Source organism: Labrus bergylta, chromosome 16, assembly GCF_963930695.1.
Source record: "Labrus bergylta chromosome 16, fLabBer1.1, whole genome shotgun sequence".
NCBI classification, from domain to species: Eukaryota; Metazoa; Chordata; class Actinopteri; order Labriformes; family Labridae; genus Labrus; species Labrus bergylta.
Window position 1 is genome coordinate 5685044 of NC_089210.1, and position 285018 is coordinate 5970061.

A 285018-nucleotide genomic window follows, 5' to 3' on the forward strand; every position below is an offset into this window, starting at 1 on the left:
TCCAGTTGATGCACTTTATGTATTCACCACAACCACAAACTGCAAGACAGTGCAACACTTGCATTAACAGTATAAACACTATAACGACTCAAGTTACTTTTAAGAAGAGAAAGGCAAAGATACAAGACTGTGTACATCATTTTTGTCCTGAGTCAAGGGACTACCTATCCCACAATCCCTTGCGAATTATATAATTTCTTCTGCAGCAAAAGTAGTGGATTTATTATACAAGTAAACATTTTTACATACGAGTTCACCTTTTTTCTCCTTCAAGTTCTCACATCACATTCTACAAGCTCTCCTATTTTGCAACATATCAACCTTCATAGATGCAAGCCTTTTTTTCGACAGGGGCGTTTTTAATAAAAAGTATGATCTATAGTTTCTATTTTCATTTTAGAGCCCAGTAAAGTTACAGAAGACAGCAGCATAAAGAGAGGCAACAGGATGTCCGCGTCAAGGTAAGGAACCCTGCAGCTGTTACTACTGTTGCACAGGAAATTATAAATACATGCCACTGCAAGCAGAAAAGAAAACTGTACGTTGAGATACAACGAGCTGCCTTCAAGTGTTTGATTTTTGTGTGTTTCTTTAAATGTTGAAGACGCAATCAATTTTGTTTTTAAAATGTTGTGAAGTTGTTCAGACGAGAATGATGCGACATTTTATTGTTCTTTTAACCCCCAGTGCACAACATGCATCTAGCCTACAGTACGTGATCCTTTTGAGTTTATTTTTCACACTGACTTAAAGGTCCTAATTTTATATATATATATATATTTACTATTCAGGACGACAAACAGTGGGAGAGCATGTCCTAAATTTCAGCTTTTAATTATGTAACTTAATGTAAATAAACTTGGGGGTTTATTTCTGATTTAATTGAATCAACTGATAGCTTTGCAATATCCCAAATGCTGCCTTATTAGAGCATGAATAATGTCTTCTGAAACTTTGAAGTCATTTAACAGCGAGAACAGTTTTGTCACTGACTTTTTTTATGCGCTTTGGCGACATCTGGTGGACATATTGTGCAACTTCAAACAAACAAAAACAAAAGCCCTGAGAAAAGTTATGCATGGAAAAAAACTAGACTACACTGGGTTGATTGGTTTCCCTTTTCATACAGAAAGGAGCTCCAGAAGGCCTTGTTGCGCTACACTGCAGACACCCTCATCCACATCCACACAGTGAGAGGATTCTGTGAGAGGGCCCCTGAATGGATGCTAGGGAGGGAGTCAGAGTTAAATATGATGAGGGACATCAAGGACAGGGCTGACGGCATCGACCTAAACATCAGCCATGTTAGCCAGTCAGAGAAAAAAGGAAAAGCCTTTCTTGAGTACATGACGAGCAAGGTGACACAGGTGACCGCAAAGAACAGGTTGGAAGAGCTGGAGAAGGAGCTGGCTGCTGTGCTGAAGGACACTCTGATGGAACTGGAGAAGCTCCACTGTTTCCTGGATGCGGTAGAGAAGCTGGCAGTCACCTCACTTCATGTGTTCGTGGAGGGGAGGCAGGTGGTGTTACACCTGCCAGAGGGGGTCGGCCTCGATCATGTTCAGGATGTGATCGCTGCTGCACGGTTGGTCTGCCATCTGCTCGTTGAGTTTAAAAGAGATGCAATGGTCTTCTTCCAGCCCAAACTGCAGAATGTGGAAGTGCTGGCGTATCAGCTGGACAAATACATCCAGACCACCCAGAGGATCTGTGGGCTGTTGGAGAAAAGGTAAACCGTCATTCCTTAAAAGAAAATCTTAATTTATTTCTAAATAGAAGTCGGTTTCAGTGAGTAAATATAATTGTGTCTTTAAAAGCACTTCCAGTGACTTCGACCTGAACATGATCAAGAAATCTGCAGTAGACCTGGATTTGGATTTATCAGAAGACGACATGGAGAGGATGCTCGATTATATCAATCAACTGGATGACATCAGGTTAGCAGCATCATTCCATATGTATGCATTCTGGTCATTTAAGTAATACAGTCAGGGTATACTCAGGATACACAATAGGTGGCCCAAGATAACGTTGATATCATGATATCACAGCGATTCTGCAATAATTGATAAATTGTAAGAAAATCATAAAATTATCCATGATGATATCTAACTAATTGGAGATGACAAAATGAGCCTTCAAAGGTAAAATGCAGGATTAATGTATTTATTCACTGCCATTTGGTGTTATGTTCGCCTCATATCAGGCTTCATCTTTTCAACACTCTTGTAGCCCACTGTCAACTTCTTTGGTCAGCTAAACTGTTCATGTTTCCCTTATTTATGTCTTAAATACCACCATGATGAGTAATGAAGTCGTCTTTATTTAAAGCTCCTTAATTAAAACATTTTAATATCGACATTGTGCATCTTCAGTTAGATAACTGTACCCCTCGCTTCAGTTTGACAGTTTTTTGCCGTTGTGATATTTTGCTGTTAACGTTGCTTATGATCGTGCATGAACTGTACCGTGCCAAATCACACCTCTCCGAAGCGTGCCATGGCCAAGTAAGTGTACCGTGCTTGAGCACGGCATGGAGCGGTCACACTGGTCAAACAAACTGGACTTTAGAGGTGAAGCGTGCTTGGGCACGGTACAGAATGCCAGTGTGACCGCGCCCTAAAAACTCTTCACAGGAGCTTTAAAGAGTTCAAGGAGTTAGGACCTCAGTTACAGTTGTGAATTATTTTGTTAAATATCCTTTTATTCATTTCCTCTTTTTCCTCTTCATCAGAATGAACCAGCACTTCTCTTTGGTGTACTTGTTTCATGACTGCTCTGGCTTCCTCGACGAGTTCAGAGATTGTCAACCTCGCCTGCTGCAGTCTCTAGATGGACTGGAGGAGATTGCTGTTCAGCTCGACTCCATGAATAAGGGGGCAAAGATCTCCAGTGTGGTGGGCAGCTCAGTGGGGGCGGTTGGAGGCGTGCTTTCCATCATTGGTTTAGCATTGATTCCTGTAACAGCTGGAGTGTCTCTGGGTCTTACCATGACTGGGATAGGGCTTAGTGTGGGTCAATGGCGTTGTCACTACGGCGACAGAGTTAGGAGTAAACAGTACACAACAAAAGAAAGCCGCTGAGGTCTTCGAGGGGTTCATGAAGGATTTCCAGAGTCTCCAGGATTGTCTGAAGAAAGTCAGCGATCAAACTGACGCCAGAATGGAAGCAAGTCAGACAGATGTAGCCTTGGGAGTGGGCAAGGTGCTTATCAAAGGTGGTGTCATTGTAAGAGGTGTTGATGCACTTGTTGATGCTGGTCAAGCTTTACGGAACGTGCCAAAGGTGGCCGCAGACATCCCAGATATCGGACAGGCAGCAATCAAAGGGCCTCTTGCCTTCTCCCAGTCCGTCAGAGCCGGTCTCATCGGGCTGAATGCTTTTTTTATCGGCATGGATGTCTTCTTCATCTGTAAAGACAGCATCAGTCTGTCCAAAGGCAGCGAGACCGAGGCCTCACAGCTCATCAGAGCCAGAGCGGCACTGTGGCGCTCAGAGATCGACGCCTGGCAGAAAATCCACGACTCCCTGATAGAAGGTCTGCAGAAATCAGAGAAAAACAAAGCTATCCTGGAAACGCCATTTCATCCAGAGTTGGAGAGTGAGCTGAAGATGGAGATGAAGAAACAAAAACAAACGGAAATGGAAATTCCCCCTGATGAAGAGAATGAAAACATGGAAAAGGAAGGAAAAAATTGTGTAATACAGTAGTCTTCAGGGATGATTGGTCTTTTTTTTTTTTTTTTTAGCAACTTGAGCAATAAGATTTGATATCAACTTAATGTATGATCCAACAAAGAAATGATAATTGCACTTTGCTTAAAGATTACTGTTCAGGATCAAACACTGTTAAAATTAAAAATGTATGTAATTATTATGACATTAAGCAACTTTCCATGCCACTTTTCTTCTCGTGAATGTTGGATTTTTTTTTAACCTTTCGCTGAGCCAGATTCATTTTCAAATTGACTTTGCTTTCGGAAGGCATCTTGCAACCCCCCTCACAGTGTACCCCCCCCCCCCCCCCCACTCCTCCCCTAGACAGTTGTCTGTAGGAGAAATCAATACAATTGAATTGTCTCTCCAAAGGGAACTTGAATAAATGGGCCCTTAGCGCTTAAATGTGTGGGCTCATTAAAGGTGAAGTTATACTCATAATTGATATCTTGTGATCATATAACCATTTCATGTTTTTGTAAACCTAATTATTGAATAAAAAAAGAATCCCTGAGAACTCCACATCATTTTGTTCTTCCTTTATTCATATATATACACTACCAGTCAAAAGTTTGGCCATAATAGTAATATATTATTATCAATAATACAGAACAGTATATTATGATAATATAACTACTGTAAGCTGTCTCTAGGGAACACATACTAATGGAAGGGGTTTTCTTTATTCTAACTATTTTCCACATTTTAGAATAATACAAAAACTATAAAACAATACATAAAAACAATAGAACTAAAAAAACATTTAATTTAATTTTTGTTTAGAAAAGAAATGCATACATACGTAGGCATCAACTTCACTATTTCTATTTATTAAGAAACACATGTCAAGCTTTTAAGCACAAGCCTTTAGATCAAAATGTACGAAAGAGGATTAGGACCACTGACTTTTTTTTTTAACAGTCGGCCTACTATTAAATGTTGTTACTGCGGAGGAAGAGGATGTGGAGATATGAAAGACTTAACATGGGAGAAGATCCAGATCAATTACAGTGTAGTTACAGCCTATACATTTAGGAAAAGGCAGAATTATTGGCAAGGACATTTGTTAAATTCCATAGTCCTGAAAGTTTGAGTAATGAGGAAAGGAGTGAAAGAGAGGAAAACAATATAAAGAAATGTAGAAGCTTTGCAGGATGAGAGGGATGATGATTCAATATGTTGTTGACTTTATTTAACAGAACTGTATCAAGCTTTGAATAAATATAGAAAAACATCACCATGGAAGAGATCAGGTCAGTGACTGTTTGTTAATCAAATCAAGTGATAAGGGCAAATAAATATTTACATTTATTTAAAATAATAAGATATGGGAAGAGGGATGTTTACCCTCCCATTGGAAAGAGTCATGAATTGTCCCCAAATGCAAACCAGGCAATGATTCAAGTTCAGCAGAAAGTCATAAACCAATTGTATTGACATCTTGTGTAGGGAAAAACTATGAAAACAATGATACATGAATGATTCAAATCTAATGTAGAGAGTAAGGGACTTTTAAAGGATTACCAAAGTGGATTTAGGACACGTTTAGGTTTACCAGGTCTGTCCGGCAGCCTGCCCCACCACCTGATCCATCTCGCCTCCAGGTGGGAATCAGCTGCTGACAGCTCTGGCTCCTCTCTTCACTGGAGTGTCGAGATGTGAAGATATAACTACACAGTCCATCATCGATCTTCAATCTGAGTTGTTACGGTACCAGGTACACTTACGATCATCCCAGTACACAACAAAAGAAAGACACTTATGAATGTAGGCCTACGTGGGTGTGACGAGATGAAAACGAAACCAAACACAGGGGCGTCATGTGAAGTTTTTTTCTACGGAGCTTTTCAATATAAAGTGTGATCTCTAGTCTCTATTTTCATTTTAGCCACGCAGATAAAATGAAGAGAGCCCAGTAAAGTTACAGAAGACAGCAGCATAAAGAGAGGCAACAGGACTTCAAGGTAAGGAACCCTGCATCTGTTACTACTGTTGCATCGGAAATTATAAATACATGCCATCGCAAGAATAAAAGAAAACAGTACGTTGAGATACAACGAGCTGCCTTCAAGTGTTTGATTTTTGTGTGTTTCTATAAATGTTGAATACGCATTAAAAACATTTCATTTCATTTTTGTTTAGAAAAGAAATGCATACATACACAGGCATGAACTTCTATTTATTAAGAAACACATGTCAAGCATTTAAGTACAAGCCTTTAAATCAAAACGAACGAAAGAGGATTAGGGCCACTGACATTTGTTTTGTTTATTTGGTGGGGGGGGGGGGGGGGTGGTTGACTTTTTTTGTCATTTTTATTTTTTTATTTGGACTTTTTCTCCTCAGAATTCAGACTTTAATTTAAGAAGTTTGAGATTAAGATCAGAATTCTAAAAGTCAGTCGGTGTTGAGGAGTAAAGAGGTTTTTTTGCGTATGGGAGAGTGAGTGAGGAGATAACGGACCGGGAGGGGAGTCTTCTCCGTTTGCCCGTTTAACACTTACATGATTTGAATTATACTTTTCTCGAGACTCAGAAAACGAAACCATTATTTCCAGACTGAGTTTGGTCCATCGGTAAAAACGGAGATTATTGGAGTGGGGTTGTTGGTGAGAGGAGTGTGATTAGGGAATTTAGGACAGACCATTCCCCTCAGTGAAAATGTGCAAGAGCTGCAGAAAGTTATGAGAGAAGGACCAGTGACAGTAAATCAGGCGGCTGCATATGAATGTTGACATGTTGCAAAATAGGAGAGCTTGTAGAATGTGATGTGAGAACTTGAAGGATAAAAAAAGTGAACTTTGTATGTAAAAATGTTTACTTGGATAAAAAAAATCCGCGAATCTGCGCTGCTTGAGTTTTGCAACACATTTTGTGAGACGTCTGTAGCAAAATAAATTTGTACTTGTAGAAATGCCCTCCCCCCCTTCCCCCTCGCTGTGTCTGCGTGTGGGGGGAATTGGCCAATGAGAAGTTAATTTCCAGTTGATGCACTTTATGTATTCACCACAACCACAAACTGCAAGACGGTGCAACACTTGCATTAACAGTATAAACACTATAACGACTCAAGTTACTTTTAAGAAGAGAAAGGCAAAGATACAAGACTGTGTACATCATTTTTGTCCTGAGTCAAGGGACTACCTATCCCACAATCCCTTGCGAATTATATCGTTTCTTCTGCAGCAAAAGTAGTGGATTTTTTTATACAGGTAAAAATTTTTACATACGAGTTCACCTTTTTTCTCCTTCAAGTTCTCACATCACATTCTACAAGCTCTCCTATTTTGCAACATATCAACCTTCATAGATGCAAGCCTTTTTTTCGACAGGGGCGTTTTCAATAAAAAGTATGATCTATAGTCTCTATTTTTATTTTAGAGCCCAGTAAAGTTACAGAAGACAGCAGCATAAAGAGAGGCAACAGGATGTCCCCGTCAAGGTAAGGAACCCTGCATCTGTTACTACTGTTGCACAGGAAATTATAAATACATGCCACTGCAAGCAGAAAAGAAAACTGTACGTTGAGATACAACGAGCTGCCTTCAAGTGTTTGATTTTTGTGTGTTTCTTTAAATGTTGAATACGCAATCAATTTTGTTTTTAAAATGTTGTGAAGTTGTTCAGACGAGAATGATGCGACATTTTATTGTTCTTTTAACCCCCAGTGCACAACATGCATCTAGCCTACAGTACGTGATCCTTTTGAGTTTATTTTTCACACTGACTTAAAGGTCCTAATTTTTATATATATATATATATATATATATTTACTATTCAGGACGACAAACAGTGGGAGACCATGTCCTAAATTTCAGCTTTTAATTATGTAACTTAATGTAAATAAACTTGGGGGTTTATTTCTGATTTAATTGAATCAACTGATAGCTTTACAATATCCCAAATGCTGCCTTATTAGAGCATGAATAATGTCTTCTGAAACGTTGAACTCATTTAACAGCGAGAACAGTTTTAGCACTGTGATTTTCTTATGCGCTTTGGCGACATCTGGTGGACATATTGTGCAACTTCAAACAAACAAAAACAAAAGCCCTGAGAAAAGTTATGCATGGAAAAAAACTAGACTACACTGGGTTGATTGGTTTCCCTTTTCATACAGAAAGGAGCTCCAGAAGGCCTTGTTGCGCTACACTGCAGACACCCTCATCCACATCCACACAGTGAGAGGATTCTGTGAGAGGGTCCCTGAATGGATGCAAGAGAGGGAGTCAGAGTTAAATATGATGATGGACATCAAGGACAGGGCTGACGGCATCGACCTAAACATCAGCCATGTTAGCCAGTCAGAGAAAAAAGGAAAAGCCTTTCTTGAGTACATGAAGAGCAAGGTGACACAGGTGACCGCAAAGAGCAGGTTGGAAGAGCTGGAGAAGGAGCTGGCTGCTGTGCTGAAGGACACTCTGATGGAACTGGAGAAGCTCCACTGTTTCCTGGATGCGGTAGAGAAGCTGGCAGTCACCTCACTTCATGTGTTCGTGGAGGGGAGGCAGGTGGTGTTACACCTGCCAGAGGGGGTCGGCCTCGATCATGTTCAGGTGGTGATCGCTGCTGCACGGCTGGTCTGCCCTCTGCTCGTTGAGTTTAAAAGAGATGAAATGGTCTTCTTCCAGCCCAAACTGCAGAATGTGGAAGTGCTAGCGTATCAGCTGGACAAATACATCCAGACCACCCAGAGGATCTGTGGACTGTTGGAGAAAAGGTAAACCGTCATTCCTTAAAAGAAAATCTTAACTTATTTCTAAATAGAAGTCGGTTTCAGTGAGTAAATATAACTGTGTCTTTAAAAGCACTTTCAGTGACTTCGACCTGAACATGATCAAGAAATCTGCAGTAGACCTGGATTTGGATTTATCAGAAGACGACATGGAGAGGATGCTCTATCACATCAATCAACTGGATGATATCAGGTTAGCAGCATCATTCCATATGTATGCATTCTGGTCATTTTAAGTAATACAGTCAGGGTATACTCAGGATACACAATAGGTGGCCCAAGACAACGTTGATATCATGACACAGCGATTCTGCAATAATTGATAAATTGTAAGAAAATCCTAAAATTATCCATGATGATATCTAACTAATTGGAGATGACAAAATGAGCCTTCAAAGGTAAAATGCAGGATTAATGTATTTATTCACTGCAGTTTGGTGTTATGTTCGCCTCATATCAGGCTTCATCTTTTCAACACTGTTGTAGCCCACTGTCAACTTCTTTGGTCAGCTAAACTGTTCATGTTTCCCTTATTTATGTCTTAAATACCACCATGATGAGTAATGAAGTCGTCTTTATTTAAACCTACTTAATTAAAACATTTTAATATCAACATTGTGCACCTTCAGTTAGATAACTGTACCCCTCGCTTCAGTTTGACAGTATATTGCCGTTGTGATATTTTGCTGTTAACGTTGCTTATGATCGTGCATGAACTGTACCGTGTCGAAGCACACCTCTCCGAAGCGTGCCATGGCCAAGTAAGTGTACCGTGCTTGAGCACGGCATGGAGCGGTCACACTGGTCAAACAAACTGGACTTTAGAGGTGAAGCGTGCTTGGGCACGGTACAGAATGCCAGTGTGACTCTTCACAGGAACTTTAAAGAGTTCAAGGAGTTAGGACCTCAGTTACAGTTGTGAATTATTTTGTTAAATATCCTTTTATTCATTTCCTGTTTTCTCTCTTCATCAGGATGAACCAGCACTTCTCTTTGGTGTACTTGTTTCATGACTGCTCTGGCTTCCTCGACGAGTTCAGAGATTGTCAACCTCGCCTGCTGCAGTCTCTAGATGGACTGGAGGAGATTGCTGTTCAGTTCGACTCCATGAATAAGGGGGCAAAGATCTCCAGTGTGGTGGGCAGCTCAGTGGGGGCGGTTGGAGGCGTGCTTTCCATCATTGGTTTAGCATTGATTCCTGTAACAGCTGGAGTGTCTCTGGGTCTTACCATGACTGGGATAGGGCTTAGTGTCACCAGCGGGGTCAATGGCCTTGTCACTACGGCGACAGAGTTAGGAGTAAACAGTACACAACAAAAGAAAGCCACTGAGGTCTTCGAGGGGCTCATGAAGGATTTGCAGAGTCTCCAGGATTGTCTGAAGAAAGTCAGCAATCAAACTGTCGCCAGAATGGAAGCAAGTCAGATAAATGTAGCCTTGGGAGTGAGCAGGGTGCTTGTCAAAGGTGGTTTCATTGCAAGAGGTGTTGATTCACTTGTTGATACTGCCTCTGCTTTTAAAATGTTAAAAAATGAGGAGCTGGTTGTAAGTGCTGGTAAGGTGTTGGCTGAGGAAGGTCAAGCTTTACGGAACGTGCCAAAGGTGGCCGCAGACATCCCAGATATCGGACAGGCAGCAATCAAAGGGCCTCTGGCCCTCACCAAGTCCGCCAGAGCCGGTCTCATCGGGCTGAATGCTTTTTTTCTCGGCATGGATGTCTTCTTCATCTGTAAAGACAGCATCAGTCTGTCCAAAGGCAGCGAGACCGAAGCCTCACAGTTCATCAGAGCCAGAGCGGCACTCTGGCGCTCAGAGATCGACGCCTGGCAGAAAATCTACGACTCCCTGACAGAAGGTCTGCAGAAATCAGAGAAAAACAAAGCTATCCTGGAAACGCCATTTCATCCGGAGTTGGAGAGTGAGCTGAAGATGGAGATGGAGATGGAGATGAAGAAACAAAAACAAACGGAAATGGAAATTCCCCCTGATGAAGAGAATGAAAACATGGAAAAGGAAGGAAAAAATTGTGTAATACAGTAGTCTTCAGGTATGATTGGCCTTTTTTCTTTTTTTTTAGCAACTTGAGCAATAAGATTTGATATTAATTTAATGTATGATCCAACAAAGAAATGATAATTGCACTTTGCTTAAAGATTACTGTTCAGGCTCAAACATTGTTAAACTGAAGACTTGATGAATGTATGTAATTATTATGACATTAAGCAACTTTCAGTGCCACTTTTATTCTCGGGAATGATGTATTTTTTTTTAACCTTTTGCTGAGCCAGATTCATTTTCAAATTGAATTTGTTTTTGGAAGGCATCTTGCAACCCCCCTCACAGTGTACCCCTCCGTGTTTCCCGACCCCCTCTTTGTGAACCCCTGGTATAAGCCGCAATTCATCTTTGAAAAAGCAATTGATGTGTGGAAAAAAAGTTGGTTGATATTGCAGACTACTTTTTAATATGACTAACAATTACTATGACATTCGGTGGTGGAGGAAAAAAAAACAAAAAAACATTCAAATTGACATAACTTAATACATTTATGAGAACAGAGGCCGCTCATGCAGCATCTTCTCCTTGGATAGGAGGGAGACTGTTAGTGTCAACATGGTATAAAGGAATAAACTCTCTTTTTTTAGACCAGGAAAGGAGAAAGACTCTTGTGACAGGTGCAGGGAAACTCGTGTGAGTCTGTCTGCACATGCTCATGAATATGTATTTAAACTTATTCTCACACACACACACACACATCATTGAAAGTACAACAGCAGAAGAAATTGTGGGCGGGTTCTGAAACCCACTGGAACGCCTTCATTCTCTGCTCAGAGGAATAAATACCACTACATGCAACAGAAAGACTTTTTTACTCGTTTTGATCATTTTGGTGTAGCTCCGAGAAAGACCTGGGGCAGTCTGTGGATCTCAGCTGAGGATGCCCATCTTTCTATGAAGACTAGACAGTTGTCTGTAGGAGAAATCAATACAGTTGAATTGTCTCTCCAAAGGGAACTTGAATAAATGGGCCCTTAGCGCTTAAATGTGTGGGCTCATTAAAGGTGAAGTTATACTCATAATTGATATCTTGTGATCATATAGCCATTTCATGTTTTTGTAAACCTAATTTTTGAATAAAAAAAGAATCCCTGAGAACTCCACATCATTTTGTTCTTCCTTTATTCATATATATACACTACCAGTCAAAAGTTTGGCCATAATAGTAATATATTATTATCAATAATACAGAACACTATATTATGATAATATAACTACTGTAAGCTGTCTCTAGGGAACACATACTAATGGAAGGGGTTTTCTTTATTCTAACTATTTTCCACATTTTAGAATAATACAAAAACTATAAAACAATAAATAAAAACAATAGAACTAAAAAACATTTCATTTAATTTTTGTTTAGAAAAGAAATGCATACATACGTAGGCATCAATTTCACTATTTCTATTTATTAAGAAACACATGTCAAGCTTTTAAGCACAAGCCTTTAGATCAAAATGTACGAAAGAGGATTAGGACCACTGACTTTTTTTTTTAACAGTCGGCCTACTATTAAATGTTGTTACTGCGGAGGAAGAGGATGTGGAGATATGAAAGATCCAGATCAATTACAGTGTAGTTATAGCCTATACATTTAGGAAAAGGCAGAATTATTGGTAAGGACATTTGTTAAATTCCATAGTCACGAAAGTTTGAGTAATGAGGAAAGGAGTGAAAGAGAGGAAAACAATATAAAGAAATGTAGAAGCTTTGCAGGATGAGAGGGATGATGATTCAATATGTTGTTGACTTTATTTAACAGAACTGTATCAAGCTTTGAATAAATATAGAAAAACATCACCATGGAAGACATCAGGTCAGTGACTGTTTGTTAATCAAATCAAGTGATAAGGGCAAATAAATATTTACATTTATTTAAAAATAATAAGATATGGGAAGAGGGATGTTTACCCTCCCATTGGAAAGAGTCATTAATTGTCCCCAAATGCAAACCAGGCAATGATTCAAGTTCAGCAGAAAGTCATAAACCAATTGTACTGACATCTTGTGTAGGGAAGAACTATGAAAACAATGATACATGAATGATTAAAATCTAATGTAGAGAGTAAGGGACTTTTAAAGGATTACCAAAGTGGATTTAGGACACGTTTAGGTTTACCAGGTCTGTCCGGCAGCCTGCCCCACCACCTGATCCATCTCGCCTCCAGGTGGGAATCAGCTGCTGACAGCTCTGGCTCCTCTCTTCACTGGAGTGTCGAGATGTGAAGATATAACTACACAGTCCATCATCGATCTTTAATCTGAGTTGTTACGGTACCAGGTACACTTACGATCATCCCAGTACACAACAAAAGAAAGACACTTATGAATGTAGGCCTACGTGGGTGTGACGAGATGAAAACGAAACCAAACACAGGGGTGTCATGTGAAGTTTTTTTCTACGGGGCTTTTCAATATAAAGTGTGATCTCTGTAGTCTCTATTTTCATTTTAGCCACGCAGATAAAATGAAGAGAGCCCAGTAAAGTTACAGAAGACAGCAGCATAAAGAGAGGCAACAGGACTTCCCCGTCAAGGTAAGGAACCCTGCATCTGTTACTACTGTTGCATAGGAAATTATAAATACATGCCATCGCAAGAATAAAAGAAAACTGTACGTTGAGATACAACGAGCTGCCTTCAAGTGTTTGATTTTTGTGTGTTTCTTTAAATGTTGAATACGCATTAAAAACATTTCATTTCATTTTTGTTTAGAAAAGAAATGCATACATACACAGGCATGAACTTCTATTTATTAAGAAACACATGTCAAGCATTTAAGTACAAGCCTTTAGATCAAAACAAACGAAAGAGGATTAGGGCCACTGACATTTGTTTTGTTTTTTTGGTGGGTTGGGGGGGGGGGGGGGTGGTTGACTTTTTTTGTCATTTTTATTTTTTTATTTGGACTTTTTCTCCTCAGAATTCAGACTTTAATTTAAGAAGTTTGAGATTAAGATCAGAATTCTAAAAGTCAGTCGGTGTTGAGGAGTAAAGAGGTTTTTTTGCGTATGGGAGAGTGAGTGAGGAGATAACGGACCGGGAGGGGAGTCTTCTCCGTTTGCCCGTTTAACACTTACATGATTTGAATTATACTTTTCTCGAGACTCAGAAAACGAAACCATTATTTCCAGACTGAGTTTGGTCCATCGGTAAAAACGGAGATTATTGGAGTGGGGTTGTTGGTGAGAGGAGTGTGATTAGGGAACTTAGGACAGACCATTCCCCTCAGTGAAAATGTGCAAGAGCTGCAGAAAGTTATGAGAGAAGGACCAGTGACAGTAAATCAGGCGGCTGCATATGAATGTTGATATGTTGCAAAATAGGAGAGCTTGTAGAATGTGATGTGAGAACTTGAAGGAAAAAAAAGTGAACTTTGTATGTAAAAATGTTTACTTGGATAAAAAAAATCCACTACTTTTCTCGCGCGAATCTGCGCTGCTTGAGTTTTGCAACACATTTTGTGAGACGTCTGTAGCAAAATAAATTTGTACTTGTAGAAATGCCCTCCCCCCCTTCCCCCTCGCTGTGTCTGCGTGTGGGGGGAATTGGCCAATGAGAAGTTAATTTCCAGTTGATGCACTTTATGTATTCACCACAACCACAAACTGCAAGACAGTGCAACACTTGCATTAACAGTATAAACATTATAACGACTCAAGTTACTTTTAAGAAGAGAAAGGCAAAGATACAAGACTGTGTACATCATTTTTGTCCTGAGTCAAGGGACTACCTATCCCACAATCCCTTGCGAATTATATCGTTTCTTCTGCAGCAAAAGTAGTGGATTTATTATACAAGTAAACATTTTTACATACGAGTTCACCTTTTTTCTCCTTCAAGTTCTCACATCACATTCTACAAGCTCTCCTATTTTGCAACATATCAACCTTCATAGATGCAAGCCTTTTTTTCGACAGGGGCGTTTTCAATAAAAAGTATGATCTATAGTTTCTATTTTCATTTTAGAGCCCAGTAAAGTTACAGAAGACAGCAGCATAAAGAGAGGCAACAGGACTTCCGCGTCAAGGTAAGGAACCCTGCAGCTGTTACTACTGTTGCATAGGAAATTATAAATACATGCCATCGCAAGAATAAAAGAAAACTGTACGTTGAGATACAACGAGCTGCCTTTAAGTGTTTGATTTTTGTGTGTTTCTTTAAATGTTGACTACGCATTAAAAACATTTCATTTCATTTTTGTTTAGAAAAAAAATGCATACATACACAGGCATGAACTTCTATTTATTAAGAAACACATGTCAAGCATTTAAGTACAAGCCTTTAAATCAAAGCGAACGAAAGAGGATTAGGGCCACTGACATTTGTTTTGTTTTTTTGGTGGGGGGGTGGTTGACTTTTTTGTCATTTTTATTTTTTTATTTGGACTTTTTCTCCTCAGAATTCAGACTTTAATTTAAGAAGTTTGAGATTAAGATCAGAATTCTAAAAGTCAGTCGGTGTTGAGGAGTAAAGAGGTTTTTTTGCGTATGGGAGAGTGAGTGAGGAGATAACGGACCGGGAGGGGAGTCTTCTCCGTTTGCCCGTTTAACACTTACATGATTTGAATTATACTTTTCTCGAGACTCAGAAAACGAAACCATTATTTCCAGACTGAGTTTGGTCCATCGGTAAAAACGGAGATTATTGGAGTGGGGTTGTTGGTGAGAGGAGTGTGATTAGGGAATTTAGGACAGACCATTCCCCTCAGTGAAAATCTGCAAGAGCTGCAGAAAGTTTTGAGAGGAGGACCAGTGACAGTAAATCAGGCGGCTGCATATGAATATTGATCTGTTGCAAAATAGGAGATCTTGTAGAATGTGATGTGAGAACTTGAAGGATAAAAAAAGTGAACTTTGTATGTAAAAATGTTTACTTGGATAAAAAAAATCCGCGAATCTGCGCTGCTTGGGTTTTGCAACACATTTTGTGAGACGTCTGTAGCAAAATAAATTTGTACTTGTAGAAATGCCCTCCCCCCCTTCCCCCTCGCTGTGTCTGCGTGTGGGGGGAATTGGCCAATGAGAAGTTAATTTCCAGTTGATGCACTTTATGTATTCACCACAACCACAAACTGCAAGACAGTGCAACACTTGCATTAACAGTATAAACATTATAACGACTCAAGTTACTTTTAAGAAGAGAAAGGCAAAGATACAAGACTGTGTACATCATTTTTGTCCTGAGTCAAGGGACTACCTATCCCACAATCCCTTGCGAATTATATCGTTTCTTCTGCAGCAAAAGTAGTGGATTTTTTTATACAAGTAAACATTTTTACATACGAGTTCACCTTTTTTCGCCTTCAAGTTCTCACATCACATTCTACAAGCTCTCCTATTTTGCAACATATCAACCTTCATAGATGCAAGCCTTTTTTTCGACAGGGGCGTTTTTAATAAAAAGTATGATCTATAGTTTCTATTTTCATTTTAGAGCCCAGTAAAGTTACAGAAGACAGCAGCATAAAGAGAGGCAACAGGATGTCCCCGTCAAGGTAAGGAACCCTGCATCTGTTACTACTGTTGCATAGGAAATTATAAATACATGCCACTGCAAGAATAAAAGAAAACTGTACGTTGAGATACAACGAGCTGCCTTCAAGTGTTTGATCTTTGTGTGTTTCTTTAAATGTTGAATACGCAATCAATTTTGCTTTTAAAATGTTGTGAAGTTGTTCAGACGAGAATGATGCGACATTTTATTGTTCTTTTAACCCCCAGTGCACAACATGCATCTAGCCTACAGTATGTGATCCTTTTGAGTTTGTTTTTCACACTGACTTAAAGGTCCTAATTTATGTTGTAGGTCAGACTGTTTGTGCATGTGTGTGTATTTCGGCCTATGTTTGTGTAGCATGTTCACTAGACAGAGTGTAAAAACGACTTTCCCCTCGCGGGATCAAAAATAAATAATGATTATTATTCAGGACGATAAACAGTGGGAGATCATGTCCTAAATTTCAGCTTTTAATGTAAATAATGTTGGTTTTATTTCTGATTTAATTGAATCAACTGATAGCTTTACAATATCCCAAATGCTGCCTTATTAGAGCATGAATAATGTCTTCTGAAACGTTGAACTCATTTAACAGCGAGAACAGTTTTGTCACTGTGACTTTCTTATGTGCTTTGAATAGAATAGAATAGTATAGAATTACTTTATTGAGCCCAGACTGTGAAATTGTGGCGCTACAGCAGCAGGTTATCCAACACACAATGGCCCTCACTTATCAAACGTACATACGGCAGAAAAATGGGTGTATTCCACGGTCATTTCCACGCAAAGTTCGGCACACCAGGTCTCAGTTTGTGTACGCACATTTTCAACTCAGTGTGGACTGTCTGTGTCGGAGAATAATTAGATCGTACTATAACAGAGCTTGTTAAGACGGATAGATAGAGGTTCACAGATTTACTGTTAGATAAGATATCTAAAATGTATTTTATATTAGGCATCAGGTGATCAGCCAGATACGCATACGTCCCACGTGGACCCTGTCGTACGATGATTTCTACACCCAAATCTGCGCTGGTTTCTACACCAGATTGATAAGTGAGGGCCAATATGAGTAAAAAATGTTTGCAAATCTAAACATAATATAATATTAAATACAAAGTAAATAAGTTCTAAAAATATCCAAACTAAGAATGTGAATAAAAACAACCAGGATTTAACTAAGCATTACTAGTCTTAAATATGAAGATTAAATATGAAAGATTAAATTTGAATGTGCAGAAACAGAGTGGTAAATGGACAGTATTGACACAAGTTAAAGTGCATGAGTGTAGACATCTGGTGGACATATTGTGCAACTGCAATTAAAACCGAAACAAAGGCCCTGAAATAGCGCGTGCCCAGGTTTCCGGTGATATCAGAGAAAAGTTATGCATGGAAAAAAAACTAGACTACACTGGGTTGATTGGTTTCCCTTTATTTTCATACAGAAAGCAGCTCCAGAAGGCCTTGTTGCGCTACACTGCAGACACCCTCATCCACATCCACACAGTGAGAGGATTCTGTAAGAGGGCCCCTAAATGGATGCTAGGGAGGGAGTCAGAGTTAAATATGATGAGGGACATAAACATCAGGCAGGTGACCGCAAAGAGCAGGGAGGAAGAGCTGGCTGCTGTGCTGAAGGACACTCTGATGGAACTGGAGACGCTCCACTGTTTCCTGGATGCGGTAGAGAAGCTGGCAGTCACCTCACTTCATGTGTTCATGGACGGGAGGCAGGTGGTGTTGCACCTGCCAGAGGGGGTCGGCCTCGATTATGTTCAGGTGGTGATCGCTGCCGCATGGCTGGTCTGCCCTCTGCTCATTGAGTTTAAAAGAGATGCAAAGGTCTTCTTCCAGCCCAAACTGCAGAATGTGGAAGTGCTGGCGTATCAGCTGGACAAATACATCCAGACCAGCCAGAGGATCTGTGGACTGTTGGAGAAAAGGTAAACCGTCATTCCTGAAAAGAAAATCTTAATTTATTTCTAAATAGAAGTTGGTTTCAATGAGTAAATATAACTGTGTCTTTAAAAGCACTTCCAGTGACTTCGACCTGAACATGATCAAGAAATCTGCAGTAGACCTGGATTTGGATTTATCAGAAGACGACATGGAGAGGATGCTCTATCACATCAATCAACTGGATGACATCAGGTTAGCAGCATCATTCCATATGTATGCATTCTGGTCATTTAAGTAATACAGTCAGGGTATACTCAGGATACACAATAGGTGGCCCAAGACAACGTTGATATCATGACACAGCGATTCTGCAATAATTGATAAATTGTAAGAAAATCATAAAATTATCCATGATGATATCTAACTAATTGGAGATGACAAAATGAGCCTTCAAAGGTAAAATGCAGGATTAATGTATTTATTCACTGCCATTTGGTGTTACGTTAACCTCATATCAGGCTTCATCTTTTCAACACTCTTGTAGCCCACTGTCAACTTCTTTGGTCAGCTAAATTGTTCATGTTCCCTTATTTATGTCTTAAATACCACCATGATGAGTAATGAAGTCGTCTTTATTTAAAGCTCCTTAATTAAAACATTTGAATATCGACATTGTGCACCTTCAGTTAGATAACTGTACCCCTCGCTTCAGTTTGACAGTATATTGCTGTTAGGTGGGGGTTATTTCTGTATGAGATGGACAATTATGAAATCGTGAAACAGACTGTGGATCATCTTAGATTTATTCAGCCATGGTCAGACAACACAGAAACACAACACACTTGGCTGACAAAGTGCAGACCATCGCTGACCCATGCTGACCAAGATCTCACAATCATTGACAATCATTGGCAAAGTGGCCATCATGGGCAAAATGGCAAAATGGCAAAGTCTTCATCACACAGTGTGGCTTATATTCTGCTAGAAGGTACAGCTCCTATTAAGGCTGAACGATTTTAGGAAAAGATCTAATTGTGATTTTTCTGGCAGATATTGCTATTTCGATTTGATTCACGATTTTCTTCAAATCAAGCTTCAGTGCCATATTCACAATGTACAGTAACATTTACAAACATGACAGAAAATTACGTCATACCATTAAAACATTAAATGCCATTACTCTAATGCAAGAATGAAAACTAAAATTAAGAATTGATTTCAAATGTATTTATTAACAAGAAACATGCATGTACATTCTATAAAGTCCTTGACCAACGGCAGTTATTACAACTGAAGAACTAAAAGAGCCATCTTTGACTGTCTTAATTTAAAGTAGTGCAAAAAATCCTTAATTGTGTTAAGTTAAAAAAGTTAAATAAAATACAAAACAATTCCAAAAAAAACAAAAACAATGTTAAATAAGTAGTGATAAGAAAAACAAAATTCAACAATTACCAAATGATCTTGCCCAACAGCCTTACACTCAAGTAGGTATAGGTCAAGGTCAGTCTTTTATGGCTCAAGGGAGCTAGCTTGTCAACATCTATAGCAGCAGTACTTTATTTAACCCTATATTAAGAAACCTGGACTTGGACTATCTTTTTACAGTAAGTGAAACTGAAAAGTAATGGTAATAAGATAAAACTCTTACTAAAATAAAATGACCTCTTACCTTCTGAAAAATATGTCAGACATTAAAATAGGTCGGTCATTCATTTATGGCTTAGCTGAGCAGCACCCAAATATTGCACATCTATTCTGTAAACAATATAGCATTAAACATTATAGCAAAAATAGCGAATATCTTTTTTTTTTTTTGTTGTTGCAACTTTAGCGCGACAGGTTTTGCACAGTACCTGTTTCTGGTGCACGTCTGCAGCCTTAAACCCGAAATACTCCCAAATGACGGACGTACTGTTTTTCTTGGTGATTAAATCCCCAAACTCCGCTTCTGGTCCAGCTGAAGCCATTTCAGAAATTAAAGAGCAGGTGGAGCAGGCTATACTGATTGGTTAGCGTGACCTGTCCACGAGCAGCATGCCGCTTCTGATTGGTGAGCTTGGCAGGATGGTAGGGAGACGGCATGTATGTGTAAAATAGTTGACACAACAGATCCTGGGTCAGTCAGGAGCACTGCAAAAAAACGCAGCTTTGGCGATTACATGATCGCGTTGTCTGAAATCGCAATTTCGATCAGAAAACAATAAATCGTTCAGCCCTAGCTCCTATCCATTTATAGAGCTGCTACTACTTAGGTGCTTCACCCATATAAGGTTAACGCTTCACAGACCCAAAAGTAGAATTACTGTGAGATGGTTGACACAATTTCAAGATATGTCCACAAAATTATCAAGATGATTGAATCCATGAAAATACGTACTAACAATTGCCGTTGTGATATTTTGCTGTTAACGTTGTTTACCCCCGTGCTTATGATTGTGCATGAACTGTACCGTGTCGAAGCACACCTCTCCAAAGCGTGCCATGGTTGAGCACGGCATGGAGCGGTCACACTGGTCAAACAAACTGGACTTTAGAGGTGAAGCGTGCTTGGGCACGGTACAGAATGCCAGTGTGACCGCGCCCTAAAAACTCTTCACAGGAGCTTTAAAGAGTTCAAGGAGTTAGGACCTCCGTTACAGTTGTGAATTATTATGTTAAATATCCTTTTATTCATTTCCTGTTTTCTCTCTTCATCAGAATGAACCAGCACTTCTCTTTAGTGTACTTGTTTCATGACTGCTCTGGCTTCCTCGACGAGTTCAGAGATTGTCAACCTCGCCTGCTGCAGTCTCTAGATGGACTGGAGGAGATTGCTGTTCAGCTCGACTCCATGAATAAGGGGGCAAAGATCTACAGTGTGGTGGGCAGCTCAGTGGGGGCGGTTGGAGGCGTGCTTTCCATCATTGGTTTAGCATTGATTCCTGTAACAGCTGGAGTGTCTCTGGCTCTTACCATGAGTGGGATAGGGCTTAGTGTCACCAGCGGGGTCAATGGCCTTGTCACTATGACGACAGAGTTAGGAGTAAACACTACACAACGAAATAAAGCCGCTGAGGTCTTCAAGGGGTTCATGAAGGATTTGCAGAGTCTCCAGGATTGTCTGAAGAAAGTCAGCGATCAAACTGTCGCCAGAATGGAAGCAAGTCAGGTAGATGTAGTCTTGGGAGTGAGCAAGGTGCTTATCAAAGGTGTTGTCATTGCAAGAGGTGTTGATGCACTTGTTGATGCTGCCTCTGCTTTTGACATGTTAAAAAATGAGGAGCTGGTTGTCAGCGCTGGTAAGGTGTTGGCTGAGGAAGGTCAAGCTTTACGGAACGTGCCAAAGGTGGCCGCAGACATCCCAGATATCGGACAGGCAGCAATCAAAGGGCCTCTTGCCCTCACCAAGTCCGCCAGAGCCGGTTTCATCGGGCTGAATGCTTTTTTATCGGCATGGATGTCTTCTACATCTGTAAAGACAGCATCAGTCTGTCCAAAGGCAGCGAGACCGAGGCCTCACAGTTCATCAGAGCCACAGCGGCGCTGTGGCGCTCAGAGGTCGACGCCTGGCAGAAAATCTACGACTCCCTGACAGAAGGTCTGCAGAAATCAGAGAAAAACAAAGCTATCCTGGAAACGCCATTTCATCCAGAGTTGGAGAGGGAGCTGAAGATGGAGATGAAGAAACAAAAACAAACGGAAATGGAAATTCCCCCTGATGAAGAGAAGGAAAACATGGAAAAAGAAGGGAAAATTGTGTAATACAGTAGTCTTCAGGTATGATTGGCCTTTTTTTTTTTTTTTAGCAACTTGAGCACTAAGATTTGATATCAACTTAATGTATGATCCAACAAAGAAATGATAATTGACAGCAAAAAATGTGGCTCTTAGTCTCTGACTGGTTGGCCACCCCTGGCCTATATGGACATAGCCCACAGCCATTGCTTGTAAAGGGAAACACAAATGTGGACAACATGGGAGACCAGGTCAGTGACTGTTTGCTAAACAAATCAAGTGATAAGGGCAAATAAATATTATTTACATGATACAATAGGGAAGAGGGATGTTTACCCTCCCAGTGGAAAGAGTCATTAATTGTCCCCAAATGCAAACCAGGCAACGATTCAAGTTCAGCAGAAAGTCATAAACCATTTGTATTGACATCTTCTGTAGGGAAGAACTATGAAAACAATGATACATGAATGATGAAAACTGAACTTACTGGACCATCGAGCTATGAACAAACACTCAGGTATGTAGGCATACGTGGGTGTGACTCCAGCTCGTGACGTGGAGAAAGGAAAACGAAACCAAACACAGGGGCGTCAGGTGAAGTTTTTTTCTACGGAGCTTTTCAATAAAAAGTGTGATCTCTATAGTTTCTATTTTCATTTTAGAGCCCAGTAAAGTTACAGAAGACAGCAGCATAAAGAGAGGCAACAGGATGTCCCCGTCAAGGTAAGGAACCCTGCAGCTGTTTCTACTGTTGCATAGGAAATTATAAATACATGCCATCGCAAGCATAAAAGAAAACTGTACGTTGAGATACAACGAGCTGCCTTCAAGTGTTTGATTTTTGTGTGTTTCTTTAAATGTTGAATACGCAATCAATTTTGTTTTTAAAATGTTGTGAAGTTGTTCAGACGAGAATGATGCGACATTTTATTGTTTTTTTAACCCCCAGTGCACAACATGCATCTAGCCTACAGTACGTGATCCTTTTGAGTTTGTTTTTCACACTGACTTAAAGGTACTAATTTATGTTGTAGGTTACTATTCAGGACGACAAACAGTGGGAGACCATGTCCTAAATTTCAGCTTTTAATTATGTAACTTAATGTAAATAAACTTGGGGGTTTATTTCTGATTTAATTGAATCAACTGATAGCTTTACAATATCCCAAATGCTGCCTTATTAGAGCATGAATAATGTCTTCTGAAACTTTGAACCCATTTAACAGCGAGAACAGTTTTGTCACTGTGACTTTTTTATGCGCTTTGGTGACATCTGGTGGACATATTGTGCAACTTCAATTAAAACAGAAACAAAAGCCCTGAGAAAAGTTATGCATGGAAAAAAAACTAGACAACACTGGGTTGATTGGTTTCCCTTCATTTTCATACAGAAAGGAGCTCCAGAAGGCCTTGTTGCGCTACACTGCAGACACCCTCATCCACATCCACACGGTGAGAGGATTCTGTGAGAGGGCCCCTGAATGGATGCTAAAGAGGGAGTCAGAGTTAAACATGATGATGGACATAAACATCAGCCAGGTGACCGCAAAGAGCAGGGAGGAAGAGCTGGAGAAGGAGCTGGCTGCTGTGCTGAAGGACACTCTGATGGAACTGGAGGAGCTCCACTGTTTCCTGGATGCGGTAGAGAAGCTGGCAGTCACCTCACTTCATGTGTTCATGGAGGGGAGGCAGGTGGTGTTGCACCTGCCAGAGGGGGTCGGCCTCGATCATGTTCAGGTTGTGATCGCTGCCGCACGGCTGGTCTGCCCTCTGCTCGTTGAGTTTAAAAGAGATGAAATGGTCTTCTTCCAGCCCAAACTGCAGAATGTGGAAGTGCTGGCGTATCAGCTGGACAAATACATTCAGACCACCCAGAGGATCTGTGGACTGTTGGAGAAAAGGTAAACCGTCATTCCTTAAAAGAAAATCTTAATTTATTTCTAAATAGAAGTCGGTTTCAGTGAGTAAATATAACTGTGTCTTTAAAAGCACTTCCAGTGACTTCGACCTGAACATGATCAAGAAATCTGCAGTAGACCTGGATTTGGATTTATCAGAAGACGACATGGAGAGGATGCTCTATCACATCAATCAACTGGATGACATCAGGTTAGCAGCATCATTCCATATGTATGCATTCTGGTCATTTTAAGTAATACAGTCAGGGTATACTCAGGATACACAATAGGTGGCCCAAGATAACGTTGATATCATGACACAGCGATTCTGCAATAATTGATAAATTGTAAGAAAATCATAAAATTATCCATGATGATATCTAACTAATTGGAGATGACAAAATGAGCCTTCAAAGGTAAAATGCAGGATTAATGTATTTATTCACTGCAGTTTGGTGTTACGTTAACCTCATATCAGGCTTCATCTTTTCAACGCTGTTGTAGCCCACTGTCAACTTCTTTGGTCAGCTAAACTGTTCATGTTCCCTTATTTATGTCTTAAATACCACCATGATGAGTAATGAAGTCGTCTTTATTTAAAGCTCCTTAATTAAAACATTTGAATATCGACATTGTGCACCTTCAGTTAGATAACTGTACCCCTCGCTTCAGTTTGACGATATATTGCCGTTGTGATATTTTGCTGTTAGCGTTGCTTATGATCGTGCATGAACTGTACCGTGACGAAGCACACCTCTCCGAAGCGTGCCATGGCCAAGTAAGTGCACCGTGCTTGAGCACGGCATGGAGCGGTCACACTGGTCAAACAAACTGGACTTTAGAGGTGAAGCGTGCTTGGGCACGGTACAGAATGCCAGTGTGACCGCGCCCTAAAAACTCTTCACAGGAGCTTTAAAGAGTTCAAGGAGGGAGGACCTCAGTTACAGTTGTGAATTATTTTGTTAAATATCCTTTTATTAATTTCCTCTTTTTCCTCTTCATCAGAATGAACCAGCACTTCTCTTTGGTGTACTTGTTTCATGACTGCTCTGGTTTCCTCGACAAGTTCAGAGATTGTCAACCTCGCCTGCTGCAGTCTCTAGATGGACTGGAGGAGATTGCTGTTCAGTTCGACTCCATGAATAAGGGGGCAAAGATCTCCAGTGTGGTGGGCAGCTCAGTGGGGGCGGTTGGAGGCGTGCTTTCCATCATTGGTTTATTATTGGCTCCTGTAACAGCTGGACTGTCTCTGGGTCTTACCATGACTGGGATAGGGCTTAGTGTCACCAGCGGGGTCAATGGCCTAGTCACTACGGCGACAGAGTTAGGAGTAAACAGTACACAACAAAAGAAAGCCACTGAGGTCTTCGAGGGGTTCATGAAGGATTTGCAGAGTCTTCAGGATTGTCTGAAGAAAGTCAGCGATCAAACTAACGCCAGAATGGAAGCAAGTCAGATAGATGTAGTCTTGGGAGTGGGCAAGGTGCTTGTCAAAGGTGGTCAAGTTTTACAGAACGTGCCAAAGGTGGCCGCAGACATCCCAGATATCGGACAGGCAGCAATCAAAGGGCCTCTGGCCCTCACCAAGTCCGCCAGAGCCGGTCTCATCGGGCTGAATGCTCTTTTTCTCGGCATGGATGTCTTCTTCATCTGTAAAGACAGCATCAGTCTGTCCAAAGGCAGCGAGACCAAGGCCTCACAGTTCATCAGAGCCAGAGCGGCACTGTGGCGCTCAGAGATCGACGCCTGGCAGAAAATCCACGACTCCCTGATAGAAGGTCTGCAGAAATCAGAGAAAAACAAAGCTATCCTGGAAACGCCATTTCATCCAGAGTTGGAGAGTGAGCTGAAGATGGAGACGAAGAAACAAAAACAAACGGAAATGGAAATTCCCCCTGATGAAGAGAATGAAAACATGGAAAAAGAAGGAAAAATTGTGTAATACAGTAGTCTTCAGGGATGATTGGCCTTTTTTTTTTTTTAGCAACTTGAGCAATAAGATTTGATATCAACTTAATGTATGATCCAACAAAGAAATGATAATTGCACTTTGCTTAAAGATTACTGTTCAGGATCAAACACTGTTAAAATGAAAAATGTATGTAATTATTATGACATTAAGCAACTTTCCATGCCACTTTTCTTCTCGTGAATGTTGGATTTTTTTTAACCTTTCGCTGAGCCAGATTCATTTTCAAATTGAATTTGAAACAGTTATCTGTAGGAGAAATCAATACAGTTGAATTGTCTCTCCAAAGGGAACTTGAATAAATGGGCCCTTAGCGCTTAAATGTGTGGGCTCATTAAAGGTGAAGTTATACTCATAATTGATATCCTGTGATCATATAACCATTTCATGTTTTTGTAAACCTAATTTTTGAATAAAAAAAGAATTCCTTAGAACTCCACATCATTTTGTTCTTCCTTTATTCATATATATACACTACCAGTCAAAAGTTTGGCCATAATAGTAATATATTATTATCAATAATACAGAACACTATATTATGATAATTTAACTACTGTAAGCTGTCTCTAGGGAACACATACTAATGGAAGGGGTTTTCTTTATTCTAACTATTTTCCACATTTTAGAATAATACAAAAACTATAAAACAATAAATAAAAACAATAGAACTAAAAAACATTTAATTTAATTTTTGTTTAGAAAAGAAATGCATACATATGGAGGCATCAACTTCACTATTTCTATTTATTAAGAAACACATGTCAAGCTTTTAAGCACAAGCCTTTAGATCAAAATGTACGAAAGAGGATTAGGACCACTGACTTTTTTTTTTAACAGTCGGCCTACTATTAAATGTTGTTACTGCGGAGGAAGAGGATGTGGAGATATGAAAGACTTAACATGGGAGAAGATCCAGATCAATTACAGTGTAGTTATAGCCTATACATTTAGGAAAAGGCAGAATTATTGGCAAGGACATTTGTTAAATTCCATAGTCACGAAAGTTTGAGTAATGAGGAAAGGAGTGAAAGAGAGGAAAACAATATAAAGAAATGTAGAAGCTTTGCAGGATGAGAGGGATGATGATTCAATATGTTGTTGACTTTATTTAACAGAACTGTATCAAGCTTTGAATAAATATACAAAAACATCACCATGGAAGACATCAGGTCAGTGACTGTTTGTTAATCAAATCAAGTGATAAGGGCAAATAAATATTTACATTTATTTAAAAATAATAAGATATGGGAAGAGGGATGTTTACCCTCCCATTGGAAAGAGTCATTAATTGTCCCCAAATGCAAACCAGGCAATGATTCAAGTTCAGCAGAAAGTCATAAACCAATTGTATTGACATCTTGTGTAGGGAAGAACTATGAAAACAATGATACATGAATGATTAAAATCTAATGTAGAGAGTAAGGGACTTTTAAAGGATTACCAAAGTGGATTTAGGACACGTTTAGGTTTACCAGGTCTGTCCGGCAGCCTGCCCCACCACCTGATCCATCTCGCCTCCAGGTGGGAATCAGCTGCTGACAGCTCTGGCTCCTCTCTTCACTGGAGTGTCGAGATGTGAAGATATAACTACACAGTCCATCATCGATCTTCAATCTGAGTTGTTACGGTACCAGGTACACTTACGATCATCCCAGTACACAACAAAAGAAAGACACTTATGAATGTAGGCCTACGTGGGTGTGACGAGATGAAAACGAAACCAAACACAGGGGTGTCGTGAAGTTTTTTTCTACGGAGCTTTTCAATATAAAGTGTGATCTCTAGTCTCTATTTTCATTTTAGCCACGCAGATAAAAATGAAGAGAGCCCAGTAAAGTTACAGAAGACAGCAGCATAAAGAGAGGCAACAGGACTTCAAGGTAAGGAACCCTGCATCTGTTACTACTGTTGCACAGGAAATTATAAATACATGCCACTGCAAGAATAAAAGAAAACTGTACGTTGAGATACAACGAGCTGCCTTCAAGTGTTTGATCTTTGTGTGTTTCTTTAAATGTTGAATACGCATTAAAAACATTTCATTTCATTTTTGTTTAGAAAAGAAATGCATACATACACAGGCATGAACTTCTATTTATTAAGAAACACATGTCAAGCATTTAAGTACAAGCCTTTAAATCACAACAAACGAAAGAGGATTAGGGCCACTGACATTTGTTTTGTTTTTTTGGTGGGGGGGTGGTTGACTTTTTTGTCATTTTTATTTTTTTATTTGGACTTTTTCTCCTCAGAATTCAGACTTTAATTTAAGAATTTTGAGATCAAGATCAGAATTGTAAAAGTCAGTCGGTGTTGAGGAGTAAAGAGGTTTTTTGCGTATGGGAGAGTGAGTGAGGAGATAACGGACCGGGAGGGGAGTCTTCTCCGTTTGCCCGTTTAACACTTACATGATTTGAATTATACTTTTCTCGAGACTCAGAAAACGAAACCATTATTTCCAGACTGAGTTTGGTCCATCGGTAAAAACGGAGATTATTGGAGTGGGGTTGTTGGTGAGAGGAGTGTGATTAGGGAATTTAGGACAGACCATTCCCCTCAGTGAAAATCTGCAAGAGCTGCAGAAAGTTTTGAGAGAAGGACCAGTGACAGTAAATCAGGCGGCTGCATATGAATATTGATATGTTGCAAAATAGGAGAGCTTGTAGAATGTGATGTGAGAACTTGAAGGATAAAAAAAGTGAACTTTGTATGTAAAAATGTTTACTTGGATAAAAAAAATCCGCGAATCTGCGCTGCTTGGGTTTTGCAACACATTTTGTGAGACGTCTGTAGCAAAATAAATTTGTACTTGTAGAAATGCCCTCCCCCCCTTCCCCCTCGCTGTGTCTGCGTGTGGGGGGAATTGGCCAATGAGAAGTTAATTTCCAGTTGATGCACTTTATGTATTCACCACAACCACAAACTGCAAGACAGTGCAACACTTGCATTAACAGTATAAACACTATAACGACTCAAGTTACTTTTAAGAAGAGAAAGGCAAAGATACAAGACTGTGTACATCATTTTTGTCCTGAGTCAAGGGACTACCTATCCCACAATCCCTTGCGAATTATATCGTTTCTTCTGCAGCAAAAGTAGTGGATTTATTATACAGGTAAACATTTTTACATACGAGTTCACCTTTTTTCTCCTTCAAGTTCTCACATCACATTCTACAAGCTCTCCTATTTTGCAACATATCAACCTTCATAGATGCAAGCCTTTTTTTCGACAGGGGCGTTTTTAATAAAAAGTATGATCTATAGTCTCTATTTTCATTTTAGAGCCCAGTAAAGTTACAGAAGACAGCAGCATAAAGAGAGGCAACAGGATGTCCGCGTCAAGGTAAGGAACCCTGCATCTGTTACTACTGTTGCATAGGAAATTATAAATACATGCCATCGCAAGAATAAAAGAAAACTGTACGTTGAGATACAACGAGCTGCCTTCAAGTGTTTGATTTTTGTGTGTTTCTTTAAATGTTGAATACGCATTAAAAACATTTCATTTCATTTTTGTTTAGAAAAGAAATGCATACATACACAGGCATGAACTTCTATTTATTAAGAAACACATGTCAAGCATTTAAGTACAAGCCTTTAGATCAAAACAAACGAAAGAGGATTAGGGCCACTGACATTTGTTTTGTTTTTTTGGTGGGGGGGGTGGTTGACTTTTTTTGTCATTTTTATTTTTTTATTTGGACTTTTTCTCCTCAGAATTCAGACTTTAATTTAAGAAGTTTGAGATTAAGATCAGAATTCTAAAAGTCAGTCGGTGTTGAGGAGTAAAGAGGTTTTTTGCGTATGGGAGAGTGAGTGAGGAGATAACGGACCGGGAGGGGAGTCTTCTCCGTTTGCCCGTTTAACACTTACATGATTTGAATTATACTTTTCTCGAGATTCAGAAAACGAAACCATTATTTCCAGACTGAGTTTGGTCCATCGGTAAAAACGGAGATTATTGGAGTGGGGTTGTTGGTGAGAGGAGTGTGATTAGTGAATTTAGGACAGACCATTCCCCTCAGTGAAAATGTGCAAGAGCTGCAGAAAGTTATGAGAGAAGGACCAGTGACAGTAAATCAGGCGGCTGCATATGAATGTTGATATGTTGCAAAATAGGAGAGCTTGTAGAATGTGATGTGAGAACTTGAAGGATAAAAAAAGTGAACTTTGTATGTAAAAATGTTTACTTGGATAAAAAAAATCCGCGAATCTGCGCTGCTTGGGTTTTGCAACACATTTTGTGAGACGTCTGTAGCTAAATAAATTTGTACTTGTAGAAATGCCCTCCCCCCCTTCCCCCTCGCTGTGTCTGCGTGTGGGGGGAATTGGCCAATGAGAAGTTAATTTCCAGTTGATGCACTTTATGTATTCACCACAACCACAAACTGCAAGACGGTGCAACACTTGCATTAACAGTATAAACACTATAACGACTCAAGTTACTTTTAAGAAGAGAAAGGCAAAGATACAAGACTGTGTACATCATTTTTGTCCTGAGTCAAGGGACTACCTATCCCACAATCCCTTGCGAATTATATCGTTTCTTCTGCAGCAAAAGTAGTGGATTTTTTTTATACAAGTAAACATTTTTACATACGAGTTCACCTTTTTTCTCCTTCAAGTTCTCACATCACATTCTACAAGCTCTCCTATTTTGCAACATATCAACCTTCATAGATGCAAGCCTTTTTTTCGACAGGGGCGTTTTCAATAAAAAGTATGATCTATAGTCTCTATTTTCATTTTAGAGCCCAGTAAAGTTACAGAAGACAGCAGCATAAAGAGAGGCAACAGGATGTCCCCGTCAAGGTAAGGAACCCTGCAGCTGTTATTACTGTTGCATAGGAAATTATAAATACATGCCATCGCAAGAATAAAAGAAAACTGTACGTTGAGATACAACGAGTTGCCTTCAAGTGTTTGATTTTTGTATGTTTCTTTAAATGTTGAATACGCAATCAATTTTGTTTTTAAAATGTTGTGAAGTTGATCAGACGAGAATGATGCGACATTTTATTGTTCTTTTAACCCCCAGTGCACAACATGCATCTAGCCTACAGTACGTGATCCTTTTGAGTTTGTTTTTCACACTGACTTAAAGGTCCTAATTTTTATATATATATATATATATATATATATATATATATATATATATGTATATATATATATATATATATATATATATATATATATATATATATATATATATATATATATATATATATATATATATATATATATATATATATATGTGTATATATATATATATATATATACACACATATATATATATATATATATATATATATATATATATATATATATATATTTACTATTCAGGACGACAAACAGCGGGAGACCATGTCCTAAATTTCAGCTTTTAATTATGTAACTTAACGTAAATAAACTTGGGGGTTTATTTCTGATTTAATTGAATCAACTGATAGCTTTACAATATCCCAAATGCTGCCTTATTAGAGCATGAATAATGTCTTCTGAAACGTTGAACTCATTTAACAGCGAGAACAGTTTTAGCACTGTGATTTTTTTATGCGCTTTGACGACATCTGGTGGACATATTGTGCAACTTCAAACAAACAAAAACAAAAGCCCTGAGAAAAGTTATGCATGGAAAAAAACTAGACTACACTGGGTTGATTGGTTTCCCTTTTCATACAGAAAGGAGCTCCAGAAGGCCTTGTTGCGCTACACTGCAGACACCCTCATCCACATCCACACGGTGAGAGGATTCTGTGAGAGGGCCCCTGAATGGATGCTAGAGAGGGAGTCAGAGTTAAATATGATGAGGGACATCAAGGGCAGGGCTGACGGCATCGACCTAAACATCAGCCATGTTAGCCAGTCAGAGAAAAAAGGAAAAGCCTTTCTTGAGTACATGAAGAGCAAGGTGACACAGGTGACCGCAAAGAGCAGGTTGGAAGAGCTGGAGAAGGAGCTGGCTGCTGTGCTGAAGGACACTCTGATGGAACTGGAGAAGCTCCAGTGGTGTTACACCTGCCAGAGGGGGTCGGCCTTGATCATGTTCAGGTTGTGATCGCTGCCGCACGGCTGGTCTGCCCTCTGCTCGTTGAGTTTAAAAGAGATGCAAGGGTCTTCTTCCAGCCCAAACTGCAGAATGTGGAAGTGCTGGCGTATCAGCTGGACAAATACATCCAGACCACCCAGAGGATCTGTGGACTGTTGGAGAAAAGGTAAACCGTCATTCCTTAAAAGAAAATCTTTATTTATTTCTAAATAGAAGTCGGTTTCAGTGAGTAAATATAACTGTGTCTTTAAAAGCACTTTCAGTGACTTCGACCTGAACATGATCAAGAAATCTGCAGTAGACCTGGATTTGGATTTATCAGAAGACGGCATGGAGAGGATGCTCTATCACATCAATCAACTGGATGACATCAGGTTAGCAGCATCATTCCATATGTATGCATTCTGGCCATTTTAAGTAATACAGTCAGGGTATACTCAGGATACACAATAGGTGGCCCAAGACAACGTTGATATCATGACACAGCGATTCTGCAATAATTGATAAATTGTAAGAAAATCATAAAATTATCCATGATGATATCTAACTAATTGGAGATGACAAAATGAGCCTTCAAAGGTAAAATGCAGGATTAATGTATTTATTCACTGCCATTTGGTGTTACGTTCGCCTCATATCAGGCTTCATCTTTTCAACACTGTTGTAGCCCACTGTCAACTTCTTTGGTCAGCTAAACTGTTCATGTTTCCCTTATTTATGTCTTAAATACCACCATGATGAGTAATGAAGTCGTCTTTATTTAAAGCTCCTTAATTAAAACATTTGAATATCGACATTGTGCACCTTCAGTTAGATAACTGTACCCCTCGCTTCAGTTTGACAATATATTGCCGTTGTGATATTTTGCTGTTAACGTTGCTTATGATCGTGCATGAACTGTACCGTGCCAAAGCACACCTCTCCAAAGCGTGCCATGGCCAAGTAAGTGTACCGTGCTTGAGCACGGCATGGAGCGGTCACACTGGTCAAACAAACTGGACTTTAGAGGTGAAGCGTGCTTGGGCACGGTACAGAATGCCAGTGTGACCGCGCCCTAAAAACTCTTCCCAGGAACTTTAAAGAGTTCAAGGAGTTAGGATCTCAGTTACAGTTGTGAATTATTTTGTTAAATATCCTTTTATTCATTTCCTCTTTTTCCTCTTCATCAGAGTGAACCAGCACTTCTCTTTGGTGTACTTGTTTCATGACTGCTCTGGCTTCCTCGACGAGTTCAGAGATTGTCAACCTCGCCTGCTGCAGTCTCTAGATGGACTGGAGGAGATTGCTGTTCAGCTCGACTCCATGAATAAGGGGGCAAAGATCTCCAGTGTGGTGGGCAGCTCAGTGGGGGCGGTTGGAGGCGTGCTTTCCATCATTGGTTTAGCATTGATTCCTGTAACAGCTGGAGTGTATCTGGCTCTTACCATGACTGGGATAGGGCTTAGTGTCACCAGCGGGGTCAATGGCGTTGTCACTACGGCGACAGAGTTAGGAGTAAACAGTACACAACAAAAGAAAGCCATTGAGGTCTTCGAGGGGTTCATGAAGGATTTCCAGAGTCTCCAGGATTGTCTGAAGAAAGTCAGCGATCAAACTAACGCCAGAATGGAAGCAAGTCAGATAGATGTAGTCTTGGGAGTGGGCAAGGTGCTTATCAAAGGTGGTGTCATTGTAAGAGGTGTTGATGCACTTGTTGATGCTGGTCAAGCTTTACGGAACGTGCCAAAGGTGGCCGCAGACATCCCAGATATCGGACAGGCAGCAATCAAAGGGCCTCTTGCCCTCACCAAGTCCGCCAGAGCCGGTCTCATCGGGCTGAATGCTCTTTTTCTCGGCATGGATGTCTTCTTCATCTGTAAAGACAGCATCAGTCTGTCCAAAGGCAACGAGACCGAGGCCTCACTGCTCATCAGAGCCAGAGCGGCACTGTGGCGCTCAGAGATCGATGCCTGGCAGAAAATCTACGACTCCCTGATAGAAGGTCTGCAGAAATCAGAGAAAAACAAAGCTATCCTGGAAACGCCATTTCATCCAGAGTTGGAGAGCGAGCTGAAGATGGAGACGAAGAAACAAAAACAAACGGAAATGGAAATTCACCCTGATGAAGAGAATGAAAACATGGAAAAGGAAGGAAAAAAAATTGTAATACAGTAGTCTTCAGGTATGATTGGCCTTTTTTTTTTTTTTTTAGCAACTTGAGCAATAAGATTTGATATCAACTTAATGTATGATCCAACAAAGAAATGATAATTGCACTTTGCTTAAAGATTACTGTTCAGGATCAAACACTGTTAAAATGAAAAATGTATGTAATTATTATGACATTAAGCAACTTTCAATGCCACTTTTCTTCTCGTGAATGTTGGATTTTTTTTTAACCTTTCGCTGAGCCAGATTCATTTTCAAATTGACTTTGCTTTCGGAAGGCATCTTGCAACCCCCCTCACAGTGTACCCCCCCCCCCCCCCCACTCCTCCCCTAGACAGTTGTCTGTAGGAGAAATCAATACAATTGAATTGTCTTTCCGAAGGGAACTTGAATAAATGAGCCCTTATTGCTTAAATGTGTGGGCTCATTAAAGGTGAAGTTATACTCATAATTGATATCTTGTGATCATATAACCATTTCATGTTTTTGTAAACCTAATTATTGAATAAAAAAAGAATCCCTGAGAACTCCACATCATTTTGTTCTTCCTTTATTCATATATATACACTACCAGTCAAAAGTTTGGCCATAATAGTAATATATTATTATCAATAATACAGAACACTATATTATGATAATATAACTACTGTAAGCTGTCTCTAGGGAACACATACTAATGGAAGGGGTTTTCTTTATTCTAACTATTTTCCACATTTTAGATTAATACAAAAACTATAAAACAATAAATAAAAACAATAGAACTAAAAAACATTTAATTTCATTTTTGTTTAGAAAAGAAATGCATACATACGTAGGCATCAACTTCACTATTTCTATTTATTAAGAAACACATGTCAAGCTTTTAAGCACAAGCCTTTAGATCAAAATGTACGAAAGAGGATTAGGACCATTTTTTTTTTTTTTTAACAGTCGGCCTACTATTAAATGTTGTTACTGCGGAGGAAGAGGATGTGGAGATATGAAAGACTTAACATGGGAGAAGATCCAGATCAATTACAGTGTAGTTATAGCCTATACATTTAGGAAAAGGCAGAATTATTGGTAAGGACATTTGTTAAATTCCATAGTCACGAAAGTTTGAGTAATGAGGAAAGGAGTGAAAGAGAGGAAAACAATATAAAGAAATGTAGAAGCTTTGCAGGATGAGAGGGATGATGATTCAATATGTTGTTGACTTTATTTAACAGAACTGTATCAAGCTTTGAATAAATATAGAAAAACATCACCATGGAAGACATCAGGTCAGTGACTGTTTGTTAATCAAATCAAGTGATAAGGGCAAATAAATATTTACATTTATTTAAAAATAATAAGATATGGGAAGAGGGATGTTTACCCTCCCATTGGAAAGAGTCATGAATTGTCCCCAAATGCAAACCAGGCAATGATTCAAGTTCAGCAGAAAGTCATAAACCAATTGTACTGACATCTTGTGTAGGGAAGAACTATGAAAACAATGATACATGAATGATTAAAATCTAATGTAGAGAGTAAGGGACTTTTAAAGGATTACCAAAGTGGATTTAGGACACGTTTAGGTTTACCAGGTCTGTCCGGCAGCCTGCCCCACCACCTGATCCATCTCGCCTCCAGGTGGGAATCAGCTGCTGACAGCTCTGGTTCCTCTCTTCACTGGAGTGTCGAGATGTGAAGATATAACTACACAGTCCATCATCGATCTTTAATCTGAGTTGTTACGGTACCAGGTACACTTACGATCATCCCAGTACACAACAAAAGAAAGACACGTATGAATGTAGGCCTACGTGGGTGTGACTCCATCTCGTGACATGGAGAGATGAAAGCGAAACCAAACACAGGGGCGTCATGTGAAGTTTTTTTCTACGGAGCTTTTCAATATAAAGTGTGATCTCTAGTCTCTATTTTCATTTTAGCCACGCAGATAAAATGAAGAGAGCCCAGTAAAGTTACAGAAGACAGCAGCATAAAGAGAGGCAACAGGACTTCAAGGTAAGGAACCCTGCATCTGTTACTACTGTTGCATAGGAAATTATAAATACATGCCATCGCAAGAATAAAAGAAAACTATACGTTGAGATACAACGAGCTGCCTTCAAGTGTTTGATTTTTGTGTGTTTCTTTAAATGTTGAATACGCATTAAAAACATTTCATTTCATTTTTGTTTAGAAAAGAAATGCATACATACACAGGCATGAACTTCTATTTATTAAGAAACACATGTCAAGCATTTAAGTACAAGCCTTTAGATCAAAACGAACGAAAGAGGATTAGGGCCCCTGACATTTGTTTTGTTTTTTTGGTGGGGGGGGGGGGTTGACTTTTTTTGTCATTTTTATTTTTTTATTTGGACTTTTTTTCCTCAGAATTCAGACTTTAATTTAAGAAGTTTGAGATTAAGATCAGAATTCTAAAAGTCAGTCGGTGTTGAGGAGTAAAGAGGTTTTTTGCGTATGGGAGAGTGAGTGAGGAGATAACGGACCGGGAGGGGAGTCTTCTCCGTTTGCCCGTTTAACACTTACATGATTTGAATTATACTTTTCTCGAGACTCAGAAAACGAAACCATTATTTCCAGACTGAGTTTGGTCCATCGGTAAAAACGGAGATTATTGGAGTGGGGTTGTTGGTGAGAGGAGTGTGATTAGGGAATTTAGGACAGACCATTCCCCTCAGTGAAAAGAGCTGCAGAAAGTTATGAGAGAAGGACCAGTGACAGTCAATCAGGCGGCTGCATATGAATGTTGACATGTTGCAAAATAGGAGAGCTTGTAGAATGTGATGTGAGAACTTGAAGGATAAAAAAAGTGAACTTTGTATGTAAAAATGTTTACTTGGATAAAAAAAATCCGCGAATCTGCGCTGCTTGGGTTTTGCAACACATTTTGTGAGACGTCTGTAGCAAAATAAATTTGTACTTGTAGAAATGCCCTCCCCCCCTTCCCCCTCGCTGTGTCTGCGTGTGGGGGGAATTGGCCAATGAGAAGTTAATTTCCAGTTGATGCACTTTATGTATTCACCACAACCACAAACTGCAAGACAGTGCAACACTTGCATTAACAGTATAAACACTATAACGACTCAAGTTACTTTTAAGAAGAGAAAGGCAAAGATACAAGACTGTGTACATCATTTTTGTCCTGAGTCAAGGGACTACCTATCCCACAATCCCTTGCGAATTATATCGTTTCTTCTGCAGCAAAAGTAGTGGATTTTTTTATACAGGTAACATTTTTACATACGAGTTCACCTTTTTTCTCCTTCAAGTTCTCACATCACATTCTACAAGCTCTCCTATTTTGCAAAATATCAACCTTCATAGATGCAAGCCTTTTTTTCGACAGGGGCGTTTTTAATATAAAGTATGATCTATAGTCTCTATTTTCATTTTAGAGCCCAGTAAAGTTACAGAAGACAGCAGCATAAAGAGAGGCAACAGGACTTCCGCGTCAAGGTAAGGAACCCTGCATCTGTTACTACTGTTGCATAGGAAATTATAAATACATGCCACTGCAAGCAGAAAAGAAAACTATACGTTGAGATACAACGAGCTGCCTTCAAGTGTTTGATTTTTGTGTGTTTCTTTAAATGTTGAATACGCATTAAAAACATTTCATTTCATTTTTGTTTAGAAAAGAAATGCATACATACACAGGCATGAACTTCTATTTATTAAGAAACACATGTCAAGCATTTAAGTACAAGCCTTTAAATCAAAACGAACGAAAGAGGATTAGGGCCACTTACATTTGTTTTGTTTATTTGGACTTTTTCTCCTCAGAATTCAGACTTTAATTTAAGAATTTTGAGATCAAGATCAGAATTCTAAAAGTCAGTCGGTGTTGAGGAGTAAAGCGGTTTTTTGCGTATGGGAGAGTGAGTGAGGAGATAACGGACCGGGAGGGGAGTCTTCTCCGTTTGCCCGTTTAACACTTACATGATTTGAATTATACTTTTCTCGAGACTCAGAAAACGAAACCATTATTTCCAGACTGAGTTTGGTCCATCGGTAAAAACGGAGATTATTGGAGTGGGGTTGTTGGTGAGAGGAGTGTGATTAGGGAATTTAGGACAGACCATTCCCCTCAGTGAAAATGTGCAAGAGCTGCAGAAAGTTATGAGAGAAGGATCAGTGACAGTAAATCAGGCGGCTGCATATGAATATTGATATGTTGCAAAATAGGAGAGCTTGTAGAATGTGATGTGAGAACTTGAAGGATAAAAAAAGTGAACTTTGTATGTAAAAATGTTTACTTGGATAAAAAAAATCCGCGAATCTGCGCTGCTTGGGTTTTGCAACACATTTTGCGAGACGTCTGTAGCAAAATAAATTTGTACTTGTAGAAATGCCCCCCCCCCCTTCCCCCTCGCTGTGTCTGCGTGTGGGGGGAATTGGCCAATGAGAAGTTAATTTCCAGTTGATGCACTTTATGTATTCACCACAACCACAAACTGCAAGACAGTGCAACACTTGCATTAACAGTATAAACACTATAACGACTCAAGTTACTTTTAAGAAGAGAAAGGCAAAGATACAAGACTGTGTACATATTTTTTGTCCTGAGTCAAGGGACTACCTATCCCACAATCCCTTGCGAATTATACAATTTCTTCTGCAGCAAAAGTAGTGGATTTTTTTATACAAGTAAACATTTTTACATACGAGTTCACCTTTTTTCTCCTTCAAGTTCTCACATCACATTCTACAAGCTCTCCTATTTTGCAACATATCAACCTTCATAGATGCAAGCCCTTTTTTTCGACAGGGGCGTTTTTAATAAAAAAGTATGATCTATAGTTTCTATTTTCATTTTAGAGCCCAGTAAAGTTACAGAAGACAGCAGCATAAAGAGAGGCAACAGGATGTCCCCGTCAAGGTAAGGAACCCTGCAGCTGTTACTACTGTTGCATAGGAAATTATAAATACATGCCACTGCAAGAATAAAAGAAAACTGTACGTTGAGATACAACGAGCTGCCTTCAAGTGTTTGATTTTTGTGTGTTTCTTTAAATGTTGAATACGCAATCAATTTTGTTTTTAAAATCTTGTGAAGTTGTTCAGACAAGAATGATGCGACATTTTATTGTTCTTTTAACCCCCAGTGCACAACATGCATCTAGCCTACAGTATGTAATCCTTTTGAGTTTGTTTTTCACACTGACTTAAAGGTCCTAATTTTTATATATATATATATATATATATATATATATATATATATATATATATATATATATATATTTATATATATATTTACTATTCAGGACGACAAACAGTGGGAGACCATGTCCTAAATTTCAGCTTTTAATTATGTAACTTAATGTAAATAAACTTGGGTTTATTTCTGATTTATTGAATCAACTGATAGCTTTACAATATCCCAAATGCTGCCTTATTAGAGCATGAATAATGTCTTCTAAAACGTTGAACTCATTTAACAGCGAGAACAGTTTTAGCACTGTGATTTTTTTATGCGCTTTGGCGACATCTGGTGGACATATTGTGCAACTTCAATTAAAACCGAAACAAAAGCCCTGAGAAAAGTTATGCATGGAAAAAAACTAGACTACACTGGGTTGATTGGTTTCCCTTTTCATACAGAAAGGAGCTCCAGAAGGCCTTGTTGCGCTACACTGCAGACACCCTCATCCACATCCACACAGTGAGAGGATTCTGTGAGAGGGCCCCTGAATGGATGCTAGAGAGGGAGTCAGAGTTAAATATGATGATGGACATCAAGGACAGGGCTGACGGCATCGACCTAAACATCAGCCATGTTAGCCAGTCAGAGAAAAAAGGAAAAGCCTTTCTTGAGTACATGAAGAGCAAGGTGACACAGGTGACCGCAAAGAGCAGGTTGGAAGAGCTGGAGAAGGAGCTGGCTGCTGTGCTGAAGGACACTCTGATGGAACTGGAGAAGCTCCACTGTTTCCTGGATGCGGTAGAGAAGCTGGCAGTCACCTCACTTCATGTGTTCATGGAGGGGAGGCAGGTGGTGTTGCACCTGCCAGAGGGGGTCGGCCTCGATCATGTTCAGGATGTGATCGCTGCTGCACGGCTGGTCTGCCCTCTGCTCGTTGAGTTTAAAAGAGATGCAAGGGTCTTCTTCCAGCCCAAACTGCAGAATGTGGAAGTGCTGGCGTATCAGCTGGACAAATACATCCAGACCACCCAGAGGATCTGTGGACTGTTGGAGAAAAGGTAAACCGTCATTCCTTAAAAGAAAATCTTTATTTATTTCTAAATAGAAGTCGGTTTCAGTGAGTAAATATAACTGTGTCTTTAAAAGCACTTCCAGTGACTTCGACCTGAACATGATCAAGAAATCTGCAGTAGACCTGGATTTGGATTTATCAGAAGACGACATGGAGAGGATGCTCTATCACATCAATCAACTGGATGACATCAGGTTAGCAGCATCATTCCATATGTATGCATTCTGGTCATTTTAAGTAATACAGTCAGGGTATACTCAGGATACACAATAGGTGGCCCAAGATAACGTTGATATCATGACACAGCGATTCTGCAATAATTGATAAATTGTAAGAAAATCATAAAATTATCCATGATGATATCTAACTAATTGGAGATGACAAAATGAGCCTTCAAAGGTAAAATGCAGGATTAATGTATTTTTTCACTGCCATTTGGTGTTACGTTAACCTCATATCAGGCTTCATCTTTTCAACACTCTTGTAGCCCACTGTCAACTTCTTTGGTCAGCTAAACTGTTCATGTTTCCCTTATTTATGTCTTAAATACCACCATGATGAGTAATGAAGTCGTCTTTATTTAAAGCTCCTTAATTAAAACATTTTAATATCGACATTGTGCACCTTCAGTTAGATAACTGTACCCCTCGCTTCAGTTTGACAGTTTTTTGCCGTTGTGATATTTTGCTGTTAACGTTGCTTATGATCGTGCATGAACTGTACTGTGACGAAGCACACCTCTCCGAAGCGTGCCATGGCCAAGTAAGTGTACCGTGCTTGAGCACGGCATGGAGCGGTCACACTGGTCAAACAAACTGGACTTTAGAGGTGAAGCGTGCTTGGGCACGGTACAGAATGCCAGTGTGACCGCGCCCTAAAAACTCTTCACAGGAGCTTTAAAGAGTTCAAGGAGTTAGGACCTCAGTTACAGTTGTGAATTATTATGTTAAATATCCTTTTATTCATTTCCTGTTTTCTCTCTTCATCAGAATGAACCAGCACTTCTCTTTGGTGTACTTGTTTCATGACTGCTTTGGCTTCCTCGACGAGTTCAGAGATTGTCTACCTCGCCTGCTGCAGTCTCTAGATGGACTGGAGGAGATTGCTGTTCAGCTCGACTCCATGAATAAGGGGGCAAAGATCTCCCGTGTGGTGGGCAGCTCAGTGGGGGCGGTTGGAGGCGTGCTTTCCATCATTGGTTTAGCATTGATTCCTGTAACAGCTGGAGTGTCTCTGGCTCTTACCATGACTGGGATAGGGCTTAGTGTCACCAGCGGGGTCAATGGCCTTGTCACTACGGCGACAGAGTTAGGAGTAAACAGTACACAACAAAAGAAAGCCACTGAGGTCTTCGAGGGGTTCATGAAGGATTTCCAGAGTCTCCAGGATTGTCTGAAGAAAGTCAGCGATCAAACTAACGCCAGAATGGAAGCAAGTCAGATAGATGTAGTCTTGGGAGTGGGCAAGGTGCTTATCAAAGGTGGTGTCATTGTAAGAGGTGTTGATGCACTTGTTGATGCTGGTCAAGCTTTTCGGAACGTGCCAAAGGTGGCCGCAGACATCCCAGATATCGGACAGGCAGCAATCAAAGGGCCTCTTGCCTTCTCCCAGTCCGTCAGAGCCGGTCTCATCGGGCTGAATGCTCTTTTTCTCGGCATGGATGTCTTCTTCATCTGTAAAGACAGCATCAGTCTGTCCAAAGGCAGCGAGACCGAGGCCTCACAGGTCATCAGAGCCAGAGCGGCACTGTGGCGCTCAGAGATCGACGCCTGGCAGAAAATCCACGACTCCCTGATAGAAGGTCTGCAGAAATCAGAGAAAAACAAAGCTATCCTGGAAACGCCATTTCATCCAGAGTTGGAGAGTGAGCTGAAGATGGAGATGGAGATGGAGATGAAGAAACAAAAACAAACGGAAATGGAAATTCCCCCCACTGTATGTGTAATACAGTAGTCTTCAGGGATGATTGGCCTTTTTTTTTTTTTTTTAGCAACTTGAGCAATAAGATTTGATATCAACTTAATGTATGATCCAACAAAGAAATGATAATTGCACTTTGCTTAAAGATTACTGTTCAGGATCAAACACTGTTAAAATTAAAAATGTATGTAATTATTATGACATTAAGCAACTTTCAGTGCCACTTTTCTTCTCGTGAATGTTGTATTTTTTTTAACCTTTCGCTGAGCCAGACTCATTTTCAAATTGAATTTGAAACAGTTGTCTGTAGGAGAAATCAATACAGTTGAATTGTCTCTCCAAAGGGAACTTGAATAAATGGGCCCTTAGCGCTTAAATGTGTGGGCTCATTAAAGGTGAAGTTATACTCATAATTGATATCTTGTGATCATATAACCATTTCATGTTTTTGTAAACCTAATTTTTGAATAAAAAAAAGAATCCCTGAGAACTCCACATCATTTTGTTCTTCCTTTATTCATATATATACACTACCAGTCAAAAGTTTGGCCATAATAGTAATATATTATTATCAATAATACAGAACACTATATTATGATAATATAACTACTGTAAGCTGTCTCTAGGGAACACATACTAATGGAAGGGGTTTTCTTTATTCTAACTATTTTCCACATTTTAGATTAATACAAAAACTATAAAACAATAAATAAAAACAATAAAACTAAAAAAAAACATTTAATTTAATTTTTGTTTAGAAAAGAAATGCATACATACGTAGGCATCAACTTCACTATTTCTATTTATTAAGAAACACATGTCAAGCTTTTAAGCACAAGCCTTTAGATCAAAATGTATGAAAGAGGATTAGGACCACTGACTTTTTTTTACTGCGGTCAAGCCCGCTGCTCCTCACTTTTACATGGTGAAGTGAGCCGCCCCTAAATGTATGATTAATGAGTCTTATAGTGATTTATAAGGGACTTTGACAGTGGATTTCTCAAAAAGTACACAGTAAAAGTACTTCATAGTACCTGTGCATGTAGTCTAGGAAGTACTAAGTACAACCATATCAGATTCATTGTGTACTTATGGAAGAATTGTTTTTTACAAGACATCAAAGTCTTAAAAAGGAGTCATTATAGTGATTTATTATAGACTTTGACAATGGATTTCTCAAAAAGTACACAGTAAAAGTACTTCATAGTACCTGTGCATGTAGTCTAGGAAGTACCAAGTACAACCATATCAGAATCATTGTGTACTTATGGAAGAATTGTTTTTTACAAGACATCAAAATCATAAAAAAAGACTCATTATAGTGATTTATAAGGGACTTTGACAGTGGATTTCTCAAAAAGTACACAGTAAAAGTACTTCATAGTACCTGTGCATGTAGTCTAGGAGGTACTAAGTACAACCATATCAGAATCATTGTCTACTTATGGAAGAATTGTTTTTTACAAGACATCAAAATCATAAAAAAAGACTCATTATAATGATTTATTATGGTTGACTTTTTTGTCGAGAGATTTGTCTGAGATTAAGATCAGAATTCTAAAAGTCAGTCAGTGTTGAGGAGTAAAGCGGGGTTGTAACACTTATATGATTTTAAATATACTTTTCTCGAGACTCAGAAAACGAAACCATTATTTCCAGTCTCTGAGTTTGGGGTCACGAACGTCATGACGACATCGACGTGCGACGCCAGAGCGCAGAGAGAGGTTTTACACGAAGAGACGAAGAACGATGACAACAAGTTTAACAGAAGCTTTAAAAAGACACTTTGGGTTTGAGAAATTTCGCTCGAAGACACAGGAAGATGTCGTCAATGCGGTCATCAGAGGTAAGACAGCGAACACGTTATTTAACATTACTGTTGTATCTTATTTAAAGCTATGCTAATTAGCAGACGTGAAGTGGAGGAACAGACGTGTAAATATGAGGTTTAGTTTCACTTCTCCAGGTAAAGAATGCTCTACATTATGTTGTTAATGGTGACCTGTGTTGTTTCCCCTGCAGGTGACAAGGATGTGTTCGTGTGCATGCCGACTGGAGCAGGAAAGTCGATCTGCTACCAGCTGCCTGCTGTGCTGGCTGAAGGAATTACTCTGGTTATATCTCCTCTAATCGCTCTCATTCAGGTCAGTCTCTCTTTGAAAACCCTCCAAACACACCATCAGTTACACTTCTGAAGTCTAATGTTATAAAGGCTGGGAATATAACAAAAAAAAACAAAAAAAACAATACAGTTGGGAAGAAAATGGAATGAATGGTGTCAGGACTACAGTTAGGATCTCTCACTCGGACTAAATCTTGATTTATCTTCAATCATTCAAACTTAAAGTTTTTGTGAGTGATGTGTGTTACAAAGCTGTGTGGTTGTGCAAAGGTATACACATTTCTTTTACAGATCTTCAGTGTCCTGGTCCTCCTGATGAATAAAGGTAAACACTGGAGGCCTAATGCCAGGAGTAAAAAGTTGAATTCAGAAATAAAGGAGTGAAAAAAAAAAAAAAGAAAAAGTCAACTTTATTGTCAGTTTCAAAAATATGCCAGACACACAGTGGAATCGAAATTGCGCTTGTCTCCGTGCCGCGGTGCAATACAACCAAAATAAGGTAAAAACAAGATAAGGTAAAGTAGATGAAATAAAATGAGGTGATAAATAATAGTTACAGTAATAAATTCTAAATTGTGCAAAATGGTAAATAAAATCAAATAAAATGTAAAGAAAAAGTAAACTTGTGCAATGTGCAGTAAAAAGCAAACAGTGGATAGAGTCAGAAATCAGGGACACAGAGGCTGTATCCGAATTACATAGTACCTACTCAGTCTGTCAGTAGTCAGTACCTACTATCTGTACTGTATACTGTTTAGTACCTACTATTCAGGAGGCGCGCACAGTAGGCAGATATTTGTTCCTACTTCTTCTGATTCATTCAGTAAGGAAGTGACATCATTTATGTTTCCCAAACCGGCCGCATCCACCTGTTTTTTTGTTTTTTTTTTGTTTAGCTTTATTCAAGAACAGTAATGTTCATATACAGTCAGGTAAAAAAAAAACAATATCACAATGAAAATCAAGTAAAAGGCAGATTAAATAACTAAATAACATACAGTACATAAAGAAAAGTACAAATGAAAGACAGAAATATACAGAATATAAAATAGAATAAATCAATAAAGACACATTTAAATAGTTAAATCATTATTTAAATAGAGGAGGAAAGGTTTTATAATAATGCAGATATTTGTTTTATTTTCTGTTGTTAATTTAAAGTAGTGATTTCAGTCGGGACTTTAACTCTAGATTAAAAATTGATTCAATTAATCCACGCTCGTTTGTTTTGATGTGGAGGTGAACGCGACGTGATGATTTACGTTTAATTTCGCACAGCATTGTGGGTAAAACACAATTCATTTCCTGAAAGCACATATCTGATCTATACTGCATGAAACCTGGAAGTTAATATCCACACTGAAATGTTCAGTATACTGAGGTGGACCCAAAAAATACATACTGAATGACCACGAGAGTTCAGTATACTGAAACTCCATCCTGAAAAGTACTGCATACTGAACTGTGACTATTCAGAAAGGGCCTGAGTGTAATGACATGTGGGAAAGGAGCCACAGGTCACACTAACCTTTATGCCCCAGTTTAATGAACTTTAAAAAAAAGAAAAACAAAGTGGATGATTGGGTGCCAGTGTCCTAGTGGTTAGTGCGCCCCCCCCAAAATAGAGGCTACAGTCCTCCAAGAGGGCGGCCCAGGTTCAAATCCAACCTGTGGCTCCTTTCCTACAATTCTACAATTCACTGAGCAGACTCTTTTATCCAAAGTGACGTACATCAGAGAGGAAGAACAACACAAGCAAGGATCTAGAAAAAAAGGGAACAATGTCAGTAAGAGCAAACGATCAGCTTTGAGTCTGATTGGACACACAGGTGCTGACAGGAAGTGACCAGAGGCAAAGCACAACATTGAGGGCAGTTCTTGAGAGCTCTAATCAGTATAGAAACCATCTTATAAGTCGTCGTTATCAAACAAAAACCATCGTCATTACCATCATCATCATCAATAATATGGAGACCATCATCATTAAGTTAGTAGGTATTCATGAAAGAGCTGGGTCTTTAGCTTTTTCTTAAAGGTGCAGAGGGACTCTGCAGATCGAATGGAGTTTGGAAGTTCATTCCACCACCGGGGGGCGACAGAGGAGAAGAGTCTAGTCAGCGTCTTAGGACCCTGTTGTGAAGGTTGGATCAGACGCCTTTCATTGGCAGAGCGTAGTAGGCGGGAGGGAGTGTAGACCTGGATGAGAGAGTTAAAGTAAGGAGGAGACGTTTTTGTTGCTGTTTTGTGAGCGAGCAGCAGAGTTTTAAATTAGATGTGAGCAGAAACTGGGAGCCAGTGTAGGGAGATGAACAGCGGAGTGACATGTGCTCTTTTAGGAAGGTTGAAGATCAGTCGTGCTGCTGCATTTTGTATCATCTGCAGGGGTTTGATAGTGACTGTAGGAAGACCTGCCAGTAAAGAGAATTTCCTGTATGTCATTCCTCACTCTCTCTCTCCCTGACTTCTAACTCTATCCACTGTCCTTTTGACTCCTTTATTTTTTAATTTAAGTTTTTACTACTCAAATCTACTCATAATCCAATTAAACAGACCTTGGATTAAAAAATGAACAAAGATCCGTATCTGTTTTTAAAAACTACTGACATTTTTCGATGCTGTGGATAATTGACTTGGCAGAGATTGTTCCAATGTATCAAAAAGTTTGACAACCTTTGTTTCTCCACAGGACCAAGTAGACCGCCTGAAGAGTCTGAACATCCCCGCCTGCTCCATCAACTCCAAGCTTCCTGTGGGCGAGCGACGCCTCATCCTGGCTGATTTAGGGAGCAGCAGCCCCAAGCTGAAGCTGCTCTACATCACTCCAGAAATGGTGGCCTCTCCCTCCTTCCAGCCCTGTCTCACAGACCTGTGTTCCCGTGGCCTCCTGTCTTACCTGGCCGTGGACGAGGCTCACTGTGTCTCCCAGTGGGGACACGATTTCAGGCCTGACTACCTCAAACTGGGCGAGCTGCGTGCCCGCTTGGCGGGGGTTCCCTGTTTGGCCCTGACTGCCACGGCGCCGAAGAATGTACTGGAGGACATTATTAAATCCCTGAGGCTGCGATCACCGCTGTCTTTCGTCACACCTGTCTTCCGGAGTAACTTGAACTATGATGTGATCTTCAGGGAGATGCTGCCAAACCCCTACGCTCACCTTCACGCCTTTATTACGAAGGCACTGGATGACAGCACTAATGGACAGGTGGGTGGAGTCTGAGTCTTTGGGATGGTGTGTTCAAAGACTATTTTCTGGCCTTTGCCTTTATTGGTAGGAAAGCTTTCATACACACAGTAAATGTGTGTATGAAAGAGAGGGGTAGACGAGCATCACCTGAACCTGCAGCTCATACATCAAGGACGGCTACTCTGACTGAGCCAAACTAGTTTCCATGTATAAAATGAAAGACCTAACATTTGGTGTTTTTTTTCATTTGAGCCCAGTTGATACCAAATTTTCAGGACATACAGCTTCCAAAGTGTTTTAAACCAACCTGTATGCTGATACAGTTAGAGCCTTTTTTCTTTTGAGCAACCCGATTTCAAGATGTAATCTTAAGGCACTTTTGCCTTTACTGGAAAGGAGAGCTGATGAGAGACAGGAAATGTTGGGAGCAGAGAATGTGTGGGGGTGGGGGAGTGGTTGACAAGCAGCGAAGGGCAGAGGTCGGATACGAACCCGCTGCTGCTGGAACAATGAAATCGTTTTAAGTTCGTACCCATATTTTCCCGAGCCAGTAATCCTCATTTAGAGCCCGACGTCTTCATCCTTCTGTGTGTCATATGTGTGAACAGGGTTGTGGGATTGTGTACTGTCGGACCAGAGACGGCTGTGAAACCGTGGCGCACCAGCTGACCAAGCTCGGAGTGTTGTCCAAGCCTTATCATGCAGGTCAGAACAGTTCTTCATGTCAGAACAGTTCTTCAATGTCATTTTGCCTGATTATATATATATAAAAAACTACCAAGATCTTTGCTCAGATGCTTGTTATTGTTTTTTGTTTTTTTTGTAGGTCTGAAGACGGCAGATCGAACAGAAGCTCAGAATGAGTGGATGCAGGGGAAAGTGCTGGTTATTGTAGCCACCATCAGCTTTGGTATGGGAGTAGACAAGGCCAATGTCAGGTCAGAAAGGACGCTTCTGTTTATCATGCTGCTGCTTCAAAAAAAAAGAAAAAAAAAAGAAGTTCTGCAGTCTGCATGAGTGAATGTTTGTGTTCTTCTGCAGGTTTGTCGCTCATTGGAACCTGGCAAAGTCCCTGGCCAGTTATTACCAAGAGTCCGGGCGAGCTGGACGAGACGGGCTGCCCTCCTCCTGTCGCACCTACTACTCACCGAAAGATAAGGAGCAGCTCAACTTTCTCATTCGCAAGGAAGTCAGACGCAAACAGGTTCGAAAACAATGCAACATGAGGAGCTCCTAGTGATGATTATAAACTCGTGACATTTCAAGGTGTGTGAACATTCTGCAAACTTGTCTACAGGCGAAACGGGGCGCGGAAAAGGAGAGTGACAAAACAGCCATTACAGACTTTGAGGCCATGGTGTCGTTCTGCATGCAGGAAGCGTGAGTAAAACACTCAGTCTGTGCACAGATGCATACAAGTCATTTTTTTTATTGCATATAATACGAAAAGAGGAAGTTAAAGTTCCAGATTATTACATAATGCCATCACCCGTTTCACATATGTAACGAACAGTTTCAGGCATGCTTTGTTTTTAAAAAGGAAATCATGCTGCAGTTTTAGTTTTTAACAGCAGAGGGCAGCATTGAGCTCGCTTGAAGGCTTGATGTCAAGTCAAGTACCTTTTGACAGGAGTTTAGGCTTTGTGTTGGATTGGGTCTATGTAAAGTAAGGCAAACTCTTTGTCGGATGATCACATGCCGGAAGCAGGTCACTCATGCCTGCTGAAGTCACACACGCCGGCTGATTGAGTTTTCGGTGAGAAATGCTGTGAAAAATGTAACCTGTTTTAAAACTCACTTTTAGTTGGCTGCTTTTATCTAAGGGATCAAAGTTACTCGTTCTATCAGCTACTACGGACTGTAGCTGTATTGTTTTTAGCCTGGAGGCTAGGCTAGCCGGATGCCTTTAACTGTGATCTGTAAAGTTGTGCTGCTTTTATGGACTTTTGCGGACAGAAACACACATCACAAGCCTACACAACTACAAAAGCCTGAAACCACTGTTCCTCAAACAAAAAGAACATACTCAGCTAAAGTTACCGTAGCCTACCTTTAGCTCGGTTGCTTGGATAATCACCACCACAATGCCGAGCGAGACCTATGAGGAGGGCTCTTTACTGAAAAAGGCAAATAAAAAAATTGCTGACCTGAGAGAAGATGTCCGATGACTATCCGACGAATTGAAGAACAAAAATTCCCTCCTGTCCAGTTTCATGGATGTAGCCTCCGGGCAGTCAAAACAGATTGCTTCTTTAACAACTGCTCTCCAGGACACAGCTGTTTGGGACCCTGTACTTGGCCCGCGGCCATCCTCTTGTTCCACCCTGAACCAACATTCCTTCTGGTCCGAGGTGCTTGTCCGGGGCCATAACAAAGGCTCGGACAGGTCAGCCTCTCCTCCTCGGGTAAGCCTCTCAAACCGCTACGCTGCCCTTGTTTCTCCGGCCCGACCGACTCAAGCCACAGCTGCTCCGTCCCTGAGGGCATCTCCTGCCGACACCATCTCCTTTCTGCCGCTTGTGGCGGCAAGGAGTGGATAAACCGGCTGCACCACCACCGGAGAGCTGCATCAACAACCCTCATTGCGGCAATCATCCTCTGCAACCGCATCTGCTCGTCGGAATATGCTAAAGGATGCCGTTCTCAGGCGCTCCGGAGGGCTGCCTCGCTCTGTGCCGGCAGAACATACCACAACCAGCAACACCACGGCTCCTGCACAGCTCCCGTCCGTCTGGACACCGGGTCCGGATGCCGACGACAATCGCCGCGGCCCACAAACATCATCTCTTCGCCCCCTCTTTGCTCCAACCACACACTGATTGTTGGGGACTCCATAACAAGGCATACCCGTTTCTTCAACTCTTGAGGTTAGGTGGGGCTGCTACTCTTCCCATGGCCATCCCAGTCAGAATCACTTACAACCACTCACGCCTTCGTGATTGTCAGGATCACCATCGTGGGCAAGTGATCCGACTAATTTCTCGCTCCCCCAAAGCTTTTAAAGCTCCTAACACAGACTCTATTAAAATGTGTTTGATCAATGCCCGCTCAGTAGCAAATAAGTCACATATTTTAAATGACCTATTTTCAAGAGAAGATTTGTCTTTTCTACTCCTAACTGAGACATGGCAGAGGGATATGGAATATGTTAATTTAAATGAACTATGCCCCAGTGACTGTACCGTTCTTGTGTCCCCACGTTTGTCTGGCCATGGGGGAGGTCTCGCTGTTGTTTGGAAAAACACATTATCATGTCAATTGGTGAGCACAGATCATTTCAACACCTTTTGAACTACAACTTACCAAAATTGGAAGGATCAATCCCTTTTATTTTATTTTAATTTACCGACCTCCTGGTCAAGCAGGACAATTTTTAACTGAGTTCACTGACTTTTTAACATCTTGTATTAAACTGGACAGAATACTTTTAGCTGGGGATTTTAACCTGCATATTGATGATGTTTCCAATTCTGCAGCCACTGAATTTCTCAATATTACAGACTCTTTTAACCTCAAACAACATGTTGTAGGCCCCAAGCACATAAAAGGCCACACCTTGGAGCTTTTTTTTTCTCTAGGGATAGATGTCAACCATGTCCGATGTGAAGGCCTACTGATCAGTGACCATAGAAGTATTTTCTTTGATCTTTGTTTAACCATTGATCCTCCCGCATCATTACAACAGATACAGCCGATCAGTTCTTAGCACAATATGATTGGGATTGTCATTCACACCTAAACAATACTGACCTTTTATTACAATCTTTTAATTTTCATTGTGCCACTTTACTGGACACAGTGGCACCTTTTAAAGACGAGGACTAAGGCCATTCCTAACATTTACCCATGGATGACCAATGCTGTCCGCTGCCTGAGACAGCAATGTCACAAGTCTGAATGACTATGGAAATCCACTGGACTAGAGGTACATTGCCTTTATCTCAAAGATTTGCGGCATTCTTTTAATGAAGCAGTACAGGAAGCCAGAACTGCTTACTTTGGCACTTTAATCTCTTCCTCTAGAAGGAATCCAGAAGTTTTATTTGACACAATCAACAATATTGTCTCACCATCTCCATCCACCTTACCATGCTGTTCAACTAATGACTGCAATAAGTTCCTCTCCTTCTTTGTTGATTAGGTATTGGCTATAAGGTCCAATATGCAGGCGAACGCTCACCCACCTAGAGATAGCTCCTCTGCTACCCCTACTGTCTTGGACTCCTTCCACCTTGTTAGCTTTGAGGATCTTATGGATTTGACAATGAAAACAAAGCTGACTAATAGCTCCTTGGATGTCTTACCACCTTCACTGTTTTTAAAACTTTTACCTACTTTTGGTCCAGCTGTTTTATCCATTGTAAATTCCTCATTGCTTACAGGATGTTTCCCTACTTATTTTAAACATGCAACGATTCAGCCCATCTTAAAGAAACCAAATTTAGACCCAGCACTGCCTATGAACTATAGGCAAATTTCAAAGTTGCCATTTATGTCCAAAATATTGGAAAAAGTTGTGGCCAATCAACTCACTGCTGTGTTGGTGAACATAACATCTATGACAGATTCCAGTCAGGGTTCCGGAAAGGGCATTCCACTGAAACCGCTTTATTAAGAGTCTCCAATGATATTTTAATGTCTGCTGATGGAGGTGATTGTTCAGTGTTGTTTCTTCTTGACCTCAGCTCCGCCTTTGATACGGTTGACCACCCTAACCTCATAAAGACACTACATGACTGGGTGGGAATATCAGGTACAGCTCTGGACTGGTTCTCTTCGTATCTAAGTGAAAGGACCTTCACTGTCTGTTGGGGAGTTTATGTCTGACTCCTCTCCTTTATCGTGTGGAGTCCCGCAAGGCTCAGTCCTGGGACCTCTGTTGTTCTTTCTCGATCTGCTTCCCCTAGGAAAGATTATACAAAGTTTTAATATTGCATATCATCTATATGCAGATGATATACAACTGCAATTTTCATTTAAACCGAGCAAAGCCTCTACATTGTCCAGGCTCCAAGACTGTATAAATACTATCAACGACTGGGCAACTCATAATTTCCTACAACTAAATGCAGAAAAAACAGAAGTCCTAGTTATTGCCCAAGACAAGTATGTTTCAACAATCATGCAAATTGGGCCCCTCTCCTCTGCTGTTTGCACCAACCTCCGTATTCTGGGAGTAATTATCAATTCTTCTTTATCATTAGACAGCCATGTTAAACAGCTAACCAAATCATGCTTTTTTCATTTAAGAAATATCAGTAAGCTGAGAACATTAGTGTCTTTCACAGAACTTGAAATGATTTTGCACGCCTTTGTCTCATCTCGTATTGATTATTGTAATGCTCTTTTCACCCCACTTAGCACATCCACCCTAAACCGTCTCCTGCCAATTCAGGGCTGATATGCTCCCTTTTACGTGAGCCAGTAAGCAGCCTGGCTGCAGCATTTTGAACCAGTTGCAGTCACGATAGGAATGACTGGCTGATCCCAGAGTACAGGGAGTTACAGTAATCGAGACGGGACGAGATGAAAGCGTGGATTATTATTTCTAAATCATAAAAGGAGAGGATAGGTTTAAGTTTTGAGATGGTTCTTAGCTGAAAGAAACTGGTTTTAACTACTGATTTGATCTGGTATTCAAATGTGAAGGCGGAATCAAATATTACTCCAAGGTTCTTAGCGTGTGGCTTGATGAGGGAGGAAAGATGACCTAAGCTGCTTTGGACCTGTTATATGGCTTCAGAGGGGCCAAAAAGAATCACTTCAGTTTTGTTCTCATTCAGCTGTTAGAGATTATGGGCCATCCAGCATTTGATGTCTTCCAGGCACTGTGTAAGAGAATTGAAGTCTGATTGATTTTTTGGGTTTATGGGTAGGTATAGTTGGGTATCATCTGCGTAACAGTGATAAGAAATGTTGTGCTTTTCCATGATTTTTCCAAGCGGGAGCATGTAAATGGAGAAAAGAATAGGGCCTAGGATGGAGCCTTGAGGGACCCCGCAGGACAGATTGGCTGTAGAGGAAGAGGAATTGCCTATGTTCACTTAGAACGTTCTATTTTTTAAATAGGAGATGAACCAATTCAGGGCGGAGCCTCCAACACCAACCGTATGCTGAAGGCGATCAATTAGAGTGGCGTGATCGACGGTATCAAAAGCGGCACTCAAGTCCAATAAAACCAGGACAGCACAGTGTCCTGAATCGACTGTGAGGAGGAGATCATTATGGACTTTTAGTAAGGCAGACTCAGTACTGTGAGCTACCCTGAAACCTGACTGAAATTTATCAAGTATATTATTTTGGTGAAGGTAGGGCAAAAGTTTGTGCAGAACAACCTTTTCTAGTATTTTGGAGAGGAAAGGTAGTTTTGAGATGGGTCGGTAATTACAAAGCAGTAAGGGGTCCAGGTTTGGTTTCTTTAACAGAGGCTGCACCACAGCATGTTTAAGACAGGATGGGACTTTGCCGAATGCCAAGGAGCTGTTTACAATTGAGAGGATACTTGGCCCAATGGAGTCAAAGGCCTCCTTAACAAGACGAGTAGGAACTATGTCATGCGGGCAGGTTGTAGATTTCATGTTAAAAACAGTTTCTTTAAGTGAGGCTAGGGAGATGGGCTCAAACCAGTTCAACTGGGCGGAGCGAATAAGAGAGACAGAAACATCCATCGTTGGTACTTGAATGCTGTTTCGAATGCTTTCAACTTTACCAGTGAAGAACTTCAAGAAGTTCTCACATTTACTTAACGGCACACCTTGGGTGATTCTGGTAGACGGACAGATGAGAGAGTTTATGGTACTAAAGAGGACCTTAGGGTTATGGTAGGTCTTTGAAATAATGTCAGAGAAATGTTTTGCTCTTGCTGCCTTAACTGCTTGCTGGTACCTTAACAGCTGGTCCTTTAAGATATCATAGTAAATATATGCTTCTGTTTCCTCTCGGCTTTACGGCAATCGCTCCTTAAAGCTCTAGTTGTGTCAGTGAGCCAGGGTTGAGATTTTGGTTTAGGTTTTTTTTTTTTTTTTTAGGTTCAGACTGAGCAGCCTGCTGAAACGTCCAATACCACGGCAAAAAGTGGGAATAGGTCCAGAGATGTCAAACATTTTGTTTACTGATTTCAGAAAAGTTCGTTGGATGTCTTCTTTGAGGTTAGTTATATTTTGGTTGGCTTTCTGCAGTTGTACACAGTCTTTACAAGGCATAGTTATACTTATGATTTAGACAGAGGCTGAAATGCAAGCTGCACTGCTGAGTGAAAGCGTGGGAACGCGGTAGCAGAGGGGTAAAAACAAATGATCCCAGAGTCTGATGGCTTAGACTGTTGGTTCACAGATACATTACAATAAGTGTAATGTAAAAAGCTGATGATCGAAACATGATAAAAACAAGATAAAATACCGAACACTGTCTAAGCCTCTGACTGACGTACAAAGACGCCGGCGCATGTGCGATAATCAAAAGCTGATGATCAAAACATGATAAAAACATGAATGATTAAAACTGAACTTACTGGACCATCGAGCTACGAACAAAGACTCAGGTATGTAGACCTACGTGGGTGCGACTCCATCTCGTGAGAAAAAGAGAAAGAGAAAGAGAAAAAGAATCCAAACACAGGGGCGTTAGGTGAAGTTTTTTTCTACAGAGCTTTTCTATAAAAAGTGTGATCTCTAGTCTCTATTTTCATTTTAGCCACGCAGATAAAATGAAGAGAGCCCAGTAAAGTTACAGAAGACAGCAGCATAAAGAGAGGCAACAGGATGTCCCCGTCAAGGTAAGGAACCCTGCATCTGTTAGGCTTCTGTTGCATAGGAAATTATAAATACATGCCATCGCAAGAATAAAAGAAAACTGTACGTTGAGATACAACGAGCTTCCTTCAAGTGTTTGATTTTTGTGTGTTTCTTTAAATGTTGAATACGCAATCAATTTTGTTTTTAAAATATTGTGAAGTTGTTCAGACGAGAATGATGCAACATTTTATTGTTCTTTTAACCCCCAGTGCACAACATGCATCTAGCCTACAGTACGTGATCCTTTTGAGTTTGTTTTTCACACTGACTTAAACGTCCTAATTTATGTTGTAGGTCAGACTGTTTGTGCATGTGTGTGTATTTCGGCCTATGTTTGTGTAGCATGTTTACTAGACAGAGTGTAAAAACGACTTTCCCCTCGCGGGATCAAAAATAAATAATGATTATTATTCAGGACGATAAACAGTGGGAGATCATGTCCTAAATTTCAGCTTTTAATGTAAATAATGTTGGTTTTATTTCTGATTTAATTTAATCAACTGATAGCTTTACAATATCCCAAATGCTGCCTTATTAGAGCATGAATAATGTCTTCTGAAACTTTGAACTCATTTAACAGCGAGAACAGTTTTGTCACTGTGACTTTTTTATGCGCTTTGAATAGAATAGAATAGTATAGAATTACTTTATTGAGCCCAAACTGGGAAATTGTGGCGCTACAGCAGCAGGTTATCCAACACACAATGGCCCTCACTTATCAAACGTACATACGGCAGAAAAATGGGTGTATTCCACGGTCATTTCCACGCAAAGTTCGGCACACCAAGTCTCAGTTTGTGTACGCACATTTTCAACTCAGTGTGGACTGTCTGTGTCGGAGAATAATTAGATCGTACTATAACAGAGCTTGTTAAGACGGATAGATAGAGGTTCACAGATTTACTGTTAGATAAGATATCTAAAATGTATTTTATATTCGGCATCAGGTGATCAGCCAGATACGCATACGTCCCACGTGGACCCTGTCGTACGATGATTTCTACACTCAAATCTGCGCTGGTTTCTACACCAGATTGATAAGTGAGGGCCAATATGAGTAAAAAATGTTTGCAAATCTAAACATAATATAATATTAAATACAAAGTAAATAAGTTCTAAAAATATCCAAACTAAGAATGTGAATATATACAACCAGGATTTAACTAAGCATTACTAGTCTTAAAAAGGAAGATTAAATATGAAAGATTAAATTTGATTGTGCAGAAACAGAGTGGTTAATGGACAGTATTGACACAAGTTAAAGTGCATGAGTGTAGACATCTGGTGGACATATTGTGCAACTGCAATTAAAACCGAAACAAAGGCCCTGAAATAGCGCGTGCCCAGGTTTCCGGTGATATCAGAGAAAAGTTATGCATGGAAAAAAAACTAGACTACACTGGGTTGATTGGTTTCCCTTTATTTTCATACAGAAAGCAGCTCCAGAAGGCCTTGTTGCGCTACACTGCAGACACCCTCATCCACATCCACACAGTGAGAGGATTCTGTGAGAGGGCCCCTGAATGGATGCTAGAGAGGGAGTCAGAGTTAAACATGATGATGGACATCAAGGACAGGGCTGACCGCATCGACCTAAACATCAGCCATGTCAGCCAGTCAAAGAATAAAGGAAAAGCCTTTCTTGAGTACATGAAGAGCAAGGTGACACAGGTGACCGCAAAGAGCAGGTTGGAAGAGCTGGAGAAGGAGCTGGCTGCTGTGCTGAAGGACACTCTGATGGAACTGGAGAAGCTCCACTGTTTCCTGGATGCAGTAGAGAAGCTGGCAGTCACCTCACTTCATGTGTTCGTGGAGGGGAGGCAGGTGGTGTTACACCTGCCAGAGGGGGTCGGCCTCGATCATGTTCAGGTGGTGATCGCTGCCGCACGGCTGGTCTGCCCTCTGCTCGTTGAGTTTAAAAGAGATGCAATGGTCTTCTTCCAGCCCAAACTGCAGAATGTGGAAGTGCTGGCGTATCAGCTGGACAAATACATCCAGACCACCCAGAGGATCTGTGGACTGTTGGAGAAAAGGTAAACCGTCATTCCTTAAAAGAAAATCTTAATTTATTTCTAAATAGAAGTCGGTTTCAGTGAATGAATATAACTGTGTCTTTAAAAGCACTTTCAGTGACTTCGACCTGAACATGATCAAGAAATCTGCAGTAGACCTGGATTTGGATTTATCAGAAGACGACATGGAGAGGATGCTCTATTACATCAATCAACTGGATGACATCAGGTTAGCAGCATCATTCCATATGTATGCATTCTGGTCATTTAAGTAATACAGTCAGGGTATACTCAGGATACACAATAGGTGGCCCAAGATAACGTTGATATCATGACACAGCGATTCTGCAATAATTGATAAATTGTAAGAAAATCATTATCCATGATGATATCTAACTAATTGGAGATGACAAAATGAGCCTTCAAAGGTAAAATGCAGGATTAATGTATTTATTCACTGCCATTTGGTGTTACGTTAACCTCATATCAGGCTTCATCTTTTCAACACTGTTGTAGCCCACTGTCAACTTCTTTGGTCAGCTAAACTGTTCATGTTTCCCTTATTTATGTCTTAAATACCACCATGATGAGTAATGAAGTCGTCTTTATTTAAAGCTCCTTAATTAAAACATTTTAATATCAACACTGTGCACCTTCAGTTAGATAACTGTACCCCTCGCTTCAGTTTGACAATATATTGCCGTTGTGATATTTTGCTGTTAACGTTGCTTATGATCGTGCATGAACTGTACCGTGTCGAAGCACACCTCTCCAAAGCGTGCCATGGCCAAGTAAGTGTACCGTGCTTTAGCACGGCATGGAGCGGTCACACTGGTCAAACAAACTGGACTTTAGAGGTGAAGCGTGCTTGGGCACGGTACAGAATGCCAGTGTGACCGCGCCCTAAAAACTCTTCACAGGAGCTTTAAAGCGTTCAAGGAGGGAGGACCTCAGTTACAGTTGTGAATTATTTTGTTAAATATCCTTTTATTCATTTCCTGTTTTCTCTCTTCATCAGGATGAACCAGCACTTCTCTTTGGTGTACTTGTTTCATGACTGCTCTGGCTTCCTCGACGAGTTCAGAGATTGTCTACCTCGCCTGCTGCAGTCTCTAGATGGACTGGAGGAGATTGCTGTTCAGCTCGACTCCATGAATAAGGGGGCAAAGATCTCCAGTGTGGTGGGCAGCTCAGTGGGGGCGATTGGAGGCGTGCTTTCCATCATTGGTTTAGCATTAATTCCTGTAACAGCTGGAGTGTCTCTGGCTCTTACCATGACTGGGATAGGGCTTAGTGTCACCAGCGGGGTCAATGGCGTTGTCACTACGGCGACAGAGTTAGGAGTAAACAGTATACAACAAAAGAAAACCACTGAGGTCTTCGAGGGGCTCATGAAGGATTTGCAGATTCTCCAGGATTGTCTGAAGAAAGTCAGCGATCAAACTGTCGCCAGAATGGAAGCAAGTCAGATAGATGTAGCCTTGGGAGTGGGCAAGGTGCTTGTCAAAGGTGGTGTCATTGTAAGAGGTGTTGATGCACTTGTTGATGCTGGTCAAGCTTTACGGAACGTGCCAAAGGTGGCCGCAGACATCCCAGATATCGGACAGGCAGCAATCAAAGGGCCTCTGGCCTTCACCAAGTCTGCTAGAGTCGGTCTCATCGGGCTGAATGCTCTTTTTCTCGGCATGGATGTCTTCTTCATCTGTAAAGACAGCATCAGTCTGTCCAAAGGCAGCGAGACCGAGGCCTCACAGCTCATCAGAGCCAGAGCGGCACTGTGGCGCTCAGAGATCGACGCCTGGCAGAAAATCCACGACTCCCTGATAGAAGGTCTGCAGAAATCAGAGAAAAACAAAGCTATCCTGGAAACGCCATTTCATCCAGAGTTGGAGAGTGAGCTGAAGATGGAGATGGAGATGGAGATGGAGATGGAGATGAAGAAACAAAAACAAACGGAAATGGAAATTCCCCCTGATGAAGAGAATGAAAACATGGAAAAGGAAGGAAAAAATTGTGTAATACAGTAGTCTTCAGGTATGATTGGCCTTTTTTCTTTTTTTTTAGCAACTTGAGCAATAAGATTTGATATTAATTTAATGTATGATCCAACAAAGAAATGATAATTGCACTTTGCTTAAAGATTACTGTTCAGGCTCAAACATTGTTAAACTGAAGACTTGATGAATGTATGTAATTATTATGACATTAAGCAACTTTCAGTGCCACTTTTATTCTCGGGAATGATGTATTTTCTTTTAACCTTTTGCTGAGCCAGATTCATTTTCAAATTGAATTTGTTTTTGGAAGGCATCTTGCAACCCCCCTCACAGTGTACCCCTCCGTGTTTCCCGACCCCCTCTTTGTGAACCCCTGGTATAAGCCGCAATTCATCTTTGAAAAAGCAATTGATGTGTGGAAAAAAAGTTGGTTGATATTGCAGACTACTTTTTAATATGACTAACAATTACTATGACATTCGGTGGTGGAGGAAAAAAAAACAAAAAAACATTCAAATTGACATAACTTAATACATTTATGAGAACAGAGGCCGCTCATGCAGCATCTTCTCCTTGGATAGGAGGGAGACTGTTAGTGTCAACATGGTCATCCGCTTGTAAATCTAAAAGGAATAAACTCTCTTTTTTTAGACTAGGAAAGGAGAAAGACTATTGTGACAGGTGCAGGGAAACTCGTGTGAGTCTGTCTGCACATGCTCATGAATATGTATTTAAACTTATTCTCACACACACACACACACACACACATCATTGAAAGTACAACAGCAGAAGAAATTGTGGGCGGGTTCTGAAACCCACTGGAACGCCTTCATTCTCTGCTCAGAGGAATAAATACCACTACATGCAACAGAAAGACTTTTTTACTCGTTTTGATCATTTTGGTGTAGCTCCGAGAAAGACCTGGGGCAGTCTGTGGATCTCAGCTGAGGATGCCCATCTTTCTATGAAGACTAGACAGTTGTCTGTAGGAGAAATCAATACAGTTGAATTGTCTCTCCAAAGGGAACTTGAATAAATGGGCCCTTAGCGCTTAAATGTGTGGGCTCATTAAAGGTGAAGTTATACTCATAATTGATATCCTGTGATCATATAACCATTTCATGTTTTTGTAAACCTAATTATTTAATAAAAAAAGAATCCCTGAGAACTCCACATCATTTTGTTCTTCCTTTATTCATATATATACACTACCAGTCAAAAGTTTGGCCATAATAGTAATATATTATTATCAATAATACAGAACACTATATTATGATAATATAACTACTGTAAGCTGTCTCTAGGGAACACATACTAATGGAAGGGGTTTTCTTTATTCTAACTATTTTCCACATTTTAGATTAATACAAAAACTATGAAATAATAAATAAAAACAATAGAACTAAAAAACATTTAATTTAATTTTTGTTTAGAAAAGAAATGCATACATACGTAGGCATCAACTTCACTATTTCTATTTATTAAGAAACACATGTCAAGCTTTTAAGCACAAGCCTTTAGATCAAAATGTACGAAAGAGGATTAGGACCACTGACTTTTTTTTAACAGTCGGCCTACTATTAAATGTTGTTACTGCGGAGGAAGAGGATGTGGAGATATGAAAGACTTAACATGGGAGAAGATCCAGATCAATTACAGTGTAGTTATAGCCTATACATTTAGGAAAAGGCAGAATTATTGGCAAGGACATTTGTTAAATTCCATAGTCACGAAAGTTTGAGTAATGAGGAAAGGAGTGAAAGAGAGGAAAACAATATAAAGAAATGTAGAAGCTTTGCAGGATGAGAGGGATGATGATTCAATATGTTGTTGACTTTATTTAACAGAACTGTATCAAGCTTTGAATAAATATAGAAAAACATCACCATGGAAGACATCAGGTCAGTGACTGTTTGTTAATCAAATCAAGTGATAGGGGCAAATAAATATTTACATTTATTTAAAATAATAAGATATGGGAAGAGGGATGTTTACCCTCCCATTGGAAAGAGTCATGAATTGTCCCCAAATGCAAACCAGGCAATGATTCAAGTTCAGCAGAAAGTCATAAACCAATTGTATTGACATCTTGTGTAGGGAAGAACTATGAAAACAATGATACATGAATGATTAAAATCTAATGTAGAGAGTAAGGGACTTTTAAAGGATTACCAAAGTGGATTTAGGACACGTTTAGGTTTACCAGGTCTGTCCGGCAGCCTGCCCCACCACCTGATCCATCTCGCCTCCAGGTGGGAATCAGCTGCTGACAGCTCTGGCTCCTCTCTTCACTGGAGTGTCGAGATGTGAAGATATAACTACACAGTCCATCATCGATCTTTAATCTGAGTTGTTACGGTACCAGGTACACTTACGATCATCCCAGTACACAACAAAAGAAAGACACTTATGAATGTAGGCCTACGTGGGTGTGACGAGATGAAAACGAAACCAAACACAGGGGCGTCATGTGAAGTTTTTTTCTACTGAGCTTTTCAATATAAAGTGTGATCTCTAGTCTCTATTTTCATTTTAGCCACGCAGATAAAATGAAGAGAGCCCAGTAAAGTTACAGAAGACAGCAGCATAAAGAGAGGCAACAGGATGTCCGCGTCAAGGTAAGGAACCCTGCATCTGTTACTACTGTTGCATAGGAAATTATAAATACATGCCATCGCAAGAATAAAAGAAAACTGTACGTTGAGATACAACGAGCTGCCTTCAAGTGTTTGATCTTTGTGTGTTTCTTTAAATGTTGAATACGCATTAAAAACATTTCATTTCATTTTTGTTTAGAAAAGAAATGCATACATACACAGGCATGAACTTCTATTTATTAAGAAACACATGTCAAGCATTTAAGTACAAGCCTTTAAATCAAAACGAACGAAAGAGGATTAGGGCCACTTACATTTGTTTTGTTTTTTTGGTGGGGGGGGGTGGTTGACTTTTTTGTCATTTTTATTTTTTTATTTGGACTTTTTCTCCTCAGAATTCAGACTTTAATTTAAGAAGTTTGAGATTAAGATCAGAATTCTAAAAGTCAGTCGGTGTTGAGGAGTGAAGAGGTTTTTTTGCGTATGGGAGAGTGAGTGAGGAGATAACGGACCGGGAGGGGAGTCTTCTCCGTTTGCCCGTTTAACACTTACATGATTTGAATTATACTTTTCTCGAGACTCAGAAAACGAAACCATTATTTCCAGACTGAGTTTGGTCCATCGGTAAAAACGGAGATTATTGGAGTGGGGTTGTTGGTGAGAGGACTGTGATTAGGGAACTTAGGACAGACCATTCCCCTCAGTGAAAATGTGCAAGAGCTGCAGAAAGTTATGAGAGAAGGACCAGTGACAGTAAATCAGGCGGCTGCATATGAATGTTGATATGTTGCAAAATAGGAGAGCTTGTAGAATGTGATGTGAGAACTTGAAGGATAAAAAAAGTGAACTTTGTATGTAAAAATGTTTACTTGGATAAAAAAAATCCGCGAATCTGCGCTGCTTGGGTTTTGCAACACATTTTGTGAGACGTCTGTAGCAAAATAAATTTGTACTTGTAGAAATGCCCTCCCCCCCTTCCCCCTCGCTGTGTCTGCGTGTGGGGGGAATTGGCCAATGAGAAGTTAATTTCCAGTTGATGCACTTTATGTATTCACCACAACCACAAACTGCAAGACGGTGCAACACTTGCATTAACAGTATAAACACTATAACGACTCAAGTTACTTTTAAGAAGAGAAAGGCAAAGATACAAGACTGTGTACATCATTTTTGTCCTGAGTCAAGGGACTACCTATCCCATAATCCCTTGCGAATTATATCGTTTCTTCTGCAGCAAAAGTAGTGGATTTTTTTATACAAGTAAACATTTTTACATACGAGTTCACCTTTTTTCGCCTTCAAGTTCTCACATCACATTCTACAAGCTCTCCTATTTTGCAACATATCAACCTTCATAGATGCAAGCCTTTTTTTCGACAGGGGCGTTTTTAATAAAAAGTATGATCTATAGTTTCTATTTTCATTTTAGAGCCCAGTAAAGTTACAGAAGACAGCAGCATAAAGAGAGGCAACAGGATGTCCCCGTCAAGGTAAGGAACCCTGCATCTGTTACTACTGTTGCATAGGAAATTATAAATACATGCCACTGCAAGAATAAAAGAAAACTGTACGTTGAGATACAACGAGCTGCCTTCAAGTGTTTGATTTTTGTGTGTTTCTTTAAATGTTGAATACGCAATCAATTTTGTTTTTAAAATGTTGTGAAGTTGTTCAGACGAGAATGATGCGACATATTATTGTTCTTTTAACCCCCAGTGCACAACATGCATCTAGCCTACAGTATGTGATCCTTTTGAGTTTATTTTTCACACTGACTTAAAGGTCCTAATTTATGTTGTAGGTCAGACTGTTTGTGCATGTGTGTGTATTTCGGCCTATGTTTGTGTAGCATGTTCACTAGACAGAGTGTAAAAACGACTTTCCCCTCGCGGGATCAAAAATAAATAATGATTATTATTCAGGACGATAAACAGTGGGAGATCATGTCCTAAATTTCAGCTTTTAATGTAAATAATGTTGGTTTTATTTCTGATTTAATTTAATCAACTGATAGCTTTACAATATCCCAAATGCTGCCTTATTAGAGCATGAATAATGTCTTCTGAAACTTTGAACTCATTTAACAGCGAGAACAGTTTTGTCACTGTGACTTTCTTATGTGCTTTGAATAGAATAGAATAGTATAGAATTACTTTATTGAGCCCAGACTGTGAAATTGTGGCGCTACAGCAGCAGGTTATCCAACACACAATGGCCCTCACTTATCAAACGTACATACGGCAGAAAAATGGGTGTATTCCACGGTCATTTCCACGCAAAGTTCGGCACACCAAGTCTCAGTTTGTGTACGCACATTTTCAACTCAGTGTGGACTGTCTGTGTCGGAGAATAATTAGATCGTACTATAACAGAGCTTGTTAAGACGGATAGATAGAGGTTCACAGATTTACTGTTAGATAAGATATCTAAAATGTATTTTATATTAGGCATCAGGTGATCAGCCAGATACGCATACGTCCCACGTGGACCCTGTCGTACGATGATTTCTACACCCAAATCTGCGCTGGTTTCTACACCAGATTGATAAGTGAGGGCCAATATGAGTAAAAAATGTTTGCAAATCTAAACATAATATAATATTAAATACAAAGTAAATAAGTTCTAAACATATCCAAACTAAGAATGTGAATATATACAACCAGGATTTAACTAAGCATTACTAGTCTTAAATAGGAAGATTAAATATGAAAGATTAAATTTGAATGTGCAAAAACAGAGTGGTAAATGGACAGTATTGACACAAGTTAAAGTGCATGAGTGTAGACATCTGGTGGACATATTGTGCAACTGCAATTAAAACCGAAACAAAGGCCCTGAAATAGCGCGTGCCCAGGTTTCCGGTGATATCAGAGAAAAGTTATGCATGGAAAAAAAACTAGACTACACTGGGTTGATTGGTTTCCCTTTATTTTCATACAGAAAGCAGCTCCAGAAGGCCTTGTTGTGCTACACTGCAGACACCCTCATCCACATCCACACAGTGAGAGGATTCTGTGAGAGGGCCCCTAAATGGATGCTAGGGAGGGAGTCAGAGTTAAATATGATGAGGGACATAAACATCAGCCAGGTGACCGCAAAGAGCAGGGAGGAAGAGCTGGAGAAGGAGCTGGCTGCTGTGCTGAAGGACACTCTGATGGAACTGGAGACGCTCCACTGTTTCCTGGATGCGGTAGAGAAACTGGCAGTCACCTCACTTCATGTGTTCATGGAGGGGAGGCAGGTGGTGTTGCACCTGCCAGAGGGGGTCGGCCTCGATCATGTTCAGGTGGTGATCGCTGCCGCATGGCTGGTCTGCCCTCTGCTCGTTGAGTTTAAAAGAGATGCAAGGGTCTTCTTCCAGCCCAAACTGCAGAATGTGGAAGCGCTGGCGTATCAGCTGGACAAATACATCCAGACCACCCAGAGGATCTGTGGACTGTTGGAGAAAAGGTAAACTGTCATTCCTTAAAAGAAAATCTTTATTTATTTCTAAATAGAAGTCGGTTTCAGTGAGTAAATATAATTGTGTCTTTAAAAGCACTTCCAGTGACTTCGACCTGAACATGATCAAGAAATCTGCAGTAGACCTGGATTTGGATTTATCAGAAGACGACATGGAGAGGATGCTCTATCACATCAATCAACTGGATGACATCAGGTTAGCAGCATCATTCCATATGTATGCATTCTGGTCATTTAAGTAATACAGTCAGGGTATACTCAGGATATACAATAGGTGGCCCAAGATAACGTTGATATCATGACACAGCGATTCTGCAATAATTGATAAATTGTAAGAAAATCATAAAATTATCCATGATGATATCTAACTAATTGGAGATGACAAAATGAGCCTTCAAAGGTAAAATGCAGGATTAATGTATTTATTCACTGCCATTTGGTGTTACGTTCGCCTCATACCAGGCTTCATCTTTTCAACACTGTTGTAGCCCACTGTCAACTTCTTTGGTCAGCTAAACTGTTCATGTTTCCCTTATTTATGTCTTAAATACCACCATGATGAGTAATGAAGTCGTCTTTATTTAAAGCTCCTTAATTAAAACATTTGAATATCGACATTGTGCACCTTCAGTTAGATAACTGTACCCCTCGCTTCAGTTTGACAGTATATTGCTGTTAGGTGGGGGTTATTTCTGTATGAGATGGACAATTATGAAATCGTGAAACAGACTGTGGATCATCTTAGATTTATTCAGCCATGGTCAGACAACACAGAAACACAACACACTTGGCTGACAAAGTGCAGACCATCGCTGACCCATGCTGACCAAGATCTCACAATCGTTGACAATCATTGGCAAAGTGGCCATCATGGGCAAAATGGCAAAATGGCAAAGTCTTCATCACACAGTGTGGCTTATATTCTGCTAGAAGGTACAGCTCCTATTAAGGCTGAACGATTTTAGGAAAAGATCTAATTGTGATTTTTCTGGCAGATATTGCTATTTCGATTTGATTCACGATTTTCTTCAAATCAAGCTTCAGTGCCATATTCACAATGTACAGTAACATTTACAAACATGACAGAAAATTACATCATACCATTAAAACATTAAATGCCATTACTCTAATGCAAGAATGAAAACTAAAGTTAAGAATTGATTTCAAATGTATTTATTAACAAGAAACATGCATGTACATTCTATAAAGTCCTTGACCAACGGCAGTTATTACAACTGAAGAACTAAAAGAGCCATCTTTGACTGTCTTAATTTAAAGTAGTGCAAAAAATCCTTAATTGTGTTAAGTTAAAAAAGTTAAATAAAATACAAAACAATTCCAAAAAAAACAAAAACAATGTTAAATAAGTAATGATAAGAAAAACAAAATTCAACAATTACCAAATGATCTTGCCCAACAGCCTTACACTCAAGTAGGTATAGGTCAAGGTCAGTCTTTTATGGCTCAAGGGAGCTAGCTTGTCAACATCTATAGCAGCAGTACTTTATTTAACCCTATATTAAGAAACCTGGACTTGGACTATCTTTTTACAGTAAGTGAAACTGAAAAGTAATGGTAATAAGATAAAACTCTTACTAAAATAAAATGACCTCTTACCTTCTGAAAAATATGTCAGACATTAAAATAGGTCGGTCATTCATTTATGGCTTAGCTGAGCAGCACCCAAATATTGCACATCTATTCTGTAAACAATATAGCATTAAACATTATAGCAAAAATAGCGAATATCTTTTTTTTTTTGTTGTTGTTGCAACTTTAGCGCGACAGGTTTTGCACAGTACCTGTTTCTGGTGCACGTCTGCAGCCTTAAACCCGAAATACTCCCAAATGACGGACGTACTGTTTTTCTTGGTGATTAAATCCCCAAACTCCGCTTCTGGTCCAGCTGAAGCCATTTCAGAAATTAAAGAGCAGGTGGAGCAGGCTATACTGATTGGTTAGCGTGACCTGTCCACGAGCAGCATGCCGCTTCTGATTGGTGAGCTTGGCAGGATGGTAGGGAGACGGCATGTATGTGTAAAATAGTTGACACAACAGATCCTGGGTCAGTCAGGAGCACTGCAAAAAAACGCAGCTTTGGCGATTACATGATCGCGTTGTCTGAAATCGCAATTTCGATCAGAAAACAATAAATCGTTCAGCCCTAGCTCCTATCCATTTATAGAGCTGCTACTACTTAGGTGCTTCACCCATATAAGGTTAACGCTTCACAGACCCAAAAGTAGAATTACTGTGAGATGGTTGACACAATTTCAAGATATGTCCACAAAATTATCAAGATGATTGAATCCATGAAAATACGTACTAACAATTGCCGTTGTGATATTTTGCTGTTAACGTTGTTTACCCCCGTGCTTATGATTGTGCATGAACTGTACCGTGTCGAAGCACACCTCTCCAAAGCGTGCCATGGTTGAGCACGGCATGGAGCGGTCACACTGGTCAAACAAACTGGACTTTAGAGGTGAAGCGTGCTTGGGCACGGTACAGAATGCCAGTGTGACCGCGCCCTAAAAACTCTTCACAGGAGCTTTAAAGAGTTCAAGGAGTTAGGACCTCCGTTACAGTTGTGAATTATTTTGTTAAATATCCTTTTATTCATTTCCTGTTTTCTCTCTTCATCAGAATGAACCAGCACTTCTCTTTGGTGTACTTGTTTCATGACTGCTCTGGCTTCCTCGACGAGTTCAGAGATTGTCAACCTCGCCTGCTGCAGTCTCTAGATGGACTGGAGGAGATTGCTGTTCAGCTCGACTCCATGAATAAGGGGGCAAAGATCTCCAGTGTGGTGGGCAGCTCAGTGGGGGCGGTTGGAGGCGTGCTTTCCATCATTGGTTTAGCATTGATTCCTGTAACAGCTGGACTGTCTCTGGCTCTTACCATGAGTGGGATAGGGCTTAGTGTCACCAGCGGGGTCAATGGCCTTGTCACTACGGCGACAGAGTTAGGAGTAAACACTACACAACGAAATAAAGCCGCTGAGGTCTTCAAGGGGTTCATGAAGGATTTGCAGAGTCTCCAGGATTGTCTGAAGAAAGTCAGCGATCAAACTGTCGCCAGAATGGAAGCAAGTCAGGTAGATGTAGTCTTGGGAGTGAGCAAGGTGCTTATCAAAGGTGTTGTCATTGCAAGAGGTGTTGATGCACTTGTTGATGCTGCCTCTGCTTTTGACATGTTAAAAAATGAGGAGCTGGTTGTCAGCGCTGGTAAGGTGTTGGCTGAGGAAGGTCAAGCTTTACGGAACGTGCCAAAGGTGGCCGCAGAAATCCCAGATATCGGACAGGCAGCAATCAAAGGGCCTCTTGCCCTCACCAAGTCCGCCAGAGCCGGTTTCATCGGGCTGAATGCTTTTTTATCGGCATGGATGTCTTCTACATCTGTAAAGACAGCATCAGTCTGTCCAAAGGCAGCGAGACCGAGGCCTCACAGTTCATCAGAGCCACAGCGGCGCTGTGGCGCTCAGAGGTCGACGCCTGGCAGAAAATCTACGACTCCCTGACAGAAGGTCTGCAGAAATCAGAGAAAAACAAAGGTATCCTGGAAACGCCATTTTATCCGGAGTTGGAGAGTGAGCTGAAGATGGAGATGAAGAAACAAAAACAAACGGAAATGGAAATTCCCCCTGATGACGAGAATGAAAACATGGAAAAAGAAGGGAAAATTGTGTAATACAGTAGTCTTCAGGTATGATTGGCCTTTTTTTTTTTTTTTTAGCAACTTGAGCACTAAGATTTGATATCAACTTAATGTATGATCCAACAAAGAAATGATAATTGACAGCAAAAAATGTGGCTCTTAGTCTCTGACTGGTTGGCCACCCCTGGCCTATATGGACATAGCCCACAGCCATTGCTTGTAAAGGGAAACACAAATGTGGACAACATGGGAGACCAGGTCAGTGACTGTTTGCTAAACAAATCAAGTGATAAGGGCAAATAAATATTATTTACATGATACAATAGGGAAGAGGGATGTTTACCCTCCCAGTGGAAAGAGTCATTAATTGTCCCCAAATGCAAACCAGGCAACGATACAAGTTCAGCAGAAAGTCATAAACCAATTGTATTGACATCTTCTGTAGGGAAGAACTATGAAAACAATGATACATGAATGATGAAAACTGAACTTACTGGACCATCGAGCTATGAACAAACACTCAGGTATGTAGGCATACGTGGGTGTGACTCCAGCTCGTGACGTGGAGAAAGGAAAACGAAACCAAACACAGGGGCGTCAGGTGAAGTTTTTTTCTACGGAGCTTTTCAATAAAAAGTGTGATGTCTATAGTTTCTATTTTCATTTTAGAGCCCAGTAAAGTTACAGAAGACAGCAGCATAAAGAGAGGCAACAGGATGTCCGCGTCAAGGTAAGGAACCCTGCAGCTGTTACTACTGTTGCATAGGAAATTATAAATACATGCCATCGCAAGCAGAAAAGAAAACTGTACGTTGAGATACAACGAGCTGCCTTCAAGTGTTTGATTTTTGTGTGTTTCTTTAAATGTTGAATACGCAATCAATTTTGTTTTTAAAATGTTGTGAAGTTGTTCAGACGAGAATGATGCGACATTTTATTGTTTTTTTAACCCCCAGTGCACAACATGCATCTAGCCTACAGTACGTGATCCTTTTGAGTTTGTTTTTCACACTGACTTGAAGGTCCTAATTTATGTTGTAGGTTACTATTCAGGATGACAAACAGTGGGAGACCATGTCCTAAATTTCAGCTTTTAATTATGAAACTTAATGTAAATAAACTTGGGGGTTTATTTCTGATTTAATTGAATCAACTGATAGCTTTACAATATCCCAAATGCTGCCTTATTAGAGCATGAATAATGTCTTCTGAAACTTTGAACCCATTTAACAGCGAGAACAGTTTTGTCACTGTGACTTTTTTATGCGCTTTGGTGACATCTGGTGGACATATTGTGCAACTTCAATTAAAACCGAAACAAAAGCCCTGAGAAAAGTTATGCATGGAAAAAAAACTAGACTACACTGGGTTGATTGGTTTCCCTTTATTTTCATACAGAAAGGAGCTCCAGAAGGCCTTGTTGCGCTACACTGCAGACACCCTCATCCACATCCACACAGTGAGAGGATTCTGTGAGAGGGCCCCTGAATGGATGCTAAAGAGGGAGTCAGAGTTAAACATGATGATGAACATAAACATCAGCCAGGTGACCGCAAAGAGCAGGGAGAAAGAGCTGGAGAAGGAGCTGGCTGCTGTGCTGAAGGACACTCTGATGGAACTGGAGGAGCTCCACTGTTTCCTGGATGCGGTAGAGAAGCTGGCAGTCACCTCACTTCATGTGTTCATGGAGGGGAGGCAGGTGGTGTTGCACCTGCCAGAGGGGGTCGGCCTCGATCATGTTCAGGATGTGATCGCTGCCGCACGGCTGGTCTGCCCTCTGCTCGTTGAGTTTAAAAGAGATGCAAGGGTCTTCTTCCAGCCCAAACTGCAGAATGTGGAAGTGCTGGCGTATCAGCTGGACAAATACATCCAGACCAGCCAGAGGATCTGTGAACTGTTGGAGAAAAGGTAAACCGTCATTCCTTAAAAGAAAATCTTAATTTATTTCTAAATAGAAGTCGGTTTCAGTGAGTAAATATAACTGTGTCTTTAAAAGCACTTTCAGTGACTTCGACCTGAACATGATCAAGAAATCTGCAGTAGACCTGGATTTGGATTTATCAGAAGACGACATGGAGAGGATGCTCTATCACATCAATCAACTGGATGACATCAGGTTAGCAGCATCATTCCATATGTATGCATTCTGGTCATTTAAGTAATACAGTCAGGGTATACTCAGGATACACAATAGGTGGCCCAAGACAACGTTGATATCATGACACAGCGGTTCTGCAATAATTGATAAATTGTAAGAAAATAAAATTAAAAAAAAATTAAAAAATAAAATTATCCATGATGATATCTAACTAATTGGAGATGACAAAATGAGCCTTCAAAGGTAAAATGCAGGATTAATGTATTTATTCACTGCCATTTGGTGTTACGTTCGCCTCATATCAGGCTTCATCTTTTCAACGCTGTTGTAGCCCACTGTCAACTTCTTTGGTCAGCTAAATTGTTCATGTTCCCTTATTTATGTCTTAAATACCACCATGATGAGTAATGAAGTCGTCTTTATTTAAAGCTACTTAATTAAAACATTTTAATATCAACATTGTGCACCTTCAGTTAGATAACTGTACCCCTCGCTTCAGTTTGACGATATATTGCCGTTGTGATATTTTGCTGTTAACGTTGCTTATGATCGTGCATGAACTGTACCGTGACGAAGCACACCTCTCCGAAGCGTGCCATGGCCAAGTAAGTGCACCGTGCTTGAGCACGGCATGGAGCGGTCACACTGGTCAAACAAACTGGACTTTAGAGGTGAAGCGTGCTTGGGCACGGTCCAGAATGCCAGTGTGACCGCGCCCTAAAAACTCTTCACAGGAGCTTTAAAGAGTTCAAGGAGTTAGGACCTCAGTTACAGTTGTGAATTATTTTGTTAAAAATCCTTTTATTCATTTCCTGTTTTCTCTCTTCATCAGGATGAACCAGCACTTCTCTTTGGTGTACTTGTTTCATGACTGCTCTGGCTTCCTCGACGAGTTCAGAGATTGTCAACCTCGCCTGCTGCAGTCTCTAAATGGACTGGAGGAGATTGCTGTTCAGCTCGACTCCATGAATAAGGGGGCAAAGATCTCCAGTGTGGTGGGCAGCTCAGTGGGGGCGGTTGGAGGCGTGCTTTCCATCATTGGTTTAGTATTGGCTCCTGTAACAGCTGGAGTGTCTCTGGCTCTTACCATGACTGGGATAGGGCTTAGTGTCACCAGCGGGGTCAATGGCGTTGTCACTACGGCGACAGAGTTAGGAGTAAACAGTACACAACAAAAGAAAACCACTGAGGTCTTCGAGGGGCTCATGAAGGATTTGCAGAGTCTCCAGGATTGTCTGAAGAAAGTCAGCGATCAAACTAACGCCAGAATGGAAGCAAGTCAGATAAATGTAGACGTGGGAGTGGGCAAGGTGCTTATCAAAGGTGGTCAAGCTTTTCGGAACGTGCCAAAGGTGGCCGCAGACATCCCAGATATCGGACAGGCAGCAATCAAAGGGCCTCTGGCCCTCACCAAGTCCGCCAGAGCCGGTCTCATCGGGCTGAATGCTCTTTTTCTCGGCATGGATGTCTTCTTCATCTGTAAAGACAGCATCAGTCTGTCCAAAGGCAGCGAGACCAAGGCCTCACAGGTCATCAGAGCCAGAGCGGCACTGTGGCGCTCAGAGATCGACGCCTGGCAGAAAATCTACGACTCCCTGATAGAAGGTCTGCAGAAATTAGAGAAAAACAAAGCTATCCTGGAAACGCCATTTCATCCTGCTGAAGATGGAGACGAAGAAACAAAAACAAACGGAAATGGAAATTCCCCCTGATGAAGAGAATGAAAACATGGAAAAAGAAGGGAAAATTGTGTAATACAGTAGTCTTCAGGTATGATTGGCCTTTTTTTTTTTTTTTAGCAACTTGAGCAATAAGATTTGATATCAACTTAATGTATGATCCAACAAAGAAATGATAATTGCACTTTGCTTAAAGATTACTGTTCAGGATCAAACACTGTTAAAATTAAAAATGTATGTAATTATTATGACATTAAGCAACTTTCAATGCCACTTTTCTTCTCGTGAATGTTGGATTTTTTTTTAACCTTTCGCTGAGCCAGATTCATTTTCAAATTGAATTTGCTTTCGGAAGGCATCTTGCAACCCCCCTCACAGTGTACCCCCCCCCCCCCCCACTCCTCCCCTAGACAGTTGTCTGTAGGAGAAATCAATACAGTTGAATTGTCTCTCCAAAGGGAACTTGAATAAATGGGCCCTTAGCGCTTAAATGTGTGGGCTCATTAAAGGTGAAGTTATACTCATAATTGATATCTTGTGATCATATAACCATTTCATGTTTTTGTAAACCTAATTTTTGAATAAAAAAAGAATCCCTGAGAACTCCACATCATTTTGTTCTTCCTTTATTCATATATATACACTACCAGTCAAAAGTTTGGCCATAATAGTAATATATTATTATCAATAATACAGAACACTATATTATGATAATATAACTACTGTAAGCTGTCTCTAGGGAACACATACTAATGGAAGGGGTTTTCTTTATTCTAACTATTTTCCACAATTTAGAATAATACAAAAACTATAAAACAATAAATAAAAACAATAGAACTAAAAAAACATTTAATTTAATTTTTGTTTAGAAAAGAAATGCATACATACGCAGGCATCAACTTCACTATTTCTATTTATTAAGAAACACATGTCAAGCTTTTAAGCACAAGCCTTTAGATCAAAATGTACGAAAGAGGATTAGGACCACTGACATTTTTTTTTTAACAGTCGGCCTACTATTAAATGTTGTTACTGCGGAGGAAGAGGATGTGGAGATATGAAAGACTTAACATGGGAGAAGATCCAGATCAATTACAGTGTAGTTATAGCCTATACATTTAGGAAAAGGCAGAATTATTGGCAAGGACATTTGTTAAATTCCATAGTCACGAAAGTTTGAGTAATGAGGAAAGGAGTGAAAGAGAGGAAAACAATATAAAGAAATGTAGAAGCTTTGCAGGATGAGAGGGATGATGATTCAATATGTTGTTGACTTTATTTAACAGAACTGTATCAAGCTTTGAATAAATATAGAAAAACATCACCATGGAAGAGATCAGGTCAGTGACTGTTTGTTAATCAAATCAAGTGATAAGGGCAAATAAATATTTACATTTATTTAAAATAATAAGATATGGGAAGAGGGATGTTTACCCTCCCATTGGAAAGAGTCATTAATTGTCCCCAAATGCAAACCAGGCAATGATTCAAGTTCAGCAGAAAGTCATAAACCAATTGTACTGACATCTTGTGTAGGGAAGAACTATGAAAACAATGATACATGAATGATTCAAATCTAATGTAGAGAGTAAGGGACTTTTAAAGGATTACCAAAGTGGATTTAGGACACGTTTAGGTTTACCAGGTCTGTCCGGCAGCCTGCCCCACCACCTGATCCATCTCGCCTCCAGGTGGGAATCAGCTGCTGACAGCTCTGGCTCCTCTCTTCACTGGAGTGTCGAGATGTGAAGATATAACTACACAGTCCATCATCGATCTTCAATCTGAGTTGTTACGGTACCAGGTACACTTACGATCATCCCAGTACACAACAAAAGAAAGACACTTTTGAATGTAGGCCTACGTGGGTGTGACGAGATGAAAACGAAACCAAACACAGGGGCGTCATGTGAAGTTTTTTTCTACGGAGCTTTTCAATATAAAGTGTGATCTCTAGTCTCTATTTTCATTTTAGCCACGCAGATAAAATGAAGAGAGCCCAGTAAAGTTACAGAAGACAGCAGCATAAAGAGAGGCAACAGGATGTCAGCGTCAAGATAAGGAACCCTGCATCTGTTACTACTGTTGCATAGGAAATTATAAATACATGCCATCGCAAGCATAAAAGAAAACAGTACGTTGAGATACAACGAGCTGCCTTCAAGTGTTTGATTTTTGTGTGTTTCTTTAAATGTTGAATACGCATTAAAAACATTTCATTTCATTTTTGTTTAGAAAAGAAATGCATACATACACAGGCATGAACTTCTATTTATTAAGAAACACATGTCAAGCATTTAAGTACAAGCCTTTAAATCAAAACAAACGAAAGAGGATTAGGGCCACTGACATTTGTTTTGTTTTTTTGGTGGGGGGGTGGTTGACTTTTTTGTCATTTTTATTTTTTTATTTGGACTTTTTCTCCTCAGAATTCAGACTTTAATTTAAGAATTTTGAGATCAAGATCAGAATTCTAAAAGTCAGTCGGTGTTGAGGAGTGAAGAGGTTTTTTTGCGTATGGGAGAGTGAGTGAGGAGATAACGGACCGGGAGGGGAGTCTTCTCCGTTTGCCCGTTTAACACTTACATGATTTGAATTATACTTTTCTCGAGACTCAGAAAACGAAACCATTATTTCCAGACTGAGTTTGGTCCATCGGTAAAAACGGAGATTATTGGAGTGGGGTTGTTGGTGAAAGGAGTGTGATTAGGGAATTTAGGACAGACCATTCCCCTCAGTGAAAAGAGCTGCAGAAAGTTTTGAGAGAAGGACCAGTGACAGTAAATCAGGCGGCTGCATATGAATGTTGATATGTTGCAAAATAGGAGAGCTTGTAGAATGTGATGTGAGAACTTGAAGGATAAAAAAAGTGAACTTTGCATGTAAAAATGTTTACTTGGATAAAAAAAATCCACTACTTTTCTCGCGCGAATCTGCGCTGCTTGAGTTTTGCAACACATTTTGTGAGACGTCTGTAGCAAAATAAATTTGTACTTGTAGAAATGCCCTCCCCCCCTTCCCCCTCGCTGTGTCTGCGTGTGGGGGGAATTGGCCAATGAGAAGTTAATTTCCAGTTGATGCACTTTATGTATTCACCACAACCACAAACTGCAAGACAGTGCAACACTTGCATTAACAGTATAAACACTATAACGACTCAAGTTACTTTTAAGAAGAGAAAGGCAAAGATACAAGACTGTGTACATCATTTTTGTCCTGAGTCAAGGGACTACCTATCCCACAATCCCTTGCGAATTACATCGTTTCTTCTGCAGCAAAAGTAGTGGATTTTTTTATACAGGTAAAAAATTTTACATACGAGTTCACCTTTTTTCTCCTTCAAGTTCTCACATCACATTCTACAAGCTCTCCTATTTTGCAACATATCAACCTTCATAGATGCAAGCCTTTTTTTCGACAGGGGCGTTTTTAATATAAAGTATGATCTATAGTCTCTATTTTCATTTTAGAGCCCAGTAAAGTTACAGAAGACAGCAGCATAAAGAGAGGCAACAGGATGTCCCCGTCAAGGTAAGGAACCCTGCAGCTGTTACTACTGTTGCATAGGAAATTATAAATACATGCCACTGCAAGCAGAAAAGAAAACTATACGTTGAGATACAACGAGCTGCCTTCAAGTGTTTGATCTTTGTGTGTTTCTTTAAATGTTGAATACGCATTAAAAACATTTCATTTCATTTTTGTTTAGAAAAGAAATGCATACATACACAGGCATGAACTTCTATTTATTAAGAAACACATGTCAAGCATTTAAGTACAAGCCTTTAAATCAAAACGAACGAAAGAGGATTAGGGCCACTTACATTTGTTTTGTTTATTTGGACTTTTTCTCCTCAGAATTCAGACTTTAATTTAAGAAGTTTGAGATTAAGATCAGAATTCTAAAAGTCAGTCGGTGTTGAGGAGTAAAGAGGTTTTTTTGCGTATGGGAGAGTGAGTGAGGAGATAACGGACCGGGAGGGGAGTCTTCTCCGTTTGCCCGTTTAACACTTACATGATTTGAATTATACTTTTCTCGAGACTCAGAAAACGAAACCATTATTTCCAGACTGAGTTTGGTCCATCGGTAAAAACGGAGATTATTGGAGTGGGGTTGTTGGTGAAAGGAGTGTGATTAGGGAATTTAGGACAGACCATTCCCCTCAGTGAAAATGTGCAAGAGCTGCAGAAAGTTATGAGAGAAGGACCAGTGACAGTAAATCAGGCGGCTGCATATGAATATTGATATGTTGCAAAATAGGAGCGCTTGTAGAATGTGATGTGAGAACTTGAAGGATAAAAAAAGTGAACTTTGTATGTAAAAATGTTTACTTGGATAAAAAAAATCCGCGAATCTGCGCTGCTTGGGTTTTGCAACACATTTTGCGAGACGTCTGTAGCAAAATAAATTTGTACTTGTAGAAATGCCCTCCCCCCCTTCCCCCTCGCTGTGTCTGCGTGTGGGGGGAATTGGCCAATGAGAAGTTAATTTCCAGTTGATGCACTTTATGTATTCACCACAACCACAAACTGCAAGACAGTGCAACACTTGCATTAACAGTATAAACACTATAACGACTCAAGTTACTTTTAAGAAGAGAAAGGCAAAGATACAAGACTGTGTACATATTTTTTGTCCTGAGTCAAGGGACTACCTATCCCACAATCCCTTGCGAATTATATAATTTCTTCTGCAGCAAAAGTAGTGGATTTTTTTATACAGGTAAACATTTTTACATACGAGTTCACCTTTTTTCTCCTTCAAGTTCTCACATCACATTCTACAAGCTCTCCTATTTTGCAACATATCAACCTTCATAGATGCAAGCCTTTTTTTCTACGGAGCTTTTCAATAAAAAGTGTGATGTCTATAGTTTCTATTTTCATTTTAGAGCCCAGTAAAGTTACAGAAGACAGCAGCATAAAGAGAGGCAACAGGATGTCCGCGTCAAGGTAAGGAACCCTGCAGCTGTTACTACTGTTGCACAGGAAATTATAAATACATGCCATCGCAAGAATAAAAGAAAACTGTACGTTGAGATACAACGAGCTGCCTTCAAGTGTTTGATTTTTGTGTGTTTCTTTAAATGTTGAATACGCAATCAATTTTGTTTTTAAAATGTTGTGAAGTTGTTCAGACAAGAATGATGCGACATTTTATTGTTCTTTTAACCCCCAGTGCACAACATGCATCTAGCCTACAGTACGTGAGCCTTTTGAGTTTGTTTTTCACACTGACTTAAAGGTCCTAATTTATGTTGTAGGTTACTATTCAGGACGACAAACAGTGGGAGACCATGTCCTAAATTTCAGCTTTTAATTATGTAACTTAATGTAAATAAACTTGGTTTTATTTCTGATTTAATTGAATCAACTGATAGCTTTACAATATCCCAAATGCTGCCTTATTAGAGCATGAATAATGTCTTCTGAAACTTTGAAGTCATTTAACAGCGAGAACAGTTTTAGCACTGTGACTTTTTTTATGCGCTTTGGCGACATCTGGTGGACATCTTGTACAACTGCAATTAAAACCGAAACAAAAGCCCTGAGAAAAGTTATGCATGGAAATAAACTAGACTACACTGGGTTGATTGGTTTCCATTTATTTTCATACAGAAAGGAGCTCCAGAAGGCCTTGTTGCGCTACACTGCAGACACCCTCATCCACATCCACACGGTGAGAGGATTCTGTGAGAGGGTCCCTAAATGGATGCTAGGGAGGGAGTCAGAGTTAAACATGATGATGGACATCAAGGACAGGGCTGACGGCATCGACCTAAACATCAGCCATGTTAGCCAGTCAGAGAATAAAGGAGAAGCCTTTCTTGAGTACATGAAGAGCAAGGTGACACAGGTGACCGCAAAGAGCAGGTTGGAAGAGCTGGAGAAGGAGCTGGCTGCTGTGCTGAAGGACACTCTGATGGAACTGGAGAAGCTCCACTGTTTCCTGGATGCGGTAGAGAAGCTGGCAGTCACCTCACTTCATGTGTTCGTGGAGGGGAGGCAGGTGGTGTTACACCTGCCAGAGGGGGTCGGCCTCGATCATGTTCAGGTGGTGATCGCTGCCGCACGGCTGGTCTGCCCTCTGCTCGTTGAGTTTAAAAGAGATGAAATGGTCTTCTTCCAGCCCAAACTGCAGAATGTGGAAGTGCTAGCGTATCAGCTGGACAAATACATCCAGACCACCCAGAGGATCTGTGGACTGTTGGAGAAAAGGTAAACCGTCATTCCTTAAAAGAAAATCTTAACTTATTTCTAAATAGAAGTCGGTTTCAGTGAGTAAATATAACTGTGTCTTTAAAAGCACTTTCAGTGACTTCGACCTGAACATGATCAAGAAATCTGCAGTAGACCTGGATTTGGATTTATCAGAAGACGACATGGAGAGGATGCTCTATCACATCAATCAACTGGATGACATCAGGTTAGCAGCATCATTCCATATGTATGCATTCTGGTCATTTAAGTAATACAGTCAGGGTATACTCAGGATACACAATAGGTGGCCCAAGATAACGTTGATATCATGACACAGCGATTCTGCAATAATTGATAAATTGTAAGAAAATCATAAAATTATCCATGATGATATCTAACTAATTGGAGATGACAAAATGAGCCTTCAAAGGTAAAATGCAGGATTAATGTATTTATTCACTGCAATTTGGTGTTACGTTCACCTCATATCAGGCTTCATCTTTTCAACACTCTTGTAGCCCACTGTCAACTTCTTTGGTCAGCTAAACTGTTCATGTTTCCCTTATTTATGTCTTAAATACCACCATGATGAGTAATGAAGTCGTCTTTATTTAAAGCTACTTAATTAAAACATTTTAATATCAACATTGTGCACCTTCAGTTAGATAACTGTACCCCTCGCTTCAGTTTGACAATATATTGCCGTTGTGATATTTTGCTGTTAACGTTGCTTATGATCGTGCATGAACTGTACCGTGACGAAGCACACCTCTCCAAAGCGTGCCATGGCCAAGTAAGTGTACCGTGCTTGAGCACGGCATGGAGCGGTCACACTGGTCAAACAAACTGGACTTTAGAGGTGAAGCGTGCTTGGGCACGGTACAGAATGCCAGTGTGACCGCGCCCTAAAAACTCTTCACAGGAACTTTAAAGAGTTCAAGGAGTTAGGACCTCAGTTACAGTTGTGAATTATTTTGTTAAATATCCTTTTATTCATTTCCTGTTTTCTCTCTTCATCAGGATGAACCAGCACTTCTCTTTGGTGTACTTGTTTCATGACTGCTCTGGCTTCCTCGACGAGTTCAGAGATTGTCAACCTCGCCTGCTGCAGTCTCTAGATGGACTGGAGGAGATTGCTGTTCAGTTCGACTCCATGAATAAGGGGGCAAAGATCTCCAGTGTGGTGGGCAGCTCAGTGGGGGCGGTTGGAGGCGTGCTTTCCATCATTGGTTTGGCATTGATTCCTGTAACAGCTGGAGTGTCTCTGGGTCTTACCATGACTGGGATAGGGCTTAGTGTCACCAGCGGGGTCAATGGCCTTGTCACTACGGCGACAGAGTTAGGAGTAAACAGTACACAACAAAAGAAAGCCGCTGAGGTCTTCGAGGGGCTCATGAAGGATTTGCAGAGTCTCCAGGATTGTCTGAAGAAAGTCAGCAATCAAACTGTCGCCAGAATGGAAGCAAGTCAGATAGATGTAGCCTTGGGAGTGAGCAGGGTGCTTGTCAAAGGTGGTTTCATTGCAAGAGGTGTTGATTCACTTGTTGATACTGCCTCTGCTTTTAAAATGTTAAAAAATGAGGAGCTGGTTGTAAGTGCTGGTAAGGTGTTGGCTGAGGAAGGTCAAGCTTTACGGAACGTGCCAAAGGTGGCCGCAGACATCCCAGATATCGGACAGGCAGCAATCAAAGGGCCTCTGGCCCTCACCAAGTCCGCCAGAGTCGGTCTCATCGGGCTGAATGCTCTTTTTCTCGGCATGGATGTCTTCTTCATCTGTAAAGACAGCATCAGTCTGTCCAAAGGCAGCGAGACCGAAGCCTCACAGTTCATCAGAGCCAGAGCGGCACTCTGGCGCTCAGAGATCGACGCCTGGCAGAAAATCTACGACTCCCTGACAGAAGGTCTGCAGAAATCAGAGAAAAACAAAGCTATCCTGGAAACGCCATTTCATCCAGAGTTGGAGAGTGAGCTGAAGATGGAGATGGAGATGGAGATGAAGAAACAAAAACAAACGGAAATGGAAATTCCCCCTGATGAAGAGAATGAAAACATGGAAAAGGAAGGAAAAAATTGTGTAATACAGTAGTCTTCAGGTATGATTGGCCTTTTTTCTTTTTTTTTAGCAACTTGAGCAATAAGATTTGATATTAATTTAATGTATGATCCAACAAAGAAATTATAATTGCACTTTGCTTAAAGATTACTGTTCAGGATCAAACATTGTTAAACTGAAGACTTGATGAATGTATGTAATTATTATGACATTAAGCAACTTTCGGTGCCACTTTTATTCTCGGGAATGATGTATTTTTTTTTAACCTTTTGCTGAGCCAGATTCATTTTCAAATTGAATTTGTTTTTGGAAGGCATCTTGCAACCCCCCTCACAGTGTACCCCTCCGTGTTTCCCGACCCCCTCTTTGTGAACCCCTGGTATAAGCCGCAATTCATCTTTGAAAAAGCAATTGATGTGTGGAAAAAAAGTTGGTTGATATTGGAGACTACTTTTTAATATGACTAACAATTACTATGACATTCGGTGGTGGAGAAAAAAAAACAAAAAAACATTCAAATTGACATAACTTAATACATTTATGAGAACAGAGGCCGCTCATGCAGCATCTTCTCCTTGGATAGGAGGGAGACTGTTAGTGTCAACATGGTCATCCGCTTGTAAATCTAAAAGGAATAAACTCTCTTTTTTTAGACTAGGAAAGGAGAAAGACTATTGTCACAGGTGCAGGGAAACTCGTGTGAGTCTGTCTGCACATGCTCATGAATATGTATTTAAACTTATTCTCACACACACACACACATCATTGAAAGTACAACAGCAGAAGAAATTGTGGGCGGGTTCTGAAACCCACTGGAACGCCTTCATTCTCTGCTCAGAGGAATAAATACCACTACATGCAACAGAAAGACTTTTTTACTCGTTTTGATCATTTTGGTGTAGCTCCGAGAAAGACCTGGGGCAGTCTGTGGATCTCAGCTGAGGATGCCCATCTTTCTATGAAGACTAGACAGTTGTCTGTAGGAGAAATCAATACAGTTGAATTGTCTCTCCAAAGGGAACTTGAATAAATGGGCCCTTAGCGCTTAAATGTGTGGGCTCATTAAAGGTGAAGTTATACTCATAATTGATATCTTGTGATCATATAACCATTTCATGTTTTTGTAAACCTAATTATTGAATAAAAAAAGAATCCCTGAGAACTCCACATCATTTTGTTCTTCCTTTATTCATATATATACACTACCAGTCAAAAGTTTGGCCATAATAGTAATATATTATTATCAATAATACAGAACACTATATTATGATAATATAACTACTGTAAGCTGTCTCTAGGGAACACATACTAATGGAAGGGGTTTTCTTTATTCTAACTATTTTCCACATTTTAGAATAATACAAAAACTATAAAACAATAAATAAAAACAATAGAACTAAAAAACATTTAATTTAATTTTTGTTTAGAAAAGAAATGCATACATACGGAGGCATCAACTTCACTATTTCTATTTATTAAGAAACACATGTCAAGCTTTTAAGCACAAGCCTTTAGATCAAAATGTACGAAAGAGGATTAGGACCACTGACTTTTTTTTTTAACAGTCGGCCTACTATTAAATGTTGTTACTGCGGAGGAAGAGGATGTGGAGATATGAAAGACTTAACATGGGAGAAGATCCAGATCAATTACAGTGTAGTTACAGCCTATACATTTAGGAAAAGGCAGAATTATTGGCAAGGACATTTGTTAAATTCCATAGTCACGAAAGTTTGAGTAATGAGGAAAGGAGTGAAAGAGAGGAAAACAATATAAAGAAATGTAGAAGCTTTGCAGGATGAGAGGGATGATGATTCAATATGTTGTTGACTTTATTTAACAGAACTGTATCAAGCTTTGAATAAATATAGAAAAACATCACCATGGAAGACATCAGGTCAGTGACTGTTTGTTAATCAAATCAAGTGATAAGGGCAAATAAATATTTACATTTATTTAAAATAATAAGATATGGGAAGAGGGATGTTTACCCTCCCATTGGAAAGAGTCATGAATTGTCCCCAAATGCAAACCAGGCAATGATTCAAGTTCAGCAGAAAGTCATAAACCAATTGTACTGACATCTTGTGTAGGGAAGAACTATGAAAACAATGATACATGAATGATTAAAATCTAATGTAGAGAGTAAGGGACTTTTAAAGGATTACCAAAGTGGATTTAGGACACGTTTAGGTTTACCAGGTCTGTCCGGCAGCCTGCCCCACCACCTGATCCATCTCGCCTCCAGGTGGGAATCAGCTGCTGACAGCTCTGGCTCCTCTCTTCACTGGAGTGTCGAGATGTGAAGATATAACTACACAGTCCATCATCGATCTTCAATCTGAGTTGTTACGGTACCAGGTACACTTACGATCATCCCAGTACACAACAAAAGAAAGACACTTATGAATGTAGGCCTACGTGGGTGTGACTCCATGTCGTGACATGGAGAGATGAAAGCGAAACCAAACACAGGGGCGTCATGTGAAGTTTTTTTCTACGGAGCTTTTCAATAAAAAGTGTGATCTATAGTTTCTATTTTCATTTTAGAGCCCAGTAAAGTTACAGAAGACAGCAGCATAAAGAGAGGCAACAAGATGTCCCCGTCAAGGTAAGGAACCCTGCATCTGTTACTACTGTTGCATAGGAAATTATAAATACATGCCATCGCAAGCAGAAAAGAAAACTGTACGTTGAGATACAACGAGCTGCCTTCAAGTGTTTGATTTTTGTGAGTTTCTTTAAATGTTGAATACGCAATCAATTTTGTTTTTAAAATGTTGTGAAGTTGTTCAGACGAGAATGATGCGACATTTTATTGTTCTTTTAACCCCCAGTGCACAACATGCATCTAGCCTACAGTACGTGATCCTTTTGAGTTTGTTTTTCACTCTGACTTAAAGGTCGTAATTTATGTTGTAGGTCAGACTGTTTGTGCATGTGTGTGTATTTCGGCCTATGTTTGTGTAGCATGTTCACTAGACAGAGTGTAAAAACGACTTTCCCCTCGCGGGATCAAAAATAAATAATGATTATTATTCAGGACGATAAACAGTGGGAGATCATGTCCTAAATTTCAGCTTTTAATGTAAATAATGTTGGTTTTATTTCTGATTTAATTTAATCAACTGATAGCTTTACAATATCCCAAATGCTGCCTTATTAGAGCATGAATAATGTCTTCTGAAACGTTGAACTCATTTAACAGCGAGAACAGTTTTGTCACTGTGACTTTCTTATGTGCTTTGAATAGAATAGAATAGTATAGAATTACTTTATTGAGCCCAAACTGTGAAATTGTGGCGCTACAGCAGCAGGTTATCCAACACACAATGGCCCTCACTTATCAAACGTACATACGGCAGAAAAATGGGTGTATTCCACGGTCATTTCCACGCAAAGTTCGGCACACCAGGTCTCAGTTTGTGTACGCACATTTTCAACTCAGTGTGGACTGTCTGTGTCGGAGAATAATTAGATCGTACTATAACAGAGCTTGTTAAGACGGATAGATAGAGGTTCACAGATTTACTGTTAGATAAGATATCTAAAATGTATTTTATATTAGGCATCAGGTGATCAGCCAGATACGCATACGTCCCACGTGGACCCTGTCGTACGATGATTTCTACACCCAAATCTGCGCTGGTTTCTACACCAGATTGATAAGTGAGGGCCAATATGAGTAAAAAATGTTTGCAAATCTAAACATAATATAATATTAAATACAAAGTAAATAAGTTCTAAAAATATCCAAACTAAGAATGTGAATATATACAACCAGGATTTAACTAAGCATTACTAGTCTTAAAAAGGAAGATTAAATATGAAAGATTAAATTTGAATGTGCAGAAACAGAGTGGTTAATGGACAGTATTGACACAAGTTAAAGTGCGTGAGTGTAGACATCTGGTGGACATATTGTGCAACTGCAATTAAAACCGAAACAAAGGCCCTGAAATAGCGCGTGCCCAGGTTTCCGGTGATATCAGAGAAAAGTTATGCATGGAAAAAAAACTAGACTACACTGGGTTGATTGGTTTCCCTTTATTTTCATACAGAAAGCAGCTCCAGAAGGCCTTGTTGCGCTACACTGCAGACACCCTCATCCACATCCACACAGTGAGAGGATTCTGTGAGAGGGCCCCTAAATGGATGCTAGGGAGGGAGTCAGAGTTAAATATGATGAGGAACATAAACATCAGCCAGGTGACCGCAAAGAGCAGGGAGGAAGAGCTGGCTGCTGTGCTGAAGGACACTCTGATGGAACTGGAGACGCTCCACTGTTTCCTGGATGCGGTAGAGAAACTGGCAGTCACCTCACTTCATGTGTTCGTGGAGGGGAGGCAGGTGGTGTTACACCTGCCAGAGGGGGTCGGCCTCGATCATGTTCAGGTTGTGATCGCTGCTGCACGGCTGGTCTGCCCTCTGCTCGTTGAGTTTAAAAGAGATGCAAGGGTCTTCTTCCAGCCCAAACTGCAGAATGTGGAATTGCTGGCGTATCAGCTGGACAAATACATCCAGACCACCCAGAGGATCTGTGGACTGTTGGAGAAAAGGTAAACCGTCATTCCTTAAAAGAAAATCTTTATTTATTTCTAAATAGAAGTCGGTTTCAGTGAGTAAATATAATTGTGTCTTTAAAAGCACTTTCAGTGACTTCGACCTGAACATGATCAAGAAATCTGCAGTAGACCTGGATTTGGATTTATCAGAAGACGACATGGAGAGGATGCTCTATCACATCAATCAACTGGATGACATCAGGTTAGCAGCATCATTCCATATGTATGCATTCTGGTCATTTAAGTAATACAGTCAGGGTATACTCAGGATACACAATAGGTGGCCCAAGACAACGTTGATATCATGACACAGCGATTCTGCAATAATTGATAAATTGTAAGAAAATCATAAAATTATCCATGATGATATCTAACTAATTGGAGATGACAAAATGAGCCTTCAAAGGTAAAATGCAGGATTAATGTATTTATTCACTGCCATTTGGTGTTACGTTCGCCTCATATCAGGCTTCATCTTTTCAACGCTGTTGTAGCCCACTGTCAACTTCTTTGGTCAGCTAAACTGTTCATGTTCCCTTATTTATGTCTTAAATACCACCATGATGAGTAATGAAGTCGTCTTTATTTAAAGCTCCTTAATTAAAACATTTGAATATCGACATTGTGCACCTTCAGTTAGATAACTGTACCCCTCGCTTCAGTTTGACAGTATATTGCTGTTAGGTGGGGGTTATTTCTGTATGAGATGGACAATTATGAAATCGTGAAACAGACTGTGGATCATCTTAGATTTATTCAGCCATGGTCAGACAACACAGAAACACAACACACTTGGCTGACAAAGTGCAGACCATCGCTGACCCATGCTGACCAAGATCTCACAATCATTGACAATCATTGGCAAAGTGGCCATCATGGGCAAAATGGCAAAATGGCATAGTCTTCATCACACAGTGTGGCTTATATTCTGCTAGAAGGTACAGCTCCTATTAAGGCTGAACGATTTTAGGAAAAGATCTAATTGTGATTTTTCTGGCAGATATTACTATTTCGATTTGATTCACGATTTTCTTCAAATCAAGCTTCAGTGCCATATTCACAATGTACAGTAACATTTACAAACATGACAGAAAATTACGTCATACCATTAAAACATTAAATGCCATTACTCTAATGCAAGAATGAAAACTAAAGTTAAGAATTGATTTCAAATGTATTTATTAACAAGAAACATGCATGTACATTCTATAAAGTCCTTGACCAACGGCAGTTATTACAACTGAAGAACTAAAAGAGCCATCTTTGACTGTCTTAATTTAAAGTAGTGCAAAAAATCCTTAATTGTGTTAAGTTAAAAAAGTTAAATAAAATACAAAACAATTCCAAAAAAAACAAAAACAATGTTAAATAAGTAATGATAAGAAAAACAAAATTCAACAATTACCAAATGATCTTGCCCAACAGCCTTACACTCAAGTAGGTATAGGTCAAGGTCAGTCTTTTATGGCTCAAGGGAGCTAGCTTGTCAACATCTATAGCAGCAGTACTTTATTTAACCCTATATTAAGAAACCTGGACTTGGACTATCTTTTTACAGTAAGTGAAACTGAAAAGTAATGGTAATAAGATAAAACTCTTACTAAAATAAAATGACCTCTTACCTTCTGAAAAATATGTCAGACATTAAAATAGGTCGGTCATTCATTTATGGCTTAGCTGAGCAGCAACCAAATATTGCACATCTATTCTGTAAACAATATAGCATTAAACATTATAGCAAAAATAGCGAATATCTTTTTTTTTTTTTGTTGTTGCAACTTTAGCGCGACAGGTTTTGCACAGTACCTGTTTCTGGTGCACGTCTGCAGCCTTAAACCCGAAATACTCCCAAATGATGGACGTACTGTTTTTCTTGGTGATTAAATCCCCAAACTCCGCTTCTGGTCCAGCTGAAGCCATTTCAGAAATTAAAGAGCAGGTGGAGCAGGCTATACTGATTGGTTAGCGTGACCTGTCCACGAGCAGCATGCCGCTTCTGATTGGTGAGCTTGGCAGGATGGTAGGGAGACGGCATGTATGTGTAAAATAGTTGACACAACAGATCCTGGGTCAGTCAGGAGCACTGCAAAAAAACGCAGCTTTGGCGATTACATGATCGCGTTGTCTGAAATCGCAATTTCGATCAGAAAACAATAAATCGTTCAGCCCTAGCTCCTATCCATTTATAGATCTGCTACTACTTAGGTGCTTCACCCATATAAGGTTAACGCTTCACAGACCCAAAAGTAGAATTACTGTGAGATGGTTGACACAATTTCAAGATATGTCCACAAAATTATCAAGATGATTGAATCCATGAAAATACGTACTAACAATTGCCGTTGTGATATTTTGCTGTTAACGTTGTTTACCCCCGTGCTTATGATTGTGCATGAACTGTACCGTGTCGAAGCACACCTCTCCAAAGCGTGCCATGGTTGAGCACGGCATGGAGCGGTCACACTGGTCAAACAAACTGGACTTTAGAGGTGAAGCGTGCTTGGGCACGGTACAGAATGCCAGTGTGACCACGCCCTAAAAACTCTTCACAGGAGCTTTAAAGAGTTCAAGGAGGGAGGACCTCAGTTACAGTTGTGAATTATTTTGTTAAATATCCTTTTATTCATTTCCTGTTTTCTCTCTTCATCAGAATGAACCAGCACTTCTCTTTGGTGTACTTGTTTCATGACTGCTCTGGTTTCCTTGACAAGTTCAGAGATTGTCAACCTCGCCTGCTGCAGTCTCTAGATGGACTGGAGGAGATTGCTGTTCAGCTCGACTCCATGAATAAGGGGGCAAAGATCTCCAGTGTGGTGGGCAGCTCAGTGGGGGCGGTTGGAGGCGTGCTTTCCATCATTGGTTTAGCATTGATTCCTGTAACAGCTGGACTGTCTCTGGGTTTTACCATGAGTGGGATGGGGCTTAGTATCACCAGCGGGGTCAATGGCCTTGTCACTACGGCGACAGAGTTAGGAGTAAACAATACACAACGAAAGAAAGCCACTGAGGTCTTCAAGGGGTTCATGAAGGATTTGCAGAGTCTCCAGGATTGTCTGAAGAAAGTCAGCGATCAAACTGTCGCCAGAATGGAAGCAAGTCAGATAGATGTAGCCTTGGGAGTGTGCAAGGTGCTTATCAAAGGTGGTGTCATTGCAAGACGTGTTCATGCACTTGTTAATGCTGGTCAAGCTTTTAAAATGTTAAAAAATGAGGAGCTGGTTGTAAGCGCTGGTAAGGTGTTGGCTGAGGAAGGTCAAGCTTTAGGGAAGGTGGCCGCAGACATCCCAGATATCGGACAGACAGCAATCAAAGGGCCTCTGGCCCTCACCAAGTCCGCCAGAGTCGGTCTCATCGGGCTGAATGCTTTTTTTATCGGCATGGATGTCTTCTACATCTGTAAAGACAGCATCAGTCTGTCCAAAGGCAGCGAGACCGAGGCCTCACAGTTCATCAGAGCCAGAGCGGCACTGTGGCGCTCAGAGGTCGACGCCTGGCAAAAAATCTACGACTCCCTGATAGAAGGTCTGCAGAAATCAGAGAAAAACAAAGCTATCCTGGAAACGCCATTTCATCCAGAGTTGGAGAGGGAGCTGAAGATGGAGACGAAGAAACAAAAACAAACGGAAATGGAAATTCCCCCTGATGAAGAGAATGAAAACATGGAAAAAGAAGGAAAAAAAATTGTAATACAGTAGTCTTCAGGGATGATTGGCCTTTTTTTTTTTTTTAGCAACTTGAGCAATAAGATTTGATATCAACTTAATGTATGATCCAACAAAGAAATGATAATTGCACTTTGCTTAAAGATTACTGTTCAGGATCAAACACTGTTAAAATTAAAAATGTATGTAATTATTATGACATTAAGCAACTTTCCATGCCACTTTTCTTCTCGTGAATGTTGGATTTTTTTTAACCTTTCGCTGAGCCAGATTCATTTTCAAATTGAATTTGAAACAGTTATCTGTAGGAGAAATCAATACAGTTGAATTGTCTCTCCAAAGGGAACTTGAATAAATGAGCCCTTAGCGCTTAAATGTGTGGGCTCATTAAAGGTGAAGTTATACTCATAATTGATATCCTGTGATCATATAACCATTTCATGTTTTTGTAAACCTAATTTTTGAATAAAAAAAGAATTCCTTAGAACTCCACATCATTTTGTTCTTCCTTTATTCATATATATACACTACCAGTCAAAAGTTTGGCCATAATAGTAATATATTATTATCAATAATACAGAACAGTATATTATGATAATATAACTACTGTAAGCTGTCTCTAGGGAACACATACTAATGGAAGGGGTTTTCTTTATTCTAACTATTTTCCACATTTTAGATTAATACAAAAACTATGAAACAATAAATAAAAACAATAAATAAAACATTTAATTTAATTTTTGTTTAGAAAAGAAATGCATACATACGCAGGCATCAACTTCACTATTTCTATTTATTAAGAAACACATGTCAAGCTTTTAAGCACAAGCCTTTAGATCAAAATGTACGAAAGAGGATTAGGACCACTGACATTTTTTTTTTAACAGTCGGCCTACTATTAAATGTTGTTACTGCGGAGGAAGAGGATGTGGAGATATGAAAGACTTAACATGGGAGAAGATCCAGATCAATTACAGTGTAGTTATAGCCTATACATTTAGGAAAAGGCAGAATTATTGGCAAGGACATTTGTTAAATTCCATAGTCACGAAAGTTTGAGTAATGAGGAAAGGAGTGAAAGAGAGGAAAACAATATAAAGAAATGTAGAAGCTTTGCAGGATGAGAGGGATGATGAGTCAATATGTTGTTGACTTTATTTAACAGAACTGTATCAAGCTTTGAATAAATATAGAAAAACATCACCATGGAAGACATCAGGTCAGTGACTGTTTGTTAATCAAATCAAGTGATAAGGGCAAATAAATATTTACATTTATTTAAAAATAATAAGATATGGGAAGAGGGATGTTTACCCTCCCATTGGAAAGAGTCATTAATTGTCCCCAAATGCAAACCAGGCAATGATTCAAGTTCAGCAGAAAGTCATAAACCAATTGTACTGACATCTTGTGTAGGGAAGAACTATGAAAACAATGATACATGAATGATTCAAATCTAATGTAGAGAGTAAGGGACTTTTAAAGGATTACCAAAGTGGATTTAGGACACGTTTAGGTTTACCAGGTCTGTCCGGCAGCCTGCCCCACCACCTGATCCATCTCGCCTCCAGGTGGGAATCAGCTGCTGACAGCTCTGGCTCCTCTCTTCACTGGAGTGTCGAGATGTGAAGATATAACTACACAGTCCATCATCGATCTTTAATCTGAGTTGTTACGGTACCAGGTACACTTACGATCATCCCAGTACACAACAAAAGAAAGACACTTATAAATGTAGGCCTACGTGGGTGTGACGAGATGAAAACGAAACCAAACACAGGGGTGTCATGTGAAGTTTTTTTCTACGGGGCTTTTCAATATAAAGTGTGATCTCTAGTCTCTATTTTCATTTTAGCCACGCAGATAAAATGAAGAGAGCCCAGTAAAGTTACAGAAGACAGCAGCATAAATAGAGGCAACAGGATGTCCGCGTCAAGGTAAGGAACCCTGCATCTGTTACTACTGTTGCATCGGAAATTATAAATACATGCCATCGCAAGAATAAAAGAAAACTGTACGTTGAGATACAACGAGCTGCCTTCAAGTGTTTGATTTTTGTGTGTTTCTTTAAATGTTGAATACGCATTAAAAACATTTCATTTCATTTTTGTTTAGAAAAGAAATGCATACATACACAGGCATGAACTTCTATTTATTAAGAAACACATGTCAAGCATTTAAGTACAAGCCTTTAAATCAAAACGAACGAAAGAGGATTAGGGCCACTGACATTTGTTTTGTTTTTTTGGTGGGGGGGTGGTTGACTTTTTTTGTCATTTTTATTTTTTTATTTGGACTTTTTCTCCTCAGAATTCAGACTTTAATTTAAGAAGTTTGAGATTAAGATCAGAATTCTAAAAGTCAGTCGGTGTTGAGGAGTAAAGAGGTTTTTTGCGTATGGGAGAGTGAGTGAGGAGATAACGGACCGGGAGGGGAGTCTTCTCCGTTTGCCCGTTTAACACTTACATGATTTGAATTATACTTTTCTCGAGACTCAGAAAACGAAACCATTATTTCCAGACTGAGTTTGGTCCATCGGTAAAAACGGAGATTATTGGAGTGGGGTTGTTGGTGAGAGGAGTGTGATTAGGGAACTTAGGACAGACCATTCCCCTCAGTGAAAATGTGCAAGAGCTGCAGAAAGTTATGAGAGGAGGATCAGTGACAGTAAATCAGGCGGCTGCATATGAATGTTGACATGTTGCAAAATAGGAGAGCTTGTAGAATGTGATGTGAGAACTTGAAGGAAAAAAAAGTGAACTTTGTATGTAAAAATGTTTACTTGGATAAAAAAAATCCACTACTTTTCTCGCGCGAATCTGCGCTGCTTGAGTTTTGCAACACATTTTGTGAGACGTCTGTAGCAAAATAAATTTGTACTTGTAGAAATGCCCTCCCCCCCTTCCCCCTCGCTGTGTCTGCGTGTGGGGGGAATTGGCCAATGAGAAGTTAATTTCCAGTTGATGCACTTTATGTATTCACCACAACCACAAACTGCAAGACGGTGCAACACTTGCATTAACAGTATAAACACTATAACGACTCAAGTTACTTTTAAGAAGAGAAAGGCAAAGATACAAGACTGTGTACATCATTTTTGTCCTGAGTCAAGGGACTACCTATCCCACAATCCCTTGCGAATTATATCGTTTCTTCTGCAGCAAAAGTAGTGGATTTTTTTATACAAGTAAACATTTTTACATACGAGTTCACCTTTTTTCTCCTTCAAGTTCTCACATCACATTCTACAAGCTCTCCTATTTTGCAACATATCAACCTTCATAGATGCAAGCCTTTTTTTCGACAGGGGCGTTTTTAATAAAAAGTATGATCTATAGTTTCTATTTTCATTTTAGAGCCCAGTAAAGTTACAGAAGACAGCAGCATAAAGAGAGGCAACAGGATGTCCGCGTCAAGGTAAGGAACCCTGCATCTGTTACTACTGTTGCATAGGAAATTATAAATACATGCCACTGCAAGAATAAAAGAAAACTGTACGTTGAGATACAACGAGCTGCCTTCAAGTGTTTGATTTTTGTGTGTTTCTTTAAATGTTGAATACGCAATCAATTTTGTTTTTAAAATGTTGTGAAGTTGTTCAGACGAGAATGATGCGACATTTTATTGTTCTTTTAACCCCCAGTGCACAACATGCATCTAGCCTACAGTACGTGATCCTTTTGAGTTTGTTTTTCACACTGACTTAAAGGTCCTAATTTATGTTGTAGGTCAGACTGTTTGTGCATGTGTGTGTATTTCGGCCTATGTTTGTGTAGCATGTTCACTAGACAGAGATCCCCTCGCGGGATCAAAAATAAATAATGATTATTATTCAGGACGATAAACAGTGGGAGATCATGTCCTAAATTTCAGCTTTTAATGTAAATAATTTTGGTTTTATTTCTGATTTAATCAACTGATAGCTTTACAATATCCCAAATGCTGCCTTATTAGAGCATGAATAATGTCTTCTGAAACGTTGAACTCATTTAACAGCGAGAACAGTTTTGTCACTGTGACTTTCTTATGTGCTTTGAATAGAATAGAATAGTATAGAATTACTTTATTGAGCCCAGACTGTGAAATTGTGGCGCTACAGCAGCAGGTTATCCAACACACAATGGCCCTCACTTATCAAACGTACATACGGCAGAAAAATGGGTGTATTCCACGGTCATTTCCACGCAAAGTTCGGCACACCAGGTCTCAGTTTGTGTACGCACATTTTCAACTCAGTGTGGACTGTCTGTGTCGGAGAATAATTAGATCGTACTATAACAGAGCTTGTTAAGACGGATAGATAGAGGTTCACAGATTAACTGTTAGATAACATATCTAAAATGTATTTTATATTAGGCATCAGGTGATCAGCCAGATACGCATACGTCCCACGTGGACCCTGTCGTACGATGATTTCTACACCCAAATCTGCGCTGGTTTCTACACCAGATTGATAAGTGAGGGCCAATATGAGTAAAAAATGTTTGCAAATCTAAACATAATATAATATTAAATACAAAGTAAATAAGTTCTAAACATATCCAAACTAAGAATGTGAATATATACAACCAGGATTTAACTAAGCATTACTAGTCTTAAATAGGAAGATTAAATATGAAAGATTAAATTTGAATGTGCAAAAACAGAGTGGTAAATGGACAGTATTGACACAAGTTAAAGTGCATGAGTGTAGACATCTGGTGGACATATTGTGCAACTGCAATTAAAACCGAAACAAAGGCCCTGAAATAGCGCGTGCCCAGGTTTCCGGTGATATCAGAGAAAAGTTATGCATGGAAAAAAAACTAGACTACACTGGGTTGATTGGTTTCCCTTTATTTTCATACAGAAAGCAGCTCCAGAAGGCCTTGTTGTGCTACACTGCAGACACCCTCATCCACATCCACACAGTGAGAGGATTCTGTGAGAGGGCCCCTAAATGGATGCTAGGGAGGGAGTCAGAGTTAAATATGATGAGGGACATAAACATCAGCCAGGTGACCGCAAAGAGCAGGGAGGAAGAGCTGGAGAAGGAGCTGGCTGCTGTGCTGAAGGACACTCTGATGGAACTGGAGACGCTCCACTGTTTCCTGGATGCGGTAGAGAAACTGGCAGTCACCTCACTTCATGTGTTCATGGAGGGGAGGCAGGTGGTGTTGCACCTGCCAGAGGGGGTCGGCCTCGATTATGTTCAGGTGGTGATCGCTGCCGCATGGCTGGTCTGCCCTCTGCTCGTTGAGTTTAAAAGAGATGCAAGGGTCTTCTTCCAGCCCAAACTGCAGAATGTGGAAGCGCTGGTGTATCAGCTGGACAAATACATCCAGACCACCCAGAGGATCTGTGGACTGTTGGAGAAAAGGTAAACCGTCATTCCTGAAAAGAAAATCTTAATTTATTTCTAAATAGAAGTCGGTTTCAGTGAGTAAATATAACTGTGTCTTTAAAAGCACTTCCAGTGACTTCGACCTGAACATGATCAAGAAATCTGCAGTAGACCTGGATTTGGATTTATCAGAAGACGACATGGAGAGGATGCTCTATCACATCAATCAACTGGATGACATCAGGTTAGCAGCATCATTCCATATGTATGCATTCTGGTCATTTAAGTAATACAGTCAGGGTATACTCAGGATATACAATAGGTGGCCCAAGATAACGTTGATATCATGACACAGCGATTCTGCAATAATTGATAAATTGTAAGAAAATCATAAAATTATCCATGATGATATCTAACTAATTGGAGATGACAAAATGAGCCTTCAAAGGTAAAATGCAGGATTAATGTATTTATTCACTGCCATTTGGTGTTATGTTCGCCTCATACCAGGCTTCATCTTTTCAACACTGTTGTAGCCCACTGTCAACTTCTTTGGTCAGCTAAACTGTTCATGTTTCCCTTATTTATGTCTTAAATACCATCATGATGAGTAATGAAGTCGTCTTTATTTAAAGCTCCTTAATTAAAACATTTGAATATCGACATTGTGCACCTTCAGTTAGATAACTGTACCCCTCGCTTCAGTTTGACAGTATATTGCTGTTAGGTGGGGGTTATTTCTGTATGAGATGGACAATTATGAAATCGTGAAACAGACTGTGGATCATCTTAGATTTATTCAGCCATGGTCAGACAACACAGAAACACAACACACAAGGCTGACAAAGTGCAGACCATCGCTGACCCATGCTGACCAAGATCTCACAATCGTTGACAATCATTGGCAAAGTGGCCATCATGGGCAAAATGGCAAAATGGCAAAGTCTTCATCACACAGTGTGGCTTATATTCTGCTAGAAGGTACAGCTCCTATTAAGGCTGAACGATTTTAGGAAAAGATCTAATTGTGATTTTTCTGGCAGATATTGCTATTTCGATTTGATTCACGATTTTCTTCAAATCAAGCTTCAGTGCCATATTCACAATGTACAGTAACATTTACAAACATGACAGAAAATTACGTCATACCATTAAAACATTAAATGCCATTACTCTAATGCAAGAATGAAAACTAAAATTAAGAATTGATTTCAAATGTATTTATTAACAAGAAACATGCATGTACATTCTATAAAGTCCTTGACCAACGGCAGCTATTACAACTGAAGAACTAAAAGAGCCATCTTTGACTGTCTTAATTTAAAGTAGTGCAAAAAATCCTTAATTGTGTTGAGTTAAAAAAGTTAAATAAAATACAAAACAATTCCAAAAAAAACAAAAACAATGTTAAATAAGTAATGATAAGAAAAACAAAATTCAACAATTACCAAATGATCTTGCCCAACAGCCTTACACTCAAGTAGGTATAGGTCAAGGTCAGTCTTTTATGGCTCAAGGGAGCTAGCTTGTCAACATCTATAGCAGCAGTACTTTATTTAACCCTACATTAAGAAACCTGGACTTGGACTATCTTTTTACAGTAAGTGAAACTGAAAAGTAATGGTAATAAAATAAAACTCTTACTAAAATAAAATGACCTCTTACCTTCTGAAAAATATGTCAGACATTAAAATAGGTCGGTCATTCATTTATGGCTTAGCTGAGCAGCACCCAAATATTGCACATCTATTCTGTAAACAATATAGCATTAAACATTATAGCAAAAATTTTGTTGTTGCAACTTTAGCGCGACAGGTTTTGCACAGTACCTGTTTCTGGTGCACGTCTGCAGCCTTAAACCCGAAATACTCCCAAATGACGGACGTACTGTTTTTCTTGGTGATTAAATCCCCAAACTCCGCTTCTGGTCCAGCTGAAGCCATTTCAGAAATTAAAGAGCAGGTGGAGCAGGCTATACTGATTGGTTAGCGTGACCTGTCCACGAGCAGCATGCCGCTTCTGATTGGTGAGCTTGGCAGGATGGTAGGGAGACGGCATGTATGTGTAAAATAGTTGACACAACAGATCCTGGGTCAGTCAGGAGCACTGCAAAAAAACGCAGCTTTGGCGATTACATGATCGCGTTGTCTGAAATCGCAATTTCGATCAGAAAACAATAAATCGTTCAGCCCTAGCTCCTATCCATTTATAGAGCTGCTACTACTTAGGTGCTTCACCCATATAAGGTTAACGCTTCACAGACCCAAAAGTAGAATTACTGTGAGATGGTTGACACAATTTCAAGATATGTCCACAAAATTATCAAGATGATTGAATCCATGAAAATACGTACTAACAATTGCCGTTGTGATATTTTGCTGTTAACGTTGTTTACCCCCGTGCTTATGATTGTGCATGAACTGTACCGTGTCGAAGCACACCTCTCCAAAGCGTGCCATGGTTGAGCACGGCATGGAGCGGTCACACTGGTCAAACAAACTGGACTTTAGAGGTGAAGCGTGCTTGGGCACGGTACAGAATGCCAGTGTGACCGCGCCCTAAAAACTCTTCACAGGAGCTTTAAAGAGTTCAAGGAGGGAGGACCTCCGTTACAGTTGTGAATTATTATGTTAAATATCCTTTTATTCATTTCCTGTTTTCTCTCTTCATCAGAATGAACCAGCACTTCTCTTTGGTGTACTTGTTTCATGACTGCTCTGGCTTCCTCGACGAGTTCAGAGATTGTCAACCTCGCCTGCTGCAGTCTCTAGATGGACTGGAGGAGATTGCTGTTCAGCTCGACTCCATGAATAAGGGGGCAAAGATCTCCAGTGTGGTGGGCAGCTCAGTGGGGGCGGTTGGAGGCGTGCTTTCCATCATTGGTTTAGCATTGATTCCTGTAACAGCTGGACTGTCTCTGGCTCTTACCATGAGTGGGATAGGGCTTAGTGTCACCAGCGGGGTCAATGGCCTTGTCACTACGGCGACAGAGTTAGGAGTAAACACTACACAACGAAATAAAGCCGCTGAGGTCTTCAAGGGGTTCATGAAGGATTTGCAGAGTCTCCAGGATTGTCTGAAGAAAGTCAGCGATCAAACTGTCGCCAGAATGGAAGCAAGTCAGGTAGATGTAGTCTTGGGAGTGAGCAAGGTGCTTATCAAAGGTGTTGTCATTGCAAGAGGTGTTGATGCACTTGTTGATGCTGCCTCTGCTTTTGACATGTTAAAAAATGAGGAGCTGGTTGTCAGCGCTGGTAAGGTGTTGGCTGAGGAAGGTCAAGCTTTACGGAACGTGCCAAAGGTGGCCGCAGAAATCCCAGATATCGGACAGGCAGCAATCAAAGGGCCTCTTGCCCTCACCAAGTCCGCCAGAGCCGGTTTCATCGGGCTGAATGCTTTTTTATCGGCATGGATGTCTTCTACATCTGTAAAGACAGCATCAGTCTGTCCAAAGGCAGCGAGACCGAGGCCTCACAGTTCATCAGAGCCACAGCGGCGCTGTGGCGCTCAGAGGTCGACGCCTGGCAGAAAATCTACGACTCCCTGACAGAAGGTCTGCAGAAATCAGAGAAAAACAAAGGTATCCTGGAAACGCCATTTTATCCGGAGTTGGAGAGTGAGCTGGAGATGGAGATGAAGAAACAAAAACAAACGGAAATGGAAATTCCCCCTGATGACGAGAATGAAAACATGGAAAAAGAAGGGAAAATTGTGTAATACAGTAGTCTTCAGGTATGATTGGCCTTTTTTTTTTTTTTTTAGCAACTTGAGCACTAAGATTTGATATCAACTTAATGTATGATCCAACAAAGAAATGATAATTGACAGCAAAAAATGTGGCTCTTAGTCTCTGACTGGTTGGCCACCCCTGGCCTATATGGACATAGCCCACAGCCATTGCTTGTAAAGGGAAACACAAATGTGGACAACATGGGAGACCAGGTCAGTGACTGTTTGCTAAACAAATCAAGTGATAAGGGCAAATAAATATTATTTACATGATACAATAGGGAAGAGGGATGTTTACCCTCCCAGTGGAAAGAGTCATTAATTGTCCCCAAATGCAAACCAGGCAACGATACAAGTTCAGCAGAAAGTCATAAACCAATTGTATTGACATCTTCTGTAGGGAAGAACTATGAAAACAATGATACATGAATGATGAAAACTGAACTTACTGGACCATCGAGCTATGAACAAACACTCAGGTATGTAGGCATACGTGGGTGTGACTCCAGCTCGTGACGTGGAGAAAGGAAAACGAAACCAAACACAGGGGCGTCAGGTGAAGTTTTTTTCTACGGAGCTTTTCAATAAAAAGTGTGATGTCTATAGTTTCTATTTTCATTTTAGAGCCCAGTAAAGTTACAGAAGACAGCAGCATAAAGAGAGGCAACAGGATGTCCGCGTCAAGGTAAGGAACCCTGCAGCTGTTACTACTGTTGCATAGGAAATTATAAATACATGCCATCGCAAGCAGAAAAGAAAACTGTACGTTGAGATACAACGAGCTGCCTTCAAGTGTTTGATTTTTGTGTGTTTCTTTAAATGTTGAATACGTAATCAATTTTGTTTTTAAAATGTTGTGAAGTTGTTCAGACGAGAATGATGCGACATTTTATTGTTTTTTTAACCCCCAGTGCACAACATGCATCTAGCCTACAGTACGTGATCCTTTTGAGTTTGTTTTTCACACTGACTTGAAGGTCCTAATTTATGTTGTAGGTTACTATTCAGGATGACAAACAGTGGGAGACCATGTCCTAAATTTCAGCTTTTAATTATGAAACTTAATGTAAATAAACTTGGGGGTTTATTTCTGATTTAATTGAATCAACTGATAGCTTTACAATATCCCAAATGCTGCCTTATTAGAGCATGAATAATGTCTTCTGAAACTTTGAACCCATTTAACAGCGAGAACAGTTTTGTCACTGTGACTTTTTTATGCGCTTTGGTGACATCTGGTGGACATATTGTGCAACTTCAATTAAAACCGAAACAAAAGCCCTGAGAAAAGTTATGCATGGAAAAAAAACTAGACTACACTGGGTTGATTGGTTTCCCTTTATTTTCATACAGAAAGGAGCTCCAGAAGGCCTTGTTGCGCTACACTGCAGACACCCTCATCCACATCCACACAGTGAGAGGATTCTGTGAGAGGGCCCCTGAATGGATGCTAAAGAGGGAGTCAGAGTTAAACATGATGATGAACATAAACATCAGCCAGGTGACCGCAAAGAGCAGGGAGAAAGAGCTGGAGAAGGAGCTGGCTGCTGTGCTGAAGGACACTCTGATGGAACTGGAGGAGCTCCACTGTTTCCTGGATGCGGTAGAGAAGCTGGCAGTCACCTCACTTCATGTGTTCATGGAGGGGAGGCAGGTGGTGTTGCACCTGCCAGAGGGGGTCGGCCTCGATCATGTTCAGGATGTGATCGCTGCCGCACGGCTGGTCTGCCCTCTGCTCGTTGAGTTTAAAAGAGATGCAAGGGTCTTCTTCCAGCCCAAACTGCAGAATGTGGAAGTGCTGGCGTATCAGCTGGACAAATACATCCAGACCAGCCAGAGGATCTGTGGACTGTTGGAGAAAAGGTAAACCGTCATTCCTTAAAAGAAAATCTTAATTTATTTCTAAATAGAAGTCGGTTTCAGTGAGTAAATATAACTGTGTCTTTAAAAGCACTTTCAGTGACTTCGACCTGAACATGATCAAGAAATCTGCAGTAGACCTGGATTTGGATTTATCAGAAGACGACATGGAGAGGATGCTCTATCACATCAATCAACTGGATGACATCAGGTTAGCAGCATCATTCCATATGTATGCATTCTGGTCATTTAAGTAATACAGTCAGGGTATACTCAGGATACACAATAGGTGGCCCAAGACAACGTTGATATCATGACACAGCGGTTCTGCAATAATTGATAAATTGTAAGAAAATCATAAAATTATCCATGATGATATCTAACTAATTGGAGATGACAAAATGAGCCTTCAAAGGTAAAATGCAGGATTAATGTATTTATTCACTGCCATTTGGTGTTACGTTCGCCTCATATCAGGCTTCATCTTTTCAACGCTGTTGTAGCCCACTGTCAACTTCTTTGGTCAGCTAAATTGTTCATGTTCCCTTATTTATGTCTTAAATACCACCATGATGAGTAATGAAGTCGTCTTTATTTAAAGCTACTTAATTAAAACATTTTAATATCAACATTGTGCACCTTCAGTTAGATAACTGTACCCCTCGCTTCAGTTTGACGATATATTGCCGTTGTGATATTTTGCTGTTAACGTTGCTTATGATCGTGCATGAACTGTACCGTGACGAAGCACACCTCTCCGAAGCGTGCCATGGCCAAGTAAGTGCACCGTGCTTGAGCACGGCATGGAGCGGTCACACTGGTCAAACAAACTGGACTTTAGAGGTGAAGCGTGCTTGGGCACGGTCCAGAATGCCAGTGTGACCGCGCCCTAAAAACTCTTCACAGGAGCTTTAAAGAGTTCAAGGAGTTAGGACCTCAGTTACAGTTGTGAATTATTTTGTTAAAAATCCTTTTATTCATTTCCTGTTTTCTCTCTTCATCAGGATGAACCAGCACTTCTCTTTGGTGTACTTGTTTCATGACTGCTCTGGCTTCCTCGACGAGTTCAGAGATTGTCAACCTCGCCTGCTGCAGTCTCTAAATGGACTGGAGGAGATTGCTGTTCAGCTCGACTCCATGAATAAGGGGGCAAAGATCTCCAGTGTGGTGGGCAGCTCAGTGGGGGCGGTTGGAGGCGTGCTTTCCATCATTGGTTTAGTATTGGCTCCTGTAACAGCTGGAGTGTCTCTGGCTCTTACCATGACTGGGATAGGGCTTAGTGTCACCAGCGGGGTCAATGGCGTTGTCACTACGGCGACAGAGTTAGGAGTAAACAGTACACAACAAAAGAAAACCACTGAGGTCTTCGAGGGGCTCATGAAGGATTTGCAGAGTCTCCAGGATTGTCTGAAGAAAGTCAGCGATCAAACTAACGCCAGAATGGAAGCAAGTCAGATAAATGTAGACGTGGGAGTGGGCAAGGTGCTTATCAAAGGTGGTCAAGCTTTTCGGAACGTGCCAAAGGTGGCCGCAGACATCCCAGATATCGGACAGGCAGCAATCAAAGGGCCTCTGGCCCTCACCAAGTCCGCCAGAGCCGGTCTCATCGGGCTGAATGCTCTTTTTCTCGGCATGGATGTCTTCTTCATCTGTAAAGACAGCATCAGTCTGTCCAAAGGCAGCGAGACCAAGGCCTCACAGGTCATCAGAGCCAGAGCGGCACTGTGGCGCTCAGAGATCGACGCCTGGCAGAAAATCTACGACTCCCTGATAGAAGGTCTGCAGAAATTAGAGAAAAACAAAGCTATCCTGGAAACGCCATTTCATCCTGCTGAAGATGGAGACGAAGAAACAAAAACAAACGGAAATGGAAATTCCCCCTGATGAAGAGAATGAAAACATGGAAAAAGAAGGGAAAATTGTGTAATACAGTAGTCTTCAGGTATGATTGGCCTTTTTTTTTTTTTTTAGCAACTTGAGCAATAAGATTTGATATCAACTTAATGTATGATCCAACAAAGAAATGATAATTGCACTTTGCTTAAAGATTACTGTTCAGGATCAAACACTGTTAAAATTAAAAATGTATGTAATTATTATGACATTAAGCAACTTTCAATGCCACTTTTCTTCTCGTGAATGTTGGATTTTTTTTTAACCTTTCGCTGAGCCAGATTCATTTTCAAATTGAATTTGCTTTCGGAAGGCATCTTGCAACCCCCCTCACAGTGTACCCCCCCCCCCCCCCCACTCCTCCCCTAGACAGTTGTCTGTAGGAGAAATCAATACAGTTGAATTGTCTCTCCAAAGGGAACTTGAATAAATGGGCCCTTAGCGCTTAAATGTGTGGGCTCATTAAAGGTGAAGTTATACTCATAATTGATATCTTGTGATCATATAACCATTTCATGTTTTTGTAAACCTAATTTTTGAATAAAAAAAGAATCCCTGAGAACTCCACATCATTTTGTTCTTCCTTTATTCATATATATACACTACCAGTCAAAAGTTTGGCCATAATAGTAATATATTATTATCAATAATACAGAACACTATATTATGATAATATAACTACTGTAAGCTGTCTCTAGGGAACACATACTAATGGAAGGGGTTTTCTTTATTCTAACTATTTTCCACAATTTAGAATAATACAAAAACTATAAAACAATAAATAAAAACAATAGAACTAAAAAAACATTTAATTTAATTTTTGTTTAGAAAAGAAATGCATACATACGGAGGCATCAACTTCACTATTTCTATTTATTAAGAAACACATGTCAAGCTTTTAAGCACAAGCCTTTAGATCAAAATGTATGAAAGAGGATTAGCACCACTGACTTTTTTTTTTAACAGTCGGCCTACTATTAAATGTTGTTACTGCGGAGGAAGAGGATGTGGAGATATGAAAGACTTAACATGGGAGAAGATCCAGATCAATTACAGTGTAGTTATAGCCTATACATTTAGGAAAAGGCAGAATTATTGGTAAGGACATTTGTTAAATTCCATAGTCACGAAAGTTTGAGTAATGAGGAAAGGAGTGAAAGAGAGGAAAACAATATAAAGAAATGTAGAAGCTTTGCAGGATGAGAGGGATGATGATTCAATATGTTGTTGACTTTATTTAACAGAACTGTATCAAGCTTTGAATAAATATAGAAAAACATCACCATGGAAGAGATCAGGTCAGTGACTGTTTGTTAATCAAATCAAGTGATAAGGGCAAATAAATATTTACATTTATTTAAAATAATAAGATATGGGAAGAGGGATGTTTACCCTCCCATTGGAAAGAGTCATGAATTGTCCCCAAATGCAAACCAGGCAATGATTCAAGTTCAGCAGAAAGTCATAAACCAATTGTACTGACATCTTGTGTAGGGAAGAACTATGAAAACAATGATACATGAATGATTAAAATCTAATGTAGAGAGTAAGGGACTTTTAAAGGATTACCAAAGTGGATTTAGGACACGTTTAGGTTTACCAGGTCTGTCCGGCAGCCTGCCCCACCACCTGATCCATCTCGCCTCCAGGTGGGAATCAGCTGCTGACAGCTCTGGCTCCTCTCTTCACTGGAGTGTCGAGATGTGAAGATATAACTACACAGTCCATCATCGATCTTCAATCTGAGTTGTTACGGTACCAGGTACACTTACGATCATCCCAGTACACAACAAAAGAAAGACACTTATGAATGTAGGCCTACGTGGGTGTGACTCCATGTCGTGACATGGAGAGATGAAAGCGAAACCAAACACAGGGGCGTCATGTGAAGTTTTTTTCTACGGAGCTTTTCAATAAAAAGTGTGATCTATAGTTTCTATTTTCATTTTAGAGCCCAGTAAAGTTACAGAAGACAGCAGCATAAAGAGAGGCAACAAGATGTCCCCGTCAAGGTAAGGAACCCTGCATCTGTTACTACTGTTGCATAGGAAATTATAAATACATGCCATCGCAAGCAGAAAAGAAAACTGTACGTTGAGATACAACGAGCTGCCTTCAAGTGTTTGATTTTTGTGTGTTTCTTTAAATGTTGAATACGCAATCAATTTTGTTTTTAAAATGTTGTGAAGTTGTTCAGACGAGAATGATGCGACATTTTATTGTTCTTTTAACCCCCAGTGCACAACATGCATCTAGCCTACAGTACGTGATCCTTTTGAGTTTGTTTTTCACTCTGACTTAAAGGTCGTAATTTATGTTGTAGGTCAGACTGTTTGTGCATGTGTGTGTATTTCGGCCTATGTTTGTGTAGCATGTTCACTAGACAGAGTGTAAAAACGACTTTCCCCTCGCGGGATCAAAAATAAATAATGATTATTATTCAGGACGATAAACAGTGGGAGATCATGTCCTAAATTTCAGCTTTTAATGTAAATAATGTTGGTTTTATTTCTGATTTAATTTAATCAACTGATAGCTTTACAATATCCCAAATGCTGCCTTATTAGAGCATGAATAATGTCTTCTGAAACGTTGAACTCATTTAACAGCGAGAACAGTTTTGTCACTGTGACTTTCTTGTGCTTTGAATAGAATAGAATAGTATAGAATTACTTTATTGAGCCCAAACTGGGAAATTGTGGCGCTACAGCAGCAGGTTATCCAACACACAATGGCCCTCACTTATCAAACGTACATACGGCAGAAAAATGGGTGTATTCCACGGTCATTTCCACGCAAAGTTCGGCACACCAGGTCTCAGTTTGTGTACGCACATTTTCAACTCAGTGTGGACTGTCTGTGTCGGAGAATAATTAGATCGTACTATAACAGAGCTTGTTAAGACGGATAGATAGAGGTTCACAGATTTACTGTTAGATAAGATATCTAAAATGTATTTTATATTAGGCATCAGGTGATCAGCCAGATACGCATACGTCCCACGTGGACCCTGTCGTACGATGATTTCTACACCCAAATCTGCGCTGGTTTCTACACCAGATTGATAAGTGAGGGCCAATATGAGTAAAAAATGTTTGCAAATCTAAACATAATATAATATTAAATACAAAGTAAATAAGTTCTAAAAATATCCAAACTAAGAATGTGAATAAAAACAACCAGGATTTAACTAAGCATTACTAGTCTTAAATAGGAAGATTAAATATGAAAGATTAAATTTGAATGTGCAAAAACAGAGTGGTAAATCGACAGTATTGACACAAGTTAAAGTGCATGAGTGTAGACATCTGGTGGACATATTGTGCAACTGCAATTAAAACCGAAACAAAGGCCCTGAAATAGCGCGTGCCCAGGTTTCCGGTGATATCAGAGAAAAGTTATGCATGGAAAAAAAACTAGACTACACTGGGTTGATTGGTTTCCCTTTATTTTCATACAGAAAGCAGCTCCAGAAGGCCTTGTTGCGCTACACTGCAGACACCCTCATCCACATCCACACAGTGAGAGGATTCTGTGAGAGGGCCCCTAAATGGATGCTAGGGAGGGAGTCAGAGTTAAATATGATGAGGGACATAAACATCAGCCAGGTGACCGCAAAGAGCAGGGAGGAAGAGCTGGAGAAGGAGCTGGCTGCTGTGCTGAAGGACACTCTGATGGAACTGGAGACGCTCCACTGTTTCCTGGATGCAGTAGAGAAACTGGCAGTCACCTCACTTCATGTGTTCATGGAGGGGAGGCAGGTGGTGTTGCACCTGCCAGAGGGGGTCGGCCTCGATCATGTTCAGGTTGTGATCGCTGCCGCACGGCTGGTCTGCCCTCTGCTCGTTGAGTTTAAAAGAGATGCAAGGGTCTTCTTCCAGCCCAAACTGCAGAATGTGGAAGTGCTGGCGTATCAGCTGGACAAATACATCCAGACCACCCAGAGGATCTGTCGACTGTTGGAGAAAAGGTAAACCGTCATTCCTTAAAAGAAAATCTTTATTTATTTCTAAATAGAAGTCGGTTTCAGTGAGTAAATATAACTGTGTCTTTAAAAGCACTTCCAGTGACTTCGACCTGAACATGATCAAGAAATCTGCAGTAGACCTGGATTTGGATTTATCAGAAGACGACATGGAGAGGATGCTCTATCACATCAATCAACTGGATGACATCAGGTTAGCAGCATCATTCCATATGTATGCATTCTGGTCATTTAAGTAATACAGTCAGGGTATACTCAGGATACACAATAGGTGGCCCAAGATAACGTTGATATCATGACACAGCGATTCTGCAATAATTGATAAATTGTAAGAAAATCATAAAATTATCCATGATGATATCTAACTAATTGGAGATGACAAAATGAGCCTTCAAAGGTAAAATGCAGGATTAATGTATTTATTCACTGCAGTTTGGTGTTATGTTCGCCTCATATCAGGCTTCATCTTTTCAACGCTGTTGTAGCCCACTGTCAACTTCTTTGGTCAGCTAAACTGTTCATGTTTCCCTTATTTATGTCTTAAATACCACCATGATGAGTAATAAAGTCGTCTTTATTTAAAGCTCCTCAATTAAAACATTTGAATATCGACATTGTGCACCTTCAGTTAGATAACTGTACCCCTCGCTTCAGTTTGACAGTATATTGCTGTTAGGTGGGGGTTATTTCTGTATGAGATGGACAATTATGAAATCGTGAAACAGACTGTGGATCATCTTAGATTTATTCAGCCATGGTCAGACAACACAGAAACACAACACACTTGGCTGACAAAGTGCAGACCATCGCTGACCCATGCTGACCAAGATCTCACAATCATTGACAATCATTGGCAAAGTGGCCATCATGGGCAAAATGGCAAAATGGCAAAGTCTTCATCACACAGTGTGGCTTATATTCTGCTAGAAGGTACAGCTCCTATTAAGGCTGAACGATTTTAGGAAAAGATCTAATTGTGATTTTTCTGGCAGATATTGCTATTTCGATTTGATTCACGATTTTCTTCAAATCAAGCTTCAGTGCCATATTCACAATGTACAGTAACATTTACAAACATGACAGAAAATTACGTCATACCATTAAAACATTAAATGCCATTACTCTAATGCAAGAATGAAAACTAAAGTTAAGAACTGATTTCAAATGTATTTATTAACAAGAAACATGCATGTACATTCTATAAAGTCCTTGACCAACGGCAGCTATTACAACTGAAGAACTAAAAGAGCCATCTTTGACTGTCTTAATTTAAAGTAGTGCAAAAAATCCTTAATTGTGTTAAGTTAAAAAAGTTAAATAAAATACAAAACAATTCCAAAAAAAACAAAAACAATGTTAAATAAGTAATGATAAGAAAAACAAAATTCAACAATTACCAAATGATCTTGCCCAACAGCCTTACACTCAAGTAGGTATAGGTCAAGGTCAGTCTTTTATGGCTCAAGGGAGCTAGCTTGTCAACATCTATAGCAGCAGTACTTTATTTAACCCTATATTAAGAAACCTGGACTTGGACTATCTTTTTACAGTAAGTGAAACTGAAAAGTAATGGTAATAAAATAAAACTCTTACTAAAATAAAATGACCTCTTACCTTCTGAAAAATATGTCAGACATTAAAATAGGTCGGTCATTCATTTATGGCTTAGCTGAGCAGCACCCAAATATTGCACATCTATTCTGTAAACAATATAGCATTAAACATTATAGCAAAAATAGCGAATATCTTTTTTTTTTTTTTTTTTTTGCAACTTTAGCGCGACAGGTTTTGCACAGTACCTGTTTCTGGTGCACGTCTGCAGCCTTAAACCCGAAATACTCCCAAATGATGGACGTACTGTTTTTCTTGGTGATTAAATCCCCAAACTCCGCTTCTGGTCCAGCTGAAGCCATTTCAGAAATTAAAGAGCAGGTGGAGCAGGCTATACTGATTGGTTAGCGTGACCTGTCCACGAGCAGCATGCCGCTTCTGATTGGTGAGCTTGGCAGGATGGTAGGGAGACGGCATGTATGTGTAAAATAGTTGACACAACAGATCCTGGGTCAGTCAGGAGCACTGCAAAAAAACGCAGCTTTGGCGATTACATGATCGCGTTGTCTGAAATCGCAATTTCGATCAGAAAACAATAAATCGTTCAGCCCTAGCTCCTATCCATTTATAGATCTGCTACTACTTAGGTGCTTCACCCATATAAGGTTAACGCTTCACAGACCCAAAAGTAGAATTACTGTGAGATGGTTGACACAATTTCAAGATATGTCCACAAAATTATCAAGATGATTGAATCCATGAAAATACGTACTAACAATTGCCGTTGTGATATTTTGCTGTTAACGTTGTTTACCCCCGTGCTTATGATTGTGCATGAACTGTACCGTGTCGAAGCACACCTCTCCAAAGCGTGCCATGGTTGAGCACGGCATGGAGCGGTCACACTGGTCAAACAAACTGGACTTTAGAGGTGAAGCGTGCTTGGGCACGGTACAGAATGCCAGTGTGACCGCGCCCTAAAAACTCTTCACAGGAGCTTTAAAGAGTTCAAGGAGGGAGGACCTCAGTTACAGTTGTGAATTATTTTGTTAAATATCCTTTTATTCATTTCCTGTTTTCTCTCTTCATCAGAATGAACCAGCACTTCTCTTTGGTGTACTTGTTTCATGACTGCTCTGGTTTCCTTGACAAGTTCAGAGATTGTCAACCTCGCCTGCTGCAGTCTCTAGATGGACTGGAGGAGATTGCTGTTCAGCTCGACTCCATGAATAAGGGGGCAAAGATCTCCAGTGTGGTGGGCAGCTCAGTGGGGGCGGTTGGAGGCGTGCTTTCCATCATTGGTTTAGCATTGATTCCTGTAACAGCTGGACTGTCTCTGGGTTTTACCATGAGTGGGATGGGGCTTAGTATCACCAGCGGGGTCAATGGCCTTGTCACTACGGCGACAGAGTTAGGAGTAAACACTACACAACGAAAGAAAGCCACTGAGGTCTTCAAGGGGTTCATGAAGGATTTGCAGAGTCTCCAGGATTGTCTGAAGAAAGTCAGCGATCAAACTGTCGCCAGAATGGAAGCAAGTCAGATAGATGTAGCCTTGGGAGTGTGCAAGGTGCTTATCAAAGGTGGTGTCATTGCAAGACGTGTTCATGCACTTGTTAATGCTGGTCAAGCTTTTAAAATGTTAAAAAATGAGGAGCTGGTTGTAAGCGCTGGTAAGGTGTTGGCTGAGGAAGGTCAAGCTTTAGGGAAGGTGGCCGCAGACATCCCAGATATCGGACAGACAGCAATCAAAGGGCCTCTGGCCCTCACCAAGTCCGCCAGAGTCGGTCTCATCGGGCTGAATGCTTTTTTTATCGGCATGGATGTCTTCTACATCTGTAAAGACAGCATCAGTCTGTCCAAAGGCAGCGAGACCGAGGCCTCACAGTTCATCAGAGCCAGAGCGGCACTGTGGCGCTCAGAGGTCGACGCCTGGCAAAAAATCTACGACTCCCTGATAGAAGGTCTGCAGAAATCAGAGAAAAACAAAGCTATCCTGGAAACGCCATTTCATCCAGAGTTGGAGAGGGAGCTGAAGATGGAGACGAAGAAACAAAAACAAACGGAAATGGAAATTCCCCCTGATGAAGAGAATGAAAACATGGAAAAAGAAGGAAAAATTGTGTAATACAGTAGTCTTCAGGGATGATTGGCCTGTTTTCTTTTTTAGCAACTTGAGCAATAAGATTTGATATCAACTTAATGTATGATCCAACAAAGAAATGATAATTGCACTTTGCTTAAAGATTACTGTTCAGGATCAAACACTGTTAAAATTAAAAATGTATGTAATTATTATGACATTAAGCAACTTTCCATGCCACTTTTCTTCTCGTGAATGTTGGATTTTTTTTAACCTTTCGCTGAGCCAGATTCATTTTCAAATTGAATTTGAAACAGTTATCTGTAGGAGAAATCAATACAGTTGAATTGTCTCTCCAAAGGGAACTTGAATAAATGAGCCCTTAGCGCTTAAATGTGTGGGCTCATTAAAGGTGAAGTTATACTCATAATTGATATCCTGTGATCATATAACCATTTCATGTTTTTGTAAACCTAATTTTTGAATAAAAAAAGAATTCCTTAGAACTCCACATCATTTTGTTCTTCCTTTATTCATATATATACACTACCAGTCAAAAGTTTGGCCATAATAGTAATATATTATTATCAATAATACAGAACAGTATATTATGATAATATAACTACTGTAAGCTGTCTCTAGGGAACACATACTAATGGAAGGGGTTTTCTTTATTCTAACTATTTTCCACATTTTAGATTAATACAAAAACTATGAAACAATAAATAAAAACAATAAATAAAACATTTAATTTAATTTTTGTTTAGAAAAGAAATGCATACATACGCAGGCATCAACTTCACTATTTCTATTTATTAAGAAACACATGTCAAGCTTTTAAGCACAAGCCTTTAGATCAAAATGTACGAAAGAGGATTAGGACCACTGACATTTTTTTTTTAACAGTCGGCCTACTATTAAATGTTGTTACTGCGGAGGAAGAGGATGTGGAGATATGAAAGACTTAACATGGGAGAAGATCCAGATCAATTACAGTGTAGTTATAGCCTATACATTTAGGAAAAGGCAGAATTATTGGCAAGGACATTTGTTAAATTCCATAGTCACGAAAGTTTGAGTAATGAGGAAAGGAGTGAAAGAGAGGAAAACAATATAAAGAAATGTAGAAGCTTTGCAGGATGAGAGGGATGATGATTCAATATGTTGTTGACTTTATTTAACAGAACTGTATCAAGCTTTGAATAAATATAGAAAAACATCACCATGGAAGACATCAGGTCAGTGACTGTTTGTTAATCAAATCAAGTGATAAGGGCAAATAAATATTTACATTTATTTAAAAATAATAAGATATGGGAAGAGGGATGTTTACCCTCCCATTGGAAAGAGTCATTAATTGTCCCCAAATGCAAACCAGGCAATGATTCAAGTTCAGCAGAAAGTCATAAACCAATTGTACTGACATCTTGTGTAGGGAAGAACTATGAAAACAATGATACATGAATGATTCAAATCTAATGTAGAGAGTAAGGGACTTTTAAAGGATTACCAAAGTGGATTTAGGACACGTTTAGGTTTACCAGGTCTGTCCGGCAGCCTGCCCCACCACCTGATCCATCTCGCCTCCAGGTGGGAATCAGCTGCTGACAGCTCTGGCTCCTCTCTTCACTGGAGTGTCGAGATGTGAAGATATAACTACACAGTCCATCATCGATCTTTAATCTGAGTTGTTACGGTACCAGGTACACTTACGATCATCCCAGTACACAACAAAAGAAAGACACTTATAAATGTAGGCCTACGTGGGTGTGACGAGATGAAAACGAAACCAAACACAGGGGTGTCATGTGAAGTTTTTTTCTACGGGGCTTTTCAATATAAAGTGTGATCTCTAGTCTCTATTTTCATTTTAGCCACGCAGATAAAATGAAGAGAGCCCAGTAAAGTTACAGAAGACAGCAGCATAAATAGAGGCAACAGGATGTCCGCGTCAAGGTAAGGAACCCTGCATCTGTTACTACTGTTGCATAGGAAATTATAAATACATGCCATCGCAAGAATAAAAGAAAACTGTACGTTGAGATACAACGAGCTGCCTTCAAGTGTTTGATTTTTGTGTGTTTCTTTAAATGTTGAATACGCATTAAAAACATTTCATTTCATTTTTGTTTAGAAAAAAAATGCATACATACACAGGCATGAACTTCTATTTATTAAGAAACACATGTCAAGCATTTAAGTACAAGCCTTTAGATCAAAACGAACAAAAGAGGATTAGGGCCACTGACATTTGTTTTGTTTTTTTGGTGGGGGGGTGGTTGACTTTTTTTGTCATTTTTATTTTTTTATTTGGACTTTTTCTCCTCAGAATTCAGACTTTAATTTAAGAAGTTTGAGATTAAGATCAGAATTCTAAAAGTCAGTCGGTGTTGAGGAGTAAAGAGGTTTTTTGCGTATGGGAGAGTGAGTGAGGAGATAACGGACCGGGAGGGGAGTCTTCTCCGTTTGCCCGTTTAACACTTACATGATTTGAATTATACTTTTCTCGAGATTCAGAAAACGAAACCATTATTTCCAGACTGAGTTTGGTCCATCGGTAAAAACGGAGATTATTGGAGTGGGGTTGTTGGTGAGAGGAGTGTGATTAGTGAATTTAGGACAGACCATTCCCCTCAGTGAAAATCTGCAAGAGCTGCAGAAAGTTATGAGAGAAGGACCAGTGACAGTAAATCAGGCGGCTGCATATGAATGTTGATATGTTGCAAAATAGGAGAGCTTGTAGAATGTGATGTGAGAACTTGAAGGATAAAAAAAGTGAACTTTGCATGTAAAAATGTTTACTTGGATAAAAAAAATCCACTACTTTTCTCGCGCGAATCTGCGCTGCTTGAGTTTTGCAACACATTTTGTGAGACGTCTGTAGCAAAATAAATTTGTACTTGTAGAAATGCCCTCCCCCCCTTCCCCCTCGCTGTGTCTGCGTGTGGGGGGAATTGGCCAATGAGAAGTTAATTTCCAGTTGATGCACTTTATGTATTCACCACAACCACAAACTGCAAGACAGTGCAACACTTGCATTAACAGTATAAACACTATAACGACTCAAGTTACTTTTAAGAAGAGAAAGGCAAAGATACAAGACTGTGTACATCATTTTTGTCCTGAGTCAAGGGACTACCTATCCCACAATCCCTTGCGAATTATATCGTTTCTTCTGCAGCAAAAGTAGTGGATTTATTATACAAGTAAACATTTTTACATACGAGTTCACCTTTGTTCTCCTTCAAGTTCTCACATCACATTCTACAAGCTCTCCTATTTTGCAAAATATCAACCTTCATAGATGCAAGCCTTTTTTTCGACAGGGGCGTTTTTAATATAAAGTATGATCTATAGTCTCTATTTTCATTTTAGAGCCCAGTAAAGTTACAGAAGACAGCAGCATAAAGAGAGGCAACAGGACTTCCGCGTCAAGGTAAGGAACCCTGCATCTGTTACTACTGTTGCATAGGAAATTATAAATACATGCCACTGCAAGAATAAAAGAAAACTATACGTTGAGATACAACGAGCTGCCTTCAAGTGTTTGATTTTTGTGTGTTTCTTTAAATGTTGAATACGCATTAAAAACATTTCATTTCATTTTTGTTTAGAAAAGAAATGCATACATACACAGGCATGAACTTCTATTTATTAAGAAACACATGTCAAGCATTTAAGTACAAGCCTTTAAATCAAAACGAACGAAAGAGGATTAGGGCCACTTACATTTGTTTTGTTTATTTGGACTTTTTCTCCTCAGAATTCAGACTTTAATTTAAGAATTTTGAGATCAAGATCAGAATTCTAAAAGTCAGTCGGTGTTGAGGAGTAAAGCGGTTTTTTGCGTATGGGAGAGTGAGTGAGGAGATAACGGACCGGGAGGGGAGTCTTCTCCGTTTGCCCGTTTAACACTTACATGATTTGAATTATACTTTTCTCGAGACTCAGAAAACGAAACCATTATTTCCAGACTGAGTTTGGTCCATCGGTAAAAACGGAGATTATTGGAGTGGGGTTGTTGGTGAGAGGAGTGTGATTAGGGAATTTAGGACAGACCATTCCCCTCAGTGAAAATGTGCAAGAGCTGCAGAAAGTTATGAGAGAAGGATCAGTGACAGTAAATCAGGCGGCTGCATATGAATATTGATATGTTGCAAAATAGGAGAGCTTGTAGAATGTGATGTGAGAACTTGAAGGATAAAAAAAGTGAACTTTGTATGTAAAAATGTTTACTTGGATAAAAAAAATCCGCGAATCTGCGCTGCTTGGGTTTTGCAACACATTTTGCGAGACGTCTGTAGCAAAATAAATTTGTACTTGTAGAAATGCCCCCCCCCCTTCCCCCTCGCTGTGTCTGCGTGTGGGGGGAATTGGCCAATGAGAAGTTAATTTCCAGTTGATGCACTTTATGTATTCACCACAACCACAAACTGCAAGACAGTGCAACACTTGCATTAACAGTATAAACACTATAACGACTCAAGTTACTTTTAAGAAGAGAAAGGCAAAGATACAAGACTGTGTACATATTTTTTGTCCTGAGTCAAGGGACTACCTATCCCACAATCCCTTGCGAATTATACAATTTCTTCTGCAGCAAAAGTAGTGGATTTATTATACAAGTAAACATTTTTACATACGAGTTCACCTTTTTTCTCCTTCAAGTTCTCACATCACATTCTACAAGCTCTCCTATTTTGCAACATATCAACCTTCATAGATGCAAGCCCTTTTTTTCGACAGGGGCGTTTTTAATAAAAAAGTATGATCTATAGTTTCTATTTTCATTTTAGAGCCCAGTAAAGTTACAGAAGACAGCAGCATAAAGAGAGGCAACAGGATGTCCGCGTCAAGGTAAGGAACCCTGCATCTGTTACTACTGTTGCATAGGAAATTATAAATACATGCCACTGCAAGAATAAAAGAAAACTGTACGTTGAGATACAACGAGCTGCCTTCAAGTGTTTGATTTTTGTGTGTTTCTTTAAATGTTGAATACGCAATCAATTTTGTTTTTAAAATCTTGTGAAGTTGTTCAGACAAGAATGATGCGACATTTTATTGTTCTTTTAACCCCCAGTGCACAACATGCATCTAGCCTACAGTATGTAATCCTTTTGAGTTTGTTTTTCACACTGACTTAAAGGTCCTAATTTTTATATATATATATATATATATATATATATATATATATATATATATATATATATATATATATATATATATATATTTATATATATATTTACTATTCAGGACGACAAACAGTGGGAGACCATGTCCTAAATTTCAGCTTTTAATTATGTAACTTAATGTAAATAAACTTGGGTTTATTTCTGATTTATTGAATCAACTGATAGCTTTACAATATCCCAAATGCTGCCTTATTAGAGCATGAATAATGTCTTCTAAAACGTTGAACTCATTTAACAGCGAGAACAGTTTTAGCACTGTGATTTTTTTATGCGCTTTGGCGACATCTGGTGGACATATTGTGCAACTTCAATTAAAACCGAAACAAAAGCCCTGAGAAAAGTTATGCATGGAAAAAAACTAGACTACACTGGGTTGATTGGTTTCCCTTTTCATACAGAAAGGAGCTCCAGAAGGCCTTGTTGCGCTACACTGCAGACACCCTCATCCACATCCACACAGTGAGAGGATTCTGTGAGAGGGCCCCTGAATGGATGCTAGAGAGGGAGTCAGAGTTAAATATGATGATGGACATCAAGGACAGGGCTGACGGCATCGACCTAAACATCAGCCATGTTAGCCAGTCAGAGAAAAAAGGAAAAGCCTTTCTTGAGTACATGAAGAGCAAGGTGACACAGGTGACCGCAAAGAGCAGGTTGGAAGAGCTGGAGAAGGAGCTGGCTGCTGTGCTGAAGGACACTCTGATGGAACTGGAGAAGCTCCACTGTTTCCTGGATGCGGTAGAGAAGCTGGCAGTCACCTCACTTCATGTGTTCATGGAGGGGAGGCAGGTGGTGTTGCACCTGCCAGAGGGGGTCGGCCTCGATCATGTTCAGGATGTGATCGCTGCTGCACGGCTGGTCTGCCCTCTGCTCGTTGAGTTTAAAAGAGATGCAAGGGTCTTCTTCCAGCCCAAACTGCAGAATGTGGAAGTGCTGGCGTATCAGCTGGACAAATACATCCAGACCACCCAGAGGATCTGTGGACTGTTGGAGAAAAGGTAAACCGTCATTCCTTAAAAGAAAATCTTTATTTATTTCTAAATAGAAGTCGGTTTCAGTGAGTAAATATAACTGTGTCTTTAAAAGCACTTCCAGTGACTTCGACCTGAACATGATCAAGAAATCTGCAGTAGACCTGGATTTGGATTTATCAGAAGACGACATGGAGAGGATGCTCTATCACATCAATCAACTGGATGACATCAGGTTAGCAGCATCATTCCATATGTATGCATTCTGGTCATTTTAAGTAATACAGTCAGGGTATACTCAGGATACACAATAGGTGGCCCAAGATAACGTTGATATCATGACACAGCGATTCTGCAATAATTGATAAATTGTAAGAAAATCATAAAATTATCCATGATGATATCTAACTAATTGGAGATGACAAAATGAGCCTTCAAAGGTAAAATGCAGGATTAATGTATTTTTTCACTGCCATTTGGTGTTACGTTAACCTCATATCAGGCTTCATCTTTTCAACACTCTTGTAGCCCACCGTCAACTTCTTTGGTCAGCTAAACTGTTCATGTTTCCCTTATTTATGTCTTAAATACCACCATGATGAGTAATGAAGTCGTCTTTATTTAAAGCTCCTTAATTAAAACATTTGAATATCGACATTGTGCACCTTCAGTTAGATAACTGTACCCCTCGCTTCAGTTTGACAGTTTTTTGCCGTTGTGATATTTTGCTGTTAACGTTGCTTATGATCGTGCATGAACTGTACTGTGACGAAGCACACCTCTCCGAAGCGTGCCATGGCCAAGTAAGTGTACCGTGCTTGAGCACGGCATGGAGCGGTCACACTGGTCAAACAAACTGGACTTTAGAGGTGAAGCGTGCTTGGGCACGGTACAGAATGCCAGTGTGACCGCGCCCTAAAAACTCTTCACAGGAGCTTTAAAGAGTTCAAGGAGTTAGGACCTCAGTTACAGTTGTGAATTATTATGTTAAATATCCTTTTATTCATTTCCTGTTTTCTCTCTTCATCAGAATGAACCAGCACTTCTCTTTGGTGTACTTGTTTCATGACTGCTTTGGCTTCCTCGACGAGTTCAGAGATTGTCTACCTCGCCTGCTGCAGTCTCTAGATGGACTGGAGGAGATTGCTGTTCAGCTCGACTCCATGAATAAGGGGGCAAAGATCTCCCGTGTGGTGGGCAGCTCAGTGGGGGCGGTTGGAGGCGTGCTTTCCATCATTGGTTTAGCATTGATTCCTGTAACAGCTGGAGTGTCTCTGGCTCTTACCATGACTGGGATAGGGCTTAGTGTCACCAGCGGGGTCAATGGCCTTGTCACTACGGCGACAGAGTTAGGAGTAAACAGTACACAACAAAAGAAAGCCACTGAGGTCTTCGAGGGGTTCATGAAGGATTTCCAGAGTCTCCAGGATTGTCTGAAGAAAGTCAGCGATCAAACTAACGCCAGAATGGAAGCAAGTCAGATAGATGTAGTCTTGGGAGTGGGCAAGGTGCTTATCAAAGGTGGTGTCATTGTAAGAGGTGTTGATGCACTTGTTGATGCTGGTCAAGCTTTTCGGAACGTGCCAAAGGTGGCCGCAGACATCCCAGATATCGGACAGGCAGCAATCAAAGGGCCTCTTGCCTTCTCCCAGTCCGTCAGAGCCGGTCTCATCGGGCTGAATGCTCTTTTTCTCGGCATGGATGTCTTCTTCATCTGTAAAGACAGCATCAGTCTGTCCAAAGGCAGCGAGACCGAGGCCTCACAGGTCATCAGAGCCAGAGCGGCACTGTGGCGCTCAGAGATCGACGCCTGGCAGAAAATCCACGACTCCCTGATAGAAGGTCTGCAGAAATCAGAGAAAAACAAAGCTATCCTGGAAACGCCATTTCATCCTGAGTTGGAGAGTGAGCTGAAGATGGAGATGGAGATGGAGATGAAGAAACAAAAACAAACGGAAATGGAAATTCCCCCCACTGTATGTGTAATACAGTAGTCTTCAGGGATGATTGGCCTTTTTTTTTTTTTTTTTAGCAACTTGAGCAATAAGATTTGATATCAACTTAATGTATGATCCAACAAAGAAATGATAATTGCACTTTGCTTAAAGATTACTGTTCAGGATCAAACACTGTTAAAATTAAAAATGTATGTAATTATTATGACATTAAGCAACTTTCAGTGCCACTTTTCTTCTCGTGAATGTTGGATTTTTTTTAACCTTTCGCTGAGCCAGACTCATTTTCAAATTGAATTTGAAACAGTTGTCTGTAGGAGAAATCAATACAGTTGAATTGTCTCTCCAAAGGGAACTTGAATAAATGGGCCCTTAGCGCTTAAATGTGTGGGCTCATTAAAGGTGAAGTTATACTCATAATTGATATCTTGTGATCATATAACCATTTCATGTTTTTGTAAACCTAATTTTTGAATAAAAAAAAGAATCCCTGAGAACTCCACATCATTTTGTTCTTCCTTTATTCATATATATACACTACCAGTCAAAAGTTTGGCCATAATAGTAATATATTATTATCAATAATACAGAACACTATATTATGATAATATAACTACTGTAAGCTGTCTCTAGGGAACACATACTAATGGAAGGGGTTTTCTTTATTCTAACTATTTTCCACATTTTAGATTAATACAAAAACTATAAAACAATAAATAAAAACAATAAAACTAAAAAAAAACATTTAATTTAATTTTTGTTTAGAAAAGAAATGCATACATACGTAGGCATCAACTTCACTATTTCTATTTATTAAGAAACACATGTCAAGCTTTTAAGCACAAGCCTTTAGATCAAAATGTATGAAAGAGGATTAGGACCACTGACTTTTTTTTACTGCGGTCAAGCCCGCTGCTCCTCACTTTTACATGGTGAAGTGAGCCGCCCCTAAATGTATGATTAATGAGTCTTATAGTGATTTATAAGGGACTTTGACAGTGGATTTCTCAAAAAGTACACAGTAAAAGTACTTCATAGTACCTGTGCATGTAGTCTAGGAAGTACTAAGTACAACCATATCAGATTCATTGTGTACTTATGGAAGAATTGTTTTTTACAAGACATCAAAATCATAAAAAAAGACTCATTATAGTGATTTATAAGGGACTTTGACAGTGGATTTCTCAAAAAGTACACAGTAAAAGTACTTCATAGTACCTGTGCATGTAGTCTAGGAGGTACTAAGTACAACCATATCAGAATCATTGTCTACTTATGGAAGAATTGTTTTTTACAAGACATCAAAATCATAAAAAAAGACTCATTATAATGATTTATTATGGTTGACTTTTTTGTCGAGAGATTTGTCTGAGATTAAGATCAGAATTCTAAAAGTCAGTCAGTGTTGAGGAGTAAAGCGGGGTTGTAACACTTATATGATTTTAAATATACTTTTCTCGAGACTCAGAAAACGAAACCATTATTTCCAGTCTGAGTTTGGGATCACGAACGTCATGACGACATCGACGTGCGACGCCAGAGCGCAGAGAGAGGTTTTACACGAAGAGACGAAGAACGATGACAACAAGTTTAACAGAAGCTTTAAAAAGACACTTTGGGTTTGAGAAATTTCGCTCGAAGACACAGGAAGATGTCGTCAATGCGGTCATCAGAGGTAAGACAGCGAACACGTTATTTTACATTACTGTTGTATCTTATTTAAAGCTATGCTAATTAGCAGACGTGAAGTGGAGGAACAGACGTGTAAATATGAGGTTTAGTTTCACTTCTCCAGGTAAAGAATGCTCTACATTATGTTGTTAATGGTGACCTGTGTTGTTTCCCCTGCAGGTGACAAGGATGTGTTCGTGTGCATGCCGACTGGAGCAGGAAAGTCGATCTGCTACCAGCTGCCTGCTGTGCTGGCTGAAGGAATTACTCTGGTTATATCTCCTCTAATCGCTCTCATTCAGGTCAGTCTCTCTTTGAAAACCCTCCAAACACACCATCAGTTACACTTCTGAAGTCTAATGTTATAAAGGCTGGGAATATAACAAAAAAAAAACCCAAAAACAATACAGTTGGGAAGAAAATGGAATGAATGGTGTCAGGACTACAGTTAGGATCTCTCACTCGGACTAAATCTTGATTTATCTTCAGTCATTCAAACTTAAAGTTTTTGTGAGTGATGTGTGTTACAAAGCTGTGTGGTTGTGCAAAGGTATACACATTTCTTTTACAGATCTTCAGTGTCCTGGTCCTCCTGATGAATAAAGGTAAACACTGGAGGCCTAATGCCAGGAGTAAAAAGTTGAATTCAGAAATAAAGGAGTGGAAAAAAAAAAAAAGAAAAAGTCAACTTTATTGTCAGTTTCAAAAATATGCCAGACACACAGTGGAATCGAAATTGCGCTTGTCTCCGTGCCGCGGTGCAATACAACCAAAATAAGGTAAAAACCAGATAAGGTAAAGTAGATGAAATAAAATGAGGTAAAAATAAGATAAATAATAGTTACAGTAATAAATTCTAAATTGTGCAAAATGGTAAATAAAATCAAATAAAATGTAAAGAAAAAGTAAACTTGTGCAATGTGCAGTAAAAAGCAAACAGTGGATAGAGTCAGAAATCAGGGACACAGAGGCTGTATCCGAATTACATAGTACCTACTCAGTCTGTCAGTACCAGTACCTACTATCTGTGCTGTATACTGTTTAGTACCTACTATTCAGGAGGCGCGCACAGTAGGCAGATATTTGTTCCTACTTCTTCTGATTCATTCAGTAAGGAAGTGACATCATTTATGTTACGCAAACCGGCCGCATCCACCTGTTTTTTTGTTTTTTTTGTTTAGCTTTATTCAAGAACAGTAATGCACATATACGGTCAGGTAAAAAAAAAACAATATCACAATGAAAATCAAGTAAAAGGCAGATTAAATAACTAAATAACATACAGTACATAAAGAAAAGTACAAATGAAAGACAGAAATATACAGAATATAAAATAGAATAAATCAATAAAGACGCATTTAAATAGTGAAATCATTATTTAAATAGAGGGGGAAAGGTTTTATAATAATGCAGATATTTGTTTTATTTTCTGTTGTTAATTTAAAGTAGTGATTTCAGTCGGGACTTTAACTCTAGATTAAAAATTGATTCAATTAATCCACGCTCGTTTGTTTTGATTTGGAGGCGGACCTGATGATTTACGTTTAATTTCTCACAGCATTGTGGGTAAAACACAATTCATTTCCTGAAAGCACATATCTGATCTATACTGCATGAAACCTGGAAGTTAATATCCATACTGAAATGTTCAGTATACTGAGGTGGACCCAAAAAATGCATACTGAATGACCACAAGAGTTCAGTATACTGAAACTCCATCCTGAAAAGTACTGCATACTGAACTGTGACAATTCAGAAAGGGCCTGAGTGTAATGACATGTGGGAAAGGAGCCACAGGTCACACTAACCTTTATGCCCCAGTTTAATGAACTTAAAAAAAAGAAAAACAAAGTGGATGATTGGGTGCCAGTGTCCTAGTGGTTAGTGCGCCCCCCCCAATATAGAGGCTACAGTCCTCCAAGAGGGCGGCCCAGGTTCAAATCCAACCTGTGGCTCCTTTCCTACAATTCTACAATTCTACAATTCACTGAGCAGACTCTTTTATCCAAAGTGACGTACATCAGAGAGTAAGTACAACACAAGCAAGGATCTAGAAAAAAAGGGAACAATGTCAGTAAGAGCAAACGATCAGCTTTGAGTCTGATTGGACACACAGGTGCTGACAGGAAGTGACCAGAGGCAAAGCACAACATTGAGGGCAGTTCTTGAGAGCTGTAATCAGTATAGAAACCATCTTATAAGTCGTCGTTATCAAACAAAAACCATCATCATTACCATCATCATCATCAATAATATGGAGACCATCATCATTAAGTTAGTAGGTATTCATGAAAGAGCTGGGTCTTTAGCTTTTTCTTAAAGGTGCAGAGGGACTCTGCAGATCAAATGGAGTTTGGAAGTTCATTCCACCACCGGGGGGCGACAGAGGAGAAGAGTCTAGTCAGTGTCTTAGGACCCTGTTGTGAAGGTTGGATCAGACGCCTTTCATTGGCAGAGCGTAGTGGGGGAGGGAGTGTAGACCAAAAACTAAAAAACTAAAAAACTAAAAACTAAAAAACTACCAAGATCTTTGCTCAGATGCTTGTTATTGTTTTTTTTTTTTTTTTGTAGGTCTGAAGACGGCAGATCGAACAGAAGCTCAGAATGAGTGGATGCAGGGGAAAGTGCTGGTTATTGTAGCCACCATCAGCTTTGGTATGGGAGTAGACAAGGCCAATGTCAGGTCAGAAAGGACGCTTCTGTTTATCATGCTGCTGCTTCAAAAAAAAAGAAAAAAAAAAGAAGTTCTGCAGTCTGCATGAGTGAATGTTTGTGTTCTTCTGCAGGTTTGTCGCTCATTGGAACCTGGCAAAGTCCCTGGCCAGTTATTACCAAGAGTCCGGGCGAGCTGGACGAGACGGGCTGCCCTCCTCCTGTCGCACCTACTACTCACCGAAAGATAAGGAGCAGCTCAACTTTCTCATTCGCAAGGAAGTCGGACGCAAACAGGTTCGAAAACAATGCAACATGAGGAGCTCCTAGTGATGATTATAAACTCGTGACATTTCAAGGTGTGTGAACATTCTGCAAACTTGTCTACAGGCGAAACGGGGCGCGGAAAAGGAGAGTGACAAAACAGCCATTACAGACTTTGAGGCCATGGTGTCGTTCTGCATGCAGGAAGCGTGAGTAAAACACTCAGTCTGTGCACAGATGCATACAAGTAATTTTTTTTATTGCATATAATACGAAAAGAGGAAGTTAAAGTTCCAGATTATTACATAATGCCATCACCCGTTTCACATATGTAACGAACAGTTTCAGGTATGCTTTGTTTTTAAAAAGGAAATCATGCTGCAGTTTTAGTTTTTAACAGCAGAGGGCAGCATTGAGCTCGCTTGAAGGCTTGATGTCAAGTCAAGTACCTTTTGACAGGAGTTTAGGCTTTGTGTTGGATTGGGTCTATGTAAAGTAAGGCAAACTCTTTGTCGGATGATCACATGCCGGAAGCAGGTCACTCATGCCTGCTGAAGTCACACACGCCGGCTGATTGAGTTTTCGGTGAGAAATGCTGTGAAAAATTTAACCTGTTTTAAAACTCACTTTTAGTTGGCTGCTTTTATCTAAGGGATCAAAGTTACTCGTTCTATCAGCTACTACGGACTGTAGCTGTATTGTTTTTAGCCTGGAGGCTAGGCTAGCCGGATGCCTTTAACTGTGATCTGTAAAGTTGTGCTGCTTTTATGGACTTTTGCGGACAGAAACACACATCACAAGCCTACACAACTACAAAAGCCTGAAACCACTGTTCCTCAAACAAAAAGAACATACTCAGCTAAAGTTACCGTAGCCTACCTTTAGCTCGGTTGCTTGGATAATCACCACCACAATGCCGAGCGAGACCTATGAGGAGGGCTCTTTACTGAAAAAGGCAAATAAAAAAATTGCTGACCTGAGAGAAGATGTCCGATGACTATCCGACGAATTGAAGAACAAAAATTCCCTCCTGTCCAGTTTCATGGATGTAGCCTCCGGGCAGTCAAAACGGATTGCTTCTTTAACAACTGCTCTCCAGGACACAGCTGTTTGGGACCCTGTACTTGGCCCGCGGCCATCCTCTTGTTCCACCCTGAACCAACATTCCTTCTGGTCCGAGGTGCTTGTCCGGGGCCATAACAAAGGCTCGGACAGGTCAGCCTCTCCTCCTCGGGTAAGCCTCTCAAACCGCTACGCTGCCCTTGTTTCTCCGGCCCGACCGACTCAAGCCACAGCTGCTCCGTCCCTGAGGGCATCTCCTGCCGACACCATCTCCTTTCTGCCGCTTGTGGCGGCAAGGAGTGGATAAACCGGCTGCACCACCACCGGAGAGCTGCATCAACAACCCTCATTGCGGCAATCATCCTCTGCAACCGCATCTGCTCGTCGGAATATGCTAAAGGATGCCGTTCTCAGGCGCTCCGGAGGGCTGCCTCGCTCTGTGCCGGCAGAACATACCACAACCAGCAACACCACGGCTCCTGCACAGCTCCCGTCCGTCTGGACACCGGGTCCGGATGCCGACGACAATCGCCGCGGCCCACAAACATCATCTCTTCGCCCCCTCTTTGCTCCAACCACACACTGATTGTTGGGGACTCCATAACAAGGCATACCCGTTTCTTCAACTCTTGAGGTTAGGTGGGGCTGCTACTCTTCCCATGGCCATCCCAGTCAGAATCACTTACAACCACTCACGCCTTCGTGATTGTCAGGATCACCATCGTGGGCAAGTGATCCGACTAATTTCTCGCTCCCCCAAAGCTTTTAAAGCTCCTAACACAGACTCTATTAAAATGTGTTTGATCAATGCCCGCTCAGTAGCAAATAAGTCACATATTTTAAATGACCTATTTTCAAGAGAAGATTTGTCTTTTCTACTCCTAACTGAGACATGGCAGAGGGATATGGAATATGTTAATTTAAATGAACTATGCCCCAGTGACTGTACCGTTCTTGTGTCCCCACGTTTGTCTGGCCATGGGGGAGGTCTCGCTGTTGTTTGGAAAAACACATTATCATGTCAATTGGTGAGCACAGATCATTTCAACACCTTTTGAACTACAACTTACCAAAATTGGAAGGATCAATCCCTTTTATTTTATTTTAATTTACCGACCTCCTGGTCAAGCAGGACAATTTTTAACTGAGTTCACTGACTTTTTAACATCTTGTATTAAACTGGACAGAATACTTTTAGCTGGGGATTTTAACCTGCATATTGATGATGTTTCCAATTCTGCAGCCACTGAATTTCTCAATATTACAGACTCTTTTAACCTCAAACAACATGTTGTAGGCCCCAAGCACATAAAAGGCCACACCTTGGAGCTTTTTTTTTCTCTAGGGATAGATGTCAACCATGTCCGATGTGAAGGCCTACTGATCAGTGACCATAGAAGTATTTTCTTTGATCTTTGTTTAACCATTGATCCTCCCAGTGTTGTAAGAACCTTTCACTCCCGCATCATTACAACAGATACAGCCGATCAGTTCTTAGCACAATATGATTGGGATTGTCATTCACACCTAAACAATACTGACCTTTTATTACAATCTTTTAATTTTCATTGTGCCACTTTACTGGACACAGTGGCACCTTTAAAGACGAGGACTAAGGCCATTCCTAACATTTACCCATGGATGACCAATGCTGTCCGCTGCCTGAGACAGCAATGTCACAAGTCTGAATGACTATGGAAATCCACTGGACTAGAGGTACATTGCCTTTATCTCAAAGATTTGCGGCATTCTTTTAATGAAGCAGTACAGGAAGCCAGAACTGCTTACTTTGGCACTTTAATCTCTTCCTCTAGAAGGAATCCAGAAGTTTTATTTGACACAATCAACAATATTGTCTCACCATCTCCATCCACCTTACCATGCTGTTCACTAATGACTGCAATAAGTTCCTCTCCTTCTTTGTTGATAAGGTATTGGCTATAGGGTCCAATATGCAGGCGAACGCTCACCCACCTAGAGATAGCTCCTCTGCTACCCCTACTGTCTTGGACTCCTTCCACCTTGTTAGCTTTGAGGATCTTATGGATTTGACAATGAAAACAAAGCTGACTAATAGCTCCTTGGATGTCTTACCACCTTCACTGTTTTTAAAACTTTTACCTACTTTTGGTCCAGCTGTTTTATCCATTGTAAATTCCTCATTGCTTACAGGATGTTTCCCTACTTATTTTAAACATGCAACGATTCAGCCCATCTTAAAGAAACCAAATTTAGACCCAGCACTGCCTATGAACTATAGGCAAATTTCAAAGTTGCCATTTATGTCCAAAATATTGGAAAAAGTTGTGGCCAATCAACTCACTGCTGTGTTGGTGAACATAACATCTATGACAGATTCCAGTCAGGGTTCCGGAAAGGGCATTCCACGGAAACCGCTTTATTAAGAGTCTCCAATGATATTTTAATGTCTGATAATGGAGGTGATTGTTCAGTGTTGTTTCTTCTTGACCTCAGCTCCGCCTTTGATACGGTTGACCACCCTAACCTCATAAAGACACTACATGACTGAGTGGGAATATCAGGTACAGCTCTGGACTGGTTCTCTTCGTATCTAAGTGAAAGGACCTTCACTGTCTGTGAAGTTTATGTCTGACTCCTCTCCTTTATCGTGTGGAGTCCCGCAAGGCTCAGTCCTGGGACCTCTGTTGTTCTTTCTCTATCTGCTTCCCCTAGGAAAGATTATACAAAGTTTTAATATTGCATATCATCTATATGCAGATGATATACAACTGCAATTTTCATTTAAACCGAGCAAAGCCTCTACGTTGTCCAGGCTCCAAGACTGTATAAATACTATCAACGACTGGGCAACTCATAATTTCCTACAACTAAATGCAGAAAAAACAGAAGTCCTAGTTGTTGCCCAAGACAAGTATGTTTCAACAATCATGCAAAACATTGGGCCCCTCTCCTCTGCTGTTTGCACCAACCTCCGTATTCTGGGAGTAATTATCAATTCTTCTTTATCATTAGACAGCCATGTTAAACAGCTAACCAAATCATGCTTTTTTCATTTAAGAAATATCAGTAAGCTGAGAACATTAGTGTCTTTCACAGAACTTGAGATGATTTTGCACGCCTTTGTCTCATCTCGTATTGATTATTGTAATGCTCTTTTCACCTCACTTAGCACATCCACCCTAAACCGTCTCCTGCCAATTCAGGGCTGATATGCTCCCTTTTACGTGAGCCAGTAAGCAGCCTGGCTGCAGCATTTTGAACCAGTTGCAGTCACGATAGGAATGACTGGCTGATCCCCGAGTACAGGGAGTTACAGTAATCGAGACGGGACGAGATGAAAGCGTGGATTATTATTTCTAAATCATAAAAGGAGAGGATAGGTTTAAGTTTTGATTTTTTGGGTTTATGGGTAGGCATAGTTGGGTATCATCTGCGTAACAGTGATAAGAAATGTTGTGCTTTTCCATGATTTTTCCAAGCGGGAGCATGTAAATGGAGAAAAGAATAGGGCCTAGGATGGAGCCTTGAGGGACCCCGCAGGACAGATTGGCTGTAGAGGAAGAGAAATTGCCTATGTTCACTGAGAACGTTCTATTTTTTAAATAGGAGATGAACCAATTCAGGGCGGAGCCTCCAACACCAACCGTATGCTGAAGGCGATCAATTAGAGTGGCGTGATCGACGGTATCAAAAGCGGCACTCAAGTCCAATAAAACCAGGACAGCACAGTGTCCTGAATCGACTGTGAGGAGGAGATCATTATGGACTTTTAGTAAGGCAGACTCAGTACTGTGAGCTACCCTAAAACCTGACTGAAATTTATCAAGTATATTATTTTGGTGAAGATAGGGCAAAAGTTTGTGCAGAACAACCTTTTCTAGTATTTTGGAGAGGAAAGGTAGTTTTGAGATGGGTCGGTAATTACAAAGCAGTAAGGGGTCCAGGTTTGGTTTCTTTAACAGAGGCTGCACCACAGCATGTTTAAGACAGGATGGGACTTTGCCGAATGCCAAGGAGCTGTTTACAATTGAGAGGATACTTGGCCCAATGGAGTCAAAGGCCTCCTTAACAAGACGAGTAGGAACTATGTCATGCGGGCAGGTTGTAGATTTCATGTTAAAAACAGTTTCTTTAAGTGAGGCTAGGGAGATGGGCTCAAACCAGTTCAACTGGGCGGAGCGAATAAGAGAGACAGAAACATCCATCGTTGGTACTTGAATGCTGTTTCGAATGCTTTCAACTTTACCAGTGAAGAACTTCAAGAAGTTCTCACATTTACTTAACGGCACACCTTGGGTGATTCTGGTAGACGGACAGATGAGAGAGTTTATGGTACTAAAGAGGACCTTAGGGTTATGGTAGAAATGTTTTGCTCTTGCTGCCTTAACTGCTTGCTGGTACCTTAACAGCTGGTCCTTTAAGATATCATAGTAAATATATGCTTCTATTTCCTCTCGGCTTTACGGCAATCGCTCCTTAAAGCTCTATTTGTGTCAGTGAACCAGGGTTGAGATTTTGGTTTAGGTTTTTTTTTTTTTTTTTTTAGGTTCAGACTGAGCAGCCTGCTGAAACGTCCAATACCACGGCAAAAAGTGGGAATAGGTCCAGAGATGTCAAACATTTTGTTTACTGATTTCAGAAAAGTTCGTTGGATGTCTTCTTTGAGGTTAGTTATATTTTGGTTGGCTTTCTGCAGTTGTACACAGTCTTTACAAAGCATAGTTATACTTGTATGATTTAGACAGAGGCTGAAATGCAAGCTGCACTGCTGAGTGAAAGCGTGGGAACGCGGAAGCAGAGGGGTAAAAACAAATGATCCCAGAGTCTGATGGCTTAGACTGTTGGTTCACAGATACATTACAATAAGTGTAATGTAAAAAGCTGATGATCGAAACATGATAAAAACAAGATAAAATACCGAACACTGTCTAAGCCTCTGACTGATGTACAAAGACGCCGGCGCATGTGCGATGATCAAAAGCTGATGATCAAAACATGATAAAAACAAGATAAAATACCGAACACTGTCTAAGCCTCTGACTGATGTACAAAGACGCCAGCGTGATGATCAAAAGTCATAGACCAATTGCATTGACATCTTGTGTAGGGAAGAACTATGGAAACAGTGATAGTCCTACATGAATGATTAAAACTGAACTTACTGGACCATCGAGCTATGAACAAAGACTCAGGTATGTAGACCTACGTGGGTGCGACTCCATCTCGTGAGAAAAAGAGAAAGAGAAAAAGAATCCAAACACAGGGGCGTTAGGTGAAGTTTTTTTCTACAGAGCTTTTCTATAAAAAGTGTGATCTCTAGTCTCTATTTTCATTTTAGCCAAGCAGATAATGTGAAGAGAGCCCAGTAAAGTTACAGAAGACAGCAGCATAAAGAGAGGCAACAGGATGTCCGCGTCAAGGTAAGGAACCCTGCATCTGTTAGGCTGCTGTTGCATAGGAAATTATAAATACATGCGATCGCATGCAGAAAACTGTACGTTGAGATAAAAAATAAATAATTATTATTATTCAGGACGATAAACAGTGGGAGATCATGTCCTAAATTTCAGCTTTTAATGTAAATAATGTTGGTTTTAGTTCTGATTTAATTTAATCAACTGATAGCTTTACAATATCCCAAATGCTGCCTTATTAGAGCATGAATAATGTCTTCTGAAACGTTGAACTCATTTAACAGCGAGAACAGTTTTAGCACTGTGACTTTTTTATGCGCTTTGAATAGAATAGAATAGTATAGAATTACTTTATTGAGCCCAAACTGTGAAATTGTGGCGCTACAGCAGCAGGTTATCCAACACACAATGGCCCTCACTTATCAAACGTACATACGGCAGAAAAATGGGTGTATTCCACGGTCATTTCCACGCAAAGTTCGGCACACCAGGTCTCAGTTTGTGTACGCACATTTTAAACTCAGTGTGGACTGTCTGTGTCGGAGAATAATTAGATCGTACTATAACAGAGCTTGTTAAGACGGATAGATAGAGGTTCACAGATTTACTGTTAGATAAGATATCTAAAATGTATTTTATATTAGGCATCAGGTGATCAGCCAGATACGCATACGTCCCACGTGGACCCTGTCGTACAATGATTTCTACACCCAAATCTGCGCTGGTTTCTACACCAGATTGATAAGTGAGGGCCAATATGAGTAAAAAATGTTTGCAAATCTAAACATAATATAATATTAAATACAAAGTAAATAAGTTCTAAAAATATCCAAACTAAGAATGTGAATATATACAACCAGGATTTAACTAAGCATTACTAGTCTTAAATAGGAAGATTAAATATGAAAGATTTCCCTTTATTTTCATACAGAAAGGAGCTCCAGAAGGCCTTGTTGCGCTACACTGCAGACACCCTCATCCACATCCACACAGTGAGAGGATTCTGTGAGAGGGCCCCTGAATGGATGCTAGAGAGGGAGTCAGAGTTAAATATGATGAGGGACATCAAGGACAGGGCTGACCGCATCGACCTAAACATCAGCCATGTTAGCCAGTCAGAGAAAAAAGGAAAAGCCTTTCTTGAGTACATGAAGAGCAAGGTGACACAGGTGACCGCAAAGAGCAGGTTGGAAGAGCTGGAGAAGGAGCTGGCTGCTGTGCTGAAGGACACTCTGATGGAACTGGAGGAGCTCCACTGTTTCCTGGATGCGGTAGAGAAGCTGGCAGTCACCTCACTTCATGTGTTCGTGGAGGGGAGGCAGGTGGTGTTACACCTGCCAGAGGGGGTCGGCCTCGATCATGTTCAGGTGGTGATCGCTGCCGCACGGCTGGTCTGCCCTCTGCTCGTTGAGTTTAAAAGAGATGCAAGGGTCTTCTTCCAGCCCAAACTGCAGAATGTGGAAGTGCTGGCGTATCAGCTGGACAAATACATCCAGACCACCCAGAGGATCTGTGGACTGTTGGAGAAAAGGTAAACCGTCATTCCTTAAAAGAAAATCTTAATTTATTTCTAAATAGAAGTCGGTTTCAGTGAGTAAATATAACTGTGTCTTTAAAAGCACTTCCAGTGACTTCGACCTGAACATGATCAAGAAATCTGCAGTAGACCTGGATTTGGATTTATCAGAAGACGACATGGAGAGGATGCTCTATTACATCAATCAACTGGATGACGTCAGGTTAGCAGCATCATTCCATATGTATGCATTCTGGCCATTTTAAGTAATACAGTCAGGGTATACTCAGGATACACAATAGGTGGCCCAAGATAACGTTGATATCATGACACAGCGATTCTGCAATAATTGATAAATTGTAAGAAAATCATAAAATTATCCATGATGATATCTAACTAATTGGAGATGACAAAATGAGCCTTCAAAGGTAAAATGCAGGATTAATGTATTTATTCACTGCCATTTGGTGTTATGTTCGCCTCATATCAGGCTTCATCTTTTCAACACTCTTGTAGCCCACTGTCAACTTCTTTGGTCAGCTAAACTGTTCATGTTTCCCTTATTTATGTCTTAAATACCACCATGATGAGTAATGAAGTCGTCTTTATTTAAAGCTCCTTAATTAAAACATTTGAATATCGACATTGTGCACCTTCAGTTAGATAACTGTACCCCTCGCTTCAGTTTGACAATATATTGCCGTTGTGATATTTTGCTGTTAACGTTGCTTATGATCGTGCATGAACTGTACCGTGCCAAAGCACACCTCTCCAAAGCGTGCCATGGCCAAGTAAGTGTACCGTGCTTGAGCACGGCATGGAGCGGTCACACTGGTCAAACAAACTGGACTTTAGAGGTGAAGCGTGCTTGGGCACGGTACAGAATGCCAGTGTGACCGCGCCCTAAAAGCTCTTCACAGGAGCTTTAAAGAGTTCAAGGAGTTAGGACCTCAGTTACAGTTGTGAATTATTTTGTTAAATATCCTTTTATTCATTTCCTGTTTTCTCTCTTCATCAGGATGAACCAGCACTTCTCTTTGGTGTACTTGTTTCATGACTGCTCTGGCTTCCTCGACGAGTTCAGAGATTGTCAACCTCGCCTGCTGCAGTCTCTAGATGGACTGGAGGAGATTGCTGTTCAGCTCGACTCCATGAATAAGGGGGCAAAGATCTCCAGTGTGGTGGGCAGCTCAGTGGGGGCGGTTGGAGGCGTGCTTTCCATCATTGGTTTAGCATTGATTCCTGTAACAGCTGGACTGTCTCTGGGTCTTACCATGACTGGGATAGGGCTTAGTGTCACCAGCGGGGTCAATGGCGTTGTCACTACGGCGACAGAGTTAGGAGTAAACAGTACAAAACAAAAGAAAGCCACTGAGGTCTTCGAGGGGTTCATGAAGGATTTCCAGAGTCTCCAGGATTGTCTGAAGAAAGTCAGCGATCAAACTAACGCCAGAATGGAAGCAAGTCAGATAGATGTAGCCTTGGGAGTGGGCAAGGTGCTTGTCAAAGGTGGTTTCATTGTAAGAGGTGTTGATGCACTTGTTGATGCTGGTCAAGCTTTACGGAACGTGCCAAAGGTGGCCGCAGACATCCCAGATATCGGACAGGCAGCAATCAAAGGGCCTCTGGCCTTCACCAAGTCCGCCAGAGTCGGTTTCGTCGGGCTGAATGCTCTTTTTATCGGCATGGATGTCTTCTTCATCTGTAAAGACAGCATCAGTCTGTCCAAAGGCAGCGAGACCAAGGCCTCACAGGTCATCAGAGCCAGAGCGGCACTGTGGCGCTCAGAGATCGACGCCTGGGAGAAAATCCACGACTCCCTGATAGAAGGTCTGCAGAAATCAGAGAAAAACAAAGCTATCCTGGAAACGCCATTTCATCCAGAGTTGGAGAGTGAGCTGAAGATGGAGACGAAGAAACAAAAACAAACGGAAATGGAAATTCCCCCTGATGAAGAGAATGAAAACATGGAAAAGGAAGGAAAAAAAATTGTAATACAGTAGTCTTCAGGTATGATTGGTCTGTTTTCTTTTTTTTAGCAACTTGAGCAATAAGATTTGATATCAACTTAATGTATGATCCAACAAATAAATGATAATTGCACTTTGCTTAAAGATTACTGTTCAGGATCAAACACTGTTAAAATTAAAAATGTATGTAATTATTATGACATTAAGCAACTTTCCATGCCACTTTTCTTCTCGTGAATGTTGGATTTTTTTTAACCTTTCGCTGAGCCAGATTCATTTTCAAATTGAATTTGAAACAGTTATCTGTAGGAGAAATCAATACAGTTGAATTGTCTCTCCAAAGGGAACTTGAATAAATGGGCCCTTAGCGCTTAAATGTGTGGGCTCATTAAAGGTGAAGTTATACTCATAATTGATATCCTGTGATCATATAACCATTTCATGTTTTTGTAAACCTAATTTTTGAATAAAAAAAGAATCCCTGAGAACTCCACATCATTTTGTTCTTCCTTTATTCATATATATACACTACCAGTCAAAAGTTTGGCCATAATAGTAATATATTATTATCAATAATACAGAACAGTATATTATGATAATATAACTACTGTAAGCTGTCTCTAGGGAACACATACTAATGGAAGGGGTTTTCTTTATTCTAACTATTTTCCACATTTTAGAATAATACAAAAACTATAAAACAATAAATAAAAACAATAGAACTAAAAAAACATTTAATTTAATTTTTGTTTAGAAAAGAAATGCATACATAGGGAGGCATCAACTTCACTATTTCTATTTATTAAGAAACACATGTCAAGCTTTTAAGCACAAGCCTTTAGATCAAAATGTACGAAAGAGGATTAGGACCACTGACTTTTTTTTTTAACAGTCGGCCTACTATTAAATGTTGTTACTGCGGAGGAAGAGGATGTGGAGATATGAAAGACTTAACATGGGAGAAGATCCAGATCAATTACAGTGTAGTTACAGCCTATACATTTAGGAAAAGGCAGAATTATTGGCAAGGACATTTGTTAAATTCCATAGTCACGAAAGTTTGAGTAATGAGGAAAGGAGTGAAAGAGAGGAAAACAATATAAAGAAATGTAGAAGCTTTGCAGGATGAGAGGGATGATGATTCAATATGTTGTTGACTTTATTTAACAGAACTGTATCAAGCTTTGAATAAATATAGAAAAACATCACCATGGAAGAGATCAGGTCAGTGACTGTTTGTTAATCAAATCAAGTGATAAGGGCAAATAAATATTTACATTTATTTAAAATAATAAGATATGGGAAGAGGGATGTTTACCCTCCCATTGGAAAGAGTTATGAATTGTCCCCAAATGCAAACCAGGCAATGATTCAAGTTCAGCAGAAAGTCATAAACCAATTGTACTGACATCTTATGTAGGGAAGAACTATGAAAACAATGATACATGAATGATTCAAATCTAATGTAGAGAGTAAGGGACTTTTAAAGGATTACCAAAGTGGATTTAGGACACGTTTAGGTTTACCAGGTCTGTCCGGCAGCCTGCCCCACCACCTGATCCATCTCGCCTCCAGGTGGGAATCAGCTGCTGACAGCTCTGGCTCCTCTCTTCACTGGAGTGTCGAGATGTGAAGATATAACTACACAGTCCATCATCGATCTTTAATCTGAGTTGTTACGGTACCAGGTACACTTACGATCATCCCAGTACACAACAAAAGAAAGACACTTATGAATGTAGGCCTACGTGGGTGTGACGAGATGAAAACGAAACCAAACACAGGGGTGTCATGTGAAGTTTTTTTCTACGGAGCTTTTCAATATAAAGTGTGATCTCTAGTCTCTATTTTCATTTTAGCCACGCAGATAAAATGAAGAGAGCCCAGTAAAGTTACAGAAGACAGCAGCATAAAGAGAGGCAACAGGACTTCAAGGTAAGGAACCCTGCATCTGTTACTACTGTTGCATAGGAAATTATAAATACATGCCACTGCAAGAATAAAAGAAAACTATACGTTGAGATACAACGAGCTGCCTTCAAGTGTTTGATTTTTGTGTGTTTCTTTAAATGTTGAATACGCATTAAAAACATTTCATTTCATTTTTGTTTAGAAAAGAAATGCATACATACACAGGCATGAACTTTTATTTATTAAGAAACACATGTCAAGCATTTAAGTACAAGCATTTAAATCAAAACGAACGAAAGAGGATTAGGGCCACTGACATTTGTTTTGTTTTTTTGGTGGGGGGGTGGTTGACTTTTTTTGTCATTTTTATTTTTTTATTTGGACTTTTTCTCCTCAGAATTCAGACTTTAATTTAAGAAGTTTGAGATTAAGATCAGAATTCTAAAAGTCAGTCGGTGTTGAGGAGTAAAGAGGTTTTTTGCGTATGGGAGAGTGAGTGAGGAGATAACGGACCGGGAGGGGAGTCTTCTCCGTTTGCCCGTTTAACACTTACATGATTTGAATTATACTTTTCTCGAGACTCAGAAAACGAAACCATTATTTCCAGACTGAGTTTGGTCCATCGGTAAAAACGGAGATTATTGGAGTGGGGTTGTTGGTGAGAGGAGTGTGATTAGGGAATTTAGGACAGACCATTCCCCTCAGTGAAAATGTGCAAGAGCTGCAGAAAGTTTTGAGAGAAGGACCAGTGACAGTAAATCAGGCGGCTGCATATGAATGTTGATATGTTGCAAAATAGGAGAGCTTGTAGAATGTGATGTGAGAACTTGAAGGAAAAAAAAAAAGTGAACTTTGTATGTAAAAATGTTTACTTGGATAAAAAAAATCCGCGAATCTGCGCTGCTTGAGTTTTGCAACACATTTTGTGAGACGTCTGTAGCAAAATAAATTTGTACTTGTAGAAATGCCCTCCCCCCCTTCCCCCTCGCTGTGTCTGCGTGTGGGGGGAATTGGCCAATGAGAAGTTAATTTCCAGTTGATGCACTTTATGTATTCACCACAACCACAAACTGCAAGACAGTGCAACACTTGCATTAACAGTATAAACACTATAACGACTCAAGTTACTTTTAAGAAGAGAAAGGAAAAGATACAAGACTGTGTACATCATTTTTGTCCTGAGTCAAGGGACTACCTATCCCACAATCCCTTGCGAATTACATCGTTTCTTCTGCAGCAAAAGTAGTGGATTTTTTTATACAGGTAAAAAATTTTACATACGAGTTCACCTTTTTTCTCCTTCAAGTTCTCACATCACATTCTACAAGCTCTCCTATTTTGCAACATATCAACCTTCATAGATGCAAGCCTTTTTTTCGACAGGGGCGTTTTCAATAAAAAGTATGATCTATAGTCTCTATTTTCATTTTAGAGCCCAGTAAAGTTACAGAAGACAGCAGCATAAAGAGAGGCAACAGGATGTCCGCGTCAAGGTAAGGAACCCTGCAGCTGTTACTACTGTTGCACAGGAAATTATAAATACATGCCATCGCAAGAATAAAAGAAAACTGTACGTTGAGATACAACGAGCTGCCTTCAAGTGTTTGATTTTTGTGTGTTTCTTTAAATGTTGAATACGCATTAAAAACATTTCATTTCATTTTTGTTTAGAAAAGAAATGCATACATACACAGGCATGAACTTCTATTTATTAAGAAACACATGTCAAGCATTTAAGTACAAGCCTTTAAATCAAAACGAACGAAAGAGGATTAGGGCCACTTACATTTGTTTTGTTTATTTGGACTTTTTCTCCTCAGAATTCAGACTTTAATTTAAGAATTTTGAGATCAAGATCAGAATTCTAAAAGTCAGTCGGTGTTGAGGAGTAAAGCGGTTTTTTGCGTATGGGAGAGTGAGTGAGGAGATAACGGACCGGGAGGGGAGTCTTCTCCGTTTGCCCGTTTAACACTTACATGATTTGAATTATACTTTTCTCGAGACTCAGAAAACGAAACCATTATTTCCAGACTGAGTTTGGTCCATCGGTAAAAACGGAGATTATTGGAGTGGGGTTGTTGGTGAAAGGAGTGTGATTAGGGAATTTAGGACAGACCATTCCCCTCAGTGAAAATGTGCAAGAGCTGCAGAAAGTTATGAGAGAAGGATCAGTGACAGTAAATCAGGCGGCTGCATATGAATATTGATATGTTGCAAAATAGGAGAGCTTGTAGAATGTGATGTGAGAACTTGAAGGATAAAAAAAGTGAACTTTGTATGTAAAAATGTTTACTTGGATAAAAAAAATCCGCGAATCTGCGCTGCTTGGGTTTTGCAACACATTTTGCGAGACGTCTGTAGCAAAATAAATTTGTACTTGTAGAAATGCCCCCCCCCCCTTCCCCCTCGCTGTGTCTGCGTGTGGGGGGAATTGGCCAATGAGAAGTTAATTTCCAGTTGATGCACTTTATGTATTCACCACAACCACAAACTGCAAGACAGTGCAACACTTGCATTAACAGTATAAACACTATAACGACTCAAGTTACTTTTAAGAAGAGAAAGGCAAAGATACAAGACTGTGTACATATTTTTTGTCCTGAGTCAAGGGACTACCTATCCCACAATCCCTTGCGAATTATACAATTTCTTCTGCAGCAAAAGTAGTGGATTTATTATACAAGTAAACATTTTTACATACGAGTTCACCTTTTTTCTCCTTCAAGTTCTCACATCACATTCTACAAGCTCTCCTATTTTGCAACATATCAACCTTCATAGATGCAAGCCCTTTTTTTCGACAGGGGCGTTTTTAATAAAAAAGTATGATCTATAGTTTCTATTTTCATTTTAGAGCCCAGTAAAGTTACAGAAGACAGCAGCATAAAGAGAGGCAACAGGATGTCCCCGTCAAGGTAAGGAACCCTGCAGCTGTTACTACTGTTGCATAGGAAATTATAAATACATGCCACTGCAAGAATAAAAGAAAACTGTACGTTGAGATACAACGAGCTGCCTTCAAGTGTTTGATTTTTGTGTGTTTCTTTAAATGTTGAATACGCAATCAATTTTGTTTTTAAAATCTTGTGAAGTTGTTCAGACAAGAATGATGCGACATTTTATTGTTCTTTTAACCCCCAGTGCACAACATGCATCTAGCCTACAGTATGTAATCCTTTTGAGTTTGTTTTTCACACTGACTTAAAGGTCCTAATTTTTATATATATATATATATATATATATATATATATATATATATATATATATATATATTTATATATATATTTACTATTCAGGACGACAAACAGTGGGAGACCATGTCCTAAATTTCAGCTTTTAATTATGTAACTTAATGTAAATAAACTTGGGTTTATTTCTGATTTATTGAATCAACTGATAGCTTTACAATATCCCAAATGCTGCCTTATTAGAGCATGAATAATGTCTTCTGAAACGTTGAACTCATTTAACAGCGAGAACAGTTTTAGCACTGTGATTTTTTTATGCGCTTTGGCGACATCTGGTGGACATATTGTGCAACTTCAATTAAAACCGAAACAAAAGCCCTGAGAAAAGTTATGCATGGAAAAAAACTAGACTACACTGGGTTGATTGGTTTCCCTTTTCATACAGAAAGGAGCTCCAGAAGGCCTTGTTGCGCTACACTGCAGACACCCTCATCCACATCCACACAGTGAGAGGATTCTGTGAGAGGGCCCCTGAATGGATGCTAGAGAGGGAGTCAGAGTTAAATATGATGATGGACATCAAGGACAGGGCTGACGGCATCGACCTAAACATCAGCCATGTTAGCCAGTCAGAGAAAAAAGGAAAAGCCTTTCTTGAGTACATGAAGAGCAAGGTGACACAGGTGACCGCAAAGAGCAGGTTGGAAGAGCTGGAGAAGGAGCTGGCTGCTGTGCTGAAGGACACTCTGATGGAACTGGAGAAGCTCCACTGTTTCCTGGATGCGGTAGAGAAGCTGGCAGTCACCTCACTTCATGTGTTCATGGAGGGGAGGCAGGTGGTGTTGCACCTGCCAGAGGGGGTCGGCCTCGATCATGTTCAGGATGTGATCGCTGCTGCACGGCTGGTCTGCCCTCTGCTCGTTGAGTTTAAAAGAGATGCAAGGGTCTTCTTCCAGCCCAAACTGCAGAATGTGGAAGTGCTGGCGTATCAGCTGGACAAATACATCCAGACCACCCAGAGGATCTGTGGACTGTTGGAGAAAAGGTAAACCGTCATTCCTTAAAAGAAAATCTTTATTTATTTCTAAATAGAAGTCGGTTTCAGTGAGTAAATATAACTGTGTCTTTAAAAGCACTTCCAGTGACTTCGACCTGAACATGATCAAGAAATCTGCAGTAGACCTGGATTTGGATTTATCAGAAGACGACATGGAGAGGATGCTCTATCACATCAATCAACTGGATGACATCAGGTTAGCAGCATCATTCCATATGTATGCATTCTGGTCATTTTAAGTAATACAGTCAGGGTATACTCAGGATACACAATAGGTGGCCCAAGATAACGTTGATATCATGACACAGCGATTCTGCAATAATTGATAAATTGTAAGAAAATCATAAAATTATCCATGATGATATCTAACTAATTGGAGATGACAAAATGAGCCTTCAAAGGTAAAATGCAGGATTAATGTATTTTTTCACTGCCATTTGGTGTTACGTTAACCTCATATCAGGCTTCATCTTTTCAACACTCTTGTAGCCCACTGTCAACTTCTTTGGTCAGCTAAACTGTTCATGTTTCCCTTATTTATGTCTTAAATACCACCATGATGAGTAATGAAGTCGTCTTTATTTAAAGCTCCTTAATTAAAACATTTTAATATCGACATTGTGCACCTTCAGTTAGATAACTGTACCCCTCGCTTCAGTTTGACAGTTTTTTGCCGTTGTGATATTTTGCTGTTAACGTTGCTTATGATCGTGCATGAACTGTACCGTGACGAAGCACACCTCTCCGAAGCGTGCCATGGCCAAGTAAGTGTACCGTGCTTGAGCACGGCATGGAGCGGTCACACTGGTCAAACAAACTGGACTTTAGAGGTGAAGCGTGCTTGGGCACGGTACAGAATGCCAGTGTGACCGCGCCCTAAAAACTCTTCACAGGAGCTTTAAAGAGTTCAAGGAGTTAGGACCTCAGTTACAGTTGTGAATTATTATGTTAAATATCCTTTTATTCATTTCCTGTTTTCTCTCTTCATCAGAATGAACCAGCACTTCTCTTTGGTGTACTTGTTTCATGACTGCTTTGGCTTCCTCGACGAGTTCAGAGATTGTCTACCTCGCCTGCTGCAGTCTCTAGATGGACTGGAGGAGATTGCTGTTCAGCTCGACTCCATGAATAAGGGGGCAAAGATCTCCCGTGTGGTGGGCAGCTCAGTGGGGGCGGTTGGAGGCGTGCTTTCCATCATTGGTTTAGCATTGATTCCTGTAACAGCTGGAGTGTCTCTGGCTCTTACCATGACTGGGATAGGGCTTAGTGTCACCAGCGGGGTCAATGGCCTTGTCACTACGGCGACAGAGTTAGGAGTAAACAGTACACAACAAAAGAAAGCCACTGAGGTCTTCGAGGGGTTCATGAAGGATTTCCAGAGTCTCCAGGATTGTCTGAAGAAAGTCAGCGATCAAACTAACGCCAGAATGGAAGCAAGTCAGATAGATGTAGTCTTGGGAGTGGGCAAGGTGCTTATCAAAGGTGGTGTCATTGTAAGAGGTGTTGATGCACTTGTTGATGCTGGTCAAGCTTTTCGGAACGTGCCAAAGGTGGCCGCAGACATCCCAGATATCGGACAGGCAGCAATCAAAGGGCCTCTTGCCTTCTCCCAGTCCGTCAGAGCCGGTCTCATCGGGCTGAATGCTCTTTTTCTCGGCATGGATGTCTTCTTCATCTGTAAAGACAGCATCAGTCTGTCCAAAGGCAGCGAGACCGAGGCCTCACAGGTCATCAGAGCCAGAGCGGCACTGTGGCGCTCAGAGATCGACGCCTGGCAGAAAATCCACGACTCCCTGATAGAAGGTCTGCAGAAATCAGAGAAAAACAAAGCTATCCTGGAAACGCCATTTCATCCTGAGTTGGAGAGTGAGCTGAAGATGGAGATGGAGATGGAGATGAAGAAACAAAAACAAACGGAAATGGAAATTCCCCCCACTGTATGTGTAATACAGTAGTCTTCAGGGATGATTGGCCTTTTTTTTTTTTTTTTAGCAACTTGAGCAATAAGATTTGATATCAACTTAATGTATGATCCAACAAAGAAATGATAATTGCACTTTGCTTAAAGATTACTGTTCAGGATCAAACACTGTTAAAATTAAAAATGTATGTAATTATTATGACATTAAGCAACTTTCAGTGCCACTTTTCTTCTCGTGAATGTTGGATTTTTTTTAACCTTTCGCTGAGCCAGACTCATTTTCAAATTGAATTTGAAACAGTTGTCTGTAGGAGAAATCAATACAGTTGAATTGTCTCTCCAAAGGGAACTTGAATAAATGGGCCCTTAGCGCTTAAATGTGTGGGCTCATTAAAGGTGAAGTTATACTCATAATTGATATCTTGTGATCATATAACCATTTCATGTTTTTGTAAACCTAATTTTTGAATAAAAAAAAGAATCCCTGAGAACTCCACATCATTTTGTTCTTCCTTTATTCATATATATACACTACCAGTCAAAAGTTTGGCCATAATAGTAATATATTATTATCAATAATACAGAACACTATATTATGATAATATAACTACTGTAAGCTGTCTCTAGGGAACACATACTAATGGAAGGGGTTTTCTTTATTCTAACTATTTTCCACATTTTAGATTAATACAAAAACTATAAAACAATAAATAAAAACAATAAAACTAAAAAAAAACATTTAATTTAATTTTTGTTTAGAAAAGAAATGCATACATACGTAGGCATCAACTTCACTATTTCTATTTATTAAGAAACACATGTCAAGCTTTTAAGCACAAGCCTTTAGATCAAAATGTATGAAAGAGGATTAGGACCACTGACTTTTTTTTACTGCGGTCAAGCCCGCTGCTCCTCACTTTTACATGGTGAAGTGAGCCGCCCCTAAATGTATGATTAATGAGTCTTATAGTGATTTATAAGGGACTTTGACAGTGGATTTCTCAAAAAGTACACAGTAAAAGTACTTCATAGTACCTGTGCATGTAGTCTAGGAAGTACTAAGTACAACCATATCAGATTCATTGTGTACTTATGGAAGAATTGTTTTTTACAAGACATCAAAATCATAAAAAAAGACTCATTATAGTGATTTATAAGGGACTTTGACAGTGGATTTCTCAAAAAGTACACAGTAAAAGTACTTCATAGTACCTGTGCATGTAGTCTAGGAGGTACTAAGTACAACCATATCAGAATCATTGTCTACTTATGGAAGAATTGTTTTTTACAAGACATCAAAATCATAAAAAAAGACTCATTATAATGATTTATTATGGTTGACTTTTTTGTCGAGAGATTTGTCTGAGATTAAGATCAGAATTCTAAAAGTCAGTCAGTGTTGAGGAGTAAAGCGGGGTTGTAACACTTATATGATTTTAAATATACTTTTCTCGAGACTCAGAAAACGAAACCATTATTTCCAGTCTCTGAGTTTGGGATCACGAACGTCATGACGACATCGACGTGCGACGCCAGAGCGCAGAGAGAGGTTTTACACGAAGAGACGAAGAACGATGACAACAAGTTTAACAGAAGCTTTAAAAAGACACTTTGGGTTTGAGAAATTTCGCTCGAAGACACAGGAAGATGTCGTCAATGCGATCATCAGAGGTAAGACAGCGAACACGTTATTTAAAATTACTGTTGTATCTTATTTAAAGCTATGCTAATTAGCAGACGTGAAGTGGAGGAACAGACGTGTAAATATGAGGTTTAGTTTCACTTCTCCAGGTAAAGAATGCTCTACATTATGTTGTTAATGGTGACCTGTGTTGTTTCCCCTGCAGGTGACAAGGATGTGTTCGTGTGCATGCCGACTGGAGCAGGAAAGTCGATCTGCTACCAGCTGCCTGCTGTGCTGGCTGAAGGAATTACTCTGGTTATATCTCCTCTAATCGCTCTCATTCAGGTCAGTCTCTCTTTGAAAACCCTCCAAACACACCATCAGTTACACTTCTGAAGTCTAATGTTATAAAGGCTGGGAATATAACAAAAAAAAACCCAAAAAACAATACAGTTGGGAAGAAAATGGAATGAATGGTGTCAGGACTACAGTTAGGATCTCTCACTCGGACTAAATCTTGATTTATCTTCAATCATTCAAACTTAAAGTTTTTGTGAGTGATGTGTGTTACAAAGCTGTGTGGTTGTGCAAAGGTATACACCTTTCTTTTACAGATCTTCAGTGTCCTGGTCCTCCTGATGAATAAAGGTAAACACTGGAGGCCTAATGCCAGGAGTCAAAAGTTGAATTCAGAAATAAAGGAGTGAAAAAAAAAAAAAGAAAAAGTCAACTTTATTGTCAGTTTCAAAAATATGCCAGACACACAGTGGAATCGAAATTGCGCTTGTCTCCGTGCCGCGGTGCAATACAACCAAAATAAGGTAAAAACCAGATAAGGTAAAGTAGATGAAATAAAATGAGGTAAAAATAAGATAAATAATAGTTACAGTAATAAATTCTAAATTGTGCAAAATGGTAAATAAAATCAAATAAAATGTAAAGAAAAAGTAAACTTGTGCAATGTGCAGTAAAAAGCAAACAGTGGATAGAGTCAGAAATCAGGGACACAGAGGCTGTATCCGAATTACATAGTACCTACTCAGTCTGTCAGTACCAGTACCTACTATCTGTACTGTATACTGTTTAGTACCTACTATTCAGTATGCACACACAGTAGGCAGATATTTGTTCCTACTTCTTCTGATTCATTCAGTATGGAAGTGACGTCATTTATGTTACGCAAACCGGCCGCATCCACCCGTTTTTTTGTTTTTTTTTGTTTAGCTTTATTCAAGAAGAGTAATGCACATATACGGTCAGGTAAAAAAAAAACAATATCACAATGAAAATCAAGTAAAAGACAGATTAAATAACTAAATAACATACAGTACATAAAGAAAAGTACAAATGAAAGACAGTAATATACAGAATATAAAATAGAATAAATCAATAAAGACACATTTAAATAGTGAAATCATTATTTAAATAGAGGGAGAAAGGTTTTATAATAATGCAGACATTTGTTATATTTTCTGATGTTAATTTAAAGTAGTGATTTCAGTCGGGACTTTAACTCTAGATTAAAAATTGATTCAATTAATCCACGCTCGTTTGTTTTGATTTGGAGGCGGACCTGATGATTTACGTTTAATTTCTCACAGCATTGTGGGTAAAACACATTTCATTTCCTGAAAGCACGCATCCGATCCATACTGCATGAAACCCGGAAGTTAATATCCATACTGAAATGTTCAGTATACTGAGGTGGACCCAAAAAATGCATACTGAATGACCACGAGAGTTCAGTATACTGAAACTCCATCCTGAAAAGTACTGCATACTGAACTGTGACTATTCAGAAAGGGCCTGAGTGTAATGACATGTGGGAAAGGAGCCACAGGTCACACTAACCTTTATGCCTTTATGCCCCAGTTTAATGAACTTTAAAAAAAAGAAAAACAAAGTGGATGATTGGGTGCCAGTGTCCTAGTGGTTAGTGCGCCCCCCCCCCCCCCCCCCCCCAATATAGAGGCTACAGTCCTCCAAGAGGGCGGCCCAGGTTCAAATCCAACCTGTGGCTCCTTTCCTACAATTCTACAATTCACTTAGCAGACTCTTTTATCCAAAGCGACGTACATCAGAGAGGAAGAACAACACAAGCAAGGATCTAGAAAAAAAGGGAACAATGTCAGTAAGAGCAAACGATCAGCTCTGAGTCTGATTGGACACACAGGTGCTGACAGGAAGTGACCAGAGGCAAAGCACAACATTGAGGGCAGTTCTTGAGAGTTCTAATCAGTATAGAAACCATCTTATAAGTCGTCATTATCAAACAAAAACCATCGTCATTACCATCATCAATAATATGGAGACCATCATCATTAAGTTAGTAGGTATTCATCAAAGAGCTGGGTCTTTAGCTTTTTCTTAAAGGTGCAGAGGGACTCTGCAGATCCAATGGAGTTTGGAAGTTCATTCCACCACCGGGGGGCGACAGAGGAGAAGAGTCTAGTCAGAGACTTAGGACCCTGTTGTGAAGGTTGGATCAGACGCCTTTCATTGGCAGAGCGTAGTGGGGGAGGGAGTGTAGACCTGGATGAGAGAGTTAAAGTAAGGAGGAGACGTTTTTGTTGCTGTTTTGTGAGCGAGCAGCAGAGTTTTAAATTAGATGCGAGCAGAAACTGGGAGCCAGTGTAGGGAGATGAACAGCGGAGTGACATGTGCTCTTTTAGGAAGGTTGAAGACCAGTCGTGCTGCTGCATTTTGTATCATCTGCAGGGGTTTGATAGTGACTGTAGGAAGACCTGCCAGTAAAGAGAGTTTCCTGTATGTCATTCCTCACTCTCTCTCTCCCTGACTTCTAACTCTATCCACTGTCCCTTTGACTCCTTTATTTTTTAATTTAAGTTTTTACTACTCAAATCTACTCATAATCCAATTAAACAGACCTTGGATTAAAAAATGAACAAAGATCCGTATCTGTTTTTAAAAACTACTGACATTTTTCGATGCTGTGGATAATTGACTTGGCAGAGATTGTTCCAATGTATCAAAAAGTTTGACAACCTTTGTTTCTCCACAGGACCAAGTAGACCGCCTGAAGAGTCTGAACATCCCCGCCTGCTCCATCAACTCCAAGCTTCCTGTGGGCGAGCGACGCCTCATCCTGGCTGATTTAGGGAGCAGCAGCCCCAAGCTGAAGCTGCTCTACATCACTCCAGAAATGGTGGCCTCTCCCTCCTTCCAGCCCTGTCTCACAGACCTGTGTTCCCGTGGCCTCCTGTCTTACCTGGCCGTGGACGAGGCTCACTGTGTCTCCCAGTGGGGACACGATTTCAGGCCTGACTACCTCAAACTGGGCGAGCTGCGTGCCCGCTTGGTGGGGGTTCCCTGTTTGGCCCTGACTGCCACGGCGCCGAAGAATGTACTGGAGGACATTATTAAATCCCTGAGGCTGCGATCACCGCTGTCTTTCGTCACACCTGTCTTCCGGAGTAACTTGAACTATGATGTGATCTTCAGGGAGATGCTGCCAAACCCCTACGCTCACCTTCACGCCTTTATTACGAAGGCACTGGATGACAGCACTAATGGACAGGTGGGTGGAGTCTGAGTCTTTGGGATGGTGTGTTCAAAGACTATTTTCTGGCCTTTGCCTTTATTGGTAGGAAAGCTTTCATACACACAGTAAATGTGTGTATGAAAGAGAGGGGTAGACGAGCATCACCTGAACCTGCAGCTCATACATGGACTGTAGCCTCTGTACATGGGGAGGCTACTCTGACTGAGCCAAACTAGTTTCCATGTATAAAATGAAAGACCTAACATTTGGTGTTTTTTTCATTTGAGCCCAGTTGATACCAAATTTTCAGGACATACAGCTTTCAAAATGTTTTAAACCAACCTGTATGCTGATACAGTTAGAGCCTTTTTTCTTTTGAGCAACCCGATTTCAAGATGTAATCTTAAGGCACTTTTGCCTTTACTGGAAAGGAGAGCTGATGAGAGACAGGAAATGTTGGGAGCAGAGAATGTGTTGGGGTGGGGGGGGTGGTTGACAAGCAGCGAAGGGCAGAGGTCGGATACGAACCCACTGCTGCTGCTGGAACAATGAAATCGTTTTAAGTTCGTACCCATATTTTCCCGAGCCAGTAATCCTCATTTAGAGCCCGACGTCTTCATCCTTCTGTGTGTCATATGTGTGAACAGGGTTGTGGGATTGTGTACTGTCGGACCAGAGACGGCTGTGAAACCGTGGCGCACCAGCTGACCAAGCTCGGAGTGTTGTCCAAGCCTTATCATGCAGGTCAGAACAGTTCTTCATGTCAGAACAGTTCTTCAATGTCATTTTGCCTGATTATATATATATAAAAAACTACCAAGATCTTTGCTCAGATGCTTGTTATTGTTTTGTTTTTTTTGTAGGTCTGAAGACGGCAGATCGAACAGAAGCTCAGAATGAGTGGATGCAGGGGAAAGTGCCGGTTATTGTAGCCACCATCAGCTTTGGTATGGGAGTAGACAAGGCCAATGTCAGGTCAGAAAGGACGCTTCTGTTTATCATGCTGCTGCTTCATTGGCTAACAGGAAAAAAACAAGTTCTGCAGTCTGCATGAGTTAATGTTTGTGTTCTTCTGCAGGTTTGTCGCTCATTGGAACCTGGCAAAGTCCCTGGCCAGTTATTACCAAGAGTCCGGGCGAGCTGGACGAGACGGGCTGCCCTCCTCCTGTCGCACCTACTACTCACCGAAAGATAAGGAGCAGCTCAACTTTCTCATTCGCAAGGAAGTCGGACGCAAACAGGTTCGAAAACAATGCAACATGAGGAGCTCCTAGTGATGATTATAAACTTGTGACATTTCAAGGTGTGTGAACATTCTGCAAACTTGTCTACAGGCGAAACGGGGCGCGGAAAAGGAGAGTGACAAAACAGCCATTACAGACTTTGACGCCATGGTGTCGTTCTGCATGCAGGAAGCGTGAGTAAAACACTCAGTCTGTGCACAGATGCATACAAGTTTTTTTTTTTTTATTATTTCATATAAAACTAAAAGAGGAAGTTAAAGTTTCAGATTACATAATGCCATCACCCGTTTCACATATGTAACGAACAGTTTCAGGCATGCTTTGTTTTTAAAAAAAAAAAGGAAGTCATGCTGCAGTTTTAGTTTTTAACAGCAGAGGGCGGCATTGAGCTCGCTTGAAGGCTTGATGTCAAGTTTGTGCAAATTTCTGAGCATTTCAAAGACACACGGTACATTTAAAAAAAAAAAAAAACAACAACTTGCTGTCCCTCTTTATACTCAATGTGCAACTAGTAAGTTTTTTTTTTCACATGTTTATAGGTCATACTTTGGGTTGGCCCTCTTTATTTCTCAGAACAAAGGCATTGTTGTCACCCTGTATATCACCTGCAGAGGATTCCCTTGAGGAATGTAGATCCTCCTGAAAACCCTGACTGATTTATTCTGTATTTTTGGCAGCGAGTCAGGACAACTTTCCTCTGTTTGTTGTTGAAGGGCTTGGCCCCACCGATGCCACTGAACACTCCCTGAATGACCTGGCATCGCTCACTGAAATGTCTGACATATCCTAGTTAATGAGCCATAACTCTCAGTAGGAGTGCAGGATTGCCCGATAGAGCTGCAGGGAAAATAGCTCTGCTCAAATGTTGGATCCTTTCTTCTTGGTTTTCCGACAGCAGCAGCAGCAGCAGCCGCAGGTCACGCAGCTCAGCACCACCATGAGCAGAACAACCACTGCAAAATAATGAAAAAAACAAAAAAACAGCTTGATGACCAGCTCTCTCTCTCTCACACACTCGTACAGAAATAAGTGCTTATAGAAGGAAGAGACTCACAGATAAAGGTTAAGAGGATGAAGAAAGCTCCCAGCTCGATGGGGTTGGCGTTCGGCAGACCGTTTAGCTTGAACCAGATCTGTTTCAGGATGGTCATCGTCTCCTCTCTGGCATCCATCCTGAACAGGCGGGGAGGAGGTGGAGAGATGTCAATAATGATTAGAAGAAGAACTTGTCGGGATGCCAGAAATTCAAACTTGGATATGATACTAAAACAATATTGATACCCGTTTGAATACCACGGCAACAAAAATATAACTCCCAGGCGCTCAATACTGGATCATTTCTGGCTTTTATTTACCAATACATGCAGTACAAATACTGCCAGAAGTGCAGCTCCTACAGGTTGCTACACTCCATTCACTGTGTTTGTTTACATCCTGGCAGTAGAGCCAGAGGAGGAAGGTCCAATAACCGGAGCTACAGCAAGTCTACTGCTACTGCCAGGACTAGTGGCGGGGGGGCTGTGTTACAGTTTGAGCGTAGAATTTGCCCGGCATTGAGGGCCAACATCTGCAAATATGAATAATTTGTCAGTAATTTTTGTGTTGAAAAAGCGAGGGTGACATCGTTTAACCTCTTAGTCGGCTAGTCGCGCGCATCTCCAGGTTTAAGCATTGATTTAGAATTCAGAAAGTGAGAAACTTTCCGTTTGTGTCAAATTTAGCGACAAAGCTACACCTCGTGTCTTGTTCTGTCTCTCATCCTTTCTTCTCAATTGTGTCTTTGCTGTGAAAAAAATGTTAAAGAGGTGTTTTCTGCAGTGTGCTTTAACTGTATTTGTCTGACACCTGATAATCCAACTATACAAAATTGATCAATCTTTATTTCTGTGATCTTTACCGATGAATCGGTCGGGCTCTAATTAAAGCTGATTTGAAAGCTGATTGTCTGACTTCAGCGTCATCATCAGGATGTGGCTCCGGTTATTTGCTGTGGACAGCCTGAGTGTGTAAGGCGACACGGCTCCTGTGTTGACACAAGCACTAAACGTTCAGCGTGTTAATCTGTGGACATGATAAAGGGCTGTGTGACTACCTGGTGGTTTAAAGAGAAAGCAGCAGGATGTTGACAGTGACACACAATAGACTGACAGAGTACAGGACAGAAAGCATGTGAGGGTTTTCATTTCAGTGGCGTCTGTGTGCAGCCGTGATGATACAGTGTGTCAGACTGTGTCAGGAAAAGAAAGAAAACAGGCCTCTCTGCTTCTTTGTGTTGATTCTGTTGAGGCTGTGATTGGCTTTTAATGGGTGGTGTTCAAGTGTCAAGTTGATGCATGATTAACAGCTGTCTGTGTTATTGTGCTCTTCAGTAAAATATGACACTGGGTGTGACGGCCTGCTGGATTTGGAAGCTGAAGTTCATTGTGTTGGATGAATAGCATAACAAGACTTTACAATATATGCAATAATGACATGATTAAAGAAGCTTTGCATACTGTGCAACTGAGCCTTTCGCTTTAAACTTGTGTTTTTGTATGGAACAAACAACAGAGATATATAAAAAGGGCTGGACAGAGCCGGTGTTCTATCGGATTGTGCTCGCCGTGGAGATGTGCGGCCCTGTGCAGTACAGACTTTCGACTTTATTGTCCCCGTGGGGGAATTTCCTTTTCACAAGAACAGAACACACACAGTATGTAAAACAAACAGGAATCAAAAGTTCCCAGAATCAGAATTAGAAAGACTTTATTAATCCCAGGGGGAAATTCGGTGTTCCCATTGCTCTTCACCCCACCTCGGCCTGCTCAGCGAGGCCTTTTTGTTCAGGACGGTCCCATGACAGCGGGGATCGGGCTTTTTCCAAAGACGAGCCTTCCTGCACCTCAGTGCTCTGTACCTCTGTCCTGATTGAAGTGGGGTGAGGTGATGTGTGTGATACCCTGTTGTTCCGGGGCAGCGTTATTTGATCATCTATCGATGTAGACCAATAGCTTCCTCTAGAATCTTAAATAAAGGATTTACTATACAGCGTCAGAACATGCTTCCACTTTCAGTAAAGTGTAACTGCAGCAAGTGGTGTTTGAAAGTGACTGGGAGCATCATTTCATAGATTATTGTCTGTCTGCATATGCTTCCCCTGAAATCTTAAATAGTAGAGAAACAGAACTTGCTCCCCATACTCTGACAATAAACGGGGGGGGGGGATAAAGTCAGGACGATTTAAAGGGCTCATGATCGATAGAGGCCCTAAAAAAATATTGGAACAGTAGTTCTTATTTTTTTTCCCATTTATTTATTTATTTTAATTTATTTTCAATTGTTCATGGGACCCAAAATCCCTGGCGGCGCCCCTGACAAGACAATACAAATGTAAATGAACATAATGTTATTTTGATCTGGTAGCATTATTTCATAGGGGATGTGGATATCATCACTCATTGTTTCACGCCAAGTTAGCTTTATTTGACAAGGTAGCACATCTTGACACAACACCGGGTAACTTTTTTTTTTTTTGTCTCTGTTTCTATCTTCTGTGTTATCACAACTCTACATTTTAATATGTAGGGGGAAAAAAAAAAATTGGAACAATTTCCATGTTTCTGTATGAAGTCTTTTATTCTGTGTCGTTTAACATCATAACAAGAGTTAGCTACTTTCTTTTCTTATTAAAAAGCTGCCGGATTTAACGTCCCAGTGTGTGTTCACACCTCACAAGTCTATTTCTGAACACGTTCTTCACATTCTTCTACAAACACACACACAGTTTAAAGCACCTACCTGAGAGATTTAGTTGTTTCCACACGCTGAGTCCAGCCCAGACTGACAGATACAATTTACGAAACAGGAGTAAGCAAACCGGTTGTTGTTGGTGATGTGGAGAAGGAGGAGGAAGAGGAAGAGGAGGAGATGGCAGGTAACTCCTTCAGGGGAGAAATGTGGATTTTTTTCTCTTGAGTGCTTGTATTTGTTAGTTGTTGGAACGTGCAGCGTGTCCCTCCAGAGGACAAGTCCACAGATGCTTCCTGAGATTAGCAGTCAGGCTGACAGATTAGCATTAGGAGGGATAACTCCTCAGGTACTGATGTTACTCCTTGAGATGACAGGAAGAAAGTAGATCCCATTGGCTGCTCTTCTGTCCTCCTTCCTGCTCCCTTTAAGTCTGTTTCTCCTTTGGTTTGTTGCTCTTGATTTGGCCACACAGAGAAGTTCTCTGCTGAGCGCTCTACTTGAGTTTTTTTTCTCTCTTTGACACTCCTCTGTGGGAGTGACTCCTCTCCTCCTCCTCCTCCTCCTCCTCCTCCTCCTCCTCCTCCTCCTCTAAACACTGCTCCTCTCTCTTTCAGAGTTTTTATTTCCAGCGCCGTAGTTGGTTTGTTGTTGAAGTGGCACATTTAGTGGGTGGGGTCCCCAGACAGGCTCAATGTGAGTGTGTTTGTGTGAACAGTGACGGCTGCTGATCCGACACAAAAGTGTGACTAAGGCCATTTTTAGAAATGCAGAAAAACACCTGAAGCTGTTTTTTAACATATGACATGGAAAAAAAGTATTATTGCATGCAAGATAAATGGAATTATATTAAACTTGGGCCACATGTATCCCTGAATGAAGATGATTTTTGCTCTTAAGGATTCCCTGTTGGCAGCTTCAATGCTGCGTCTTTTAGTTGTGATTTTGTGATGGTTTTGTTACAGCTTTATTTCAGGAGACAAGGCAGCACTGTCTGACGTATTTCATAACAGAAACATTGATCACAGCGTGTGACGGTTACACAACAGCTGATGGATCAATGATGCACTGGATGTCCCGTGTATGGCCGAGAGATGTTCGCCATGTGCCCAAAAACGTCACCATGCTAGTGTGAAACTCAACTGATGAATAAATCAAGCTCATGTTATGTTACAAATCGGTACCTGATTTAGTTTTTTGTGTCTCTCTCTTTTCTTTTTTTCTTTGATCACCAGTTGCCGCCACGCCACCATCTCCAAGTTCTTCGGGGACAAGACGCCGAACTGTGCCGGCGCCTGCGACTTCTGTCGAAACCCCAAACTCGTGCGAGCTCAGCTGGAGCGAGCGGCGACACTCAGCACCAAGACCGAAGCGGCGAGCAAAGAGCCCAGAGGAGCGTTCGGGTTCCAGAAGGGGCTGTACGAGGGAGGGAGGAAGGGCTACGGCTTCGAAAGGCAGGGACCGCTTCTGATTCTTCTTCTGTGAATAGAAGTGGAGTGTAGCCTGTAGACTGACTCTTGACGTCACACCTTGCAGGTATGATGAAGCCGACGGCGACAGCGGTGAGGATGACGGCTCGCAGAGGAAAAAGGAGTTTTCTAATCTCTTTAAGAAGCAGATGAACCTGCGGAAGGTGAATCATAAACATCAACAAACTTCTTTTTTATTTTTTTTACAATGAGAAAAAAAACCCGAGCTGCGTTTGTGTTGTAACTTTGTTCATGTGTTTGCCAGCTGTTGGCAGCTGGAAGGCCGAGGCCCCCCCCCCCCCCCGAAGGGAAGGGAAGGGAAGGGTTGTGGTAGATTGCTCCCACATGTTGGGTTTAATGGACTTAAGTAAAAGCTGTTCCTCAGCAGGTCCATGTGGTGTTTGTCAAGGTTACAGCATCACAAACAGCAGGACAGCCGTGATAATAAAACAGTGAAGAAACTGAGTGACACAAACAACAAATAAGAAAGTCAGAGTTCTGATTGAACAGAATACAGAACTTCAGTTTAATCTGTAAAGGATCCAAAAGTTTAATGTGATCCTTAATCTAAAAAAACATAATTTGGTCACCAAATGTTTATTCCCTTGTAGGTTTTTAGATGACTTGAGTCATGTCTCTTTGATCAAAGTACTACTAATAATAATAACATTATTTATATGTCACTTTAAAATACATGGTGTGACAAAGTGCTCTGACAAACAGCAAAAGCAAAAGAACCCAAACACAGAGGAACATAAACAACATCGAAATGACCCCAGCAAAGAACAATCATTTAGAACCATCACAAGAACCATTAAAGGAACCATCATAAGATCCATCATAACAGCCATTAGAACCAATAAAACCATCATTAGAACCATCATTAGAACCCAGGAAACACAAGAACCCAACAACATGAGTTGGGACCAAGATGACCAAAGATGTAAGATGATGTACGGACTTAAAAGAGAGAGAAACAATAAAAAGTTAGACAAAATAAAATTTAAAAAAACGGCAATCAAAAACACGAGAGCTGAAACGCAGCAGATATTATTCAGGAAAATTCAAAACAAGGGAGTGGATGATGCTGATGAAGTCTATATCGTGCGTCCGTTGCTTGGCCGATGCTGCTTCATACTCTGTGTGGTTTTAAAACCCACACCAGTATCTGTACTGATACCAGTACCGACACCGATATCGACCTTTGACACCGACTGAAATGCTGCATCTGCAAGTATCTCCAAAATCAACTCAAGGTTAATTATTTAAGGATAATTATCATTTTGTGACAATAACAAACAACAACAGAGCAGACGGGATTGTTTTGTCATTAATCAGGACGTTTAGTGCCTTCATTTGATATCTCCATTTGAAAGACGACAGGAAATACACAGCACCATAACGTCTAATCCACATGAGTGTTACATAAAGATGCTGTAGATATCTGACGCGTCTAATTGGCTGAGTGAGGGTTACATTTGGTGTAACTTTTGGACCTTTTCTGTGTTTCTCCAGGCATCAAACAGTCAGAGAGAAGGCTTTATTCCCCCAGGTAAAATCCACAGAAAGACGGATAAATCATGAACAGATATGAGTGTGCTCTGTACTGTCTGCTTACATCTTTGTGTCTCTCTCTGTGTAGAAAATGGCTGTCCGCTCAGAGAGGCCTGCAGCCAGAGGATCCCCAGACTCACTGTGAAGGTACGGAGCTGTGAGCACATTCCTCAAACCCAAGACAGTATTTAACACGTCTTCAGGAATTCAGTGACTCGTGTGAGGAGAGTAGAGACTGTAACTGTGTAGATGAAAATAACAGTTGTACATACAACACCCGGAGAGAAGAGAGAGAGAGAGAGAGGAGTAAATGGAAATAAAGAAGTGCCTCTAAGGCTCGTGTGTGTAACCTTTTGCAACCTGAGGCTTTCAATCTTTAGTAGCTACTTTTAGGGATTTATTTTACTGAGCAAAGTATGAAGTTTTGTTCTGTTTTTGTTAATGCGTGCAGAAAAAAAACTACAATATAACCCCAAAGTGATGCTTTTTTACTTATTTAACTTTAAGTTGTAAGTGGCGTTTAATAGTTTTGTTTTTTACTGCTTTTTTAAAGGTTTATTTTTTAAGGCTTTATGTCTTTATTTAGAGAGAGAGAGAGAGAGAGAGAGAGAGAGAGAGAGAGAGAGAGAGAGAGAGAGAGAGCCTCACTCTCTCTCTCTCTCTCTCTGTGTGTGTGTGTGTGTCTCATATCTCAACAACAAAGTCTAAGAATATTAATTCATGATATATTTATTCTTTTCAGGCCAGGGAGCACTGCCTGTCCCTGCTGCAGGAGGCGTTATACGACCACCAGAGGGCAGAAGACCCCTTCATGTAATACTGCAGATGCATGTTTCAAACATCAGTTCACTTTCAGCATCAGCAGAGGTGGTGTATGTATCGTCTTTAATCTCTCTCCTCCACCTCTCTTCAGCGGTGACACCCAGTCTCTGGCCGTGGATATTGAACATGAAATCTTCAAGAGCCACAAATCGTCCAACTTGTACAAAGCCGCCGTTCTAAAGAGGGTAAATAAGTCAAGCACCACGTGTGTAATACAGAAGTGTTCTTTGGGGATTTGTCCATGAGCTTATGTCCCCTTTTTGAAAAGGTTTCCGAGATGAAGAAAACAGCTCCTGCTTCAGCTGGAGGAGAGAGAGGAGACGGTGAGAGGACTACAAGTGAATCTGACAAAGAAACTGAAATGTGCCCCTCTTCTTCCTCCGTCTCTGAGGAGCTGCAGGGGTTCACATCTGCATCAGAGATCTACTCAGTAAGATTAAACACACTATTCTCCTAGTTTAAAAGCACTTATTATTGGAGATTCTGTTGCCTGTAAACATGTGATCTTCATTTATTCCTCAAGATGAAGCGTAAAAGAGTTGGAGCAGGTCAGAGAGGCTTGTCCAACCCCTACCTATGTGCCAAGGATCTGCTGAAGTCCTCCATGCTGGACAGTGAGTCCAACAAGGGGACGGAGGGCGGCGGAGGAGATACAAACACGGACGCGTCTTTAGCTATGACATCGTCCATCAGAGCCCGAGCAAACGCCGTCGCCGCCGCCTCTCTGAACAGCCCGACAAAAGGCGGACGAGCCATGAGCAAGAAGCAGCAAAAACTGGCAGAAGCAGCGAAGAGTTCGCGCAACATTTTCCAGTACTTCACAAAGAAAGAGGCAACAGAAGACAGGCAGGAGGAGGAGGAGGAGGAGGAGGAGGAGGAGGAGGAGGCGGAGCCTGTCAACGGACTTGACGTTACATCGGCTGATGCCGAAGCTGTGGTTGCTGAAGAACGCACTTACCAGGAGGACGAGATCAGTCCTGAGGAAGCCGATGTTTATGAGGTGTTACAAGAGGAAAGAAAGCAAGAAATAATCGTCATTAAGGATGATGATGAGGTTGAAACTGAGGACACTGAGATCCAACAGCAGGAACAGAACCTGGAGCAGAAACAAGAACAGGACCTGGATCGGGAGCGGGTTCAGGACACATTTGAGGAGTCTGCTGCAGGGTGAGACAAACTCAATGTAATGCTTGAAATTGATGGAAAAGTCTTCTTCTCCTATTCTAACATTATTCACTCTTTCACAGACAAAACAAACCAGAAGAAGCTGCTAAATCACCTCTGATAACGGAGGTAATATCTCTTTCCTTTAATGGAGTATAGAATAGAATAGAATAGAATAGAATTACTTTATTGATCCCAAACTGAGAAATTGTGGCGTTACAGCAGCTGGTTATCCAAACACACAATATAAGTAAAAATAAAAAATCACAATGTTAGCAAATTTAAACACTATAATATTAAATACAAAGTAAATAAGTACTAAAAATATCAAAACTAAGAATGTGAATATATAAAACCAGGATTTCACTAAGCATTACAAGTCTTAAATAGGAAAGATTAAATATGGAAGATTAAATGTAAATGTGCAAAAACAGAGTTGTAAATGGACAGTATTGACATAAGTTAAAGTGCATGAGTGTAGACATGTTATAAGCAGAAACTAAACAATATAACAGGGAGTAGACAGACAAATGAAGTGAACATGAGTGCAGGGATAATTTGTAAATGTAACATGTGCAGAACAGATTACAGTAAAGGAGACAGATATTATCATGATGACAGTTCTCTGCTCGCATGAGGTGAGCTGTTGTACAGAGTTATGGCCTTCGGTAAGAAAGATTTCTTGTGTCTGTCCTTGTGACGGCGGAGTTCTATCAGTCTGTTGGAGAAGCTGCTCCGCTGTTTGTCCAGTAGGGTGTGCAGAGGGTGATCAGGATTATCCATAATGGATAACAGTTTGTTCAGAGTCCTCCTCTCTGTCACCACTACAAAAGAGTATTAGTGTCCCTCAAGAAAACCCCTTCTTTTTTTATTAATCCCACCATTTGTCTCCTGCTAAGTCAGTGTCTGTACTGTCTTGTTTTTGTGTTCAGTTGCCGGGCAACGCAAAAGCAAACAACGAGCTCTCTCCTCCAGCGAAGCGCAGACGCCCCGCAGACGGCCGTAGCAAAAGAGTAACGTTCAACCCCGACGTGCTGGAGAGGGACCTGCACCCGGTGAGCAAGTGCCCTCCGGCCGTCACACTGAAGGAAGCAGCTGATATCGTGGTCAGATATCTGAACCCCTCTTACATCAAGGGCAAGTTTGCAACCAAGGTAAGAGCAGCAGATCATCTCCCGATTCACGGCAACATGAAAGACAGAATTGTGTTTTTATTTTAGCTTTTGTTTCTATGTCGTCGTAGGAGCTGTTTAAGTCCTTTGCTCGCTACTTGTCTCACCTTCTCACAGAGGGGAGGAGTCTGGGTAAAAGCCAAGGTGAGCACTTATGAAAACACAACACACTGAAGTGGTGCGGTGGACTCCTCTCTCTCTAACACACGTCTCTCTCTTTCTCTGTGTCCGCAGTTGAAGCAGAAGCCAAAGCTCTCATCAAGACGTTCTTCAGCGGAGTGAAGCGCTGCGAGAGCGAGCTCGACTGGAAGCACCTTACATGAGCACACAGCTGTGACGCCAGAGAGAACGAGGAAGGATGGGAAGGGAAATAAAGCCATTTATTTTTTTTAAAAAGGTCAAAACCCTTCCTCTTTGACTTTGCCCTATGAGCTTCCCTTTTTCCCCCGGTGATCTCAGGCTTCAACTCAGACTACACATGTGTACAGTTTATTAGCTGCTGGAGTTCTGCTTTTTCTATGTCAATTATTAAACATTATCACTTGGGACTGTTAAAAAAAAAGAAGCTATATTTTTCAACACATAAACTAATGACTGTTTATGTGATCTTACAGTTTGTCTTTGTTTGTTTCGCTATAGTTTGGGGGCTGGGCTCAAGAAAAGCTGCACTTTTCCATTCTTCATGTCAATCTTCCCTTGAACCTAAAAGACAACATGAGCGGGCTAGTTTTGATCCTGGGTTGAAAAATAATTGAAAATCAAAAGCCACTTGGAACGACTTAAAATGTCAGCATTCTAACTTGCTACTGTCCATGTGTACCATCTTAGCTTGGAGTTTTAGCATAAGAGATGTCCCAATGCCTTTTATGTTACACACATTATGTGGATGGACAACACATCGCTGGCATTTGCATTGAAAACATTGTAAAAAAAAAAAGAGTTTAAACATTAAAAAACTCTGGTACATGTTTGAAAAGGTTGTTTTGACATACAACTGAAAGTGTCAGATTAAAGTTGAAAGTTTAACTGCTGATTCATTTTGATATTTGCTGCTACTAAAATAGACATGAGTGAAAGATTCTGTAAATCGGTTCTTGTGTTTCCTTTTTTTTTTTTTTTTGTAAAATGAACTAAAGTCTGTTTGTTGGGTAGTATGTGTCTGGTGCTTTATTTAAGAACATGGATTTAAACAGAGCAGTTAAATCAGTGCCTGTCGGGCCTGTGGGAGGCTTTTTGTCTCTGGATGAAACCAGAATACAGAGATGTGTCTGAACCAGAGACTGAACAGTATTTTCAGTCTCTGGTGTGAACAGCACACTTTACAATAAAGTCTCTGAACAGACTCACTGTCTCTGTGTGCTAATCCATCCATTCATATGGAAATATTAAACTTAGTGTGTGTGTGGGGGGCTTTTAGAGGAGAAGTGAAGAGATGTCGGAGCCGGGGACGATGTCAAACCAGCGCTGACGTCACCTCCAGAGATGACGCCTTCAGGTGCTTCTTGTAAATAACGGCTTTCATTGTAGCGCGAGGCTGAATCTGCTCTGAGGTTGTCAAAACAGGATCTGCACATTTCACCCAAGGTCATAATAACACACTTATTGGATACGGTGAAAGTTATTTGTGGTTAGTTACACCGTGGAAACTGTAACCTTCAGATAAAAAGGCTCCTTTTCAGAATTTTAGAGATTTCTACTTAAAGTTTAAGACTTTTAACAGTCAGACGTGATGTTGACAACCAGTATTAAATTTAAACTGCACAGCTCTAATCTTATGACAGACAAACCGCAAGAGGCAGTGCTGGTGCTATTGGAGAAAAAGAAAATGAAGTTTTATCAGGAATTCCGATAACACTTGAACGCAGCAGCAGCAGCAGCAGCAGCGTCCAGGCTCTGAGCGGCACAACCTGCGGGTCCCTGCGGCACATCAAAGGCTGATGAGACCGACACAGAGGACACTGTGGTGTCGTTTCCTGTCAGCTGCACTGTGTTGAGTTCACGGCTGCAGGTCTGCGGGTCTGATGCGGACTCGTTAGATTCCCGACGATGGCTTAAAGGAGCAGGTGCACCACCGGGGACGTCGCCTTTAAGAAATTGCTCCAAAAGGGGGGCTACTCTTTCGGGGGGTGGGGAGGCTTGTGGCCGTTGTTTGGTTTGTTTTGTTGTCACTTCCGGGCGAGGCGTCGGCGAATTAGCAGGTCTCACCGCCCGGCGACGAAGAAGAAGTTGGCCGGCTTCGATGCTTCGAGCGGGCAGGATGGAGGAGTTTGTCACGGAGGAAGAGGAGCCTTGGTACGACCAGCGAGACCTGGAGCAAGGTGACACATCAGTATTTTAATGTGTGTGTGTGTGTGTGTGTGTGTGTGAATGAAGAGGGTGGATCTTAAGATGTAACAATGCCTCATCTACAATCAGTGCCATTCAGGCTTGGATCCATAAATTCTTGGAGGTGGAGGATGGGAATGAAGGAGGAGGTTGCATCCATTGTAAATCGCACTTCATGCACAAGTGCAAGTGGAAGCTGTAATGCCATGTGTGTGTCTGTGTGTGTGTGTGTGTGTGTGTGTGTGTGTGTGTGTGTGTGTGTGTGTGTGTGTGTGTGTGTGTGTGTGTGTGTGTGTGTGTGTGTGTGTGTGTGTGTGTGTGTGTGTCTCTGGATCTGCCTGCCCTCTCCTGCAAATGATTGTAATGTCAGTGATTTGTCCCAGAATAGCCTCCTCTCTGACTGAGTAGATGTTGCCTCTGTTTCACCTCCTTCCTCTTCAGAGTCTCATATCCCAGCCCCCCCCCCCCCCCCCCCCCTCCTACAGTTTGTCTCTTACAGTGTGTCAAACACTCTGGATTCACTCTGACATCTCGGAGGAGAGAGGTGTTTGTCTGTCTGCAGCGCGTGGCCTCAGCATCCCCCCCCCCCCCCCACATCTCCTGATTACCTGCTGACCCAAAGAACTAAAGCAGCTTTGTGTCTCATCATCGCAGCATTCACGGAGCAGAGAGACACAGAGAGCCAGGTGGACTCTGTCTGCATCTCATCCCAGCATTGTTCAGCCATTAAGCCCCTGGATGATCTGATTAGGGAGCCCGTAGACTCGACGTCCGCAGTTAGGATCAGTATGGTTCAAGGCTGGAGGCCAGATGTGAGGTGTAATTGCCAAACTAATATCATCCTGCTCATGGCAAATTGCCCCCCCCCCCCCCTCTCCTCCCCCTCCTCCCCAGGCATGATGCTGTTATGCAACTTCTCCACAACCTTCCTTCTCTGAACTTTTTTTTTAATCGATCCATTTTCAAACTTCATGTCAAAACACTTTCTTTTTAAACCGGCATATTCAGTCTGATCATTCTCCATCCGCTCTCATAACTCCTTTACATCCTGTACATTTGTGTTTTTACTTTGTTGTTTTTATCTCTGCTCTGTAAGGTCACCTTGAGAGTTTTGAAAGGTGCCTTTTAATAAAATGTATTATTATTATTATTATTATTATTGTGTTTTCTAAGGGTGGGAATACCAGGGTAACTCACAATCCAACACCATACCATACGATAAAATACGAGCGATACAAAACAATACTCAACGTGGCAAAAAATAACAATCCGATCACGATATGGAGATTCTGCGATAATTGTTATATTTGAAGTAAATAATAAGATGATCCTTCACAATATCAGACTGATAAACACAAGATGCACCTGTAAGGAGAAGGGGAGAATCGCTGCATCCTATAATTTCGATTTAGTGCCGTTGACATTATCCCTCTGTCTTGTAAGCGCCACCTTGAGGCGTCATGAGGTAGTGACGCTGTGGGTCAAAATGCCAGGGAAATTGTTTTCAGCACTATATTTAAAAAAAATGAAATTTTGCACCAGTGGTTTAATAATTCTATCACGAGAGTCAGGACGATATGTTGCTGTATCGATATTCCACTTCGCCTCTAGCGTTTTTCGGTATGATGTGGACAGACGGCGTGCTGTTGTGATGTCATGTTGCAGCCTCATCACGTGAGATTCACACATCAAAGAGCATCACAGAGACGCATGTGCAGAGTCCGAGACCACACGAGCAGACGCAGAAATGTTGCTCACGTGTGCTAATATGTCTTCACAGATCGATGATCCGTGTTTTTGTTCAGCTTTGTTTTTATTTTGTCTTAGGTTTCCAGTGTTTGGTATTTCCTTAATTAAAAAAAAAAAAAAAAAAAAAAAACAACCTCTCATCTGTGCACAAAATTGTGGAATTACATAACTAATACTGGGCACGTGCCCGCTCTTGGGAGCAGAAACAGAGCTGTGACTAAGTTGGAGCTCGAGGGGGGTTGAGGGCTCGCTGTGCTCTCTGCTCGCTCTCACTCAGCTCATTAGCAGCTCTGCATAAGAGGCAAATGTTGCAAGGCAGGCAGCTTATGATCCTTGTTTACCACATTTGATCAAACAAGAAGAACCCGAGCTGCAGTTGTTCACGTTTCAACGGTTTAAACGCATCATCTTATTTTTTACAAAGAGGCATTAGTGTGTGTTTCTGCATGTTCCTGTCACTCCTCACGCTCCAAACTGTGAGAACTCCACTGTGTTAATGTCCAGTAATGGTTGCATTGGCTCTCTGTTTCTCCTCGTTCTCTCTCCTCCAGTGCTGATTCATCATGGGCTCATATAGCTTGCCCAGCGAGCAGGATTCCCCTCCTCCTCCCCTCCTCCATTTCAGCTTCTTTTCATCAGACTAGATGAATAATGTTGTTGTTGTTTTTTTTTCTGAATCTGTCAGACCTGCACCTGGCAGCCGAGCTCGGCAAGACTCTGCTGGAACGCAACAAGGAGCTGGAGGACTCCCTGCAGCAGATGTACATCAACAATGAGGAGCAAGTGCAGGAGATAGAGGTACGCTCGTGCCAATTATAACTGTGGATGCACGTGTTCGAGGCAGCTAATTAATCTGCTGGAACACGCCGGCTCCTCTTGTTTTCATGTCGAGCTAATTATGATGAAGCGGAAGAAGAGTGTGGATGAAGAAGGTATGAAGGAAAGGGGACCAGAAGTGTTTATGCTGTGAACGTGAGAGGAAATCACTTGATCTGCCTCGTCATCAGATCAGACTGAGCATCAGAGTGCAGAGCTGCAGAGGTTTTTACACAGAGTGTTTCTGTTATGTGTTCTTTAAATGGATTCACATGTCAGCATTGAATAACTGGCAACCTGTCTGTCACATTTTTCATCACAGTGAATTCATCTTGAGACTAAAGTGAATTTTCCAAACGCTTTAATCCACACAGGTTTGTATTTTCATCATTTTCAGACGGATGAAGTGTAAATGATTTAGCGATTCAACCAAATATCCATCAGCTTTAGATAACTATGTACTTAAAACTAGACATTAAACCATATATCCTTATTCTATATTATAGCCATGGTGTTCACGTTCAGCTGAGTCAGTATAGGATTTTTTTTTTTTGGGGCATTTTGTGCATTTATTGGAGAGATAGGAAAGTGGATAGAGTCGGAAATCAGGGAGAGAGAGAGTAAGGAGCCACAGGTTGGATTTGAACCCGGGCCGCCCGCTTGGAAGGACCACAGCCTGCATACATGGGGCGCACGCTCTAACCACTGCGCCCCAGTATAGGATTTTTTTAATCCAGTTGGAATAACTATTATTTCAGTGTGTGCTAACCCACCATGTTTCCATGTTACCCTGGTCAGCTGCAGAGGTCTAACTCCCTCTTCATGACACATCCTGCTCTAGATGAAGTGCTGCATTGCAGTTTTAGTCACTTCTAAACTCCCTTTATGTGTGACTCGTGTCTGTCGCAGTATCTGTCCAAGCAGCTGGAAATGCTGAGGGAGATGAACGAGCAGCACGCGAAGGTGTACGAGCAGCTGGATGTGACGGCCAGGGAGCTGGAGATCACCAACGAGAAGCTGGTGCTGGAGAGCAAGGCGTCGCAGCAGAAGATCGACAGGTGAGCGACCGCTTTTAAGACTTTCATGATGAATATCCTCTGCTCTTCTTGTTTCGGACCCACTGAAGGAATGAAAACTTTATGCGTTAGTTCTTTTTTTTAGCCATGTCATAATCAGGGATTTAGATTCTTTACAAATTGTATAAGTGGACTGAAGGCTAACTAAAGCTCTAAACAGCTGCCTCTGTTCGTTCTAAACATCTTGTTTCTCAGTCCTAATGCTGTAACAGGGACTCACTGTGGCTTTAGGAGAACGGTATGCTGAGGGCAGAGGGGCTTAATCAACGTAATAATGACGTAACGAGCGTCTTTGTTTGTGTGTGTGTTTGTGCGCGCAGGCTGATGGGCACCATGGAGACCCTGCAGGGTCAGGTGGACAGTCTGACGTCTCGGGTGGAGGAGCTGAGAACCCTGGAGGAGCTGAGGGTCCGCAGGGAGAAGAAGGAACGACGCAAGACGGTCCACTCCTTCCCCTGCCTCAAAGAGCTCTGCACAGCGCCGAGGTCACAAAGTGCTCCATGTTTATTATGTTCTGTACACGAGTGCTTTACCACAACACACACACACCCCACTGTCAGATAGAGTCAAACATTTCAGCTGCTTCACACAGATTAGCAGGATGCTAATATTAGCTGCATATTGACTTTTTGACTTCTTCTTATTATTGAACTATTTTACCAACAGTTGTTCCAACAAAATTTGAAGGGAAGTGTGGCAAAAAGCAATCTGTTCCAACATGTTAAGGTTAGCTTAAGGTGAGATAGCTTCAGCTTCAGCTTCAGCTTCAGTCAATTGTTTTTTGTTTTGTAGTAACAAAAATTTTAGTTCTAAAATCTTGATAAACTTCTTGGTGGAAAAATATGGAAATATCTAAATATAGATGAGAGAGAGCTGAGAGTATTTTACTGTCTGTTTGAATTCAACCCCGCTTTTATTTTGAAATAAAGTAAGGACCTTCTGGTAGATCGAGGTTGAGACATTTCCCACTTATTACGGATCAAAAGCTAAATGAGAACAGCTCAGAGGAACAGTAACAAAGGTAAATGTTTAATAGCATGAGGAGGAAATGAAACTTTGAACTCATCAGCTGAGCTGTCTGAGAGTTTTTTTCAAAGTGAAATGAGACGTTCAAAGATGCAGCAGTGTCGTTCTTTTTCCATCACTGTGACTACGGGGAGACACTGCAGATGTTTATCTACGGTGCGTCTCAAGGGACAAAATAACATGCGATTAATTGCGATTCAAAAACATGAATAAGTCTCAGATCTTAATGAATCTCGATTAACTAGTTCACACTGACAGCCGTGATTTAAGAGAAAATGTATTTGTTACATGTGTTTAAAGTATTTTTCAAAAGACTCATATTTAAAACGTTCTTATTATAAACCAAATGGACAGAAAAGAGAAGAAGAAGTCTGTCTGAAGAACTTTTGCTGTCTTTAAAATAATAAAAACAGAAAGACACAGCTTCACATTAATGTCAATGTTTTTTTTTTTTTAAATGTGTATATTGTCTATAAAGAAAACTTTTAACATAAAGGTATAAAATGAAGGTTCTCAACTTCTCTTTGTTTCATAGTTTGGTATAGAGCTTAACCCTCAAACTGTAATTCACTGTATCTCTTCGTAAGGCTGGCTGACGCTCACCTGAACAGGTTTTTTAATGCCTTGAAAGAATGTTATTGTTTAATGTGTTTGAGTCATGTAACAAACTGTCGTTAAATGCAGATCACCTCGTGACGCACCATTTGTTTTTGCTCAGGTATGAGGATGGTTTCCTGTTGGCCAATCCGGGCAGTGTGGACCTGGCAGACAGCCAGCCGATGGACGAGGAGAACGAGCGCCTCAGAGACATCGTCACCTCCCTGCGCTCGGCGATGGCCACCGAGCGCTCGAAGAGGGAAGGCGCTGAGCGGGAGTGTGCTGCGGTGCTGCAGGAGTTTGAGCGTCTGGAGCAACGCCTGACGGGAGCCGAGGGCTGCCAGCTGCGGGTCCAGGAGCTCGAGGCTGAGCTCCACGAGATGCAGCAGCTGAGGAAGTCCAGGATGTGTTTGGTTGGTGGCATGGAGGAAGGCCTGGAGACGCTGCTCAGAAACGGCCCGGAGACGGACACCCCAGAGGACGCCGTGGGGCTGGAGGAGGGGGGCGAAGGAGGTTCTGGAGACGCGGGGGGAACGGGGCAGCAGGGCGGCCCGGTGAGGAAAAGCTGCAGCGACACGGCTTTGAACGCAATCTCAGCCCGTGACGCCTCAGGGAGACGACAGGGAAGCTACGCCATGCACGCAAACGGCGTGCGCAAACGCGGCATGTCGATCCTGCGCGAGGTGGACGAGCAGTACCACGCCCTGCTGGAGAAATACGAGGAGCTGCTGGGGAAGTGCCGGCGCCACGAGGAGAGCCTGTGCCACGCGGGGGTCCAGACATCCAGGCCCGTCTCCAGAGACCCCTCCATGAAGGAGTACATCATGATCTCTGCAGGGCCCTCCACATCCGGGGCCGCCGACGCCGCCGCCGGCCCCCCTACACCACCTCAGACCCCCTCCACGCCCGAGGCCCTGGAAGGGATCAGCAGGCAGGTGGAGCAGGTGGACAAGCGGCTGAGCCAGAACACGCCCGAGTACAAGGCCCTGTTCAAAGAGATCTTCTCTCGCTTGCAGAAGACGAAGAGTGACATGAGCTCCACCAAGAGCAGGAAGACTCACAAATGAGCTCCAACCAACGTATTCACGTGGCAGCCATGTTGCGCTGACATCATGCCCGGGGTGGGAAGTCAAATTCTGTTCGAGGCTCTCAAGTTTTTGATTCCAACAATCACCAAATAACGGATATTTGAATTTAAATATATTTAAAATGTTGAAAACCTTTTTCCGGACTCTCTGGAACACGCAGCAGTGTCAGGTTATGACATCACGTGAGCCTCCCACCTTAAGCGTGACGTCAGAGGAAAATTGGCCGCCATGTGAAAATGGTGAAAATAACAGCTACTGACACGACCTGCACATCTACCTTTATTAATCATACTGTTTTTGAAACCTCCTCTCGTTGCCTGCAGTCCTGGGATTGGTTGATAAATGATATCGTTAGCGGTGGATGCCTCCGTCTGCTCTTAATGCAGTCCATTAAAAAAAACTGCCAAATGTTAAATAAAGTTGATGTGGATGAAACGTACGGAAGCCCAACGTACATGCAATCGTACATTTTATTTTACTGCTTATTTTCTCGAGGTCTCAACTTATTTACGTCGTTATCTTAAGATAACAACGTTCGTTTTTCAGTGATGGCGAGTTAATTTCTCGTAGAAATCGACTGAAATTAATTTCTCATAGCGGGAAAATCAGCATTTCTATCCCAAGAAATTAAAAAAATAAAAAGTTAAGATCTCGAGTAAAATCCGGACACTTCTCAGAATCGTTAGGAAAACATAGTAAGATAAATTGTATGTATGCATGTCCTCTTCAGGCTTCCGTAGAAATGCCTTTGTGTGACTGGAAGTTTTAGTTTCTGTCTTAAGAAAGTTGAAGTGTTTGATGTAGTATTTTTACAAAAAATGTGCTGGTACAGCTGTTTTAACTACTACTGCCATTTTATTTTCTATTTATGTAAAACAATAATACAGCCAAATAATATATATGAAGACAAACAGGCCATTTGAAGCATGTAAGAGCTGGGTTGGTTTTTTCAAAGTAAATCACTAAAGCTTTTTAAGCAGCTTGAAATGCTGTTTTTCAAGCTGCAGGGGAATGATTCAGGGCTTGATTGATCCTCTTATACATGATGAATCCGTTCTGCACTGTGCGGCGAAATGTTCTTGTAGTTAACTATTAAAATGTCTTACAATGTTCTTTGAAGGAAATGTATAAATAATGTTCTTTTTGATTAAGCGCTCAGGGAAGCAACAATTCAAATCCTTCTGCAAAAAAAATGGATCTAATGTCTGAAAAAAAAAAAAAAAAAACAAGTGGACACGAGCAGCAGTCCGAGTCTAGACACTTTAATGTGAACACAGGAGATCAGTACACTGCAGGTAGCACAGGTAGCATACAGAGAAACATCCCAAATGAAGCTGCTGGACTCCATTCACATACAGTGTATGATAAAAAAAAAAACAATACTTTTTTTTTTTTTTAAATGGCAGGATGTCTGCTGCGGGCCTGATGTCTCGATACTGGTTCAGGAAGTCAATGACAGACGACATTTCACCTCGCTGATGTTGAGCACTATGTGGTTGTTAAGAGACCCGAGGCACGGTGAGCGTTGGTTATTTTACACGAGGAGAGTCCCTGAGGAGGATGGGAATATGTCCTCAGGTGCTGCAGGGACATTAATACGACCTGGACTTTTATTTACAGATGTAGCTCTAAAGAAAGATGCTAATATAAAGGAGACTACACGTACTTGTAGTTATGAATCCTTTACAAATAAGACCTGAAATAAAGGTGTTAAACTCCTTAGTCCTGACGCCCTGTCCATGTATTACAAAGTATGGTTATAAAAACAGGCTCACGTGATGGTCTGGAAAATGTAATCAAAAGGCAACTTGCTCAACTTGGTTATTTATTTCTGTTTGATTATTTCTATAAGGCCACGTGGCTGCGATAAAAACACCCTGATCCAAAGAGGAGCAACACAAATCGAGGGGGGGGGTTACAAGAGGTCAGAGGTAATTTTGTCCCGCCCCCCTCAGTCCTCTCTGCAGACTCCATAGGGGCCCCTTTAAAGAGGTGGCCTTAATTTCAAATAATTTACCAAAGACTCTGGTGCAAATAATCTGCTCAAAGGCTTAAGGAGGGCTGCGTCCAAGAGTCGTCTCCAGCATCGATTGCTCAACGAGCGCACAGTGGCCACATACAGTACAAACAGCTCCACTGCTCCCAGTACAATGCTTCCAAAAAAGGCAAATCACGGTAATCATACAAAAGCATCTGAAATGTAGAGAAGGATGAAAAGAAAAAGAGGGAGAAGGAAAAAGCAGCAAAGAACTCTCAAAATGTCATTACTTTTCTCGAGAGCAATTAACAGATTTTTTTTTTTTCCTTGTTTTTCTTTTATAAACAAACAAAAAAATAATTGAAACAAAAATGCGGATTGTGCATGATGTTTGCTTTCTCCGTTTTAAAGATGTAATACTTAACAGAAGGGCGGCTGCAAACACAAGTAGCGTTAACGATGGCCGGGAATGATGAAGTGATTGAAATTCAAATGAAACTAGAGGAGGAGAAGAGGAGGGGAGGGGAGGGGAGGGGGGGCTGGACGGAGAGAGCAAAAAGCTTGAATCAAAACATAATCCAGAAGTGGCTCCGGACAGAAAAGAAACAATGGGATGACAGCAGGAGAGAGAGAGAGAGAGAGGGCGAGAGGGAGAGAGAGAGAGAGAGAAGGAGGGACCAAGAAGAGGAAGACGCTGATGGAGGAGTGCCGATGGTGGGTGGGGCTTAGTCTTTCCAGTCTTTCTTGATAGTGAGGCACCACTCCCAGGAGAGATGGTCGTGTTTGTCGTCATCAGTGAACTTGGACTTGATGTTGTAGGTGCCGCGGGCCAGCATGCCTTTGGGCGCCTCCTCCATGGTGGTGAGGAACTCGTACGCCTCGTCTGGTCTGGGGCCGTAGCTGCCCACCATGTAATCCGACTTGTCCACTGTCAGGTTAGAAGGAGACAAGAAGTCAGGCTGAACTCCAGACGTAGAGCGGGGATGTTTTAGTACAGACTTTATATTCTTTAAGAAGTTCATTATGATTAAAGGGGGGGGTCAGGAAAAGTTATTAAAAACAAATGAGAGACAGGAGGAAGACTTTTGGGAAATGTTCAGTGAAGACATACTGAATTTAAAGCTCATGTGAGGAGTTTTAAGCTGGTTAGAAAACATACTGGTGCCTCTTCATGAAAAACAAAATGAGCGATCATTTCTGTAACAAAACTTATGTTACTGTTTTTAGTGCTTACTCTCAGGATGTAACATTATATTTAGTGCGCAGAGATGAATGGTGACATCTTCTCATCTAAGAGTACGATGGTGTTCAAGAGTGAGAATAAAACCGTTCTTTAAAGTCAAAGAAAACAACTTCACACAGTATTTACTGGTCAAAATGCATCTCAGGGATTACAGATATTAAATAAAATCTCTGCCTTACCCTTCACACCTTTCCTGAACGTCTGCTGGTTGTACTTCAGGCCGGACACGATGTCCTTGTTAACCTGCAAAACACAACACATCCTGCTGAACGGTTCCCTGCGACAAAGACAAACTCGCTGCAGCTGCAGGAACGTCAGCGTGCCAGCAACGGTCGCACACAACAGAAACAGAGAGGACTGTGTGACAAGAAGCAGACCCTCTCACCTTGAAGGTGATTTGGATTTTGTACTCGACTCCCTCCTTCAGCACAAATGGTTTCTTCTTGAAGCCGTCCAGGTCTCCTGCAAGAGAACGAAGCAAAGAAAAGTCAAGCAAGAGAGAAGACTGAGGTTTTACTAAAGAATATTATAGACTGGAGTTCAATTAAATGATTTCACTAAAGCCAAAAAACACAAGTGTGAAAATGAAACTATTTCCCCTGTGTTTGGATTTAACACTGTAGTACTCAGACTGACCACCAGGTGGCACAGCGCCTCAAATGTACTGAAGCCTGCCTCCTCTGCTCTGGTGTGCTACCAGGAAATGTCTTGTATTCCCACTTCCACAGGAATCATATCATTAGTTATTAGCCCACTAATGAGCCAGCAGGTCATCTGCTCTGAGTTAGCTCTCACTGATTGGCTGATGACTGCTCGTAATTCATGTTACAATGAGATCATGCTGCCAGTGTGATTGACATGAGGGAGCACAGCTGGCTTAATGTGAGCTTCTGTGCGCTCATGGGTCACTCACCCGTCAGGTCGAGGACTAGGGGGCTCGGCGCCGCCTCGCACAACAGGGTCATTTTCGTCACCTGAACGTTCGGGGCGGTTGGATCTAAGAGAGAGAGAGAGAGAGAGATTTATTATTAATTCAGTAATAATGGTTGCACTCTTCATCACAAAATCTAAGGGGGGAAGGGGGGAAGGGGGGTCGGCGCCTTGCTCAAGGGCCCCTCGGCAGTGCTCGGTAAGTGAGCCGGCACCCCTCCACCGTGTGATCTTGTAAGTTCTCCTGTGATGCGTGTACAGCTCCTCATGGATGTGCTGACGCTCCTCCCGGTGGGGCAGGGCGAGCGCCAATCCGACGGAGCAAAATGCTGACGGACCGCAGCGCGCACAAAGTATATGGAGCAATTTACAACTGCTGCTTTGAAAGTGCTACACTCATAGATTAAAATATGAAATAAAGTTGCATTTTTAGGTTAATAGGTAACTGTAATAAAATGTATAAAGTACTGATACCCAGCCCTGAGGGATTAGTTACAAGATTTTCTTTTAATATTTATATAAAAACATGAGTTTAAAAAAAAATTCTCTTTGTTTTGTTGCATGAAAAAAGCTCTCCATGTGACCGACGCTCAAACAGCTGAAATGATTCTGTTATCTTCTGCTTTGCATGAATCCATACATACTGGAGTAGGCAGAGTGTTTTCATAACACATAGCTGACGGTGGACTCTCAGCACTATTGCTATTACAAACAGACCGGCAGCTTCACCAGCTGTTGGATGCGCACACACTAAGAGAGGCTGGGTCAAATATTGTAAATGAAGTTTAAATTCTTGCTTTTATTCGAGTGAGGGCTCATTAGCATCACAAACCTGCGACTGCTTTAGTGCTACCCAGCAGCGCCTCCTTGTACTTGCGGAGGCTCTCGTCGTCTTTGTCCAGCTCCTGGATCTCCTGTAAGCTCTTCTGGGCCGGAGGTTTGTAGTTGACGGAAGAATCGCACTCTTCGTTGGCCGCTGCGATGGCTGCCAGCTCCTCCGGTGTGGGTTCATGCTCCGCCATGGTGTTTGCTAATAGCAGACACAGAGTGACAGCAGGGAGAACTGGTTAGAAAAACAGCTGAATTAAGAAATAAAAGAGTAATGGCAGGAGGTCAAACAACAGGCCACTCCTCCTTTAACTCTTGACTTTAATGTAATGAAATCTGTCCAGCCTTAGGAGCAGGAGAGCACAGGGTTATTACTCCACTACTATCATATTGATAGAAACAGCACTATTGTCCAGCACTGCTGTATTCATGACACTGCTTCTCTTGTTTGTTTGTGATTCAAATATTTTCAGTGTTTAGCTGAAGTTTGGAGCTGCAGGCCTTAGAGGAGGCGGGCTAAGTTCACACCTCAGGATTTCACTACTATTTGCTTTGTTTGGACTTCAAAGCAAATGTTGTCATCATTTTTGGCAAGAGATAACAGAGGCGGCTAGCTTCATGATTTTTTTTTTTTTCCCTTTAGCACCTCAGGGTGTGCCCACAAAGGTAAACACCAGCAGAGAAGAAAGCCACTCTCTCTCTCTGGCACACAGAAGAGGCCAGAGAGCGCTAAGACCTGATGCTGATCGGAGCTCGGGGCTTCTCTCTCTCTCTTTTGTGTCTGTCTTCTACCACAAACAGCTGTCAGACTTCAGCAGAGCTAATATGGCGATATCTTCACTCCGCTGCACTGTGACACCAGTCACAACAGATTAGGACGGAGGATGCTGATTCAAAGCAGACGCTTCAGCTTTCTGAGATCGAGGACAGAGACGATTCTTCTGGGATCCCTAAACTGCAACAACACCGTGTCCTAACACCCCGTGATAACTATCTTTGATAACTAGTCAAACTTCAAAAAGGGTAATGTCACAGTTTGATGGTTTCTAACTTCTTAAATGGAAAGATTTGCTGTTCTTCTTTGTCAAGATAAATAAGCAGATTTCGGCTTTTCTCTTCACAAAAAAAGCAACTTAAAGACGACACTTTGGTGAAAGATGGTCATCGCAACTTCCCAAACAATCCATCCTAAACATAATCAGCACATTATAAATTATAAAAAGGGATTCACTGGTGAACATCAGTAATCTGCAAAATAACGTGGCATGCACCGACGTCAGAATCTGACATGTATCTGTTGTGTTTAGAGAAGACGTTTTAATTGGGCAGGAGACTCCCCCGTTTGTCAAAAAAAAAAAAAAAAAAACTCTGGAAGTCTTACAGCGTCTCTGAGGAAGACCAGCGACATGCAGTCTGTTAGACATGTTCCAGTGACATTCCAAGAGGAGGGACTTGTAGCGAGCAGCGAGCGTTCATATCAAATCTCATGGCTCATTTGAAAAACAGACATGAAGAATTATTAAAAAAGTAATATAAACACATTGGTATAGGAATCAGCTATGGGCTTAATTGTCACTTCAAACATGGGTTTAGATGTCGGCCATGACTTTCACACTCGGTGCATCTCTTTGAATATCACATGTTGTTGCAGCTGCACCCCTAAAAAAAAGGAGGCTACAAAACTAATGCATTCCTTAAGAAAACTGTTAAAACTATCAAAAACATTAGGTGGCCATATGTTGCACACAGCTATACGAAGCTGATGAACACCTGTAAAGCCCAGAGGCAGCTGGATGAGAGCTCTCTCTAACGACACGTGTAAAATCAAGTTAAGAGTCGATGATGCAGCTTCAAAGGAAGAATGTGCGACTTTTTACACATAATAATTACACCAGAAATCAAGAAGATCCTCTTTAAATGTCTCTCTGAGTCATGACTGTCTACAATGAGTGAGAAGCTCGAGTCCTGCCACATGTATTGTCGTCAGAGCCGTGTTTACATCATGTTTACATGGACCGGACGGCTTTGTGTACAAAGCTGTTTTAGTCAAGGACTAGAAAAAAGAATAACATACTCAGTGATTATTTGTATGTCATGTACTCTTAAGTGTCTTTAGATTAAGGTAATTCTGTGTCTATTTACATGCAATATGAAGCTATGAGTTAACTAAAGTGTGCTGAAGTTAACTAAAGTTGCAGCTCAATCTGAAGACAATTTTGTCAGCCCCCCCAGCACTCAATCCTGGTGCTTTCTAATTGAAAATTCCTTTGTGAAAACGTGAGTGGAGTGGGGTTGGAGGTGTGCCGCTGGAGGAGAGCGGAGGCTTCAGAATAGCCGCGGGGTCGTCAAATTGCAGTTTGTTTTGGCTTCATGCTGGTGCTCAGGGGCGACACATTCTTCCTTTAAATGTTCTACAAAGTGATGTCAATGAGTAATATTTGCACTATGGGACATTTATGGTTACTTTTTTTATATATATTTGCATGGCCAAAATAAAGAATACTTCCTGTATTTGCAGCAAGAAAGGAAAAAAAGAACTATATCAGTCTTCATAAGTTTTGTTATAATAGATCAGAAAAGGAACAACGCTAACCTTAACCTTAACCCATATGAACAGGGCTAGTACAGAAGGAGCGGCACAATACAGTGAAAGAGGAAGACATACAAACGGCTTCTCCATTTCAGTGTAATTACACCAAACTTAACCTAAGGGTCGTGTAAATAATCGCTTTACAAGGTAACAAATCAGACCGATCGGCAAACACACAGGAGAATCACCAGGTAACAAACAGGCGGAAAACAATAAATCACACTACTGCAAACAGACATGCCAGACAACAACACAGAGCACTGTCTGTGCACCGCTCCGCTCTGTTCTATTGTGTCGGCCATATATAGGTTGGGTATTTGCCAAGCAGGAACTGAGAGCACAGCACCGGTTTTCCAAATGGGGCCTCTGTGCACCCATAAAAGCACAAATTCCCCGCCTGCCAATAGGGGTGTGCTTTTGGCTGGTCAGCTGGGATTGAGAGTTTCTGCTCGGAGAGAACGAGCGAGAGAGGCTCCTTGATATTAGAGAGAGAGAGAGAGAGAGAGAGAGAGAGCGAGAGAGAGAGAGAGAGAGGGAGCGAGAGACGGAGCGAGAGAGTGAGGGATGGAGCGAGAGAGGCTCCTTGATATTAGAGAGAGAGAGAGAGAGAGAGAGAGAGAGAGAGAGACGGAGCGAGAGAGTGAGGGATGGAGCGAGAGAGGCTCCTTGATATTAGAGAGAGAGAGAGAGAGAGAGAGAGAGAGAGAGTGAGGGAGGAAAAACAAGCCCAGATAACAGAGCGATGCTGTCACATCACTCTTTATGTATCAACAATTAAGTTGTTTTTTTATTTTCACTTCCTGTATAGTGTTCCTGTTGTGCGAGCTCCACGGAGTCTGCAGCATACCGCAGTGTCACAGAACGGGAAGTGTCTATAATGACATATGTGCGGTTTAATGCCAACAAAGAGTAAGAGGCGTGCCTACGTGTACAGACTATAGACAATTACCGGATACAACTGTCAGATTTTTAACAATGTGGTCTATCAAGTTCACATCTACACAAGTTGTTCATGAAGTAAGGCTCACATATAAAAAAGGTGCACTGCACTGTCAGCAGCCGTTATGCCCGAGGAGAAACAGCAACCCCACTTACATGGAGGGAGTCACCATCACCTGCTCGGGGACATTGTACCTTTGCTTTGGCAACAACTTCTTAGCCTAGGCTATTTGAGCTTTATGCTTGGGGATGGGGTGGACTAAATATTGTCACCCTGACTTGTGTGATAATCAAATTGCTTGTGCCAAATACAAATATTCTATTTTTTTTTTTTTTTTAATACAGTGAAGTGTTTCTCACAGAAAGAAGCTGTGCCGTGGACTTTTATTATTACTCATATTGAAGCTATAAATCTATCTTATTCATTGTTGTCATGTTCCAGCTCTCTCTTTCTGCATCTCCCTCCATCCCCTCTCAACCCCAGATGACTGTTCATCATGAGTCTTCTTCTGCACTCTTAAAAGGCAGCTTTTCCTTGCCGCCGTAAATGTTGCTCAGCGCTGAGCTCATGCTGGATTCACGTCGGGTCTTTATAAATAATATAACAAAGGGTATGGTCTATGGTTATGAATTGGCACTATCTAGTGACCCATTAGCTACCATAAGAACACAGCTAAAGCATTCAGTCACTTCCTGTTATGTTTGAGAATCCTGGATACGATGTCAAAGTGGTTTAGTAATTCTAGATACTAATACTCATCTTGAACCCATTTCTATAAACCTGAGGTCAAACTATCAGGATCTGGTCATGAGTCATGAGTCATGACATGCCCTGTTCGGAACAAGTGTTTAGTTCCTGCCAGAGAAACACACACACACACACACACACACAGGCATTGAGAAATATTTTCATTTCACCGAAGTAGATGAGAGATGTGTGATAAGATAGACTGAGGTCAACTTCACTCACTTCTCTGTGCACCTTTACACCCTCCAGAGAATAGAAAAGTAAGGGCAGATTATTTAAAGCTACTGTGAGGAGCTTTCAGCTGGTTATGAAACAGGCTGAGATTTATACTAACGCCTCGAACTGAGCTACAAAAACAAACAAGTCCATCAGACAGAACATTTTTCCCACAGAGAGTCCATAACAATATTTATTTATTATTAAAAAATCTAGCCCAAAGAAAGTCCAGAGCTTTAGGTGTAGCTAGTCACAGCAGATGGCTTTTAACCCCTGAGATCAGTTCTGCTCGAGGTTTGTTAAAATGAAGTTTTGTTGTGATTTGGCACTTCATAAATAAAAGTGATTGATTGACTGAGAGAGAGAAAAAAATCAGACTGATCCTTCCCTACTTTAAGTCTACCTCTGGCGTTTTTTTTAACCTATCTAACCTCCAGATGGGACTGGAATGTACTGGAGGTGGTGCAGCATTTTTTTGTAGTTCTGTCGCTTTACCAACAACAAGCACAAGCAAGTGAAGGAGTATGTTTCTCTGTGCGTCGTGCCATGTCTGCACAGGGACACATCAGTCAAGAGATGCTTTCTTCTCACAGTGTGAAGTTGTTGATTCAGCTAATTTAAACCCCGTGCGCCGGGCTAAGTGGATTAGTTTCAACAGTATTGACACCACAATCCTCATAATGATGCACATTCTTCTTTAAGGCCAACTCCGCTAAAATAATGTGCCCTGAGGCTATGCACACTGAGGGGACAGGAGAAGGGCCTGTCATTGTTCAGCCTGCTCGGGAGACATAACACAGGTCATGAGATGGTGCAAAGAAACACTGGACACACACACACACACACACACACACACACACACACTGAACCTATCCACCCCGGTGTCCTAACCTCCACCTGGCACCAGTCTGCGCATCAACAGCAGAATAATCTGTTTGTTTGACAGGGTTAAGCAGCACGGTTTGACCAACACACCGTGCCCCGCCACGCCAGCAGCTGAGATTAGCTCTGTTACTTAGCAACACAGCTCGGCAATAAGATTATGGAGAGTGGGATTATGGCTAATGAGGCGTTCGGGGACAGTGAGAGTGGAAAGTGTTCGGAGGTGTCAACGGTGACACATCAAGAGGATTCTCTCCACAGGAGTCATTAGAGGCATTGACGCAAGATAATTGATAAGCAGGGAATCCCCGTGTGAACAAACAGGCTTTATGAAGTGTGTGTGGTTGAGCCAGGCTTTTCTATAAGGACAGATTAAATAAGATACCATTCATATGCATTCATCTTCTCTGGTGATAAAGTCCAACTCTCCTAAAGCAAGTTTTCATCACAGTTCTAGTTTTTTTTTTATTTTTATGTGACACTCTGCATTCCTCCACACACTGCGTTTGGACATAAAAGAACATCCAGCGGGGTTTACAGGCCTTTTATATTGTCACATAAAAATAAAAATAAAGACCCTACAGTGCAGAGTACGATGCAGAACATGCTAAAGAGACGCACACTGGTTTTAGTGTGACAAACGTTCAGCACGATTGCCTTCACTGCAGGCAAGATCACCAAGAGGGACTACACGACAGAGTTTTCAATAAGTCAAAGAACACACGTTCAAATAAGTTTCTTGTCTTGACAAACCGTTACAGCGCAACGCGCCTGTCATTCAGGTCAGCTACGTGCCTTATTGTGAATAATGCTTATCCTTCATGAAATCAAAAAAACGGAAGACTTTATACTCCCTGACAGTTTGGAGATGAGCTAATCATAGATATTTAGTTTTTGGACCGGGCTGTAAACATTTTCATTTCCGCTGTAAAACTGGATTTTTTTTTTTTTTTTTTGAACAGGGTGTGTATGTGACTTCCTGTGTTCCTGCAGCCGGCCTCAAACCGACACTTGACGAACTGCAGGATTTTGCAATTCTGCATCGGAGGCTTCGGAGGTTGCTGCTCTGCTGGTGAATTAGAGACCTTGAATGTGTCACTGCTCACAACCATAACAGCAAAGTATACAGCTTCCAGGGGAAAAACTAATCATCACTCAAACATTTAGCTGCATGTTCCTTTAATAACCAAGCAGGCATGTGGCAGCCAGACATCAGAACACTAGTCCAACAGAAGCTGTGCAGTGTGACTACAACAGCAAAGAAAACATTTTCAGACAATACAAGAAGCAGAAGTCCTATGACCGATGATTAATACGGCTTACAGTTTTAACTCTGCACACTTCTACCTCAGAGACAAACACCAGGACATGAAAGTCACTGACTCAAAGTGACTGGGAGTCAGCGACCTCTGGGAGGTGACATTTAGCTCTTCAGCCTCCTATTGAAGATGTCACCCACGGGTCCACAGCTGCTTTCATCTCCTGTCTCTGTCATGCAGCATTCACAGTCTGCCCCAGCTCTGTCATGTCCTCAGCAGCTTCAGGTTAAAATGTGACTGACTGAGGATCTGTATAGTTATTTTTTTTAAGCTTCTGTACGTTACAATACCAGCTGACTAAGTTGCAAAGTGCAGGAAATGTGACAACCTTGAACTACTTCTAGAACCACTTCATACCACTTATACGAAAAACTAAGTGGCATTCTAGCCTTCAACCAAGTCTCAGTGAAAGAAAAAAAGTCTGCAAACTTCCTTTTACAGCAGAGAGCTCAATGGTGATTCATATCCTTTAGAGCGCAAAACCACACACACTGAGAAGCTGAGACATCCTCTCAGAGCTCAACCTGTTGGTCTAACCAAACATGCACAGTTTTCTGAAGATGCTTTAGAGACATTAATGCAAAAGAAGGACAGCAGCACTGTCTTAGTTGAGGTTATATTAGTCGATGAAATCATAAAATGAAGTGCTGCACAAACTAAAGCTTTAAGGAAGTGTTACACCAAGAGCGTTTTTTTTTTTTTTTGAAGCTGTTGCAAGAGGAAGTCAACCTCACGAGAAGAAAAGGAAGCGGGTGGGGATGAAACCAAAGAGGTGAAAAATAAGAGAGGGCAAAACCTCAACTTAATCAGAAAGTGAACGACTAATTATCCATGGGAAAATGTTTTTTTTTTTCCAGGAGAGAATACTAATGCTAGCATCTAAGAGAGGTGGATGTGAGAGAATAAGAAACAAAAACTCAATCCCAGGAAGACGCAAAAAAAAAAAAAAAAGAAGCTTTTAAAAATAGCCAGTGAGAAGTCCCTGCATGAAGCAGCAGGAAGCTGCGATTGAATGGGATAGTAAAGGTGCCAGCGGAAAGGTCAAGGCTCATTCCCCGCACTCTTTATGCCCAGATTCAGTCTGCCTCCCTGGGAAGAAATCTCAATGGACGAGACAGAGTCCTTTCATGGGATGTTAAGTGGTGTCTTTGAAACAATCTGAGAGAAATGATGGGGTGAAATAAGGTTTTTTTTTTTGGTAAGAATGATATTTTGATAACATCTTTTTTTTTTTAAACGAAACGATCCCTGTTAAATTAAAGATCCATGGTGTCAAAAAGTACAAATCTTACGTCATGTCTTCAACCCAAAGAGAGAGCACTTACTAACTTCTACATTGGCAACATGTTGGTACTGAACTTCATATAGGAGCTTGCCTGCATAAGAAATTACTAAATACTATCATAACAAGTTTTAAATTCTGGTACCGTAGCAACCTTATGAACATGCACATTTGGTTTGACTCGAAATGTCAGTCCTTTGCACCTTAATACATTTGCCTTAAGTGATTTGTGTGCTCCAGTCTTTTTGCATTCTGCCTGTGCGACGGGGTCCATTGGAACATTTTCTTACGTCTAAAGTTCTTCCCTTAGAGCACCGACCTCAGTCTGTGGCGGGCTGAAGAGCAAGAGATTATGCAACTGTGACGGTCACGCTTAAAAGGGTACAATAAAGTGTGCAAATCTGCAAAAATGTATGATCCTTATCTTAAACGTACCATCGTATAAACTTTATCGCCTAGCATTGAAGCGAGAGGATGTGCACATGGAGGCAGCTGTAGGAAGAAAGGGGTTAATTATATCTCCCTCGTCTGGTGTGTGTTTGTGTGTTTGTGTGTTTGGAGGCTGGCTTGTAACGCTGCACCTATTTTCCTGTGAGACGGAGCTAAGACAGAAGAGGCCACTGACAGGATGTGTCATGGGATGCTTAGATAGGCCCCTAAAACGATCACAATGCAGGGGTCAAAGGAGTGAGACACGAGCATAGTTTAGAAGCAAACAGGCAAGGACTTGTATCTCTGCTTCTGATTGCATATTGAGGTTTTTTTTTTTTTTTAAGAGACGTCTTGCTTCAGCAGTGTGATCAGGATGTGCACCGCTTCACTTCTTTAAAAGCAAGCGAGAGCCTTGCAGTTTTAACCTTTGCACCCCTTCCTGTGAGCTGTAGGGACATGTTCTCAGGTAATTACAGATATCAGGGAATTACCTGCCAATAAAAATAAAAAAAATGCTGCATTTTGGATCAACAAGGGAAACAGAAACTGCAGACTTCAGGGTGCATTCACTGCTGCAGGTTGCAAGTTTGCAAGTTGATTAGAAGCCAGCGAAAAGGCCGTGACAGAAATGCAAAAAGCTGGAAAGTTGTCAAAGTGCTGGAGGGCAGAGGGGCGGGAAAGGAATCTCAAAAGGCATTTATCATGACACAGGAAGGAAAGGGAGATTTTTTTTTTTTTTTGTTTGTTTTCTTCTTCTGTTGACCTTCCTTTAAAAAGATCACTCATGAAGCCATTCTGCTCAACTTTCACACAAAACAAATGAACCGTCACAAATTAGAGCTTTTGGATCCCCCAGCTGATGTGATCTCTGTGCACTTGGCTGAGAAAGCATTCAAAAAGGAGCCAAGATGGAGGACTAAGTGAAGGTGCGAGTCCTCCTGCCAGCTCAAATTAAAAGAGATCCAGGAAGTGGCTTCCTCACGTAACACATGACAGCCGGGTTACGCACACGTTTAAAAGTAGACTAAATCATTCTTGGGAGTTATCTTTGAGGTCTTCTGTCAAATGCATGCACTTACTGTGTGTGTAATTGTAAATAAATACTTGCTGCAGATGTCATTATTGTCACTTAACGACCGACGCTCAACACCCGGAAATTACAAACTAATGAATTCTTCAACATGTTTAACTGCCGCCAAACAACTTCAAAGCGAATTCGCAACAAAATGTTTCACTATTTAAGTGTAAGAAAAGGGAAAAGTAGGGCTTCAATTTGTTAAATCTACCTCTAAGAGACCAAGCCCCAGCAAAAAAAAAAAAAAAAAAAAAAAAAAAAAGACTTTAGTCTCTGATGAACAAATTCCGCCTTCCGTGAATTCATGGTCACACTTTCTCGCCAAGTCAAGAAAAAAGTATTTCTAACTGCGACAGAATGTTTAACACAAGTTTAGAGAAGAGTTTGGAAAGTGTTTCATCAACTCTTACCGTTAAGCCGCTGCGAGGTTGGTACGGTCCTCTGTGAATGGTGCTGAGAGGAAGAGAAGTGAAGCCGCGGAGGAAAATCTGAGCCCGACCGCCTCCCCTCCTCCCGGAAACCGACCGGCCTGCTGCCTTCAAAATAAAAGTAGATTTACGTCCTTTAATCTGCACAGGATGAACTGTAGAATAGAATAGAATGGAATCTTTATTATCATTGTATACAAAGGACACAACGAAACTTTGTTAGCAGCAATCCTAAACAGCAGCGTTTACAAAAAACAACAACAACAGAAAAACACTACCCATATGACCTGCTTCATTATTATTTTATTATCATTACTAACATTGTATTATTGTATTATTATACTGTATTATCATTATTTAGCATCTATATATATATATATATATATATATATATATACACATATATACTGTACATTCTATATATTTTATTATATTATCATACTAGTCTATATTATATAACATTTCATTTTATTACACTATATTCATATTGCACTATATTATATTATATTATACTACATTATATTATATAACTGCACTCTGCATTACTGTGGTACAACACTGCCTCTCCTCTCTGCTGTTTACATTACTTGCTGCTATTCTATCATGCCATCATCACTTTAATCACTTGTCACTTTATCTTTTCATTCTCTGCAAATACTGTCTCAATTCTCAATTCCCCCCAGTTAACTTCATCATTCATTTTGTACTTGTATATACCCCCTGTTTTTATTTTTATTTATCTTATCTGTTCTGTTTAATGTGTATTTTGAGCTTTCTTGTCTGTGCTGCTGTAATGTCCGAATTTCCCCTCTGGGGATCAATAAAGTTTTATCCTACTCCTATATTTTTGGTGATATTAAAGAGAAATATGCAAAAAGTGGCCAGAGAAATTGCTGTTCAGTGAATGAATTATAATAATAATAAATAAAAAGACAGTTGTGGTGACTGAAAGAATATATACAGTTATTATTTTTGCAGTGACTGATTAGGTAAACACATATATATATATAGAGATATAGTGCAAATAAGTGAAGTTATAGTGCAGTGACAGAGTATATACAGTTATTATTGTGCAGTGACTGGATGAGTAAATAAACAGTTTTAGTGCAATGAATGAATGAATAAATAAATAGACAGTTAAAGTTAAAGTGCAGTGACTGAGTAAATAAATAGGCAATTATAAAGCAGTGAATTACAAAGTTATTGACCAAGTAATATTGAACAGTTAGCAGCGGTTGGGTAATTATTGCACATTGTAGCAAGATAAAGAAAAATAAATGTCAGCTAAACTGTATTTTAGTGCTTAACCAGTCATATCCTTAATGAGCTTGAAAATAACATCCTATTCATCCAGCTGAAAATGATTCTGCAAACGATCCAATTAGAAAAACAACATGTATCAAGCCCTTAAGGAGAGAAAACATCTACATTTTAAGGTTGCAAATTCAGACTGTAAATGTATTATTTTTACTCAACCAGGCCTGAAGAATTAGTTTTTTTTACAGTAAAATATATTACACTTAGGCTGTATTAAAAAAGAACACAATTCTTAAGGTGCTCTTGTTTATTTCAACCATCAAGTACCAAAGTAACGACTTGCTTTACATGTGAAAATCGTACCGGAAACCGTATTTATGAACCAGTTTAACTTTTTTTCATTTTGCTCGCTTCCGGGAACATTCGCGCTTGCGACACGCGTGGGCTTGCAGAACTGCACCGCACAGACACATTTGATCTCACACTGTTTTAACAGATTTTTTTTACGAGTTCTTTGTTTAAACTGAACTCCCAAAGCAGGAGCTCACTGTGGAGGCTGTGCGAAGATGCGCACAGCCTTTAATCCACCGAGACAGTTCTTAATGCATAACGAGGGAAAACTCCACTTCAGCCATGGGCGTGGCGACCAGGTAGTGAGAGAATACATGTCCAAAAACGGTAAACTCGTAAACTCAACTTGAAATGACTGGAGTTCAAATAGGGTCTACAGAGAGGGCGACATCTAGTGGCTATGATATGATATGGTAGTGTATTAACGCATGGGTGTAAGGTTTTAATACAGGGGTGTCCAAACTTTTTTTCTTGGGGGGCCAAAATTGTCGTGTTAGAATCACCACAGGTTTTTTTTTTTTTTTTTTAAATATAGTTGAAAAAATAGTCAGGCTTTGTAGATCAGAATCAAAAGGCTCTCTAAATAAACCCTTCAATAAAAGGAAATACAATATTTAGATTTCTTTGTTCTACTTTTTTTTTTTTTTTCTCAGAATCAAACCTGTAACGTGGTTCAAGCTTTCTACATTTAGCTCAGGTCATTAAATGGTTAAACAACAGTCCGCTTGTTTGACAAAACTTTGCATACGTTTTTTTTTTTTCAGTTTACAAAAAAAAAAATGTGGAAAATAGTAAAAGCTGTAGATTTGAAAAAAAAACAAAAAAAACAACAACATACATGTTACTGAACATTTTCTATTTTAGGAATATTGTTCAGCCCTTGTTAACATGAAAAAGAAAAATAAGATAATGTGCCAATCTTAATCAAGGCCTCCAAAATCTTCTGGTTCTTCATTTGAAGTCACAGGCCGCACTTTGGACACCCCGGTTTTAATATTTTCAGCTACAACAGGCCTTAAACACGACACCATAATTAATTCAGACACATGATTCATTTGGGTACGTACCAGAACAGAATTACCAAATGAAGTTCGGTAAGTGATAGTTGTATTCTTACCCACAACTGTGATAAAAACATCTCTTCAAAATGATTGCTCCTAAAATACAATGCAAAACATACTGATTTATTTTCTATACCTGAGGTGTATTGCAAATTGTCAAAGCCTCTGACTTGTGAATGAGCCAACCACAGGGATGATGATTTATATTTGGAAAATAAAAAAATAAAAAATAAGAAAAGTATTATGCCTTTTGTTTACATCACAGATTTCATGAAGTAGAACCAAAAACAAGTAGTCAAGATGTAATTTAAACAGATATTAAAGACAAATCTAAATTGCAACGACACATGCAGGCAGATCAAAAAGGAAGTAGACTCATCAGTTGGTTAATATGCACTGCAGGTTTTATTACAAGTTCCATTAACTACAGGGTACAGGAAAAAACTGGGCGAACCCATTTAACAATAACCTACAGCCAAAACCTTTTTCATGAGAAAAAAAATCTGGTAAAAAACACTTCGGAGCATTTAAAAGAAGAGGTTGGAACAATAATTTCAATCACATCAGAAGACAACCAAGTGTAAAATATTCTGCACATTTGCAACAACCACCCTTCTGTGCAGACAGGAAGGGCACAACAACCAGGAGGAGCTTCATTTCTTAGCTGGTGTCCATCTGAGAAAACACAAGAGATCAATTAGACAGCTGCCACATCACAGTTTGCTAACATCAGACACTTGGACAGCTGAACTTACTCTGGCGTTGTAGGCGTCTAACTGAGCGTCGAGTTCCTCTGCTGATAACTGTTGCTTGGTGTTTCCGCCTCGACCGCCTCGGCCCCTTCCCCTGGCACCGCCTGCTCCACGTCCGCCACGGCCTCTCTGCATCCCCCCGAAGCTGCCCCCACGACCTCTGTTCATGCCTCCACCACCTCTGCTCAAACTGAACGACAAGGAACATTAGCGCAACGTACAAAGCGCGCACGTTTCTCTGGGCGTGTAGAACGTGAACGCTGAACTCACCCCTGCATAGGTCGTCTCTGTGTGTCGATCTGTGATGTGACGAGCTGTATGTTCATGGGCCGCCCTGAAGACGCAAAAAATAAAAATAATATTCAGAAGTTGGTCAAGACGATACTCTTGAATGATTAGTAACAATTTGCCATCTAGAAAATCAAAGATTCAAGTTGAAAACATACCATCAAGTGGGATGCCATTGTACTGTTTCATTGCTTTGTGAGCATCTGCCCTCCTTTCAAAGTGGACATCTGCGGTTCCTAAGCTTCTCCCTGATCGGTCGTAGTGAACAGCAGCTTTTTTCAGGGTCCCAAATTCAGCAAACAGTTCCTGGAAAAGAATATACATTTCAGTAGCTATCCCCATTTCCGCACCAACTCGAGGAAAATCTGCTCCACAAAAAAAAAAAAACACATTCCAAACAACAAAGCGGGGGGGGGGGGGGGGGGAACAACGTACCTGAATGTCTGCGTCCGAGACTCCAAAGTCGAGATTGGAGACGAGGAGCTTCCCTCCGGTTTCCACGCCGGCTCCTCCGCCACCCCCAGCAGCGCCATTGAAGCCGCTGAAGCCGTTGTCGTACATGTCGTGCTGCCACTTGTCGGGAAGCTGTTTAGGCTGCAACAGACGAAAGAGAACGCACCTGCTGACTTCAGGATCCCCTTGCTCCTCTGTCAATCACAGAGTCCACACGGCTGGGTGTTGGGGCAAGCAGGGGGCTCCACTTCCAACTGGACCAGGGTGCACAACTCCCCCCCCCCACCACCCCCACACAAGAGGGTCCCCAATGTAATATTCCCTGCCCACCCCATCACGACAAGCAGGTGAATGACTTCAGCCAGAGGATACACACAGGACAAACACTACAACAGGAGTTTTTTTTAAAATGCAAACATTGTTTTTAACTTGAGCTGTAGCTGATTTATGATCTAACAAAATAGGCAAAAAAAAAAACAACAACCCACTATAATAAACCACGAACAGCTGCCCACCCACTCTGGCTCAATACCATAACAGCCCACTCTTCTCTTGCCATCTGCGCCTCCAGATATGATCCTCGGGTACACAGGAGGTCCCCCATCTGAAGCAGCGATGCCTCCAGCGTCCGGGCCCGCACAAAATGTTCTTTACCATGCCAAAGTGAGGGGATTTCATGTAGGGAATAGTGTCCATAGGGGGAGAAGGGGGGAGGGGGATTGGTGTGGAAAAAGAACTAGTAAGTGGCCAGCTTTCCACACTGCGTGAGCGTGGATTATATCAGCGTCCATTTTGAGACCACGCCATTTTGATCTGGGCTTTGTTTGGGGCTTTCTAAATATATATTCGCACTTAAGGACTCGCCTTATATGAACACTACAAGAGAATGGGGTGGGGGGGGGGGTTCAAGTCCACTGATCCATCCATAACAGCCCCCCACTGGTTGAAAAGCCACCAAAGCAGGCCTTGTTGTGAAACCCGCCAGCCACTCCCGAACAATAGGCCGCCTGGTCGCGGAGAAGAGGAAAGGCCTACTCTCCAGAGAAGTGGTAGGTAAGGGGCGAGAGGGGGGGGAGGGGGGAGAAAATGTGTGAATCAAGTGCTTTTTTCCTCTCACCGACATTGTGACGCGTGGGGGTGGCACACAGCTTTTACTGATCGTGGACGACCAGCGCTAACAAAAAAAAAAAAAAAGGTGCTGGATTCAAAATGGCGCCGCCAGCAGCAGCAGGGGCCTCTTCTTGAAACACGGTGTTGACACACTTCAGAGGTGGCAGGAGAAGGGACAACTACGCATACAACTTCCATTAATGCTTTAACCGCGTACTACAGAGCTCTCCTAGGAGGGGAAACTCCGACCATTTCACTCGCTTGACTTGCAAACTGGCTAGTATTTCCATTTTTTCAGCCCATTCCGCTCATATTTCTCATACCCTGTTGTATGGCGTCGGTCTGCCCCTGGCGCGACTCAGGTTCTGTCGGTTCCTCATGGGGCCGGATGCACCCCCTCGGCCTCCAAATCCTCCTCCTCCGCCGCTGCCGCCGCCGCCTCCGAGACGCCCGGCGCTGCCACCTCGGCCGCCGCCTGCACCTCCGCGGCCTCGGCCTCTTCCGCCGCGGCCTCCGCCTCTCTGCTGCCTGTTCTGCTTGATAATGTCGTCTAAAGACATATCCATTTTATCGGCCATTGTGTTGGCTTAGTAACGCTAAACTTTCAAGGAAAAAATACAAAAAAAAATTACACCCTAGTCTTGGCTTGGTCCCTCTCCCTGTCCCTTCACAGCTCGGCGGTCTCTGCTCCAACGGCAAAACACAATGAGCTAACAGTCGTCGTCTGGATATAGCCAACTGGTTCGGTACGTAATCACGCAAATCTACGTCACCACGCAATATACGTGAATTAAAGGAGAACGCCTTTCTGTCACACGGTAGTGAACAAAATGTACAATATCACTCCCCCCGTAACATTATGACATATTATATATATACATATTATAACACTATGTCCATATTCTTTATATTATCTGTAAAGTATCTGTAAAATATTCTTTATATTATCTGTAAACTAGTATAGCATGCTCACTGCACCTTAATCTGTATATTATAATCCTAAGAATACACTTATATTTATAGCATTTATTTATATTTATAGCATCCCATTAATCCAGCCATCCAGATATACCTAATAATTCACTTTTTTTAGTCTACATCTGTAAATTTTGTAATTACTGTACATAGCACAGAATTACTGTACATAGCACAGACTCTTGCACTTTCTGCTTATTTGCACTTCTGGTGAGATGCCAAACCTCATTTCGTTACTCTATACTTGTATATGTGTAATAACAATAAAGTTGAATCTTAATCTTAATCTTATGCATCACTGGATAATTTTTCTCATTACTAATATTTATAGATTGAAGGTTTTGCATAATAGATTCAAGTAATTTACCAATGAGATATTTATTAAATAGTTGAAAAAAAAAAATCTACAGTTTTAGCTTCCAGGTTTTTATCATTTTATGTCATTAAACTAAATCAAACGAAGCAAATAATTGTAGTGTCAGCCTTCACTGTTACATTTTTAGTTATGAAACACATCACCTACTTATTTATTGGGAAAATATTGGCAATGGAACTGACTTAAGCTCAAAAATCAATATACACAGGATATAGCATAAAAAATTGCTTTATAATTCAACCTGTGGGACGGCTGTTGCTCAGTTGGTAGAGTCGTCGTCTCTCAACCAGAAGGTCAAGGGTTCAATCCCCAGCTGAGCAACATGTCCAATGTGTCCTTGGGCAAGACACTGAACCCTGCATTGCTCCCGCTGCTTCAGTGGCGGTGTATGAATGGATTAGTGTTGTACTTACTCTCTGATGTACGTCGCTTTGGATAACAGCGTTTGCTAAGTGAATTGTAACATTGTAACCTCCAGTGTAAGGTGAGCATTAGTTTTGTTCCTTTATTTTCCTTAGTCCATATGTATGTGGGATCAAGACAAGCAGGAGTACTGTAAAAGTCTTTTATTCAACATTTTTGTTTCAAGGCTAAGGGGAGGGGGTTAACCCAGGGCAGCATACTCGGGGAGGTCTCTACAAAGTAAAGTCCATTTTAGGGGAAGAAAATTTATAATAAAAAGGTTGGCCTTTTACATTGCATTTGGCTGCCAAAACTTGCAGATAAAGTGTGAATCCAATGTAACAATCCCATTACGTCTACTATTTACTGGTCAAACTACCTTAAAAAAAAAAAAAAAGAGAGAGAAGTCAGCCATTTGCATTTTCCTCCAATGTCATATAAGTAGGAGTAGTAAAGAAAACAGGGGCTTGTACTTAAGACTGCAGTCTTCCGTGTCCTGTGGAAAGTGTCAAGTTGTATCCTAGCATCAGATGTCAGCAAATATTGATGAAAGTTTGCATCAGTCCGGTCCACATAAACAATATGACAATTTTGTAACTTGAAAAACATGAACCAGGAGGCTGGGACATTTCTCTGCTCCCTGGGGTCCCACTTCTTTTCTTCTAGATCGGCTGTAGAGGGTAAAGAAGAGGAGGGGGTTGCTATGGTCCAGAGTTAAGAAACAAAATTGGCATTCTGTGCTTGACTGGCCAACAGGGCCGACTTTCTGGCTGATGGAGGAAAAGTTCTCGAGGATAATGGATGGAGAAAAAAAAAAAAAGGTGACCAGACAGTCAAGAGAGGACTAGGACTTCTTGGAGTCTTGTGTGTTGCGTTTCTTGAGGTCACTCAGGTCCACTGGTGTGAAAGCTGAAGGAGCAGACGGAGAGAAGTCTTTACTTAGCCTTTTGCTTGATTGATTCAATCCTTTAGGTTGATATAAGAATGAAAACCACTTCACTTCTAAGTTATTCTAAAACTTACAATGTAGGTTTGGATTTGGGTTCTTCTCCACATACTCTTGTGGTCCGCGGTCGTTGCGTTCAATATTTTGTGTTGATCTGATGTCTCTTAGCACACACTGCCAGGCTGTGAAAGACAAGAGACAACAACGATTTTATTGCATTAACGTAAAGCTGTCCTACTTGGTAGAGATGTTAGTGAAGACATGACAGGACAGAGCGAAGAGTAGATCATTATAATTCATCATGTATCCTTTATTAATACCACGAGGGGAAATTCAGTTTTACACTCTGTCTAATGAACATGCTGCACAAATATAGGCCGAAATACACACAGATGCACAAACAGGATCCTATGGACATGCATTAATGGAGAGGTCTCAGAGTGAGGGGGCTGCCCACAGCAGTTTTGGGGTTCGGTGCCTTGCTCAAGGGCACCTCGGCAGTGCCCAGGAGCAAGGCACGCTGCTGTTTTATAAAAGATTGAAGTTTTATAAAAAATTTCACAAGATCAAATTGGTCTTGTTAAAACTACATGCTGGATTTTAATGCGTCCAACACAGCCTACCGTCTCACTGTAACTCACAACATTACCCTTTCCTCCAAATTCTACATTCTTGGCAAACTGAGGACTTTTTCAATGAAGCACTTTAAGGCTTGTAATGCTATGACTGTTGGCAAATTAAGTTTCCCAATGCAGATATTTGAGCATTACTTAGTAACTAAAGGTCATAGTTATAGTGATCATTTACAGGCAATCAGAGCATTAACATATCACACACACGTTCTCTGTGTCTCCTCTTAAACACACAAAAACACACTCATTCAATTTTTTTTCTTCTTCCAGAGTGGAGCTGAAAAGGTTTTGGAGGGATTGATGTCTGAGCCCTTTCTTAAAGCACTTAATATCCTTCATGGTTTGACAATAATGTACATCTTTTTAAATTCTAAATATATAACATCTATGGGATCTTTCTGTCTCAACTCCTTCACATGGACACAGAAGGAAATCCCTTTTGTGGAAACTGCTGTATTTTCTGAATGTGCAGAGGCAAATTGGTGTACATGTGAGGCAGTGCGTGTGTTTTTTTTCTGTTGGCTCTGTCTTGTCCCTCCCCTTCTTTTGGATAAAGAATCCCACCTGTCTCATGACACAACTATTTTCAGGACATAAAGGTAACTTAGAACGTGTTTTGGCTTTATTTTAACAGATTGTGCAAATGCATGCGAAAGGCCAACTTACTGTCATGTATAAAGCGCACATTCTCCTCATGTGCTGGAGTGAAAGGCTCCCCACTGTTAGTTGGGGATCGGGGGCTTGAAGTCCTCTTATAACTATTCACCATTCTGGGAGCAGATGAGCTAAAAAAAAAAAAAAACATGAAACCAGCAAAGTTAGCATCATCAATAGAAATGGAATGAACTTCCAAACTCCATTGGATCTGCAGAGTCCCTCTGCACCTTTAAGAAAAAGCTAAAGACCCAGCTCTTTCATGAATACCTACTAACTTAATGATGATGGTCTCCATATTATTGATGATGATGATGGTTGTGACGATTGTTTTTGTTTGATAACGACGACTTATAAGATGGTTTCTATACTGATTAGAGCTCTCAAGAACTGCCCTCAATGTTGTGCTTTGCCTCTGGTCACTTCCTGTCAGCACCTGTGTGTCCAATCAGACTCAAAGCTGATCGTTTGCTCTTACTGACATTGTTCCCTTTTCTTTCTAGATCCTTGCTTGTGTTGTTCTTCCTCTCTGATGTACGTCGCTTTGGATAAAAGCGTCTGCTAAGTGAATTATAGTAGAATTGTAGAAATGCTCCTCTTTAAACTTCATAAAGCCTTTTAAAACTGTAAAATAAACTTCTTGAACCATTCTGTTTCTGAGGCCAGAAGCCCTCCAGGAATAATACAATTGATAACATTTGAAGAATGAACATTAAAACACATTGACACACACTCATTGCAACTTGTCAAGATACCTGGTCATTCTGTTTGCAGTCTGTACTCGCTCCTCCCTCTATGGTGAGTGGAATGGAAGATAACAAGGGTTCAGAGGTCCTCAGCTGAATACTAACAATAAACAACAGTGTCAACTACAGCATCTCCACTTCTTCTGCTTCTAAACGAGATAACACAGGAAAAACTTCACATAAAAGCTTACTTACAGAAGGCACGCTACTAACACTGCAGCCTAACCAAGAGGTGAACTATCTACACAATTGCACACAATTATATTAGCCTTTCTATCTATATCGATTTCTGACTGACCAGTGGTAATACCACTCTTATAACTCGTGGTTGATAGTGATAACTCATTTATATACAGGCAAGCTAAGGTATGTATGAGGAAAACAAGTGAGATGTTGACGCTAGCTCGTAAAGGGGTTTTTGTTTACGTTTGTCCCCAGTAGCTGATAGCAGCATGCTACATAGCCGAAACCAGCCTGTCTATTATCACGTACAGGAGTATTCACATGTTTGTAAAAGGGTTTCTGTTTTTCACATTCGGCTTCCCCTATAGCCACCTCCTGAGTTACGCTAACTACAGATCTGCTGACAATATCATTTTAGCTTTCTTTAGCCAGTTAGCTCGCTGGTGATTTACATTGTCTTGTAAACGTTAGCTTCAATAAGCTAATATTGTGCGGGCGTTTCTGCTTCCAAAGACTTACTGTAAAAAAAAAACAACAACCAAAAAAAAAACACTTATCACAGTTATAGGTATTTAAAAGGTATTTCGCAAAGTGGACACTGTTTAGATAAGCAACAAACCTTTTACAGCCGTTCCTTTCGATTTCTTTATTCCGAGACTGTGTACGCCGTTAGACCTGGCTGAAACGTTGCCTATGCCAACAAATCATTTCCGGGAAGACACGGAAGTGAAAGAGCTCTGAGGCGTGATAGAAACATAAAATTATTATTAGTAATAATTATAATAATAATAATTAATAATAATAATAATGATAAGATACTTTTTACATTTAAATGAAAGACAGTGTATTTCTTCCTTCATACTTTAATATTATTTTGCTGTCTCAGTGCAACGTTTATATTTCCATCTGTAATGTATTTTAATTTTCCATTCATGTCAGGATGCAAAACAAGGAAAGACGAAGGGATACATCTGTGTTATCATTTTCATTTCTGTGTGCTATAACTGTTTGTTGTTGTTGTTGTTGGCTCCTCAACCCATAAACACCCCCCCCCCCCCCAACAAGACGGGAATACAATGTGCATTAATTACCTAACCGCTGATAACTGTTCAATATTACCTGTGCAATAACTTTGTAATTCACTGCTTTATAACTGTCTATTTATTTACTCAGTCACTGCACTTTAACTTTAACTGTCTATGTATTCATTCATCCATTGCACTGTGTGCATGTCTGTGTTACACTGAATATTACAGACTACACTTTTGTCAAATAGCTGATCTATTTTCTTTTTTTAATCTGTTTTTTAGTATATATTTTTTTTGTACATTCTTAATTTTTCTTTTTTTAATTTAAATTGTACTGTGTTCACTTTTTGTCTGCAATCTTTGCTCTTTGCTGCTGTAACAGTGTACATTTCCCCATTGTGGGATAAATAAAGGATTATCTTATCTTATCTTATCTTAAATCTGTTTACTCATCCAGTCACTGCACAATAATAACTGTATATACTCTGTCACTGCACTATAACTTCACTTATTTGCACTATATCTCTTTATATATATTTGTTTAATTAATCAGTCACTGCAAAAATAATAACTGTATATATTCTTTCAGTCACCACAGCTGTCTATTTATTTATTATTATTATCATTCATTCACTGAACAGCAATTGCTCTGGCCACTTTTTGCATATTTCTCTTTCATATCACCACAAATATATTTTTGTTTTTGTAAACGCTGCTGTTTAGGATTGCTGCTAACAAGGTTTCGTTGTGTCCTTGTATACAATGATAATAATAAAGATTCTATTCTATTCTAACAATGATACAACAGGAGTCCTAATGATAGATAGAGCAAGTAGGTAAGTAAAGTTTATTTATATTTATATAGCACCTTTCAAGAACAGATGTCACAAAGTGCTTCACAATATCACAAACTAGTTTTTATGGTTTTATTTATTTATACTTACTCATGTGTTCTGTCTATATTTCCATAGTTTTTATAGGCTAATAGACTTTCATTTTCTGTGAACAGACTAAACAACAGAGACTCAGTCATATTTATTTAAAAAAATCTTTATTTATGAAAACGTACAAAAATAATTATTGAAGAAAAATGATAAGACTTTCATTGCTGACATTCTACTAAAGAAAACAACAACAATACAGTAGAGAAAAGGCAGCGGCAGTAGAGGTGCTTACACAGCATACATTTGGTGTCTTTTATTTTTTATAATTCTTGACCATGGATGAAGAATCCGTTATTATTTTGGCTGATCCTCGACCTGCCCAGCAGTGTGGATCCGTACCTCTGTTAGTAAAGCACAAACATCTCACCAATAACTCTGTGTTGTAAAACGATTAGAAAGTATATTACATACAGCCTGTAAAGTGCAACCAGCCACTTAAAAAGTAAGCGTTCAACACTAATACTATCTGTAAAAATACTTTAACCTGGGAGCTCATGATGATTCAAATCAAACAAAATAGTTGTTATTATTTTACATGAGCTGAGAGTGAAAATGGAGATATTCACAGATCAACATTTGCAGCATATGCACTGACAGTGTGACAAATACACAAAAGCACAAAATACAATCAAATGAAATGACCACCTGAAAGAGAAATACATGTTATAAGGCTATAATACAAAAATTATAGTGATATATTATAGCGTTTTTTATTTTCTTTGTCAAGTGACTGCTCATATGTCTTTCTTCTGTTCTGTCTCTGATCAGTTTGGTGCCTGATTCAAACACAGCCGACTTCAAACAGTTTGAGCAGCTCTTGGCTGTCGGGGTCGATGAGGTCAGAGGGCTTCTCTCCACTTTCGTTCTCGACCTCTGTGCTGGCTCCCATCTTGAGCAGGTAACTGTGAGGAGAATAAAACACAACATTGTAATTCTAAGCTATAAAAACATGTTGTTATCTATCCTTGCAGCACTTGCTCTTTCTCAGTTATTGTGTTTTAAGCACTGTCTAACCTCATAGGCCTGGCATTAAGAGGATCTGTTTTAACAACGTGGTATTAGTGAAGATGTGTTTGTCCTTCTGGGTCACCCTTTTAATATAATGACATGGTCATTTGTCTCCCATCCTCTCTTCCAGTGGTTCCCAACCAAGCCTAACACCCCCTCCCTTCAGGACCCACATTAAAAAAATACATTGCTGTCAGAAATTAACCCAAAAAATGTTTTTAATTTAAACCTGATTTTGAGTGAAGAAAATCGTATTGTTTTTCCACGCAGCTTTATCTCCAGACCTTTGAATAAACTATCCAGTGAGTGTGATGTCATGATTTTAGTTGCAAATCCAATTTTGACAACCTCATTGCAGACAGAGCTCCACACTGTCCCCCACTGAGATCTTTGACACCCCCCTAGGGGGAGCCCAAAACCTAAGTTGGGAACTAATGTCCTATTCTGTACACTCTTTCAATACCAGTATCTGGTGTATATATGATGGTTGAATTATATCAGTTTCTCATTCCCTATTGTCCTACATATCTCTTGTGCCATATGAGGTCATTTTCATTAGGCCATTGTCATTAGGTGACCTTGTCTTCTTCAGCGTGGCTATTTGAATATCTTCCATTTTATAGAAAATGTGCAACATATACTTCTCTCTGTCACATAAAAAATGTATTTATTTAAAAAAGCTTACATGATTAAATTCCAATGTTTAATTTTGTGTGCAACCAGAGGTCAAACTGAAAGGTCAAAAGATCATGTTTCACCTAGCGATTTCAGGGTAGCCGTCACTGCAGGCCATGTGAAGTGGCGTCCAGCCGTCTTCGTCCCTCTGGTGAACATCGGCGCCATATTTCACCAGCAGCTTCACCACCTCCAGGTTGCCTGTTAGCACGGCTTCATGTACTGCTGCCATACCTGCACACAGAACTACATCAGTGCCCTGCAGCAGCCATGCAGTAAATCCAAGTCAGTTCTGGTCCTTGATCCTCATTGGCTGACATTATTTTGAATTGCCAATTACATTACGACACGATACAGAACGACACAAACAGGTTGAAAGTTTTAAAAGCTGTGCTCACCCGAGTGGAAGATAGTATCCACACGAACTTTCCTTGCCCTCATGAAGCGACCGATTTGCTCCATATCCCCTCGTCTGACGATATCCTGGAAGATGATGTCATTGGGGAAGTGCACAGTCCTCTTTGCAGGTGCGACAGGTATCACAGGTGCAGGTTTTTCCTTTGCTTGTGTGCGCTGTGTTGAGCTGTACCGGGATCCTTTGCTGTATGAAGGGACGTACGTGGATGTGGGCTTGTAAGTGGATGTGTAAGGTGACGGCGTGTAATGTGCTGAGCTGTACTGCGTCGGGGTGTACTTTGTTATGGAGGAGTATGTGGGTGTGTAGTGCGTTGGTGTGTAATGCGAAGGGCTGTATAAGGTGGGTGTGTGGTATGTCGGTGTGTACTGTGAACTGCGTGTGTACGATGACACTGGTACATAGCTGTACTTCATCCCTGCTGATCGGCCTCCTCCTTTGCTGTCAGCCCAGGAGGAGGAAGGGGAGAAATCCAAGAGTATGCTCAAATCCAACAAATAGAGCAGTATCCTTCGCTCTTTGTCCTTTTTTTCCCCTTCCCTTGCTTCCTTATTATCCTTTTAGTTTCCAGCAGAAGTGTTCCAATCCGCTTCTTTTAGTTGGTAAGTTCCTCTGTTCCTCGCCTGCTGTCAACTTCTCCCGACCGAAATTGCAATAACTTTTTTTTTTGCACAGAGTTTTTGCCGTTGCACAGAACTGTTGTCTGACAGATTCGCCGTGAGAGGACTCCTATATACCCTCTGTAGGGCTATTTTCAGGGCCTGGGTTCCAGTGACTTCAGCTTAGAAATGAGTGGCCCTTGTAGTGCTCCTCCCTCTGTGCAGTCACACGCCCAATGACACTGCACCCACCCCTAGATCATAAAAAATGTTGACAACCAAAATGTACCCTCTGGGAAGGGCTCGAGACACACATCCTCCTAAATAAACAATTTGATGAAGTCTGGTCATGAAGCCAGAGTTAGAAATTGTTAGAGGACAAAATGCGTAGGAGGGTTTGGAGTGCAATTATTTTCCTATTTCATGAGCAGTTCTACGCATCACTGTTCTTTGAATCACGTTATTTTGATACTATGAATGAGGCAAATGTATTTCAGGAACAGCAGTAATAGCACCTGATTTCAGTTGGACATGTGATGTTGAGTTGTCTGCTTAGGTCATACCTGATGGTGCAATAAATCTTATTTTTACATTTCTGTCAGGAGGTTGGAGTTAATTTTGGCGCCCCCTGTGGACAAAGCTGTACTAAATCTTATTTCTTTGCTGATTTTGTCCTGTACATGTTCAAGTAGTAGGGTTTACACAGATATACACCTTTACAGCTGTATGATGACGCTTTATGCTTGATGTTTACTAATCATCCCATTGCAAAAATACATTTAAATATATTTCTCTGGCTTTGATAACATGGTTTAGTCCATTTGTAATTAATTTAGATATTTTAGCGTACAATTTTATGTATTGTATCTCAAAGGCCTCAAATATACTTACTAGTTGCGTAAACTTGGCTTCTAAACTTTCTTCCATTGTTGAAGCGGCTCTCGTCTCCGATGTTGTCATTTCCAGTTTCTTCACAATACAACTCTACACTGCTCCTAGTGGTTATATGCATCCTGCGTCTTGTGGAGGTGTAGCGTTAATTTCTGAGGACGTGCACAAATATGTTACAACGTTACAACCATAAACATGTGTACATTTAGACTGGGAAAGTTAAGAAAGTATGCAATTTTTGATACTCATTCTTCTCTTAGCGCTCACTCACACAAGGCAAAGTTGTCCTGTACTGTGCTGTGCTTAAGCACAATTGCCCCATTCCCCTACTGGCCTGCTCTCACACTGCTCCAGGACTATCCGGGCCTGAGCATGGTTACCTTTTGTACATAACGCCGTAAAACAACACGTGAATGGCTAATGGATAGTGTGTATAAAAATGAAAGAGATTTTATGCTTTTAAAATTGTTGTATAAAAAAAAGGAAAATGTTGACAACCTTTATTTAAAGCTGTGAGTGGGTCATTTGTATAGCTGAGGTGTGGTTATAGAAATATTACAGGGTTGACAGAGGCTGAGGTGGAGGGGCCCAATGTGATATCTGTTCCTAGGGCCCAGAAATCCAGATGACGCCCCTGACAGGTTACAGACATTAAAATATACAATATGGAAACGATTAGTCATGTCACTGATTTTCTGCTTTGTTTTTGTAAGTCTGTTCCGAAACCAGATAAAAACCCTCACAGGAATTTAAAGACAGAGACGTTACAAAATCATAAAAACAACAAAAACAAATATAGATTTTTTTTCTTTTTACATTAAAGTGCAGAACTTGTTTTCTGGGTCTTTCTGTTCTGTGTGTTTTTCTCCTTTGCTCCATGTTCCTTCTCACGTTCCCTGTTGACCTGAGGGTCGGTCATGTGACACTTGATGCTCGCCCTTTGCATCATAACCAGATACACCAATAACATTCCCCCATGTACCGAGGAGGTTGAGCACGGGAGTGTGGTCATGACCAACTGAGGGGCGAAGCCACTAAAACCAAAATGTAACCTCTCAACTGACACGCAAAAAATCACGTGGTAGCTATTTTCAACTCTAAACGTTTGTCTTTCTAAACAGGACTGTTGAACATAGAGGGGAAAAGTTGCGTTTCTCATAAACACTTAGAAGAGAAACGTTTCTTTTGATAAACAAATGACTTTCAGTACGTATGAATGGTGCTGTAACATTGTCTCGGTGACACCAGCTGTCCCCAGATTGACTTGAAGGATGGGCGAGGGCTGGATCTAACCGGTTTATAAACTCTTTGCAAATGGACTTGAGCATTTCACAGATACGACCCGGGGGAATAGCGAAGCTGCTATTCTCAGGTTTTAGTTTCTCATCACTAGGCCAGACACTCAAAACATGACCTTGCTTCAGTACTCGATCCCATCTGTTTGAATCTGCTGATATTCTAATGTGTTGCTGTATATTCTGAAGATTTCATCATTTGGATGTTATTATGTCATTCGCATTGACAGAAGGATTTTACAGACCTCGATGTAGCTTCTGTCACGCACGCCAGCAAAGAGTTTTAAAAGTACTGTCCTGGACTTCTATCCTGGTGGTGGTGACTATTTTACAGTTAGAATCTACCAACCTACGTCTGGAAATTGTATCGTCTGGAAAGAACTGCTAAATTAATATCCTGTAATGGCCCTTAGCTAATTGCGGTGAATTGAAATTAGACTGGCTCTAAAAAAAAAGTCAGCGAGCCTTGAACAGTGCTTAAAGCTTCATTTCCATCAGCTGATTTCCTACACTTCCCGATCCTAATGAATCACATTATAACAAAGACACGTTATAACTTGTTGCCCCACCATTTCAACCACTTCCCCATCTTAACTCAAACTGACCATCCTCACAGTCCTACCAATATGTTTGTCTCCATGGTTACAACAGACCTACTATTAGTTTTTATCACCAAGCGAGTTGAGTAAGGGTCTGTTTTATGATTCAGAGGTATAGGCTTACAAGCTAGATTAATCAGGATTAATTCTGTCAGCTGTAATGTTCATTTACAGTATTCAGAACACATGTCTCATTGTGACAAGCACTGTGAAAAGCCCCAGTGACTTCATACTCTCTCTTCATCACTCAAGCCCTATATAGACTGCAGTTTAAGGCAGTGATATTCATCTTCAATATGAATGTTTTGTAATGGGGGGGGGGGGGGGGGGGGACGAAGTGATCCCCCGTTGTGCTGCCTTCAGAGGTAGTAACAGAGGCGTTACAGGGGCAGCAGTCTGTGTGTGTGCATGTCTGACTGTGTGTGTATGTGAAGCTCCTGCTGTGCCGTGCTCTCTTTTGTTGTTTCTGCCTGCCATAACGCAGAGTCAATTCACAGACTGGGACACCAACATTACCTGTACGCCATTACTGATTCATTAGCCGTTTTCCCAAACAGCACCATAATGTAGCTCCCTCCGGCGACATTACGCCCTAAGACATTCATATTGATCCCACAAAAACATAATATTTTTGTCCCAGTCTGTGAATTCACATTGCCTTACTGTGTTGCAAAAGCGCGAGAGAGCACAGCTACACACACAGTCACACACACACACAACAGGAGTCTTAATAGGGCTAATATAAATGTGATGTGGAGATTTGTAACGGCCCTGTTGCGGAATTGCACAATCTCTCTCTCTCTCTCCCCCACCCCCGTCTCTCAGATAACCCCAGCAGGAATTAATTAATTCATTTTGTGTTGCGGTTAGAGTTGACCCCAGATTTATTATTCATCACCTCCCTTCACTACTGGTCTCTAAACTCAGGGAACGGGGGCTTACAGCTAATGTCTAGACAAATTGAAGTGAGAGTATCTGAATGTTCACAGCTTGAGGAAGAGGCTTTTAGAAGCCGCTCTCAGGTTTCACAGTCTCTTATATGGTATCGAGGGGGTGCAGGGGCGTCCCTGAGCAATGGTGAAACACCCTCTAGCTCTCCTCGCTCCTCTCCACAGCCACTTCCTCCTCACCTGGGAGAAAACAAGAATGTCCTCCTGTGCAAAATGTTTGTTTGTTACAGCCCGGTGTTAGGCCCGCTATTGGACAAATGCCAGCCAGAAGTCTCACTTGTTACGGCTTCTTGCTATACATAGTCCAAGGCCGTCCTCCACATCCTTCATGCCAGCTCTTTAAGGTTACCAAGAAGTCAGAATTGTAAACAGTGAGGTGTTGGGAAAATTGCCAAAGAAATGAAAAGCAACAACAACAACAATCATTAACGGAAAGAAGCTCAGAAATGTATTTTCTTTGTGATGCCACCAGCTTTAATAACTTCCTCAATAACAATAAGCTACCTCTTCTCTGAAAGTTGAATCTACAAACATTAATATTTAAAGCTTTAACATTTTGAGAAGCTCTCTTTGGATTACTGGAGCTTAGACTTCCTCATTAAGTGTTATCTCGAGACACTTGACAAAAAGCAGGTAAAAGACCTTACTCTTTGTTATTCAATATTAGAAAAGAGCAGGTAAAAAGACCTTACTTATTGCTATATTACAAAGACCCAGCTTAATCCATCATGAGCACTTTAGCAACATTTAAGCAAAAGTTACAGTGACAAGAAAAAACTGCCACGGCTGCGAGTCTTACAACATCTTCCCCTCGGCTGAGAGCTCAATGACTGAACGAGTAGTTAGGAGGATTGCAAACTCTATGTGGCAAAAACAGATGGTACTTAAAGAGCTACAGAGCTGCACAGACACTGCATGTTTTAGTTGTTTTGCAGAATTCAATGGCTGGGGGAGGGGTTACTGCCCTTTGTGATGTCATGAAGGGAGAATCGCCAAACGGCCTGTTTGAGCACACATTTTCTGAAAAGTGGAGCAGGCAAAAGACAGAGAGGATGGAGTTTTCTCATAATTGGGGGGTTTGTAGAGAGACTAGGGACACATTTAAGTCATAGAAAAAAATGATAAAGTGTACTTTGCATAATTTGTGAACTTTAAATAAATCTTTTGTTTCTATTCATTATATAATACGATGATAAACTTAGCGCTAAGATGAAATCAAGCCATAACAGTGATTCTCAGAATGAAGCCATAGTCCCATATAGTAGTCACCATAGTCATCGAATTTTGCTAATTTATTATTTATTTCATCATACTTTGTTGTCTATACTTTTAAGACACATATGGATGGATTTATTTTTGAAGTGCATGCCCTTGACTTTCTTCAGCTGTCCTTTCCATGAAGACAGCCCAAACGATAACGATATGCCATTCACTGAACGTTAATACACAGAAATTGGAGTTGCGTTGTTGATTAGTCGTCTGTCAGTTTTGATCTGGGTTTCTTTGTGACAGTTTATCTTGTCTTTGTACCTTGGCCAGGTCTACAGGGACAAACAGTTCAGGAGACTGGAAGCTGAAGCCAAAAAGAATGACAATTTTAATGTCCGCCTGTCACTGAGGCTTATCACTGGGCTATGCGTGTTACCAAAAAGCCAGCTATGCATTCCTTAACACTCAACCGACTGACATGATGCAGGTAGGGGTTCAGGTCAGTGACTGCACTGCCTAAAAATAAGAGCCGTGAAGCATACAGTCTGTGTTGACCATGAATGCATAAACATAGTTGTCTAAAAAGGTCAGAGTAACACAAGTCATATGGGTGATAATTCCCTTTTCAGCCTTGTGTGACTCTTAGCAGAAACAGAAGTAGTGCAAAGTGTGTGTAGAAATTAAAGGCCCTATGCCACGTTGTTGGACGGTATATTTTTACAATCTTTCCACCCTCTTTTCCCAGAAACCATTCCGCTGACCCCGGGCACATGTGCTACCATGGGCGACAATAGGAGCAGTGGTATGTTCCTTGAACACACCTGGATCAGCAGACAGTAAACACTGTGGGGATTAGTCGTTGCCTGGAACCCTGTAGTCTCAGAGGGAGACACTTATTCGGGCTGAAAGTATCTGGTTACGGCACGCGCATTCAGCTGAAGAGAAAAAAAAGAAGATGGAAATCTAAATCAGGCGTGTGTAATCCTCTTTGGGTTCACTGAGAAAGAGGGACGACATGATGACTTAAAGTTGGAGGCACTGGGCAACAAAACTGAGAGTCAGCTAGTTGTTAGTGATACAGAGCTCCAGTGAGGCCCGCTGTCCATGCTTTCATCAACATTAAGGCACACTATCACAATAAATAGATTTGAAAAAGCAGATATTGATGAAGCAAGACGATCTAAAAGACATAAAAAATGAAGTGACAGAAAAACAGATAAAAATGCCCTTCACTGCCGAAGAGAAGTGACGCCAAGGAAATGTGATCGGGGGAGCTTTGAAGCTTATGCAAATGAAATGATACTACGTAAAATAATCGAATCAATAAAATATTACTACAGAAAAAGAGATCACTTACAACTGGTCTATAACTGAATTGCCTGTTACTCATTCAAAATGTTTATTCCTTACATTATGAATGAACACACACAGTATCTGCTATTACAGAACGAAATTCAAAACAATCAAATTCCAAGTCATATGAATTATTTTTCCACCACCAAGACTGGAAAACTGTTGTAGCACTGGCAAGAGTTGGATACGTAGATTTACTTCACATTGACATGAAGCACAACTCTTTTTTGCTAGCTAGCAGGTAGCTGCTAGCTGCAACCAACATTAGCATGAGGCCCACAGGATCTGAAATACAGTACAGGCCACTACAGTTAAATGCCACTTGTTTGCTTGTTTTCTTCTTCATCCTCTTAATCAGCCTCAATATCCGACATTTTTGGAATCACAATGTCCTTCTTGTGCTTCAATTTCCTCATTGTAAGCAATTAGCATCCTCATTGCTGGAATTAATACCCTACCAGTGTCCCCTCCAAACACTGGTGACAGTAAAGTCAGTTAAATGGCTGCATGCTCACTTACTAACATCACTGAGGTTACATCCAAATAACCTTCCTCACTTAGTCAATTCAATTAAATAAAAAGAAAATTGCTTTATAAAAAACAAGCATTTTAATCCAAATGTGGCTCTTGGGGAAACAGAAACTACTAATATGTGGTTTAACTTCAATGTATTGGCCACAAGATCAAATGGCATGAGCTGAATTTCGAATGGGGTGAGTCCTAACACCACGCCAAGCAACACATAACACCAGCCAACCAGAAGTGAATTGAGCCATTTGCTGCTGAAAATGCGCCCAGCTGCCATCTGGCCCCACATGCGCTGCATGGCCATCATGGTTCCCATGCCTGTGGACTCTAAAGTTGCTGAACCCTCCCCGGTCATGAGCACATAGTTTCCATGGGAATAGGTCAATATTCATGAACACAGACTGTCTGAATATCTGTTCTGTTTTACACAATGCTATCAAACGGTTGTCAAAATACTTTGAATCTTTATGACCCTTTTTAATTTTCTAGATTTAGATGTATTTCAACGTAGGATTCTTTTATGGTCTCAGTAAAAATGGTTGGATTTATCAAAATGTTTACCATGCAAAGTTGACGTAATGTGATGTGTGTTTCGTATCAGTTTAAGAGGAAGCTTGTCGCACTCATCAGGATTAACACGAGGTTTGAATTAAGTGGCTCAACATCAACATGGCCTTAACTTTGAAGGGAGCTTCTGAAGTCAAAATACAAACTTTGAATACTACTCCAGTATAAAGCTCAGGTCTGAAATACAGCAGTTCCAAACGTTTATGTCCTTTTTAGTCATTTGGACCCCAAAGATGAGTAAAAAAAAAAGGGACCGAGGTTTAAAAATAGCAGAATAACCCTTTAATATCCTGCTCCTGTTGCTCTTAAAAAAAGAGCGTTTGCAGGGGGCTGTGGATTCCCTTTTATTTTGACTCCAGTATGGAGTACTGTTCTTTTTGTTGCAATATTACATGTTATTTAGTACTGTTAATATTGTCAGATATTTGTGTTAAAGTGATTTGAATGAAATGTTAAAATTCTAATGTGGCATTTAAAATGTTTTAAATCTTTAACTAATGCAGCATCTATCATGCAGAGCTTAACACTAACAGGTGCAGATTGGTAAAGTTTAATGAACTCTGAGGCGGCCTGGTGGGAGTGCAAATGTGTTTTTTGTTCCAAGGGAAATGCAAGACCTGAGAGCACGTCTAAATGTTGGCAATACTGTAAGTAAGGGCAGAGCGTTTGAACCCAAGCCCCCCTCGACTGTACATAACTCCTCGTAAACACTTCACAGTCTGATGTATTATGCAACCCAAAATTAAAAAGCTACCACTACAGCTTTGAATAAACACTCCCCATGTGAGGGATCAAAGCTTTTATAGACTGTTTTAGTGGTTCAAAACGAAGTCAAGGGGGGAAAAAATCTGACATTGACCGAGATTAAAGAAAGCTGCCCTGCAAAGAGGTAACGGCTGTAAACAGGTGCTGCAGTTGTTCAGGACACACCGAGAGAAAGAGCAGGAGGGTTCAGACTTAGCACAGAGGCTGACTGACTGTTTGTGAGCGGGTTGGGTTACCCAAGTCGAATCCAGCATGCATGGAAAAGGAGGTCAGAGGTCAATAGTTGTACATATATGATACTAATTTGTTGATTGCACAATAAGGGCGTGTGTGTGTCGGGGCAGTCATTGGGCGGGTGTGAACTTCCTCTTCCTTCTCCTGTGTGCTCCGACCAGTTTGCACAAGGTTCAGATGACTTGTTTGCCTGGATTTGTGAGAGCTTAAGCAATGAACGATGGAGGACATTGAACAGGTGGAATTACTAAATCTAATCTTTACTCAGCATATGAAGGACAATGGAGTATCACATTTGGACACAATGGCCATGCCTCAGCTGCCATTAGCCTACAGCCTCCATACAGCACAGTGACATGTGTCAAGTATATACCGTCTATATACAGTCAAACAATTACTATTCATTTTCCCCCATTGTGAAGGTTTGATATGTTATTTTAAAATCAAACTTTCATAATTATTATTTGATTATCTGATCACCATTCACCATTTTGACACATCATCTTTTGTCTCAGTGACGCTGAAGATAATATAAAGTTATAAATGTGTGCTTGTATGTCTCTGTGTTGTGTACCAGGTTAGCAAATCAAAGAAACCAAAGAAATCTGAAAATCAACCTAAGAAGTGGAATGGACGGTCTTGGTTGCAAAGATGGAGGATGCTATCTTTTTGGGAATTTTGGACATTGATGGACTTTTACCGTATGATGATTATATGCTAGTTCAGGTTCCCCCCTTCTATGTGTCCTTCTTATTTTTGTCTTTGATCATTCATGTTGGTTGTTTCTCTTCACAAATGTGAAAATTCACTAAATGAAAAGAACAAAAAAAGAAAGAAATCTGACATTGTTAAAACTACATGTATGCCATATTCTAGGTTGTACCTATGTTTGATAACCCAGTATCTTTTGATTACTCAGATAGCTAGCCTAAAATCTGGAATTTAAATCGCACCGGTATAAGACAGAGTCTGTTTTTGGGGGATGTTGGGGTTGTTTTCCTACCAGCCCAATGTTCCTCCAGAGTTCAAATTTCTATTGTCTTCCAGTTGCTGATCAATTGACGAGCAGTACTTGTATGTTGAATTCCGGACATTTTTCAGGATGAGCTGCAAGCAACTGATTTTTTTTCTACCCTTAACCCAGATTTTTTTCCTGCTAACGTGCTGGAAAAAAAAAAAATCTGGTTGCAAGTATGTTCTTAACCACCCATTCCATGATACTGTGAATATATTCAATAACATAACGTCAATATAAATGGCAAAAAACGTTAGTATAGCGTCTGACTCAAGCAACTCGGGAAGACATCAGGGATAGTCTGTCCTGACATTTTCTAGAAATATTCCGAAGTGAAAAAAGGCCGTCATGTCAGAGTCCTCACGCTCCTACCATTTGCAAACCCTGAACACAGTCGTAGAACACTTTAATGCAACACCTGAGCTTCCCACTCTCCGTGTGACATCAGAGGAAAATGGATGCAATTTAATATGTTACACTGCAGTCACCACATTCTGTCTCTTTAGTGAGCCCTGTACCCATGAGTGTTTAGAAGGAAGACATATCAGCCATGAAATGTTGTGAAAAAATAACTCCAAGGACCTCCAATTTGTGCTAGCCTCAGTCAGGAAGACTCAGGGTCATAGATTGAATTTTGAATCAAACATTCAGAGTTTAAAACAAATGACTTCTTACAAAATGTGAATGTTAGATTCAATGATTAGCAGTTTGACATTAGTTGAGTGATGTTATAGGGTGAGACGAGGGGGATGATTGGTGGAATGAAGAGGATAGCTGTCCTTGGGTTTATGTAACTACTTATCACATGATGCAATAATCGCATTAGTCTTCAACTTGTTACTTCCTTCCTTGTATTGTTGCATTACTGCAAAAAAGAACAATTCTCTATTTATCTGGCTCCTTTTGTTTTTATTCCTTAGTTACACCTTTTTAATTTAAGTCAAAACGCTTAAAGTGAAATACTCAATCAAACAGTTACTGAAAGTCTTAATGGTTTGTTGCTTTCCTGATTTTATCAAGATAAAAGATAAATGTATTTATAACCTGACTTGAGTTGACTGGATAATTAAGTCACCTAAAGCAGTTTGTAATTTAATTTTTTACATGTGTTTTTGCCTGAATCTCTTGCATTTATTCACGTGAAATTTACTGCTGCTGCCGTTGCTGTTATAACAACTTCTGATGAATTTCATTAAGTAGGAACACTGTTTCCTATCTTTGCATGAACACCAGGAGCAAGAAGGACGAGGTTTCCACGATGACCTCATTGCAGCATCTGAAGACCACAAACAGCATTGGCCCCATAAGGCCAAGTCAAAGACAGGATATTCCCAGAATGCATTTCACAGGGGTCAATATGCTAATATTAGCCCTGCAGCCAATAGCAGTGCAGGAGCTGTGCTCCAGATACAGGAGGTGCTGCTGGATCAGGTTACGTTGTGAAGAAACGCACTCAACGGACTCAACCGGGCCTGTAAGAGCGCTCTATCCCTCTCTCCTAATGTATGTAAAGCACCCCGCCCCTTTACGTTATTACCACACTATTGACACCATAGGCATTTGATCCTGTGACCGCATTGCTCCTCTGGGCTGGTGCCTGTTTGTAACAGGAATCCTTAAGGTCTGTGAGGGTTCATGACCTCACACATCGCAGGTTTGGGAACAGTAGTAAATCCGACAGACAGTTATGATGTGGAGGCAGAACGACACCATCCATGGGCACAGTGACTGAAATGAGAATACACTCATAGCATTCTCTATTTCTCTGGCACAGTTTTGTTGTATTTGCAAACACACTATTGATAGAAATCCAAACTCATTTCTGTGAGACGGACCTTTGGATTCAGCTCAGGAGCAGGGGGTTAGGGATGTACTACCATGCGGCTCTGTGACATCATGATATGCTTCCTTTTTCCTTAATTCGCAAATGCAGGGAGGGGTGGTGTTTTATTTGATTCTGTACTGGGAGCATTATTTGATAGGGGATTATTGTCCATCCAGATACGCTTCCCCTCATATCTGCAATAATAGAGTACCAGAACATGCTCCCCATACCCTAAAAACGCATATGGAGTGGGTAGTAAACTAATATAAAGTTATTGTTCTTGTAGCATTATTTGATAGAGGATACGGATAGCCTCTACTATCATATTGTGCTAATCAGTTCATGGCTCTGCTCTCACTGTACGAGTGTGTGGAGTCGTACAAACAAAATTTCAAACATGCCAGAAAATCTTTCAACGTCAGAAGATCATGATCAGTTGTAGGACTCAAAAATCGAAATGGCCTGAAAATCGTTCAGCGTACGCTCTGCTTTGCAATTGGTTCATAAGAGATGGTATTCAACATGTACATGACAGGATCATCAACATTTTCTGATTCGTATTAGTAGAAAAAAGGAATAAAGAGGCAGAACAAGAGAGAACTCAGTGACCCTGTTCCAATCCCTGAGGGTCATTTCAAACAGCCAACTCGTTCACAAATGGCTCATCCCTGAACTGCACCAGTCTGAACATTACGTGACTTTGTAGTTCAAATGTGTCCAAAAATAAAAGTAGTGCAAGTTCAGGCGATGCTTTTCTCTACCCGGTGTTTAATTATACTCAGACAGCCTATTTCCAACAACTCTGATACTGAATATCTTACACTCCCGACATGTAACACAAGTATCAGTTCCCCTGGGCCAGAATATGCTGTTCCCTGGGGCCTCCTGGTTTAGTAATGTGATTAATAAACCATGAGTGGTCTGAGATGCACCTCTATCCTCAGTGCTGGGGTGAGTTTGCCTTTTGGCAACTCCAGAGCCGAAGCAGTAACTGTTCATAGATAGCCTCTGAGGACCTCGTGGAGGCCGGGGGGAGCGAACATTATATCACTGTGTGCACAGGAGTGTGCGTGCCTGAGGGAATGGTGCAAACCCAGGAAATATGGTACCACACCCTGGTGCCACATACTCTGCAGACATTCATGAAGACTTAACACGCTCGCAGTGGGGAACAAAGCTCAGCGGAGAGATCAGACGTTTACTATGTATTGTCTCACACACACACACGCTCTAGCAGAAGAACAACCTGCAGGCGGGCGGATAATGAAGATGAGCACTTCATCTATACTGTGCGTCCATACATTGGCGTGTGCTAAGAATGGAGATGAAAGCGTGTGAGTGGGTGGCAGGCTGTCGGTGTTAGCTCTGGTGTCAGGTGTTACAGATTCCCACATGGATTTGATCTGCTGTTCAGTGCTCCTAAAAGCTTCCTGTCAAATCGCAGATCCTCATAAGCCACACTCTGTCGACAGCCGAGTCGTGAACTGAGTAAACCCAACGCACGCCCTCAAATTTTCAGGGCCAATGCAGCATCGGCAGGAATGTGAAAGACCAATTTCATGCAAATATTTTTGAGATTTGAGATGCAAATTTATCTGAAATTATAAAAGAATTAAACAATGACATCATATTAAAAGAGAGAGTTTCTGTGAGAATGGCATTATGCAATTTTAGTAAGTTAGTTGTAATATCTGGGAAGACTGAAAATAAGGGAGAAGCACTTCAACAGAATCTTTGAGGAAAGATTTTTTCCACTCGTTAAAACAGGACATGAGAGAAAAGAGAGCCGACATGCACCAAAAGTCCTCAGATAGAAGTATGGAAGCCCTAAGCGGACATGCATCCACATACTTTAGGGCCTTCTGCTTCCCTCAGTAATGCCTGTTAGGTATGTTTTAGATAGCGTTGTGTGCTTGTGATCTGTAAGTGATGTAAGTTTAAAAAAGGAGAAAGTGAGACAATGGGAACAGATACAAAAACAAGCCCCCAGCTCGTCCCCTCAAACTCTGTAATTCTCCAGGGCTGATGGCCATGAAATCGTCACCTCTTAAGCTCCAGGATGCATTTTAGCATCACATTAAGCTTAGAATCGACACTTAATTGAGGCAGTGAGGAGAACTGGAGGACAGGGTAAGCAGGACGGTTGTATGTACTCATATTTATCTATAAATACACTGGAACAGATTTGCACACTGGATACGTTTGCACACTGAACGTTGTTAATGACAGCTCTGAGAAGTCTTTTATTTATCATTCCTGAAGTCTAGTCTCTTTTTAAGAAACTGCTTTTAGTATTTTCAGTTCCTTATGTGCCTTAATGTTATTTGTCCAGTTTTCATGTTGTGTCTTGACTGTGTTTGAAGCTGCTGTGACCATCCATCAATCCATCCAATAAGCAATATTTTAAAAAAAAGCTAAGTAAGCCGACATTTTCTGGTCCAAGCCTCTTTAATTTGATCATCTGCTACTTGCTTCATTTCATATAAAAAATCAATCACAGTGAGCTTTCCAACACAATGACAGGTTTTTTTTTTTTTTTTTACCATTTGTTCCCCTATTGGCTGACTAAACATTTTATTGGCTGAATTATTCAATAAAAAATAAATTAAACAAGACTTTTTTCAGACTTATCCAACACATTTAGCTCAAACATGCAGGCCTTTACATTATATTCTGAGCAGTAGTCCCTTAAAGTTGAGTACACACGTGTCATTAGAATTAATCTCCCACACCATATCTCTTTCTTCGATCAGACTTTTCAAGGGCTTTTCCTTCTGAACACATCCGCTGCACAGAGACCTTGAAAGTTACATCATGTAATTAAAAGTTAGATAATGGAAAATGAAACTGACACGCTGTGGTGGTGTGTCTGCACAGTGGGGCATATCACAGCCAGGTGGCACTATGTTTCCATGCAGTGCCACCTGACGTCTGCCCTCTAGTGGTTCAAACAACTAACTTGTCACAGAGCGAAGCAGGAAGAGCTGGTGAATGAACTCCAAAGCTCGACACTGCTCTGCTCACTTCAAAGACCCCGGCTGGTCCTCTTCAGATCCTGTCACCGCCGCCACCAGTGGAAGGACACACACTCTGATGTCTTTCCTTTAGTCGGAGCACACTTCCTGTCTCTGTGAGTCTTCCAGAGACGAAAAGAGAAACACTTTACAAAAACTGTTTATTTGCACTTCAGAGTGAGTGTACAGTATGAAAGATTTACCAAAATACTAAAGTACGTAATTGCCGTGACTCCAGCTGCTTTAAAGCGCCGGATTGATTATGGAATAAATATTCTTTTGGGTAAATTAAGAGTCTGGTGTTTGGTCCTTGGCTGATTCCTCGTGGTCAGCTGTGTTGTTGTCATCACTGTTGTCAGTCTTGACTGTGTGTTCATCCTTGATCCTGTTGTCACCATGGTTACCTTGGTCACCGTGGTGACCGTGGTCATGATTCAGCTGTGCGTACTCCACCGACTCCTGCAGAACAAACTCTTCAATAAGTACGAAGGAAGCAATAATACTGACCGAGTTGTGAATGTAGACTGTAGAAAACATGGACGTAGTCTCAGTGATCTCATTGGTTTTTGAAGCAGTGTTATGAAGCTCAACAATGGTGGTGGCCATATTGAAAATGCTGATTCAACCTAACTTGCGATCAATCTAGAAACAGGCAAAGAGGTTGAGCTGTTTCTGCAGTTTCCCAACACCTATGTGATGTGCAAACGACGACAACCTTTTTCTATGTTTGCATGTACCGGGCAAAGATACTCTAATAACTAAAGAACTTAAATTATTCAAAGCTGACTTACATAGTTCCTAATTTTCATTTAAACATACAAATACATGAAGCAGAAAATAAAATGTTATCGAGCGCGGATCCTTTCAGTTGCCTGGATACAATAAAATGTACAATAAAAGCAGACTCCACAGGATTTCTGTATATTGCATTACGTCTCCCACATTCAGAGTGTGAGTGTGTGTGTGTGTACATGTGTGTGTAGTGTGTGCATTCCTTGTATGAATGACGTGTGAATTTTTCTACTCACACCATCAGCCTGCTCTGGAACACCTGCAACAACAAAAGAAGAGGACGCGCTCATGAAACAAAAGGAGTGAGAGGATTAAAGGGGGGCTTGAACAGTCATTAGCTCTGCCGTGAAGAACTCCCACATCCCGGGAAACTGATAGCTAATCACGTCACCAACATTAACACTAATACGTACACCGCAAGGCGCAACAAAACAAGCTTGAAATTGTGATTTCCGTCACTTCTGCTGCATCATTTTTGGAGTGAATGCAGTTGACATTTAAACCGTTGGGAACTATTAGGACTAAATGAGTGAACAATGGACAAAGTTTCCCCTGTGAGTATCAAACAATGGAGCGTGTTTCTCTCTAAGTCTTAACGGATGTAGAAACTGTTTGCTCTGATTGTTAGAGCAGGAAGCTCTCGCTGACGAAAGCAGGAAGTGGACACCTGGCGGCTGGGCCTTCTGTTTTAATGGGACATTCTTTGACTAACAATGCAGATGTTTACAGTCTGAGTTGATCCTGTTTCCTGGCGCTCTTTTTTTTTTCCCCCCTTCCAAACACAACTGAGTGGCCTAATTTCTCTCTGTCAAAGACAAGTGGGATTTGAATGAAAGAGAAGGATGTAAATTGTACCCTGTTTGGAGTTGCGGACTTCGCTGTTCATCGTCTCCGGGCCGAATTCCACCAAAACTGTAACGACAGACGCAAAAATGTTTTAGACAATGTTTTTTTTCTTTAGAGATTTATCTTTGGGGCCTTTATTTGACAGGGCAGTGGATAGAGTATAAGAAACCAGGGAGTGAGAGAGAGTGGGGAAAGACATGCAGGAAAGGAGCCTATGGTCGGACTTGAACCCAGGGCACCCGCTTGGAGGACTATAGCCTCCGTACGTGGGGTGCGACCTAGCCGCTAGGCCATCTGCGCTTTAAGACAGTGTTTTCAGCATAAATAAGATTTAATATGAAATAAGAAATCTGTAAATATTCAAACGCAGCCCCACCTATGGTTGGATTTTCCGGTCTGGGTGGCACCTCAGTGTATCGAGGCTCCTGCTTCTCTGGAGAGGTCACACTATTCTGGTCATCTGACTCTGCAGAACAATAACAATTGCAAGTTTTATTTTAAGATATATTTTATGATGGACATCTAACAGCTGCTACGGGGTAGGTGTCAGATGAGACAAAAGTCGATATGTTTGAATGCTAAAAACAGCAGGATGAGCTTTTTAGTCAGAAAATACAACCTAAATAAAGACAAAATTAGCAAAAGGATAGACTTTGTAAAACAAATGGTAACATAATCAACTTAACTCAAACCTTAAGTTCCTCAAAGGAGCTTTCAGTAAAATCAATTGAGTTATCTTGGTATTTATATGGAAGGGAAAAAGGCAGAACAACAACAGAACAAGAATAAAGGTCAAAAATTGTCCATTCACTCTGCTCACCAGATCCTGATACATGTTCACTCCAAACACTCTTTCCCATAATGCCTGGTGTGACTAGACAGAGAGGGGAAACACAGAGAAGTCTTAGTGATTAAATCTACTTTACTGCTGCAGGGAAATGGATAGATAAGTTTACTACAGCGTGCTTTATGTCATGTGTTAAAGACTTTACCATTGGCGGCCTCATTGACCTCTGCCTGGGTGAGGCTCAGCCGTTCCACTTTGGTGCCGGCTGACTTCCTAAGGAGAGATGGATTTAAAACACAATCAGCTTCTTAAAACAGGAAGCCTAAAGGTTGTCAACATACTCTCTCCTCCTGTAACTCACATGACTTCATCGTTTAAGTGTAACTTACACTGACAGCTCAGCAGTTCTCCTTCTCTTAAACTGAAGGAGACGTTTCCTAAAGACGATAACAAGGATCACGGCGAGCACAAGCAGGAGGCAGAAGACTGCAATGAGACCTTGCTTCCATCCTGCCAGCTTCACTGCAGAAAACAAAACAGTTGGTTTGTGATGATGATATTATTAATTAGAAAATACAGCAGTCAAAATGTTCTCACAGGACTGCACACCTGCACTTTCCACAAATTTAAATGTGTAAACTAGATGCCAAACGTGTGAATAAATGCAAATTGCAGCGCCTTAAATATATAATTTTTCTACTGAATACTTTTAATGCTTGCCTCAGGGTGCTTAAAACTCATTATAGCTCAATGATTATGAAGTTGTTCTATAAACGCTGAGTCATAAATAATCAGTATACTCATAAGCCTGGTTGACATATGAGTCTTTGAAAGATTATTGTTCTATTATCCACATTTCACTGAAAAGTGGAATTTGTGACTGCACAGACTGTTTAGCAGCTTTAATCAATGCAGGCTAGCCACAACTAAGTGGTTAGCCAATTCAACCATAATCACATGGCAGCCATTTTCTTTCTGACATCACATATGGTGTGAAGCTCACTGTTATCATGTCGTTATCATGACTTGTACTGCCCACATCTACAGCAGTACAAGTCAAAGTCAACTTTATTGTCAATTTCAAAATATGCCAGACATACAGTGGAATCGAAATTGCGTTTGTCTCCGTTATTTTGGTCGTATTGCACCGTGGGCCGGAGGCAAACGCAATTTCGACTCCACTGTATGTCTGGCATAGTTTTAAATTGACAATAAAGTTGACTTTGACTTTGACTTTGACTTGTACTGCTGTAGATGTGGGGTATCTTATAGATCATTATTAATTACCGTTTTCTGATGATACGCTACGGAAAATAATGAATTGTGGAAACATGGAGGGACATACCAAAAGCTAACTAGCCATAGCTAACATTAGCATTCAACCCACTCCTAATTAACATTACCGTTGGTTAACTAAGATTATAGTTAGCTAGAAAACAACAGTTAATATTAGCATTCAATCCATTGCTAGCTAGCATTCCTGTTGTTATCTAAAATTGGTGCTTGATAGCTATTATTACCTTGAGCTAGCTTACACTGCCATTAGCTAGGAATTCATGACTGTCACATTTCAACCTGTTATACTTATAAATGTTAGTTAGGAATTAATGCTATCATTACTGTTTTTTTATAAGTAGATAATGGGTTATCAGTAAGTTGTTTTTTCGTAAAATATGGCCCCTTGGCTCTCTAGATTTTGACAATGCATTATAGACTAGTTGTTGATTAATAAAGCAGCTGTAAGATAATGTCAGATTCACTACATCTACACAATTTCAATGTTGCACCTATTCATTGTTTTCAACTGAATCAGCCATGTTAAAATGTCCTTATTCGTCCTGAAACAGATAAGAAAAACACACCTCCAATCGTAACAGTTTGACTCCGCTTGGTTTCATTAGCCGGGTTGGTGCTCTCACAGTAGTATCCCCCTCGGTGCTCCCCTTTGACATTGTTGATCCTGTGAGATCCCGCTAATTTATTGGAGGACTGAGAATCAAGAGCTGCTTCTCTTTCAGTGTGGTACCATGTGAAGGTGACAGGTGGAGTCCCTCTTTGCACAGAACAGATGAGTGTCAGGTCCTGCCCCTCAGAGACGTCCTCAGCGCTGGGACGCATGATCAGGATAGGCGCGTACACTGGCTCTGTAGAGGGGAACATAATACAGTATGTTAAGTTATGTTTACATTGGGTTGATTTGAATTTTTTTGTCATCATTCCTGCATCCAACACACCTATGATGTTGGTTGCACGTAGCAACTGCTGCCCTAATCCAACCACGACAGGCCTTTGTTTACTGTTATTCACGTGGCAAATAATGTCGCTTAAGTCTGCCTGTTTGTGGATGGCTGTGCAGTTGAAGATGGCCCTTTCCCCGGGTTTGCTAATCTCCCTTTGCTCAGGTTGCTGTTGAGGGAAGTTCAGGGTGTAGACAACAGGTAGAGTGCCACTGTCACTATGACAGAGCAGCTGGAAGGGTTTCCCCAACACCAGCGTACCCCCCAGCACACTCAGCTTTGGCACTGAGACAGGAACTGAGGACGAGATTATTCAACAGTTAGTCTGCGTGCAACAGAAAAATACAAGACATGGATAACAGAAACAGCTTTGTTATGGTGTCTACACAAGGTCAGCTGCAGAACTGCTATGGAGCTGCTGCTGCCAACCCAATGTCTTTACATTGACTTTTCCAACCTAATGGCTGAAAAATATGTTTTTTATCTATATTGACATAGCAAATTATTACACAACTTATTTTAGCTGTGGGCTAATGATACCATCTCAAATCAGCAATTGTCCAAATCTATGCACTACTGTAGAAATTCCTGCATCATTGTTGCGAACCAACCAACATTACAAAGAGGAATAAATAACTTGGAATAAACCATTCACAGGATTTGACGACTCACCTTTTGCTTTCACTACGACCGTTTGGCTTTCTTTGACAAAACTGTGGTTGTGAGAAGCAGCTTGGACTTTGCAGCTGTAGTTGCCATTTTTTTTAGGGTGTGCCACAGAAATGAATGTCTCTCCATTTGTGAGCTTGACATTATCTTTGTAGATGGAGAAAATCATGCTCTCGTTGTTGATCTTCTCAGGAACATATACGGAGACAGAGCAGGTCAGTTTGAAGCGGTCTCCTTCGAAGAGGTCCATAGGCTCCAGAGTAAGGGTTGGCTTTGAAAACAGCTCTGTGAAGTGAGACTTAAAAACTTCAGATTAAAGAGCACTGCATGTTGGGAAAGACATATTCAAAGAGGACTTGAAGTTCTTGCCTTTGACAGTGATTGGTAGATATGTTTCCTTTTGCACATTGCCCCACTCGGCCTTGCACACGAGCTCCCCATAGTCGCCCTCCTGTGCTGTGAAGCGATAAACGAGGCTGACCGATGCTTGCTTTAGGATCCTCCTGTCCCTTGTCAGGAAAACTTCAATGTTCTTCAGTTCACTTACCACTTTACAGACCACTTCCACTACATCACCCTCATAAACATCAGAGGAGGGCAGCACGTTCACAGTTGGAGAAATGTAGAGCGCTGCAAGACAGAAGTCAAACTAGTAAATATTTATTTTGTTTGTAGGCAAACTTGTCTCTTCTTGGTGACATCGCTGCTTTTGATTTCATTACCTTGGACTACGACTTGAATCTCATTGCTTTGGTTGGAGCGTCTGGCCCCTGAAACCAGATTTATTTCATAGTCACAGTACAATAAGCTGTCTCTAGCCACCCTCAGGTGCAACGTGGTCTCTGAGGAGTTCCCAGTGGCTGCCAGTTGCTTAAGTCTCTCTGACTGTCCGCTCCTCAGTCTTTGGTAGAACCGGAAGATGAGGGATCCTTTCTCCTCTGGAGCACTGCAGCTGGCTGTGAACTCCTCGCCCTCATATGGTCTTGTCTTATTTAAATGAAGAATGGGAGTCTGTAGGCCTGAGGAGAGGAAAATCCAACAGGACAGAAACGGGGAAGCCATTACATTTTATACTTACGTTGGTCCTTTAGATTTTACAGGTTATACACATTAGCTGTCTCAAGTGCTAAGTGTCTCGAGATAACATTTGCGATGAATTGGCACTTTAAAAATAAAGATTGATTGATTGATCGATTAAAGTCTGCCACAACTGCAGTATGTTGCCAGATTGTTTAAAAGTTGGGTGGAGGTAGCATTCCAATATGGCAACCGTTATGGTTGGGCTTCAAAATGCCTCTTCAGAATATTATGGGTGACTGATATTACGTCCATGTTTTATACAGTCTCTGGTTACAACCTGGGAAACATTTGAGTTTTCCAAATTGAGCATGGTGACAGAGTGGCATCAGATTAGAATTGTGAATGTGGTCAATGGATTCTAGCTCGATGAGAAATATTATGTCATCCTGTTCTTTACCTGTAACGTCGAGTTTCTGGCTGAAGCTGGCTCTGCTTTTTCCCTTGACTGTGACCCTACATTCATAACTTCCAGAGTCCGCCGCCCTGGCTGGGTTCAGTTCATACAAGACTGAGTCTTCCGTGGTGGTGGAGGAGTGGACGGGAATGTCGTCTTGAGTCAGCAGGAAGGTGTGAGTCAGGTGAGGGATGTTGTCGTGGCTGACGCTGACCTGGCAGCGTAAGGTCACTGGTGTCCCACTCACAACTGTGTTGCTGGGTTGGATTGTAAGGCCAACGTTGTCTATAGTGTAAGCTGTAGGTCAAAACATCACACAAGATTTAGAAACACAAGAGAGAAACAATGTTATTTAGGATTGTTTGTCTTTTTTGTTCTCAAGCCAACATCGGGGACCAAGCCAGTGACAGAATACAGTCAGAGTCTATTATTCCCTCCACAATAAAGGTAAAAGAAGGCGCTCCCCAGCCACCAGTCTCAGCAAGCAGGAGCTGCTGAAAGAAGGAAAACCTTTAACAAACAGTGTCTGACCCTGTCTACCCCTTTGGGAGAGCTGTGTTGATTTATCCCAGCTTCTCTCCCCCCAGCAACAACAACACGGTGTAACCTGCCACAACAGCAACTAAACAATCAAGTGGTCCACATCCTCAAAGTGCTGCCATTAGTTTGTGCACTGGGCTCAGTGAGAAACAATGACTTAGGCAGTGACTGAGCGTTTTTATCGGGAGAAAGTTAATTCTTCCCCTTGAAAATAAAACTGACAAATAGTTTTGACTTCATGTTCATCTGTTAGCTTTCTTAAAGCTTTCTTAAAGCTGCTAGCTCCGTAGAGAAAAAAGACAAACCTTCAGTTCATATTCATTTCTGTAAATGTTATACATGAGGCATATACTCTAATTTGCTTTACTGCTGAGTTAAATGAGAAAATAGATGCATTTATCATGTTTGAATTCTAAATATGAGCTAGCTAGACTTTGCCAAAGTCTGATTAGCATCACGACTTAAGCACCCAAAAAGGTTTGTAAAATGTATAATTTACTATTTTATGAGGTTACTATGTTGCAAATGTATTTCTTGAGACAGAGAAGCATCTTTTTGCATTTTGAAAAGGTTTTTCACAACCTCACACTGACAACACTTGAGGTGAAAAAGGGGCTTTAGAGAGGTTTTTGCAAGCTTTTGGTTTTAACACAAGCTAGCTGTTATCTTCTCTTTCAACTTCTGCTAAGCTAAACAAGCCTATAACCCCGAGTCTTGCCAAACTTCAGTCTGAAATGACTTGCTTCACAGGTAGTAGTTACTACCTTGAGACCTTGACGCAAGCTTTTTCATGCTAAGCTAAGACACCTGGCTTTTGAATGAGCTGACATGAAGTCATTTCATCTAAATTTCTGTAAGAATTGTGTTGCCTTTTAGAGGCAGACTACCTCCAAAGCCACTTATCTAACAGCTTCAGATAAACACTGACATAAGAAAACAAAAAGATTAGCTTTTTAATTCAAATCAACTTTTGAATGTTTCATGTCTCATTTGAAAAATTACCCAGCTTCACCTGTGACAACTAAAAATAACTTTGACTGATGTAACTCAATACTTTGAACAACCAAGGAGGACATGAGAGAATGATACTATGCTCCTTTACTGCAGAAAATAACTCTTTGAGATAAATATATCTTTCTTTTGTTATACAACAAGGACCGGATAACCCGAAAATAAGAGTTAAATATAGAGTGTAATGTAGTGATACTTACATGACTGTCCCCTGGCACATTGCCCTGTGTTTGAATAAAAATAGAGAAACAGAAAAAAAAGTGAGAATCAGGACATTATTCTTATTGATATCTCTGAGGCAAGCACATCACTGGGTCCTTACATAAGTACAGGAGTCTGGTGAGAAGCAGGAGCAGTAGTTTGGGGGGTCTGGGCTCCATCCTCGGCGATGGTTGATTCACTTCTCTAAGATGAAAATGCAAAAGGCTGAGGACGGACGGGCAGTCAGTCGGAGGAGGGACAAAGGAAGTGAGAGGTGGACTCGGGTGGCATTGGTGTGGTTCCTCGTCTTATCACGCACACTCCTTATGCTGCTTGACGGACCAGGAAATGGATGTTACTTCCTCAGGAATCTAGCATTTACTGTGTTTTTTTTTATGGGTGTGAGAGGAGAGAAAACTGAACAGTAACCTCAAAGAAACCTCCTTAGTTTCCCCTTAGCTTGGACCCAGTTTGACTGTTTCTTACATAGCCTATAACAAGATTAAAATAAATGACAGCATCTTAAACTATTCTGTGTCTCCACCTTCATTTTGTATTATTAGTGGCTAAATTGTTGCTCTCTAGATAAACCAAAACAACGCAAACAGAATAATGCAGAGCCTTAAACGCTCTTCACATTACCTGGGCCACAATCTCACATTTTAGATTGCGTTTGTCTTTTTAGAGCTTCATGAATTCCCATCGAATCATGATCCAGCTTCTTATTCAATTTATTTATCATAAGCAAACTCATCACCTCACACCTCAGACTCCATCTTCCCCCATTGATCAGTATACTCATGTTGAAACTTTGCGATGAAACTTTGACTGCATTGGTTTCAGTATGAAAACAGAAGTTCATGCATCAGTTTTAGTATGAAAGCAGAGGTTGATGCGGAGGCCTCTGAAGAACAGGACATGCGGGGGCCTAGGTGTGACTTGAACAACACTATTTTGTAAATGTCACAGACAGCTTGCCTGTAGCACATCAGCATAAGGATATTTCCATGATAATTTGCAACATAAGGAATTATTAGAATGGATCGTTATCAAATCACAGCAGCTGTAGAGAGAATTAGTCTTGAAGAAGCAGGTATCAAACTTGCAGTTCGTCACTCTGGCCACTAAGAGCTGCTAAAGGCTAAGAGGAGAATCTGCGTGCAAACCCGAATAGTCTTTCTGGTCTGCAGGTTTATCTGCCTGATGCTCCTGGACGATTTCATTTGGGACACATGGTACGACAAAAAATCGATTGAAGGCTGTACAGAGGGGCATTTTATCCAACACAGAGTGGATAAGGACCAACACAAGCTTTAACACACTGACTAATGCAAGGGTGGCATGAAGTTTCTGAAAAGACACACACATCATACGTTCCTTTAAACCGCCCTCATCCCGTTTGTTTGGTTTATTGTGATCAAGAACAAGTCAGTGTTGTTGTGACGCTAACAAACTTTGGATAAGAGTTGCCTTTTAAGATTTATTTATGGGATTTCTGTGCCTTTAATGTAGAGACAGGAGAGTGGATAGAGACAGAAACTGGGGAGAGAGAGAGAGAGAGTGGGGAATGACGTGCGGGAAAGGAGCCACAGGTCGGATTTGCACCTGGTCTGCCCGCCCTCGAGGACTTTAGCCTCTGGACACGGGGCACGCACGCTCCACCAGACTATCGGCACCCACTAGTAAACATTATGATATGAAGAGTGCACACAGTGGGCTTTCTCAGGTTTGTTCTCAGGATGGAGCATTGATGCTTGCAAATACCTGAAAAAAAAAAAGTAATGTAATTTTGCTATGCTATATAGCTGGCTTAATATCATTTTCCAACATTATGTTGCACTATATATTTCCTTGCCTTGACTTCTAATGAGATGTGTGGGTCAGCTAATATAAGATGGTAGCTTTTCTGTCCTCACAAGCCAAAATTGTTTCTTTGAAAAGTCACAAGATGTTCATAAATCCTCTCAGTGCAGATAAACAGATCTGCAAAAGTAAACCCTCCAGGCATAAACCCTCTGTTAGTTCCTCTTGATAATAATCAGGAAGATACAGGAAACCACCCTAAATGGTTTTATGTATTACGTAATATGGGGTGGGGACAGTGTGGTCTTTCAACAGGCTCAAAGTTTTTGGAGTAATTCTACAAATAGCCCAATCTGCATGAAATAGCCTGACCTTTCCAGCCCTTTCATAACTGAACTAACTGCTGTGGACAGAGTGGCTGAGCCAAAATCTGCTCTCCACATTTCCACTGAATTAGCATTGGTTAAAGATTCTTTAAAGGTTTAGAGTTTAATTGTACTCGAAGCTGCACCCAGGCTACTTTCTAACATGGCAAATTCTGCAGGACGAGCTCGGCATAAGAAATGACCTGCATGCATTCACTGTATTTTCTTGTGTGTAAGGAGTGTGTTGCACTGCAGGGAGTGATTGATGGTGGCCATGCTAGTACCATCGACAGCGTCAGTTCTCAGTGGGTCCCGGGCAGCTGTGTGATTGATGTCTGCGCCCTGAGCTCTGTTCTGCCGGCACTTTTATCAGAGTGCCAAACAGGTAAAGCCCACTGTACAATGAATCCCAGAGTGTTGAGAATACCGCTTTGCAATTATATGCATAAGCTCTTTAGTTTAGATCATTCTTATGGACACTGCAACCATATACCATGCAAAAGTTTGTCACATACTGAGACTAGTGTATTGTATCTTCAGGCGTCTTCTTGACCTGTTTGGCTTCATCCATGGTATGGTCATTTGATACTGTCAAAAATCCATGTAAGTAGCTAAGGCTGTGTTTCCACTGCTGGAACTTTCCCAATGGACTAGGAACTTAACAACTTTTAACCAAAGTAACCAGAGTTTAAATACATTTTCAGTGATTCCCCCCCCCCCCCCCCCCCACCCAGAGGTCCCACATCTGGTTCTGCAGCCTCGGAGATGATCCCTGAGAGCACAGAAATCACTTTCTCAGCCTATCCTGATGGGACAGAGACTCCCTAAACAATCAAGCTAAGACGATTTATATGTTGTGTTACTTTCAAGTACATATGATTTATGGGGATAGAAATGATTAAACAATTAATGCTACCCCTGCATTAGTCGGTGCCCAAGGTGGGCCACTCCGTTTAAAAAAGTCTGGACACGCCACTGACCATAAAGAAATGAACAGAATTCACATGCAGGGGTTTACTAGCACAACAGAAACACAAACATCTGAAGACATTTTGCATTTCCTGTAATTCAGGAGATTATTTATTTGAGGCTTGTGTGGCCGTAGGAACACATTTCTTAGTAAACCTTTGGGCACTTGGGCTGTAATGTAATGGAGGTTGTGGAAGAGTTAATTGTCTGGTTCATGTATGATTGTGAGAGCTTTGAGGTGACAAAATGAGAAAAGTCAGTCGAGGGAATACCCCAATGGGTTTATTGGCTAGAAGAGTAATGTTTACAAGTTTGTGCTTATTGGCGTCTGTGTGGAGAAAAAAAAGGACATTTTACCATTACAGAGGTCTGAAGAGGAGAAATTGAAGAGATGAGTTAAAATCTAATTTAGACTCCTGCTTTATTTGGGCCTATGGGAAATGTTTTTTTGATAATAAAACAGGCCATTGAAAGACACAGAAAGAGACGGGAAATGGGATTCTGCACTAAAGCCCTGATTATAAGCAATCAAATCTGCACAATGCTTTGTAGCAAATCTAGCCTTTACAGTCATGCAGTCATGGTTTTAAGAGACTTATATCGGAATAAAAGATGGTGGAATACAACAAACCAGAAGAGATAATCTGCACTTTGGATAGCAGCCAATTGTTGTTTAGTTTCTCTTTCTCAATGTAAATAATTACGTTCTACTTACCTTACTTTTTGTACTTATCGTACTTCTGTTACAGTTACTATTTCTTCACTTTCACTTTCCATTTGTTCTTGTATTTTATGCTTGTTGTTTTGGATCAATCTGTCACCATTATTTCGGGAGATTTAAATGTATTCTTATTATAGCTTATATAATTATAAAAAAAGAGCCCAGTCACAGGAAACACTCAAGAGTCTTGTGTTTAAGTCCACGGGTTTGATAACCCCAACAGCCACCCTGAAACTAATTTGTAAGCGGCGTTTTGTTACCTCATAATAATGTCACCTGTCCTCCTCCTTTGCTCCTGCCACATATCCAGCCACTAGAGGGCTCCGTGACCTATACTTGCACAAAAAGATGTTAATTTATGGCGTTTGCTGGATCGACTGACATGATTGTTCTTGGGAGGACAGTATAGTTTTACATTTTGTGGTTTAATTTGTCTTTCATTTTTCTGCATAAAAAACAAGAATTGAAAACAAACCAACAATTTGACCAAAAAAAAAAAGGCCTCCATCTTTGCACGACTCTGTTTGCAGATCTATCCGACTGACCCACACAGAGCCGGCCAAATGTTGACTTTACAAAGCCACTCGCCATCCTCTCCTCCCTGCTGCCGTGGTGTGTTTGGACAGAGTTCAGCCAGTTGCATCTCCAGAGGGTTTCTGCACCTCCAGAGGGTTTCTGCACCTTGCACCAACGGGGCTGCATGAACCGAGACCGGTCACTGTTGATGAGGGATGACACAGAGATGTTCCTGCCTCTAGCGCAGCTGCCTGCAGGAGGTAGGGGAGCGTGTTGCTACAGGGCAAAGCTTTGAGGCGATCTGTCCTGAACAAACCTCACCTCCACCTCCACCTCTCCAACAATCATGACTGCTGCATTTAAATAAGTGAACTACTTTTAGTTCCATTATCGCTTCCTTTTTTTCCCCCTGCTGTATTTTCTACATGAATCCCAACACATTTTTTTTTTTTTTTAAATAGGTCTCATGACTGAATCTTTCTCACTCTCCGTTTCTCTCCACCTCATGCCTGCTGGATCAATAATAAATGATCTGTGAGGCTTGGCAGTGACAGACTCTCTGCATCTTCCCCACTCAGGATTATTCAACAGAATCAGACAAAGCTCCAGGTCCTGGTAGGAAACAGTGGAGGGGACACAGGGAAAAAGTCATGCTCGCTGTTCCGAACTGCAGAGCATTAACTGCAAGTTTTTTTTCGCAGATATGTGCTTCAGCGGCCTTCCTTCGTCCACTTGTCGCTCCACCATGCAGCACATGTATCAGGGGCGTGCAGCAGGGAGGACAGCTCCATCTGAAGTACCACAGGGGGTTATTGCTCTGAGGGGGCCTGCTGTGTGCTCAATCCCCTCAAAAACCTGCATCCAAGATCTCCTGTGTTCCCATGCTGGTTTGAACACGAGCTTAATTCCTCTCCTCCTTTTTTTTTTTTTTGCTGTTGGGTCACCCGGCTGTAGTGTCCTTTAGCAGCACACTCAAACTGCACAGCTGATCAGCTGCAGATCCTGTGTGACTCTTTACATCTATTATGCAGGCATCATAGAGCATAACAACTAATTGCCTTGTAAACTCTGTCAGTTCTTATGAAACAGATTATTTTTTGTCTCATTAGAGGAGAGGAAAGAAAGGCTGAGATTGGATTTTTCAACTGAATGTATTGCAAGTTTGACTGGATTTGGAGACAAATCTTGTTAAGGAAAATGTGAAAAACTGTGTATTCCCATTCACTAACAGTGGAGCAAATACCAGGGGTTGGATCAACATGATAGAACGCTTGTTGGGCTTTATGCTCCAGTCTAATGCCATAAAAACCACTACAGAAGATGAAGGAGGAACACGATGATGCAGTTAAAAGAGTCAAACATCAAACAGAAAAATTAAGAACATGGAATGAATTTATAATGTTTTTATGATTCATTTGAGGGAGGGTGTCTCCTAATCATTTGAGACAGATCTGATGTTTTCCCGTTGCTTTATTTAAAGGATAAATAGTTGTTTTCACAGCTCTGCAAGGTAAATGGGTTACATTAGCGCTAACCAAAGAAAGGAAAACAAACTGAATATTTTATAGCCCCCAAAAAACATTCTGGGCCGTAGCATTATGTTTGTTGCTTATTGCCAAGAATTATAGCAAAATGCAACGTTTTTGTCCCATACAATAGCCTAAATAAATGGCAATACTCATTTATTCATTCAAGAGCTGGAGTTGAGTTGTAGTTTGAGACGAAGTTGTAGTTTAAGACATTTTCCACAAGATGAACAAAATATTTATATTTTAGTAAATTTTCTACGGAAGAGGATTAGGGCCACTAAAAAAAAAATCTTTTTGGGTTCTGACTTTTTTCCCAGAATTCACAATTAACAAAGTTAATGCCCCCTCTGCATAATGTCAGTGCCTCAATTGGACCACCCCAGTCAAAAAGGTCTATATCCGCCCCTGTATGTACAGTATGCCAGCTTCTCTTAATCGACTAAGTGTCAAAACTTGATGTAATATAATTATCTTTTGATACATTTTTTGCATTATAATCATGTCTCTCTCTCTTATCTGTATTTAAACTTATAGTGTGGATAATCACATCCAATCCACAGGTTTGTAATACGTGTTCAAATTGTCCCAACTCTGTTAAACTCTGAATACGCAGGTTTCCTACTACCAGACATATCACAAATAGAACAAAAACGGGGTTTAGTTTGACTCAAACATTTGGAGAACGGTGCAGACTCATACAGGGAATGTGCAGACGAGTGAGGAGCCTCAGGTAAGAGCGGTGTGAGGAGCGCGGGCGAGGAAAAAGGCTCTAAATAGCTTCCTAAGAAGAGACGCTCTCCAGAGAGGACAGGCTTTCTTTAGGTTCTCGTACATCATGAGATGGATGCTGGTTCATGTTGAAGGTAAAGTGCTGACACACTGAAGTCAAGAAGAGCGTACACAGCAGAGAGTGGAGGCAAAGTGGAGGCTCATGATCCATCATGCAGGCCTGTTGTCAGTCAGGCTGTTTGCATATAGTTGGAAAAAGTTGATTTATTGTGTTAATCTAACAAAAGTGGAATTTAAAAATGCATGTAAACATGTTAGTTTGAAAGAAATCGCACTAAGTCAAATTCCTCAAAGTCAGACTAACACGTCTAGATACTGTTATGTGGTTGGGGATTCATTTTCTTCTGCATGTTTACACCAAAACAAGACAGTGTTTTTGCTTTTATTGTTTTAAAATTCAGTCTGGGTCAGATTCCAATTTTTTCTAGAGCAACCTGACAACACGTTCAGGTGTTTTCATAGTTGGATGCACACACAGAGCTTGTCCTGGTGTTAAGTGATACTCCCATAAGTCACTGCAGTGTCAGCCAGTGGAGGCATCAATCCCCACGGGAGCAGAACCACCTCAGTTAATCATGATGGTTCTGAGTGAAGAGTTTAACCTGCAGCCCTTAGTACCCTGCTCACAATCATTGTGAGCAATATGTTAATTGGAAAGATCAGCTCCTCTGTGCAATCATACTGATCTCATCAGAACTAACTCAGAGTCTAGAAACGTGTTTTTATGTGCGTTTGTGTGTGAGAAACCTAAGAGTGACTGAGGGCTTCACAAAGTGCTGCTGGCTTCCTGCCCCTGCATGCTCCAGGAATACGGAAATATGTACAAGAAACTTTTAAACTTTCTGGAGTTTTCTCACACTTTACCATACAACTACTCTTCAAATACGGATAGGAACACTACTGGAGGTGCAAGGCTTGACATTTTTGCTTATTTCCTCAGTAAATGTCAATAAGAGCTCATCTTAACAAGGGAAATACCAGCACACAGGAGAGAAGTGTTAAAAAGAGAAGAGAAGATGGGAAGTCATTTATTACAGTGAGTTAGCATGGAGCTGTGCATTACTTTAGCTGGAACTGGCCTTTAGAGCAGCACAATGCGTCTCATATGGGAGGAACACTAATTAGCTGGAAAAAAACGAGGGAGAAAATTAAGTAAAAATGGATGTTTCCAGGCTCCGAGTTGCCCTCTGTTGCTTCTTGGGAAACTAGAAGCTGAATTATTACATTACAATGCTTAAGTGCCTGTTTTTATTTCAGAGGAGGACACTTTGATGAAGACTTTTCATTTTGCTGTCTTCTGTATTACAAAACAAGTCAATCAAACTGCTGAAATAATGGTCCTTGAAAATGGAGGAAAAGTCTTTTATTTATTTACTGTGAACAAGCCCCGACACGCTCCCACAAGTGACTGCAGGGCTACAATGAACTACTCTTCACTTACTTTTTAAAATGTGCAACACCATAAATCATTTAGCTCCTTCCAATTAATGAAAAAGTTTAATAACTTCTTTCAGCGAAAGGGAAAAAAAGTCTTAAAGTCTTGTAAAACATTCAAAATGTTGATGGAGTTTTAGTATTTGTGGAAACTGTGTGAAATGTGTAAATTTCTGAAGGACTTATAATTTAAAAGACAATAATTAAAATGCTGATGGAAATTCTTTACGTGACTAAAACCTGGGATGGAAGGAAGGAAGGAAGGAAGGAAGGATTGAAGGAAGGAAGTATGGATGGATGGATGGATGGAAGGTAGGAAGAAAGGATGGGTGAATGGAAGAAAGGAAGGAAGGAAGGAAGGAAGGAAGGATGGAAGAAAGGAAAGAAGGATGATGGATGGAAGGAAGGAAGGAAGGAAGGATGGGTGGATTGAAGGAAGGAAGGATGGATGGAAGGTAGGAAGGAAGGATGGGTGAATGATGGATGATGGATGGATGGAAGGAAGGAAGGAAGGATGGATGGAAGGAAGGAAAGAAGGAAGGATGGATGGAAGAAAGGAAAGAAGGATGATGGATGGATGGATGATGGAAGGAAGGAAGGATGGATGGATGGAAGGAAGGAAGGAAGGATGGATGGAAGGAAGGAAGGATGGATGGATAGAAGGAGGGATGGAAGGAAGGAAGGATGGATGGATGGAAGGTAGGAAGAAAGGATGGGTGAATGGAAGAAAGGAAGGAAGGAAGGAAGGATGGAAGAAAGGAAAGAAGGATGATGGATGGATGGATGGAAGGAAGGAAGGAAGGAAGGATGGGTGGATTGAAGGAAGGAAGGATGGATGGAAGGTAGGAAGGAAGGATGGGTGAATGGAAGAAAGGAAGGAAGGATGGATGATGGATGATGGATGATGGATGATGGATGATGGATGATGGATGGATGGAAGGAAGGAAGGAAGGATGGATGGGAGGAAGGAAAGAAGGAAGGATGGAGGGAAGAATGGAAAGAAGGATGATGGATGGATGGATGATGGAAGGAAGGAAGGATGGATGGATGGAAGGAAGGAAGGATGGATGGATAGAAGGAGGGATGGAAGGAAGGAAGGATGGATGGAAGGTAGGAAGAAAGGATGGGTGAATGGAAGAAAGGAAGGAAGGAAGGAAGGATGGAAGAAAGGAAAGAAGGATGATGGATGGATGGATGGAAGGAAGGAAGGAAGGAAGGATGGGTGGATTGAAGGAAGGAAGGATGGATGGAAGGTAGGAAGGAAGGATGGGTGAATGGAAGAAAGGAAGGAAGGATGGATGGATGGATGATGGATGATGGATGATGGATGATGGATGGATGGAAGGAAGGAAGGAAGGATGGATGGAAGGAAGGAAAGAAGGATGATTGATGGATGGATGGATGGAAGGAAGGATGGATGGATGGAAGGAAGGAAGGAAGGATGGAAGTAAAGAAGGAAGGATGATGAATGGAAGAAAGGAAGGATGGATGGATGGAAGGAAGTATGAATGGAAGAAAGGAAAGAGGGATGGATGGATGGAAGGAAGGAAGGAAGGAAGGAAGGAAGGATGGATGGATGGGTGGGTGGAAGGAAGGAAGGATGGATGGATGGAAGGAAGGAAGGAAGGATGAATGGAAGAAAGGAAAGAATGATGGATGGATAGAAGGAGGGATGGAAGGAAGGAAGGATGGATGGATAGAAGAAAGGAAAGAAGGAAGGAAGGAAGGAAGGATGGATGGATGGATAGAAGGAAGGAAGGAAGGAAGGAAGGAAGGATGGATGGATGGTGATTGGATTTTCGAGCAGTTACTTCTTTGGTTCCTTCTGTTGAAGATCTTTGTTTGGTTTCGTCACGTTTACTTTACATTTCATCGCCTGGATGTGAAAACGACGAGTAGATGTGCTCTTAAATTAAAACCCGCCCCGCACACACTCGCAAAACACGTCGAGTCTTTATTCAGTTATCACTGAATGTAATGACAATCTTTGCTGCGCCTGAAGAATAGATGTGACTTCAGGGCGTGTTAAGAACTTTGTCAATACCAGAAAGGCTCACTAAGAGAGAGAATAGAAAAAGAGAAGTGAGAGGCGAGCACTGCAGCTCTTCACTGAGCCTGTGGAGACTGATTACAGCGATGAGTGGAGGTGAGCGTCTCGACAAGGAAATGAGACCCAACAGAGGAAGCTGACAAATCACATGAATGCAGAACAAGAAGTGTGGAGAGTAGAGATACTGTTTCATGAGGGCGTTTTTATTCAGAAATTAAAGATGATTTAAAGAAAATAATGACGGACACGACTACCACCACAAAGAAGTCAACGATAATAATAAAAAGTATGTCAGTAATAATCCTTTAAGCATGGCCACTTTATGTATCCAGACTTAAAACATGTAATATTACCACAATTAGAAATGTTGCCCTCCGTTTTATTTTCTTTCTACACGGCACAGACTGATTTTCACAAAATGACCTTGGCGCCTGTGTCTCATCTGAGCACTATTTGTTGAACGACAGGCATTTTCTGGAAAAGAATGGTTAGAGAAACATTTTGACCAGAATATAATGAAACAGTAACCATAGCAACAGCACTGCGAACAACAGGGATGCTGTCAGTGTGTGTCAACCTTTGTGTGAGCGACAGCAGGATGAAAAGATAAAAAAGGGGGAATGAATTCCTTTGATTTCACCGGTTTAATGGGAGCTGCAGGTGAAAGAAGGAAAAAAAAAAGAATGACGCGTTAATGTTACATGGAGTCTAAAGGAGGGAGGCGGGCATCAGCTGTCAGTCCTCTTTCTGATATTGCTTTTTGTCAGCGTAGGGTTAATTAAAGTTGCACGGTGCATGAATGAAATAATTAATCTCGTCTGTCAAATTAGCCTGGTCCCATCTCCTTTAACGATGGACAAAAAAAAAAGTACAAACCTTTGGAGTAGCTCTCTGTTATCATCCTTGTGCTTATGCTAAGCTACAACAATATGACTAAATAAAACAAGCCTGGTAACAACACATATGGGAGCTTCACTTGCACCCCTAGATAAATGCCCTGCCCTGGTGACAACCTCTGGTGGTGAAAAAACTAATGAAAATTCAGAAATGCAAAAACAATGCAGTTCCTCAAGTGACCACTCGAGGCTGATTACATATGCTAAGGATCCTCTTTAGGTTGCATGTTAAAATGCTATTTTTTTTTACAGCAGAAATAAACATGTTTGCAACCTGGTTCATAAAATAATTGGTGAATCTAAATTGTCAGTATGTGTGGATGTGTCACTATATGTTAGGCGGCCAGTCAGTGGTTAACCCAGCTTCTCGCCCAATGACAGCGATCGATAACGGATGTTTTTTTGACACTTCAGTTTGTACCAACTGGTCTCTTGTAGGTGCAATTTAAGATAAATTTGTACAGTTTCTTACATGTACACATTGACAAATGTTCCTTGAGATGGGAGTTGCAAAGACAAAATGCAGCATGTTTGATTTTATATTCAAATTACCTCTTTGTTGTCATGTTTAGAATTGAAACAAGAAGTTTGAACACCTTCAACTCATTTGCAGTTTTGGGTAATTAAAAATGCCCAAATAATTCATTCCGGAGTCTCCAGTGGATTCCCAGTTTAAGCTCAAACAGCTATGTGATGAGAAAGTAAAAAATAACTTTGGGTGAATCTAAATCAAAGAGTAGTCTTTCCTTCGATAAAGAAAAAGAAAACCCATGCTGACCTCGCTCTGGGGGTCTCCGGGGAAAAGCCTTCACTCAGGATCTTTCAACTGCAGCAAAGCAAAGAGACCTTCCAATGCAGCTCAGATTCGGTTTGTGCAAAGAGGCCTGGTGGCACAGGACACAAAGGAGAGGACGTGCTGCGTCAGCTTCCAATTAACGTCGAAAACTCCCATTGTTCACAATCACAGACACTTCCCCCCCGTGCGTCCTAAAGCGGCCCCCTAAACACAAGATGGTTTCATCTCGCCCTTTCATATCAGAGATGTGTGTGGCAGTGTGTGTCACACAGGTAAATACTCTCTCTACTCTGAACCACACTCACAGATGTCGCCTCTGCCTTTGTTTTCATGCGTATACAGTCCCTAATTAAGGCTCAAACTTCCAGCACAAAGTTACATATCTACATTGTCTCAGGGGGCTCGACAATTTTTACTAACATCTACAGACCCTTGATAAGGGGAAAGAAACCATTCACACAAAGAAACCCCTCTAACATGGGGAAAAGAAGGAAACCTTAGATGAGCCACAGCTTGGAGCTTGGTCTGTGAACAGAACCAAAAACATAGGGTAAGAGGAACACAGCACAGTACACTCGTGATTTTGAATTTTAAGTCCTAAAACCGGGTCAGGTTGACATTGACAGAAAAAGTATTTCAGACAGTCAACTTATTATTTAACCTGCCATAAGGAGTTTTTAACTGCCTTGATTTACAAAGTAATACTGCTGTCTATGTTATCAACAGATGCAGACCATAAAGGAGAAGATATTTTTTAGTTATTTTAAAAATCTATAACCTGTCACCCGTTCCAGTGTAGCTACTTAACCTTTGTAGACTGAACAAAACCTTTGTTTACATTTTCTCCTGGAACGTTTCACAGCGATTCCTCCAATACACTTAGAAGTCGTGAAGCAGGATGGGATTTGTCTTCTGAGAAAAACTACAAACACACCTTCGGGGAGGAATCAGTGCAAAGATAAGAAGTAACACTTTGTCCACAGGGGTCCTCTGAAATCGACACAAAATGAAAAAGTTCCTCATCGCTGCTTTAACTCCCGGGACAGAAAGGAGCCCTTTCTTCTGTGAGCGTGGAGCAAAATGTGAGGGAATATGAGGTTTAATGAGGACAAGCACTAGCTGATGAAACTGGAGGGTAAATGCAGCTGTTTTTTTTTTCTCTGTTGGAAGATGTGTTTTTAGTAACATACAACATGTGAGCAGTAACTTTGGGATCATTAATAGTTCCTTAACTGATCAGTGGAGTGAGTAGATAATGATGCGTAACCAGAGGCGCTGCTTGTCAACAGACATGGCAGGCAACTGCTTGGGGCCCCAGACTAGTAGGGGGCCCCTGATGGCTAACAAACTTAAACCAAAGCAACGGTCCAAAATGTCAACATTTTGAAACAACAGTAGGAAACCTCCCTAACGGGGCACTATCTGACAACACACACTCTCGTTGCCCTGTGAAAACAGAAGTTCAGTGATGAAAGTCAACAAAGAAAAATGAAGAGGAATTATCTGTCTATATAGGAGAGAAAAAAGAAACAGGAAATAAGAGGAAGACGAGTAAGCGTTGGGACACTGGTAGACATGATGGTTAAGAATGCTGTTTGGAGGGGCCCCCAATTGATTTTTGCCGAGGGCCCCGACAGACTCTAGAATCGCCACTGTGCGTAACTATAAAGGACGATGAAACAACGAACACATGACACTTTCTCAATGAGTCAGTCCTGTTAAATTCACTGAATATTTATCACTTCTTTTGGCCCCCTTGTGTTAAGTGCTGCCTCATACTGAATACTTACAAAATAATCCTTCATTACCTTTTGAATAACAATGATTTCTTTTTCTGCTTTTGTCCGGCCCAAGAAGTGTTGACCCTCTTCAGGCAAAGGGATATCCTCAGAAGATTTTCAGCCAGAAAGTTAGCACAACAATCAGAGATAATAAAGCTATCAAAGGAACATCTTAATGAATTTCTCATGAAAAGTGGGCCTGTTCCGATTTTCTCCTGGACCTCTCCACCCACTCTTGATAGCCAAGTTTTTCTCTTACTGTGTTGTGTCATACTGTATCAGAATCAGAAATACTTCATTAATCCCAGGGTGAAATTCATGTCATCTGGTATCATGTCATGTTGTATGGATCATACTGTCCTGTATTGTGTCATATTGTGTCTTATCCTGTCTGGCTGTATTGTACCATAGTGTATCAGTGTATGGGATAAGGCATGGTATCAGTTCAGATTGTAGTGTCTTGCATCAATTTTAAGGATTTGAAGCTGCTTTCTTCCCGGCTCTCAGGCTGCACCCTGACTTGTTGTAAGTTCAGAAGTTGCTCCATGGCAGGAAGAAATCAACTCTGACACATAGCAAAGAACTGTTAAAACAGAAGATTCTTACTTTCACTATCTGAGGAAGGCATGCACACAACACGCTGCAGCATCTAAAGGAAGAAGGGAGACAAGTGTGTATAATCTCCTCTGTACTATGTTTCAGGATGGATCTAATTATAGCGTTTGGAGACAGACAAAACATATGAGCTTTTTAGTATGCAAGGAGCAATATTCCAGTGTTGCAATGCACCAGGAGTTGCCGGTAATAAAGACAGTTGAGGAAAGAGGCAGGGGCAAATGGCAGCTGTTTTCCATCACTTTAGATTTTACTTGATGCTTTGAAAACAATCGTTATCCACAGCTGAGACACACACTACTTTTTATTTACTTGCCCTGGATGTGACCTGATGGGAACAAAAACAGCTGCATGTAGGTCTGAATGTGTGTGTGTGTGTTTGTGTGTGATCAGAAAGCACACCTGGCACCGACAGAAGCTTTGATGTCTGAAAGTAAAAAGAAAAAAAAGAAGCTGTTTGGGATCCTGACTGGCATACGCACATGATAAAAACTACTTTTTCACATTCACAGTGAGTCAACAGCAGACTCAAGTTAATTCATTTCAAGGTTATTCATCCTATTCAATGCTCCAATTTCACATGGCATTGTATTCCTCCTTTCTGTGGTAGCTGTTAGTCGACTGCTTCTACGTCGTTTCCCACATTTTTGGGACTTGGAAACATTTTTTTAAATTCTTGTCAAATGTATTTTTCTTCTTTTCTTGGCTCTTTTTGGATTTGGAGATATTTGGAGGACACTCAGAGTAACTCTTCCATCACACGATAAAGCAGCTTTATTCATGGGCATGGTACTAGATTTAAAAAAGAAAAAAGACAACTCATTCTAAAAGTTTTGAAGACTCCAACTTCAACATGCTTGAGTTACTGGTTGCATGAACTGGTGACAAAATTTGGAGCCAGACACGACGCAGTGTGGATCAGCTGGTGGAGTTGCGGTTTTGACCTCTGACCCTTTTAGCTAAGTTAACGTAAAGAGCAACAGAGGGACACACATTTGTCTACAGAGCTGTCAATCATGGTGTTCCATCCCTTTCTATGGTATCCAATCAGAAGTTCAAACAAAATTGAAAAATAAATCTGAAAAATAAAACACTTTAATTAATTAGCACGATAAAAAACTAACCGTAACGACAGAGAGAAACTTACTTGATGAGTATTTTGATATTCTAGTATGACCATATGTCCAGTCTGTTAACATGTAGATTTTAACTAAACTGTGTGTGTATGCAAAACACCTGAAGGCAGTCACAAGGGGGTGTTGAGATGTTTTTGACTTCACTTTTGGGAGCTGTCATGCAGTCCATCTTTTCATACAGTCTACCACCATAGCCGTCCTCCTTCAAGGCTCTGTATGATTGTGTATTGTAGTATGTTTGTGCGTGTGTTAACAAATTTGTGTGTGTAGATTATTTGTCAATATTCTTAATTTTTAAATTAATACTAATGAACTGCTGAAACTCATCTATACTGATATTCTAGATGGACTTTACAGGCCTTGCCAGGGTTTATTATTTGGGATTTTGCAGTCAGAAAAAAAAAGCAAAAATATTGAGCTGTATTGTCCGCAGAGAGGAGACAAGCTGCCACAGACGAGGGGCAAACCTCTGGCTGCACAGCTGGTAATTACTGTATGAGATACTGTACAGCCCCCCCCCCCCCCCTCCTCAGTTCTGCTGCAATGCGAACTGATGGCATTTACCCACGGGTCTGTCACTGTGACATTAGCTCGGCTTTACACTCAGCAGAATGAAAAGAGCATGGCAATCACATCACATGGCTGACGTATAGACAGAAAATGGTGATTAGAGTGGAGAACAAAAGCATTTAATCCCTCAGGTTTCAATTATGGGATTTAATTATAGCAAGAGCCAAGCACGGTGTCTTTATGTTTTTCTGTGTGTGTCAAGCTGAAACATGTATATAGAATGACTCAAGGGAAAATGTATGCTAAGTAATGCAGAGGCTGTGTTTATTCTGAGTGATACACAGGAGAAGGCAGAGTTAGGTCATGATGTATGCATTGCTCCTGCTTTAGGTTGTCTTTGTCTCATCATTGCAATGTGTAGCATCGTTCTTTAACGGGTCAATTTTCAACGTGTTTCCAAGGTTGCACTAGAAAAGCAAAATCTTCACTCTGCAGAGGCCAAAGCTGAGTTTCTTAAGTCCAGCTCTGTCTGTCCACCGTTTGACTGTCTGAATTTCTGCGTCTTTTGATCACAATTTTTATTTAGCAGAATTCATTGAAAGAATAATTTATGATGCGCAGCCAGCTCCACCCGGGTGGTCACGCCACAGAGTCAAAAAAAAAAATGTTGAAGAGAGAAGAAATCGGTCGCTCTCCTGTGATATCCTTACCCTATCAGTTTCCTAAGTCTTTGAATGTCATCCCTTTATTTCTCTTTCCCCACAGTTCATTTGTTCTTAAGCTTTCCCTGTCAAAAAAAACAAAACACAAAGCAAAGCGCTAAAAAAACTTTAAGAAAAACAAAAGAATGGATGCAAATTGAAGTTGAAGCTCGTGTGTAAAAAACAAAAGTAAGTTAAAGGATCCAATGCTCCTAAAGCAGCAGCCAGAATCCTCCATGTGTAGCTTCAACGTGTCTATTTTAGCCTGAGAGGAACACAGATTATTTGCACATTTAGCTTTCAATAATTTAGGGATTCTGCCTCAATCTCTCTTAATCCTGCAAAATTGCTTTTAAAAATAAGCAAGAACATGTAGTGATGATATTCTATGTTTGGTTGTCCTCAGTTTTCCGGGCCTGGATTTACCAAGAAATGCTGTTTGAGGCTCAATCTGTGTGTACTGGCACCTGATTGACTGAGATTGATGCTCATCACTGCCTCTGAACCTTTAAGACTGTGGTTCATAACCCCGCTCCTTTTTTTGTGCTGCTGTCTTTGGACAGAGAGATTTTTTATTTTGTATTTAAAACAGAAGAAAGGAGCTGTTACTATGACTGAAATAAATAAGGATAACCCTTATTATATACTTTATTATTGTCTTGTTGTCTGATAGGACAAACTTCCTCAAGGGAATAATAAAGGGTATCGCATCGCATAATATTGTATTGTATTGTATCGCTTAACATTGCATAATAAAGCATGGTATTGTATAATATAATATCTTGTTATATATTGATAACTTTGGGAAAGTCACAGGTTGATGGTAGACATAAAGAAGATAAAGTACATGACATATAAAAGCTGCAGAAAATGAGTTCCAGAGTAAGGAAAGTAAGAGAAATGGAGAGACACAGGACAGGAGGAGGCAAAGTCACTGTTAATATTAATGTTAATATAAATTAATACGGTTAATGCCGCCTAATACTCATTTTAATATTTTTATAGAACAAATGAGCGTTTGCTTGCAGCTGCAGCTCAAATCCAAGGTTGATAAAAAAACAAACAAGAACATCTATCCACTTCTATATGTGTGTCAGGTATTAATCTAAGTCTAGTTGCTTCATGCTTGTGTCTAATAATCAGGTTTTCTGCTTTCATTCAACAAATGTTTCTCCCTGTGATACAGTCGTCTCTTAGCTCTTGTAAATCTTTGTGTAAAGTGTTTACACTTACTCATAAAGGCAAGGAATTTTCCAGGAAACTAGGAGCATAAATAGCGTGACCTTGGTTATTCAAGCTTGTAAATCTGGCCTCTAAATGTTAAGAGTTTTTGTACGGGACGCACAGATGAATAAGATGAACATCTTTATGTGACATGTTGCAACTTAGGCTGAATCACAAAGTGGAAGTCAAAGACTAAGATATGTCAAAATAACACCAAAAACAAAAAAGAAACAGGTGCACCGCGATGTGACGACAACAAGAGAGAGAACGTCTGTCTGGAGACGAGAAATTATATAGATGAGGACTAACTGTACACCGGGCCCAGGTGTAGCTCGTACCCTGATTGCTTGACCGGAGTCCACAACAGAAAGAAGAACCAGCTAAACAGGAACACATAGTGGTGGACTAATAGTTATTTTGTGTCAGCCCTGATATTCCCAATCAGTGCATCTCTAGTAGTTGTAGTTAGAACAAGTTAGGCTGGATTCACATACAGTGAACAGGACTTAGAGATCAGACGGGAGTTTAACTGTCAGTAACCTGCTCAAACTTTCTCCCCACACCACCCCCTTCTAAAAAAAACGCATTCCCTTTTCCCCTTCTGAGATACTAAACAAAAAATTGAGATTTTAAGCAGCGGTTCTTCCTCACTGAGAGGACAAAGCTCCTCATAAAAAAACGTCTCCTGTGCTGAATTATTAATAGTAAAAAAGTGCTTCTCTTCCAAAGAGCAGGGATCAGCGCCCCACAGGGGTCCTCTGAGTTTCCAGGGCCTTAAAAAAAAAAACCCTAACTGCACTACTTTGTTCAGCTGTAATTCTTATCACCCAGACTGGCTTTATGGTGTACCATTAGAGACAGTCAATAGAAACAGGATCAATGCGTATAGTGTCTGAAGAGGTTCCTCTGTAAAACACTGTAAAGTAAGTGAGACTTTAGAGACATTTTTCTCTATTGCTGCAGCAGTGACTCAGGGGAAAGGGAGAGGAGCTTATTTTGTTATCCATTCCATTTTAATGACAGATTTGAATTGTTCATGTCAGTTCATTAGTGTTCCCTATAGACAAGAACGTCTTCATCAGAGTAATTACAAGTGAAACTGGTAGTGGAGGAAAATGCCTCAAACTTGCATTCTGTTTAATGCTCACCTGGGGACTTCAAGGGTGCCCATTTTTTTTTTTTTTTTTACTTGATTTATCATGTCAGTAAACATTTCCTCCGTATGAGATCATGATCTTTATCATCTCAGTGAGCACTGACGAGGATCTCAACAAAGATATTTGGTCAGAAAACAGGATGAAAAAAGGATCTTTTGGGAAGGCAAGACTGTGAAATCGGAGAAAGGCTCGCAAAGCAGATAACATCACTTCACTCAAAATTTGAGGTCATTCATTTATTTTGAACTTTAATTTCTTATTTTTTGCTTACTGACTTATTTCTTTATTACTTTTAGATCTAACCTGTTAGCATATTTTTCACATTTTCTTCTCTGTGATTGTGAAATGTCTGTTTTAGAATTCATAGAATCTTCATTGACGGAAGAAAGTGAAAAACTTAAAAACTTAAAAAGGCAAAATCTTCCTTTAAAGGTGCACTATGGAGTTTTGGTGGTGAAATTTGAAAGTGAGAGAAGTGAGACAATTAGATCGTATACTTTCTGAACTAAACACACTAACTTTACTCAAAGAAAAAATGGGTCACTGGACACTGTTTGGAGCTAAAAAGCTACCAGGAGAGTCGTGGTTTCACTGTTGCGGAGCCTCCACCATAACTTCTGGCATATCATTTTATCTTCAAACAGTTACAGGGACCACATTTTCGTCTTTGGACAGTTTGTGTATAGACTTATGAACATATATCGAATCTGTACACTTCTCCAACTTTCACATTTCTCGACCAAAACTCCACAGTGCACCTTTAACTTCTGTGGGAGCTTTGCTTCTCAGTCTCTTGCTGATTGTATTAGATGTAGGTATTAAGTGTACTATGCTGCAGATCGAAACAATAAGCTTGTTTTTTTTTTTGCTGCAGGTGTTCATACCTCTGATCTTTCATAACCTTCCAATGAAATTGAGTTTGTTCGCTGTGTTTCAACATAGATTTGGTGCATTTCCTTTTCTTTTTTTTTTTTTAACCATCGGGGAGTTTAGGATTGTTGAGAGGTCATTGAAAATGTAATAACTGGAATATTATCATCATCATCCCCCTTGGAAAGTCTGCCAAACTCTGAAGCCCTTTGGTAGCTGCTCTGACATTAGATCTTAACTTTTCCTCTTTTCTCCTAACAGCCTCAAGATTAAGGTGCTTGTGGGAACTGTCAGCGATAATTCCCTGTTTCTTTGAGGCGAAGGATTTCCTTTAAGTATGTGAGAGAATTCTGTAAACAGCCTCGTGTTTTTCACCTCTCTGATCCAAAACTTAAGATGCTCGTCGCGAAGTCAGTCAAAGTGAAACAAGGATGGAGGTGAATCTTTTTTTTTGTTTTACTATCTCACCTCACCTGGAGTGTCACAACTCCAGAAACTGAAATAAGAGTCGTGTTATCCGTACGACGGTATAGGCTCAGACTCGAGTGTGATTTTGGAAAAGGAAACAGAGTGTTCGGGCACGTACTCGAGGAGGCGCGGGGGCCTCCCCTTGGTCGGTCCGGTGCAGGGAGGCGTGGAGCAACCTGAGGAAGACTGGAAACAGTCTGCTTTGCTTTGACATGCAGTCTCCTCTGGGACACCCCGACAGCTATCCCATCAATCGAGAGCCAGAGAGTTTCAAAAGTTTGTTTAGTCTTTTAAGTATTTGTTCTCTTTTTTTTATTATTTTTTTTATCTCAGTTAGAAATGTCACCTTTATAGGAGGAAATGATTTTTCCTCTGAAAACATCACAGACAGTGGGACTCGGGTGTTACACCCATTGTAGACAGTCGTGACTCACAGAGTTATTTTCAGAGGATATTCTTGATTTCTATTATATTTAAGTGTGAAAAATCGCATATTAAGCCTTTAATCAACTAAATGTAAGATGTAGGTTCAAAGTGAAAGGTTGTTGGATAATTCTTGTTGGAACTATTTGGCTAAATTCACAACCAGATCACCTTCATCAACATTCAACCAGAGCTGGTTTGACATCCGTTAATCTGTTAACTGTTAATACTCTAAGTCAAATTTTGTTATACATATTTAACATGGACTTTCATTTAAAAAATGATGAACAGAACCAAACAGATCCAACCACGGAGGGGATCAACAAGAACAGTCCGTTATCGATTGATGTTTTGACAGCATTGTGTTTAGTGCAGGAGCTGGGGCGGGCCTTAAACCTTCTGGCAAAAATCTAGAATTGACCACCTGTCAGTCAACTCGGCCACACCCCTAATTATGTAAAAATCTGTATACCTCTTGGCCTGAATATAATCAAAATGGATGGGTTATAAAAAAGAGATGAACCCCCTTATACCGAATACCGATGAAGAAATGATTTATTGATAACATATTTGTTTTTTTGAACCAGGCTATAACCAGGTTCATTTCTGCATTAAAAATGGCTGTTTAATATGGGACCTAATGGGTTCCATCATCTTCTCTTGAATCTTCCTGAATTTGAAAAGCTGTATGGCTCACCAAGCGCAGCAGGAACACTGGCATGATTTCTGAAGTCTGTGCAGCTCTGTGCCTTAGGGTTAAGTGCGTGTGCATGTGTGTGTGTGTGTGTGTGTGTGTGTGTACCTGTACACACTACACTGCACACAGTCAGAGCTTGTCCGAGGTAACATGTGGCCTGCAGGGGTTTGGTGGGAGCTGAGGACAAGTGAGGAAGACAGAGAAAGAAGAAACAATGAAGTATAACAAAGAAACTCTGGGAGCTCAAAACTGTCAATCAAATGTAAAGTCACACCGGTTTTGTTTGATCAAAAGTTATTGTGGTGTGACATCAATACAGAGTTACTTTTTACATATTTGGTTTTGAGTCTCGGCTACAGGTTTGCAAAATGGACAGTGGTTTTCTAGAATGTTTTTTTACGTGTAGAACGGGGAAATTGAACCCAAAACTCAAACCAGTTCAACATAATAGTATACAGACTACGCTCCAGCAACGGCAAACTTTTCTTCTACCTGAAAAGCGGCAACCTGTTTTCTTCCATCAATCTGGCATTAAAAGTTTTCAATAAAGGGTCGGCCGTACCTCACTCTGTAGGGACTGCGCAGGGTCACCGGTTCAAGTCCTTGCATGGACCAGATTTGGAAATTAGGGCTGGTTGCTTCCAGTTCAACTCCTGAGTGTTGCTAAGGTAACCCTCAACTGCTCTGGGCGCCAGTCCATGTGCAGCCCATAAATCACTGTATAATGCATTTCTATAGGCCAATATGTGTGAAGCATGTGTCACAGTAAAAGTTAAATTTTACTCTGGATTAATAATATGTTTAAAACTAGATTTAGAATAAAATGGTATAGGGGTAAAACAGTTATGATGCGACCAACCTAATTAAGGTCAAATGTATGTCTATCTGAAAAGAAGAGGGGCCAGATGCACCTGGCAATCAGGATCCTGTTTCAAGCCTTTTATGCTAAGCTCCATATTAAACACACTTTCTGAAGCACCAGTCTTTAGCTGATTTATAATACAGACGCCTCTTTGTGACCAACAAAAGCAAATGAGAACACCATCGAGTAGTTTGAATAATCGGGTAGGTGAAATAGCCTTTTTCCATGGCAAAGAGTCACAGTGACATTTGGGGGAGTAAAGTAAAACAGAATGAGCTTCAAGATCGGAAAACCCTACTTTATGTGTCCAGGGCAAAATCAACACAGAGCTAAGATGAACCATTTTGACTACAAGAGACACCAAAATTGAAAGAACCGAAAAAATTCCTCACAGGAACTTTAAGGCTGTTTCCCAGTTTCTAATCCAACTTTTGGCAATCAAAACCAACAGGCATACTTTTCAAAGAGTTGGACAACAACATGGGCAGATGGGACTGAGCTCAGGGATTGTAGATGTTGGTATAAAAACTGAAGAACGGTGAACACTCGCTCACACCAAGAGTGATCAGCGCATAACACAGCTCTGCAGCGGATAAGCGTAGCATGGTGACACTCCAGCCAAAACTTAATGACTCATCAGCAGCAGCAGCTGTTGCATAACCAAATGGTCCAGTTCAACGCTCAACTTTTACAGACTTTAATCTGATGTAACAGGTGATAAAACTTAATGAAGAAATTAATTATAAGCTATCCAACGTCATTAATGTACCAACAACCAGTGAGTCAGATGCTACACAAAGCTCTGTTCTAGCTCGGCCGACGAGGACAGCAAAGTTGTCTTTCTTCAGATGCTGCAGGTGTGTGTTTGTGTTGGTGAAGGTAAACTCAGGGGAAAGGACTCGCTGCTTGCGGCTTCATGTCATCCAACACTGCAGGCTCCGACAAAGCTGGTCCATGTTATGAGTTCCAGGTGTCTGTTACTGTGGACGTGGGCGGCTTCAGGATCCCTAAAGGAATATTTGAGTTTTATAATGAGGAGGGCTGTGCTGCCTGCGGAGTCAGATCCATGAAGGATCAATAACACAGGAAGCCCTTCTCACTTTCTCTTTTCCTGTTCTCGAGGCTATACAAGATGCAAATAGCGGGCTCTAATTTTATCATCATTTTCTTTCAACCTATCAAAGCTTAAAAAAAAAAACAATCAAGTCAGCACCTGCAAACAACAACTCAGTGCATGAGTCAGAAGGGAGTGCGGTCAGGGATTTCAACATGAACATGTCCTTGGGATAAGGGATGACTCTGCCTTCTTCATGACTCTCCACATCCGATAATGCCGAACCAGCAGAAACCCTCGGCTCTCCTTCACCATCCTGCCACGATAAAATACAGGAAAACCTCCAACAGCTCAATAAGTCCTGTCAGGGATTCTCAGTTTTTCTGTATTTGGAGCTAAACTCTGTTTAGAGGAAATTAATAATCGCATACAAGGACTTACAGAAGCATACTACACCTACTGTGAAGTGTGGTAAGAGGAAACCTTAGCGGACTTTAGGTGTGATATCGCAGCTGTTAAACTATAATCGAAACAAACATGGAAAATAAAATGAATTAGGAGCTGGACTGTAAACAAGAGGCGAGTGAAAACAACGCAGCCACATTACTCGATTGTTTCTTAGCTCTGGACCTTGTAGACGGCGTCCTGTTACAGCGGTCTGACGGACACCATCTTCAGCCTGAAGCCGCCAGCCTGTTCCACTTTTTATTCAGTTCAGATATTTGTTTTGATTTTTGGTGAAGAGAGAGTGGAGATTGGGTGGCGCTGGTGGTTGACTGTCTCCTCCGTGTCCTGACCAGGTGCGTCCAATTTTCAAACATCAGCCACTCACGAACAATTGGGGAGGAAGTGACGTTCCCCAGAAGCCGTCAGCGCTGGGAGTTGTAGTTTCTTCCCAAAAACATTAAAACCAGCTCTTATAATAAAGAAAGAAAAAATAAAGATCTGTCCGTTACACAGCCTAAAGATGATATTGAGATGCTTTCAATGCAGTTTTCTTTTCACACTAAGTTGATGTATCGTAATGTCAAACAAACATAAGGTATAATAAAGCCTTATTAGTTGACAACTTAGCTGAGCATACAAACAACGCTGAAAAACATCATTTTGAAAATCCTGCAGGGAACAATTTACTGACCGTTTTTTTCTCAAATATTCCCGCTTAGTATGACATTGGCAACTGTAAGCAAACTATTTAGAAAAAAACAAGTCCAGCATTGTTTGCCTCCTTTTCCAAAGACATATGGAAAGACCTGCAGCTGGACAGTGGAGGAGGAAGCTGCTTCTTTTTTTTTTTTTTTTGTGTGTGCTCAGAATTGAGCCGTCTTCAACTTTTTGGTGCTCTGGGCGATTCTCCAGAAACTGCAAGTCAAGCTGAGTGAATAAAAGTGAGGCGCCTGGAGCTCCAAGCAGCACACATAATGGTTCAAAAGATCCAAAACAATTACAAAAAGGTGCTTCAAACTGCTAACAATTGCAGACGGTGTAATCACAGCCATTAAACTATTATGGGAGCAGGAGAATCATCACTAATGGGGCGAGCCGGGGGCCAAACAAAATATCACTGGAAGTCATTTGGAAGAGCTTGTTTAAGTATTTATACTTTCTCACAGCTCTGTTTTATAACCTCTATTCTGACAAGTGACACATCTATTTGGCGCAAATTATCCCTGTGCTTTCCTCTCCCTCTTTCTCTCAACAGGGTCCCCATGGGGTCTCTCATACCGGGACGCTACAGCTGATTCCCCATAGCTCCTCTAAAGCAGGACAGCAAGCATAATGACTCCAATTAAGTCCAATCCTCGCACAAAAATCATTTCCATTAACAGAACACATCTTGTTGTATTGTTTCATTTTACATACTGATTAAAAAAATTGGGCTACGAAGCGTTTGAAATTTAAGAATTTGCAACACGAGTCTGTTTGAAAAGCAACAGTATTTACATCACGCTGTAATAAAATTATAAAAATCCTTCAGAGGGATGATGTCCCACATCAGAACAGAATCTGTGTCAGGTTAAAGAGCTCACAGCTTTTGAAATTCACGTTTCCTTTTGCCATTTCTGCTTCTAGGAGCTGTCAACTGCAGCATTTTGTACCGTTTTATAGCTCTAAATCTTTTGACTTTACTCCTAGGTTGACTGTTGCTCTGTCCATTTTAACATACAGCGTTTGGTTAGTATACAAAGCTAAAAAGCACCAAACACCAAAATTACAAATAATTAAAATCGAACCAAAGTAGCAGACGAATGGATCAGTTTGACCAGCTGCTGTTTCTACCATGATACCAGTGAAGAGTTAATGTGAGACATTACACTGAAGAGAAAAGAGATCACTGAAGTCCTCTAAGAATTCACTCTCTGGGAGCAAAAGGCTTCATGTCGGGGGAACAACGCTGTGTTGTTCCATCAATAAGTTGTTCAGATATTTCACAGGACAGGGCAAACCAAGTTTATTTGTGTAGCACAGCACATTTCAGCAACAAGGCAATTCAAAGTGCTTCACACAAGACATCAAAAGCATCACGAGAACTTTGATCTACTCATGTCAAGCAGATGCCTGCAGGATTCTTCCACCGGGGACCAGGAAGAAAACTCCTTTCAGCAGAACATTTTATTGCAATGCAACACTGGCTGAGTCCTGACAAAAGTCGGGGACTGACTCAGACTGCAGCTGAAGTCATAACTGGAGATTTCACAGCTGTTGTTTAAAGACTGTAGAAAATGATCTCCAAACATGTCTAAAACACAATTTCCTCTCCTGTACTTTATGTGATGACTGTATAATAGAAACAGTAGCAGGGCTGCCTTGTAGCTGCAGCAGAGTCGACTAAACTACACCAGTGCATGAGAAAGTGCCGGCTTGCTTGAAAGCGTCATTAATGGTGATTGTGAACGTCGGGCTGCAGGGAGTCATAGTGGAAACACATCCTGTGATGTTGAGGCCACAGGGTTGAGTTATTGTGCAGCAGCGTGGTTTACCGCCTTGGTGACTGAAGGGAAAAACCCCCCAGGCAAACCACGGCGAGGGCAACCTCTTCAACAATCTCACACGGACCGCAGTAATATTTCCCCCGCATGCATAATGCAATAGTGAAATTTAATAACAAGAGAAAATGAATGACGAGTAAAGACTTCAGCTTCATAACGGTCCACTGTTATCAAATCAAGGGACGGTGCGGCTGAGAATTACTGGGCCTCTGCACTGTGCCTGCCCCTGAAATGTAACTTAATCTGTGGCGAAAAAAAAGTCATGTCCAACCATTCAAAAACTAAACACACCTCCCATTCCTATAAGTTATCAAAAAGCCTGAACTAAACCCATTAACGTCTGTGAAAGACAACTCTTTTATTCAGCCTGCACAGCAAAACCTCAAAACAAATTCATCCCCCACTTTTTTTTAAGTGTTATTTGCAAAATCATTCATTTTTAAATCAGATTTGTTTGCAGAATTTAGTTCATACCAATTTGATTCCATTCAAAAGGCTTGATCAGCAAGAAATAAAGGAAGAAATAGAAACATAGTTCAATGTGATTTACTTGCAATTTAGGGGAATTTAGTTTGCTCAAATAACAACATCATGATGCAGATTTGTAAGAAGTAAAAATATCAAGTTCTGTCGGGTCTGTCCTCGAGAGGGAAAAGGAACTACTTTGGAAATATTTGTTGAATGGAGGTCAGTTCAATTATTTTTCTGAGTTGTGATTCAGGTCGTCAGGGAATCTCAACGCTGATTGGCTTTGGTGACACAGAGTCAAGCAGATTTGTGTCTCAAGTTCAAATGTTTGATCTATAACTGACAGTTAGCTTCACTCATGCAGAGTCAAATACTACAAAATGGACACAAGAACGCTTCCAATGCTGAAAATCCAGACCAGTGTACAGATTCATCACTCCTATGTTGAATCTATAAATAGAGATTGAACGATGTGAAGCAGAGAGAGAGAGAGAGAGAGAGAGAGAGAGAGAGAGAGAGAGAGAGGACTCCAATAAGAGGTTTTACCTTTTAAGTATTAAATTCTGACAGCTGGTAAGAGAAGTTTGACTGTGAAAAAAATACCCACTTGGCACAACTGGGGAGACCAGAGAGAAAAAAACAAAAACAAAATGCAAATGATTTGCGGGACTCCATTGACCTCAAAGTTGTCTTCCACAAATGACTCCCTAAATCATCTTATTTGCTGCTTGAGGCGATAACTGGATGCAATTTACACGCTGTGAAAAACAGGAAAGACGAGCCTGAATGCCATTAAGCCGTTTCCTCTGGACATTATGTTTGCATCCAACACAGCATTCAATGTGAGTACCAGGGACACAACGTGCATGTCGTCATGCACTTACATGAAGAACACTGAAAAGTGAAATCTTTAATTAACACACATATGATGCATGTTTTAAAATATTGTCTAGAGATCATTTCGATTAGAGATCGTAATGTATTAAAAAACATGCTTACTGTAGATCTGTTTTTAAAAATGACACAAAACTGAGTTGGAGAAGAATCCTTAGAAGAAGATAAGATGGCGATCCATGCAAACCACAGGGGACACAACAATAACAAGCTTTCATCATCATTGGTTCACACACTCAGATCTACATTGTATAATTATTGTCTTCAATCAAAATCTGTCTGGAGGAGCTGCGTGTTACATTTTAGTTTTCTGTTTCTCATCTTGTCTGTACTGGGACTATGACTAACAGTTCTTATACATGTCTAAGATTTCTTATTCGATTTTCTTGACGCCTGAAGGTGGGAGCGTAAACTGCTACAGAAGAGTCCAAATCAAATATCAAATCTTAATGTCACCCTATATTTGCTCTTTTCATTGAGCTTCTTTATTGCCCATTAGCGCTACGACTCCTATCACTGTTCCACAACTCTTCCTCCAGCAGCAGGAGAATTAAAAAAAGAAGTTGAATCCATCTGGAACTTGACCCCCGATGCGATTAAACAAACATGACCTCAATCTTTCTCCTTGGCATCTGCCGGGGAGCCACCTGTTAGCGATCTGCTAATTTGACACTCTCAGGAGAGAAAATGGATGGGTGTTTGAAAGCGGGCTGACAAGAGACTCTTCAGAGTTTCACTGTGCGCTATTGCTATGCAAAACCACTTCATAGCCTGTAGCGATATTCATAAAAATATTCAGATTGAGTTGCATGTGAAGGGTCGTGTGAGAGGGGGTTTATTCTGTACCACAGTCTATGGGGAAACATACTGTATTGGTGTGATACATCAGTGCACGAGGGGAGGAAAAGTAGCTGGCGTCTTAACGGAGTTCGACAGCGTTCGGATCAGATGCAGAAGAGTCTCCTTTGATCTTTACACCATCTACACTCTTTCTCTCCTCTCATCTCCCCCCTTTTAGCCTCGTCTTCCTCCGGTCAGGGGTGCGGAGCTGATGTGATCCCGCTTTGTATGTCAGAGAGCCTGCAAATTGTCATTATTTATGAATTCACAGCAGTGAGAAACAGGCCTCCTGGCTCTACATGCATCAGGAGGAAGGCAGGAAGGATCCCCAGAGGAGCCTAGTTCAAAGCCATCAGCTGCTGGAGACTGAAACTGAGAGATTTCTGAACTGCAGGGAAACTACAGGGCACATGTGGGTCTACGAGTGCAGATGTGTGTGTCAGTAATGTTTCATGAGGATAGAGGTGTGACATGTGTAAAATCCTATCATGGTCTATGTATCTTGAATCCTTGAAGACTTTTCTTCCTTCTGTTTGAACATGTTGGTTTATACACTGCTGTAAGACCTCTGTGCAACCTCCATCTGCAGGAAACCAAACTGTACTTTTCAATATGAGTTCAAACAATGTTTCCTTGCTCACGATATAAATGAAAAACAGTGTTTGCACAAAAGATTCCTTAGTGACAAACAAATCAGTGCCGAAGACCAAATTGAACTACCTTTATCCAAAAGTGTCTGATCTTGTGCCCCTATCGCCTTTCAACAAAGATGTTTTTATGATCTGCTATGTTTAGAAGAATGGTTTGAATTTTTGGGAAAAAACATTGAATTATTCTCCTGCTAAGAATTAAATCAAAAGCTTGTGGTAACAGTGAAGCTTAATCTCCCCCAGTATATTTATGTGGCTTAGACCAAAGATTGGAAAGGGGCAAATAGCTAGCTGAAAATCTGCACACCAATAGATTTGAACTTATTTAATGACTTTCTATACAACTTGATTGCTTGACTGATTGCTTTTACAAGGATATTGCTGCTGTACAATTACTCGACTCGTTGAAATCATTTCGAAATTTTTAAAGTGAAGTGTCAGCAGCAACGAGGGGGAGGCTCACCAGTGGTCCTGTGAACTTGCTGTCCTGTGATGGTTTACATTTTTTTTGATATGCCCAAGCTCAATATGTGGCCAATGCAACCACAGGAAATGTTTTTGCATTAAAGTTACTGACATCAACCGAGATTGAACTTGATTTCAAAGGAATCACAAATTCCCTCCTGATCTCCATTCATATCATCAGTATCCTAAGTGAAGATGCAGAGTGACTGACAAAGCAGCAGTGCTGGGTCAGTTAAAGTAGGGTTGATGTGCGACCCATATAGTTACTGCTTCTTTAATGATCACCCACCCATTCAGATTGTGGCCTTCAGTGCAGCCTCTATGCAGACAATGATGTGATATATGCTATACCTCTTTAATTAGAGCCTGTGTTGGAGATAATGAGCTACCTGGTTGAGTGCCCTATCAGCACTTCTCTCAGAAGGTTTGACATTTACTGAACTGCCTGGATGTGGAGTTAGAAGTGTAATGTGTTTGAGTGCAGGACGGTTTATTCTCTTGGACAAAAAGGAAGCTAGGAGTAAAAATACCCCACTTGTGTTCATCTATTTCAGGCAATGATTTGGCAATAGGTAATGAGTAAGAGAAAGAGAGTATAAAATGAGTGCAGCGTGGAGCAGTAGTGGCTGAGATTACAAATGACAGATGGTGATGAGAAGGGAGCGGATTAGAGCAGCAGGTTGAATGTGGACAGAGGGAAAAAATAATATAAATCAGGTTAATCCCTCCAATGGATTTCTACCTTTAAACCCAATTCTATTTAACTCTATGGAATACGTCATTGATAGTATCTTGTGAATTTATTTCTTCTTCTGTATTTCCAAATGGGGGAAAAAAGATTACCTGATGTCAGTTTCTGATGTAAAGTCAAGAGGATGATGACATTCTCGGCAATATTACTATTCATAAGTAAAAAGGCTGAAGACAGCTCAGCTTCAATAAGATTCATCAGTGAGATTCACATTTATGCCAGTAAAAGTCTGACGACGTGATGTGTTTTTTTAACAGCCAGTATCTCATTAAAGCAGGAAACTTTTGGCATGTAGTTAACAAGCAGAAATCCACTGCTGAGCCTTATGGTGAAGGATGTAATTCGTCCAAGAGGAAGCTGCCGCCAAGGAGTATTTAATACGATGGAAAAATCATCCGGTTTAAACTTGGAACGCTCTCAGTGAGTGCTCAAAGTAAAGTCAGTGGACACCTGACGGATTACACCTATCTGATCTTGATCAACATCCAATGTTAAACCAACCATGGGCATTTAACATGTGGAGTCAGAGCTCCTGTTTTACAGTACGACTTTCCCCAGGATTCTGAAATGTGTCTGGGGAAATGCGTACCCATTACAACCAAAGATTTCCAACTGGATTGAAGTTACAAATCTGCGTAGGCAAATCAGGTTTCGAGACATGAAACCCTCCCAAGTTATTCCCTAAACTGGTGCCATAAAGAAGACATTTCGCAAAATGTCTTTGAATCTTGTATGAGGAAGATCCACTAACTGGAAGTTAATACCCTAAAAAAAAAAAAAAAACCCACTATCTCTTCCTTAGGGCGGTTGTGGCTTAGTTGGTAGATTTGGTCGTCTCTCACCTGAAAGCTCGGGGGTTTGATCCCCAGCTCCTGCAGATGCATGTCTGATGTGTCCTTAGGCAAGATGCTTAACCCCAGGTTTATCACACTGCTTCATGAAAGGTATGATGAAAGGTAAGTTTGAGCTACACATTTCTGCAATCATTGGCCCTGCACTGTGCGTTGGAAGGATCTTCATGGTTGAACTGTTGTTGCTTAAAATGGTTTTTCCTGCACAATTCTACATGATATGATTAAGTACGATACAATGCAGTTAGATATGATACAAAACAATACAATATGAAGTATAGTATGACACAATGTGATAAGAAAAGATACAATACAATAAAATAAAAAGATTAGGCGACAAGATACGAAACGAGAAGATACAATATGATAAAAACAATATGATACAATATCCTAAATGTATCGTCCTCATGGAAATAATAGCACTTAGAGTTGGTTAGGCCAGAGTCAGGAGGGAAGGTATTTTACAAAAACGGTCTATTGTGTGATGTTTGAAAGAGAATGGGCCTATTTAGTACATGTGAACAAATATCGGAGATCTTGCCATGGTTCACGAGTCTCAAAGACTTTGCTGATTTTCATGCAGCACCACCAGGAGGGTTTGTGTTAGTGGGATGAGTTAATGGTTTCATCAACTTCTTGATGAGAGAAGATAATATATATATATAGTTAAGCATGTACAGTAAAGCATCGTTTCAGAAACCAGCATGTGAAATCCCAGCCCTATACGTTTGTAGAGGTATAAGGTTGTTAAGTCCCCCTTCCTGATCGCTCTGAAAAGACCCTTCAGTGTGTCTCAAAGCGCATTTCCATCACATGTTCATACCAATAAAAGAGTGAATTATTTTCTGCAGTGAGCTCCAATCTGGGCTCACAGGCGAAACGGCCACATTTCATGCTGATGTGTGTTTTTACTGTATACAGTGCTGTGCTTGTAGCCATATGTTGCAGCTGATGTACTGTACACTTGGCTACGCTCGGTCTTTGGTTGCAGTAACTCACATTTAAGAGAGCCATGGGTTGGAGAAAGGATTGCTTTGTCCACCTGCGTCTCTCCTTCCTCCAGATGTCATGACGGAGAGTCACAGCTGCATGACGCAAATGCCCCTCCTCCTCCATCACTATGCTGATTTGTTCCTCTTCAATCCACGTCTCTTTTTTCTCAGTGGATTACTCATCGTCTGTCTCCCGCTCACGTGCTGCTCCTACAAGGTCTTAATCCCTCTGGGTTTTTTAGTCTCAGTGGTCTCTGTGCTTCAGAGGCTTTTTGAGTGTGCTCATCGCCCTGTCAGAGATTCCAGCTGTTACTCTGGTCATGACTCACATATCCATTAAAGTCCATTTTCTTTCACACAAAGTGATGACATTGAAGATAAATTAAAAATATGAGTGAGGTTGAAAAGGAAAGTAGATAGAGATGTGCCAAAATGAATGTACCTTCACTTATTCACCAGCTAGTCTAAAATCGTAAGCCATCAGTTGCAAAAAAAAAAAAAAAAGAATGCACTCGGACATTTATTTAACAATTTAGGATAAATACAACCTTTTGGATTTTTTGTGCTTTTTATGGATGGTCAGTGGTAGAGAGATGATACGTGTGGGAAGATAAGCTAGCAAGTTGCAATGTCAATGTGCTAAAAAAAAAAATACCAGGAACATTGCAGATCTTTATTGTTTCCTTAATTTGAAGAAGTAGGCTTTGTCTTTCTAAACAACGAACAACGTGTTGTATCAGTGAGCACGTCCTGTGAAAGTTATCAAATGATATAGCTGCCTTGGATGGCAACACCCTTGCAAATGGACTTACACCAGCAAAAGGTATCCAAGATATGCCCTTCAACTTGTACAAAATCACATTTCAAGTACAGCCTTTCTTCCAACTACGTAACATTGCCAAAATCAGGCACATTTGCTTTTTCCAATGATACAGATACATTTCTTAAAAATGTAATTCTTCTGAAATCTCTGGCGCAGATGTCCTAGTGGTTAGGTCACGCCACACGTACGGATGCAATAGTCCTCCTAGCGGACGGCCAGACTTCTAGTCCGACCCCTGGTTCCTACTGTCGTATCAAACAAAGGGAAAAAGCACCAAAAAATAAGAAATACAATCGCTAAAGACTGAAAAAATTGTAACTGAAATAAATTTCAGAGTTCACTTAGATAGGTCATAAACCTCAACGTAATCCACTGATGGATGTTTGAATGAACTCTGCTCCTCTGGATCTAACACAGACGACACAGGCAGTTACACAAAGAGACAGAGTGGTAGACAGATGTGTACACACACACACACACACACAGGAAGCAGAGTAGATAAATAGCAAGCCTTCCACGTCCCCGAGCTCAGATCCTCCTCCTCCTCCTCCACCTCTGGGATTATCATCTTGAATGATATTTGATGAGAGCTGGACCTGCCAGAGCAGAAATCCAAGCTGCTGCATCACAAGTCTCGCGTCGGCACCTCTGCTCCGTGTGCGACACGAGTCATGTGTGATTTATGACTTGGTTATGAGAGAACACAGCGGTCAGCGGGATAAAGGTTACATCTCAAAATGGTATCACTATGACTCCTATTGACACGGGGAGGGTTTAGATATTGCATCTGGTGACATCGGCTGGATTGAGTTGTGAGAGGGATGTTTGTTCTATACACTGGGTCAGATATACATTTGAAGTACAGCATGTGTAGACACCATAGACGTCAGATCTGTCTATTGGTTTACACAAAAACAATTTTCTATAAAAAGGAATGAACAGTTAACATCATGCAGCAGTTAACAGGTTTTTGACTTGATTGGAAATTCTAGGGGAAAAAATGTATTCAAAATGTAATCCAAATTAAGTCTTATGGTTTAATTTCCAGCCTAAAATAAAATATCACACTTGTTTCAACATCTGAGGCTGCCTCTCTGTAACCGGACAATTGTTCCTCTTTATTGCATAAAATTGTTCCATTTTATGCACCAACACTCACTCCAGCAGGCCGTGTCACAGCTACATAACACATAGCATCACTGCTCTGGATGATCAATGCCTTCCTCTGTGGATACAAAGTATCAGTGTGAATCTCTTAAGTGTTTTCTCAGTTTCAGTGTATGCTTACAGTATAGCACACTGCAGATGTAGAGATGTGGAGGACAGTGTTTTTTACAAAGCACAATGATGCTGCAGAGTCCAAAATCAATGTCAGCTTTGGAAGAAAAAGAAAACATCTTTATTTCGATCTAAACTGATTCTGATTGTTTCCTTTCCTAAGCAGTCCTTGGAGTCGTACATATACGAGGTAGACTTGTGTGGAAGATGTAAACATCAGGTTTAGGATCAGCCTCAGTGCAGGAGGGTGCAGGATGACCAGAGGCGTTGCATCATTTATAGTGACAGTAAAGATCCTGTTAGCGTCCACTCCTGCAGAGTCAGCAGTGCTACAACTCAGCGCTGGTTTCTCTGGGCGATGTTCTGCCAATAGGTGATTAATCTTGCCTTAATGAACATTATCAATAATGTAGAAGATTGGCTGAGTAATTTAGACAACAATGCAAATGGTGCTTATGCAGATTCTGTTGAAATCTTGTAACCTCTGCTGCTTTCAGTTCAAAGAGGGCAATCTGCACTTGAACTTTAACTGCTGTACATAGGGTGATGGAAGAAGTATTTATACATTTGGGAAGTGAGGAGGAACTTTTGGTTTGTGTCAGTTTTGGCGCCCCCTGTGGACAAAGTCGTACATTTTCGTATAAACATGTTAACACTTTTCCTTTCAGCTAAAACAAAACTATTTTTCTTATCATACTTTGTTTTAATCAATTAAATCATCTTGACCTTTGCTCAATACATTTTTACAGAGTTTTTTTTAAAGCTTTTCCATTCAATGCATTCGATGATCAGTCAACAAGACGCAAAAACTGACTGATCAGATTTGACTATGTAAATCCTCAATCAGGGACACCACTAATATTTACTCATAAAGAATAAATACTTTTTGTATTTTTATGTGATGCTGATAAGTGTTAGGCTACTGTTTCAGCTTGAGTGACGTCAAAGAAGAGGAGCCAAAAGAAGATAGATGCTGGTTAAAAAGAGTATTGCAATATAGGTTTTTGTCAAATCGATTTAAATTGTTTATATTTGTATGGAGTTTTATGGATGGATGTTGGTTGTTTTTTTGTATCATTACATCCTTAGATATTAGCCTTCAAAGTATGAAATTAATGCAGTGGTTAACACATGCACCTGGTAAAAAGTACATCTGCTCATGAAATGGAAGTACTAAATTAAGTAGCATGATAGTACTCAAATGTAATCTAATCTAATTGCCTGTTTAATTTTAGTTCCTAAAATCCTTTGTATTTGAGAGTAATCAAATATTTATGCACCTTAAAAAACTGTTTATAGAAGAAAAATAATTAGGTCTCATTGATGCAGGAAAATTACGATGTTGTTGTTGAGTGTGCGTGTTGTGCATTCACTCATGGCACATTTATAACACCAGTCATGAGTCATGGCAGCTGCAGCGTCCTAATTTCTGCTGAGCCCGTAATCTCCCAGATATCAGCCCGACTGTGGGAACATGAACCCAGTTTTCTGGCACAGGAGCTGAATAAGGCATCAGGGTCCCGAAAGGACCAAACACAGGCTCATTTAATAAAAAAGAAAAAAAAAAAAACATAATTCAAGCTGCTGCTGCTTCTGCTGCTGCACTCAGTTGAGCTGGAATTAGACCAAGATCAGAGACAAAATAATTAATCAGACTGCACAGTATCTAGGTCAGACTACCTGCATCCCCAGCCAGGAGAAAACTGTGAAAATCAAAATAAACAGAATTTGGGAGATATTTTATTTCGGCGCCAAACATCCAAACATGGCAGTTAATCATTAAAACATCCTGTTCCCACAGTATCTCTGACGCACAGTCTTGGCTTCTAATTCCTGTTGACTCATTAATTTGCTCTCAGTGTTTGCTTGTACACAGGCTGCATATGTCGACAGTAATGTCTCTATACGCTGATGACATGTTGATATTCTTGTCAGTGAAATTCAGTCGATTCTCTAGTTTCTGTGTTCTCCTCTTGCACACCTCATCGTTTTCTCGGCATCAGGGGACACATATTTCAACACAGAGAGCTCTGTGATTGTTACGGTACCTTTAGCACAGCCGGCAGTCTTTGATTTACATCTTAGAACCCCTCCACCCTCCCCTCTTCGCCTCTACGCCCTTTTCTGCTTGTCTTGTATGTAGGAGCAGGACTCATAAACCACCAGAGAAGCTGTTCTCCGGCTGAGAGGTGTGGAAGGCCATAAAAGTCCGGGGCCAGCTGATGATAATGTGCTCAGCAACGCACCAAGCCCTATCAGGCTTGTTTTATGACCTATCATGTGCAACACACAAACACACACACCCCCACACCCACACACACACTTGTACAGTACAGCCGCAGACATAAATGCTCACAGATGGTGCAGCATGCCGAGCTAAACAAATATAAATTTGTCTGCAATTTGCAAGTGTTAAAATGTAAATGTCCACAAAGGTAAACACAGAAACAAACAGACAAAGAAGCTTTCAAGACACAGATGGCAGGCTGTGCCTCATACAGTTGTGCAAGAAATGTATCGATGTCACTTGAAGTACACAAACACTTCATCGTGCTGTTTATTCTTTATGCAGATTATTTCCATGCAGGTAAAAAATCCAAAGTGTATATACTTTTGGAAGTACATGACTGAGAAAAAGAACAAAACTGAATATTTGCCGTCTACGTCAGGAATACCACAAGAGAGGGAGTGCTGTAGTACTGAATATCAGCACGCTCTGAGGTTCCAGCTTCATCATTAACAAAGACATTCTACTCTAACTTTAATTAACAACATTCAGAACTCCTGGCTGAGGTGGAGTGATACACAAATTGAAAAGTCCCAATGCTGTTAAACTCTATCGCCACTCACGGGATGCCTCTCGCCCAATCAGATGACTCGGTCAGAATATAACGGATTCATAATCTGAAACATAAGCGCTGGAGGTCAGTAAGTGTTTGGACGTCTGAGAAAAAGACAGTCTTTATAAAGATGCCAGAATTATGCTGCTTGATATAGTTGTGGTTCCTAATGGTAAAAAAAACAAGAATCCCATCCTGAATGATAAGTAATGAAGGTGTAAATGCTCCGTAGTGCCTAATCACATTAATATGGACATCACATCACCTCTTACAGTTAAAATTAGTGATTGCATCAGTATTTATTGAACGCTCTCTCTTCTGGATGTGACTCATTACAGTGTCTATCTCCTCATTCTGCTGCAGAGACGAGACATTGACATGTGAAGCCCACGGTGCTCACGCTCCTGCATTAGCATGTGCGCTACACATGTGACTGCTTGATGGATCACCATGACGCCGGACCCCGCCCCTAATTAGACCCCAAATGGCTTTACAGTGACTAATTATTGATGCAGCCAATATGAGACAGCTGCTAATAAATACACACACAAAGGCAGGATGGTAGAGACAAGGACTGCATTAATGACCCGCAGGAAGCCGAGGGGGGAAAGGTGAGAGGAAGAGAGGAGCGGGAAAAAGTATGCAGTGTGACATGTCCCCGGCTCGTAGGTGACAGTGATGAATTGTCTCAATAATCCGGCTGAATTTCAGGTAAAAAAGCCTGAAGAAGAAAGAGGTTCATTTCAGGGGTCTTCATAGTGGAGGAAGGAAACAGTATCAGATGAAATTGTAACCATCAGTTCCCTAAAATGAGCTTTTTACTGCTCTAAAAGCATTTTATTGAAACAGAACAGGAAAATAAGAGGCATGGTGGCCTTTGAGGGGAAGTTCTGATTCAATGGAAGCAACAACAGTAAGCCTCCTTTGGGTGCTCAATGATACAACATAGTGTTGTGAAGATCACACTAACCGAGACCCAATCAAAACCAAGACCAAGGCAGGGCGAGACCGAGCCAAGACTATAGATATCAAAGGAAAAGGATCATCTTGTGTGCAGGGGGCGTGTCCTTCACTTAGACTATAACACCAGGAAGGTTGCGTCCGTAACCAGGGGCTAAAAATCTAATTATGAATGAATTAAAGTTATTTGTTCTTTTAGAAAGAGGCGTTTTCCTTCTAATCACAGTAATGACGTGGACAAACAGCCGATCAGTGGTGGTCTTGACTGGTCTTGATTTAATATCTGGAGTCTGCCCAGTCTGAGACCAAGACAAGACCGAGTAAAAATGCTTTTGACTCCGAGATGAGACAGAAAACTGGCAGACTCGAGACTGGTCTTCAAATGTTATAATGAAGGAGATTCTTTCAGTTTTCAAACTTAGTTTTTCCTCCTCGTCCAGCGTTTCTGTCATTAACTAAATTCATTGTTTTTTTCCAGGCCCCAGAGAGCCGAAGCCTCATCAGCACACATCCTCAGAAATGTTTTAAATCAACATTAAATGTGCCAGAAGCAATGAATCTCAAATTACTGATGAACACATGCAGAGGTGGCTGGTTTGGTAAGAAAATGCCTTAGTAATTTTAAAATGTAATATTATACTTATATTTTATAAGAAAGCTGAAGGTTGCCAGACATCAAGCTGATATATTTAACAGTCAAGAGTAAGATTTTCTTCAGTTTTATAAAGTTAGAAATAATTTAAATAATTGAGAGAAAAACTATCCCCCAAGTTTGAGAAATTAAATCATCAAACAATTATCACAATATGTTGCAGAGGAATTTGTAGTTAATTAAGTTGCACTGTTTAAGATGCACTTTCAGTTTTTTAAGCAATTTTAATGTTAAAATCCTCAGTACCTAATAAACTGCAGTGAACCAAATTTCCCCTGGGATTGATAAACTATTTCTAATTCTGATTCTGAAAGAAAACGCTAATTTTCCTCTGATTTGAAGCAGAGAAGAAGAAGAAAACAAAACGTATTTTAAAGGCCCAACTAGGGACGGACATTGCAGATGATCTTAGACTGAAAATATCTAGCTCCATTTTTGTCCTTAATAAATAAATAAACATGAACTGAAGAGCAATGTTTTTAGCCTGTATTTGAAGTCATTGAAAATAGTTTCATTTCACAGCAGAAAACGTCCAAACATTCTTTAAAGAATCCGACGTCTCAGTAGAATAAAAAAATATATATTTCTGTAAGATAAATGATTATGAATTTTTTTTACATCTTCTTATTAAAACTTCTCCTGCAAACCCCTGTATGACTCTTAAAGTCATATTCTGTATTTGGAGCAATTTAGCACATTTTAAAAATAACTAAATAAATTCAGACGTACCAGTTTATAAGACGATAAATCATCAAGTTATAATAATCAATATTTGAAAGTTATAGTGACAGACTCGTTTAGGAAAAAGTGCTGAGTCAGTTGAAATCATCCACATTTATTTCTTTATTTTTAAAATTGAAATAGGTTTTAAATGTCAGCCAGAGTTTCTGCTCTGAAGGAGTAAGTGGGCGTAAAAATCCAACCTATTCCAGAGCAAAGCCTGAGGGAGAGTCATGTTTCAGTAAATGAGCATTTAAGGGAAAAGCATATGGAAGTAAATATGCATCATCACCGTCATGAACTTGTTGGGCTGAATGTAAACGTTGTTTTCCATGCCCTGATTTGTACTCTGCCCCCGGCCATAAGAGCCTGCCTGTTGGACTTAATGCCAACTCGGAGACAAAAAACCAGACAGAGACTGATGAAAGTTGCTTCAAACTGACAGCATGATGAGGATGGAGCATGTCCAGAATTAAATCAGGCTACATCTCTAATATCTCTGCTTAAAGTCTGCTGAAAGTTTGATTTGCTGTGAATAAGAACAAGTAAACAGAGAAGATGCCAATACACAAGTTTAACAAAAACAAACCAAATCTGAATGAACGATGCGTTCAAAGTATGCCTTTAAAATCCCGATGAAACGCTGAATTTATTTGTTTATTTATTTGTTAGGATCCTCATTAACTGTACCCTAGAGCTTAGCTATCCTCCCTCGGGTCCAGAAGAAAAGAAAAAAAAGGTTAGTATTTAAAAAGTTAGTTCATAAAATTTAAATCGCACGTTTGGATAAAAAACTGCTTTTTATTTGTAAGAAAACCAGGAACTTCCGGTGGACTGAAAGTTACGGCATTAACTTAATCACCGAAAAAAGGAAATTGCTACAAAGTTAGCTTTATCCCTAAAAAAGGTCCTGCACTCCAAGGTCCCTGGACCTTTGGAAATTAGTACCCCCAGGGTCATTTTTAGGAGAACATCAATTACCCCAGAACTCCATTTAGACCCTGGTTCCTGTGGTCAAAAAACACATAGGGCGCTGGATAGCCTAGCGGTTATTGTTGCACGGCCCATTTACCGAGGCTTAAGTCCTCATCGCAGCTGCTGTAGGTTTCTCGTCAGCTGTCCTATCCAATAAAGGCTAAAATGGCCCAAAAAATATCTTCTTTTTTTTTTTAAAGCACATAGTTCCTCAAAAGGTCCCTAGTTCCTGGGGAAAGTTCCTGCGGTCAAAAAGTGGCTATATCAGCAAAGAGATAAGAGGTACCACTTTGTCCACAGGGGGCGCCAAAATAAACACAAACCAAAAGCTACTTACAGGAGTGACACAAAGGCACCTATTTCCATATATCAGATGTATATGACATCATGCACATTATAGGGAGTTCCTGTGAGATGAGCACAGGTGTGTTTGATGTTTGATGATAAAAGTGCTTTACCAGCTGCCTATGTGAAGAATTCCCCAAATGAGACAACTTGTTTAAGTCATGAAGCATCATTAATGTTCAGATCTTCATCACATGCTGAGGTAAGACTGTGATAACCAACTAAAAAATATAAAAAATGTACAGATTCCCAAAGCTGTTTCTTCTTCATATCTCTGTGTATGATGCAAGTCTCACCGGGATCGTCCCTTTAATCAATCTCTCAGTTAACTCGCTGGATGAAAAGTGAAAAAAAAGTCACAGAAAACAATAAATCCCTCAACATCGCTGTCAAACCATATCTATCACAGCGAGCTCGGGAAGGCCACAAGCCTCCAATCTTTACTTATAGATCCATTTGTTATTAAAAACACACAATCTGCTCGCTCAGAGGCGTTCCGACGAGTGTTAGAGTGAAAAAAAGCAATTAGCCATGCTGAATTAGAAAAACCAATGAGAATCCTGATAACTGCACTAGGGGAAGATACTGGAAGCATTAAATATTTATTGGAGATAAACCGGTGCAGGATTTAAAGCTGATACAGATTCTTTAATTTGACCAAAAAGAAAATTGCAAGCTTTAGGTTTCTGCCTTAGAAATGCAATTTGGTGAAAGCGGATAGAGAGAATTCAGTCCATTATGCGACACTGAAGTTCTCTACTGGCACTAATGAAAGAGTTTGAGGGTGATCAGCAAGAGTTGGGTGAAAATACGAAATAAATTAGATTTTAAAATGAAGGAAAACAAATTCAATGTGTTAAAATCAACTCAGAATGCATCCAATTTTCCTCACTGACTCCATCAGACAAATTGTGGCTGCACACCTAAAGTAAATCATATGATGATGTGCCTCAAAAGCCTATTTCCAGAGCTGTCAAAGTATATTTATGTGCCTGAGTGACGTTAATGGATTGAGTTTTTCTAGGCGGCTTCATTTAGGTCAGGTGAGGGGAAAAAAGATGTGAAATGTAATCACGTGGAGCAAATCCAGGACAGGATGTCAGCAGAGAATATGTCAGAGCAGGGAACAAAACCTTGTTAAGTGTAATAACATCTCTGAGCCACGACAGCCCAGACCTCCAGACCCCGGGTGACACCAAAATGTGTTTTATGAAATGAGGATTAATCTGTAAATAGGTTGCCCAATGTTGTGATTTGGAAACCAGATTTGAAAGGCTTCAGTGTCGGATGTGTCACACGAGCTGGATCTGCACACAGACGGGTTATCTTTGATCTGGAGAGTCCCTTTCCTTCCCAGTATTTTGTCCCAATTTATTTTGTACATTTTGCGATATACGCCCAATTTTGCCATGCAGCGATATATGGAATGCGATACACTGGGGTATTTTGGCGCACAGTGGTGTTCCACTACAGTGTGAAAAGTGTCCAATCTGGCTCAAATTTGGTGGGTGTCCTAAGGGCCCCCCATACTACTACCAGTGTCAATTTCAAGGGAATCGGACACTTTTCAACAACAAAAAAGTCAATGACACTTGCAATGCATTTGTATGGGAGTGCCAGTACACTGTAGTGGAACACCACAGTAATAACATGAATACAGTGGGCTGGACAGCTGAAAATGAGTGTGGGTTCTCAGGGGCCCCCACTCTACTACCAGTGCCAATTTCAGCTCTCGAGCCCACTGGGTTCATGTTTTTTACAGAGGTGTTCCACTACAGTGTACTGGCACTCCCATACAATTGCATTGCAACTGTCACTGTCTTTTTTTTTTTTTTTTAAGTGTCCAATCTGGCTCAAATTTGGTGGGTGTCCTAAGGGCCCCCCATACTACTAACAGTGTCAATTTTAAGGGAATCGGACACTTTAATTAATTAACACAGAATTAATTTCTGAACTGGTTACATATCCTTGACACCTTACTGCACACTAAAGTGTTCTTGTTATTCAGTGTCCAAAGTGACCTTAAATTATGACTCCAGACAGAAGTAAGTCTGCTGTCTGATTAAGATGTTAAAGGCACAGTATGTTCATTCTGCCACCAGGGGGCTCTCAATTAAAGCAATAAAGATGACTTTGAGGCTGGCGGAGAATCCTGGGAGGGATTCTCTCGGCTACTCCACCACCACCACCGATGAACACTCACTCCGAGTTGAGCGTAGTCAAGACCAACGGGCGAAATTGACCTGAGGAGGAGAATATGTTTACCCACGATGTATCCAAATATAGTTTACATGACGTTTAAATCACAGCAGCACACACAGCAACAGAACGGTTCAGTGTTCAGTAGCAGTTCTGGCTTCCCTACGTAGCTGCCTCATACATGACATCTGGTGTTTCCATGGCAACTGCAAGCATGACATGTCTGTCATGGCGGAAAATTACAACTATAAAATAAAGGATTTCTCTAGCTTTGATAACGATTGGAAATATTAGAGATAATGTTGGTACTGAACAATTAAGAATTAATTTTGATTGAATTTTGAATGAATTTTAAAATATTCTGCATGTTACACCTTTATGCAGTCAGAGTTTACAACTTATTTAAACCAACGTGCTCTCTGTGTGTTCTTGTAGATGAATATTGTTGGTCTCAGGCAGCGTCTTTTATCGCCCAAACATCCAGGATATGAGGTGGTAATTAAACTGGAGGTGTTTTAACTTTGTAAGATTACAATCACAACAGAGCTGCCTCTTCTCTTTACCGCTCTGCAATATACAAGCCCTCCTCGAAGAGAAAACTAATTAAGCTTTGATGAGGATTGTTCACATGATTTATAACGGAGAGGCCTCTGCTTCTGAGCCATTCTTTATCTTTGATTTAACTAAAAAGATAGAACAAAGAATATGATGGGGAGAAATGTGTAATCAGCTCAGTAATATCTGAAACATCCTCTGGATCTGAAGAGATTAATTACTCTGGCAGCATGATCATTCTGTTTAAAAAAAAAGATCAAATATGAAGCTCCAGTATCATCAATACGATCGGAGAGAACACTTTTATTATTTTATTTTGGATGAAAACTTTAAGCATGAAAACTTTAACGCACATGAAAAGTTTGTGCACCTTTTAGCAATGATGTGTGAAAGTCCTTTTCAGATTTTTGTTCAGATTAAGCAAAACATTTTCACATAGGCACTCTTGAAAATGTAAAGTATAGTAAATTTCAGGTTCTGTAGGTTGCCCCTGAAATCTTTCTGACTTTTTTGTTTACATATGTAACTCGTAGAGGGAGACAATCCCTGTCAAAAGGGACGGGATGACTTAAGTCTACATGAGGTAAAAAGAGCGAGGTGGAAGTGACGGATGCAGCGACAGAGTCTAATGCTGTGATGACAATTTGTTTTTTTATATCCAAGTATACAGTAACAGTGCTACAAATGGTTCCACCTAATCCCGGTATCAACAAGAAGAACATACTGGGGAACAGAAAACATCGTAAAGTTTCATTACATGCACAGAGATTACAGCTAAACCACTCATGTAGTCTATGATCTATAAACTTCATCAACTTCTCCCGCTCATTCACAGTGACTGACCTAACGTGGCAAATTTACTCTGGGGCTAAAATACCAGGTAAGGTCGGAGTGTTTGCGTTCATACGTACAGAGTTTTTCTGCACGTGAGAGAGCACCATTCTTTTTTTTTGTTTGTTTTTAGCCCTGACTGGAGCAGCCTGTGGGGCGAGAGTGTAAACAATATTTGCCTGAAATTAATAACGTGAAAACATAAAACACCCAACAGTAACAAAAGAACCCCCTCAGTCATCTTAACACTGCAAACACAAAGTGAGAGATGTGAAGGAGAGAGACACTGCACCTCAGTCTGTCATGCAGGAGCTCTCGCATGTCACCTTCACACTCTGCTCACATGCACAAAGGCTGAAACACGGCAACATGAGGCTTTCACTGCAGACCCCCTGCTGCTCAAGAGAGGTGAGCAACACGCTCGCAGGTTACGCAGAGGGCACGTCTTTTTTTTTTTTCATGCACTGGTACACGTTACAACAGAGACTGGGAGGAGCGCACTGTAACTAACCTCACAGCACGGATGCATCCTCCAGCTGAGTCTTTAGGCTTACAGGCATGTGGGTACTGCAGGAAAAGACTACGCTCGTCCTGATAGGCTGAACAAGGACAGGCCCATTTTTATCTTTTTATTATTTTTGATTTCTCACACACACACACACACACAGGCCCGAATCACACACATGCACAAACAGGACCTATGGACATGTGTTAGTGGAGAGATGTCAGAGTGGGGCTGCTTCACACTGCCACACAGGGAGTGTGAGGGATTCCAGGTTTCACTAGCAACACAAAGGAGTTAATTATAGTGAAAATCTGAGGGGACATTGCGCCATATTTTAAGGTAAAACATCATAACTAATAACATATTAGCTTCCATCAGACAACATGCTGGCATTCAAACATTTCCTAGCTAACATTTACATTAGTTAGATAGTGAATTAATGCTTAGATTGATAGTTTATAGAAGTATAAACGGGGCGGCGGCTGTGGCTCAAGCAGAAGGTCGAGGGTTTGATCCCCAGCTGGGCAACATGTCCGATGTGTCCTTGGGCAAGACACTTAACCCTGAATTGCTCCTGCTGCTTCAGTGGCGATGTATGAATGGGATTAGTTACTTCTGATGGATGATACTACATAGCAACCACTATCATCAGTGTGTGAATGTGCAGGTGTGACATGCAGTGTAAAAGCGTTTTGAGTAGTCTGAAGACTTCAAAAGCGCTATATAAGCTCAAGTCCATTTACCATTTACCATAGAAGTAGGTGATTCAAAATGAAAGACGTAAATTTCTAGTAAACAATAATGCTGGCTAACGCAGTAACTGTTGGGCTGACGGTACTAAATAAGCCATCAAGTGTGTTGTTTGAACAAAAACATGGCAAAATGTTCTCCTGATTTTCACTTTCGATGTGTTTGTGGATGCTGATCGATCTTGAAGCGATGAACTGAAAACTGAATTTCAGTTTTTCCATTTGAATACGATTTATCATCCTATCAGATAAAATGAGACAATTTGCCACTGGGAGGGATTTCCCATTTACCAGTCATAAAGAAAAACTTCACCTTATCTATAGACTGTATAAATAAAAGGTCTCAATAGTCTCAGTGATGTAAACCATTGGCATCTTTTTATCTATTTCCTACACAGATATTTTTCCCCCCTTGCAGATTCTGAGATGTTATCCAACTTCTGTACAACCTGGAACATAGCAGTACAGAGAGTGTTTTAGCGTCCTATCCAGGGCATGATGTCAGAGGTAAATGGCCACCTAGTGAATATGATGTAATGAGGGCGTGGCCTGTGTAAAGCTGAACAGGTGGTTTGTGTTTGCATCAAAAGTGATGGACACTATGAAAATAAAAATGTTTGGATTTGACAAATTGCATAAAGAACAAAAAAACAAATAGAGAAGTACAGCCTTCTGAGCCCAATGGAGTCTCCCCTCAGTCTATTTGACATACAGACTTTCAGCGTATTCCCCATAGGCGAGGAGGAGGAGGAGGAGGGGGAGGATGTGGAGATGAAGGCAGCGAGGGGGATGAAGGCAGCGAGGGGGATGAAGCAGCGACTTAGCAAAAGGCGAGAAATTCCTGACCTTAAAGCAGCTACCAGCAGCATTCAGAGGGGCTGCAGGAGCGGCGATAAAGCATGATAATAATAGTAAATAAGAGGGTAAATAACAAAGTTCACTGGAGGTGTAAGCAGATGCAGAGCAGAGGAAAGATGGTGGGCGGAAGGGATCCCAGAGGTTGCAGTTTATTTATATTTTGCATGTTGTTTTCATTCCTCCATCACCCTCCTCCTCCTCTTCGCTCTGGCTCTCTTTCTCTCAAGGAAATAAAACCGGAGGCCCTCGTCTGCAGAATCAGCAGGAGAGTAAGCAGAGAAGAGGCTTTTTGTCACTTTGACAGGACAGTAGGAATACGCGAGGGCTGTTATTATCCCGACACACACTGGCCTACTGTAGAAGCAATTTCAATCTCCAAATATATACTGTAACAAAGGCCCATTTATTTCCATATGTGCAGGCAATGAGGGGAGCATCACTCATATTGATCTAGGAGGGCTGCAGAAAGAAGAAGACAATGAGGCTAAGCAGACATGCCGTGAGCTCACTCACACACACACACACACACACACACACACACACACACACTCGTGTCCACCTTCTTCCTCGACTTGTCTGCTCACAGCAGGGGGGCTGCTCAGCTGAAAAGCATCTTCTTCTATCCAGGTGGTTTAACTCCCACTTACACACGCAAATCTCCTCTCAATATGGAGGGGACACATGACTGATGCATTAAGAGGCCATTATGTGGAAGTGAAAACACACACACACACACACACACACACACACACACTTCGAAAAGTGGAATATTGGCTCATAACATCCTTCCTGGTCCTCTGTGTAGACGTCACTAACTGTATTTGAGCTTGAAAGCTTCTTTTAATACTAGCTATAACGGTAACTAATAACATTTAATGGCAAGTTACAATCTGTCTTTCTGTGTCTGTAATGTTCATTTGAATTGTTTTAGTTTTTTCTCTTGGCAATAAGCAGTAAAATGTTGCTTCTTTCTTTTAGCCTGATTCAGCATTAAAACCAATTTTGTCTGCAATTTATTTTTGAGTGCATTCTTAAAGCAATTCAAGTAAACCATTGGGAAAAGTGAATACTTTGAAATGAGGAAAAATCTTATCCTATCAGGGATACTTTTTTGAAAACACCCCAACGTCCAGGATACTGCCTTTAAAAACATTATGTCTTTTTTTTTTTTAATGACTATCCTGCACAGCAAAGTCGTATATTACACTCTAAAGCAAGTGTCAGAAATTTACAACAAAGTCACCCCGGCTGTGTGGGGGATTGCAGGTGGATCAGAGGCTCACGATCATCTTTAAGAGTGCTGGAACAAAAACTCCTGTCCTTGTCCTCTCAGATGTATTCATAGATTGACGCAGCACTCTGTACAATAACAAGCTCGCCGTCTTGAGCACCAAACTGTGAGCGGAATTTTCAATCACAGCTGCTGACAGTCGAGGAGAAGTTAAAAATATTCCTTCTTACTTATACCGACTCTTCTTACAGCAGTTTTTGGGCAGAGTCTCCTTGTGATGGTCTGTTTTTTTTTCCAGGCGAGTTTTGCTCCATAAATAGCCTTCTTCTTGAACAGTCTGGTTTCATTCACACTAAAAGAAAAAGTACTTTTTTTTTTTTTTGCTTCAAAGGCCTTTTGCTGAATCAATACATTATCACTCTATTTGTTCTTTGCAGCCAGGTCTAGACGTCCTGACATCCGCGCTCTGCAGGGGGAGATCATCAGGACAGAAAACATGGACAACTTTTACTTATTTCTGTAGCTCCTCTCAGACTGTATGTACTCAAGATCATCTGCTGCGCTTTAAAACTTTCATGTGAATTATTGAAGCCGTCGGTATAGCGATGAAGGCGATCTTCAAAAATACACACATGGGGCACCCGGAGGAAAGAGGTGGTGCAGGGGAGGAGAACGCAAACCAAACCGCATGTTATTATTAATTTATCTGATTCTTACTGCCCAAAGATTTAAAAGCAACACGGAATGAAAAACCGCTGCGGTCGCTTTTGCTTCAACCCAGTTCACTTCATTTATTCATCCCTCTCTCTCTTTCTCTCTCTCGCCCTCCCTCGCCCTCTAAGTATTCAAGGCACGAATCGAAGGCAAGAAAACACAGCAAGTCGTGAATCTCTGCACAGTTCAACATGGCACCAAGCAGGCTTTGATGTTAAAATACATGTGGGCTTTCTGTACGTGAATAGGCAGGCAGCCTTGTGAGCGTCCTCACTGAATAAAGAAGAGAGAATCGAGCTGGTCTGTGAAAAGACCTCACAACTTAACCCCGCTGTTTCAAGGACGGCAAATGTGTCATTTCTCTTTCAGTATTTCAGGGCTCGAGGAGACGAGTTCTGCCTCATATACACACCCACACACACACTGACAAATATTCTCATTGTCACAAATTCATACTGCTGATGATCGAAAAGACTTCCAAAAAAGAGTCAGTTATCCAAAACTAAAATTAAACTCCGTTACAAGTCAGTCATTCCGTAAAAAGTGACATTTAGAAAACACTTTCTCTGCATCATAATTGAATAATATATTTGAGGCATTGTTATTAAGGACAACAGATGCCAACAAAGCAAACTAAACTCCTCATATTTGTCAGATTGTGAGTACTTCTGAAGTATTCTAATTATATTTATTTGAAAGTTTTCCATCATCACACTATAACAACATGCCTTCATTTCCGTTTAATCTGTTTCAGGGAAAATCCGTAAACCACGAAATTAAAAACCCTGCCGCGACCGCCAGCTAACAATCAAATGTTTAGAGATAAGCCTTAATAAATTAAAGCCGCATTAGCAGACAAATAAAAAGCAGACTCTGGCCTATATCCACGAGGACAGCAGCAGTGCAGGTGATTGTCACGTCAGGTGTCTCGTTGTCAATTTAATTAACCTCCAGTTCGACTCCTGACCGAGCCACAACCTCCAGGGGTTTAGAAATGAAGCCACAAACTGCACTTTCCTTGAGTGGCCACTAGAGGCTGGTCGCAAAAAGGGAGTCGATCTTTATTAGGACACACACAATAGCTAAACTTTAAAGCATAATTAGTCATGTTTACAGTAGTTTAGGTCATAATTTTTATAAAAAATAGGGATACAATTTTTGTATATAACTCAGAATTTTAGATTATATCAAGGCATAAAGTTAAATGATTAAAGGCAGTGTCTGCGCCCTCCACACCTGGCCAGTTAATGTTTGTAATTCACCTTTTAGTGTCATAGCTACAGGTCAGCAACTACCAAATCTCATGAATTAGCCTCGGTCCAAGTCTGTCCAACTTTGCCGTCTCCAGCTCCACCCTCTGTTTAAATATGCTCACCTCTGGTTTCAGAAAACCAACGAGATGGTTGGTTCTGCCGAATGTATGCCCAAACCAATGGGTGACACCACTGTGGTTGTGTTTGTCTTTATACTGTCTATGCTGCTGACTGATTTACCGTTTGAATGTTTCATCTTGTAAACAATATTGTCTATTCTTAGAGTGGGTTTTGTCTGACCTAAACTGAAAAGAACAAAAAGTGGGAAAAGTGCCACATTACGGAAAACCTCAAGTCCCAAAAAGAAAATAAATATATAACTAACTTAAAGGCTTTATATGCGATTTTTTGATCAGCCTCAAGATGTCGCCCTTGAGCACCAACATGAAACCAAAAGAACTTGCGGTGCATTGTTGTGTTAGCATGCTAATGCTAGCGATCTTTATTATGCTCGCATCTTCACACTGCATGTAAATTTACCTGAAATGAGCGTGATCTAGAAACGCAGTTAAGCAGTGAGTACAGTATGTTATTCTTCTTTTCTCTAGTCCCTCAATTAAACAACTTTTATACATGAGGGGAGGAGTCAGCCGGCCGTCCCGGCGATGTAAACAAACTGAAGATAGGATTCGGAAAACTCTGAAAACATCACCGACAGTGGGACTCGGGTGTTACACCCATTGTAGACAGTCATGACTCACAGAGTTATTTTCAGAGGATATACTTGATTTCTATTACATTTAACTGTGAAAAAGCCTTTAAAGAAGCTGCTCAGGAGGGCACCTTTCTCTACCACCTTGCTTGACCAAGGCAGGTCACCGATCTGTGGATCAATACATGTGGGGTTTCGCAGTCAAATTAAACTGTCCCAATTTGGAGGTTTTATATGGTCACCGTAGATCAATGCTCATTTGTATAATGCCAATTTTCATTTTCTGCTTGAACATCCAGAATGTAGTTTGGTACATTTTAGAGAAAACTCACTGACACAGAATGAAAACAACTTGACAGACGTGTTTTCTGTGTATCTCAGCAAAGAAATCAACAACATGTAAGGTTCTTTCTCACATTGATTCAAAGGATGTTGTCTCACAGAGTTTCTCCTGATATCAGCCAACAAGATGAACATCAGTGAGCATGATGTGCAGCAGGCAGTCCATAAAGAAATCACTGGTGTAAGGATTCATTCGTGGAGCTGACACTGAACATTTCTTTATTTCATTACAGCACAGAGGTGGAATTGAATCCTGGAACTCCTGTGAGAATAACAATATAAACTACAACTGTGACACGGCTCTGATGAGGCTCCTCACACCCTCTGTGAGCGCCTCCATTATCGTAAAACATACTGAGCACATGGTATATTAAAACGTTTACTCTCCTGCAAGCTCTGCGTGAACGGGCAGTGGATCAATACAATCTCAGCGGAGCACACGGTAGCCGTCAGGGTTTTATGAGTGTCATCACTTGACTGATTATTCGCCTGATCTGGAGGGATCCCTGGAGGAACAGGAAGAGGTAGAAGAGCTCTAAGGTAATGTAAACTGTGATGATATGAGGCAAAGCTTTAGCGTCTGAAGTTATTTCACATTGGGACCTTACCCTAAAAATATCTTCGGGTCAGAACCACAAAAATAAACTCCACCTGGCGCTACTCGGGTGAGTTCGAGCCCATGATCATTTGAGGTGTGTTTTATGAAACGCAAAGCCAAAATTTGCCACTCTACATATATTGGCACACTAAACACTTCTGCTTTTTTGGTTCACTGAAAACCAAGAAGAAATTCCTTTGAAGGAAACCAAAACCAACCAACTCCTACCAGCATCTATTTAAAATGAGGAGAAACCAAAATAAAAATTCCATTTGCCTAAAAAGGCGAAGTCTGCACCACATTACCCCCTGGTTCAACTTTGACCAGCTGCCCTTTGCTGCATGTCATTCCCACTCTCTATTTGCCATATTTCATTCATGTCACTCTTCACTGTCAATGGTAAAAAGGCGGAAGGCAACAAAAAAAAAGAAAATCACAACATGTATCACCAGGTGGAACTCCAGACTGCTCTCTCTCTCTCTCTCTCTCTCTCTCTCTCTCTCTCTCAATGATCTGTAGCTGCCACACTGACATGAAAACACAGAAAGCAGGAACAAAGGGTGACCTTAGATGGTGAAATCTGCTGTGGGGGCTTGGTTAAGTACTGATAATGGATGATTAAAATTGAACTAGTCCAGACTGAGAGGATTGTCAAAATCAGAACAAAGGGAGCAGACCGAAAGTGCATGAGAGTGGATTATGGGTACAGGTGGGAACGTGCAGTCAGACACATGGAAATGTGGAAAGAGGTCAAAGTGGTTAGAGTGAGAAGACAAAAAGCAGGATTACGTAAAGACTAGCTAAATAACAAATTAAGTAAGAAGTTTAAAACTGCCTTATATTCTCAAACTTGATGAAGTTTAGAGCACCACATGTAACGCTGTCCGTTGCATAGATGTGATGGTGTTTATTGAGTTATTTTCAGGGCCATTAAGGCAAGCGTTTAAAAAAAAAAAGTCTTATTCTGCAAATGGCAATAGTGTGCACAGAAGTCAAAGTTTTCCAGTCAATCAGGACTTCCATATGGCTCAGGCTAATAACTGGCACATATAGAGGGTCCAGTCTACACCGGGTTCAGGCCTGATTTACAGAGGGCTTTAAAAAAAACATTCTGCCAGATGGTGGTCAAACTCCTCAGAGATACTTGTTGATTATTCCAAGTGGCTAACAAACCGAGTACACAACACAAGTGCCAAGCAGCAACAGGCAAGAGCATGCACATGAGGGGTGTCTTCATTAGCTCTGTTAATGGCTGGTAACGGTAATGGCGATGCATCTACTTGCAAGACATAACAAGATAACATAATATGGGAACATAACATCGAGCAGTTGATGACGATATCGAGAACTTGGCTTGACTTTATTTGACAGAATCGGGCTAAAGGAGAAGTTGTGAGGAATAAAAAGCTCCTGAGAGGAACTTTTGATTTGTGTCAATTTTGGTGTTTTCCCGAATTCAAAAATGGGGATGGATTTTAAAACTCCTGCAGTGTGAGCCAGGCTTAATTCTGCTTTCTTGTGTTTCATAAGATAAAATAACGTCATGCTGTGTTGAGGTAAAACTTGAACTTGTGATTTAGACCATTATGTCATTAGGAAGTGTTCACTGAGTTAATAAATCAGGTGACATGAAGGTGTCTCATCTCGTAAAGAAACCCTCCTTGTACTGCCAGATTAGTGGCCCCTTGAGTTCAGGCACTTCCTCATTGACTACAATACTGAAACTCAGAGGCTACATCCACATCTTATTTAAACACTTCATTTTAAAAAAAATCTTAAAAGAACGTTATTCTTGTTTTAAAGAATTGCATTTCTTTAAACAAACTATATTAAAAAAATGTTGCAAAGAGCTGCGAGGCAGAGAGGCTGCGTGGGTGTCGTCGAGGTGGCAGAGCCGAGGTTGAACGCCGCTCAGGAATTCCCTTTGGCTCGAGGGGGGAGAGCTGGAGGAGGAGATGCTGGCTCAAGCAGCTTTGTGTGAGAAAAAATAAAAAAGGAACGACCGTGTGACGGCTACATAACAAGCAAGGAGGAAGACAAGGAGGGGAAAATTAAGATATGTAAGAGTCAAGTGGTATACCTCTTAAAATGAAATATTCACTTCTAATTATATTTCCACATCTTTGTATAATTAATGTATGCTTTATAGTTAAGTGATTCAAGATCAAGCACAAATCTTATACAGAATTATCATGACTCGCTTATTTTCTCCCACGTTTTAATCTCCTCTTTCCTGTAACTCTCCAGCCTTTCACTTCACTCTTTTTTTCTCTCATGTTTTTCAAAATGTAACTCAGCTACAGACAAATCTGTTTTATCCTCACCGAGAGCCCTTAACTCTTACTTCTTTCATGCCTAGGTTCAACCTGAGAGGACATACAGGTCAAGGTCAATCATTATATGATAATCAGACTCTTCCTGAGAGGCTCCTTGAAAACAAATTATACAATCTTCACGGGAAACAAGTGGCCATGGCGACCATGAATTTGACTACAATCAGGTTGTTAAAGCAGCTGCAGTATGAACTGGATTCTGATCTGAAGGGATGCTGTTTCAATGTTTAACCTGTAGGGGGAGTTTCTTCTGCAGTAAGGATTGAAGATGGCTCTGCTGTAAGGAATCGACGCATTCAGGCAGCAAAGAGGGAGCAAGGCAAGGTCATTAAAATTGTATGCACATGCTGCTGTACATAGAGAAAAGGTACATCCAAATATAACCTCAAATTTCGTTTTGCTTGTTGTCTCTTAAGAGACTGCAGAATACTTTTTTTGTTTTGTTTTGCATCTCACTGTGATAAGTAAACTAATATGTGTTGAATAAATTTAAAAACTGCAGAACTATGAAAACAGCAACGCAGAGCAAAACACTCAGGAACACACACAGGGCTGCTTCTCTTGGTCAGCATTTCTCTGTGTTACATAACTGTCTGTCCCCTACATCAGAAACGTTTTGGTGATGTTTTAATCCACGAGCTTATCTCTGCTGAGTCTGTGTGTGAGTGTGTGTGTGTGTGTGTGTGTGTGTGTGTGTGTGTGTTTGTATGTGTGTCTGTGTGAGTCACACATATTATGGATGCACTAGACCCCCTACAGCTGCTAATAGATTCTCTATTTTTAAAGAGCTTACAGGACACATTACACATGTAAATGAACATGCAAACACACTCAGACATGCAGAAGAAATAAATTAACACACACACACACACACACACACACACACACACACATTTACTAATTCACTTTCATTAATGACAGTTCAGAGAAATTGATGATTCATCAGTATTTGACATCTCTCAACCAAGTGACAACCTGCAGTATTAAACAATTTATCCAGGGCTGAAGTGTGAAAACCTGCAGTTCCTCATGTGTCCACTTGAAGCTGGATCCAAAAAACAAGAAATCCCCATAAGAGCCCATGTTAACATATGGTGAACCCCAACGTGGGCTTCAAGACACCTCTTTGGAAACCGATTTGGGACATCACTGAGAATACATTCCTGTTTTATAGAGTCTATGATCTCAACAAATTCAAGAAATATACTGCTATCAAAACCATCAAGGAAGTCAATTCATATTCAAGTTAAAATAGAATAGCGCTGAATATACTCTAGTGTTTTTTTATAAACTTGAAATTACAAGAATATAACGTTTTTGAAAGAGTTTGTAGTTCAACACAAATTGGAATTTAAACTCCGGGAACAATTAACAACATTTTTTTTTAACTGCTGAAAGTTCAAGTTTAACATGATTTTGTACCAGCTTCGTCATCGCTTGAGGAACCATAACTAGGAAGACAGAAGCAGGAAATGAAGCTCTGATTAAAAGTAATTGTTGATCAACTTTATGTCTGACTTTTCTTGCTTTATAAATAGAGGTAAAAGAGCCCATCAAAAAAGTCCTTCAGTTTTCCAAGTTAAGCTATAAGGTCAGGAAGAACTTTTAAAGGTGCTCTCCAGTGACTTAATCTTTCAATTCAAACACCTAAGACCCTCTGAAAACAGCCATCTTGAAAATGATAAAGGTTAAATATTATTCTCTCTTCTGGCCTTACTCACAGACTTTTCTCTCGTGTGTATTTGGAGAGTCAAGCTGGATGTAAAGCCGTTTGGGATTTTAATGATCATGAATCAGTCGGCCTTCAACTCCGGTAATTTAAACGTGTTTCAAGCATCTTGAAGATAGTAAAAAGTTGTTTGTGATGTCAGTGAAAATGTACTTGTGCTGACCTTAAGCTTTCATCTAGCACAGGTCATGTGTTCCTATCTGTTTCTGTCTGAATGGGATCTTACCCTTTTTATCTTACCGAGAGGACCTAAGCCCCTCAATCCCCTCATCTTTGCCTGATGATGACGGAGTCCTCAGAGACCCAAACCATCAAAGGCTCCTGAGAGGACAGCCAGGAAAGAAAGAGAAAACACAATTTGGCTGCCTAATCTGCTATGCCTAGGCACCTTTTAAATGTGTGTGTGTGTGTGTGTGTGTGTGTGTGTGTGTATGCACGTCTTTGTAGGGCAAATGCTAACAGCTCATCATAATCCCTTCATTCCCATTCTCCACCATGCCTGACTGCACCAGTTTCAAAACAATCCCTGGGAGCCCCAGTAAAACCTGCACCCAGTATGAGATGTAAAACGAGTTATTGGAGAGGATCTGCGGGCCTCAGGCGTGACCACTTTGCCAGTCATTAGATACGATACTGTTAGTGTAGTGGACTGCACAGAGCAGAACAGAACAGCAAACAGCATGCACAGAGAATAAGATACCCTAATGGATTATATGGAGCCAGTGGATGTTCTTGTGTTAGTTGCAGCCATAAATAAAAGCATCTCGAGTGTGTCAGGCACAAATAATGCATTCTGTTTTAGAAAACTGGAAGTCTTCCTGACTGCTGTTTGGTAACCAAAAGAAAAAAAAAGGTTATCTTATGTGTTCCATGTTTATGTGAATGTAAGGCATCAGAAGTTATTGCCTGCCATTTGTAGGGACATTGGTATCATCTATTAACCCAACCATCCGTCTATGTGTCTGTCTGTCTATTCATTAAGCCATCCATCCATACTACAATCTGTCTCCCTTAAACCTTTATTAAAACTGAACTTTTAAAAAAGTATGTTTTTTCTGTTTTTTTAACCAGTTACTGCTTTCAGTCACATTAGGTTCCCTACAAATAACTTGTTAATTAGTGAGGTTTCCAGCTACTGACAGAGACAGGCAATCTGTTTCCCCATGTTTGAATTCTGCTAAATGAAGCTAATCAGCTTATGGCATTTTAACCATGCATGCATGGAAGTAGCATCTACCATCTCATCTAACTCTTAGCAAGAAAGCAAATCAGTGTGTTTTCTAAAATGCTGAACCTTCTTTGAAACTACTATGCACTTCAGAACTTCACTTATTTCAGCTTTCAGCTTTCGAGGGCTCACATGTAACTAGATGGTAATTGGCTTTAATCAAAAATTAGAGATTCCAGTGGAAACTGTGAAATTTAAAGCAGCAGAAGATCAGCAGTTCATGGAATTTTGGTTTTGCTGAAAGGAAAGCGAAAACATTGATGATAAAACCCTAGACAAGCAACTATAGTTACAGTTTGACCCCAGCTGTGAACTCCTCTGCTTAGCTTAGGGAGGTGAAGTATGCTACCATAGACCCCTTTGAAGAGGAGAAAGACAAAGTGTTGGAGTTTGAAAAAAAAAATCAATGGGCTCTGGGCGAGGAAGAACAGTGTTAAAGAGGAGACAGGCTGGGTTCCTGAAGATGACCCTGGAGACAGGACAAAGAGATCATGTTTAGTAGGGGAGGCAGGTGCAGATGAAGCCGCTAATTCCAGAGTTTGAGAGGTAAGTTGATGCAGATGCTTCATAACCATGCCAAGAACACACTTGTGAACAAAAACTGTTATCAATGCTGGAGATGTAATGATTGGGTTTTAAACACCAGGGGCATTGTGAAAGTGGTAGCCAGATTGTACCTTATCCAAAGCTTATACCAAGTACTAACAGACCTCACTGCAATATAAAACTCCTTGGAGAAATTAGAGCCGGGTATATATTAGAACAGAAAAACTTTGGCTGACATGTTGTGAGTTATTAGCTGTTCCAAAAAGCCATACCAGAAAGGATAAACGTATCATTTAAATATGGGAATAACGAGGAACATTTGTAATACTCTACAAGATATACTGACAAAACCAGTTGGTGTATCAAGAATTTATAATGCATCAAAAATAAGTTCAATCCTGGTTCCCCTCTAACATCCACACAGCTATAGTTTGAAATGGTGGATTGGGATTGTTGGTTATGGGGGGTTATGGAAATGGTCAGTTAAAGAACCCAACTAAATAGAAAAGCTTTATTGTTATTGTATAACAGTAAACAAGTTCAAGAGCAAGTTCATGGTTGGCGCATTGACCAGGAGGGCATTTTACTACAACATTCATGAACGAGGCTTTTGAGAAACCATACCAGATTTCTGTGAAGACTTTATATATGACATACATCGAGATGAAGATGGATGAACGTTGGATAAGAAAGGGGAGGACGGCAGTGGTTGTGGGGACGACACAGTCCAATGGTGGTAGCTGGGGTCCAGGCGATGGTTTTGGAGACCACACAGTCTGATGGTGGTGGCTGGGGGTCAGGTGGTGGTTGTGGGGACGACACAGTCCAAGTGTGGTGGCTGGGCGTCAGGTGGTGGTTTTAAGGAGCACACAGTCTGATGGTGGTGGCTGGGCGTCAGGGACATCGGGTGGTTGTAGTGCCAGATCACCTCGCCAAAGGCTGGGGGAGCTCCCTCTACTCGATGGTAAGTGCACACACCTGCTAATTAGTAACAACATAGTATTAATAGAATTCATCGAGTAATGCAAAAGGAGCACAGTTCTCTTGGGAAGGTATGTCAGTACAATTAACCTCACAGCAGGCCACATGCCCCATATTTGCATTTAAAATCCTCCAAATGGCACCAACACATAAACGTGGCCCAGATGTCAGGTTCAGAGATTGGAATAAGCTGAGGTGACACCAAGAAGGACGGCCAGCCGTTACCATCTGTCACTTAGATCAACCACGTCCCAATTATATGTTACTTAAAACCCAAATAAAATTCAAATGGGTGAGTTATATAAATATTTTAGCCCCATACTGTTGTAATGAAGGAGAGCTATAGAGCCCAAACTGGTTTTAGTTTTAAGTTGTAAATGGGTTTAATTCCTCTGTTATTAGTATGGAATGATTTTGGAGTCAGCCTCTAGTGGCCGTCTTAGGAAGGACAGTTTTTGTTGCTCCTTTATTGGTTTTATTTTTCAACTCAGGGGGTTGCAGCTCTGTCTGGACAAATCAGACTCTCGCTTCTCCTGCTTGAGGAACAAAGAAGTTCTTCCACAGGCTAATAAGGACTGGTAGAGTCTCATGGGCGGACTCTACCAATGGTAGGAATGTTGCTAAAGCGGTAACGGTAATAGAGGAGAACAGAGCAGCTGTGTCCATCACAGCAGTGGTTTAATAGCACGTGTTCAACCTGTGGCTTGTTAGTGGAGTTTATGGATGGTCCAATCTGTTGGGAGTTTCATGTTTTCTTTGTGACTGTTGGGTTTTCAAGCACATTAGGAAGATGTTTAGGTTAAGCCCCTGTTTGTATGAATGCATCCATTTTTGACAGCAGCTTGTCCAGGGAGTCCAGTTGACATTAAATGAAATAAGGTACAGATAAACTCTCCTGTGACTCATTCAGTTTTCACCAGCTGGCATTTTATTCACTGCAGACAAAAGATCCCCTCCTTTAGTTTACCATCTCCTTCTCAATGATCATCAGTTGCCTTCCTCAAACTCTCCCCACACAGTCCAGACTAAAGCCACGTGTTGTCAGAGCATGGGGTCTGCCAGTCCAACGTTGTGATGCACAGCTCTTGGGGCACAAACGATTGCGTAAACCTCAAGCTGAGTGCCAGTAAACTGCAAACAAGGGAGTCATTCTGACAAAGACTTGCTTCATCAAAACGGATTACACCTACATAATGCATGCGTCTGTGTGTGAGGAGAGAGGATGAGAAAGATGAGAAATGTTGTCGTCCGGAAAATGTCATTGTAAATCACTTTAATCTAGTTCAGTCAGTGACAGTGATTCATCAAAAAGTCCTTGAATCTCCGCTTTCAGAAATGAGCTTTTGTCAAATAAATTGGTATGTTCTGTGTGCTCCATGAAGAAAGACAAAACAGACTAATGCACTGGCCTCACACAAGAATTTTGTCAATGTCGGCATTTGGTCTCTCTTTTTTTTTTTGTTTCTGAAAAGTTGGCAGAGTTGGCTTCAAAAAGAACAGATTATTGTAAAACGGAAATAAAAGTGCGAACAAGTTAGTCACGCGGTTTGAATCACACCTTCCTGAGTCACTAGAAACAACTCCAGTCGTAACTTCTATTGTGAGCCTTAGATGACGGCCACAGGGAAACTAATGAAGGTAATGGAAGCATTGCTGGAGAAAAACAAGAAATACAACTCTCACTTCAATGCGTGTGCAGAGAAATTCAAACAGAAAGGAAGGAGACGGCGTGATAATGAAGACTCTGACATTGTTCTTTCATAGGTTATTAATGCACTTTAAATATTTACAGCTCTAAATCTTGTATCTTGTATCTATTGTGCAATGCTTGCTCATTAATGGTAATACTATTACATAAACTATCATTTTATGGTTGTCCTTATCTCTAAAACACAAACTGAACATAGGCAATATCTGGATTGTTCCTCAAACTTAAATGGAGGATGTATTTCTTTACCTATAAAAAAAACAGTTGAGACGTTTTGTCAGTGCCAGTCACAGGATGTAAACATCAACCCCCACCCCCCCCTCCCTAATAGGGAATTTTGCTGAAAAATTCCTGATATGTTTTAACACGGAAAATTTACTAAGAGTCTGGCAGGAAAAAAATCAGATAAAGTCGGAGTGGAAAGTTCAGCTGTTCGATCACACATGTAGCTCAACCCGAAAATCTCAAAGTTTCAGGAGTTTCTGCAAGTGCAAAAGAACCATTACGCTGAGCTCCATTTTTCACTGAGCAGTGTGTATAGGTACACTTTTAGGGGACAATTGCTATAAAAAGGATTTTCTCAGTATATAATATTTTATTGTAAATATTCTTATATTGTCCAGGTTCAGAGGCTTGTTTCTTAGAGATTAATATCAGATTTGAATGAGACGTTTAGCAGTAATTGACTGTGATCCTCAACAGGCACACTGACACACACTCATAAAACATCTGGAATGTACCGTATATTTTACTGCAAGTCAGAATTGCTTGCATACAGTGTCGTGCAACAGATGTGTGTGTGATGGTTCATTATGTTGCTGATGACGGTAAAAGCTGTAACAGATTGTTGTCTGATGGCTGAGAGAAGCTGGAGATTTATGTCCCATCCTCCCACACACACACACACACACACACACACACTATGCAGCACACATTTTTCTCACTCATTGGTAAAGAGAGTATAGGCTATGCCACTGGTTGGGTAAAAGCATGATACTTAGGCCTCAATAACATTTTCTTGCTCTTCTTTTGAAAACCACCTGTACCCTTTTTGGGGGGGTTAGGATTCTATTTCGTTGGTTTTGCAAATCTGAAGGCGTCTGAAAAAAATGTCATCACCCTCCGCTCGCTTTTTACAAGGAAGCTGGCCAGAGAAACTCAGGATAAAGTTGGGGTGAAAATTTGGCCCCACACATGCACCCCACAATTTCCAGGGATGCATGTGTGAACAGGACTTCTATAACTTAGCACTATTTCCACATAAACTCTGAAAATATTAAACATATAACCATATAATATACTGTATAACCTCTGTGAAACATTTACCTTTTGCACTTGACTCAAATGAAATCACAGCGTGTCAGACACAGATGTGTTTTAAAGGGCGTTCTGAAAGGTCAAAAGTGTGTAAAAAGCAGAGTGCACTGATATGACTCTTTGTACTAGTCCTTCTATTGACCCCGATGACATCCTCTTCCACAGATCAAATCCTCTCAATTTAATTATTTCCTCCTTCATTCTTCCACATAATGGTTGTGTTATAAGTCCATTAAATCAAAGTTTCCATTCACTGTAATCCCCACCTCTGTAAACTCATTGTTTTTCACCCGTATGATAATTTTCTTCAAAGTAGACCTCCCCTCCCTCTCTTTTTAATGTAAGTGTCATCCACAACATGATGAGAGTGGAGTCGGGGGATTATGTGTGAATTGTCTCATCGAAGCAAAGCGAGTGTGTGTGAGGTGAAGTAAAGGACAGATGTCTGATAAGAAGCTGAGTGGTCTCAGTGTCAGGAATTACATGCACACATACCACATCAAATATCAAATAAAAGGATAAAAAAAAAAGTAGGTAATAAAAGAAGATATTCATGTAGTAGTGATTTATATAATGCGGCAGAACAATGTAGCAAGCCAAACGCCAGTCCTCTGATGCCTTTTAGGGAGATTTCTCATCAAAGGTTGTAATAAAAGCTGCAAAATATTTTCAGAAGAAAGAACTAAAACAACATGGCCGCAAGGAAGAGTGTCCCCGAAAAACCACCTAGGCCACCATCTCTTCTGATAACGTCCTCGACACTGATCGCCTCATTTCCTCTCACACTAAACTCCGGACTGACTTTAGCAGCTAATCCTGGCTGCAAGCAGACACACACACACACACACACACACACACACACACACACACACACACACAGTATACATCCAGACTGAGAATGGGAGCAGTCATGCATTGCATGCTGTACTTGAACTACCCGGGGATTAATCCACAAGGGGAAAGAATCCAGTTTTTACTCCCGTACTAACAGGGAGCGACAGGAAATTATAGCTGCAATGTCAATTAATTTCTATTTTCCGAGAAGTGGTGCTTGGAAAATTGACTTTCTCTTTTTTCAGGGCTGAGCCGAGATGATTGGTAGCTCGTAACTTCAGCTCTGGCATTTACAACTAGACAAGTAGAAGTGGAGTCTGCCCTGTAAAAAAGTTGAATAATCTGACTGTACTTCATCTTTGATAAGCATTCAGCAGGTGACCCCCTCGTATACCGAGCGGACCTTTATTATTTGAGGTTGTAAGAAACTCATTAATCCCATTAGACCTTTTCCCTGGGCTTGATTGCGCCTCCTCCTCTGTCATATTTGTCTCTGACCTCCTCTTGGCTCTGATACACTCACAAACATTCATTATGTCGGCTTCAGCAACCTCACGAGTGGATTGTACATCATTAGCGGCACTGAACGCCACACTCTCTCAGGAGCCATCTACCATTAAACCTGGGAGCACGCTGTCAGTATTTTGCAGCGTGCTATCTTCTTGTGCTACTGTAAGTGCGTGATAATATAAATGATTATCTGTCCCTGTAGATATGAATGACAGAGGCATCAGGAAGGAGACAGAATAGGCGATTCAGCCACTTTAAAGGGCCAAGAGAAGTAAAAGAAGTGCACATTAGAGGTTTGAACTCTGATTTTGGACCCCTGCTCTCCAAAGTTGTAGCCATTTCACCTAAACCATTTTTCAGTTTCTCTCCCAATTTACAGGGCCAAGCAGACACAGTTCAAGGCTGCAAATAGCTGGTACTGATATGTGTTAATTATTTCCTTGGTTTAAAATAGCCTTATTTTAGTTTCCTGTCATAAAACAAAAGTTTACATAAAAATCCTCTTCCCCTTGCTCAAAACTCCTGAAAAGCTCCTCAAGTTTTCGGGGTGAGCTGCATGTGTGAACGCTTCTCCTGGCAGCCTTCTTGTGCTTATTTCCGCAGAAAGTCGGAGTGACCTGATGTGAGAACACAACAGGATATAATCAGAAGAATTCCCCTCCGTATGAAATGCATGCACCTAATTAAACTGCTGAATTACGTCTTCTTATCGCCTGTGTTTTCTTCTCCGCTCTTTTGTTGATATTGTGATTCTGTCCAACTACACATAGCATAATGCGATATATAAGCAAATATCTCATGTTAGATCCTGTGTTACCTCTATACAGGAGGTACTGGACAAGGTCTTCAAATTAACTGAAATTTATATTGATGTCACTTTATGACCCACAAAAGCCAAAAAGGCCATCATAGAGAACATTGTAACAGGGTAGGTGTCAGACAAACTTCTTTTAAACACTTTTCAAAGCAGTGATTCCCAAAAAGTCAAACACTTAAAGGTTAAGTGAAAGCAGGAAAAACCCGACTTAGACGTGTACAGGACAATATCAGAAAGAGCACTTTGTCCGGGGGGGGGGGGGGGGGGGGGGGGTTCTCTAAAACTGACCCAAACAGAAAAATCCTCACAGGTTGAGATTAACAGGAGTTATTAACACTTCAATGTCTTGCTTTGTTGCACAAGAAGACCAAAACTTCAGGGACATTTAAAAGCAGAGATATTTTAAAGGAGAAAAGCAGCAAATCCTCACTGAAATTGCCCGAGGCAGAGAATCTTTTGTGTCTGAGGTGGAAAAAAACTCCTCTAACGACTAATAAATGACTTTGCTCTCTACAGTGTGCTCAAGTCAGCAGCATTTTATGATCTCCGATGAAACGTTTTGCAGTGTATTGAAAAAATCAGGATGACTTCAAGGTACATGATGGCAGGCAGAAGGAGGATAGACGCGGCTGTTTGTCTTCAAAGTGCCTTAAAACATTATCATCCAGCTTAAGGCATTGCCAATGTTTAGTCAAAAGTAGTTATACAATATATGTGTGACTCAGTCCGGCCTAGTTTATCACAACTGGAATTTATCCAACATATAAACTCAACACGTCGATGGCACTGGGAGAAGTTAAAGCAAAATGCAACAAACACACATCAATAGGTCGACTCTCACACCCACAGAAGTGACGATGCTTCCCGGGGGGGGGCAAAAGCAGTTATAAAATTAGAGATAAAAGTAAAAAGGCCTGCTGTCGACTCGTGTCCCTCTGCTCTTTTGATCACTCTCTAAAGTGGAGACACAAACACACGGCTGTTGTCGTGTAAAACACACACAAGGAAAGGGATACATTTTGCCAAACAAGCTGTATTTTTTAACTATAATGACTTATATTTCATTTTCAGTGCCAAACCTGGAACAATAAACGCACCACTGCCTCATTTTTACCCCAATGTACGGGGACAGTTTCCCCCCAATTACTGCACATGAGCAGCATGTGAGCTCGCCTGTGCCTCTGTCCATTAGTGTGTAAAGGATGGGTGGAGAGGGGAGGACTGCATCATTATGCTTTCAAAGAGCACAGTGGCGGTGCACTCGGCACTAATCAAGGAGCTGTAATTGATGAGAATCCTGAGCTCGGTCTGAATCAAAGGGCATTACTGTATCTGCTGCTGCCTCTTTACCCGGGGGGAGTAAAGAGGGATATAAGACACAGCTGGTTGGATTAAAACTGTCTGTGTTTGTTTCACCAACAGTGTTCGATACTCTTTGCAGTGAGACAGAGTTTTTTTTGGTTTTCCTTGACTGTGCAGTAAATCATTTCTGATGCAATCATAATGGGAAAGCAAAAAAAAAAAACAGAACTATAATTAGATCCGATGGGGATGGATGCGGGATGTAAAAAATTATGTAAAATTGAGTACGGGCAGCAGCGTTCATTTTGGCAGCTACTTTAGATTAGTTTAAAGTCGCTTTGAATTTCGGTGGAATCATTTTTCATTTGGTTCGGTTTGCTTCCACTCTACACTTATGCTGCACTACGACCAGGACATAAACAACAGGACAGCGGAACAATGGCAATAGCGCGATGCAGTTTGGTAGCTTCCCATTTGAGCATGCTGTCAGTTGAAAATGGTGGTGAATGTAAATATGGTCAGTTTCTGAATAACTGTCAATATGCCTAAGCATGGTTCTGAATATGTTTATCTAGGTGCATACAGAGGGGTATTTACAGTAGATGTTGTTTTACAGAGTTCAAAGCACTGGTTGGAAATTGAACTCACTCTACAAATAGCATCACTTCTCTCACTTGGTTTTATCACTCAGACTGTCTGTCTGGATTCATAATCTGCCCATTTGATGACCTCTGTAGCTCATCCCCTCTGGGTTCACTAAAACAGTTTGTGTGCAAGACCTCACAGACACACACACACACACACACACATCAGCATGTACAGTCATAGACAGTCTGAGGATGTTCATGGTGTTCCCATTCACCTCTTGATTCTTGTGTTTTAAATGCATCTGAGGTCTCAAAACATATAAAGGCACTGAGCCCTGTAAGATAATGAAAACTCAGTGGATACTTATGACTGATGGCTGCATTCACCTCAGCACAGCGAAAAATGGATCACACTGCAAAATCAGAGCACTGCGATAAAAATATCACACCAGCGAAAAACCAATGGGAACGTGTCATCCTGTCATCCAAAAAGAGGTGTACGGACGGCGTCTCCACGGAGAGCCGAGGAGTCAATCACCTCCTGTTGGAAATGACAAGCAGCGAGACAAAACAAATTATGTGGATGGAGACGTGTGGCTGACGGGATGCAGACAGAAACATGGCAACAGGAGAGAAAACACACACACACACACATACAGGCAGGAGTGGTGACTGCAGATGCACGGATAAAAAAAAAGTGATTTGCAGGTTATCAGACAGGTGACGGGGAGGAAGACACAAACTCTAGACCAGACAGTGAATGCATCACTATTGCATCAGAAAGACAAGACCAGCCGCTGTGACCTCTGGGGAGGAGAAAGGTAGGAAGCTGTAGCTGTTGGTGGTGTCACATGTTATAGCAGTATTAATCTGCCTTGGATGGAGAAGACAGGCTTAATGAAGGCTAAGCTGCAGTTACAGCTTCTCCCAGCGGTTATAGGCCAGAGGTCAGCAGCTTAGCAGCGGGACACTGAAATAAATAAACCCCAAACATAGCGAGGCAAAAACACAGTTTTTACACGTTTTAGACCATTTTCTTGAAAATGATCTTTTGTGAATTCTATTCAAAGTACCTCAACAGTACGAGAACTGCTCGGCCCCTTTCTATATTTTTGTTTCCACTTTTGCGATTATACACCAAACAACCAAAACTAAACCTGTTGCATGTGAAAACTTACTTGGCGATAAACTCGATTCTGATACTAGCATGAGTTGAGGGTTTAGTTTGTGGATGTTTGTTGTTGGGTTATAGGGTCAGGGTCATTGTACTGTGAATGTGATTTTTCAGTTGAGCAGAATCCAGTTAGAGGGTTTTCCGTTCTGCTCGCCATCTGCTCGCTGTACATGCTTATCATGCCAATACTTCGGAAATGCATACATAATCTGACATTAAATTGTGACCAGGACAGGATTTAACTGATTAATAAAGGATTTATTTCTTTTGCTAAAATATTGTCACCTAAAGTTGATGGTTGGAACTGTTTTCACAACATAAACAAACCCAAGAAGCTGCTTAAAAGGGTTAAAAGGGCGGCAGTAGCTCAGGCTGTAGGGACTTGGGTTGGGAATCGGAAGCCCGCCTTCAGTCCGGAAAATGGCCTGGTAGCTGGAGAGGTGCCAGTCCACTTCCTGAGCACTGCCGAGGTGCCCTTGAGCAAGGCACTGAACCCCCTCCATCAGCTCAGGAGCGCCCACTGTGGGCAACCCCCTCACTCTGAGACCTCTCCATTAGTGCATGTACATAGGATCCTGTTTGTTTTGCATGTTCACTAGACAGAGTGTAAAAACGGATTTCCCCTCGCGGGATCAATAAATTATTAAATAAATTATTATAATTATAACGGTAAATGCACTTGAGCTTGTCATGCCTGGGCATTTCATGTACACACAAAACACAGAAACAATACAAACTCAGTATGAGGTCATACTTGGTATGAATAGTATGCAGTTACTGACACAGTAAGAGTCAAAGTTTAGTGGCACAACGCCTGAGAAAAGAGGATGTCTGATTTATTTTGAAATGGTTGTTCAAAACACCTCTCTTTACCCATGTTTTATTCTGAAACGAGCAGAAAAGAAAGGTGGAATAATGGAGGTAATGGAGGGATGGGAGGGAGAGAAAAAGGTAATCAGTTGAAATGATGGTTAGAGAGATTTCC

At 40.7% G+C, this 285018-nt stretch overlaps 19 protein-coding genes, 2 long non-coding RNA genes and 7 pseudogenes across 27 annotated transcripts; 21 read left to right on the plus strand and 7 right to left on the minus strand.

The window, feature by feature from the left end:
- Positions 1-447: 447 nt before the first annotated feature.
- LOC136183038 (uncharacterized) lies at positions 448-4239 on the plus strand (annotated as a pseudogene).
- A 3601-nt stretch (positions 4240-7840) lies between these two features.
- On the plus strand, positions 7841-11612 carry LOC109975259 (apolipoprotein L5-like). The gene is given in 4 exon segments (XM_029275634.2): positions 7841-8436; positions 8525-8644; positions 9426-10332; positions 10334-11612. Coding segments are annotated over 4 exon segments (1578 nt in total). The 5' UTR covers positions 7841-7930; the 3' UTR covers positions 10379-11612.
- A 4662-nt stretch (positions 11613-16274) lies between these two features.
- Positions 16275-22343, plus strand: LOC136182976 (uncharacterized; annotated as a pseudogene).
- Positions 22128-25932, plus strand: LOC136183039 (uncharacterized). The gene is made up of 5 exons (XM_065964772.1): positions 22128-22143; positions 22289-22349; positions 23018-23527; positions 23616-23735; positions 24530-25932. Exons 1-5 carry the CDS (start codon positions 22128-22130, stop codon positions 25464-25466), a joined length of 1644 nt encoding a protein of 547 aa, XP_065820844.1. The 3' UTR covers positions 25467-25932.
- A 5024-nt stretch (positions 25933-30956) lies between these two features.
- LOC136182977 (uncharacterized) lies at positions 30957-34224 on the plus strand (annotated as a pseudogene).
- Positions 34225-38554: 4330 nt separating this feature from the next.
- LOC136176989 (uncharacterized) lies at positions 38555-42319 on the plus strand. Its single transcript, XM_065964773.1, has 4 exons — positions 38555-38568; positions 39291-39890; positions 39979-40098; positions 40894-42319. The coding sequence occupies exons 1-4, from the start codon at positions 38555-38557 to the stop codon at positions 41855-41857; spliced, it is 1698 nt and encodes a 565-aa protein (XP_065820845.1). The 3' UTR covers positions 41858-42319.
- A 1206-nt stretch (positions 42320-43525) lies between these two features.
- LOC110001855 (ATP-dependent DNA helicase Q5) lies at positions 43526-56496 on the plus strand. 4 transcript variants are annotated; one of them, XM_065965011.1, is made up of 9 exons: positions 43526-43670; positions 43847-43968; positions 46633-47148; positions 47739-47835; positions 47957-48068; positions 48172-48334; positions 48428-48510; positions 54823-54904; positions 56357-56496. In XM_065965011.1, the coding sequence occupies exons 1-8, from the start codon at positions 43574-43576 to the stop codon at positions 54851-54853; spliced, it is 1221 nt and encodes a 406-aa protein (XP_065821083.1). In that variant the 5' UTR covers positions 43526-43573; the 3' UTR covers positions 54854-54904; positions 56357-56496. The 4 variants fall into 4 exon arrangements, with proteins under 4 accessions (XP_065821083.1, XP_065821084.1, XP_065821082.1 ...); XM_065965012.1 differs by having other exon boundaries at positions 47957-48040; XM_065965010.1 differs by lacking the exon at positions 56357-56496 and having other exon boundaries at positions 54159-54860.
- Positions 55114-60105, plus strand: LOC109978090 (uncharacterized; annotated as a pseudogene).
- Positions 60106-64413: 4308 nt separating this feature from the next.
- Positions 64414-69372, plus strand: LOC136183040 (uncharacterized; annotated as a pseudogene).
- Positions 69373-69856: 484 nt separating this feature from the next.
- Positions 69857-73033, plus strand: LOC136183044 (uncharacterized). Its single transcript, XM_065964798.1, has 3 exons — positions 69857-70556; positions 70645-70764; positions 71579-73033. The coding sequence occupies exons 1-3, from the start codon at positions 69991-69993 to the stop codon at positions 72456-72458; spliced, it is 1566 nt and encodes a 521-aa protein (XP_065820870.1). The 5' UTR covers positions 69857-69990; the 3' UTR covers positions 72459-73033.
- Positions 73034-75923: 2890 nt separating this feature from the next.
- On the plus strand, positions 75924-81846 carry LOC110001853 (uncharacterized). Of its 2 annotated transcripts, none has more exons than XM_065965107.1 (4): positions 75924-75956; positions 78045-78644; positions 78733-78852; positions 79647-81846. In XM_065965107.1, exons 1-4 carry the CDS (start codon positions 75943-75945, stop codon positions 80710-80712), a joined length of 1800 nt encoding a protein of 599 aa, XP_065821179.1. In that variant the 5' UTR covers positions 75924-75942; the 3' UTR covers positions 80713-81846. The 2 variants fall into 2 exon arrangements, with proteins under 2 accessions (XP_065821179.1, XP_065821178.1); XM_065965106.1 differs by lacking the exon at positions 75924-75956 and adding an exon at positions 77321-77378.
- Positions 81847-83151: 1305 nt separating this feature from the next.
- Positions 83152-89398, plus strand: LOC136183129 (uncharacterized). The gene is made up of 4 exons (XM_065965193.1): positions 83152-83290; positions 84741-85238; positions 85327-85446; positions 87895-89398. The coding sequence occupies exons 1-4, from the start codon at positions 83277-83279 to the stop codon at positions 88937-88939; spliced, it is 1677 nt and encodes a 558-aa protein (XP_065821265.1). The 5' UTR covers positions 83152-83276; the 3' UTR covers positions 88940-89398.
- Positions 89399-93699: 4301 nt separating this feature from the next.
- Positions 93700-98637, plus strand: LOC110006043 (uncharacterized; annotated as a pseudogene).
- Positions 98638-99120: 483 nt separating this feature from the next.
- LOC136183050 (uncharacterized) lies at positions 99121-102053 on the plus strand (annotated as a pseudogene).
- A 2994-nt stretch (positions 102054-105047) lies between these two features.
- LOC136183132 (uncharacterized) lies at positions 105048-109841 on the plus strand. The gene is made up of 3 exons (XM_065965199.1): positions 105048-105681; positions 105770-105889; positions 108340-109841. Exons 1-3 carry the CDS (start codon positions 105116-105118, stop codon positions 109373-109375), a joined length of 1722 nt encoding a protein of 573 aa, XP_065821271.1. The 5' UTR covers positions 105048-105115; the 3' UTR covers positions 109376-109841.
- On the minus strand, positions 105143-107481 carry LOC136183133 (uncharacterized). Its single transcript, XR_010668952.1, has 2 exons — positions 107311-107481; positions 105143-105667 (listed from the first exon to the last, which is right to left on the minus strand). It is a non-coding gene; the product is annotated as an uncharacterized lncRNA (long non-coding RNA).
- A 4332-nt stretch (positions 109842-114173) lies between the features above and the next one.
- LOC110001852 (uncharacterized) lies at positions 114174-117953 on the plus strand. Its single transcript, XM_065964774.1, has 4 exons — positions 114174-114187; positions 114924-115523; positions 115612-115731; positions 116527-117953. Exons 1-4 carry the CDS (start codon positions 114174-114176, stop codon positions 117488-117490), a joined length of 1698 nt encoding a protein of 565 aa, XP_065820846.1. The 3' UTR covers positions 117491-117953.
- Positions 117954-118981: 1028 nt separating this feature from the next.
- Positions 118982-128479, plus strand: LOC136183066 (ATP-dependent DNA helicase Q5-like). Its single transcript, XM_065964961.1, has 7 exons — positions 118982-119126; positions 119303-119424; positions 119694-119727; positions 121694-121805; positions 121909-122071; positions 122165-122247; positions 127629-128479. Exons 1-7 carry the CDS (start codon positions 119030-119032, stop codon positions 127816-127818), a joined length of 801 nt encoding a protein of 266 aa, XP_065821033.1. The 5' UTR covers positions 118982-119029; the 3' UTR covers positions 127819-128479.
- Positions 127629-132475, plus strand: LOC110001854 (uncharacterized). Of its 2 annotated transcripts, XM_065964960.1 has the most exons (5): positions 127629-127748; positions 128421-128502; positions 129428-130027; positions 130116-130235; positions 131031-132475. In XM_065964960.1, exons 2-5 carry the CDS (start codon positions 128489-128491, stop codon positions 132013-132015), a joined length of 1719 nt encoding a protein of 572 aa, XP_065821032.1. In that variant the 5' UTR covers positions 127629-127748; positions 128421-128488; the 3' UTR covers positions 132016-132475. The 2 variants fall into 2 exon arrangements, with proteins under 2 accessions (XP_065821032.1, XP_065821031.1); XM_065964959.1 differs by lacking the exons at positions 127629-127748; positions 128421-128502 and having other exon boundaries at positions 128526-130027.
- Positions 132476-136794: 4319 nt separating this feature from the next.
- On the plus strand, positions 136795-140555 carry LOC110006044 (uncharacterized). The gene is made up of 4 exons (XM_065964776.1): positions 136795-136808; positions 137527-138126; positions 138215-138334; positions 139130-140555. The coding sequence occupies exons 1-4, from the start codon at positions 136795-136797 to the stop codon at positions 140091-140093; spliced, it is 1698 nt and encodes a 565-aa protein (XP_065820848.1). The 3' UTR covers positions 140094-140555.
- Positions 140556-141578: 1023 nt separating this feature from the next.
- On the plus strand, positions 141579-157679 carry recql5 (RecQ helicase-like 5). Its single transcript, XM_020657404.3, has 19 exons — positions 141579-141730; positions 141907-142028; positions 144706-145221; positions 145833-145929; positions 146049-146160; positions 146264-146426; positions 146520-146602; positions 151391-151609; positions 151692-151788; positions 153140-153176; positions 153267-153325; positions 153921-153991; positions 154092-154185; positions 154269-154430; positions 154524-155167; positions 155248-155293; positions 156097-156318; positions 156408-156480; positions 156571-157679. Exons 1-19 carry the CDS (start codon positions 141634-141636, stop codon positions 156657-156659), a joined length of 3003 nt encoding a protein of 1000 aa, XP_020513060.2. The 5' UTR covers positions 141579-141633; the 3' UTR covers positions 156660-157679.
- Positions 146632-150700, minus strand: LOC110001858 (uncharacterized). Its single transcript, XR_002278808.3, has 3 exons — positions 150207-150700; positions 147484-147602; positions 146632-147382 (listed from the first exon to the last, which is right to left on the minus strand). It is a non-coding gene; the product is annotated as an uncharacterized lncRNA (long non-coding RNA).
- Positions 157680-158424: 745 nt separating the features above from the next.
- On the plus strand, positions 158425-166424 carry cdr2l (cerebellar degeneration-related protein 2-like). Its single transcript, XM_020657398.3, has 5 exons — positions 158425-158654; positions 161096-161208; positions 162136-162284; positions 162623-162787; positions 164047-166424. Exons 1-5 carry the CDS (start codon positions 158576-158578, stop codon positions 164990-164992), a joined length of 1452 nt encoding a protein of 483 aa, XP_020513054.1. The 5' UTR covers positions 158425-158575; the 3' UTR covers positions 164993-166424.
- On the minus strand, positions 166260-180035 carry arhgdia (Rho GDP dissociation inhibitor (GDI) alpha). The gene is made up of 6 exons (XM_065965197.1): positions 179886-180035; positions 169997-170194; positions 169148-169231; positions 168620-168696; positions 168414-168477; positions 166260-167919 (listed from the first exon to the last, which is right to left on the minus strand). Exons 2-6 carry the CDS (start codon positions 170184-170186, stop codon positions 167717-167719), a joined length of 618 nt encoding a protein of 205 aa, XP_065821269.1. The 5' UTR covers positions 170187-170194; positions 179886-180035; the 3' UTR covers positions 166260-167716.
- A 2919-nt stretch (positions 180036-182954) lies between these two features.
- On the minus strand, positions 182955-185887 carry alyref (Aly/REF export factor). The gene is made up of 6 exons (XM_020646989.3): positions 185499-185887; positions 184048-184206; positions 183771-183918; positions 183595-183658; positions 183328-183514; positions 182955-183247 (listed from the first exon to the last, which is right to left on the minus strand). The coding sequence occupies exons 1-6, from the start codon at positions 185751-185753 to the stop codon at positions 183233-183235; spliced, it is 828 nt and encodes a 275-aa protein (XP_020502645.2). The 5' UTR covers positions 185754-185887; the 3' UTR covers positions 182955-183232.
- A 1190-nt stretch (positions 185888-187077) lies between these two features.
- Positions 187078-190820, minus strand: mcrip1 (MAPK regulated corepressor interacting protein 1). 2 transcript variants are annotated; one of them, XM_020646956.3, is made up of 5 exons: positions 190709-190820; positions 189916-190006; positions 189173-189291; positions 187952-188056; positions 187078-187837 (listed from the first exon to the last, which is right to left on the minus strand). In XM_020646956.3, exons 2-5 carry the CDS (start codon positions 189921-189923, stop codon positions 187773-187775), a joined length of 297 nt encoding a protein of 98 aa, XP_020502612.1. In that variant the 5' UTR covers positions 189924-190006; positions 190709-190820; the 3' UTR covers positions 187078-187772. The 2 variants fall into 2 exon arrangements, with proteins under 2 accessions (XP_020502612.1, XP_020502613.1); XM_020646957.3 differs by having other exon boundaries at positions 189916-190055; positions 190709-190807.
- A 1331-nt stretch (positions 190821-192151) lies between these two features.
- ppp1r27a (protein phosphatase 1, regulatory subunit 27a) lies at positions 192152-194872 on the minus strand. The gene is made up of 3 exons (XM_020646988.3): positions 194143-194872; positions 193828-193978; positions 192152-192963 (listed from the first exon to the last, which is right to left on the minus strand). The coding sequence occupies exons 1-3, from the start codon at positions 194573-194575 to the stop codon at positions 192843-192845; spliced, it is 705 nt and encodes a 234-aa protein (XP_020502644.1). The 5' UTR covers positions 194576-194872; the 3' UTR covers positions 192152-192842.
- Positions 194873-209147: 14275 nt separating this feature from the next.
- pecam1a (platelet and endothelial cell adhesion molecule 1a) lies at positions 209148-217835 on the minus strand. Its single transcript, XM_020646932.3, has 15 exons — positions 217682-217835; positions 217560-217583; positions 215812-216105; positions 215057-215353; positions 214704-214964; positions 214338-214619; positions 213663-213962; positions 213291-213572; positions 211818-211950; positions 211634-211701; positions 211462-211515; positions 211018-211107; positions 210651-210707; positions 210032-210054; positions 209148-209462 (listed from the first exon to the last, which is right to left on the minus strand). Exons 1-15 carry the CDS (start codon positions 217737-217739, stop codon positions 209292-209294), a joined length of 2394 nt encoding a protein of 797 aa, XP_020502588.2. The 5' UTR covers positions 217740-217835; the 3' UTR covers positions 209148-209291.
- Positions 217836-285018: the final 67183 nt, after the last annotated feature.

What these genes read in the sequence shown, in the direction of transcription:
- LOC136183039 (XM_065964772.1), top strand. An exon ending in AACAGGATGTCCCCGTCAAG is followed by an intron (nt 22,350 to 23,017) that starts GTAAGGAACCCT and finishes ATTTTCATACAG; the next exon opens with AAAGGAGCTCCAGAAGGCCT. An exon ending in AATCAACTGGATGACATCAG is followed by an intron (nt 23,736 to 24,529) that starts GTTAGCAGCATC and finishes CCTCTTCATCAG; the next exon opens with AATGAACCAGCACTTCTCTT.
- LOC136176989 (XM_065964773.1), top strand. An exon ending in TGTGGACTGTTGGAGAAAAG is followed by an intron (nt 39,891 to 39,978) that starts GTAAACCGTCAT and finishes TGTCTTTAAAAG; the next exon opens with CACTTCCAGTGACTTCGACC. An exon ending in AATCAACTGGATGACATCAG is followed by an intron (nt 40,099 to 40,893) that starts GTTAGCAGCATC and finishes TCTCTTCATCAG; the next exon opens with AATGAACCAGCACTTCTCTT.
- LOC110001855 (XM_065965010.1), top strand. Translation starts at nt 43,574, where the DNA reads ATGACAACAAGTTTAACAGAAGCTTTAAAAAGACACTTTGGGTTTGAG. An exon ending in GTAGACAAGGCCAATGTCAG is followed by an intron (nt 48,069 to 48,171) that starts GTCAGAAAGGAC and finishes GTTCTTCTGCAG; the next exon opens with GTTTGTCGCTCATTGGAACC. An exon ending in TCGTTCTGCATGCAGGAAGC is followed by an intron (nt 48,511 to 54,158) that starts GTGAGTAAAACA and finishes TTTTTTTTTTAG; the next exon opens with GTTCAGACTGAGCAGCCTGC.
- LOC136183044 (XM_065964798.1), top strand. Translation starts at nt 69,991, where the DNA reads ATGGAAAAAAAACTAGACTACACTGGGTTGATTGGTTTCCCTTTATTT. An exon ending in TGTGAACTGTTGGAGAAAAG is followed by an intron (nt 70,557 to 70,644) that starts GTAAACCGTCAT and finishes TGTCTTTAAAAG; the next exon opens with CACTTTCAGTGACTTCGACC. An exon ending in AATCAACTGGATGACATCAG is followed by an intron (nt 70,765 to 71,578) that starts GTTAGCAGCATC and finishes TCTCTTCATCAG; the next exon opens with GATGAACCAGCACTTCTCTT.
- LOC110001853 (XM_065965107.1), top strand. An exon ending in TGTGGACTGTTGGAGAAAAG is followed by an intron (nt 78,645 to 78,732) that starts GTAAACCGTCAT and finishes TGTCTTTAAAAG; the next exon opens with CACTTTCAGTGACTTCGACC. An exon ending in AATCAACTGGATGACATCAG is followed by an intron (nt 78,853 to 79,646) that starts GTTAGCAGCATC and finishes TCTCTTCATCAG; the next exon opens with GATGAACCAGCACTTCTCTT.
- LOC136183129 (XM_065965193.1), top strand. An exon ending in TGTGGACTGTTGGAGAAAAG is followed by an intron (nt 85,239 to 85,326) that starts GTAAACCGTCAT and finishes TGTCTTTAAAAG; the next exon opens with CACTTTCAGTGACTTCGACC. An exon ending in AATCAACTGGATGACATCAG is followed by an intron (nt 85,447 to 87,894) that starts GTTAGCAGCATC and finishes TCTCTTCATCAG; the next exon opens with AATGAACCAGCACTTCTCTT.
- LOC136183132 (XM_065965199.1), top strand. Translation starts at nt 105,116, where the DNA reads ATGGAAAAAAAACTAGACTACACTGGGTTGATTGGTTTCCCTTTATTT. An exon ending in TGTCGACTGTTGGAGAAAAG is followed by an intron (nt 105,682 to 105,769) that starts GTAAACCGTCAT and finishes TGTCTTTAAAAG; the next exon opens with CACTTCCAGTGACTTCGACC. An exon ending in AATCAACTGGATGACATCAG is followed by an intron (nt 105,890 to 108,339) that starts GTTAGCAGCATC and finishes TCTCTTCATCAG; the next exon opens with AATGAACCAGCACTTCTCTT.
- LOC110001852 (XM_065964774.1), top strand. An exon ending in TGTGGACTGTTGGAGAAAAG is followed by an intron (nt 115,524 to 115,611) that starts GTAAACCGTCAT and finishes TGTCTTTAAAAG; the next exon opens with CACTTCCAGTGACTTCGACC. An exon ending in AATCAACTGGATGACATCAG is followed by an intron (nt 115,732 to 116,526) that starts GTTAGCAGCATC and finishes TCTCTTCATCAG; the next exon opens with AATGAACCAGCACTTCTCTT.
- LOC136183066 (XM_065964961.1), top strand. Translation starts at nt 119,030, where the DNA reads ATGACAACAAGTTTAACAGAAGCTTTAAAAAGACACTTTGGGTTTGAG. An exon ending in CTCTAATCGCTCTCATTCAG is followed by an intron (nt 119,425 to 119,693) that starts GTCAGTCTCTCT and finishes TTTCTTTTACAG; the next exon opens with ATCTTCAGTGTCCTGGTCCT. An exon ending in GTAGACAAGGCCAATGTCAG is followed by an intron (nt 121,806 to 121,908) that starts GTCAGAAAGGAC and finishes GTTCTTCTGCAG; the next exon opens with GTTTGTCGCTCATTGGAACC.
- LOC110001854 (XM_065964959.1), top strand. Translation starts at nt 129,399, where the DNA reads ATGAAAGATTTCCCTTTATTTTCATACAGAAAGGAGCTCCAGAAGGCC. An exon ending in TGTGGACTGTTGGAGAAAAG is followed by an intron (nt 130,028 to 130,115) that starts GTAAACCGTCAT and finishes TGTCTTTAAAAG; the next exon opens with CACTTCCAGTGACTTCGACC. An exon ending in AATCAACTGGATGACGTCAG is followed by an intron (nt 130,236 to 131,030) that starts GTTAGCAGCATC and finishes TCTCTTCATCAG; the next exon opens with GATGAACCAGCACTTCTCTT.
- LOC110006044 (XM_065964776.1), top strand. An exon ending in TGTGGACTGTTGGAGAAAAG is followed by an intron (nt 138,127 to 138,214) that starts GTAAACCGTCAT and finishes TGTCTTTAAAAG; the next exon opens with CACTTCCAGTGACTTCGACC. An exon ending in AATCAACTGGATGACATCAG is followed by an intron (nt 138,335 to 139,129) that starts GTTAGCAGCATC and finishes TCTCTTCATCAG; the next exon opens with AATGAACCAGCACTTCTCTT.
- recql5 (XM_020657404.3), top strand. Translation starts at nt 141,634, where the DNA reads ATGACAACAAGTTTAACAGAAGCTTTAAAAAGACACTTTGGGTTTGAG. An exon ending in TCGTTCTGCATGCAGGAAGC is followed by an intron (nt 146,603 to 151,390) that starts GTGAGTAAAACA and finishes TTTGATCACCAG; the next exon opens with TTGCCGCCACGCCACCATCT. An exon ending in CTGCATCAGAGATCTACTCA is followed by an intron (nt 154,431 to 154,523) that starts GTAAGATTAAAC and finishes TTATTCCTCAAG; the next exon opens with ATGAAGCGTAAAAGAGTTGG.
- cdr2l (XM_020657398.3), top strand. Translation starts at nt 158,576, where the DNA reads ATGCTTCGAGCGGGCAGGATGGAGGAGTTTGTCACGGAGGAAGAGGAG. An exon ending in CCAGCGAGACCTGGAGCAAG is followed by an intron (nt 158,655 to 161,095) that starts GTGACACATCAG and finishes TGAATCTGTCAG; the next exon opens with ACCTGCACCTGGCAGCCGAG. An exon ending in AGCAAGTGCAGGAGATAGAG is followed by an intron (nt 161,209 to 162,135) that starts GTACGCTCGTGC and finishes TGTCTGTCGCAG; the next exon opens with TATCTGTCCAAGCAGCTGGA.
- arhgdia (XM_065965197.1), bottom strand. Translation starts at nt 170,186, where the DNA reads ATGGCGGAGCATGAACCCACACCGGAGGAGCTGGCAGCCATCGCAGCG. An exon ending in AAATCCAAATCACCTTCAAG is followed by an intron (nt 168,478 to 168,619) that starts GTGAGAGGGTCT and finishes TGTGTTTTGCAG; the next exon opens with GTTAACAAGGACATCGTGTC. An exon ending in GTTCAGGAAAGGTGTGAAGG is followed by an intron (nt 167,920 to 168,413) that starts GTAAGGCAGAGA and finishes CTAACCTGACAG; the next exon opens with TGGACAAGTCGGATTACATG.
- alyref (XM_020646989.3), bottom strand. Translation starts at nt 185,753, where the DNA reads ATGGCCGATAAAATGGATATGTCTTTAGACGACATTATCAAGCAGAAC. An exon ending in GACCGACGCCATACAACAGG is followed by an intron (nt 184,207 to 185,498) that starts GTATGAGAAATA and finishes CGTCTGTTGCAG; the next exon opens with CCTAAACAGCTTCCCGACAA. An exon ending in CAATGGCATCCCACTTGATG is followed by an intron (nt 183,659 to 183,770) that starts GTATGTTTTCAA and finishes TTGCGTCTTCAG; the next exon opens with GGCGGCCCATGAACATACAG.
- mcrip1 (XM_020646956.3), bottom strand. An exon ending in TGTGCGCTTTATACATGACA is followed by an intron (nt 188,057 to 189,172) that starts GTAAGTTGGCCT and finishes TGTCTTTCACAG; the next exon opens with CCTGGCAGTGTGTGCTAAGA. An exon ending in CCCAAATCCAAACCTACATT is followed by an intron (nt 187,838 to 187,951) that starts GTAAGTTTTAGA and finishes CTGCTCCTTCAG; the next exon opens with CTTTCACACCAGTGGACCTG.
- ppp1r27a (XM_020646988.3), bottom strand. Translation starts at nt 194,575, where the DNA reads ATGAAGTACAGCTATGTACCAGTGTCATCGTACACACGCAGTTCACAG. An exon ending in GGATACTATCTTCCACTCGG is followed by an intron (nt 193,979 to 194,142) that starts GTGAGCACAGCT and finishes TTCTGTGTGCAG; the next exon opens with GTATGGCAGCAGTACATGAA. An exon ending in GGCTACCCTGAAATCGCTAG is followed by an intron (nt 192,964 to 193,827) that starts GTGAAACATGAT and finishes TTCTCCTCACAG; the next exon opens with TTACCTGCTCAAGATGGGAG.
- pecam1a (XM_020646932.3), bottom strand. Translation starts at nt 217,739, where the DNA reads ATGGAGCCCAGACCCCCCAAACTACTGCTCCTGCTTCTCACCAGACTC. An exon ending in ATGTGCCAGGGGACAGTCAT is followed by an intron (nt 216,106 to 217,559) that starts GTAAGTATCACT and finishes TTTGACCTACAG; the next exon opens with CTTACACTATAGACAACGTT. An exon ending in GGTCGTAGTGAAAGCAAAAG is followed by an intron (nt 213,963 to 214,337) that starts GTGAGTCGTCAA and finishes TCTCGTCCTCAG; the next exon opens with TTCCTGTCTCAGTGCCAAAG.